Source organism: Carassius gibelio, chromosome B13, assembly GCF_023724105.1.
Source record: "Carassius gibelio isolate Cgi1373 ecotype wild population from Czech Republic chromosome B13, carGib1.2-hapl.c, whole genome shotgun sequence".
Lineage (NCBI taxonomy): Eukaryota > Metazoa > Chordata > Actinopteri > Cypriniformes > Cyprinidae > Carassius > Carassius gibelio.
Window position 1 is genome coordinate 14,072,600 of NC_068408.1, and position 272,860 is coordinate 14,345,459.

Genomic DNA, 272,860 nt, shown 5'->3' on the forward strand with positions numbered 1-272,860 from the left:
AAGGGGGCCGGACATGCTATATATACAAAGAGAAGGGGAGAGGAACCTCTCATATAAGGTTTCGTAGTGGACACTGATGGTGCTTCAAACACAGTCACTCAACTCCTGGTCAAACAGTCAGTCAGTCAGAAGTAGCGCGCAAGCTGCTTCTCGGCGAGACACACGATCGGGTTGCGCGAACAGGACAGACAGGTTCCGAGCCGGGGCATGTGGGTTCAACCGCCGCGCGCGCTGCCACATTCCTCCAGAACAGACAGAAACTTAAGGGACATCACATAGAGAGCGGCATAGGACACTCGCTCGCTATGTAGGTGGGACTTAAATACTACAAGAGTGTAATTGTAAAAATATAACAAAACACTGACGAATAGATTGTGGGAGCAGCCCACTAGAAAGAAAGGGGACGGGGTAATAACTTTCAGATGTGTGCAGATTATAGAGAATGGCGACTGGAGGGGAGGAGGGGGGTGTCAATAAACCGCCGCCGCGTGGATTTAGAAATATAAAGATGCTGTAAACAGCGCCGATCCATTCGAAATTAAAGAGACATGAAGCGTATAACCGAACGCGATGACAAGCTAGTTCAATCCACGAGGTGGGAGGAAGAGAGAGACACCCCTGCGAACTAGTAGAAGTACGACCAGACTATAGCGACTGCTCCAGAGATTCAAAGCAGAGGCTGCGTGAACAAGTGACAGTCAGCGGGGAAAATGCACAATTCAATAGGGAACCGATCGGAATTGAAGGCGAATGCTGGAGATAATACGTGACCCGTGAGCAAGCGAGCGAGCGAGAGAGTGAGTGAAACTGCTTTGCAGGCTTATACGCTGACATCTTTGTCTCTGGACCAAGACTGATCGCTGAGCTGGTGCGTGTGTGTTTTTTTTTTTTTTCTCTCCCTCTCTCTCGGCGCGAGGTGTCAGACCTTTACGCGAAAGTTGAGTCAGATTTGCCATGGGTAAAAAGGTCAACTCTGCGCGCGGGCTATCTGGGACTGGCAATGGATTCGCTCGACTGTACAACACTGCCGATGCTTTTTAGGTCATTGTTCTCAACAAGTGCATATGATTTAAAGCACCGTATCGATCTGAATTTTCTATATAAAGCCTTTGATTTCGTGTCAGTGCAGCGCACTATTCTCCAGCATGCACAAAGGGAGCAAGACGCATTTAAAGCACTTTTAAGAGTACAGCGCGTAAATTGTATTATTCTTTAAAAAAACTTTTATAATAATAATAAGGTGCTTTTAAGCAAAGAATGGTATTCAAAGAAACATAAAGGGTTCTTGTTTTGGCTATATGATTATTTGTATTTCATAAGTTAATTCAGATAACTGCTTTGATTTCTAGGCTCTTTAAAACACCAGCATAAATTGGTTTCTGGATAATAAAAAGTAAGCATAGAAGATTATTATATACAGAATCAAGGCTCTAATTATGACTTTTATATGTAAGCGCCTGTTTCTGCGATCGTGAAGCGTGATTGACAGAAATACACCACGGATTCCTTTAGGACCTCTCAAGAGGGATTGTGCTCTGCAGTCCTTACATCCCACAGAAAGACTGCATTGTTTAACCTCGCGTGTTTAAAAAAAAAACTTATTTATTTGTTAGGATTAATGTAGTCGGAAACCGTTGATTGCAGGCTATTGTAAAAACTTTAAGTTTGCATGAAACCATCTCTACAAAATCAAAAGGAATATTTCAGTACGCGTGAATATCTAATATTAATGTGGTTAGGATGCGACGTGTGTAACCAGCGTTTGCTTTCGACTGAACGATCGTTCTATATAGGCTTTCGATGCTGGACAAATTTGGGGATGTTCATGCATTTCAGTAACACTAACCATGGCACGTGCCCACTCAGGCCATTGGCTGATGGACCGCCTTTTTCCCCCATATTTTTACTTTACTGAAAGTCTGTCCCTGCTCCAGGCGGGCATTGATCAGCGCAAACGGAGCGTTTACACCTCCTTCAAGAATGGGAGCTATCAGGCAGCAACAAAGCGCCGCGTACAAACAGAATCTCAATATGTAAATGACAATGCGACTGATCCCATCATAAATCAGCCAGACGTTAAATGCATTGCAATATCCATCTCTTCAATGCACGGTCAGGCGCGCTCGCTCGTACAGAAAAGGCGCTTTTGTGTGAGAGAGTGTCAGAGGAAGCGACTGGAAATGAGAGTGAGAGGAAAGTGCGATGACAGATTCATGCTTAAAATAACGTCTCAGCTCAATGCACCAGGCCCTGTGGATGACACAAAAACCAGATTGCCAAACCTACATAATACCATGACTATTGCTGCTAGATCACTTTATTAAAAATGCGACCTTCATGGCTAAGGTTTCACTATTTAAGACTACCAAATGAATATTGGTGCATGGGTCAGAAGAGGGAAAAGAGCAAGACAGGGGTAGTGGCTCAAAAACGGAATGACTGGCCCCTTGGGCGCATTTTAATATATGGAAATGACCGAGGGCTTATGCGATAAATCAACGCCCATCGCCCTGTTCATGCTTCACTCCTCTCATTTTCCCACTAGCTCTGGCAATTCATCAGCAGATCTGTTTTCCTGCAACTGTTGTCCAGCGCTGATGTCATGTTGAAAGAGGGGCTTTAATGGCATTTAGGGTTTAACAGCGAAAGATTAACACTGAGTAAAAACCCTCGCGTGCACTATGTGTGTATGAGATAGAGAGAGCGCCAGTGTGTTCATTTATATCTGACTAACTTTAATTGGAAAGAGTTTTCAAGCTAAAAATGAGCATTATGTGGCTTTTTGTTGTAATTTCGTTTTCTTTATCCGCATGCATTCCATTTGTAAACATGATAGATTTCAAGACTATCCCATGATTTGGCCAATTCTTTTAAAACTTTTAGTTTTAGCACTCAAAGAGCACCTGTCAGTCGTTACTGAATATTTGATATAAACGAGTTGTCTGGTAAATACTTTTACCTCTAACACCAATCTGTGTCCAAATGCAAAACAAAGAAAACATGTTATGAATCCCTCGGAGTTGGATAATGTTGGAGAAATACGTTCTCAATAAAAATTTTATTTATTTATTTTTATTTATTTTTGGTCTATTAATTGCAACGTTCTTGTTGCACATTAAAATTGCACGTTATTAATATTTTAATTTAAAAAGTGTACATTTACTTCTATATTCTCTTTAAACTTTCTTATAAAAGAGATTACAGAACAAATGAGAAATGGGGAATGTTTTACTGATTTAATCCAAATACAGAGCCAATAGCCAAGTGAAAAAAGGTTAATAAATAATATATGCCAAATATTTATTTGCCTCTTCATCGGAGTATTTTGTTTGCCAGATGTGGAGATTAGTATGTTAAGATCTCCATACTGTCTGGTTCACACAGTTAGTTTGAGGATGGCATATAGATAGACTTTGGACTAATTCACAGACATATAAAGAGTGAAGGCCATACACTGACCCTCCTGGATGGAATTAAACCGGCCTTGTCTTGTTGCTGGTTCTAAATGAAATGGCATGTATCTCTCAGATATTGTTGTAATCATGCTATTATCCTCTTACGCGTTCCTCTGGGACAGGCTCTGCGAATCGCGGTTGAGTAATTAACCATGTAAAATGTCACTGTAAAAAAAAAAAAAGTGAGAATTATTATCGAAATTATTTTATCCAAGTGCATTCGCTTCCAAAGCATGTTTATTTAACAGAAAAGACCCTAAAAAGAAAGCTCAGAAACTCCATTAAATCAGTGCAAGCTACATTTCCTCACTTCGCAAAGACGAATGTTATTTGACACAGGAAATCAGACTGACCGTAAAATGAATTAGGCCTTTTCGTGTCGCCTGTGGAAGACTTTGACCACCTTAAGTCTACATATCCCACTGAATACAAGTTTTACCTCAAAGGACGGAGAGAGGCGAAATGGGAATGCTCTTAAAATCCCTGGTAAGTCAAGCCTTGCCTTCTTTAAGGAATTTTAAGCTTCAGCAGTTCAGACAAATTCGCAGACTGAAAATTAATATTAATGGCTAGATTTCACAATGTGGCATTATCACACTGAGCGATGGGTGGGCATGCCATCTGGGTTTTGGCAGGTATTAGATATAATCAAAGGGATTACTTCTCTGTGGGCGAAATTATAAACGTGCGTACTGGTTCTTTTACAAAAAGCAACGGCGTGTGAATGTGTTAAAGAGAAGAAAAAGAGCAGAGACTGAGAAAATCAGATTACCGGTGAGACTACACGTGGACACATGCTATAAGATGCAAAGACTACAATTATTGTGAGGGGAAAAATGCTTTAAGAGAACAAGTAAAATACACATTCTCAATGTTATTGCGCAACCGTTGTTATTTCAAGGTGACGAACTTCACAAGTTCATGCCAGACTGTGTTCATACTAGTTATTAATCTTACGTTAATGACATGATGAATGAAAACACACCAGGGACGCCACTCGTTTATCTGTTAAGGCTTACGTTGAGCTATTTTCATGTTCATTGTGCATATAAGCTGTATAAGTTATCACTGAAAAGAGGTTGCTTAAGTTATGACATAATGTAAAAACACATATGTTTCCGTAAAGCATATTATGAACATCTTTTCACAGGCCTATGCGTTAACCCTACGACAAACTAATGAACGACACAATTTACATCCCCGTTCTGTATCAGAAACCGAGTATCCAGGCCAAGAATAAACTGCTACCATATTGTCTTTAATGCTAAATTTAGATTAAGCGCAATTGGTTATCAGAGACACTGAAGACATAAAAACTCTAGCACTTTTTAAACAAGATACACGCTAATATGTAAAATATTAACATAAACGGGATAAACATGCTACAATTAATAACCTAATAAATGTTTATTATATAAGCGAGATAAAAGGATAAACGCTGAGGTCATTAAAGAGATTTCTGGTGATAGACAAGGAATCGCGGAGTTTTAAGATATTTATTTAGTGAGCAAAAAGCAATGTGCCGTGCTCCAGGCTCCCTCTAGTGTTTAGAATTATGATGACAAGGAGTTGGACTTTTCTTCACAAAAAAGAAACCTACTGAGAGAAGTGAATCAACCAACTTGATTTTACGACATTATAGACCGTTAGATTGAACGAGTAAAAAAATGATAATTAAAAACAAGACTTTTTACAGCGGTATATGTTTGGGATTTCAAACTGAAATCTGGTTCTTTATTAAACTGTCAATGTTCTTTTCCTCATGTTTGAAATACGTTTTTCTTTAACTTTTTCTTTACAGCTAAAATACGTGTAAAACTGTTCTGCTATTTAGTTGCTTGGTTAATTAATTATTCCTTATTATTTTACAATTTGTAAAAAAAGAAAAGAAAGAAAAAAAAAGTCTATACAATACGCAATGCAGTGTGACGATGCATTACGGAGAAGATGACTTGAAGACTTTATACAATTTATAGGTCTACGTCTATAAATGTTTTTTGTTTAGATTTTTCTTAATAATGAGGAAGATGATAATCATTAAGGCAACATGAAAATTATTGAAGTGCAATGAATACTTCCGACCAAACACCAAAATGACAAAATTATAAATATGCTTTAATGTTTGCCTTGTTTTTGACTTTTTGCACGAATTGATGTGTAATGCAATTATTAAAATGTTAAAAGTTTAAAGAATTCGTATACACATTGTAGTATGCATCTTTCTTACGTTAGATCTATGGCCGTTTGAATAATTTTTATGCCTCCACGTCAGCCTTAAAATGTAGAATCTCGACCAACTCCCACCTAAACCAATGAACAGTCATAGTGCTATGATATACAAAGAACGACATTTCGAACATTACAAATCAGAGATGCAGTGTATATGCAATCTCTTATTCGGTCAGAAATACAATCTGGTCCGAATATCTTGGCATACTCCTGATATCCAGCAATAATTTGGTAAACTGATTGAACTGAAATGTTTCAATCAGACTGAGGGATTCTGTTGGTTATAATTGCTTCAGAACCATGGACAGCGACCCTTGCAAATGGTTCCCACAGCCACACAAACTCTGGCATCGTGAAACCTTGTCTGTAAACACGGGAGACATGCCCACGAAACTGCAGGAAAAATATTGCCAACTTAATTGTCTTTATTCCATAGCGTGATAAACAACAATAACAATAGCATATCCTTCAATCTGACAACGCACTGATCCTGATTACTAAATGCTTTCCTGCAGACTCTACAGCGACTGTTACACTAGCACATGCTTTAGTTAGAGGGATAATGCACCTAAAGATAAACATTCAATCATCATATTCTCACCCTAACGTCTTTCCAAACCTTTTTTCTTTTCTGTGAAACATAACACAAGACATTTTCTGTGTTGTTTTTTTGTGCATACAATGAAAGTCAGTGGGTACCGAAATGGTTTGGTTACCCACGTTGTTCAGAATATATTATTTTGTGTTTCACGGAAAGAAATTCATACGGATTTAGAGTGACATGAGAGTGAGAAAATAATGGCCGAATCTTTACACCTTAAAGAACATGCGGAACAACTGCAGCTGTTTACCTGTTGCAAATAAGAAAAAAAGGTTCTAACATATGTAAAAATGTTGTGTTGTCTTATTGAAATACAGCATTAAAGATGTTGATTATATAATATTGTATTCTATTGTGTTTATCTCTGTGTCTTAATTCTATGTCTTTACAAAGTGCTTTTTGTTAATGTGTCATTTATTTAGTGTCATTGTTCATACGGACTTTTCCCTTTCTGCTTCGAACATTTCCTTTGTAAATGCTGTTCCGCCCATCTAAAATAAAGTGGACAGTATTACTGAGATGTTCTTGAAAATAAAGATATTTGAAAATGGTTTTAAAATATTAAAGACAATATTAATTAAATAAAAATGCGTTGTCCGGTTTGTTTCTTGGTCTTAAATTGGTGAAGGTATCCATTAAAATACATATAAAAATAAAATAAAAATACACATAAAAAAATACACATAAAAAAAAAACGACAAAGAAGCTAATACAATCAACTGCACTCACTGGCAGCATTGAGAATTATAAGAATGTTTTTTAAAAAAGCTGTCCAAAGTCTTTTTGAGAGAAAAGTGTGTCACCCAACGTTTGATAATATAAATGTGAGCACATGCAGCAGATATCTTGATTAACGATGTGAAGTTATGCAAGATCTAGCAGTAGCCTATATAAAGATATTATAAGATCAATTCTTAATGATAAGTGCGGTCACTGAATCCACAAGTATTTTTAACGGTATATCGACTTGAAGATTAAGTGTTGATTTTTTCAAGTTACTGGAACACAACAATTGTGAATTTGTGATATCATCCTTTATAAAACTTCATATTTTTATTATTATATTATTATTATTATTTAATGAAATTATTCTTTGAAAGATCTTGCGGTTTTGTTCAAAAATGGGTTATTATGGATACGAACACACAGTATAACAATGGCGTATACCGATTTATTACAGTGCCAACGCTACCAAATCATAATAATTATAACAGTAATGTCAACGAAACATAATTGGGAATACTGAAAGAACTCACTTCCAGTACAGCTGCATGCGCTGTTCATTGGAGAGCTGCTGAACGTCATCACGCCACACCACTGGCATGGAGCCACTAGATGGTGCTGTGGATCAGCGATTACGCACGGCACACAAATTCTTTGGAACAATCTTGCCAGAGCCTGGATTATGTCGATTAAATCACCACTTATGCCAAAGCTTTTATCTAACTATAAATGTAAGTAAATAAGTAAATATATTCCCCATACCACAGGTTTTCAAACTGGGCTCCAGGTTTTCCAGTGTAAAAATTTTTTTTTTCTAATAAATTAAATAACAAATTATAGATAGATAGATAGATAGATAGATAGATAGATAGATAGATAGATAGATAGATAGATAAAAGATAACAAATAAACAAGATAAATAAGTTTACAAAATAAATAAATAAAAAGTATTAACAGAAATATAATAAAAATAAATTATAATATAATATAACCTACGAAAATAACTTACATTATATTTAAATAAGTAAATAAAAACAAACAAATAAACAAATAATAAATATTATAGTATGGTGCTTTAATGAGTAGAAAAAAGTATTAAACCTAAAAACTAAATATGTTCCACATATTTACAATATTAAGCTTAATGAGCTGAGTTGGTCAAATTTTAGGGGTTCCTCTCACAAGCATGATTCAGTTTGGGGTCTCTGGAAAGACTGAAAATTCCTGCCCAATACCATTTACATAATATATAATAGTGCTAGTTGCCACTTGGGACAATTGTCACTATATCTTTAATTCAAATATATTTTTTTATTATTTTATTTTGTTTTATTTCATAATATTCCTGTGCATTTTATACTAAAGTGCACATTAGTATAAACATCATTATTGAGGAAGGCTGCCTACACCTTAAACCTCAATAATCTAGTCTGGTTTGGTCATAAGTATTGATGCACATGGAACCATGATATCAAGACTAAAAGTGATGCCTGAGCCCCTCAGAAGATGGTTGAGGCTTATAAGTCTGAAGGAGGATTTAAAGCCATTTCCAAGCTACTTAGAATCTATCACTCCACTGTCAACAACAAATAAAGCAGCCATACATACAAGAAACTCCACAGATATGACACAGACAAGTAGCCTGTTCTATGTAAGAGACTGATAGTCAAGCATAAGAAAAAAATAGAAGTGTTTCTGCAAAAGGGAGCAATACCAGCTACTAAACAAAAGGTTATATGCCATTTTCCCCAAACAGAATACAATATCTGTTGTTTGTTGTATAAAATATTTCCAAATAGAGTTTCAACATTGATATTCCCACATATTTGGAAAGAGACCAAACTGGGGATGTACTTGTACTTATGCAGCACTGATGACGTGATCAGCTAGTGGGGGGAATGTTGTCACAAATGATCTTTGTAACATACGATGACCAGACGTCCCCATTTTCTGGGGACCGTCCCGGTTTTTGGTGTCCTGTCCCAGACTGGAGTTGTCCCCGGAAATGTTTTACAGCACGTTCAAAACAACCCGCAAATAAACTGGAAAAGCCCAAACAGTTTAGACAGCTGACTATCATATGATTGCAACTATTTTCACCAGCAGAGCTGCGAGCTGATTACTTGGTCGCAAGCACAGCTACCGTAGCCATGGAAAACTTGGTGGAGAGCAGAGTGCTGTTATCATCCGTTATCAAAAGACACTGCATTATATACATATTAAAACAAATTAATACTGTTTATGTGCAGTGTATAACAAGACATGTAGGTTGCGGGATTGTGTATACATATATATACATATACATATACATACATATATATGTACATATATATATAACATTCCTGAAGCTTTGCCATCACAACTCTGAAGTCTCTGATATGAATGATATAAAAATAATAATAAACTAATCAATTACACTTGCAAAATTACATTTGCACAAAGCACATGCACATGGTCTATATGAGCCTAAAATGCTAAATATTAACCCTGATTAGGGATAGAAAAGATCCATTTCCAGAAGCATATTTTTATAAACAAAATTTGAAAGGTTGTAGGGATGTACACAGTTGTGACAATGTTAAATACAGGTAGAAAATAACATTTGTCATTTTATTTATCATATGTGATCATAATTATTGTTTTATTTTAATGTTTTTGTAAAGCCCTCATTTTGTTATAATACTATTTAGAGATGTTTGCTATTTGCAGGGATGTAAAATACTTTAGTAATTTTAAAGGATTACTGTACTTAAGTATTATTTTGGGGTATTTGTACTTTATTCATGTTAAATGTAAACTGAATACTTGTACTTTTACTTGATTACATTTCTGAAGAAAAAAAGCTGTACTTTTTACTCCTTACAATTTTATTTAAACTTAAGCAGTACTCATTAATTTTGCATTAATTAAATTTTTCATCTCATGCATAGTAAATATGGTAAACCAATACTCAAAAGTTCTTATGGTGTGCAATATATATATATATATATATATATATATATATACATATATATATATATATATATATTGAAATGAGCCTTGTATGTTAAATTAATTATAAATCATGTTTAACGATAGTGATGTTCTTACAGGAAGTGAACTTTTTACACCCCAGGCTATTTGCAATAGTTACTATTTTTCAGTGTGATTTTTGGTGAATTGTATATACAAAAAACTACATTTGGGTAAGTTTAAACCCCAAACACCACTGTATCAATTATGATATTATTGTATGGAACCCGCAACAATAAAATAAAAAAACATACCGTTTAAATTTCGTGGATAATGACAAGTGAGATTTCAGTGATATTTTGACCACTGAACTAGGAAATGTGGTCACCTTATTGTAACAGTTAAATATGTTGTCCAGGCCAGTAACGTTAATAGTTTCTCTCTCTCTCTCTCTCTCTCTCTCTCTCTCGTTAACAAAACTTTAAAATACGTGTCCATACAAGATATGACTTCCATAAATATAACTCCACTTCGAGAAACATCCACACGAATAATTAAGTCCCTATCTGCTCCGGTTTCTTACTTTTTACCAATGAGTGCAGATGTTCTTGTTCACATTTCATATTTCGAAAATGACCCGTCTGACAGATCGTCTGCTCCTCTGCTCTCGCTCTCGTCCTGATTGATATTTGAAAACATTCGTCAGAGGGTATGAGAGCGCAGAGCATGTCGGGAAATGTCTGTACGCTGGGCGCCATATTGGAGCAACAACTATTGTTATAAATTGAGACGGGGCTGCTGCTAGCTGAGTTTACATGTTTTCTGCGTGTTTGTTCTGAAAATATTTGGATATTTCTGCGCAAGGTCATGAAAGAGATGTCAACGTAAGTGTTCCGTGCTTCACACGGATATTAGTAGGTTAAACGAGTTAGTTGTTGAGAAAAAATACAGTGCTAGGCTAGTTTAGCCAGTTTGTTGAGATAACGGCAAGAGGATGCATGCTGTAGCGGATAAGCGGCCTTGGTGTGTTTTTTATTTTTATTATAAATAAAAAAACACTCGCATATATAAGAATAATTAAATACACATGTGTTGTAGTCAACTGCATTTAACACAAGTATTCTGGTAGTGTTGAATATGTAATATTGTCTTTGTTTACACAAAAGTTGGGCAATGCTGGTGGATGTAAATGCGGTTCTTTTAGTCTTTGGCTTGTTTACGTTTCACGTAACAAACCACGTTTAAATATAGAAGTATTATGTTGTCTGACATTATGTATATTGAGTCAAAAGTATATGTATGTGTTTATAGGCACATTGTGTGCGTGTGTGTATACACAATCCATCATAAATACACTTTTCATTTACCTTGCATATATTTAGTACTGTCATAAGTTATGATTAGATAATGTTTCTCATATGTCTTGTTTTTCTTGTAGTGTTGAGTTCAGTACTAAAGTCTAGTATTTCTGCAGTAAAGCATTGGACTATTATTATTGTCATCATCGTGTCTTCATTTGCAGGACTGGTAACAGTACGCTTGGCGGGCAGCAGCCTCAGAAACATTATGGCATCACTTCTTCAATCAGCCTGGCCTTTCCCAGAGAGATAGACCATATCTACACTCAGAAGCTTACTGAGGCTATGAAACCATTTGGAGTGTTTGAGAGTGAAGATGAACTCAATCACAGGTGAGGGGTTTTTATTTGTGATTTAGTCACTGCTTTCCAGTGGTTCCAGATGGTGGTTTGTACCAAATATTTGTCGTGGTTCGTTGCAAACTGTGTAGTATCTTTGATTAAAGTACTAACATAAATCTCTATCTATTTTGACACTTTACACAATTTTTATAATTTCTGCAATTGGACAAATAATTATAATCATAAATAAAATGTACATTTTTAACATTTTGTTGAGAAACTTTTGCAGACATTGGCTGCCTTAAGTCTGGAACTAATGGACATCACCTGAGACTTGGTTTCCTCCTTTGTGATACTTTGCCAGGCCTTTACTGCAGCCGACTTCTGTTGTTGTTCGTTTGTGGGTTTTTCTACCTTTAATTTTTTCTTCAGCAAGTGAAATGCATGCTTAATCGGTCCATGTTTTACTCGCCCTCAAGGCATCCTAGGTGTAGACGACTTTCTTCTTTCAGACAAATCCTATCAGAGTTTATTAAAGTATATAAAAAATAGCATCCTTCATCTCCCCTGAATGGCTTACACGTATGACAGGATATTTTTCATGTTTTACCCTACAACTGTTTTACTCTGCTCTTCTGGTGTATGAACTTGTGAGGCATGCTACCACGGTTTTAAATACGGTTTAGTTTGACGTCTGGCTGACTCAAGTGAAGTCTTCAAGTGCTGTAGAACTGATGCACTGATGTGCGCAAGATGGCACTCTTCAGTCTTCTAGCGTGCACTTGCCAAGGTGTTCGACATTAATAGTCTTTTTTTTTATATATATACAATTTTGTTATACAAAGATTAACTTCAGATTTTCTTTTTTACACAGTTTGATTTGTTGCTGATTTAAACTAAATATGATTTGACTTCTACTACAATATTGAGTGTATAATATGTCTCCTGCAAACCAGTTTTTGCACACTCTTGTCTGTTATTGTTTGTCTTTATAGACTTGCAGTTCTTGGAAAGCTGAATTCCTTTGTGAAGGAGTGGATTGCAGAAATCAGTGAATCAAAGGTAAATAATACTGCAGGTCTCTTGACCTGTTTACAAAGTTACATGATGATGCTTTTCTGAATTATCTCTTTTTCCTCACAGAATCTTCCACTGTCAGCAGTAGTGAATGTTGGTGGCAAAATCTTTACTTTTGGGTCATATAGGTTGGGAGTGCACACAAAAGGTACATTTAATGAGCTTGATTGTACTGTAGGGCAGTCATTTCATAAATTAAGAGAGGCTTTACAGTTATAAAGGGTTATATGTACTGTATTGTGCATATCAAATTGTTTTTTCTTTAGGTGCTGATATAGATGCTTTGTGTGTTGCCCCACGTCACGTCGAAAGAACTGACTTTTTTTCATCCTTCTTTGAAAAACTAAAACGGCTTGATGAGATTAAGGATCTACGAGTGAGTACTTTTTCTATTCCTTAATTATTAGTGATACCATACCATTCGGTTCTGTAATTTAAAAAAACGTCCATTTCCTGCTAACATTTGAGTGCTGTTGAGCAGGTTCTTAAACAGCGCTGATTGGTCATTGGGTTCACGCTATGACACAATGACCAATCAGCACTGTTTAAGAATCTGCTCAATCTCGCTCAAATGTTAGCGGGAAAAGTTTTTAAAATGTCTGTATCGAATGGTATCATGGTCGATACTTTTGACAACAGTATATGTATAATTCCTTTTCAGGCTGTGGAAGATGCATTTGTACCGGTCATCAAATTCAAGTTTGATGGAATTGAGGTAAAACACTTAACTTACCTTTAAAGTATTTATGATATGTAGTCTGGTTGATATTTTGTTTTAAGGTTTTTTATTTTATTTTTTTTTTCTCCTTCTCCATCCAGATTGATCTGCTGTTTGCCAGGCTCGCTTTACAGTCAATTCCTGACAACCTGGACCTGAGAGGAGACTCTCTCCTCAGAAACTTGGACATCAGATGCATTCGCAGTTTAAACGGTAATACCCTCTAAGATTTTATTTAAATGTCACATAACGCAGTCTAATTTGTAGATTCTTCCATACATTTACTTATTTTGTTTTGCAGGTTGCCGTGTTACAGATGAGATCCTATATCTGGTGCCTAATAAAGAGAACTTCAGGTTAACATTGAGAGCGATTAAACTGTGGGCCAAACGTAAGTCTGATTTAAAGCTTGTCTTCAGACACTTTTTGTCTAGTTTGAAATCAAGACTTCTGAACTCTTTTGTTTTGAGTCTTGGCTTGCCATGCTAAAAGCAAGGTAATACTGCATTTTCATGTGAAGGTTTCTTTTTTTTTCTTTTTTTAAGGACGTGGAATCTATTCCAACATGCTAGGCTTCCTTGGTGGAGTTTCCTGGGCTATGCTCGTGGCCAGAACTTGTCAGCTCTATCCAAATGCTGTTGCCGCCACACTTGTGCACAAGTTCTTTCTGGTCTTCTCTAAATGGTGAGGTCATAGCACATTCTGTTCATTTGGTGGAACTGAAACTTCACGTATTGTTTTGCTGATAATGTCTAGTCCCTTTCCTGCAGCCATGGAATGTCCAATGCTGTTTCCCCCTATTAACTGCGTTTCTGGTCTAATTTTACTTAATCAGGGAATGGCCAAACCCTGTGCTTTTAAAACAACCTGAAGACAGCAATTTGAATCTTCCAGTCTGGGATCCACGGGTTGGTATTCTTATGCTCATTGTGAAATACAGAAATGCAGTGAAATACAGACTTCTTGCTATACAGGTTGTCCTTGTATTTATAGGTGAATCCATCAGACAGGTATCATCTGATGCCAATCATCACTCCTGCATATCCACAACAGAACTCCACCTACAACGTGTCCACTTCCACACGCACCATCATGAGTGAAGAGTTCAAAAATGGTGTGTAACAGATTCTTTAATTGGCCTTTTCTCTTAACCATTTGCTAATTTTTCTACATTTTCTGTTTTAAGGTCTCACTGTTACAGATGAAATTCTTCAGGGTAAAGCCGATTGGTCCAAGTTGTTTGAACCTCCTAACTTTTTCCAGAAGTATAAGTAAGTGGATGTCCACAGTGTCATATCAAAGATCAATTACAATAAAGATTTAATGGGTTTTTTTTTGGTTTGTTGCAGGCATTACATTGTCCTCACTGCCAGTGCATCCACTGAGGAAAACCATCTGGAGTGGTAAGAGCTAAAAAAAAAAAAAAAAGTCTTGTTTTTTGTGTGTGTGCAAAAATTTGTGATTTTGCAATACTTACTGCACAGATGCAACAGTGCTGCGAGATGTTGAGAATCATTCCAATCTGTTATAAAAGGATCAAACAGCGCTGACGTAGAAACCCAGAAGCAGTAAAGCTAACTGTAACCATGGTGTTTTGGCAGAAATAGTAGAATGTTATGTTATTAATTTCAGTGTTTGTACAACCTTTTGAGAGAGGAATTCAAGCAATTTTCAGTAACTTTCAAGGATTCAGCACAACTGTTTCCAGCACTTCGAAGCTGAAAAATTATCCAATTTGAATGTTGTTTTCAATTGGATGACAAATATACTGTGGTAAACAAATGCTTATGTAAAATTAAAAAACACATAAAATCACCATTACGACCTGTAGATGGCAGCAGAGGGGCACTTATTGGTTAATAGTCATTCATAATTTTTCCTTATAATTTTGAAATTATAAAATCAAATCTTCAAGAAATCAGATTTTGTCAGGTTTTTTTTTTTTTTGTGTGTGTGTATGAGGTAAGTACACGTTTGAAGTATTAAGTGCATTTATGAATCTAAAACAATAGTAATTTTATATTCGTCATCCCTATGAAATTAAAAAAATACTCCACATTGTAATTTCTATAATTTAAGGTTATTTATTATCAAAAGAATTTGTCAGTTATCCTGTTAAAATGGGGAAAATATGTGAATGAATGCACTGCAGGCTGATTTAAGACTATAAATGTTCAGTCAAGGGCAAAAGTGCTCCTAGGAAAAAATAGTTTTTCTGGAGCCCTGTATTACTAACAATTGTATTTGTGTCAGAGACCTAATAAAAAAAAATAAAAAAAAGTTTGGCTTGCTCATACAATTAAATTGTTTTTTACATTAATAATCATATGGGTTTACCAAACAAATTGTTGCTCTGTCTTATAAATTAAATTTAAATCAATAATTATTTTTTTAATTATAATTTATTTCCTCATGCTAAAAAATACCTGTTAATATTGTAAAGTTAAACTATAGTCCCATTATATGCACATTATTATAAGTTTATAAATGCAACTTATTTTATTTTTAATATAATCACACTCAAATAAAAATAAATTGTATGAAAACATCAAAATTGAACACATTGCAATTCTAAATCTAATCATAATGCAAATTTATTGATTAATATAATCATTTATACAGTGGCTGTCAAAATTTGTTTTCATGGCAGATTTATTTACACTTAGCAATTAAGATGTCGCTAACAGATAAAATATAAATCATGAACGCATTAGCTAATATTTGCAGAAATGCTCCGTCTTTTCTGAAGTAAGTGTAAAGCTGTGACATCTTTTTTTCCCTGCAAACTATTGTATTGACGTCTTTCTGTGGTTGATTGAGCTGATTTGAGTAATTACATGACACAAAATGTCTGCACAGCCGTCATGCCACATCAAAGAGTGTCAAAATGACATTTATTGTTTGTATTTCCTGAAAAATTGCCGGAATTTGAGACTTTGTTTCCCATCAAAAATAATGAGATTTAAAACCAGAAGTTTCAAATTAGATTCCGCACATGCAGTGGTTAAAACAACAACGTGTTTGTTCTGTACACATGCATACCAAATTTTTTTGCATGTGTACCATAACACCCCTAATATTCAACCGTTTGCAAAATCAGTTCTCTGATAAAAATTGGATTCTGTGAATGGAATCACAGAATCTTCATATAATGATATTCTGGCCTCAACAGGATTGGACTGGTAGAATCAAAGATAAGAGTGTTGGTTGGAAATTTGGAGCGCAATGAGTACATCACCCTTGCCCATGTCAACCCACAGTCTTTTCCTGGGTCAAAAGAGAATCACAACGAGTAAGTAACAGATGAGTGTGTGGCAGGACCAGATGTCTTATCTAGCTAGGAGTAGGTTTATATTACAAATGGTATGTTATTATGTAGTGGTTGTTTTATGTATTTATAGCAAAAGAAATAGATAAGGAACTTCTGTAAATAATGCAAGGCGGGCTTGCATAGATTTACAACTGTCATGCACATTATTGTGAAATCACTACCAGCTGACAGATTTCTACCGTTGTACTGTTTCTGCTATAACAAACATCAGGTTAATGTTTTTTCAAAAATTTTGGTTTTAGATGTATACTCAGGGTTTCAGCTTCTGCTGCTTTAAATGAACCTTTAATCAATATTTTATGATATCCATGTTTATTGAACAAGTGCTCAGTTAGTGTGTTTTCCAACAGCAGGCACTGATATCAGATGGCTAGTATATACAGACTGCTCAACTGACCTTTAGAACTTGCAAATTTATAACTGATTCTTATGCTTTTTTTTCCCCCACAGAAATGAATTTGTTTCCATGTGGTTCATTGGAATCAGTTTCAAAAAACTGGACAACTCTGACTGTGTGAATATTGACTTGACCTACGACATCCAGTCCTTCACAGATACTGGTATGCTTCTCAGCCTCTGTTTTTTCTCCTTGCTCATGTCTTGTGGATGTAGTTGTTAGAACTTGGGGTCTTTTAGGGTGTATTCACACCTGTCTTGTTTGTTTCGATTGAGTCAAACCTAAGTTCATTATCCCCTTTGGTGCAAGTCGTAATTACAACACCATATGACATTGTCTTATACAATGCTCGTAAGTTTATTCATATTACATTAGTATCTGATAACACCAAATCAGTGAAAGAATAAAAACTGCACTAAGAAAGATCTCCATGATTAGCCTGTTTTTGCACTTGCTGCTTTTCCCTGCTTGAGAATGTCTTGTCTAATGAATGGATGACCTTAGCACACATGTAGTTTTGTTTACAATTTCTGGTTCACTACAAAAAATCTGCATTGTATTTGATCTGGACCAAAGCAAGTGACTAGCGGACTTTCCTGGTTTGAATACATTTTCCAAAAATGAAAATTATGTCATTAATAACTTACCGTCATGTTGTTCCAAACCCATAAGACCTCCGTTCATCTTCGAAACTCAGTTTAAAATATTTAAAATTTTGTCTGAGGGCTTTCTGTCCCTCCATTGAAAACCTATGTACGGTATACGGTCCATGTCCAGAAAGGTAAGAAAAACATCACCACAGTAGTCCATGTGACATCAGAGGGTCAGTTAGAATCATTAATGACATAATTTTCATTTTTGGGTGAACTAACGCTTTAATGTCTAAAAGCTGTGTTTCATTTTAGTTTATAGGCAGGCCAGCAATATCAACATGCTAAAGGATGGCATGACTATTGAGGCCACACATGTGAAGAAAAAACAGTTGCATCATTACCTGCCTCCTGAACTTGTGCAGAGGAAGAAGAAGGTAAAAAAACAAAAAAAAACCGTATCTTAGTGTTTATAGTAAAATTCAATACTCTTTAGTCTGTAAAGAAGCTAAACTACATCGCAACTGTATCCTATCTCTCTTTTGGGCAGAGTTTGGGAGATATAAATCGGAGCTCAAATGGTGGGGGGTCAAAGCGCTGCTCTCTGGATGGCAGTCAGCTGGACAGCTCCAGGGACACAGACATCGGCACTCCATTCAGTTCTCCTACACCGGTCAGCAAACCATGCCAGCCAGCCTCCACACCTGAAGACAGGTAGCGTCACTGATCAGGATGAAATATTTGTGATTTTAGCTAGTTCAGACCAAAGGGATTTCTGAAAGATCACAAGATTTTAAGCCAACTGACTTCTACTTCTCCAGGATACTGAAATGCCGTTTTAAGTTTATGGCATCACCATTGATTGCCAGAAACGTATAGAAGGTCTAGAGGTTTGAACCGAAAACAAGACTTGGATATTACTCTACACTTGCTTATAGTAATAGTGCGGAAATTATAAATGTCACAAACTGCATGTAGAGTGTCATGGTTTTTTGTGGTTAAGCTAATTTTATGGCCTCATTCTCAAACTCAGATGTTTAACTATGAGTTAGCTGTATTGTCAAAATGCTGTTACATAAATTTACTTAAATGTCTTAAATAGTAACTGTAGTAAATATATATATTTTATTTTTATTTTTTTGTCAGTAGTATAAGCCCACCCAAGCATCCAGTACTTGCATTCATGGACAGCCCACCAGCATCAGAAGTTTCTCCTCCAAAACCAGAACAGGGAATGTCCATTCCAGTCATCGGATCCAGTAAGTTCCATCTTCTGGACTTGTTATGGACTTGTTCCTGTTTTTCTATTGGGGAAACGTAGGTGGGGTCTGAATTAAGCTAAATTTTATTCTGATGCCAATCATCTAGTACTTTTTTGTTTTTATTTTCAGAGCCCATTGCCACTCCAGTTGCCAAGCCCCCGGCACCTCCCGCTGGCAACACTATTCCTACAGTGGTGGGCCGCAGTGTGATACCCCGGATTACCTCTACCTCCCCTGGCCTAACTGAACTGCCCAACAGTGTCAATGGAGCGCCAAAGAGACCTCACTCTCCATCTCTGGAAGATCCACCTAAGAGGCACAAAGATACAGAGGTGCTCAGCTTTAGTAAAATACACCGGCCAAGAAATCCATTACAATTGATCAACCTTTCTGTAGATCACTCATATAATCTAGTCTAAAATCTTAAATCTGCTTTAATATGTGAAATAAATTTTCTTTTGCTTCAGGTGTTTTCAGATGACTCTGCTTTTAAAGAGCCGTACCCTCCAAATAGTAATGGCTTGAACAGTGAAGAGGAGTCAACAGTGGTAAGGTTTTTTTTTCTCCCCTCATGTTTATTGCCTTACTCTCAAGGTATTGACCACAACTGGCTCATTTCACTTATACTGAAACTGTTTCTTGCATCAACACAAGACCTATTGCAATATTTTTGCAAAAAAAAACTTTTTTTATTTTTTTTTGACACAGGAGGGTCTTTCAACAACCAAACCTATGCCAATACCAACAATTGATACATCAAGATCACAGGTAATTGACATAGTAATAATCGTAATTTGAAGTCCATATTGAAAATATTTTTGACTGGGTTTTGTATTTTCAGAGACTACCCAGTAAAGAGCTTCCGGATGCATCTTCCCCAATTCCCACAAGCAACCTCCGTGTGATTAAAAATTCAATCAGGCTCACTCTTAACCGATAACAATGAGCTATCTACAGGTAACATTAATTGTTGCTGCCACTCATTGATTCACGCTTTAATCTGTTTTTTCCCCTCTTCTTGAACATCTGTCTGCACAGGTTATCCCTTAAAGAGTGGAACTACACTTGTGTAACAGCAGTGCTGCTTTTAAACTGCTACTGATATTTGGCTGGTCTTCCTGCTTGTTACAGAGTTAGTGTAAAGTAATGATTTTTCCCTTCCATTTTCTTTTTTTTATGCCTTACTGTGTCAGAATGCTTGCTTAAACATCTATTTGAGCTTTTGAAACAAATTGTACAGTAGATGTAGTTTGTATATAACTTTAAAAATCATTGTTAGTCTTTCTATGCCACCTTAATGTAGTTTTTATTAACAAAAAAAGTTTCAAAAAAAATTGTCCTGTTTGTCTCTGTAAATAAGATTCTTCATTGTTTGTCCGAAGGTTTTCCTTGCAGTCTTTTTGTATTCGCTGTATCGGTTGTGATTCAGTTTCTGGGAGGACCTTTTGTGTGGGGTGCGTATGAGTGAGAGTGTGTAGATGGACCAGCATTCGTAACTAAAAACCAAGACTCGATTACCCATCACATTAATCGCTGCAGCCACTCCATATTTTTGTTAACAGCTCATAACAAAAGAAAAGTATTAGATCTGAGGTTTAGGTTTGTTGGGCCAATATTTAAAGGCAGGTTTGGTTTTACAAAGAGTTTGTGATTGAGTCAGTGTTGGTTTTCTTGTGTGTGCATGTGCATGGTTGTATTTCCCTCCGTCATCACCCCTGCGCCTCCCATGGAGGTCTGGATGGCAGTTTCCATGACCCCCCAACCCCCCCCCCCCCCCCCCCCATCTTTTTGCAAGCTACTGTCCAACTCTGTTACAATATACAGAGAACATAAACTTACTATTCATTTTTGGGGTTTCTTAACATTTTATTTATTTGTACCGTTATAAGTTTTTTATATCACACATGTATTGCATTTGAACAACTTATTCTTCTAGACATTCATTTCATCACTCAGTTTGAATCTTCCTTACCTTTAGGACAATTTAAAAAAAAATGACTTGTCATTCTTTTTGTAGGGCAAAAAGTTGTATTTGAAAGGGTATTTTTGTATGTAATGTAAACTGCCTTTACATTAAGAACATAAAAATCACAAAACCCCAACGTGGCTCCTGTGTTTTGTTTTTTCCTCTTTCTCTCTTCTCACAATTCAAAACAGTTGTCTTTGAATTACGGGGAGAAAAAACGGCACCTTCATTAACCTATTCTTTACTTAAGTATAGGCTATTAGATGGTAAGTATTATTGCTTACGATGACGTCACATACTATGGGCGATCCCTGTGACGTAAACTTAGTAAGGTTGTAAATACAACCTCGCATTAACCACTGTCTTCATGCAGGAACCTCAAAACTAACATGCGAATAACCCTGTGCGTACATATTTTTGTAATTTTCAATTCGACAAAGTCAGAACGTAATTTCTCTTTAAAAAATGTAATTTTCTCACTGTTGTTGGACATAAACGTCCTTGTTTGTGGGAGATTCCCACTGCGTATACAGGGGATTACCCTAACATGGTTTAACAATAGCGTGAGCTTCAGTAAATAGCCTACAAACGACGTTCATTTAAAAAAAAAAATACTACTAATTTGAGTTACTTGTCATTCAGTCTTAAAAATTATAATGTCCACTGTTTAGCTGAACTTTGTCAGAAGAAGTTCATGTATTTTTTTTTTCTTTCAAATGTTGATCCTTAGTTCGTAAAGAAATAAGTTCGCCATGCAGTGTAATTTTCTCATTCTAATGCTCTAATTCTAATGTTCTATAGACTCACGAAAAGAGATATTAGGCAGGATGTGAGGGTCTGACAGCGGTCACCTTTAAATATCTCTGCATCTTTTTCCATACGTTGAAAATATAGGGTGACTGAAGCTGTCGTTCTGACTAATGTCTCCTTTCATGTTCCGCTCAAGAACTAAAGATACGCTGGATTGGAACAATATAAAGACGAGTAAACAGTTTAAGTATTTTCAAACCTGCCTTTATGCCTGTTCTATGAGAGGAAATTTATATATTCAATGAAATAAGCAAGAGAACATAAAGAGTGTAAAAATTCCCAGCAAGTGTCAGACTGACTGAAGTGAAACTTTTTGTATGAAGTTAAATTTTTCGTGGGATTTCAAAATCTCAAAACGTATCCTTATTGGTCGAAATGGAGAGTAAAGGAAACGTATTAATTTATTACAAGCACCTTGATATTTCTCATTTTATTTCTGCTTAATTTGAATTTGACAGTGTGCACATCCCTCGTTTGATTGGCTGCTGACGCTGAAGAGTATGGCAAGCCTAATTAATATTTGACGAGTTTGGCTTGAAGCAACACTGCGCAAAAGGATCTGAGGATCAGTGTATGACATAAAGTACCACTAGAATAATAGCTGCTCAGCGGCACTGAGTCGAACCTCCTATATATTCAATAGATGGACATAGTCAATGTCAGCTGGAGTGACTGCGGCTATACCCAATGATTGGCAAAAAGACTGAGTGGCAGAACAAAACAAAAAAATAGAAAAATCTTTGTGACTGACTGTACAAATAGATTTGACAAGAAATCCAAGGAATAGTTTTACAAACTGCCGAATACAACTCAAAGGAGAAGCAAATGAATCACTGCAATTCACAGAAGCAAATGGACTCCAGGCAGCAGAGCTCGGATTTGCAGCTATACCCTATATTGTATTATGTATCATATTGACAACTCATCAATTAAATATTTAAGTGACATTCAGCCAAGTATGGAGACCCATACTCAGAATTCATGCTCTGCATTTAACCCATCCAAAGTGCACACACACCCCGAGCAGTGGGCAGCCATTTATGCCTTGCTCAAGGGCACCTAAGTCATGGTATTGCCGGTCCGAGACTGATGATATGAAGATATGATGATATATATAACATTTGAAAAGTGATCACCCGGATTTAGACCTACCTTTTATGTATTTACAAAATGGGAACAAAAACTGGAAAATCTGCATTATTTATTTCTCCAGCCATTATGAGCTTTGGTTATGAGCTTACCACTAGCTTTTTAGTGTTTATGAGCACTCGTTGCACACTTTCTAGTCTATAATCCATTTAAAATGTAGAACTTTGTTTTTCAGCCACACACGTTGCAAAGTTTTTGGAATGATGTCTGCATATTTATGCAGGATTCACTCTCAAAATAGTAGTGATTGTCATAGTGATAACCATAACAATAGCCTTGACAAAATATGTGAAAATGTGCATTAAGATTAGAGCACCCTTACTTATTTCATTAGCACCCTCAGTGATTAAAATGTTCTAACGCAGCAAAATCAGGGCTTGCGTAACATTATGCTCTCTCAATATTTGTCATATAACCGGTTATAGAAACTGCCTAAATTTAAGTATAAAGAGGAGAAGAAAGAGGCCATAGACAGCTGCAAATGCCAGGACCTGTCACTGCCAGATGCAGTTAGAAGTTTACTAAAAACAAGCCTATAGCAAGACATTTGGTATGGTAGGGGGGCACCTGGGGTGGCCAGCCAAATTTCAGAGGGGGCAGGTGCCACCACATAGACACGCCCCTGTTTTGTCAAGAGCAAGTGGAATCCATCAAATTAAAAAAGAGATTTTTTTTTTTTAAACTAACAATCGAATAGTTACTTTCCACTATTGGAATAGTGAGCAACAGCAAAGGACACAGTATTATCATCTAATAAAATAATTATTAGAGAAACTGAAAAAGTCACTGGTGAGTTATCACAATTTATTGCTAGTCACCTACATTAGATGTTAAACCGGCTTGCCATAGAGGGCGTGACCTGATATCTGGTCGGGGAATTGGATATAGTGGGGAATTCCCAGTCAGGACTCATCTGTGTTTAAGTGTTACTGTATATCTGTTAAGCAGTTCAGAGCTCGGACGCAAAACCTAAGACAAGGGTGCTCGCATAACATGGATGGTGAGTAAAAGTATTTATTTAATTAGTCAAGTAGGCCTAGCTGTCTTTTTCTATTCCCGTTCTTGTTTTTCCTGTCTTGAATTATGCGTACAGGTCAAGTCTGTGTAATATATAGTCGATTCAAAACACCACTGTTGCTTTAATGAGTTGTTTAGATAGACAATTAAAGATACTGAATGTACCAACTCATAATTTAGATTATAGGCCTATAGAATCTGTGTCAATAATAACGACGTTCTATGCTATATTTTGTTGTGTTTGTAAATCTTACAATGTAATTTGTAATCTTACAGTGTAATATGTTCCGCATTTTCAAGTCTGATTCTGTTGAAGAAAAAACATACAGGCTTGTTGTTTTATATATTACAGGGAATAAAATGCAGGGTTGTCTTTCAGGGAGTGTACAATTATAGAAAGCACTTTAGAAACAAAAGCAATATGATTCACATTACCTGAAAATAAAAGTTCTTAAGACGTCTAAACTCTAGATAAATATTGTGTAACTAAACAAATCAAATTAATTGTCAGTTCACGAATACACGAGGGACAAGCTAACATCAGGAAATAAAAATGAGGAACTTTTAGAGGCGGTTTCAACTCAACTGTTCAACTGTTAATTCTGATCTGCACGTTTGTTAATTCTTGTACAATATAATATGCATTATAACACTTATTTAGCTGATTGCCTGTGTTCATCTGTGTTCTTCTGTCCATGCTTTTCTGTACAGTGCATACCCACTCAATGCACAGGGACCCAAATCTAAGTAAGTACATTAAATTCATCTGTGCCAAATGCAAAACTAATTCTGTCGTTGCTACTAACATGTTTAGGGTGGATCATAAACTTTGCCTAATTACTCATCAAGTTTGTTTAAACGCCACACAGCTGCCTTCATAAAAACGATGTAATGTTCAGATTTCCTTACATTACTTCCTCTTTGGTTTGATAAAGACATGACTTCCTGTAAGTGACAAATCTCATGAGCAGGCAGTAGTGAGTGTCATTTGCACACTTTACTAAATTATACATTGGCTCTAGTTCATGCATTATAACTATTTCCCCCGGCTTACTTTATGACATTTCACAGAGTAATAATGCGTAGGTAAATAGATCTCATCTGTTCATGGCGATGTCAGAAGGAAGTGTGTTAAAAACAACCAAATATATTGCATGCCAAATGCAGCTGTTTGTGCAGGTGTTTGAAGTTATGATATGCTTAGTAAAATGGCACCTGGATGAGCTGGTAAAGTTCTGTGCCCACAGGTGCAGAGAGCGGGAAATTGTTTACTGGCAGGCTGCGTTGTTTGTGGTCAGGTTATGGTCAGGTTCTGTGAAAGACGCAAGATGTTGTTTCTGCAGGTGTTTCGAGGCCATTGTCTTGTTCTTATTCATCTTCAATGCTGGCATTTTAATAAAATTTTTGACATGGTTTTTACTCTGTCTATTAATTTTGAATATTTGAATGAATGATATTCAAATTTCTGAATCTGACTGATGTCATTCTCCTGGTCTGTGCAGTGGGAGACCCCTGTGTTCAGATCTTCGAGCAGCCAAAACAGAGAGGCATGCGCTTCAGGTACAAATGCGAGGGTCGTTCAGCGGGCAGCATACCTGGAGAAAGAAGCTCAGACAATAACAGAACCTACCCAAGCATTCAGGTACCTGTTTTTAATGTGTTACAGCACTGAAGAAAGAATTCACTGTATGATTCAACTTTAAAGAAAACGTGATCACTAAGTGATACTAAAAACAGCAGCTCTCTTTATATCTCTCCCTATTAGATTCTAAATGTTACCGTGAAAGGAAAAGTACGTGTTACCCTGGTGACCAAAAGTGACCCATATAAACCTCATCCCCATGACTTGGTGGGTAAGGACTGCAAGGATGGTTATTACGAGGTAGAGTTTGGACCTGAACGAAGAGTCATCGCGTAAGTTGGTGCTTTTAATGTTAAAATGTCAAAATAGTTTGAATGTCACTTAAATACAGAAGGTTAAAACTTTTTGATTGCAGATATATTATCTGCATACTTTGCTCTAATCTCGTTTGGTCCTGTTACCATTTTCCTCCTAATGAAATGAAACATCTCTGTGCCCCACATCAAAGCCATTCCAATGTGCTTTCCGTATTACTCCAGCCCACACACTACCACAGTTCTCTTCCGAAGGGTTGTCCATTCTTCTTCTTTTTTTTTCTTTTTTTTTAAAGAACCATGTTGTTTCAGAGTAGGGAGCCATTCAGGGAATTCCCCCTGATATGCAAAATGAGAGCCTTAGAGCTCCAGTCTGCCCTCAATTTTAAACAGTATGTCAGTATGGTTAGTTCTAACCTCACTGTTCCTGTTAGCTTTAGTCTTTAGGATCAGTGTTCAAGAGGTACAACATAAAGAACTAAACATCTGACCGACACAGTTTAACGGATTGTTTCTTTGTTTTTTATTTTTTAGGTTTCAGAACCTGGGTATCCAGTGTGTGCGAAGAAGAGAAGTGAGAGACGCCATAATGCAGAGGATTACGCGAAGAATCAACCCCTTCAATGGTGAGAACAAATGGCCCAAATAGAATATGCATACACAGAAAGGCCATCAGATTTAATCAGAATTGGGGTATTTATTTGTTTTGTTATATTTATTTTTATTCACTTAGTAGATGCTTTTATGCATAGTGTCGTACAAATTAGTTCATAGATTTATCCGATTTATCCTCCAATTTTGCAAGGAAAACATCTGAACCTTGTAGTCACTTCTCTTACCTCTTATTATTATTACTGACCCAGTTTCTTTCACTTTCTCTTGTTATCAAAAATTCTGTATTTAGAAGATGCCCGATGTTAAAATCGTTAACGCTTATCCGTTTTTCTCTTTCCTGGCTTCAATACTGTATGACACGCTGTCATTTGACAGTGCAGTTAGGGTAGAAAAAATCACTTCTCTTTATTTTTAGTGAATGTTTTGCACAACTGGCTGCGGTATTGAGTGGCATATGATCAGGGGGAATTTATTTAGAGAGGGAGGAATGTCAGGAGGAACTGTAAACTATACTTTTTTGTGTAACTGATAACGTTGGCTTACTCTCAAGTATGCAAAAGGCCAAATACTTCAGGAATTCCATGCAAATTATTGTGTGGGAGGAAATTACAGCAGGGTCAACGTTTGTAAAGTTTCAGATTGTGTCTTGCCACCACCAGGAATGTTTTTGTGATAAATGAGTGTGACATATTCTTTAAGGTATTATATATATATGAAGTGATTCAACAAGCATGTCACATTATGTTAGCAGATGTTGTAGAATCATTCTTGTAGAGTCATACCATTGTCTAGCCAAATGATATTTGAGAAATTATGGAAACGTTGCAACAGGACTTTACACAACATGGTTAGTGAACAGGGAATGCTAGATTGTGAACTTGCTTCCTCATGCTTGTTCTGCTGTTCTCTGTGGTGACAGGCTGTTTGAGGGACTGCTCTCACTTCTGCTATGATTACCAAATAAAGATCTCTCTCTTTGGCTGTGGAACACTGACAGTCCCCTAAAAACTAGGTAGATTAGTCATGGTGGCAGTCGTAGTGAGATTATTTTTTAAATTACTTTTGAAGTTTGGTCGTGTGTTGAAGGGATGACCTGCCAGAGATGACCTCATTCGAACTGACATGATCCCGCGATGATTGAACTGATGACGCATTCATTTCATTATTGACTAGGTAATCGAATGTTTTTTTGCGAAGAGGTATTCGTTTTGTGGTTAGGGCTGTCACAAACATGAAAGGATAGCTGAGAATTAAATGTCATACCAGTAATTGTGATTAATGATGTAATTGTTTCATGTTCTGCTTAATACTTCTACAATGAAAATAAGTTGTTTTGAAACCCTTTTTGCTCCAATATTGATTGTATATTTTGCAAACAGAGAAACCACAAGTAACACACTAAATTAAACATGAAATTTATTAGAAAGTAGAAAGACTGAAATAGTATTTTCTGTGCAACTTATCCTCTCTTATACTCTACTTTGAAAAATCTATTTTTTCACATTAAAAAATAATTTATTCAATTTTGACCTGAAGATTAATTTTGTCATATTCATGAATTAAAGTGGTCCGGACTGTAAAATCCTAAAATATTTGTCATTAAACAGAGGGAGGGTTCAAATTACGCATAACTGCACCTCAAAAAGGGCATTTCATGACATTTCTATATTTGATTACAATTCCCTTATGTGGCTGGTAATATGTTACTGTGCAAAAGAACTCACAAAAACTCGAAATAACAAGCAGTTTAATCAGTAGGCATATGTGTCATGTTAGCAAAAAAGTATGTAGCTATAAAAATCGTGGCGTCTGTGAGGCTGCCCCTAGTTGGATTTGCCGTGATGGGTGCTGAGTGGGTGTTGAGGGCACATTTTGGTGTTAGATGTCACAGATGGTGGGTTCAGGTGACGAGAGATGAGTGTCAGTCTTGGGAATGGTGGTGTGCCCACAGAATGGAGAATCTTCACCTGCCTGCCCCCATTTCTCTCTACAGCTCGAATCCTCTGCTTCACCTTCCAGCAGCCCACGCTAACCTAAGTCGCCCCCCACCTGCGACTGCTGTCCACTTGTGTCTCTTGCCCCCCCGATTTCACTAAATGCAGAACCAGAGGTGCACATATACGCAAATAAACATGACCACACTGCGTCTCGCAGTTGCCTTTCTCACACTCCGCCTCTTGCTATCTTCCACACCCACTCATCTCTTCCCACCTCACCTCTGTTCCACTGTTCCCTCTTGTCTGTTTTACATCTGTCTGCTGTGCTCCTCGCTGCTCAGCTTCCGTCTCCTTCCTTCTTTCCCACTTCTGGGCTTGTGGTCTGGACAGAGGTGTCTCTTTGCGTCAGGAGGCCGCCCCCTTTGCTGCAGAGTCGTCAGTGATACTTTGTCACTCGAGCTGTCTTTCTCTATTTCCACCTGCTGTGACCTCAGAGCTGTGGGCGGGATAGCCGTGGGGCGAACAGAGGCAGACTCCTGAGAGTGAGAGCGTGGGGGCGGAGGTGCACACACTAAGAGATGTCTACACTAGCACTCGTGTGGGTGGTTGTGCTCGCATAGGCTGATGTGTCAGTGGCATTTCTGGTGATGCTGCTGGGTGAAATCTGCAAGTGCACAGCATGCTGCTTGCTTTTCTGACTTGGACAACAATTATGCTTTGTATTAATGCTGCCTTTAAATACACCTCGGTCAGGTGTTCATTATTACATCATGCGTTTCAGTCCTAACTAACTAAACAAAGGAATTATATTGTAAACAACACTAATGCAAAATTTGAAATATAGATTTATATCACTTATTTATATGTGGGATCACAACTAAAGTTGAAGTAAATCATGCACAATGGCTTAGATTGCCAAGTATTGTTTAGTCTACTAAAATTATGATATCTTTAATTATCTTTAATTTTTAATTATAAATGTATATATTTTGCATAAATTTCCAGTATTACAATAATTTACTGTTAAAAGTACAAAAAATACTATATTAAAGTAAAGGTACATTTGTTAAAATAATCAAAAAAAGGCAAAACTGCAAATTGAATAAACACATTCATTTTAAAATAATATTACATTGTATTTCATTTTAAAATGTTATTATTTATAATAGTATTTATTTATTTATGCATTTTTTTCAGAACTGTGATAAACCTGCTTTTTTATCCTGAAATAATACTCAACACCAAAAAAAAATCTAAAAAACAAGTTTGTCAGCTAATTTTAAACGAACTGACCTGGTTTTCGTTCTCGTGCCTGTTTCATTTTCTTATCCCTCTTCCCCTTTCCTCTTCATTCACAGACTCTTTATATTTGTTGTTATATTTTGTGTCCACAGTTCCCCGAGACCAGCTGCTGCAGACTGAGGAATATGATCTGAATGTGGTGCGTCTTTGCTTCCAAGTTTTCCTGCAAGATGAGACCGGGATGTACAACACCGCTCTGCCTCCCATCGTCTCCAACCCTATCTATGACAACAGTGAGTTTACACAAATAAAAAGCACGCTCTGTCATTTCTGCAAGTTGAAAACTGTTTGGCTGCATTACAACACTGATATGGACTTAGCTTTTTGATGAGTGGCAGAACAGTGTTGTTTTTGCTGCTGCTAGTCGTACAGAGTCACTAGGGATGGTAGGGCAAATCTTGAAATAGAATACAATATTTATTACTCACTGTTTTAGTTATATTTTTATCATGGTGCTTTTTTAATATTGCCTTTAGTTTCTTGATACGAATAAAGTAAGCATTATTACAGTATTTACTGTAATGATTTTTATGAGTATAAAAATTATTAAGTTTTTTTAGTAATGCAAATTTCAGTCCACTACATAAAAACTAATTTAAATGTGATATTTATTAGCTAAGAAAGAAAAGAGTGGATTTGTATATAATTTTCAAGTATAGAACTTATTCTATATCATGTTCTATACATTATAATCAACGAAAATAAGCAAAAAACTGATGCGAGTCACTACCTCCACAGAGCACGAAGCTGTGGCAATGCATTGCTTAGGTGACAGATCTGTCAGTGGCCACATCCCACACTACAGGAAGTGAGCATGGTCCATTTCAACACTTCCTCACGTGATGGTGCTGTACAGCGCGAGCAGAACAGCAATGCTTGCAGAGTGTTTTTGTGCGGTTGTGTGATGCTAAATAAGTCATCGGATAAAAAAAAAAAGCTCAGGCCATGAGTTAGTTAAACCCTTTCATTTTGTTGTAGATGCTGACTTTCAAGTCTTTCATGTTGTTCTCATGACAATGAAGTAAAACTAGCTTGTGTTAATATGGTGAGCCGTTCTTTGCCATCACAGAAATCAGTCTCGTACAACCCAGAAAAGAGGAAGCAATAAACCACCCCGCCCTTACTCTGTAAATTATGACAGGTTTGGCTGCTTTTTCAGTCTCAGGACATAATGTTTGCAAGTGTGGCTGTGCCCACAGATACTCCGATAAAGTCAAAGAATGTGAAAAAGGTTTTTCTTACTGCTCATAGCATGTAAGATTTTCTAATCTTCAATCTCAATGACCTGTGTTTGTTTCAGGGGCCCCAAATACAGCCGAACTGCGAATCTGCCGGGTGAACAAGAACAGCGGCAGTGTGAAGGGAGGTGATGAGATATTCCTCCTCTGCGATAAAGTACAGAAAGGTACGGGAACATTTGAATGATTTGAAGAAAAAAAATCTTAAGTGTTATCGATTTTAGATTTTAACATTCATATTTGTATTTATTAAGTTATTTTCTTTTATTCATCATCCATTAATTTTATTTTATGGAAATTATCTATCCACCTTCCATTGCTAGTTTTCTTCTTTCGCCATTCTTTTATTTAATACCATCATGTCACCTTACTCTAGATGACATTGAGGTGAGGTTCTTCACTCAGACCTGGGAGGCCAAAGGCTTATTCTCACAGGCAGACGTACACCGGCAAGTGGCCATAGTGTTCAAGACACCTGCCTACTGTGACACCAACATCACAGTCCCTGTCACAGTGCGCATGCAGCTGCGTCGGCCCACAGACCAGGAGGTCAGTGAGGCCATGGAGTTCCGCTATCTGCCTGATGACAAAGGTAATACATTTTTTTTTTTAAATGCACGTGTAAATGTCTCATTTGTTTTTGAAAAGATTTTATTCAAAATATCACACATTTGGGCAGTTGCACCACATGACATTGCAAACACCATAATTATTATTTGAAAAAATTATAAATATATTTTTCAATGTAAAAAGTATTTATTTTACAATCACTTATTATTTCTTAAATACCAATTTTGAGGAGTTAGCCTTTTTTAACCCTGTCTGGTTATTATATTGATATAATGTACCATTTTATTTGTTTTAGTAGATCATGAGCATAATGTCTCTTTTTTCAGATCCATATGGCTGTCAAGAGAAGAAACGTAAAATTGAAAGCCAGATGAAATCCTTTTCTGGCTTCTCCCAAGGAGCCATGAACTTCATTAACAGACCAAAAGCAGTGGCTTCGTCAGGTTTGATGAATCAGAGAATTAAAATGGGTAAGAAGCCAAACACTTTTCATTTAAACCATTCTAAATAGCAATATAGCAAAAAAATTCTATAAATATGTACTTATATACATATTCCTTTTACAGAGCCTACAAATTATTATCCTCCATCAAACCGAGGCATGATGCGCCAAAATCCAACAGGCTTTTATAATAAAGCCCCTCCGTCCTGCCCCATGATGCCACAGCTAACAGAAACCCCACCATCAGGAACACACAGTCAAGCATGGTCCAGTCCAATCGCCAACACCCCCAGTAATGGAGTGGTCCTACAGCAGGTGAACCCAAGTCCCAGCATGCCCACCACAGGGGAAAGTGGAAACAGCCTTCCTCAACTGACAGATAGGGATCTGGAGTTTCTTCAACAGCCTCGGCAGGACCAGCAGAACCAGCAGGTCCAGCAATCCCAACAGCCACCTCAAAGGCAAGGACTAGAAGGAGCCCATAACTGGTATAACTTTGGGCACCAACAGCCTCAAAACACCCAGAATGGGGCAACAGGCACCGGTGGGTTCTTGTATACAGGCAACATAGAAGATGATATATTTCAAAACCTCATCAGCAATCATCAGCCAGTCTTACCAATGAAACAAGAAGCTCAAGGTTCGAACAACATGGCTGTGCTGGGGTCCAGCTCAGACTGTGTGTCGTCCTTCACCGCGCTCTTGAACTCCACCTCCCCCAATGGAGGTACCGCAGAGACCATGAGACAAATGGAAGCTGGTGGGCCCAATCAGAGGGTCTCGCAGATTTCCTACCCTGCCGGCATCATGGGGCAGGAGAGCAATCTTGATTCTTTTCCCTGGCAGTACTTTCACGAATAGAGTCGAATCCCATAACTGTTTAATATTTTGTTCTTTAAATGTAGGCTCTGATTCATGTTCACTGAATGTATTTTCTGAAAATCAGAAGGGCTAGTTGTCCTGGAAATACTGTAAGATGCTGCCACCAATTAGGTAAAGCAGTGAGATTTTATTAAATGTTTATGTACATAACAGTCTGATGGTCATGTTGGAGACGTTTGGGATCTTGAGTCCACAAATGCTCAATTATGACAGGTTAATTGTGTTCCTTAAAGTGGGAACTAGCAGGGAATTGTCCCTGGGTAATGGCTATGTCATTTTAAACATGCTTCTTATCCAAGGTTCTCAAATGTGCTGTTCAAACAAGGGTTTTCTTTGGTTACTCAAAAGTGATAAAATGGCTTTAGAAAACTTGTTCGGTTTTTACTTTATTCAACATACACAAGCTTTTACATTGCATTTTCTATAGGCAAGTTTTTGTATTTTTATAAAATGAAAGTTTATACTACTGGACATGGATTTTTCCGATTTCATGTATGTAATGTTTGATACATTCTTGATAATGTGGAGGTTACCAATGTTTGTTTTCACTTATACTAGTAATTTGAATGCATCATCTTGTTTCTGTTTCACATTCCAAAGTTCAGGTAAATAAAGGATTAAACTCTCTTATTTGGTGTACATATGTCTTTTCATATAACATTCGGTACAAATGAAGAGGGGACTGTGGATGCAGATACTGTATGAGTGGCTTTCATATTTCTGAACCCGTTGACATATGCTCCTAACAAAAAATGTCAGTGAACCAGTCATCGTGTCATTCAAGAGGTTTCAACACCCAACAGGGTTATATTTAATGCTTAGAAACATATTATTGTTATGTTGGTGAGTTACTTGACTGATTTTGAAACTTTGGAATTTTTTACTTCCTAATGAAATCTTTTGATTCACTTTTTTTTTCAACAGTTTGGAAATACTATAATACTATTTTACTTTTTGTTTCTCTTTTTATGTAATTTCAATACTGGACTATTTTAAAATAATGACGTTTTATATTTTGCATATACATAGTTATTGCATTCCCCATCAGTTAAACAATCTGCATTAATAATCACTAGAAATGACCTACATGGGTTAAATCACTATTATATAGTTACCAACTCCCTCCGGAGATAGAAGTTATATAACTACCATTCAAAGTTTGGGTTCATATTGTTTTTTTCTTGCACTCAACAAAGCTGCATTTATTTGATCAAAAAAGAAAAAAGAAAATTATATTGTAAGTACTTTGAGTATGAAAATAACTGTTTTGTTGTTAAATATGTTTGAAACTGTAATTTATTGTTGTGATCGATAGATTCTGTGAATATTCATCTTTTCAAAGATAAATATTTTAACAGCCATTACTCCAGTCTTCAGTGTCACATGTTCCTTATAGCTTAAACTGATTTGCTACTCAAGTAACATTATTATTTCTTATATCATCAATGTTGAAAACTGTTTTACTGAATATTTTTGTGAAAAGCAGAATAACAGGGACAAGTTGTCATTGTATTACCGCCCCGAGACTCGAGTAATACATCATTAGTAACTGTAAAGGCTCTACTTTTTTGTGTGCACTCACAATATCAACAAAACAATGTGCTTTTAGAAAGTAAAGAAAACAAACATGATGCACTTTCTGCCATCTCTTGAACAGGTGCACTTCACAAAAATGAACCGAAAATCAGTGAATACATGCCTCACAGACATGATAAATATATCTATAGAAATCTTTATATTACTACTTAACGAAAACAAACAAAAACTCTTTCATTATATTCATAATCCATAAAGATGTACTTTCTAAAGGCGCGTCTAACAAGGAGATGCCTAGTCAGGATCAGAAACTTCACCCTTGCGACACCAACTCAGAAAACACTATTTATTAGTAATTAATTTAAACATCTCCTTTCTGTTTTCCCCTGATACATATTTGTTGTAATTACTTTTGTGGCAAGCCTGGCTTTGATCTAGCACACATAGAATGATTTGACTGAAAATTTGTCCGAAGAGATGGAAGAAAAATAGTGGTCATATACGCAATTCGGAAAAAGAAGCGGCTTTTGTGCATTTCTTAATTAAATTTTTTACTCTTTGTACAGCAGTTATTGTTAATTCACTCTATTTTTAATGTAGAATATGTTACCTAAATACATGGCAGAGGGTGCCCCCCCCCCACCAACACTAAAAGTGAAACTCCACCTATGCACAGAGATCTTAATGGACTTCTCACAAATGTTACCTTCATTTGCCAGCCTTTAGCATTAATAAAAGCCAACCCATTGAATTATGTTCATTCAACAGTGTGATTAATACATTCAAGGAATAGTTTGGCCAAAAATGGAAATACTAATTTCCAACAGAATTTTTTCTGTTATTTCTCTTCTGATGCAGACAAGACCACTTTTTACAGGAGAAAGCAATATTATGGTTACAGAATCCATTAGCATACGCAAACACTGAGCTAGATAAGATGATCCTTTTAAAATGTGATTCAGGATTAATCTCAATGACCTATAGCTGAATCACATACAACCCTGTTTTCAGAGAGCAATCAGTTTAGTAGTTTATCCTCTCCTTCATCTTACCCAAACATAGTCCGAAGCAAAGTTAAAAACGTAAAAACATCTTAGTGATGTATTTGTTTATTACAAACAGGCAGTTTGTGGCTTACATAAATTACTTGTGAATTATTAAGCCGTTTTTATCAATTGTTTGAACTCATTTCTGATGGCTTCCATTCATTGCAATGTATCTCCAAATCTGTTCTCATCTATTTCTTGGATGGTCTGATGGGGAAAGTTTTCAGAATTTTCTTTTCAAGCGTCAAAGAAAATGCTTTTGAATCCTGTACAGAAAAACTAACAAAAACAGGAACAATCATAGGCCTTTAAGCCAAGAGTGTGAGTCATTCATTTTTTAGGTAAACATTTATAGTAAAGACGTCAGTGCATGGACTTTTTTAACAATCTTTTTATATATTCTGATAAAGCTCACAAGATTTCTTGAAATTGTGTGGTTTATAGCCAGTTTTAGCTAGAGCTGCTTTCCCCAAAGAGCTGCTTTCCTCAGAGACGTCAATACCTGTGAATACAGGACACACTTGAAGACAGAATCTTCGTATGGTCTTATCTGGAAAACATGCCGTTTAAAATCTTGGCTTCCTGTCTGTCTGTCTGTAGCAAACCACAGTGCAGTTCCTAAACAGAAACAACAGTTCATACACAGGGACATTTGTCAGTTATGCATGATAATGAGGGCAAAGGTAACAGGTTAATGACTCTATAGAGTTCTTTTGATCATGTCAGATCCTAAGTCCTGATTTTGTCATAACTACCATCATGAGGTAATAATCGTACAGATCTTAGTGGAAAATACTTGAGCAGATGTCAGTGTATAAAAGACGTGACATTTGTTTCATTTACCTTCTTGGAATTAATGAAGAAGATTAAAATAAAAACATCTCACAGTTTAACAACAATTAATATTTGCACATCATACTGATAAAAAAAATTAGCAGCGATTCTGCATAATACAATGTGTTGGGATAAAACAAACAAAAATTGTGACCACAGTGATGCAGTTGCTGCTTAATCCTAATATACTCCTACTTATTTTCCAGTATATGCATTGTCATATCTATAAGTGCTTCTGTGTTTAACATGAGTTAGCATATAAGCCTTTATCACAATAACATTATCTTGTTACCAGTATTCAACACTATGTTGAAAAGTCTTTTGTCATTTTTGTGTCTACATTAGTATGATACATGTTCGGTCAGAGCATTTCTGCCCTGGAACAAAGCCAGGGCAAAACACAACAGAGCCAAACTTCTCAGTTCCAGTCAAGCTCCTCCCCCTGTCCTCCGTCACGCGTACACACACACACACACACACACACACACACACACACACACACGCACATCATTGTGTGATGGGAAATGGATGACACGCCTCACAAAACTGCCTTTTCTTGTGCACTGCTCTCACCAGGAGAATGAGGAAGCTAACAAGGAAAGATCACATTACAGTCTAACGATGTACTGTGTTTATGAATGGTGATTGCATGAAAGCTGCAATGCCAAGCTTTGCTATTGGGCACCGGTGAGAGACAGTGATTTCTTTGTCACTGTTAAAGACTGATAACCCCCCCCCCCCACCCTCCAAAAAAAAAAAAAAAAAAAAAAAAATAGACTCCTATATACTAAAATTTGAAAATAAAGTTGTAAATAAAAATTATTTATTGCGGTGTATTTACTGAAAATATACCAGGCCTACTTCAAAACTGCATGATCGGCCAGTCTGGATTTTTTATAACCATTCATTTTTTTTTATTTTTATGATACCAGTACAGCATGTGTATGTGCCAGTTTATAATAGATAATAAACAATTAATTTCCACAGAGCTTTAATTACTTAGATGATTGTTCATGTGGTTCCATAGCGCAAAGCTTAAACTGCAAATCAAGAATTTATGTAATGCATCTCATTTGTGCATTAATAGGTCTTAAGTTGATTCCTCTCCTTTCAGACAAAGTGATATCGGTAAAACCGATTATCCGTCAATCTCTAGTTTAATTCAATGTATTACTTGCATTTCTTTGTTGTTATTTGTCATATTGACTAGCAATTTCTTAGTGAGAATTGCATTTTCGCTCATTTCTTTCAGTGTAAAAACATTAATGTTTGAATCTGAAAATCCTGCTTAACAAGTTTTATACAAGCTACACAAAATGATTTGAGTAGAAAATGAAACACGCCACTTTCAAACTATTCTGATCTAAAGGTCTAAAGCAAAGGTCACAAAGCCCATTCAGAAACGCTTCAGCAAGCAAATCTACCTTATACAACTGTGAATTCAAGGGTACTCATTAAACAGCTTTGCTTGGGGAAAGAGAGCCATGTATAAGTGTCCTGAAGGTCTGTCTAATTACATATTGCCTGTGTGTTTGCCTGAAATGCTTACCTCATGTGCAATGAATCTCAGATTTCAGTACAGAGGGAAAATCCTTATAACCAGAGAGACCTGCATTAGAGCAGTCTGTGCTTGCAAATTATTTGACTCTGATCTGAGCTAAAATTGATACATACTGAAGCTATCACTATTCCATTATTAAATTCCAGTCATACTTAATGTTTTGTTTTTTTTCATTCAGTGCCACACCTCCAAACACTTTCACTCTCATACACAATCTTATACTCACTTTGAAAACAGTATATACACAAGCTAAAACACATGTAGAGAGACTTACAGAACATACTAGGTTACATACACCAGACAAAACCAGAAAATTTTGTGCTGTGTGCTTTTGAGAGTGAAATAGTTTGACACTTTTGCAAAAAGCAACACAATGCATTTAAAGTTTAACTTATATCGCAAAAGTTACATTTGAAACTTTAACACCTTTTACAACTTAACTGATGTAAATTAATTAGATTAATACGATAAACAAATGATTTATTAAAATATATTTTGTGTAAAATACATCCAGTGCTACAAAATAATCAACAAAACAAAAGACATTAAAACTTTTACACATTAATTAATATAATTTATGTTGCTGGTTAATTAAAATATTTATTTATTTTCCATAACTATTTAGCTCTTTGTATTATTTTGTACAAACGATATGTTCTGCCCCCAAATTTAACTAGAGTCTAGCTGTATCTGACCACTAAGCACTTTCTCGTACTGTTGGTCAAACCCAACTGCGTCAGTCTGTGGGTTGGGGAGTGGGTTGAAGAGGGAGAAGGTGTTAACAGCTCAAAATGTCACCACCGGCCCCATACTCAACAAAACGACGGCCCCACTCCCACATTCTGTGACGTCTTCTGACGACACACTCCTGAGCTCCTTCTATCAATATTGAACTGAGTCCCACACAATGACATCACAAGACACTTTTCTAGCTCCGCTAATGACACATTTGAGGGGTACCAGGGGCAGAGGGGCCTCAGAACTAACCACAAGATTGAAACACAATTTAAAGTCGATACTTTCACCAACTTGTGCTGATAGTTTCAGGTCACATGCTTTACTTCTGCTTTTCAACAGAGCTCACTGTCAAAGAGGAACAACATTAATACCGTGTCTTTAAAAAGAACAGCATAGGGAACTTAGAATTTCTCTATCTTTATATTGTTATCTCACTCAAACACCGCATGTTTAGGTTTTATAAGAGGTGCTAAACACTGCGTTTCAGTTTGGTGTAATGTATGTACACTTTCTAAAAAAAAACTAAAACAACCTTCATGAACTCCAGTGATGTTTTGATCTCGCGCTCAAACGCTTTAATTATTAAGATGAAAGCAAGCATCTCATTTGAGAACGAGCATTGTGTTTGTGGTTCTGTCGTTCACAGTGCTGTCATCACGGAAAAAATAAGTGGAAACGAAAACAACACAGACATTTCAAAACTGCTCGTATGTTTGAGTGCAAAGGGTTGAGGATGACCTCTGTTGGTCATGGGTTTACAGCACATCTGATTTACGCACTTTAACTCCGAGCTCGTACGCACGCGCCGGTGGTGCCGCCAACAGGCTCGTTCAGAGGTAATAGGCTGTAAGAAATGTAGCCTCCAACTTTTGAATGGAAAGAGAAATGTAAAACAAATTCTGTTAAGGGATTAAGGAAAATATTTAACCTGGTTCTCTGTTATTTATACAAAAAGGCCAAATTTTAACTTTAAGTGATTATTTTTGTTTTAAGAAGATATGCAAAGTTTTATGCGTATTAGTGTAAAGTGTTCCTTTACTTTAATTTTATAGTTTTTAATAAAGGAAAAAATGATCAGATTCTCTGATATTTATATATAGAAGACACATTTCTACTTGTAGACTTTAATCTTACATCCCACCCTCTACATTGTGAGTAAATCACTCGCAAATGCGACTAAATCTTCCTTCTGGCGGCTGAATGATGTTTAGTATTAGCCAATGGCTAATAAATTAGCTGATTTGACTCACCAGTGTGTTGTTGGATGCTAAGTATAAGTTTAGCACATATATATTTTCCCTCGCGAACACTCTCCGTCAGGATATCTGTGCTTTTATTCAGTTCATCTCTGTGCTTTCATTCAGTTCTTTCTCTTACACTCACGTAGAGAGAGTGAGATGTACGTTCAAACGTTATTTTAATTGCTATATTGTTCCAAATTACACTGTTGTATATAGGCTATTCTCTTTTCATATGTATGCTTTGGCAATGCAAAATGTACTACTGTCATGCCAATAAAGCTAACTGAATTGAATTGAGAGAGAGAGAAAGAGAGAGATAGAGAGAATTGACATGCTACAATATTTTTTGTTGTATTTTCCTGTCAAAATAACAGAGTTCCTATGGAAGACTTCAGCTTTTAAGAACATCCTGGTTTTCCGGTAATGGGTGGAGTTAATGCGCAAACGGCAATCTCATTGGCTGACGCTTACCTATTATCGTCCCTGTTTTGATTTCAGCAAATCAGTTCGAGGGAATGCACAAAACATGTTTAATATTTATGAATCCAGCAGCTCATTAATCCTTAGTAATTCTAGTGTGTTTTATAGATCTTATTCGTAGGAATCGTATAATTATTATCTTATAAGTATTTTTGTAGGTTTTTTTCCCAATTGTTTTTTTTTGTACAGAAACAATGAATGACCAAAAAAAGCACCACCACCAGACCAGTTAAAATGTTCAGTTAAAACGACTAATAAGCATTCAAACATGGTTATAGAGTTTACTTCTAATTAATAAAGTTTTATTCTTAAATAATACTTGATTATTATAAAACTTGACTGAATGATGTTGTACTTTCAGGTATTTAAAAAACTGCGCCATTGTGCCATTTTACCAAAAACACACACACACACACACACACACACACACACACACACACACACACACACACACACACACACACACATATATATATATATAATCTATCCAGTGTAATTCAATTTCTATTTATGGTGTCAGGAGACAGACATGCTATTTTCTTTACTATGTGGCTACTTTATTTTGTACAGCTATTTCATTTAATTTTTTCATTTCTTATTTATTTTACATTATTTAACATTTTACAATTTCTTACTATACACTAGTAAAGTGGTAGAGTTAGTAAAATATATGGGTTTGTGTGTGTGTGTGTGTGTGTGTGTGTGTACCCTGGACCACAAAAAGATCATGTTCCATGAAGATATTTTGTAAATTTCATACTGTAAATATATAAAAACTTTATTTTTTTACTAGTAATATACATTGCAGAGAACTTAATTTGGAAAACCTTAAAGGTGATTTTCTCAATATTTAGATTTTTTTTTTTTTTTTTTTTTTGCACCCTCAGATTCAGATATTTAAATAGTTGTATCTCAGCCAAATTTTGTCCTATCCTAACAAACTATGTATCAATGGAAAGCCATAATGGTTTTGTGGTCCAGGGTCTCTCTCTCTCACACAAAAACACACACACACGTATATATATATATATATATACTTTATTTCAAATGGGTTTATTAAGTAGTTTTTATCATAGACTGTGATAATGTATTTCTTAGCTTCATCTGTATGTTATGCTAGCACTAAATTACAAAAGAAGGTCAACGCTGCTGTCATGAAGTCTAATATAGGCTATTTTCTGAGAGTGTAACTGTTTATTTGACATATTTCTCTCCTCCCTGCCATAGTTTTCTCTATCATTCTCTCTTGAAAAGTCATGGGAATGCAAATGCTGAGCCCATGTAATTCCGAAAATTATATAAGCTATGCAATGGTCTACTGTTTACATCTATAAAAATGTACCCTGTGACGAACCCAAAAATGAGAAAAAGGTCCATAAACTATTTTGGAGATCTTACATTCATCAAAGTTTTGTTAAGCATATACCTGAAACTGTTACTGGCAGACTTTGGACACCAACTTTACAGGAAAGGTGTGACAGTGTAAGAAGTAGGCTATGTTCAAAAGTTAAGATTGTTCAGTTCAATATCCCCAATGACATTCTAACTGCATCCGGCAGGGTTACTAGCCAACACAGATAAGCCCCTGGCTCTATATATAACATGTTTACTCAGAATCATTATCTAACCATTATCATTTTGCTTGGGAAACAGACAATTTTTAATTTGAAAGAAATTAGGCTAGGAGGAAGTTGTTTGTAATACAGCCCCTGGAAAAGGCAGTTTATCTAAAAAAGTAAAAAAAAAACTATGGAAACCGGCATAACAAGCATAGCAACATGTTAAAAACTGAGTCGAGGAGCACATTAAATGCCCATCTCATTATTTAAAATACTCATAAATCATATAGCAGCCTATCTTTACTTGTACTGTAAGCCATTCTGCGAAGGTGCTACTGTTCTTTATTAACAACTCTAGCTTTTAATGTAAAGCCAATATTGACAATGTGCTTCCACGTTGCTCGTTTTGTCCGCACTTGTTCCAAGTTTTGGGAATGCTGAGAATGTGATTCGTACTCCTGGAAAGCATAGCATGCGCGATCCCCCCTTGTCAGGAATCTGGATTTGGGAGTGGCACAGACCAAATTTTAGGATTTGGCTCTTCCATACATGGTAAACTTCAATCGGCCATAAGATGACGTAACGGTCCACCCCTAAACAAACAAAGGAAATAAGCTCTTATCAGCCCACAGACCTGACATTATTCGCTCTCTCCTGAGGAAGCTCCGCCCAGGTATGGTCTCTTCAACGTGAACGCCTTGTCCTGCTACAGTTACTCCAAACTGCAGACTTCATAAAGCAGTAAAGCAGTTTACGCTGCACTGGTTCAGTAGCGTTATATCCATCCATTTAGTAAGCTTGTTGGAAGTATGCCTTTACGAGTTGTTTTACAAGGTCCCGGACCGTGGGGCTTCCGTCTGGTCGGGGGAAAAGATTTCGAACAACCTCTGACTATTTCGAGGGTAAGGAATTAACTTTGGCGTTGTTAATCATTTAGCACAGAGGTAAAATGGCTTTTATGGATATTACTGGGCCAACACATTTTACTCCACAGACTGGTTACAGCGTGAATACAGCAGCAGCAGCATCCAACAGAAACGCACGTGAACACGACCATATCGATCTGAACTTCAGTGTCGCAATGTATCGAGCTCTTGGATTAAAATGCTCAGGCGTCAGTCTCGAAGAACAATTAGCGAATAAATAGTTCATTTTGACGCAAAATCAGGTTCTTTCGCAAACTAGTTCTGTAGGTGATTCCATATGGTATCGCAGATAAGTGTTCAGACACCTAAGCTTATGCATTTCGATAAATTCCTTGTAACGTTAGACTATCCGTGGCATGAATGCATGTTATGTGGTACTTTTGGTAATGTGACACTCAAGCGTGCGATTAAAACTTTCAAACTACTTTCAACCGCAGCAAGATGCCTGTCATCTCTTAAAGGGGCACTCAGTATTTTTAACAACGTTGTAATTGCTACTTTTTAAAAATATTGAAATATTATTATTATTATTAAAATGTTGTTCACTTGTATTAGAATAACACTCACGTCATCATATTTGTAGAATAAGCTATTTTATTTTACATCTAGTGGGTCTCCCATGGGTGCCAACATGTTGAGATCACATGACCAATGGTAGTTTTTCTCATATAGCACATCCTGCCAACACTCAATGTAAAAAATTAAGGCCTGATCACACCAAGAACGATAACTATAACAAATATATTAGTGTCCACAACTATGCACAAAAATGTTCTGTTTATTGTAACTTGTGTATTGCAGTTATGTCATCTGTGATTCTACTGATATCGTTGCTCTGTGTCTCTGTTTCCTATTCTTATAGATTTAGAACAACTAATTAAACTTTATAGCTACAGTTATAATGTTACCAGTATAGTAAACATCCTTGATGTGACCGGCCCTGTAGTTAGGGTCGGACCCAGGAGTGTCCAGAGAATAAATAAACAGTTGTGTGAAGTGGACGCAGTTCATAAACAAACATTGTGCGTTCTAGTTGATATAAACCAATTGTGCCATTGGGATGAATAAGATCCAGCTAAAAGTTAATAAAAACTTGCTGAGTTTACATTTAACCATAACGTTTTTCTCACAAACAAGCTACACACCCTGACACTTTATAGAGGAAGTCATCATGTAACATGTAAAAGCTACACCAAAGAGAAGTTTTTGTCAAAATTCTGCCATATTCTTTTAAGTTTATATTTGGGCATGAAAAACGACACAATTTTATTCTAAAACCCTTTTGGTTTTGATGATAATTATGATGACCAGTTTTGATTTTTTCAGGTAACCCCAGGAAGTAAAGCAGCTCAAGCCGACCTATGTATGGGGGACATGATCCTGGCCATAGATGGAGAGTCAACAGATGGCATGACTCACCTGGAAGCACAGAATAAAATCAAAGCTTGCATAGAGGAAATGGTGCTTTCCATTGACAGGTGACATGTTACTTTGCAAAGAGGAACATGCAGTGGTTTGTCTGAATGTATTGTTAGCTGAGAGTATGTAGAGCACCCAGATATATGTGATCTAATGAAACCTCTTCCAAAAACAAACAGAAATGTTGGCTTTTATTAAATTCTTCCAGACATTGTAGACTTAATTTTATGAACCATTATGATGCCATTACTCAGAGGTCCTGTTTTACGTTTAGTGCATATTTTAAAACAACAACAAAAAAAAACCCTGAATCCTGAATTGGAGGTTGGCAATTCAATTTTATTATTAATTTTAAAGTGACAAACAAACATTTAAAAACAAGTTTTTAGTTATAAGCTATGACTCTGATGCTGTGGAAGATAATTGCATACAATGTAAATTGTTGCTGGGTCTAACTTTCAGCTCTTTTTTTGCTCAAGTCTGTCACAAGTCGTTCTCACAATTTCAACATATCCTCATATGTGTCAGTCGGCTTGATAAAGTCATGTTGGAGACAAGTCTAAATCTGCAGATTTGCCACAACAGTGTTCAGCAGATGACAGGCAACCCAATGTGTTTTTATGCCATGCAAACTTGTGAAATACGATCAGTAGAATTGCATCAACTTGCCTGAATCTTTCACACTGGGCCCAGGCTTAATTATTATTATTGTTGCTGAGCCATGGTGATTTTATATTTTTACTTTAATCATTTGCTGATTCACTGTATGAAAGTTTTTTGCTTTTTGTAGATCAGAGTCGAAAATGTGGTCCCCACTGGTCACTGAAGAAGGAAAGACCAATCCATACAAGATGAATCTGGCCAATAAAGAAACACAGGTGCGTTTTAGCTCTGATTATCTGGGAGCTTAGGGGTTTTTAAATGAATCCTTGATCATTTTCAGTGAGCTTTAAAGACCTTAATAGTGCATGAGACTGTCATACATAACAGAACCATAGCGGCTAAACAAATAAAGGCACGGCACCATAGGCTGCCAAAGTGAAGTCATTGTTTATGTCCTAACAAGCCTTATCCATGGAGACCAGTAGGTTTATCAGCCAAAACCATGACGCAAGACCCACATCCTGCAGGCTATGTTGGAAATTTAGGGTCAGAATGTGGATGATCATAGGAAGTGTGTGGAGCTTGACTACATAGTTTGGGTGTTATAAATGTTTCCCAAATTAAGCAGAGAGAGAAACTTAATAAGAAACAACTGTTAAATATGTTGTAAACGGAGCAAAGTTTCACAATGTCATAAAAACCTTAGTCATTAGTGTTGAAAAACTCTTCCGTGTCTGTTTTTTCCTGTTGTAACTTGGTTATGATAATTACCGTTATAAACCTAAAGTAATGATTTATTCTCAAACCATTTTTCTGGTCTGAATAGTTAGGTATTACTGCAATTCTTAGGAAATGATCTTATGTCTTTGGCTTTGCTTTTGTGTCATTCCAAGTCTTTATGACTGTATTTCTTTTGTGGAAAACAAAAGCAGATATTTTGATGAATGATTTTCTTTATACACTGAAAGTCAGTAGAGTCCAAAACAATACTGATTTTTTTCATTATATAGAAAAAAAGGAGAAGAAAGTAAGTACACAAGTTTGGAATGACATAAAGGAGAGTAAATAGAGTTTTTAAGAATCTTTGAGTGAAATAACCTTTTCAAGTTACAGTTCTCCCTTCTGTTTTATGAGATTAGTAATCTTATAGTTCCTGCTCTTTTTTTACTTTTCTGCAGGATGTGAAACATATAGGCTCTGCTCATAACAGGAGCGCCATGCCTTTCAATTCTAGCAGTCCAAAAGTGGTTACCAACATGTACAATAACCCCTCTGGCCTGTATTCCTCTGAGAACATTAAGAGTTTTAACAGTGCAGTGGGTGATGTCCAGACTTCTGCTGCCTCCAATGAAGCCAGTAAGATGTAAGCATGATACACACCTCACTAACATACTTGACCCAAAAATATGTGGTACAACTATCTTACAAAAAATGATATTACAGAGTCCTCTCAGTAACCTGTAGACCTTGATGACTGATAATGATGATGTGACACAACAAGGCAAGGCTAGTTCACATCTTAACTCCCCAAAAAAGTATTAATTAATAATAATTATATATATTGTTATTTAAAAAATGCTTTTTGCCATTCAAAAACCTGAAGTTGAGAAAACATTTTTTGAAAGAAGTTTCTTATGTTTACCAAAGCTGCAAAAATACAATAGATGTAAAGATTATTAAAATTTTAATAAAAAGTGTTTTCTGTTTTGTTTTGCTTTTTAATGCAATTTACTTCTGGGAAGATAAAGCCGGGTTTTCAGCAGCTATAACTCCAGCTTTCGTTGTCACATCATCCTTTGGAAATCATTTTCAATTGCTCAAGAAACATTTCTTAAAAAAAGAAAAAAAGTTGTTCTGATTTTATTTTCAATATTCTTTGAGAAGTTCAAAACGACAGCATTTTTTATACAAGTACCTGCATTGTAAAAATCTTGGTTACACCACATGACCTTTAGACTTTTCTTGAAAATGTATAGTTTTTCAAACATTTTCTAAAAGATGTTTTGTTTTTCTACTTATTATGCATCATTATGTGCTACACTTATTCCAGTTCTGTGTTGTATTCGTATAGCTATTTGAGTTTGTCCCTCAGGGATTGAACTAGGAAGTAGGCATTGAGTTTAATATAATGATTTTGAGATAACACTGCTTGTCTTGTGGCTGTCATCAGTGTGACTTTTTGCATGTTTTATAGCCCAGATCCCTGTAGACCTGGCCAGCCAAAGCCTGCGTTAGCCACAGACTCTGAGGTGTACAAAATGCTGCAGGAGAATCAAGAATTCGACGAGCCTCCTCGCCAGTCTGCCTCCTTTAAAGTTCTGCAGGAGATCCTGGAAACCGGTATAATTTCATACACACCTGTACTGTACTACATTGTGTCTGAATTACCCATAGGTCACCAGGCCTCAGCTTCTGTTGACAAAATGGGTGTCTGTATTTCTGGTCAATCATAATCATCAGCTTTTAAAGCCATGCCTGTGGCTACAGCAGTAAAACACATTTTGCGTCAGGTTTTTGGGCCTATAAAAGAAACCCTTAGCATTAAATGGATTTCTTTGCCTTTGTGTCAGGTGATGCAGATAAACCATCAGGCTTCAGAAGTGTCAAGGCTCCAAACACCAAAACTGGAGCCTCGGTTGGGAATCCTGAAAAGCTCTCTCTTTGTGACAAATGTGGTTCAGGGATTGTGTAAGTTTCACTTTTTTGGTTTATCTTTCTTGAAAAGTTTTTAAAGAAATGCATCTTGGAACAGTTGCATATACTGTAAAGTGCAATTGTGATGTTATGCCATCTAGTGGAACATTTTGGAACTCAATCTTGTTATAATACCTGTGGATTTTGCTCTCTGTTAATAATTTCACTGTAATTGTAGGATTTTTTTTTTTTTTTTGCAAACGTGTTCCTAAATAACTTTTTTTCTCTTTATTTGGTTATAAAGAGGAATGATGGTCAAACTTCGAGATAAGTTTCGCCACCCAGAATGCTACGTCTGCACCGACTGCGGGATCAATCTTAAGCAGAAAGGACACTTTTTTGTTGAGGACAAGATTTACTGCGAGAAACACGCACGTGAGCGCGTCACTCCTCCAGAGGGTTATGATGTCGTCACCGTTTTTCCAAAGTAGAATGTTTCCCACGTTCTACTATAAAAGCTGCACATTCCCTTATGTGGGAAAATTCCTTTGGAAATCTGTAACATTTTATTTGCATAGACTTCCAGTGGGGCTGCTTTGTTGCCAATATGAATGTTTGTGGAAACTCTTAAATACTCAGAAGTGCATAGATATAAATGGGCTTTGGCAACAGTAATCAGGAAATCGTGATTAGACATCACCTAAATATGTGAATATAGAGTCTACCCCAATTAAGTGCTATTGTTATCATACATACCTATGTCGTCTTCATTCCATGCATTTATCTCAAGGTTCGTTTTATTGGTGCTAGGGTAGCTCAAGACCACTTATTGCATATTCAGATTTTCATATGTTTTATACTGATAATTGAAATGTATATCATCATGGCTGTATTCCCCATGCACACCAGTATGTAAAAACTATTCCATGTTTGTATATTGTCTTTTGAATTCTCCATATTTTTGTATGAAATAACATGTTCAGCCTTGCTAGAAAAATAAAATGTTGCATATCCATTATTAAACGTCTGTATGGTTTATTTCTTTGCAAATTCTTGTAATTTTTTTTTTTTAGGAATGTTTATTCATTTGAATCCTGTCGGCCTTTCTGCAAAAGCATTACATCATAATTAGAACAGAATAAATTACAAAATGCTATAGTGTTGTATTGTAAATCTCAACCCGCTCCTACTTCAGTCAGAGTACAATATAGTTGTTTTGCAGTGTATGTATATGCATTATATATGACGAGTTCAGATGCAAAAGCCTCTAAGTGCCATCAAAAGTTATCTTCCAAAATAAAAATTCCAACTCAAATTGTGAAACTCCCGTATACACACAGACTGAATTAGTTTGAGCCTTTGGTTCTTTTAATTGTGATGATTTTGGCTCACATTCACTATCTCAACAAATTGGAATACTTCATAAGACCAATAAATAAATAAAAAATAGTGAATTGTTGGTCTTCTGGAAAGTATGTTAAATTACTGTACAGGTACTCAATACTTGGTATGGGCTCTTTTTGCTTTAATTAGTGGCTCAATTCGGCGTGGCATGGAGGTGATCAGTTTGTGGCACTGGCTGAGGTGGTATGGAAGCCCAGGTTTCTTTGACAGTGGCCTTTTGTTCATCTGCATTTTGGTCTCTTGTTTCTCAGCTTCCTCTTGACAGTAGCCCATAGATTCTCTCTGGGATTCAGGTCTGGTGAGTTTGCTGGCCAGTCAAGCACACCAACACCATGGTCATTTAACCAACTTTTGGTGCTTTTGGCATTGTGGGCAGGTGCCAAATCCTGCTGGAAAATGAAATCAGCATCTTCAAAAAGCTAGTCAGCAGAAGGAAACATGAAGTGCTCTAAAATTAGCCTGAATGCACTGTAAGTCGCTTTGGATAAAAGTTTTAATTTCTTGGTAATTTCTTTGTAAACGGGTGCAGTGACTTTGGTATCCAAGCTTGAATACAGCACGCTGTGAGCAGCCAGCTTCTTTGGCAATGAATGTTTGTGGCTTACCGTGCTTGTGAAGGGTGTGTCATGGTTGTTTAACCGTGATCTCGGGGTGTTTGCACTTTGTGGTGATATCTGTGTGTTTCGCGTCTGCACTGATTAGCTTGTGGGCGTCTCTGTTAATTGTCATCAGCAACAGCTGCAACTCATTACTCATCCACTATATATTGGCTTGTTTCAAGTCTTGTGTTTGTGAGATTGTTGTTTCATGTTTGATGTGGTTACCCTGTTAGTTGGCTTAAGTGTTGTCTGCGTTGGATGTCTGTGTTTTCCTCAGAACCTTCGGCTCTATTCCCCGCAGTTCCTGTGCCATCTTCTCCTGCTGCCTACTCACCGTCATCATCCGGACTAATCACCTTCTCTCCGCCATCATCCGGATTCCTCACCTTCTCACCACTACCACGGAGTGTCGTCTTCTCAGCCTCTTTGTTTATTTGTGTCTTTGTATTACACTCAGCTCATTAAAACTGTTCACTCGCATCTGCTTCCAGACTTTCCTTAATCCACCATCACTTAACGATCTCACCACCATGGAAGCAGCGATCACCAATACCCTCATGGATTTCATGCACCACAGCGTCAAAAGAATGGATCAGCAGCAGGAGAGCATCTCGAACACCGGACGCGCTGTCCAAGCGCTGGTGGCACAGGTGTCTGAGCTCACCCAGCAGATCCATCAACTAACGTCTCCCACTGCGCCCATCGCACCGCCTGCTCCGTCCGTCCCCCGGGAGATTCCCCAGGACCACTTCCGGCCAGAGCCGCGACTTCCGGCGCCGGAGAACTATGCAGGTGAGCCAGCGTTTTGCAAAACTTTCTTAACTAAGTTTTCAATGCATTTCAACCTACAGCCCCGCACCTTCGCTACTGAGGATTCTAAAGTAGCGTTCACGCTCACATTATTATCTGGCAAGGCTGCCTTATGGAGGATGGCGGTGTGGGAAAATCAACACCCGTGTTGTGCCTCGTTCCACGCCCTCTCTGAGGAAATGAGAGTCTTCGACCGGGCCGCGACAGGGGAAGCCGCAGGGAAGCCGCTCATCGACTCTCGGAACTCCGTCAAGGCTCTTCCTCAGTAACCGACTACTCCATCGAGTTCCGCACCCTGGCGGCCGTGTGCCAGTGGAACGAGGCGGCGCAGTGGGATAGATTCCTGCATGGGTTATCCGACCGTGTTTAGCAAGAGATCTACCTCCTCGAGCTGCCCCCTACTCTTAACGGACTCATTGAGTTGGCTCTACAGATTGACGCACGGATTAATCGCCTGGCCGCCAACCCAGTCCTTCAAGGTCTACCATCTCTCCTGCTAGGGGGCACTTGAGTTGAGAGAACACGGTCGGTTCTGTTGACGACCACGAGCCCATGCAGGTGGGTAGAGCTCGGCTGTCCCGGAGGGAGAGGGAACGGCGGAGGTCCCAAGGACTGTGTTTGTACTGTGGAGACTCTGCTCATAACACCTACTCATGCCCGGTAAAAGAGCCAGCCCGATAGTAAACTTGAGTCTACTATCGGGTGGGATCACCGCTGAGAAGTCCTCATCGACCCTCCTTCCGGTGAAACTGCGGTGGAAGAATCAACATCACGAATGTCACGCCCCTTCTGGACTCCAGAGTCGAAGGTAATTTCATTGATTCTTCACTTGCACATCACTTGAACATTCCTGTCCTTCCTGTGTCTCTCCCCATCCATGTCACCGCACTCAACGGCCAGGAACTGCCTCACGTCACACACCATACTGAACCCATCACACTGCTCACATCTGGAAACCATAAAGAAACCATATCCTTTTTTCTTATGGACTGCCCCGTTGCTCCCATTGTTTTAGGTCACCCCTGGTTATCCAAGCATAATCCACGAGTGGAATAGGGTTCTAACACTGTCACAAAAATGTCATGAGTCTTGTCTGGTTTCTGCTTGTCCTGTTGTCCCGGTTTCTGTCTTTCAGAAGGAGAACATGGTTTTGCCAAACGTGCCCGTTGAGTATCTGCACCTGAAGGAAGTGTTCGGTAAGTCCCGTGCTGCTTCTTTCCCTCCACATCGTCCCTACGACTGTGCCATAGACTTAGTGTCAGGTAAGTCTCCGCCTAAGGGCAAGTTATACTCTCTTTCTATTCCTGAGAGGGAGGCCATGGAGAAATACATTTCTGATTCCTTAGCCTCTGGGTTCATCCGTCCTTCCTCTTCTCCAGCCGGAGCGGGGTTCTTTTTTTGTGGGTAAGAAGGATGGTTCTCTGCGACCTTGCATTGATTACCGAGAGCTGAACAACATCACTATAAAGAATACCTATTCTTTACCACTCATGTCTTCAGCTTTCAAGAGGTTGCAGGGAGCATCCATATTCACAAAATTGGATTCACGTAATGCTTATCATTTGGTCCGCATCAGGAAGGGGGATGAATGGAAAACCGCCTTTAATACCCCTAGAGGGCACTTTGAATAATTGGTAATCTTGTAGATGGGGAACCGACATATTCGGTTAATCGTATTCTGGACTTGAGAAGGAGGGGACAAGGATTCCAGTATGTGGTGGACTGGGAAGGTTACGGTACGGAGGAGAGGAGTTGGGTACCTGCTAGGGACATATTGGATCACTCCCTTATTTGACTACAATCAGCAGGTAGGCCCTTCTGGGAACTCCAGGAGGAGTTCTTAGAGGGGGGGGGGGGTACTGTCACGGTTGGCAATCCGTGATCTCGGGGGGTTTTGCACTTTGTGGTGATATCTGTGTGTTTCGTGTCTGCACTGATTAGCTTGTGGGCGTCTCTGTTAATTGTCATCAGCAACAGCTGCCCCTCATTACTCATCCACTATATATTGGCTTGTCTCACGTCTTGTGTTTGTGAGCTCATTGTTTCATGTTTGATGTGGTTACCCTGTTCGTTGGCTTAAGTGTTGTCTGCGTTGGATGTCTGTGTTTTCCCCAGAACCTCATCCACTCTTCGCACGTTCACTCAGCCACGGACCCTTACCTTCAGCTCTATTCCCCGCAGTTCCTGTGCCATCCTCTCCTGCTGCCTACTCCCGTCATCCGGACTACTCACCTTCTCTCCGCCATCATCCGGATTCCTCACCTCACCACCACCACCACGGAGGTTCGTCTTCTCAGCCTCTTTGTTTATTTGTGTCTTTGTGTTACTCAGCTCATTAAAACTGTTCACTCGCAGGGTGTCAATGATTGTCTTCTGGACAACTGTCAGATCAGCAGTCTTCCCCATGATTGTGTAACCTAGTGAACCAAACTGAGAGACCATTTTGAAGGCTCAGGAAACCTTTGCAGGTGTTTTGAGTTCCTTGACTGATTGGCATGTCACCATATTCTAATTCTAATTTGGGTTGTGTTTTTGTTAAATGTGAGCTAAAATCAAATAAAAGAACCGAAGACTTAAACCACTTCAGTCTGTGTGCACTGAATTTATTTAATCCACAAGTTTCACATTTTGAGTTGAATTCTGCTTGCAGATTTAACTGGCATCTTTTTCTTTATTCTTTTATTTCTGGTGTTCTCTTCGTTGAAGGAAGATGTGCATTCTTTAGTTGCTGAGTCTATGCTGCCAAGCTCTAGGGTGAAGTCAGGTAAAGTGGGACACTTTTTGGTAAATTGCATTTTAAACAACCTAAATCAGAGTGTATTAATATTATGTGTTTTGTTTAAATAGATTGTAATGAAGGCCACTATGGTGAAATTTTCCCAATTTATGTATTTATTAACAAACTCTTCATCTTTAAACACCATCTGACACCCTCTTCAGCAAACTGGAAGCAATCAGGTTGAGTGGGACACTTTGTTAGGGAAAGTGGGACACTATTTTATGGTTAAAATGAGCAAAATACAACCCCAATTCCAATGATGTTGGGAAGTTGTGTAAAACGTTAATAAAAACCAGAATATATGCATTGAAAATGTGTGGCGCATTATGAGGTGCAAAATACAACAACAGGGACCTTCAATTAATTAATACTTGGAAGGATTTTAAAAAAATGCATTTCTGGAACTAATGCAAAAATTGTAACACTGTAAACTTCACTATACATTCAATGAATGGAACTTTCATTAAGCCTACATCCTTTTAACAACTTCAGTGAATGCATCCAAGACAGATGAAGTCATCCATAAGTCCGTTGAGCTCTCCGCAGGACTCATGATACCACCGTTGGCAGTGGCAGCAAGCCACCCATTCCTCATTGGCCTTTGGGTCACTTGCATCCCCATAGACCCTCTTACAACCAGTATAGGGGTCACTTCCCTGAACTGTTGCAGGGGAGGAAACGCAGCTTTTTGGGGGCGGACACCAGCAGGCTTAGGCACTTTGGTTGTTTTTGGTTTCTTTTTGTCTCCTTTGGCCTGCTTTAATTTTGGTTTGTGTCCTTCAGTCACCTCCTGCTCATATTCTTCAATAGCCCCTGCCATTCTCTCTTCACTCCACTGGTTTAGTTTTCTTCCTTTCCTACTTTGCTGTCTTTTCCTTTTCTGTATTGCCCTGTCACTCCTTTTTTTTCTCTCTCTCTCTCTGTATGGGTGCCATCTTGTGTATATTGAAAAATATTTTTTTTAATAAAAATTTTATAGTCAGACACATTATTATTATTACGTTTAACTTTAAAATGTTATCTTTTTGTTCATGAAATGGCTGCACTGTGTTTGCTAGCATTAGCCCTAAAACTGTCCCACTCAACCTGAAATGCACTGTCCCACTCAACCTAACACTGTCAGGTTGAGTGGGACAGTGCTGTGAATCAAATTTTCACAAATATTTTATACAGTTAGATGCTAATTGTTATTAATCTCTAATACACAGACAGTATAAATGTATGTAAAAGCAAAAGTTTTATTGCTACATCATAAGTGACAGAATTATCAACCTTATTATTCTGAAATAGATTTACACATGCCGGGTGACTTACCATGAGGTCCCAGTTGTCAAGCAATTTGAAAAATAACAACTGGACCACATCTGTGATGTCACATCAATCACAACCTTTATTTCATATCCAATAGACATTCAGCTACAACACAGCTTACAAAATTAACCCTTTACAGTACCCAAAAGCTTAAGTGTCCCACTCAACCTGATGTCCCACTCTACCTGAATAGACCCTAATTCTCTGTTGCATTAGATTTTTTGGCACTTGGTAATGTCTATGGGTCCAGACTTGAAATCTAATGATAAACTCCAGTTAGATTTAAAGGTCCCACTCCTTCCTTCCTGCACGTGGATCTTGGAGTCATTCTGTACATTAAAAACATAACAGGACATCTTCAGCCCAAGGTCTTAATAACAACCTATAAGGAATCTATCATAATTCAGATGCTTACCTCTTGGCTTTCAGACTGGCTCAGTGAAACCGAGGTTCTGTAAGGGTGTTGGGTCTACAGCACTGCGCGTCCTGTCCACCAGTGAGAAACAAGCGGTCTCTTATTCATTCCCTTAATATATAAATCAAATGGACAATAGAGGGTGATGCGCCCAATCGTCATTTATGTCCCTTTGTCATATCTGCGCTCTAGGGCAAAGAAATTGAGTCAAGTGGCCAATCAGAGACGGCCCTTTCAGAAATGTACCTTCGGCTTTAAGAAATAAACAAGTGAAGATTTGAAAAAGAAGGTAGAATATGTAATGTGACGTTTTCTATAGTTGTCTGTTGTTGTTTTTATAAAAGCCTAGCAATTATGCATTAATTTAATCTAATTAAAACCATTTCATCAAGATAAACAGCTTATTGAAAATATAATTGCTTATGAGCCTTTATTTTGTATTCTATAATTAATCATTATCGAATTGTAAAAATTGTACTGTATATTCATGACGTTTTCCCACACATCAACTTCTGAGTAATAAAAAAAAGTTCACGGAGCAGGATTATTTTCCAGTTAATGTTATTTGTTTTGACATATAATCACGCAGGAATTGAACAATGTAGTATACATTTTATTGGCAGTTAACATGACAATTTCAACAAGAAATGTTCAGTTTTAGAAACTGAAAATAATTACTGAGATAAACAATTTTATTTTAGTGTCATTGCCGTTGTGTGCCTTGTGGCGACATTCCTGTGCGTAAATTGTGCTCTAGTGCACAAAACACTGGGAAGATTGCACTGGTGTCTCCAAACGGAAACCGTTATTAAGAACATCCCAGTGCGCGCGTCGTAAATGTGGTCGCGCTTGCAAACTAAAGACTTTCACAATGGTGGGATAGTACGAGTTTACATTTGGCCCCATGTCTTGATAAATCTTCATTTATTTTAGAGACCAAGAGCACTATTGAGGTCGCAAAATATTTACCATGACGCCCAAGTGTTCACAAAGGCACTCGTCGCCAGTGTAACTAAATATGTAGCCTATTTTGTAGGACATTTGATAACCATATGTTTTCAACAAAATTGACAAACAAAGCAAGGAGATATAGAATGTTTTCGTGCTGTTATCAAGGCCTCGAAATAATCCAAAGTAAACCAAATATTACCGCTTTACAAATAACTTTTGATGCCAGATCCATATTGGGATATCGCGGGACAGGTGTGGGTTTAGGACTGTCAGATTTGTCCCCCGATTTATTTTGTTAAATCAGTGACTAGTAATATCTTGCTTTTTATGCAAAGTATGGGTGACTTTTTTGCTGTGGAAATCATAGATATCGCAAAGAACCTGGTATAAGAAAAAAGTTGTCTTACTGAAAAGCAGGTGATACCTAGCCTCGCTATCTTGACTAATACTTCTTCATCTGCTGCACTTAACAATATATTGCAATTATTTATGAAACGAAATCTGTTTCTTATTATTTTAGCAAACAGAAGTACCAGGTGGAGCTTTATTTTCATCGCCAGGATTTGTTTGAAGGGCATCTGAAGAAGGCAATCAAGGACTGAAACTCGCTGACCAGCTTTTTGCCATCCATTTGTCCCAAACTGTCAGAAAAGCTATTTAATTCTTCTCTCTTGTTCCGACGCGGGAAAAGCGCCACATAAAGAAGAATAGGAAACTTCACTGCGAAGACAAAAACAACAACTTAAAAACATTGAATTACAACCCCGGATGCCATATGTACACCTCTTGTTAAAACTCAAACAATGTCAACTCATTTGTGGTAAAACGTGCACCTTTGGAGACGTGTGCGCGTTTTGGAACGGTGTGCGCATCGAGACCAGAAAGATCTTGAGTACACTTTCTTGTAAGCAGTAATGTAGTTTTAATGTGCTGTTGAGGTTTCTTTTAGAATCCACCCATTGTGCCAAAACGCATATGCTGGTTATGACCGAATACACCAATTATAATTGAATAGCCAAGAGCTTCTTGCTAAAACTCTATTTGCTTTTTTAGCAATCTGGGGGTAATCCTCAATAATCAAGCTTTAGTGATGCTCTGAATAACTGGGTTCAACTACAGCTTTTCACACAAACTTGAATAGAATTCATCTTTCTAACTTGCCATGCAGTTTTGGGGTTTGCAGTTTTTTTCCCTTGGGAATGAGGAAAATAGAGGGGACAAAAGAGTTATAAATAATTTTGATAAACTGAAGCTATTAACACTTAAATAAATTTGCAGGATTTTATATATATATATATATATATATATATATATATATATATATATATATATATATATATATATATATATAGGCTATATATATAGCTATATATATACAATCATAAATATATAAAATAATAAAATATATAAATATATAAATGTAGCCCTTTTTTCCATTTTTTCCCCAGGGGTTTATTCATTTATTTATTTTTTAATAAAAAAAATAATAAATGTTCAACTTTTTTTGCTGTATGAAGGTGACATTGAAATCACCATGCATTCATCATTTATTTTCGATACTAATAATAAATTAGTTAAAAGTGTGGAAAATATTTTTAAACGAGCTAATTTTCTGCCCACAGAATCAACACCTATATTTTACAAAGTAGTTTTAAATTAGCCAGAATCCCATGTTATTATTTTGAAGAACAAATGATAACAAAACAAAACAAATGTAATGAGATTATTTATTTGGTTAATAATAAAAGTGTTTTAAACAAAGAATCCTAATGTTACTGTTCGCGTTGGCCTACTCACGAACATATTAAATAACACTATTGAAAACAATACAAGAATATGAACATTTTACCAATACACGTCTTTCCTTCAAAACTAATAGCGCCATCTAGTGACCGTACAAAGCATTGCCTTTTCAACTCACCAATGGATTATAAAACCAACACAAAAAGAAAACACCAGTACAGCCCAACAGCTCAGTTAATCATTTACTGTAAATAACCTATGATAAAATGTTTTTAATGCATTGAATATGAATCAAGATTCCTATGTTGCCCCTTCTTTACCAGTGAAAAGAAAAACCTAAATTGTGAGGCTTTCTGATTGTTAAAATTTTATTAAAACTTTTAAATAATTCTAAAAAGAAAATATAGGCTAACGTTACATAAATAATTACGCATCATCATCAACAACAACAGTGATAATCCATAATAATAATAATAATAATAATAATAATAACAACAACAACAACAATAGGCTACAATAAACTTTGAACTATCGCAAAGTCACTACAAGATTTATCAAAAAAAGAAACTCTACACCACTGACCCCCCTGAAAAAGATCATGTAACTGTGGCGAATCTGCGAACGGTGTGAGGTTCACATGTACTAACAGCATGTGTGCTGGACTAATCTCTGTGATTAATTCGCTTGCGGTGTTTGAAGATCAGCGAACGCGCAGACACGCCTGAACGCAAATCGCGTCGGCACTTCCTGATATAAGCTTGCTCCTCTGATTGTGTCATGCAACGGGGCATACGCTCGCTCTCACAACAAGCCGAACAAAGATCTTTCTGGCCGTCTTCCCCGTTTCCCCCAGAGCTGTTGAAGAAACGACGTTTTCAGACAGGCTGTAACCTTGGCAAACAAAATGGACTACAGGGTGAGTGGGCATAATGTCAATTAGAAATCAGCTGTGCTTTAAATCTAGTATGTTCCAGTTTTCTAAACATTATGTTATTATGTCACAATGAAAGCTTCGACTGTATAAAGAAAGCATCTCGTATTTTGTTCCTTTTTTCAACATACTTAATTTGCACTGTGTTTCAGTGGATCAGACCTATAAGCAGCACTTTGTTCTGATATTTGATGTTTCTCGTGCAGTGCTGGTAATTCAGGTGGTTTTATCGTGTAGAAAGATGGTAATCCATTTGAAGTGTCATTTTATTAGAGACGAATGTCATACTGGTTACAGGGAAATAAACAATATCTGTTTATTATCATGTCAAATTTTATGTAGCATATGTCTTCTGTGATGTGTAAAGGAGACGTTAAAGTGTTATAGGTGAGAGCTGTTATAAAACTACTTTATCTTCATGTAAATTCTCTGTAATAATCGTTCATCTTTGTGCACCAACCAGGTGCAGAGAGGGAAATGTTGTTTCATTGTGTATGTGTTGATCAGAAGACTTCCTGTGAACAGACTCAGACACAGAGGAAGTGCTATTCTTAACAAGGGGGTGTACAATGGGGCCAGATCTGTTTTGACTGGTGTCCAGCAGCATCTGTTGAGTTGTATTTTGGCTAGTCTGATGCTCATGTGATGTGCTGAGAGATTTAATGTGTGTTAATGAACTATTAAAGAGATGGTTCACCCAAAAAATAATATAAAAAGTCATTGTATACTCACCCTTATGTCATTACAAACTTGCAAGACGTAATTTCTTCTGTGAAACTCAAAGGATATATTACTAGGAATGAAAGCCTCAGTCACGATTCACTTTTACTGAGACTGGGATGACTTTTTAATTATATTCAGTACAAATGTGTTCAATATACACCATTATTGACGATTTAAATCTATAAAAAAATAGTCAAAAAAATGAATTATTACTACAATTTAAAATGATTGTTTTCTATTTTACTATATTTTCAAATTGCAAAGCTAAATTTTCAGCAGCCATCGCTCCAGTCTTCAGTGTCATCTGATCCTAATATACTGATTTTGTGCTGCTTAGGAAACATTTATTATAATCAGTTCGGTAGAATTAAACAATGTATAAAAAATTGTGATACATTTTTAACTTTTTTATTTTATTTTTATTTTTTTATTATTATTTATTTTATTATTTTTATTATTATTATTATTATTATTATTAGATGAAAAGAAAATAATAGGTATAAACTGATCAGTTTAAAGAAATGTTTTTAATTAAAAATGACACCAAACATTGAATATTAGTGGACAAATACACTGACAAAATTTGTTGTATATACTATTAGCTGTTTAGATCAAAGACCTAACAATGTATTTATTTAAACCTTTATCATAGTTACATGTTACAGGATGCATTACTGTAAATCTTGAGAGTTTTAAAAGATGGACAGCTGCTATAAGACTTTCTGTTTGATCTTGGTTTAGAGACATCTGAATATTTCCATTAGAAACTTGAGCTCTTTGACTCAACAATGGACAAACAATCAAAGCTCGACTAAAGAGGGTGTGATTGTATCCAGTACAGTACACTAATAGCTGAAAGCAAGCAGTTTGAGGTGACATCCTATTTTCTAGAAACAGTCATGTTATCTGTCAGGTTTACAACATAGCAGACGTGCACTTCTGTTAATCTCTTTTGCAATGTGTCTCTTTTCTTGCCTTTTGCCCCTTTCACGAGATAACATAATCTCAGCATTTTATGGCACGTTATGCACTGAGAAGCTGTCTTGAGATCTTGTTACATAAGACTGCTAGGGATTCTGTCTTTAAAGATCTCATTTCAGCGCAGTCGTGTTCCACATTTCTTGAGACCACGATCAGCAATGCAGCGATTGGCTGGCAGCTAGACAGCAATGCAATGACATCATATATTTAAAAAAAGTCACCTGACGAAAAAATTTGACAAAGAAATCTCTGAAAGCAGCCAAGTGAACAAAACTATGAATGTAATAATAGATAAATAAAAATATGCACTTTTTTTTTTATTTTTAAACATGATTCCCAATTTAACTATTCATGATTTCTAGTATTTGCACAGGCTTTGTAATTTTTTTCAGTGGTGTAATTATCAGTTCAGTTAATTTTATCTTTGAAGCAGATTTGTTAAATTGCAGTGTGAAAGTTTCTTAAGGGTCAAGATCATGTTATCTGCATCTCCTGCACTCCATCAAGCCACTCCCATAATAGCTGCATGCTCAGATTAGCTGTAAGACTCCAATACAATTCTAAAGTAATTCTTTTTTTCACAAATACATTTTTCAATGTGTAAACCTGGCTGTGTCTATTATAGATTTTTTTTGCATTGTTTTTTTTACATTATAAATAATGTTATTGTAAGTCACTGTACCTGGATCAGAAGGGTACTCTTCTAATAAAGTAACTGTGGCTGGGACAGATTTTAAGCATCATTTCTGCTTAAAACGATGCAATCTAACCCTGTTTTCTTGAAATAAGCCTGCTTCCGAACAGGTTTAAGTTTAAGGACCTGTTGCTATGACAGCAACTCCGGGATTAGTTTCGAAGAATCAACCAATCCAAGATCATGCCAAATCAACGATCAAATTCAGCTAACTGAGTAAGCAACGTACAAAGAAATAGGCCCCTGGTCAAAGTTTCAAATGCTCGCTCGCATGACCTGTTTACCTGCTCTTCTGAATCTACTGTATTTGGCAAACCCTGCTAAACCTGTCGGAGAGCTTCCCATGGACTTAGGCGATGTTGCTCCTGCCTGATTCAGTCATTACCTCCTTAACTAAATGATAGTTTTATTAATCTAGTAATCTAATTACACCTCATTTATTGTGCTACATTCAAGATAATGTATGATTCTTAGCATAACTAGTGCTTTTTACATGTTCAAATTAAACAAAATTCAACTGATCGCTTTTAGTCAAAATGAGAAGCTCATTCATCGTAGATGACGAGGAGTTAATATGCTCATGAATATGGTTCGCTAAGACTTTGTTCAGCTGACCTCCAGATTTCCTGTGTGCTGTTATGGGGATGCTATTGGGAAACAATCTGCGCTGTTATCAAGCAAAACCACACTGTGCTGTAAAAAATGTTGATTGTGAAATGCATCTGCCAGATATGCATTTTACTGCCTTTTTAAACGAGACAAACTATTTATAAATATGGACTTCAGTGTAGACTTAAATTTGTATTTTTCTTTTTTTTGCACCCATATCCTTAGAAGCCTTTTTTTCTTCTCATAATGAATAAGGTGTGGCCAGCAGGAACAATATCTCATTGAGTGAAATGGTTATCTACTAAGCTCTCCTTGTTTCTTGTGGCTAAAGTTAGATATACTGCTTATACAATTTACAGTGTCATTATTGAATCAAAGCTCCTGAGACAATAAGTATGACTCCATCTGCGATGGTAAACTCTAATTATGCTAATCTGGGCCAAAATTTTTCTACTTATTGTTGAAATAGAGCCTAACCCTAAAGAATTTAAGTATTAGGATGTCTGTTGAATCTTCTATCAGTGCTTGTTGATTGATTTATGTGGCTGTTGCTTGTAATGGCGGTAAGCAGCCATTTTCTTGGTTTCTGTATGTTGGTTTCTGCTTAAATTGGGTTTATTTCTGTAACATTTCTCCTTTCCTCATGCAGAGTGCCTTGGAGGAGTATAAAGAGATGGCTCTACTGTACATAGAGGAGGCTCGGCGCTTCGTGAATTCTCAGTGTGCTGGTCTGGAGCCATGGCAGATCATTGCAACCACTTTGCTGTTCACACTTGGTGTGGTGTGGCTAAAGGGCTTCCTTTTCCAACCAGAGAGTAAGCGCCATTGATCACCCAATTTTTTTATCAAAATGTTTTTAAACATGTTGTCAGGTTTGCACAATCATTCATAAGTTGTAGGTCGGTAAAAATTTTTTGAGAGAAGTTTCTTTTAAAGTAGAAAGTAATACTTTCTAAGTATTAATAGTTCTTAGTAATAATAGTTCTTTCTACAAAGTAGAACAGTGATATTGTGAAAGATCAATACTATTCAGTATAACTATTTTTAAAAAGCACTTGCAGCAACCCAAGTTCAGTTCCCGTCTCATGGTCCCATTCTCTCTGCCCAGTGCTTTCCTCTAACCTCTTTACTGTCCTGTCACATTAAAATGCATTAAAAGCCTTTTAATTACCAGGAAGTTGTTTTTAAATGGTAGTCTACATTATCTTGAAGAAATCTTTACATGAGTCAAGAGAGAAAAATATAACGTCTTTTCACAGTCATAACCTAATGTCGTCTTTTCCATCATGCAACAATATGAAACCTTGCATAATGTTGCAAACTAATTGCAAGTGAATAGTGATTTTGTCCTTTTCTTGCTATTCATAAGTCAGGAAGTCTTAAAACAAAGTTGCAAAATGTCAAGGCCACGTGAACAATGACTGTGGCACTTGTGAGCTTCATACGCTACTGGTGACCTAGACCCCATTTTTGCTTTGTTTTTGAATTTATCGTTGCATGTTATGGTTGAGTCATCATCCAGAAACAATGATTTCACATGACCTGAGGGAGAAAACCCAAACATTTAGACTGAGGTCTCTCATTTGTTTAATTTTACATGGCAAACTTCAGATTTTGTAAATTTCTCTGTTGAAAATAAGATTGTTTTAAAATACTCAAGCAGTCTTGGGGCTTGAATGTTTTTGACCGCAACTAAAGTTTAGAAAAATGCCTTACCAAAGAGACATTTCATGTCACGTCTTCACCGCAGTTTGCTCATTGTGTCATGTTTTCTAGGTCTGACGTCAAGGGTAAAGAAGCAGTTCTTTAAAATCATCAGAAAAATCCCCTTTATTGGAGCAGCGGTAAGCATCTAGTGGTTGTCTACTTCCCTTCCTTCGTTCAGACTTCTCTTTCTGACTCATTGATCGATGATTAAGTCACCACTCTCATGCTGAAGAGGAAATTAAGCCTTTAACACACTTTCACATTATGGCCCTGTGATCATTCCAGGGTTTACGTTGTGTCATTAACCTGAACGGAGCGCAACATGTCTGGTTCATGTTCATAAAATAATCCCGAGATTATGACACTTTGTTTTCTCTTGAATCTTCTCTTATCAGATTCAAGATCAGCTCAACAAGGCATTGGATGACATGTCAGTGAGTCTGTGCACGCTGAAGGAAGGCATGAGCTACACCAAACTCCTGCCTGCGCAGGGCCTCACCCACAAACAGCTCCTTGACAAGATCAGGGAGTATGAGACACTGAGTGAGTCACCTGAAGCCTGTCCTAACTCCCATCTTTTAGAATGGGGAAATAGCCCAAAGGCTTTGAGGATAAGTCAGAACTTTTAATTTTCCGCCAGATGTTCTCAGACTGAATTTGCCCTTCAGTGTGGGTGCAGTTTCTTTGCAAGCAAGTTAGTTTAATAGGGTATAATGTCACTGGTTTATATGGTATTTGAAGTCAGTGTCCCACTATTGTCCTCAATATTTTTTCAAACTCATGATTTCAGGTGAGGTAGACTGGGCAAAAGGCAAAGTGTCCGGTGCAGTCTACTGGGGGGATGAGAAGCTCACAGATCTCCTGGTGAAGGTATAATGGCCTTGCAAATCATTAGTTCTATATGTTTTCCAGAGGGTACTTTTAAATTTGAGTTTATTTATAAAACTGGAGAAAAAATAAATTGAAATAATCAAGGTTAATCTCATAATTCAGTAAATAAGTAAAGAAAAGCAAACATTGTGTGCAGTTTTTAATCATATATATATATATATATATATATATAATATAATATAACTTTGTTTTGTAACTGTCTTTGATTCACCAACAGTATTGATTTTCAGAAAAAGGTGACTTTAATAATTATGATGATATTAATAATTAGAAATGATACTGGTAATTATTCAATTAGATATATTTTGTCCAGGATAACATCTAATTTAATTTTAGTAAGGTTCAAAAGGTTTGGGTCAGTAAAGTTTAATTTATTTTTTTATATTAGGCTCACTAAGGCTGCATTTTGTTGGTTTGTATAGAAGAAAAAAAGGGAAATATTACAGTACAATAACTGTAGTTTAATGTTAATGTTTTGTGGAAAATGTGATACATTTTTAGGATTGTTTCTTTGATGAATAAAGGTCAAAAAGAACAGCATTTATTTGAAATCGAAATCTTTTGTAACATTATAAATGTATTTGCTGTCACCTTTTGATTAATTGAATGCATTCTTGCTTAATAGTTAATTTCTTTATTTCTTAAAATAATAATCTGACTATGGGCCCTCCAATTACTTTTGTTGATGAAGTGTTATTTGATGGGGTTGTGGGTTGATATGACAAACAAGGTTGGGGAACACTTGCTTTGATTTTTACTTTACCTTTGTATCAAGCAGAGGCTCTATAATATAAGAAACAATTCTTGGATTTTGTTTTGTAGGTGTATGGGGAGTTTGCCTGGTCCAACCCCCTCCACCCAGACCTGTTCCCTGGGGTTAGGAAGATGGAGGCAGAAGTGGTGCGGATGACGTGTGCCCTCTTTAATGGAGGCCCAGACTCCTGTGGCACAGTCAGTCCTTCTCATTGTCTTCCCTGAGGGAACAATGCATTTGTGTGAAGTTCCAAAAATGTTGTTTCATTCAAACAATTTTGTAAAATACTCCTTGTTTCCCACTGCTAAGTCAGTAAACTCATTTTTTTCAAATTATTAATACACTTTGCACTTGAGATAATATCTGAATGTTGAAAAATATCTCCTTTAAAGAATCTGTAGAACGCTATGAGAGTCACATACATTTACTACATTCACACAGCAGCAGAATTAAAGCTGCGGTAAGGAACTTTTGATGCTCTAGCGGTTAATAAACAGAACTGCTTGCGTCTTGTGGAAGAACATCGTAGCCGGAACTACTTCTCTCTGTTTATGTCTATGAAGAATCACAAAGGTACTGGGTTACTCCGCCGCGGTATCCCCGAAGCAATCTAAAATAGTCCGAATATAAACACTTATTATAGGTGCACCCTAGTGATTCAGGACAAGCCAAAAACACGGTTTGGAAAATGGATTCATGGTGTACTCGCTTATTATATACATTTTTCTACATTTTGAACACAAACAAAGTTACAGGCCGCAGCTCTGATTGGTTGTTTTTTACCGGGAGCGATGGAGTTTCTGCAAATGGCAATAGGACCACTGGGAGGAGCCAGAGGAGCTTGATTTTTTTTTTCCACAGATTATCTGTCTCATATTCTACTGTTAGGACATAATGACAGGTTTAATAAATATGTACAAAATATTTTTTTACAAAAGTTCCCTACAGCACCTTTAAGTATTTTTACAACTTTAACAGGACAAAGAGAAAAGCGGCTTGACTTGAGTATTTCATTCATCTAGACAGTTTTTGATCCACTCCCGTAAACTTGAACAGTATGTTTGGGACAATTTGAGAGACCCTTTGGTCAATCCCAAATTAATTTCCATTTGCTCATTTTTCAGTCAATTGTTAAAAAATTTGAAGACTGTATCGTATAACATCACATTACTTTTGTTGCCTCAAACCATTTGTTTTGTGTATTCCTTTCATGAAAAGGTTACTTCAGGTGGAACAGAAAGCATCTTGATGGCATGCAAGGCCTACAGAGACATGGCTCATGAACGTGGCATTAAACACCCAGAGATGTAAGTATCCTCTCAGTCTAGTCAAAACATTCAGCCTCTGCAGTTAAAATACTGTTTGGGTCAATTTACTGTAGTTGTCAACCCACACTGTAAACAATATAAACATATAAGTGTTCTACTATGGATGGCTACTCATTTACATGAGATGTACAGTATAAACCGTGCAACTTTATATTTAAAAGTGCACTCCGGTTTTACAGATTTATTTTTCTTGACAGAATTCGTGTTTGTTGTTTTATTCAATCCCTTGGTGTAATGTTTTTTTGTCATTTTTGTTTTGTCTGTACACTAGTATTGCACCACTGAGCGTCCATGCAGCGTTTGACAAAGCAGCACATTATTTTGGGATGAAGCTCATTCACATACCTCTAGACAAGAAGACCATGAAAGTCGATGTGAAGGTAGTACTGTCTGGTTTGGCACATTTTTGTGAATATTGACTAGCCTGATGGTCACCTAATCTAAATGAAACCTTTTGTTTTTTTGGTCATAGGCAATGAGGAGGGCCATCTCTAGAAACACAGCAATGCTGGTGTGTTCAGCACCTCAGTTCCCCCATGGAATTATTGACCCTATAGTAGAAGTGGCGAAGGTAATGTTTGCTTATTCAGATGGGCATGTAATCTCATGCCCATGTTGTGGTATTAATTATTCTGCATTGTCAGTATTTTAAATTCTCATATATTCTTTTAGCTTGCAGTGAAATACAACATCCCATTCCATGTGGATGCATGTTTGGGAGGGTTCCTAATAGTTTTTATGGAAAAGGCGGGTTTCAAACTTGATCCTTTTGATTTCCGGGTCAAAGGTGTGACCAGTATCTCAGCAGATACACATAAGGTGAGAACTGAATACTGAGAATAAGATAAAGATTTAAGTATTTAAGTAATAAATATTTAGTTTTGTGTGTGTGTGTGTGTGTGTGTGTATGTATATATATATATATTAATATTTATTTATTTATAACTTTAATAAAACCCAACTGCTTGCAGCTGTAAAAAACAGCATATTAGAATGATTTCTGAAGGGTCATGTGACACTAAAGACTTGAGTAATTGCTTTAAACAATTATGCTTTTTTCCCATTTTTTTCACATGTATTTTTAATTAAATATACTAACATTTTTAATGTTATCTGCACAGATGACTTTGTGAAATTAAATGCAAAGTTGATTTTATTTTAAATTAAGTGTCTTTTTCCCCTACAGTATGGTTATGCTCCCAAAGGTTCCTCAGTGGTGCTATACAGTGAGAAGAAGTATCGCCACTACCAGTATTTCGTAGCACCTGATTGGCAGGGAGGAATTTATGCGTCTCCGTCCATGGCTGGCTCTCGGCCTGGAGGCATAATTGCTGCCTGTTGGGCTACTATGATGCACATGGGTGAGAAGGGATATGTTGAAGCCACCAAGAAAGTTGTTGAGACAGCCCGTAAAATCAAAGCAGGGTAGGTATTAATACTTCTAATATAATATAACGCATGAAAGACACAAGGTGTTGCTTTGAATATCAACTGTGGTAAATGTAAATTTGCATGGCAGGTAACATTTACATGCCAGGACAGGCATTGTACACAGAAACAACATCCTAAAACTCTTCCTTCCAACAGAATCCGTCAAATTGATGGGGTGTTTGTATTCGGGGACCCAGAAGTGTCTGTGGTGGCACTAGGCTCTGATGTTTTTGACATCTTTCGCTTATCTAATGCACTGACTTCAAAGAGCTGGAATCTCAACACTCTGCAGTTTCCATCTAGGTATGGTTAAACAAAATGTGCTCCGTGTGGAATGTGCAGGTTATGCAAACTAATGTAATGAAAGGCAGTTAGGTTAGGACATATTCAAATCGATCATTAGTCTTTTTATTATGTATAGGTATCAAAGCATTAATTATAAGCAATGGTCAGAAAAGCTGTTCCTTAGATCATTGTTTGTGGCTCATTTGTTGTTCTCTTTCAGCATCCATATTTGTGTCACAATGCTACACACACAGCCTGGTGTAGCGGAGCAGTTCATCAGCGATGTGAAGAGAGAAGTAGCCATTATCATGAAGAATCCTAAAGAGAAGACTACGGGAATGGTGAGTTTCCTTTTTTTTTATTTTTTTTATTCAATATACTGTTCACTATTAAGATAACAATAAAAAAAGGGTTTGTTCAAAAGTTTCTTATGCTCACCAAGCCTGCATTTATTTGCATATATACTAAAATGCAGTAACAATAAGGATTATTTCATGAATGGAAAGTTCAACGTGAAGGTCTTTACCTTCACTTTTGATCAGTTTAATGCATGCATACTTGAATAAATGTATTAATACAATAAAATTTTCCTACACAGTGACAAGATTCACTTCTAACAAATGTATGTATTTAAACTGATTTTGTCCAACCAAATTCAGTTTAGAATTGAAGTTTGTATATAGCTATTTTTGTCAGGCAATTGTACACAAGAACACAGATGAGTAAAATCCACAATTGGCGCTCCAGTCCACTTCAGTCTATTTGTACATGTAAACCCATCTGATAAACCATAATGAAATTACTCTGAATTAACTTTCCCCTTTATGTTGTAGGGAGCCATCTATGGTATGGCCCAGTCCATTCCTGACCGATCGATGGTGACTGAGGTCTCACAGGGCTTTCTGGACTGCCTCTATAGCACTGAGGTTCCCAAGATACAGAGCAAGCAGCACAAAAACCATAAGAACCACTTGAATGGCAACTCCAAAGCGCACTGAGATTGACTGTTGGGGATCTCCACCCTTAGCTGGCTGAAGGGATGTTTACCACAATCTAATCATTCATTTGCTTTATTAAGTCCTCTATTTACAACTAACTATTTTATGTATAAGCCATCGTCACCTGACATTTTGGGATTTGTGACTAAAGAGCGACAGTCTGTAAGGCTATAGAGACAGCTGCACAAACATTTGTGAGTCTGTGAAGGGTCTGGGACTTATTCATTTAATTTTGGTGACCAGTGAGTGCAGTTTTACTTGTGTCATTTTTATGACCAGTTCACCCCATATGTGTTTAATTGCATTTCAGCTGTTGTCTTTGGAAGTGTCTTCTGCCACTCAGGATACCAGGGCATAATGTTGACGCATTGATTTTACATTTGACATGTTATTGAAATAATGCAGATTAGACCAAAACCCATAATACTATCGACATGGATAAGCCATGGGTGTTATTATTTTAAATATTCCCATTCTCTCCTCTTCTCTCACAATAGAAACTAGAAAACATCGCAGACCATTTTATGATGGTAGTACTGCTCAGGCGAACCGGTCTAGCAAATGTATACGGTAATTGTAACTATTTATTTGAAATTCCCCATAACTTGGATACATTTGATTTAATCCAATTTCAAAACATTCATCCTAATTTAAGAGAAAATGTTTCTGATTTTAAGTTACCTATGGAAAATGAAATCCGGGCAAAATGTAACAATTCTACAGACCAGGTTGTGAAGATTAACCATATTTCCAGGTTCAAATTCCCATCCGTTTGGGTTTTCAATTATCACGTTTCACCCTATCTACCTCAGATCTAAAATTTAAAAGTAATCATTAGTGGTTTCCAAATCCAAATTCAGAAAAATGTCACGTAAGTGGGCGTTTTGATCATCTGTCAATGTCATGCTCCAGGTTATGGTACTCACTGACAATGGTTTTCAAAGACCGATCAAGATTCATGAGTCTTTCTTTTTTTGTGTTGTATTTGTTTGGGATCTTAACTCAACTGAATGAAACCTAAGGCCTGGAACAGCAAGAAGGGAAATTAATTTTTTGTGCACGCAGTCTGTGATATGAGGAAGTGATGACATGGTACCATGGAAACATCACACCAGCTCTTCTCAGCAGCGTAATCCCTTAAGCACTATAAAAAAAATAATATGTGTGACCACTGTGTGTGTTTTTATATTTTAAATCCCTAATATAATGTCTCATATTTCAATGTGTGTGGGTTTTTTTTTTTTTTTTTTTTTTTAATTCAGTAATTTCCATGTACTTTTTTTAACCTCTTTTTGGGGTGCTTCAAGTAGGATGTAGGACCGTTTTCTTCTGTATGATACCAGTGTAGTACAGTATAATCTCAAGAACTGTAACATGCCTTAGGCTAGGACATAGATGTGGAAGTTTGTCTTTAAACGGTTACCCTTCTTGCCTAAAATAAGCATTTCAATGTCTTTATGCAATACTCTGTAACTACTGTAACTGTGGCACCTTGATCTGAATTTTTGAAGCATTACATGACCTCTACGGTTCTGGTTGTATAAAGCACAAAACTAACAGCATTCACCTAAATGCCTTCCACTGACGTCAGGGTGTGTGCTATTAGGTTAACACAGTAGCTACATCAGCCTCAGGGACTGGGCCTTTACCACATCATGCAATCCATTTCAGTTTTGTCCTGTGCTTTTGTTGTTCCTGTATAAATCAATAAACTTTGTCTTGAAATAAATATGCTGGTCAGCAATAGATTTACTTTTCACTGTTTTACTGAATAAGGGCCGTTCACTCAGAACTTGTTTTGGATACACTGCACTAACTTTGTTTTTTGCTATGTAAATTTGCTTGACAGATGTGTTGAACTTGTGTATTTTGCAGCTTTCTAAAAACATGTTCAATTAAACAGTTTTACTTTAAAATAATAATAATAATTTCACTGCCTTGCATCTCACTTCTAAAAACACAGCATTCCAAAAAATGTGAAAATTCAAATAAAATATGTATTTCTGGGCGACGATAGCCTTGAGGGCACCACGCTGACAAACATTGCCATCGCACTGTGGGCGTCCTGAGTTTGAATCCCATCTCGTGGACATTTCCTGCTCCCACTTCTTTCTTTCCTAGCCATAGTATCTTTAATATTGACCGACTGAGCGACCATATTGAGCGTTGCATTTTTCCCTATTCAAAACTATATGAGTGACATGTCTTGGGTATAGTCTTTGGCTAAGCTAAGCTAAAAGTGCTACTGCCAGATGGTAAAACTCAACTGTTTAACTCTATGGGAGTTGGAAAATGAACCTATTTTCAATAAAAAGTGGAGTGTTCCTTTAAATCCAAAAAGACACTTTTGTGCCATCATTGATTAAACAACAGGCAAGTGCTTCGACAGATGATACATTGATTTCACAGTGCTAAAGTTGGCAAATATTCAGTTTAATACAATTCACTGAGGCACTAACCATGATATCGCTGGATTACATTAAATGGAAATAAAGGCACCATTATTTACTAAGATTAAAGATTTTAAGCCATAGAAAACAGTGAGGTAATAGTGCTTAGCCAGTCTCTTTAGTGTGCTAGCAGTTCTCATCTCTGATCTGTTGTATGTTTCTGTATTGTGTGAATGTAAAATGATTTAAAAGATGAAATTTCTCCTGACTGTTCCATTAATACTTATTTGGAAATGATTCGGCGTAACAGGCAGACTACACACAGTCAAAACTGATAGGGTAATAACTGTGCTAAATGAAGTTTCACTATATTTTTGGTCCAGTTTTACAGGCTACAGAGGTCGACTAACAGGCTCTCAAGTGACAGGGTCCATTCAGAGGACAGAGGCCTGATCTATGAAGGTTGCAAGTGTGATGTCACGTTGTGAGAGTCCTCCACATTCATGAGTACTGAGGGTGATCTGAACCTAGCAGAGAGAAAACAAGCAGATGGTCAATAGAATTAAACGAATTCACATTCCTAGTCTCATTGACAATTAAAGGTGCTGTGCTGTTTTTTTGTAAAAAAATATTTTTTACATATTTATTAAACCTGTCATTATGTCCTGACAGTAGAATATGAGACAGATAATCTGTGAAAAAAAATCAAGCTCCTCTGGCTCCTCCCAGTGGTCCTATTGCCATTTGCAGAAAGTCATGCGCTCCCGGTAAAAAACAACCAATCAGAGCTGGGGTCCGTAACTTTGTTTGTGTTCAAAATGTAGAAAAATGAACATAATAAGCGAGTACACAATGAATTTATTTTCCAAACCGTGTTTTTAGCTTGTCCTGAATCACTAGGGTGCACCTATAATAAGTGTTTATATTCGGACTATTTTAGATTGCTTTGGGGATACCGCGGCGGAGTAACCCAGTACCTTTGTGATTCTTCATAGACATAAACAGAGAGAAGTAGTTCCGGCTACGATGTTCTTCCGCAAGACACAAGCAGTTCTGTTTATTAACCGCTAGAGCCTCAAAAGTTCCCTACTGCAGCTTTAACCAGTGCATGTTTTTTTTAAAAAATTATTCTCTGCAATTTGTCTTTTTTTTTGTATTTGTAAAAAAAATACATTAAAAAAATAACTATTTTCTGAATTATATTTTTATACGAATACTAAAAATCAATTAATAATTTACATTTACAGACCATTTTTTAACATAAACACACTACTGCAATCACAGCCATACAAAAAAAAAATGGTACAATGGATGAATGTATTATGCATTTACCTTATTATACACGTTAAACCATTCAGGGTGATGATCCATTTTCTCAGCTTGTAATGCAACTCTGGACATGAACCCAAAAGCCTAAAGGGGAAAGAGCATGTGCCTACAGTACATAAAAGTATGATGCAAGCTGCATGTATTTGAATTGTAAAGTATATAACTAGATGAAGTAGATGGCTTGGAAGAGGTTATTACCTGGTTGAAGTCTTTGAAGAGAAACTCTTTGTAAATGGCATCTCTCCCCACCACCTCCACCCACTGAGCGTTCCTCATCATGGGCAGGATGTGCTCCCTCTCCTCCATAGTAAGAGTCTGGATCTTTCCAGCCTGAGTGTTCAAAACAGTTCTCATCAGAAAATATCCTTTAATTCCATCTATGTGGGTTTTGTGTGCTTTGTAAAAAAAAAAAAAAAAAATTACAAAACATCTCTGTGAGTAAAATGTAATGCGTGTAAATAGAGTAAAAAAATAATACAGCAAAAACTAATAATTTGAAAAAGTTTTGTTTGCAATTTGTGTTCAATTATATTATTTTATACATTACTTAAAATAACTTATAACTATAATAATTTCACTTACCTTTAAATCATTTGTGTGTGCATGAACATAAATGAGTTAAATAAGAAGTATTATAATAATTATACTGAACATACTTAATTGTTAATAGAACACTTAAACAGTTTTCTAAACACTCATAATCTTAAGCAACCCTTCCAAGAGGGATGTTTCGGAAAAAAGCGCTGTGATTGGTTGTTGTGAACCCCATATGGAAACAATGATGACTTGCATTTTCGATTTTACGAGTTTCCAACATATGCCTGTGGTGGTTGGAGTAACGAAATTCCTCAGCTACTTAACTCTTCCCTCTTGCCCTTTCAGTAAAGATCACATGGGCTAACACATGTCTTTTACAAGAAGACGTTAAAATATACATTTATGAATAGGCAACTGACCTGAAAATATTGAATTTTCTATATTAGTTATTGCTAAACTTTGTTAGAATTGTTGAGCACTTTTAATTGTATGAAAGGAAAATTAAGTTGATTTGTGTCAGCATTTTATTTTGTACTATCCACACACACTATTGTCCCTGAACCATCAATATATTGCGTCAGACCGCCTGTGCAAACACATGTCAGTCATAATGAAGCTCCAACACTGATAAAACTGGCTGACATCAACAGGTCTCTTAGCAACAGTCTAATCTGCTGAACTAATGCTGTTGCACGAACAGACACGGATCGAGAAGAAAGCCACGAAAGATTGTTGATTGTTCTATTAAATGATTAACAGTGATGACAACCTGCGCACTATAAAATGTGCTTTTAAAATCTAACGTTACCAGAACAGTGTTACATGGCAAAACCTTGAATCGGCAAAAAAAAGCCTTTACTCGATTATGTCTAAAAAACAGTTCATGGAAATCAACAAATGAATAAAAAATGAATGTAAAAATAAACATAACACCATACCTGCCCAGCCATTTCCAATATATTTAAAGCATTTTGTTTGTGCCAGTGTAATGTATTTATTTGCAACTCTTGAGAGATATGCAAAATGTAGTTGTTAGTCCACGTGCGATAACAAAAACAAAATTGAAAAGGTTTTAAAACATTTTTCTTACCATGTTGTGAGTGCTGTGCGTGTAGCGCTGATATGATACGGTCTCGTGCAAAGCGCAATTGAAAGCCTGAAATTCAACCTGTTTCCACAACGCAAATTCGCAATCCTACTACGGTGAAGGGACGTCTTATGAATATTAACTAAGTTGTGTGATTGGACGCTCTTGAAAAGGCACCAGGTAACGTCAGTACGCACTACTGAATATTAATATCTGGGCCCTTTTGCGGCTGCCCTGCCAAAAGCCTGAACGAAGTCAATAATAACCTATGATAATAACCATTGAGATTGAGATAGAGAATATGAGCAAACTGGACACAGATGAATGCAAAAACAGTAAAAAAAGATAGCAAGCGTCTGTTCAGGAAAAAAGCATGCCATTTAATACCTGACTGAATGTGGCAAAACGGGAAATTAAAATGATCTCACTTGAATGAAAAGATTCATCCAGGGTCACACACAAAAACAGGACACTTAACTTACCTAACATGACAGAGTACAAACATGAGAAGTCCTTGTTTCCCTTTTTATCTCTTTACTTAAGATAAGATAAGATAAGATAAGATAAGATAAGATAAGATTAATTTGATCAAGATAATTTATTTTATTCTCTTTTCTACATTTATACACTAAACAACATATTTTGGATACAGATAATTGTGATTTGTGCCTTTTATGAATATGAATTTCATCCTCATCATACTTATATAGGCTTCTGTTTTTAGCTGTGTTCTTTATTCTCTTTACCTAGCAGCACGTGCTACTCCCTATAGTCAATAACAATCCTTCCTATCTTCATCGGTCAATCTTCTTTTGGTGTACTCTGGTAATAAAATGCTCCAACACATTTCAAAGATCACATGTAATCACATGTACAGTACAGTGATCTTTGAGCGCTCTCTATTTTCCCATGCTCAAAAAGAAGAAAAAGAAATACAGCAGAATTGTGATTAACAATGAAGACAACCAATCTTGTGCTAGTTTTCTCTTTTTTCACTCTTCTCTCAGCAGGGCTGTGTGAGAGACCCCATAAAGGTAAGTCATGGGTATGATATTCAGGTTTTTAAAATATGTTGCTATAAATGAGCATATTCACTGTATTCATAGCATACTGTAATCTCTGTCCTTTTTTAGTTTACAAGCTGAAAATGGATGAGGCATTGCTAATATTCCATAATGAACTTCCGTACATCGTTAGTGTTTACTACACCTCAGATTACTGTTATAAGGTATTTAAATAATGTGACTTGACAGTGGCTTGTGAGCAGTATAAACCTAATATCTAATAATATAATAATATTAAATAATAATATAAAAATGTCTAATAATATGTATGTAATATTTGTAACAATCCTGTATGCATGCTTGAATGGTCAAAAATGGCTTATGTTAAATGAATATTAAATAAACACTATTAAATGACAGCAATATACCTCTTCGGCAGTGTCTTTATCAGCCCCTTGCCACAGTTGGGAATGGGCAGAGCAATATTTCTGTGGTGGTGAGCACAAAATTCACACTGACTCTAAAAATAATGCCTGTTGATGGAAACGACACTCTATGCAGGTAAGATTTACCTTGAACTACACCTGAACTTGCTACAATATATTAACTTACATCACCCTAAATAATGATCCTTTTTAAATGAAGCCTTTTCAATAACTCTGTTTATAAATCAGGTACAGAAGGACCTTACATAGGCTAGATATATAGCCCTAATAGCATCCAATTGCATTTGCAGTCACTGAGACTATTTATGATCATGTGTTTGAATGTGACCTGGCTTTAGTGCTGCCCTTTGGAGAATACCTCACTGTGCATTGATCGCACTGCATTTTGGGGTTAACAAGCTGACACTGGGATAATGATGAAAAAGACCATTAAAATATCCAAGCTTGTGGGCCTCTCACAAACCCCAGGTTGGATGTTTGAAGGAGGAACCCATAGCAATATGTACAAACTGCCTGGGCCTCAAACAATCATCAAGGTTTGGGCTGTTTTCAAATAGTTTGTCGTGAGTGTCTGATTTCATAAGATAAGTCACAGTATCTCTCCCACCGTACGGCTGGGGTCTAGTCCTGGGCTTCTTTAAGATCAATACCAAGGTCCCTTTCCAGACTGAGCCATTATTGATTTACTTTCTCCCCCAAAGAACGTGCGGGACACTATGTCATTCCCAGGCGGATCGATAAATGCTTATAGTGCACATTTTGGGGGATGAAAAAGGTGAAATGGGTTCAAAAAATGTAATTCTCCCTGTTGTCCTCTAGATGACACCCTTCAGCCTTTTCTATTTCTTTGTTTTGTTATTTTCAACTCCATGCTGCTTCAAAGAGGCATTCATATATACAATACAATCATAAAATACAAAAATGTTTTTTGATGAACTATATCAGTCAACTTGGTTTTTGTAAACATAATGTGAAAATTGATTTTTGGGGTACTTTTGTTAAACAGTTAGTAACAGGTTACCTGCATCAGTCAGAAAACAATTTATGGTTAACAAGAAAACAACAAATTCATAAATCTGAAAATGTTGGTGATGATGTGTAACAGAAATTGTAAATAGTGTTTAAAAGAGGAATGCTTTAAAAACAAAAACAAAAAAAAAAACATAAAAAATTCAATAACCATCACCACGACTATTACAATGTGATAGACGGATCAGTGTTTTATTACATGTTGATGACATTATTTCTCCTCCCTAGTCTGAGTCAGACATTTGAGGAAGCTGGCCATTATTCTCTCTGGATGAGGTCTGGATTGCTAAATGATGTAACCTGTTCTCTCACTGTGGATAGGAGCCCGAACAACGCATACCTGCGTAAGTATGCATGTTGTGTAATTAAGAACATTAAATAAGTCATCAAAAAGACATATATTGAGTTCCAAAGTTCAGAAGGAAAGCGCCTCTCTCATATCCCAGGAGTCGGATGAGACTGTATTGATCTGCTAAACTGCTCGTTTCTTGAAAAAAGAAAACAGCTCAAAGAAAAGCTTTTCTCCCATGTTTGTTTTGGAAGAAGCCCCGGGAGGGGAGCATTGTGGGAAATACATTAGAGGAGCGTGAAGGATTAAAGCATAATGGGGTTTTGAAAGCACCACGCTCCATAATGCACCGTCTACTTTGCAATAGTGCAGATTATGTTGTAGATCAGACTTTTAAGGGCAAGTAGCCATTATCTGTCAGATATATGGCCAGTGTGACTAAACTCCCGGCTATATGATGAGCTTCCATTAGGCGGACCGGCTGCTGATTACACTCCAGCTCCAAAGGGCCATCACAACTTAAGTGATGGTGGTAGTGATCAGCAGATGTTAAGAACTGATGAGGGGACAGCGAGAAGAAAAAAACGGTCTGTTTTCAACTGAATTGCAGTGATAATGTTAGTGTAACTTGTATGTAACTTACACTTAAGTGTGTGTGTGTGTGTGTGTGTGTGTGTATGTGTGCGTGTGTGTGTGTGTGTGTGTGTGTGTGTCTGTGTTTTCCCAGACTGATATTTTAAGGCTGTCTTGGACTGAAAAATAGAAACTCTGACCTCAGTCTTGGGTCTGTGATGACTACAAGCAGTAAATTGTACAAACATACAGTAATTGGTCTGCTCAACCTTAGACTCTTATTAACATTTGGACTAAACTGCGCAAATTAGAGTAACTTTAAGTGTTGCAGATTTTCAACTTCAGCAATTAGTGTTATATAATTTATTGTGAAATAAGCTTAGAATAATTTACTGAGGATTGAGGATAATTAGACAGTGATGATCAGCATAAACTGTATTACCTTTCACTACAAATAAACACAAGACAGCAACTGTCCTCAAAGCTTGTTTTCAAAGGAAGTTTGGTAGTTTTTGATTAGAGTAAGAGTTTTTTAATATTTTGATGCCATGGACCTACAAAAATTATTACCATTTTTTTTAATTCAAAGGGATTTATATATTTTATGTTCCTATAATTACCCCCCCCCCATATCATATATGCAGATTAGTTTTTTTAAATAAAAACATTTGATTTAATGTACTGACATATTTTATTTTTAAAAAAATTGTTAAATGTTTTTTAATTATTAAAATAACATTTTTAAGCCTTAAAATATTTTGTACCTCACAAAATTATGTGCAGATTTTTTACACTGTTAAAACTGTCAGTAGATAAAAAAATATTAATCTCATTATTTTCAACCTGTTTTTACAGATAAATACAACAATCTAATAATATTAAACTGAATTAAAAAAAAATTCATTATTTTATTTAGGTTAACTAATTTATTTAGGACATATATATATATATATATATATATATATATATATATATATATATATATATATATATATATATATATATATACAGTATATGTGTGTGTGTGCGTGTGTGTTGGTTAATTTTTTACTCGTTTTCACACTAGCAACAAATTAGTTTCTCTTGCCTCTTAAGTTAAAGGACATTTGAGACATGACAAACATGACATACTTAAAGCTACTCTTAAGTGGGCAAAGTGTTGGATGTGCACGCAGTGTTTATTTATCTCAGGGCCAGTTTGTCCAGGCTCCTGCACTCAGTCATCACTATAGTATCATCACAACTGCACTGTTTCCCCTTGTGTCATCAAGTGTATTCACACTTTGATCAAATGGTCCTTTCTGTGTTTGTTTTTCCGCAAAACATCGCCACTGTCTGATTGAAAAGTAATGGCTTGAGATCACCGGGTACAGCATGTTCATTTGATTAGCCATGATATTCTGAGTGAGGGTTTTTGTCCATGTTTTGATAATAAAAGATTTAGGGCTTATGTAAGCATTATGTAACAATGTTGAACTCAATTTAGTTTTACGGAAAAAGTATATCAAATGCTCCTGATCTCACTTCAGTCTGATTTTTAGTTTTATCTTGCAGTACACACAAACTCAATAAAGATGTCTGTACAGCTTCCAAATATTTGAAATACGAAGCATTTTGGCCTCCTGTTTTACACCTTCCCTTAAGCAGTCAGTATCATGGAGGACGGCCTCGGACAGCCGATATGATCCATTCCATCATGCACTGTGAAAATATTGCCTCAGTACATGGCCTTATTGGAGACCCAAGGCTAGGGTTTCATAGATTGATTGTACGCCTATAGACTGGTTTCAGATTACATAAAAGGACACTGCTGGATTCTTGAGAGCTCCCTCGTGGCACAGCATGGGTGACAGAGGTTGTTCAGAGCGAAGGCTGAGAAAATCGTACAAACTGAACATGTTTGTAAACCTTTATTTTTTAAATTACTTTAACGGACTAAATGCTGTCTTCAACAGGCATTCACATAATCCTTATCGATAAACAAAATAAATAAATAAACAAAACAAGTTCTTCTTAAAAAATACCCCAAAAACAATACGCAGTAGAAGTTTGTATAACCATTGCTCTTATTTATTTGCTATTGATTCCTCAGCGCTGTTGGCGGCATTCTTGATTCTGGCTTCTATCACTGCATTTTGGGCCTCTTTGCCTTACATACTCAGGTAATAATATTATTTTTCCAATTACACTGCTGTTCAAAAGTTTTGGTTAAGATTTTTTTTTTTTTTACTTTTATTCAGCAAGGATGGATTAAATTGTTTAAAAGTGACAAGATGTTTATAATGTTGCAAAAGATTTATATTTTACATTTTATTGAACTTTCTATTTGGCAAAAAATCCTGGGGGAAAAAAAAAAATCAACTGTTTAACATTAATAACAATAAGAAATGTTTCTTGAGCATCTAAGCAGTATATTAGAATGATTTCCAAAGGATAATGTGCTGCTAAAATCTGAAGTAATGGCTATTGAAAATTCAGTTTTGACATCACAAGAATAGGTTACATTTTAAAATACATAAAATACATTAAATTTAAATTGTATTATTATTTCATAAAATTGCTGCTTTTACTGTATATTTAGTTTGAATAAATGCACCCTTGGTTAGCATAAGAGACTTCTTTCAAACTTTTGAACCGTATGTAAACAGTTTTTTTTAAGTTGATATCAAAATAAAATATTGTTTTTACACCTACAGATGCAGCTGTACACAGAGGCTAAAGAACCGTATCTGCCATCGTGGATCTCTAAACTCCATAGATCTGGTGAGAGCAAAACGGTTCATACATTATACAAGGAACAGATCTTATGCATCATACACTGTACATTTGTTTATGCTTAGTTCATAGCAACTGTAATCAGCTATTTCCTGGATGATCACATCTAAAAAGCAAACAAGGAGCCTTTTAGCAGACATAGTTTAATTTTGTAAGATCTTGTTTGATTGTCCTGGTCTGAAAGTTTGATTAGCTTTGTCTGCGGCATTTCATCCAGTTGTTTGGAGAGCAGAGCAGGAAGAGGGTAATGCTAATTCCTTTGTGATGGATCTCACTGCCATCTCAGACCATATGGTGAATGGGAACATTTCTTTGGAAATGAGAGAAACTATTCACGCTTCCCAACCATGTACTAGGCTGCTCATGCTCCCCAAACATGGCCAAAGCAACGATTGATTTTGAACATTCATTTATTAATAGTATGCCCAATATACAAGCCATAATCAATATTTTTCCTGACAAAATAGTGTCAAATGCTAAAACTGCAAATGCTTTATGATATATCTTGTATGTGTGTGTCTGTGTGTGTGTGTGTGTGTGTGTGTGTGTGTGTGTATAGCTTCAATTATGTTGAATTATGCAAATATGTTGCTGCTATGTTTCAAAGCAAAGAATATAAGAACTTATAGTAGATACGACAACTCATTTACAAATACACATTTGTAATCTTAGAACTTACCTTTATTTAATGACATACTGAATTGATTGTTTTTGTTTTTTAAGGATGAGGCGAATAATGAACATTCTGTGGACAAAATCAAATCAAAGTCATCAAGGCTGAAGTCACTGGACACATTTCGAGGGTATGTGCCAAAAAATGATTTTTCAGTTATTTTGCCTAAAATGGTAACTTAATTTTGAATGTGTTGAACTCTCTAAATTCTATGAACCTATTAATACCTATCAATTGTCAATGGCTTGACGGCCGCATTCGCTCATAGAATGCATTGTGGGACTAAAGAGATTGTAAGGGGTCACAGGCTGGACATACACTCACTCGAGCCATTGTTTACAGAGGTTGCTCTAGGCATCATCTCTAATATATTTTGCCTCTGTGCTGGGGAACAGTGGATTGCTGTTGAGCAAGGGTGATGTGATTTAATTGGGAAGCCCAGCAGGGCTTGATAGTGGCTCGGGGGCAAACACAGAAGCACTCCTCACCCGAAACAGGAAGCTGCTATGGCTTTGACCTCTCAATTCCCAATAATTGATGTAATAATACAAGGAGCATATCAGCACATATTCAGCAGGCTGTAGATCTGGAGCTGGAAAAGATATGACTTCCCAGATCAAGATTTGTGTAATGGATAATCCATGTGTGTTGCAAAAGTGCTTTTCAGATAGCAATCACCAATGGCAATTTGTACTGTCAGTGACAGTTAGAATAACCAAGCTTTTATGGTTCTTAGAAACGCCATATGTTTAGTTCCAGCCTCTTTATGTGAAACTTTTGAAAGCAATTCATAAATGATTCATTCAAATTTATAATCATTTTCCTTGTAAACTGCAGTGCTGATAAAAACAGATGTTCCACTCAGTCTATACCTGCTTTTACTCTTGGAAATGAAACAGTCCATTTCCCTGTTAAGCCTAATGGTTTTATCAGTGTGGCTGGAGACTTTGGTTCTTTGTTTCAGCGTTTTCTACATTTCAGCCTAAGTATTCTGTAATCTGGCACTAGAGTGCTGAATTTGAATATGATATAGACATCATCTCATACATATAGACTCACAGCTGGCTTGTCAGGTCTCTTGATTTATGATGCCAAGGTAATATTAGATTCTGCAACAAATACATGATATTTCACAAGAGCTTTGCAGCTATTGTGGGTCTAAAACAAAATCAACACTACAAAATACACATGGGATCCCTGATTTGGCTAAACATGGAGCTTAATAATGTCAGTGGATGTCTTTAGCTCTTTGTGAGCATATCATAGAGAAAACCTGTAGTGTTGGAACAACTCCCTTGCTTTATAACATGAAATATGGCCTGTCCAGCAACGAGTCAAAACTTTTCACTGAATTCAGAAGCACCTGTCATCTGCCCACCATCCTGGTGAAATTGTTGCGGCTATGGTTTTTCTCAGAGCTAAGAAAATAGCACCCTCAATTCATCAGTTTCCATCAACATTATATATAGTATAACTGTAGACTTTGTTTGCATTTTAATTTTTTAAAAAGGATTTGGTTTTTAGTCTCGCCAGCAAAAAGCCTGCAACCAGTTTGCTCATATTTGTAATTACAAATTGATGCTGGTTGTTTTGTGATGATTAGTTACGCTACTAGCAAATGTACTTCGAAACATGCTCATTTAGTTAAATATACCCTGTTCTTTTCTACGCAGGAAACAAGACAGTTTACTAACGTGTAACTCTTTCGTTTTGTTCTTGGCGACTGGAAGATTAGTTTCTGCTTAACACAAAAGATATTTTGAAGAATGGGGGAAACCAAATAGTTGATGGTCCCCATTGAATTCCTCATTGGTTTTTCCACTCTGTGAAAGTCAGTGGGGACCTTCATCTTTTGGTTCTCTATATTCTTCAGAATGTCTTCTTTTATGTTTAACAGAAAAAAAGAAACTCATACAGGCTTGGAACAGCTTTAACTTTAACTATGTAATTTAATTTGAATGTTAATCATACTCCTATCGCAAACCATGCTATTCAACTCCTTGATTTTAATAGTTTAACATATTTAAATTTTACCTGCACTCGTTTTATTTGAAATCTCAAACTTGTTACAGTGGAAACTGCTGTTTATACAAATCAAAAATCATTAGCGTCAACTACGTTATTTAATTTGAATGTAGGCCTAAATCATTTTCCGATTGTATGTAATGATGTACTCCCATTGCAAGTCATTTTATTTAACTCCTTATTTCAAGTGTTACCTGTGCTAGTTTTATTTGAGATCTCAGGCTTTTAGTGAAAACTGCAGTGTGTATAAATTACAAATGTGCCCACTCAGGAATTACAAAGATCTTTAGCTCTGGGATAAAATGACAATGATAAATATACACTGGGAGTAACTGCCAAAATACATTTTGTACTTGTTAACAACAGTGGTTAATAATAAGAGGCATCACAAAAACACCGCATTGTTAGTGTCTGTTGTGTTTTATTTTTATTTACTTAAAAAACTTAATTTGATTTGGAAGGTTTTTTTTAAGAGAGTGGAAGCCTCCCAAACACTGAGGGGTTTTTAATTAAAATGATGGGCTTTAACATGCTATATTGCAAACATTGTGCCATATAGTTTCATCTTGAAAATTACTTAACCTTTGTCATCGTTACTATGGATACTAATGGATGCCGTCGCAAAGTGTGTGTGAGAAAGAGTGTGAGTGTAAAAGAGATAGAGAGAGAAGAAAGACAAAGACAAGCTCTTTAGAAGCTGGCATGTGATTAAAATCTTGTATCAGGAGGTTAGGCCTAAAAGGAGCAGTAATGGTCTCCGTTATGATCTCCTAATTGAATATAAAATTTAGATTGGTTAGATAGAATGAAGTTTATCTGAAGGTCCATGCAGTGCTTTGCTTTCTCTGTATGTTCTTACAGAGAGAAACCAAAGAGAACACTTCAACGCCACGATTTGAGTGTTGTCAGTTTAATAGCTGAGGTGTTGTCTCAGGGTCTGATCACAAAAATCAATTTCATGTCCACGGGTATATTTATGTTGTATAGTGCAAACATGCATTTTCTGACGTGCAATAAAAAGCATCTCCTGCTGTTGCTAATTCAATGTAGTGTTCCATCATGCACAGTAAGTTGCAGCTTGGCTTCCTTGCGCCAAAAAGTTACGCGTCTACAATAAATTACAGCAGAGGGCTTTAGTCAGCACTTCTGGGTGAGGCGATTCAGAGGACAACCGTTCATTTCCTGAGTGATTCATAATGCTTAGCTTGCATTACCTTACACAGCATTTCGTCTCTGATATATAAAACAAATGCCACGCCTTCTGGTCTTATGATCCATAATACTGATACAGTTTACCTTAAAGGTACAAGTGACAGATGAGGTACCGAAGGATATTGTAATGATAATTTGTAATGATTTTTGCTTATTTGTTTGTACACAACTGTTCAAAGGTTTTGGGTTAGTATGATGAAAGCCATCTCTTATTCTCATCAAATCTATTTTATTTGATCAAAAAATACAGTAAAATGTTATTACAATCTAAATAACTGTTTTCAATTTTAATATATTTTTAGATAATAGTTCATTAAAAATACTCCATATACTGATTACATTTTTTTGTGTCATTTTGTTTACAGATTCTCTCTGACGGTTATGGTATTTGTGAACTATGGTGGAGGTGGTTACTGGTTTTTCCAACATGCACCTTGGAATGGTGAGTTATTTTGCTGATTGGTTACATATATGTTGATCTGCGATGACCTCTAGTTGTCTATACAGGGCTCCATATTGAAACTTATGAATGAGAATCATTCACTCGTTGTCTTTTAATTTGTCAACTAAAGTAATTTAGCTTCTGAATGTTTCATTTAAACACTGTAAAAAATGTACCGTAAAATTTACAGTAACTTACTGGCAACAATTAGCCAGTAAGTTACTGTGAATACGTTTTACAGTAAGGGTACTGTAATTCTATTTACAGTATTTTATGTATACACTGTGAAATCAAAAACAATTAAATACTGTGATTTTAGTTGTATTTACAGTAACTTACTGGCTAATTGTTGCCAGTAAGTTACTGTGAATATGTTTTACAGTAAGGGTACTGTACTTCCATTTACAGTATTTTATGTATACACTGTGAAATCAAAAACAATTAAATACTGTGATTTTAGTTGTATTTACAGTAACTTACTGGCTAATTGTTGCCAGTAAGTTACTGTGAATACGTTTTACAGTAAGGGTACTGTACTTCCATTTACAGTAGTTTGTGTATTCACTGTAAAATACAAAAAAAAACAATGAAACACTGATTTTAGTTGTATTTACATACAAAAAAACAGTTAAGCACTGTTTTTATGTATTGTATGCAATACAGTACTATAAGCAGTAGATAACAGTTAATCACTGTAAATTCAGTTTCCCACTGTACAATTTAAATACTGTATCACTGTGATTTAATATTAGCCATCATTAAAAGAATCACCCATATTCTAAAACCCTGCAATCAACTGCAGACAATAAGAAAATTGTTAACAGTTGTTTATTTAAAAACATTTGGTGAACAGGAATGACAAAACAGGTACAACATAAAGGGATAATTGACATTGGACAACATGCCATTATGCCATCCAAAGTTAACGAACATTCTGTGTTTGTAATTTTTAATGGCGTGAAGTCTATTATCTGCGTATTCTACTGTTGCTAAATTTAATTACTGACTTAAGAAAATTTTACAAAACGAGGCTATTTCATTACAAGTTTTGTAAAGTTACAGAGCAAACTGTTACTAGTTCATTCACTAGTTCCACATGACTGGTTGCTATGGCAGAACAATAACGCAAATTGATACAACATGGTCAAAAAATTTAACTACTTTGAAGCTGTGCAAATAACTGATTATTACCACATTCTAAAGAGTAATAAATAACACTATGGCAATACTGAAATAAAATAAAATATTGAACATTAAAAAAAAATTAAATATTTAACATTTGCATCAACATTTAAAACAGAAAGGAAAATAAACTTCCCCTGCCACTATGGCCTCTTGCATGCCCTGACCTTGGAGACCTAGAATCCTAGTTGGAGCCCTGAAATTAAAGAAGAAAACACATTAGATCAGCTGAATGGTTTCGAAAATGGTAAAACTCAACTGTTTAACTCTGGGGGAGTTGTAAAATGAGCCTATTTCCAAAAAAAGTAGAGTGCTCTTTTAACAAATACAACTTTTTATTTTAATAATGTAGGCTACTAGTAAATAGTGAAATGAACATTTAGAAAGATTTATAAATGCTGTAGAAGTGCAGTTTATTATTAGTTAATGTTAACTAATGTAGTTAACAAGTTTAATAAATGGAACCATATTGTAAAGTGTTACCAATTTGTTATACACCGATTCAGACGACTCGCGAGTTCAGTGTTGGACAGTTGTTTTAACCATTCATTAAATGTAATCGGTTCAAAAGAGTCATTAGTTCGAGAATCAGACGTGTCAGTAGCGGACTATGGCACGCGTTTTATCCCGGGAGTTTAGGACATTGCACAAGATTTTTGTCAACATTTCATCACTGGATAGTTTTTTGTTTGTTTATTGAAAGTGTTTTTATTTCAGCTGATGCGGAACAATTTTCAGAGTACATAAGGCAACGTTTTATTTAGCACAATTCACACCCAGCGGTAATTCAGGGGAAACAAAATCTCTGAATGCTCGACATGAACTTCGGTCTTCCGATCTTTTACCATCATGTCAATTCTCAATTGATTTTGATTAATATTTAGATTTACATTTATGCATTTAGCAGACGCTTTTATCCAAAGCGACTTGTAGTGCATTCAGGCTAACATTTATTTCCTAACATGTGTTCCCCTGGGAATTGAACCCATAACCTTTTGCACTGCTAATGCAATGCTCTACAACACTGAGCCACAGGAACATGCCTGAGGGAGCGAGAGAGAGCAAGACAGTTTGACGACTGTGAGAGTGCGTGCGCGGCCAGGGCTCTCTGCTCGTTCTATCAGTAACATGCGCCCTGTCACAAGTGCAGCAGTCATCTACATCACACCATTCAAATGGCTTTGGCGGGACAAAAATTCGTTTTGGCGGCTGAGAGAAATGGAGGGTGAGTTAATCATTTTCTTTCAACACTATTTTTTTTTTTTTAAAATGAATAATGAAACGCAATGTGGCAGGCAGCCGTTGTTGATTCTGTGGCACACCACCACGAATTAGTCTATATGTGGGAAACACTGATTTTCAAGTTTTATGGCTTTATGTTAATAGGGCTGGGCAAAATTTTTTTATTATCGATTAATCGTTTTTTAAAATGTGGTCGATTCAAAATCGATTATTAGGGACCACGAATCGATTTTTTTCCATATTCAGGGCTCTAATTTCGGCGTGGTATTATGCGCATCATTTTAATCATTCCCGTTGGTCTCCCACTTATAATGCGGTAAATTCCTGCAAACACTGCTTCACTTTAGCCTGTAGGTTGAGTATATTAATCCACACAGATTCTAAAAAAAAAATATCACAGAAATTCAGGCCCTGATATTTATCTATCACCCAAAAGCCGGTATTAGTTTTCCTACACTGTTCATAGGCTTGCAGCCTCCATGTTACAGCTAATGCTTTGAGATTTTGCGAAATTTTTTTTTTTCGAATCGAAATCGAATTGGAACATCTGAATCATTAAGGTTTTAATGGTATTACTACTCTTACCGATACGGCTTCGATCGATCGATCCGATACTTTAACGGTATTCTTGTCGGTACTCTTTGATATATATATATAAAAGATAAACAATTAACAAAGATACACATTATATAGGCCTGCACAGTGCTTTAATTTCAGGAAGGTCTACTACTGTTCAGGTATGGTCTAAACAGAATTCTAGTAAAGCAATCAAATGTAAAATAACGCTGCATAGTTTATCATAGATAGATTAATGCTTATTAAAGCTGAAGTTATTCATTTAAGCCTTTTTTTTGTTTAATTCACAGTAATGGTGCAATCGTCAGCATGTTTATTAGACACTGACCCTTTAAGACCGAGTGCAGATCTAATAGGTGACTGATGCGCTATATTTTCTGACAACTATTTCCATACCTATGTCCATTTTAGACATATTTTTGTGTACATTTGCTAGTTTAGACGTGCACATGAAACTGAAAGTATAATTTGCTCATCTCGTTGCGTGCGCCGCCTTGGGAACAGCATCTCATGAGCATATTTTTGTGCTATTAATAGCTCTTTTTATTATTAAAAGCGTCCCGCAATTTAGCAACAGTAGCTAGACTGCATTTTACAACAATCACTGAATGCTGAATCTGATTCTGTCGTTACGTTTAAGTTGTAGGGAAAAATGAGAGCGTAGCCTACTGCTGCAAAGGGAATTAAGTTGCGCTATACAGAATGCAGCTATAGTTTTTAATCGTTTTACCTCAAATATATTATTATTATTATAATCTTTGGAAGCCAAAATCTAAAATAAAATCAGAGTAATCAAAAATCTGAAGTGTAACCAGGCTATGTTTGAATGTTTAGTTCTGTCCTCCAACGTCACTCATTAGGGCTGTCATGTGCGCACTGTGGAGATCGCTCTCTCTCGGACTGCGAATAGCAAAAATGCATCACAGACAAACGGTTTAATATTATGGTATATAGAAAAGGTTGGCGAAATAAAACGTCTTTATAGCAATAATAACATTACGTGTATTTTTCCAAGTACCGACAGCAGAACCGATAACGTCCGAGCTTATCGATACAGCGGTCTTTCAAAATTCAGCCCCGGGGCCCGTTTAATACCAGCTTTCGGTACCCACCCCTACCCATATGTTATATGTTAATGGAATATTTTATGAATGAAGGCGTGTATCACTGATATTAGTAATATAGCTACTGATGTCTCGATGAAAATGTTTAAGAATCAGTATCAGTTTTGCAAAAATGAGAATCAATTAAAATAAAATAAAAATCCATATTTTTTTACCCAGCCCTAATAAATAAGGTAACAGTTTATGTTTTACTTACATATATGATTTAGTCAATCAAGAGCAATCAACAAGTCTCTCTCTCTCGTCAGTTAACGTTGATAAGCTACATTGTCTTGTTTGACTTTCTTTGCCATTTACATCTGACTGAACTACAAACTTTCCAATGACGTTTGGATAAATGGATGCGCTCGACTAGCTCACGCGTCTGTCCCGCTGCACGCTCAAGCCACAGCACGTTTTTCTCTTATCAGCTGGCGCACCAAAGCAATGTGTGTTACTATATTTCTTTTAATATTTCACTAGTAAGATAGATTTACTTCATATACTGCCTTTTTTATCCCCATTATACCCTCTGTTGTCAGTGTTTCTTTTTCTAAACACAAACACTATTTACACGCCTGGTATCGGTTGTTGGTATCGGAGTAAAAAAAAATCATTTTTACGAGTACGAGAACATTGAGCTTAGTATCGGCCCGATATCGATACCAGTATTGGTGCATTCCTAATAATTATTATTATTATTATCAAATTATGATTAATTATATTAAACCCACAGATACCTATATTATTAATTGTATTATAATTATTATTAAAGCTATTATCAGAACCTCACCTGTATCTAGTCAGTTAGCAAATAGAACTCCGTGAAGTCCCTGATGAAGGAGATGACATGGGGGTTCATGTATGAAGTCTTCCGCTTCACCACTCTCCCAGTCGTCTTGCTCATCTGCTCCTTGGCAGTGCACTTGTTGGAGTCAGGATTAATCCTGACTAAAAACCTATGAACATGAGTATAGGAATTAACCGATGGGACAATATGCGCACATTAATGAATAACTGTAAGTGCAGTGAGCAATGTAGAATCATACATAAAGGCCAGTCGCAATCATACACAGAGGCATTTCACATCTCAACAGGAGTTAGTCAAGGCTGTCTACTTTCTTGATTACCATTCCTCTTCGAAGGTTGACTACATCATGCGGCCGACTAGGTCATGCGGCAAGCCACTGACAACAGGCGCAATGGGATCCAATGGACCCCATTTACACAACTGGATGACCTAGACTTTGCAGATTATATCACATCACTGTCCCAAAAACACCAACAAATGTAAGAGAAACTGAGAGGGGTAGAACAGAAGTCAGCTGAGACAGGTCTCCATATTAGCACAACGACCAAAGTGCAAACAGAAAGACACTGGCCAGCTTGATGGTTAACCACAAGAATGGGAAAGGCAAGAGCTGCATTTGACACTCAAGACCAAACTACGGCTATTCGACTCAAGCATTAACACCATACTCCTTTAAAGATCTGAGACGTGGAAAACAACAAAGAACCTCCTGAACAAGCTACAATTCTTCAACCAGAAGATATATTCTCAACATCAGATGGCCTGAAAAAAAATGAAGAATTAGGAGCTTAATTATTCCCAAAAGGTTTTATGTAAAAAATATAGTGTGTACATGCCCAACAGTCCTCCTAAAGCATTCAAGTTGTTAGGAGGCTTCAACCTACACTATTTAGATACTCAGATACTTTACATAATAGGGCTGGGCCATAAAACATTAACAATATGTATCGCGATAGACATGTAATCAATATCAATAAAAAATGCGTTCGATAAAACGTTCGATTTTGTTTTTTTCTTTGCATGAACAAAGGCACTCACTCTCTGGTAACCTAGCAACATAGGGAGTAACACACTACCAGCCAATCATGTAACAGTTTAGTTGCACCATATCGTTGTCTCGTGTTGGATTCTTCAATAACAGAACCGGCGTGGAGTGATAAGTGGAAAGCCTTGTTTGATCGGTGAGTGATGTAGATAAGATGACTGACTGCTGCGCCAATTCTGACAGGCAAGCGCATGTTACTGAGAGAACGAGCAGAGAGAGAAAGAGAGCCCCTCCTCCAGCATCGCGCGCACACTCTCACAGTCTTCAAACTGTCTTGCTATTTCTCCCTTCGCGCCTATCAATTAAAATTGATATTACCATCAAAATCAATTGAGAACTGACACAATGATAGGTCGGAAGACCGAAGTTTCACGTGAAGCATTCGGAGATTTTTTTCCCTGAATTATCGCTGGGTGTGAATTGTACTAAAATAACGTTGCCTCATCTTCTCTGAAAAGCGTTCAGCACATTCAGCTGACATAAACCACACTTTAAATAAACAACAAACACTATCCAGTGATGAAATGTGTTCTGTGTTAACACAAATCTTGTGCGATGTCCTAACTACTGGAATAATCACACGTGCTGTCACTGCGTCATGATAGGTGCGCATTATATTTTCCTGCTTTTTTGTCCTTTGCCAATCACACCTATGAATCAGGGGAAGGTTAAAGGATTAGTTCAACCCAAAATGAAAATTTCCTAATCATTTACTCACCCCAATGCCATCCAAGATATCCACGTCTTTCTTTCTTCAATAGAAAATAAGTTTTTTGAGGAAAACATTTCAGGATTTTTTTTTTCATATAATGGACTTCAATGGCAAATAACTCAGTTGGTTGCTATTGTTTCCTCAAAAAACTTAATTTCTTTTCCACTGAAGAAAGAAAGAAATTTTCATTTTGAGGTGAACTATTCCTTTAACTTTAAAATAAATTTTTTTAAATGTAATATATTTTTCTCCTGTTCCTTATTTTAAATAGGTCATAAAAATATCAATAATTATCGATATCGACCAATATGAAACACTTATATTGTGATACAGTTTTCAGCCATATCGCCCAGCCCAATTCCATAACATTTTAAATAGGGGTGTCAAAATTTATCGTTTCTACGATGCAGATGAGGACGATACGGTATCGGCTCAGTAATAGACCATAATCGATTATAATGTACTGACACTTTTCTGACGTCATTTGTCGCGGTAGCATACAATGGCAGAGGGAGGCGAGACGCGAGTGCGAGTAATTAAAGATGCTCCAACTACTTTTAAAGCCTACATCTGGGCACATTTCAGCTTTTATGAACAACCTGGTAAGCACATCCTGCAGAAGACGCACTGTGTGCGCTCATGCCACGCACAAATAGAATATGCAGGAGGTAATACCACTAACTTGATAAACCACGTTAGCCGTTTTCACCCCGAGCTGTTAACGCCTGGCAGAGTCTGACCCGATGTTCAAATTACTATTATTCTGTGTTGTTATGCGTGATTATAAATGGATGATCGTAACCTTCAACAGCGGACTCAGCGACGGTTGATGCGTGCATCTTTAATGGTAACATAATACACCGATTAATAAACGCTGCTTTTAAATGAATATTTCTTTAAAACAATTTATATGACAGATTTTTCTTTTCTTAATGGCATAAACAAGCTTTACTCCCAACTGGAATGTCACTGTTTGAACAGGCCAGCACACACACGTGCGCACACATCACTTTTGAAGAAAAATGTCAAATTGAGAATGCGGTGCATCGCGATGCATTGTGATATCGAATTGAACTGAATCGATGACATGATAATCGTAATCGAACCGAACCGTGAGACCAGTGTCATTTCACAGCCCTAATTTTAAAGGGAGAAGATGATTTTGAACAGCTTTTCAATTGTCAATTTGCTTTTACACTGCAATCAAACTATTTAAGATAAAAAATACCTCTGAACAAACTCCAGTGTTGTGCTGGCTTCCACCTGATACTCTAGGTTGAATACATAGTAACAGGCGAAGAGAGCGGCCAAGGCAGTGGTGAAGTCTGCCATGTGAGCACCAGGTGGGATTAAGACCTTCCCCTCGATCGACAGCATCCATTTTTTTGCAGTCAGTATTGTCTCTCCTTAGTAAAGACAAGAGTCATCACAAAAATTATATTTCATAGCAATACATTCTATAAAAGATTTTCTCCACATAAATTATTGTAAAAACAGGGCAGGGAGCATACATATCTTCGAAGCAGTGCATTAAAGGGTTAGTTCAGCCAAAAATGAAAATTATGTCATTAATGACTCACCCTCATGTCGTTCCAAACCCATAAGACCTCCTTTTATCTTCGGAACACAGTTTAAGATATTTTAGATTTAGTCCGAGAGCTCTCAGTCCCTCCATTGAAGCTGTGTGTACGGTCTACTGTCCATGTCCAGAAAGGTAATAAAAACTAGAGATGTTCCGATACCCTTTTTCTCTTCCCGATACCGATTCCGATACCTGGGCTCAGGGTATCGGCCGATACCGAGTACTGATCCGATACCTGGGTGTGTATCTGTATATACAGCTGTATATACTACTAGCCCTGTGTAAATTGCTAGAATTCTTTTTATGGTGTGCTTCAGACAGATCCCTCAATAAAACATGAACAAATACATGGTGAACTACTGTATTTATTACAGTATTTTTATTATCTAACATGAATTTGACAGTATTATTTATTTTCATATGCAAAAAAGAACTTGCATATGCATATGCAGCCAAAAATCTAACACCGCAAACTAAAAAAGGTATTTAAGTTTTACAATATAACTGTATAAAAAAACTGCAACAAATAAGTCTAGGAATATAAAAAAAAGATCTATTAATCAGATAATCTCTTTACAACAAAACAAGTAAAAAACAAGCAACCATCTAGGCATAATTATTATTATTATAGAGACGTATTATTATTACTGTAGGCTACAACAGTAGCTTTATATATTGTCAATTTACTCATGTAAACCAAACATTTATTTTAATGGGCTGCCATGAAGATCTTTGAGTGTCTGTGTTTATGATATGACAGTATTCTCAAATGAAACGGTAAATTCTCATGAAGTGACGGTTTATGCGTTCGTGTCCTCATGACACACAGCAGAGACTACAAAACAGCGAGCTCTCGCGCATCTGTGCCAGTCACCCACAGAGATGTAGATTTTGCGGGAGTAATATTTAAATAGTATTTTGCAGTTTAATATTCACAGACACTAGTATATATTCGGCTACTGTCTGGAGCCCTGCGCTTTGACTTACACGGAAGCGACTGAACGCAGCTGCGGGTACTGAATATACTCGAGAGTCTGTAACTACCGGTACTACAGAGACATACTGCTAACCACTGATCTATAATATAGTAGCGGCTTCACTGTCTTTTGGCAGTTTAGAATGTGATGAGTGATCCAGTCATATATAGATAAGGGCTGCTAACGCGTTTTCATTTCTTCTTCGCTGCTCTAAACAGGGGTTGCTTGTGGCAACACAGCACAACTTCCTGTGTTTTCAATGCATTTTGAGCAGCGAAGAAGAACCGTGCAGCGGTTAGGCAAAGCTTGCGGTCATAACTAGGTCTTTTTTAAGAAAATGGTATCGGATCGGTATATGGGTTCATGTACTCGCCGATGCCAGAATTTGTTGTGGTATCGGAGATATTTCCGATACTAGTATCGGAATCGGAACAACTCTAATAAAAACATCATCAAAGTAGTCCATGTGACATCAGAGGGTCCGTTAGAATTTACTGAAACATCGAAAATACATTCTGCTCCAAAAATAAAAAAAATTACGACTTTATTCAGGATTGTCTTCTCTTCCGTGTCTGTTGTGAACGCGACGGTTGACGTACGACGCTGCTGACGTGTTTTCTGGTGCAACCAATAACAAAAAAAAAAACACGTCAGCAGCATTGTATGTCAGGGGCGTCACTGCAGTGTTGTGAATGCGCTCACAACAGACCCGGAAGAGAAGAAAATGCTGAATAAAGTCGTAATTTTTGGAGCAAAATGTATATTCGATGCTTCAACAAATTCTAACTGACCCTCTGATGTCACATGGACTACTTTGATGTGTTTTTATTACCTTTCTGGACGTGGACAGTATACCGTACACACAGCTTCAATGGAGGGTCAGAAAGCTCTCGGACTAAACCTAAAAAATCTTAAACTGTGTTCCGAAGAGGTCTTACGGGTTTGGAACGACATGAGGGTGAGTCATTAATGACATAATTTTTATTTCTGGCTGAACTAACCCTTTAAAGGATTAGTTCACCTCAAAATGAAAATTTCCTAATAATTTACTCACCCCAATGCCATCCAAGATATCCATGTCTTTCTTTCCTCAGTGGAAGAGAAATTAAGTCTGAGGAAAACATTTCTGGATTTTTCTTCAAATAATGGACTTCAATTGTAACCAACATTTTGAAGTCTAAATCAATGCAGTTTCAAAGATCTTTGAAGTGCTTCAACGGGCTGTGCAGGATCCCAGCTGAGGATTAGGGTCTTATCTAGCGAAATGATTGGTCATTTTCTAAAAAAATATAATAATAATTTATATACTTTTTAACTACAATTGTTAGGATTGAGCTGGGAACTACATCAAGTCGAAAGGTTGCGCTCGATATCGCCGGTGGAAATACGCAAAGATGGCCGGTGAAATGGAGCGCGACCTTTCGATGTGAAGATTTAGTTCCCAACTCAATCCTAACAATTGAACTGCATTGATTTGGACTTCAAAACGTTGGTTAGAATTGAAGTCCATTATTCAAAGAAAAATCCAGAAATGTTTTCCTCAGACTTAATTTCTCTTCCACTGAGGAAAGAAAGACATGGATATCTTGGATGGCATTGGGGTGAGAGTAAATTATTAGGAAATTTTCATTTTGAGGTGAACTAATCCTTTAAGCAGCAATAACTGGTTTGGTGATAGAAAAACAATGAGTGATACAGGCATAGCAAGCAATCTGAAATAGCAATCACGACATTATAGGTGGCTACTAAAGATGAGAGATTACTCCACATAACTTAAGTTTTGGAGTGACTGTGCTGTTACTGACTGGTGCAGAAGCAGAGAATGACACAACACACATTCACTAGTGTTTTCCAGAAACTTTGCTTTGCTTGTGCCCTATACATTCAAAGGATTCGTTAACATTGAATGTGAAACTTACCGAGCATGATGATCCTTGGAGTGACTGGGAGAGACAGCTGGGCCTCTGCGTCTGCGGGAGTGGTAGTCTCCTATGCCAGCAAAGATAAGTGTTACTTGAAACAAGGTAGGCTGTATATTATCTCTAGGATAGAAAAAGCTTTTTGAAATTTGTTGATAAGGAAGCAATGAGCAATGGTCCTTTTTTTGCTCTGAAGGTTTGTGAAAGGTTTACACAAAAAATTTACTAAGTACCACAATATCTTTATCAATTACAACACTACATCAATTTTCTCTTAATTAAAATATTAATTAAAATATCGTGCTCACAGTGGACAACAGTGACTTTACCCAGCATTTACCCAGGAATTGAGATAGAAGCTTGCACCAAGTGGGTTATATTGTGAGGTGAGGTCTATCAAGGAAAAAGTGCTCAACCACCAATAACATAAACCTGACACAAACCTGTATTTACTTGAAAAACTGGAGGTTCGTCAACCTGCATTAACAATTCTCACTCTAATCAGGGAAATGAGATACAATTGTGTACAGGTAAATGTGACAGTTAATTGTTGAAAACTCCAAATAAAAGATTTAAATAATTAAGGAACTTACATCAGCAATGAGAAAAATTGACTCCTCTTGCTCTTTGAAGTGTGCCAACATCACAAGCATCGCTGCTAGGCCATCAGATCCTTCTCGGTCCTTCTTTATGGCTTCCTTCAGAACAGCTCTTACTTCTTTCCTCCACTTTGTAATCTGACTACTGAAGAAATCCAGGAGTCTTTTACCCTTTTTGTCCATATCTTCATTCAGTCTTGTGTATAGTTCAACATTGGTGAGAGTGGTGAAGTGTGACAATAAAAACTTCTGTGAAAAGAGAAATGGCCACTCTTTACCCACATCCAGAATGCTTGGGGAAGGCTTTGCGTTGATGTATTCCCGCTGTTTGGCATAAGTGATTGCCATTAGGTCTTCTACCCTTCCTCTCTCAGCGCCCTTTAGTCCCTCTCGGCTGAATATATCAATCATCTCAAGCTTCTTTTCCTCTAATGATGCTGATGTTTCCCCATCTGGATAGTCCGCTGGCTGCCAACGAACACACCCATAACTGTCGATTCTTGCACATGTAGCTACTGCTGGCTGGTCATCATCACCATCCTCATCATCTCTCTGGGTGCGTTTGTGCTTCCTCAGACGGGAAAGAGAGTTGCCTCGATTCAAATATTCTACTCTGGTTTTGAGCTGATTTATAATGCTGAAATACCCACATCCAATTAGCTCCCCCTCTTCATTTTTGTCTAAAAAGCTATTTGGATATTTTTGAGTTATAGCTTTAGCCACTACCACACACTCTCTGCGAGTAGGGTTCAAGGAACGCTCTCTCATCGCATCAACAGTGACTTTTATCAAGTGTCTGCGGTCATCCGGAGCTGGCCTCTCACCAGCATCTACTGCTCTTCTAAGAGTCAGCCTCACTTTGTTCCATGGCACCTCAAAACTGTTCACCCATGCAGAGATGGGACTTATAGATGATATGGGGCATGTGCTGGAATAGGCAACTGACAGTGGCTCAGACGATGAAGGGCTCAGCTGGGGATTTGAAGGACCTGCATTACACACTGTGAAAGCACAGAATAGTCAGGTGAAGATAAGGTTTGACCCTAAAAAAAAAAATCTAACAAAAGGTTTCTTAGTGGTTTACAATAGTATCAGATGTACTTAAACTAAAACTTAAAAAATAAAATAAAATCAAAATGGTGGCCGTCAAGTCCTTATAGGTAGGTCAATATAGGGTTAAACCAACAAAATTTATATAAAATGTTTTTTTGTTTTGTTTTTTTGGATTCTGGTACAGTTCAAATAAACAAACTATAAAAAATACTAAATAACAGACTAAAATGTATTTAAATCTGATCTTGGGAAAAGGGTCATTTCAAAAATGGTTGTCATGGCTTCATCTCAATTACTAATCAGCCTAGATGGGTGATTTGAGGTCAACTGATGGCAAACAAGAAAATTATTTTACATGTTAACATTGAAATATTTTTGATGATGTGCTTTTTTTCAGCCGCATTGCAGGTGTATATTAAAATCAATGTGTTTAAAAAAAGAGCAAATGCAATGCATGACTATGTGATCTGCATGGATGGGGGAATATGGGCAATATCTTAAATGCTGTTTTCAATTGCAATGCGACCACTATCCTTCTGTACTGTATTGCACTGTTCTTACATACTTGGGCCTATAATCAAGTGATTAGGCTCTTTGGAAAGCTGTGGGTCTGTAGTTTTGCATGGAATAACTGTATCTAGTGCAGAGACAGCATTGCAGAGGCAAGAATATAGTTTTTATTTTTCCCGTATATACCATCTTTTATTTATTTATTTATTTTTTTTTTTAAAGCAAATTTGGCTTTATATACTGCCATTAGCAAACAGCAAACTGCACATCCAGAAGGGCATTTATTGCCGTGGGGGATTTCAATAATTCTAACCTCAATCTGTACTCCTCAAGTTCTATCAACATGTCACCTGCCTGACCAAAGGGGACAGAATCTTGGACCAGGTATACACTAACATCCACATATAACCACTTTTTTTTTTTTTTTTTTTACAAAATTATGATTGAATGATTGCGGATTTATTTAGTTATTAATTGTAGCGGATCAACTAATATATGTTAATTAAAAGAACTAATCTCACCTTTCAAGGAATGAATAATTTTTCTGCACTGAATGGGTGTGAGCAGATGTTTGATGTCATCTTCTTGAATAAACTGCAGATCATCTGGTCCTTCAACACCTACTTTCACCAACTCATTGACTAAAGTTTCAAGCTTTGCTTCATCTAGCTGTGGTAGCACGGCCTGTATTGCCTTCTCAATGGAGTCCATTACTCATTCTTCTGAAACACAGAATGATGCAGAGCAACACGATTAAGACCAAATTGATTATATACAGAAAGAGGGTAATAATCTGCAAGGTTCTCTACAGGCTGTTGGCTTTCCACAGCCTGACAAGGGTGTGGCACTGAACTTTCTTTTTTTATTTCTTTTTTTGCTCGAAGTAGTGATGGTAAAGTTACTTACTGATTTTCTGGAAGTCCCGATAAGCAGTCTGTGAAGGATCCGCGATTCCAAGATGGAAACTCCGGCAGAGGCCACGGGTGGGAAAAATACATTAACGTTAAAGCCTGTGAAAACGTCTCCGTCGGAGCTCTCACGGAAACGTTTTCGCTGAATTCCTCTCAGGCAAAAAGTGAAAGATATCAACACAAAGACGAAAACAAAATAAATAACTTTACAACCACAAGACAAATCCGTGTATAAAGAAACGTAAATTTGAGTAATAGTCTGTTATTAACGGAGCTTAACGTTAACGGCTGCGAAGACGTCTCCGTCGGAGCTCTCACGGAAACGTTGTCGCTGAATTCCTCTCAGGCAAAAAGTTAAAGAAATCAACACAAAGACGAAAACAAAATAAATACAAGACAAAGCCGTGTGTAAAGAAACTTAGATTTGAGAATTAACGGAACTTGTCTGTCACTGACGACGAGTCAGAAATTCAAGTGCTGCTGCCTCTTTCGCGCTTTTTTCCCCCACAGATTCTAGATCGTTCTAGACTGGGTAAACTCCGCCCACTCTGGCGCTTTGATTTCGCCAAACAGCTCTGGAAACTTGCACCTTTATCTCGCCTGCTTCCGAAGAAAAAAATATATATAACACTGATGTTTGTAAAATAAAAATCCCATGGTACATATTTATGAGTTAACCAGACAGCCCCAATTTTGGCAAGTAATGCACATGACATAGCCTACCCAAAATAAAAAGGCTGCTGCTCATAAGTCATTCTGAATAGACACATAACCAACATATATTTACAAAGCTTGAGAGTTTTGGCTCAAGTTCAAAACTCAAAATTAATCAGATGTTATTAATATTGAGAGATATATAAGCTCAAAAATAAAAACAACAAATATTAAGATTATATTTATTAAATGTATACAATATTTAAATATTAATATACATAATTATGTGAATATACTATTGCAACTTATAACCAATGGTCATGCTTCAGTTCAAATCTGAGGATGATATCTCAAAAAATTATGCGTTTATGAAGCCTATATTGTTAGACCATGTCTGCGGAGACTTTGGAGAAGTTTAAGATAAGGCTTATCAAATATTTTATTGCCCTGTTAACACCCATTTACACCCAAACACCCATTTACAGTCACAAAACAAACAAACAAACAAACAAAAAATATTCTTGGAATCTTATGTGAATTCTTTAAAAAATATATATTGTATGGAATAGAAACCTGCAGCAGGTGCATCAGAGTACAAGTTACATGACACATTTTAATTGATTAATATTACACTTTTACTTAAAGCTCACCATCGAGTATTTACATCATATTCCGGTGATGAATTATGAACAACAATAATCTGGAGCCGTCCATGTGAAAGGGGTACAAAGAAAGATATGATAAAAAAAAGGAAAATTACAGTAGTTTACTTTACTATTTACAGTACTATAGTGGCTAAATTGTGATTTTTTTACAGTAATGCATTGACTACTGTGATTTCAACTGTAATGCTTGGACTACTGTGATTTTTACAGTCTTACTGTAAACTTTACAATATTTTACTGTAAAAATCTTATACAGTAATGTTACTGTGAAATCGACAGTAAATAACTGTAGATTTCACAGCCATTTTTTACAGTGAACATTAAAAATGTTCCGCTCTTGTTGTTTCTTTTTTTTGTTTTTTGTTTTGGCTGGAACCGATTTAGCAATATACACTTTACAAATGTGTCCTAAAGTTATTAATTAGGTATTTCTAGATAAATACCACTAATTAGGTACATCCAATAAGAAATGAAAGCTAAAATGATGCTTCATAAATCTTCACTGACTACCAAAGACATAATGTACTGATATCAGATACTTACATTTGAAGTGCTGCTTTATCAAAGAGACCCTTTAATTCAACATGCATTTTATACATCATGTCTTCAGTATAACTTTTGGATGAACATCCTCAAAGGACACAGATGAGAAGGGGTTGCATGTTAAATTTTAATGGGGGTCTATTACGAAGCACATCTCCTGGAGTAATCACAGATGAACTCAATTTAAGGCTCATAATGGCCTCTTCATCATATCAGCAGAATTGTATTGATCATAAGGGAAAGCAGATGGATTTTCATATTACTGTGAGGCCTCCTCTGTCATGGCTGTATGAGCATGTATAAATCATTTGCTGTCTGAAAATCAAAGGTAATGAGAAAACAATGTTTTTAAAGGCACACAATCTTTTATCATCAGTTGCTACACTCTGAGTGACAGCTTTAGTTTACAATTAAGTGTGATTATGAGGATAAAACTAATTTTGTCAGTCATTCAGCAAATAAGATAATGCATTTCCTATGTGTCAATCAAATAGCCAACTTTCCAGCAACTGTAGACAGACATGCACCAGATGTGTGTGTGTTTTCATGTGTGTGAATGTGGTTTTTCCATATACGTTACAGGTCTCACAGTAGCTGATCTTGTGATGCCTTGGTGAGCTGCCAGCATGCACTTAATGAATCGATGGAAAATTATTACTTTCCATTTTTTAGATTAATATGGAAAAGAGTGGGACTTCAGTCCAACAGTTTGGATCAGCCTTCAGAACCTTTCAGATTTAAGGCTTTTCCAACCCACTACCATTTAAAATGCTTTGCCTATGCCAATTAATCTTTCTTTCCCTGAGAGTATAAATAAAGCTTGTAATACCCAGAGACTACTTTAATTCATGATGAACTGAATGCAGACTCCTCTATGAATAGAGACCCAGCAATGCAGTAAACCACCTTAAATTGTAGATTTGTTTGTTATGGAAAAAAAAATATACGTACACAATCTACCCCTCATTTGACATACTTAAATCAGAATTACTAAAAATCTAGCATTAGCCAATGCAATATATCCCAAAAGCATACATTTGTAGTAATGCACAGTATGTTATGTACAGTAATACTATCTTTCATTCTTTGGCAAGGTTTGTTTTCATCATGGGTACTTCTGTAGTGCTAGCATTCACCTCGATGCATAGGAAAGGTGTTCCATGGCTACAGCTCCTGCGCAAGATTACATGGAGAACCATCATCCTGATGCTCATTGGTTTCTGCTTCATGAACTACAGCCCAAGAGATGGATATTGTGAGTAGGCTATAAATATTTCCCATTCCTTTTCTTCAAGTCATATCATAACTTTTGCTTATTTTTTTTTTTTTTTAATTTTTGAAGGGCACCAGTAGTGGTGCTGGCTCACGTGGTTAGCTTTTAGTTACAGTTCTTTGTTTTTTCTATAAATGTGCACATGCCTCCTCTACACTCTTAAAAATAAAGGTGCTTAAAAGGTTCTTCACAGCAATGCCATAGAAGAAACATTTTTTGTTCCACAAACAACCATTCAGTCAAAGGTTCTTTAAAGAACCATCTCTTTCTTACCTTTTTATAATCTGGAGAACCTTCTTTCAACACAAAGAACATTTTGTGAAACAGAAAGGTTCTTCAGGTGGTAATGGTTTTTTATGAAACCATTCAGACATAAAGGTTCTTCTGTGGCATATTAAGTGTATTTGAATTGACATGATGCTTCTGCTTGCATTGCATTGGATTTATCATAGTACAATAGAACTCATTACAGTTGTTCTATTCTGGCTGACTGTGACTGATACCAGACAACGAGTGACCTGCACCCTTCAATCTGCCCCCATAATTAACAAAGACTGTGAACTTTTTCTGAAGTAATACGAAAGCGTTACATTTTCAAGTCACCATATCCTCATTTTTTGCAAATGAAGTCCATTAGCCTCTGTTAATGATGAGAATGATGAGAGAATGAAAGCAAAAATGTATAATCCAGGGTCTCACCGCAGCACATTAAGACTGTCAGGGTAAAGTGAGGAGGGCATGGAGAGTCGTCTGACAGGTCAGTGCATTGCATTGCTCATACATTAGCCAAAGCAGCTAAGCTGTCTGGCAGGATGGATATGTAACTAAGTTAATAAAAATATTGTGATACTTTCCAGTGATCCAGTGGCAATCATAATATCTGGAGCCGTTGAACAGGTGCACAGAGCAAAAACAAGCCTGGCGTTAATGGTCAATTATCACAGATAGGGTTTCATAATGCCAGCTGCACAGTGGATTTTATGGAACTTCATGTAATGTAATTACAGTTTTTGGCCTAAACTGCCAAATTTACTCTCTCCGTATCTGATACCTCAGCCTGTGAATCACTCAGAATGATGTTTAGAAACCATTTCCCCCCAACATACAAATGCAACAAAATGTATTACAATTCAATGAAAATCATTTGACTAAATGGTCTATTTAAACATGGCACCAGTGAGGATTTTAGTCGGTCTGTCTCTGCTTGGCCACTGAAGCCATTATCATCCTTGGAACTTAAAGAATGTTAATCTTAAAAAAAAAACATAATGCCTTAATGCTTTTATAATTTCAAATCTACCAAAACAGTCCTACTTATGCATAATAATTACCCTACTGTTTCTCCTTTCATAAACTCACACAGTGAACACAGGCAAACAGTTTTAAATTTTACAGTGTTGATTGTAAACTAATCTTTGTGTAAAATTACTGACTGTCAATACTTTGATTGATAAATTGCACCGTGGATTTGATCTAGAAAGTGTGTGCATATGGGATTTAATTGACAGATACCATTAGTCACCGAACCACTTCCTGTCTCCATGCACAGAGGTGGAGTGTTTCCTCTTTTTATTTGATTTGTTGGATCAATGATCAGTATTATATTGTTTCTTGTGGCCCTTGGTATGTGCCACAAAGAGGTTTTCAATTAACTAATGTGCAGATTACCATCAATCTCTTTCTCTGTATCGCTCACTCCCATCACCCTGCCTCCCAGCATCTCCTCAGATAAGCATTATTAGTCTCCGGCAGGGTAGATCACACCTCTAGAGTCCTGCAGTGAAAGACTTCTCACCTCAGACTGGGCTTGTGTCAGCATAATCATCATTAGACTGTGTTATGGACATTAATCTGCTCTTCAGTGAAAAACAACACAACACGAAGTGTTCACACCTTAGACGTGCAGTAAAATTCTTATTTAAAATGTATTTTATATTTCTTGCTACTGGTTGCTGTATATTAAAAGTAGTGGTTCTATGGTTTATATATATTTATAGTGATCAATGTTGAAAAATGTTGTTCTGCTTAATATTTTTGTGGAAACTGGTATTTTTCAGGATTCTTTGATCAATAGAACTTCTTTTAAAAAAATCTGTTAGGTTGTATAGTTATATGGATACACTTGAGCTGTTTATATATCAGTTTAAGTAGTTTCTTATTCATGTTAACTTTAAAGTATATAAGTGTAAAAGTGATATATTAGAAATTTTATATGCATGCTATTATCCTACAATATAGTGTATTTTTAGATCATTTATTTTATGAAAGAAAATGGATTAGCCTGCACTGGTTTCATAGAAAAAGTCTTACTGTAAGATCAGTAGTCTCTAATAGTAATCGTATGTTTTTTATTTGTGTGTGTACATAACTGCGTTAGTATCCTTGTCCTGGCTACGGATACCCGGAGTGCTCCAGCGTTTGGGTTTTACCTATTTTGTCCTGGCACTGATGCAGACTTTCTCTCCCCACAGAGAGATCCCCTTGAGGGAGGTGGGTTAAACTCCATAGCTCACATTTCTCTCCGATCAAACAACTGTACAGGAAAACACTTGTTCTGAAATAATGATTAATCGCTAGAGGTTACAGTAAGATGATGTCAATATGTTTGTCAATATGTCAAATCATTGTTTTTGGATAACGTATTACTATTGAGTCTTATAATATATACACGCAAGACTGAGTGATTACTTACCCTGATTGCTTTCTTCATGTTCTCCTCAGCATAACTGGTGGAACCCCATTCAAGATTTGGTTTTATACTGGCCTGAGTGGATCTTCATTGTGTTGCTGGAGACCATGTGGCTGTGTCTCACTTTCTTACTGCCTGTTCCAAACTGCCCCACGTGAGTTCATATTAGCGTCAGGCTTTGAGCGTACACATTTGTGAAGAAGATTAACTATCACACTCAACAAAACAAACACAATAATATCTAATATAAATCCTGTGCATTCAATAATTAATGTGTTATGTGTCTGTCAAGCCTGATTTAACTGTAGTTCATCCCTTTATTAACATAATAATAATGTCATTCATACATCAAGCTAATTCCTTGGGTGACATATATGTTGGCTTTATTACACAAGTGCGTCGCCGAGAATATATGCGGGATGGCGGTAATGTTGTGCATTTACATCACGAATGCACATATATATTCATTGCAATATGATCATTTGTTTGGCGTTGTGTTTGTGAGTTGGTGAATGCATGAGGGTGCGTGCCGTACAAGCCCGTGTTGTGTGGCTCTTATGAGATCTGTGATTTATGAGTGTTTGGCGGCCGCTTCAGAGGGGATAATTAGCCAATCTCAGTCTGTCATGTGCACTAAAAGGAGGCAGGGAGAAAGGATTCATCTTCCTTTCTCTGCCTCTCTCCTTTTTCTCCTCGTATCCGCTCAACCTTCCATTTACGTCCTCCGTCTCCTCTCCTTCAAGATTTCTTTTCAATGTGTCTGACCCATAATGACATTGACGATCACATGCAGAGTGCTGATAACTCTGCTTGAATAAAAACATCTTGACCTTGCAGTCATTGTCCTTGTGTTGCAACACAAAGCAACTTCACATTTTGCCATCAACAAACACACTTCCTTCTAAATAATTAAACCAAAGACTTTTCTATAAATGTTTTTCTTGTCACTGTCGCCTTTGGCTGTTTCTTTGCAAAGCTGTTTTGGAACAATGTGTGCTTTCAATAGGGCTATCAAAAATAAACTGAATAATGCATTGTTTCTATAATATATTCATTTGAATGACAAGGAACTCATACATTACCCTTCAAATCAGTAAAGGGGTCAGTAAAAATAAATTAAGAATTAAAGTTAATTTTATTCAGCAAGGATGGATTAAATTGATCAGATGTGACATTAAAGGGGGGGGTGAAATGCTCGTTTTTACTCAATATCCTGTTAATCTTGAGTACCTGTAGAGTAGTACTGCATCCTTCATAACTCCAAAAAGTCTTTAGTTTTATTATATTCATAAGAGAAAGATAGTCTTTACCGATTTTTCCCGTAAAAACACGAGTGGCTGGAGGCGTGACGTGTGGGCGGAGCTAAAGAATCACGAGCGCGAGTAAGCTTTTGAGTTGAGTTCGTCTGGAAGCTGTGACACCAGGAGGACAAAACCAACCAAAACAAACCATGGCTAACAGTCAGATTCAGCGTATATTTATGATCCAGAATCAGATCCAGAGGCTGAAATTGAACAAGAGCAGCATCAGCAATCATTCTCTATGTGGTATGTACTGAAACTGTATATATTTGCTTAGCAGTTTTGGAAAATGACTAAGTTCCACTTTGTCGTCTTTTTTCTTTTTTTAAGCTGTACATGTGGAAAGTGCAGTTTGATGACAACATCGCATGTTGTTTACTTGATGAGCTTACACGCCGATAGCTAAGTTAATAACATAGAGATATTTGAAGCAGTTTTACTCACCGCCTGCGGTTCCAACACACGATCGTGACCCTTTTTCGTTGGGATTGCATCATCCTTAAGAAATAAACGATGTGCAAATCCGGCGTCAAACTGGACCTTGTTTGTAAAACAAGCATCTTCGAAATGCAGGGAACAAACACAAACACTTGCACAACTCCGTTGATGCTCTGTAAAAATAAACTCCATCCACTGGTCCCTTAATGCTGTTTCTCTTTTGGTAATCTGTGCAGGGTTGTCTTGCCCTGGCAACCAAAAACACACTCCTTTTGTGACATTTCGCGACGCTCTCGCTCTGATCAGTGAAGTCTGTTGTTCTCTCAGTGCTCTGCTATACGGGAGTGCGCGCTCTTCCGGCAGAAGTGCGTCAGGACCCATATAAGGAAATTCCGCTCCATCTAACGTCACACAGAGCCATACTCGAAAAAAACTTTCCGAAACTTGTGACAAACCGGAAGTAGTATTTTTGGAACAGAAATACTCCTTCAAATGTACAACTTAATTTTTGAAACTTTGTCCATGTTTAGCATGGGAATCCAACTCTTTAACAGTGTAAAAAACTCAGTATGCATGAAATAGCATTTCACCCCCCCTTTAAGACTTTTATATTGTTGCAAGACAATTGTATTTAAAATTAATGCTTTTTTTAGCTTTCTATTCATTAAAGAATCTTGAAAAAAAATACCATGCTTAATATCAGCATATTAAAATGGTTTCCAAAGGATCATGTGACACTAAAGAAAATTCTGCTTTGCCATCATGGGAATAAATTACATTTTAAAGTATATTAAAACAGTTTTTTTTAAATATTATAATAATATTTCACAATATAACTGTTTTACTGTATTTTCGATCAAACAAATGCAGCCTCGGAGAGCATAAGAGATTTCTTTCAAAAACATTTTATACATCGTAACAACCCCAAACTTTTTATTTGAAAGGTAGTGAATATTACATTGTTTCCTCTGCTAGTGGTTATTTAGGAGCTGGTGGTATTGGAGATGATGGTTTACACCCCAACTGCACAGGAGGAGTAGCCGCGTATATTGACAGGTGGTTATTTGGGGACAACATCTTCTGGTATCCAACATGCAAGGTGTGAATCATTTACGGTCATCTTTAACCAGTTCAATGCAGTAAATATCTGACACTGAATATTTGATTCTGATTGATCAGTTGGCTTTGTTTTGAATAATAAGAGCAAAAATGCATATTTGACCAATGCCCCTGGCAACCTTATCGCTTGTATCACTCCATAGTTTTGCAAATCAATATGTCCATTTATTGACTTAGTTAATGACAAGTCATAATGAAAGTCAATAATAAGCTTCACGCAGAGGATTATTTGCAGTAATGGCCTCTCTGATTGCACATTCACACTAAGTGAAATCACAGCTATAGTTATAATGATTAAAATGGCATTTATATTGGCATTGTATGGATTGCATTACAGAACATTTTTCTTTTCTGTTTCTGTAGGTCTTGTATCGTACAACCGAGCCTTTCGACCCAGAGGGTGTTCTGGGTACAATTAATTCCATAGTCATGGGATTCTTTGGCATGCAGGTAATTGAAGATAACACTATTTAAGCAATATCTATAAAACGTGACATCAGACCACAAAACCAGTCAAGGGTCCATTTTGATAAATTTATATTTATATATAATCTGAAAGCTGAATAAATAAGCTTTCCATTGATGGTTTCTGGAATCTGAAAAAAAAAGCCTTTAAGGCTGTCCAAATGAAATCCTTATCAATGCATATTGTATAATAAACTAAGTTTTAATATATTTACTGTAGGAAGATACAAAATATCTTCATGGAACATGACCTTTGCTAAAAATCGATCATTTTGAGTCATACAATGTATTTTTGGCTATTGCTACAAATATACCCATGCTAATACATACTAATTAAGGTCCAGGGTCACAAATATTGCTGTTAACATCAATAGTTCTATAAACAATAAATTCATCTATACAAGTTATCTACATTTCATGTACAATATGCACACTTATTTTGTTGTTTTGATGAATTGTGCAGAATAGTTCTAAAGCAATGCAATCCAAAAATCTGCACTCTTGGAATCCAGTCATATTAAAGAATCAGAACTAACTGGATAAATAAGACAAACTAAAAATGAATTAATTAACTGACAAACAAATAAATAAACAAAATAATTTTTTGCTTTTTAAAGGACATGCACCAAAGACAATTCCACAAAAGCAATCCAGTGACAAATGAGAGAGAAAGCCTAAAACAAATCCAAAGCCCAAACCGTGTATTTCACAGACTATAGATCATTGACTTTTCAACATGTTCTCTTCTTGTCTCATTGACTAATTTCACTTTTAGTTCACCGAACAATGACAGATCTATAATATTGGATTGGATTTGCTGGCAGCTCTCTTAGACAAGCAGCTGTTCTGTCTCAGTAGTCCTTGCTGCTGTGGACAGATGTGTGCGTCTCTGGCAAAGGTCAGAAAAGTTTCTCACCCTTTGATGGTGACAGTGCCCGGGTGACCGGTGAGAACTAGATGTGCAAATTCAGTTGCATTGCTGAAATCCCTGTGGGCGGAGGCAAAAAACAGTTAGCGCCAAGCCCGTCAATCAACATGTCTTTGAGAAGACGGCAGGTGTCGGCCTCTCCGTCTGTGTCCGTCCGCTCCAGCGTCCTCAGCTGAGGCTCATTCGTCATCACCGAATTAATCAGTGAGCACGGCCAACATCACAGCCGCGCATGGCTGAGCAGGGAGCGTTGAAACTTGAGCTCTTTTTCAGGGCCAAAACCACTGCTCACATCCTCTCTCTCAGTCCGAACATGATATCAGTATGACGTATGATAAGCTTTATTATCCTGCAGTCTATTTGCTGTTAATTAATTTAGTTTACTTAGAGGCATATTATCTATTTGGCCGAAAGTGCAGGCTTAATACGCATCATTCTGTAATGAAAATGGTCAAACATTTAGGTATTTAGTCTAACACTGGAAATAATCTTTATGTCCACAGGCTGGAAAGATTTTTCTGTTTTTTCGTAAGAAGAATAAAAGTATCCTGGCTCGATTCCTGATTTGGGCCCTCATCCTGGTATGTGCAAACACACATGTATAAGAAAAAAAGTAACAAAAAAAAAACCTGATTTCAACAGCAAGAACTGCACAATAGAGCAACGCCTTGCATGTACAAATGTTATATTGCTTGTAGTTGCAGACAGTTTATGAAATAGGTAGGCGTCATATGATATGTGTATATATGCACTGAATGAATTCCAAGGCAGAGATTGCTATCACACCTCTCCTGGGACTGAACCGGATTGGTTGTTGAGTTCACGGATGTCTGGTGGTTTTTGAATCTGGAGCTTTACCACTATTATTGCATATTAATTTCCACTGGTTCTTTCTGTCATGCATGACAGAAAAAAGGTTTAATGTAACTATTATTTTGCATGTTTTATACCATGTTTAATAACTTAACATACTTTAAAGAATCATGTTTCTACTTGAAATGCTTTAGATGTCCTGAATGTAATGTTAAAGCATTATTACCTTACCTTTTTTTTGAAAGAAGCATCTTATGTTAACAAAGACTTGTTGTTTGTTCTTATTACAACTGAATACAGTTATTTAATATTTATGTGTTACTCAATATTTTTCCCATCAGAATTAGAATAGAAATATGAATAGAAAGTTCAAAAGAACACTATTTGTTTGAAATTGAAATATGTTTATATAACATTATAATTTATTATTATAAATGTCTTTACTGTCACTTTTGATCAATTTAATGCAAATTTACTGAAACTTTACTGAAACATTTTTTTTATTTTTTTTATTAATTATTTTTACCCATACAGCTTTGATGTCTCTGGGACCCCAAGCATGTAAAATCAAACAGTAATTACAGAACATGAGCGTTTAACCAGTCTGTGACCTCTGAGCTACAGGTGGGCGATGAGATTTGAGTTTATGAAACAAAAAAGTGATTCAATCTTAGATTGAGATGACAATAGTAGACGGCTGGCAGATTTGCGGGTTAAGTGCTCCGTTTGGGTGGTCCCACAGACAAAAGGAGCAGAAGCTGGTCTGGGTGGGAAGTGCATGAGGATGTTTAAACCCCTGTCTCAGAGGGAATGGTCATGTGCTACTACAATTGTTTTCCAGGGACAGCACAGTTCACTTACTGCTGTCCTTCGCTTGCAGAAAGGCTTTTTTATTGCATCATGTGGGGTGAATCAACCCTCTTTGCATTCCCACTCTGTATTTTTTGGTCTTTGTCAGTTTTAATGAGCATGACGAGTTAAGCAAGCTCAAGTTATATGGTGTGTTTCATCTAAAGTGAACTGTGTAGTCATTTATTCAAGGTTATTAAGCGAGAATCATGTTTCTGCACAATGCAGCATATGTTGATCACAGGATCTACACAGAAAGGGAGTTTGTAAGCTTCTCTTCCATGAAAGACCTTGCCTCTGTGTTTTGTTTTGGACTTCTGGAGGCAGAGCTGCTGGAATGCCCTCTCTAGAGACAACAGGTGCTGATGGAGGGGTTTTGTCTGGCAAACCCTGGACATAAAGCTGTGGATGACGGGGCAAATGACCTGCATTTCTCAGCAATGCTTTCTCTTACGGTCATTCTCACACAGCTTGTTATTAATATGAGCAAGAATGTTGCGGCTTAGCAAAGCTTGTATCTCATTTGTTTTTATATATTAAGGATTAAAGATTTGAAGTTGGGCCATTTATATGAGTGCGCACATTTTTCTAAATGTCCTTTTCATATGACATCTGTTTTATGAGACCGATTCATTAAATTATGACAGACAAATTACCCTCAGCTTCTCCAGAAAGCTGACACAATGTCCCGTTCTCAAAGGATCTCTCACTTGTGCCAAGATATATTTCCCTTATACTTTATTGCTTCCTTTTTCAGAGCGCCTTTGTTTTTTCTTAAGGTGTGTAATTATTTGATGTCTGAATACTTATCTAAGCTTAAAATGTAGAGAAACTATCAGTAAGCCATTGGTAGGTCGACTTTTTCAGAAAACACTTTTGCACTTTCAAAACATTGCTTTGTTTGTTTGACCTGCCCAACAACAGCAACATTCATCCAATGGCGTTAAGTTGGGGTGGGGCTATCTGTTTATCCGACCAATGAGAGACAAATGGAATGTTTGGGTAACCTGCTTGAAAACAGTGATTTTAAATTAAAATCACTGTTTTCAAGCAGGTTACCTGCACAAATTTTTTATGTTTTATATACATTTTTATAGTCTAGTCATTTACTATGTAGCCTTATACTTGTGGAATAGCTACAAATGCAAGGTCTTGAGAAGCATTTTTTTTTTTTTTTACTTATTTTGATGAGTGCTGCTTTATAGAACAGCTTGTTCTTAAAAAAGTGAGGTGTGAGTGAAATGGTGCATTTTACATAGGAAAACAATGGAAAAGTAGTGCAGTGAAATGGGAACAAAAAAACATCAGTTACTATAAATCTAACAACATTTAGTGAGGTTTATGCTTAAAACTAAAATAATTTAAAAAATAAAGTGAAAAAAAAAAACGTTTTACTTTTTTATATTTAGGTTTTTACCTTTTTCTTACCCTGTTGTTAAATTATTTTGTATTTACGTATTATACTTGAAGGATATTTATATACATAGATATTTATATATTGTTTTAGATATATTTATTTAGTATGTACCCTAGTAACAATTCTCCTCTTCTTCTCACAGTAAAGCATTTTGAGTGTGCTTTTTTTGAACCCAGACCCACAGTACGCAGATGCCTGATCCCAGTATTTTAAATTTCATTATTCCCAAGCCCTATGACAAATTGGGCCATTATAGCTGTATGTTGAATCATATTGGCCAGCATTATGGGGCCACACTGCTCGGGGTGCTGAAATAAATGAACAGAGATCTATTTCACTTTACCTAGAGGCACAGCATGATAAAATAAACTAGCCAACAGCAAAAAATTATGCCACTGCTGTTCACACACTTGTGCAACACAAAGATAGTTTAGGTATAATATAGGACTTGCATCATATTTAAATAAAAAAAAAATAATTCAGATTTAGTGATAAGTGATCATGTTTTTCGAAGATAGCAAGGGGAAAGATTCTTTGTTTGTATATGCTGTAAAGCGTCTGTTGATACATTTTATTCCTTCCCTCTCAACTTTCCCCCAATGCTTCATCCCTAAATTGACGTCAAAGAAAATATAGATTGTGGATTGGACCACAAAGCATATAACTACAGATTAAAGCAAACCAACAAGACCGTTACAGGCTTCATGCTTCGCAATAAACACTGCGCATCTCATAGCACAAGCAAACAATCAATTATCATTGACATCTCTGGAGAGCTCTGAGGTCTGAAAATGTTTTAAGCAGCACATCTCCAACAGCCTATTGTGCTGTTGATGTGCTCTTCACACACGTTACCCTGGTTAAACAAAAATTACCTCCCACCACATCAACAGTCATAAAACGGTGCACGTCTAGAGGGAGAGGGGTTGTCTTGTCATTGTTTGCATGGGTCCTTTGTCAGATTGTGGGATGATTTGAAGCTATTTGTGCTTCACCGTGCCAATAAACAAGGACCCTGAGTTAATTAAAGTTCAACGATCACAACTCCGCAGTTTGAGATTGAAATTGAGCGATTGCCCCACATAGCAATGATTGTCCCACATCCTGCCTGCATAGCCTGGAGACTCAATCTAGAGCCAGCCAGGCTATTTCCACACCATTGATTCTGTCATCTATACAAATGATGGATATCCTCCTAACAAGCAGGTTTGGATGCTGAACTCACTATCCTCACAAAAGCACAATATTCCTTTAAATGAGCCTGATTTAGCAGTGATACTCTAACTTTTTTTGGATATTATGCTTTTAAGGCAAGACACTGCAGTCAAACACTGTTTTTCATGGTCAGTTTTGAAATTTGGGGCTATTTGGCTTTTCATAACGTGTTGTTTTAGTCTAGTGGGACAAACATCCAAAATACATTTTAAGTGTTTACTGCACAGTTTCTATTGTATGTAGATTTCATTTACAATAATACATATATTTGGCTGCTTTCTCAAAATGAGTTTTTCCCCATGCATTGAGCCAGAAATCCCTACTTGAGTAGCACTTATATACTCTAAAATGTGCGGTTTTATTCCTATCTGTATTTGGTAGGTTTTTACAAAGGGGTCTGTTCAAATATCATTTGACCGATTTTATATTGTTTTATAAATAGATGATAATTTTGGTCGTTTAAACAGAATTTTCAGATTTATTGAGTGATAAAAAGAGACTAATATGTCAGCAAAATAAAAACAAGTGTTTTGAACCTGGCTTTATCTAGAGATTTCTGTTTTGGAAATGTATGTAAATTTGTGGATATTGAATTAGATAATGCCCCATTTGCATTTTTAAACATATTTAAGAAAACTTGAAATACAAAAAAATGTTTGCAATTCCTAATGTAATCAATAAACTGGGAAAGTATGGAGATCTTGATGAGCTAATTTTGTACCCAGTTACCTAGTGTGTTAATAAAAAAAAAAAATAATAAATATTGCAATGTAGAAATGTAACGCTTGAGAAGAGATTTTTTGCGTAAGGCATGAGGAGATGGATGTGTGTTGCGTGTGTTAGTTGGAGGGGTTTCACCTCCCGGGAGCGTCAGCTAATCTGCTTGATTCTTTATAGCGGGGCTGCATTTGGGTTGTCTGATAGTGCTTGCTTTACAGGTCTGCATTGATTTGAAATCTGTTTTATTCTGATCCTCAGGGAATCTCTGCTGCCATCCTTTCTAAGTGCACAAGAGACGAAGGATTTATACCTGTCAATAAAAACCTTTGGTAAGTGCTTCTTGACCCTCTAAATCCAGCTACTTCTCCATCCACAAAAAAAGGGATGAGACTCCAGCAGGCACAAATCAGAGGCTGCTAAAACACACGTTTACTTACCTTTAACGACAGAACGTCCTGTAAATAATCACCCCCACTGGCACAGGAGTGAGTCGCGGCGGGTGATACATCCACTGTTCAACTAGATCACTCTTCTTTACAGCCAAGAGAGAGTGAGCAGTTTTATTTTCCCAACCATATATCTTGCCGAACTCTGGCTTATCTCATCCGGCTTTGTGAAATTGAGCAGGATGAGGTCAGCCCTACATCTTCAGAACGGTGCACATTAAATCATTTGTCATCTAACACCTCAGAATAAATAATGGCATGTAACGGAAATGTTCAGTAGACAATCATACGATTGTTCATCTCTACATGCAAAAAAAAAGAAGAAAAAAACAACAAAAAGGATTTGTGAGGTTTCCGCTTTAAGCATAAAAAATTAAATAAAAAAATGTGAGTTATGGGGAACAATTAAAACATATATAATTAAAAATAATTAATAAAATACATTTTGATATTATTTATGCTATTTTATACTACACTGTATAATATATTGCATTTGAATAATATTATAAGATTTTTTTGGTTTAAATTTTAGTTTGAGTTTCTGTAATTTTACGTGCTTTTATTTTATACTATATTTATTTGTTATTATTTTAGTTTTATGTTATTTTTAGTATTTCTCTTGTCTTTATATTTCTATTTATTTATTTTTTCAGTTTTAGTACTTCAAATGAATTTTATTTCAGTTCACATCATTTTTATAAAATTTTATTTCAAATTTTTTTATTTTTAGAAAGTTTGATTTAAAGATTTTATTTAATATTTTAGATCATTTCATTTCATCGTTTTAATTTAATTTAATTTTAACAAATTCAATGGTTGTAGTTTACACTAACAACACTGTTTTGAGAATATTTAAACTGGGATTTTTTATGAGACCTGTGTAAAGGTTTTTACATTAAATTTGAGCTCATCTTTCCTTTGCTGTAAGCATTCTGTGTACTTGTTTGAGTACAGACACAGACACACCTGCTTGAATTTCTATGGACAGTTCATCACGCCAGCTTATCGAGCCCCTGAGTATGTCTGTCTGTATCCCTAAAAGTAATTAACTCCCAGCCAATATCTTTATTTTTTTATTTATTTTTTTGGCTCAACTTCAGCTGACATAAACTATGCTCTGGGACGCAGCCATTTTACATTAGATAAAATTCCATTGAGCATCCTGGCACTTAGGAACACAGAGGCACATGACTTATTGACATAGTTGTACTGAGCAGGTGCCAAGCCTTCACTTTGGATGCTTATGTCTCTTATTGGCTTACTCTAAGTTCAGAAACTACTATATATGTCCATCCATTATTTAGTTCTGCACTGTGTTGTCCTCTTTGTTACAAGAAATGTTTGGCAAAGCAAAGTGCACCTCAAAGGGTCATTTTTAATATTTTTGTGAACTGATATGTCTTAAATGTGTCTGCACTATATGTTTTCCATTGCTGTCTTATCAATGGTTCAGATCTGCTGTCTTTTTCAGGTCCCTGTCATTTGTTACTTGCATGGGCTGCATGTCCTTTGTGTTGCTGGGTCTGATGTATTTTGTTGTAGACATTAAGGAATGGTGGGGCGGACAACCTTTCATCTATCCTGGTATGAGAATACACTTATTTAAAGCAATAGTTTGCCAAAAAAAAAAATTTGCTAAAAATTTACTTACCCACGGACCATCCAATCGTGCATGAGTTTGTTTCTTTGTTCAGAATTTAGTATTGCATTACTCGCTCACAAAAGAATCCTGTGCAGTGAATGGGTGCCGTCAGAATAAGTCCAAACAACTGATAAAAACATCACAATAATCCACAAGTAACCCACACAACTTCAGTCCATCAGTTAACATACTTCTCCAATGAAGAAGTCATCTAGTCTGCATCAGAGAAATATGCAAGTGGAAACAGTCCAAAGCAGTTCTATACAAATATGTCGGTGGATTCTGATATGAGAGGACAACAGGGGGAGGCGTTATTATGGATTATAAAATTTTCTAAATGATGGTTTTGTTTCTTACAAGCAAATGGAATTTCACTTCACAAGATGTAGATTGATGCACTGGAGTTTCTTGTGGATTATTGTGATGTTTTTATTAGGTGTTAAGATTCATGCTCTAATGGCACCCATTCACTGCCGAGGATCTATTGGTGAGCAAATGATGCAATTCTGCTCTGATGAAGAAGAGAGATGGAGAAAGTTGAAGAAGTTTATCTACATCTTAGATGGCTAGAAAGTGAACATTTTCAGCACATTTTCATTTTTGGTGAACTTTTCTTTTAAAGCATCATTTTATCAGCCAACCCAATCCAGAAAAGCTTACCGTGCATTTGTGTGCAGGAATGAACTCTATATTTGTCTACGTTGGACACTCTCTGCTGGGATTTTACTTTCCTTTCAGCTGGGAGAAGCGTTTTCAGGACAGTCACTGGGAACAGCTTTTCCAGAATATATGGGGAACCTCACTTTGGGTCTTCATTGCCTACCTTCTCTACCGCAAAAGATTCTTTCTCAAAATCTGATGCTGCTGTGATGGTATTTTTTTGTCTCATAAAAGTCCTTGTATTTCTCTGTAATTTAAGTTACAGGCTAAAATAAAGTTGTAATTATTAAATAAGTGCAACATTGTGTTTAGGATCCAAAATAATTGATATTGATGTTTTTGTGAGTGCTAAATGTCTTTTTCGTGTTTGTAAAACTGAATTTGGTGTATTCCTCAATTAGTTAATAGGCATAAGAATTACTGCCAATTATCAGATTTACTGTCTTCCATGGACACCTGCAGTGTTTTATTTGATGTCATTTGTGTTAAGACCTGAACATAGTGATTAAATCAAATTCACTGAAGTGGTACTTAACAAATTAGAACAAGTGATTCCACCACTTGAGGGGTAGCCATTATATATGGGTTGCCATGGCCACCCCCCTCAGGGCTGTGAGACAGAGACTGGGTACCATCTGCTCTTCAACTGACAGACCTTTAATAGGGGTCAAGCTGGACGGCTCACTGAGGAGTGTTTCTGGGGCCAGCACTTTTCATGCTCACACTAATGCAAAATAAGTGAAATTACACCAGCAGATCTCCTGCATACGGAAATTACTGCATAACACAAAAACCTGATGTTTTCTGTCAAGTCATATTCATGAGATCGAATAAAGTCCTTTGGAAGCTCTGTGCCAGTGGTTCATGGCTGGTTTTGAATTGAGATGTTCATTTTAGTGGAAAACCAAGATTTGTTAATAGTGAAAAATTCCCAGAAGAACCTGATGTCTTAAAGCAGTAGGTCCCCCTAAAATTGAAATTCTGTCATCATGTACTCGCCCTTCCAAACACAAACGTCCCAGACAAAGGGCGTCCCATCCTCTAGATGCTATGTTTTGTTATCCTTATTATTGTTCAGTCCCCATCTTTGCTAAGAATACACTTCTGTTACTAAGCAGATGCTATTTAAATATTATATTTTATTATAATATTCTCTTCAGCAGTGTACTTAATTATAAACTCTATATAATCTATCGATATATGCATTTGTTTTTTAATCAAACATATTTTGTGAAATGTTATACTTTATTTGAACTCTGTTATGATTTATTTTATTACATCAGTAATTTGCAATACATTGCAAACCATGTTTATTCATTTTGGAAGAGACCACATATTTAATATAGTGAGGTGTTGTTTACCTTCTTCTTCTATGAGGGCATCTGTGTAATTTTGAGAAGTATCAATTACAGATAAGTTTGCACCAAAACTCTGCATAGTTTGATTCAGTTGAAGACTACAACACAATATGTGAGTGTTTGCTGCTCTTTTTTAAAAAGTGTGATAAGCTTATTTATTTTGCATTCTTAAGAGACCTACAACCCTTTTTTGTGTCATGATCCACCTGTTCAGAACCACTGATCATCTAATAAATTTGTTTAGAAATTAGCCACTGTGTGACTCCAGTAATAGGATAGTAGAGGTTATAAGTGTCCAAGAGTAACACCAAATCTGGCTCTAAGTGGTCAGTAGATGAGAATCTATCAGGATGCAAAGATTTAATCTCAGAGAGTTCTCAGAAATGCTCTGCGCTGACCTCTCACTTACAAATGACTTGTGAACAAACAGACTGAATTATGTTATCATCATAGCAGTAGTGTTTAATTTCTGTTTGGAAGCATAAAAACAAGTACATGTACAGGTTTTGAATTATCTTCAATCTAGTGCACCAGATCTCTGGATATGTAGGATATTTATGATCTACCGAACCGTCTGAAACATTTGAACCTGTTTACTCTGCATGAAATTCAATTGAACCCTTTCTCTCTGTTAGTTAATAAGAAAGCTTTTCATTTTGAGGATTGTATTACCTATTTAAACTAAGTAGAGCCTATGAGTGAAGCAAACTGATCAACTGATTTTGGGAATGGACTCATGACTAGTGTTGTGCTACTGCATTTCCCAGTGGGAATATAGACTTTGTTCAAGAGCTGTAGCTTTATCTACTACAGTAAGCACTTTTTGAATGTATATTTTATTTATAAAGTTCTTATCGTCATTATTATTTAATGCAAGGTATATAGATGCAAAGCTCTATTAGCAAAATACCACTAAGAATAGCTCCACCATATTTGTTGCAAACAATGCTTTTCAATACTAATGAGAATCTGTTTGACAGAATCTGTGATCTTATCTACTATAAAACAAGCTTTCATCTGAAAATGATCTTGTCAAGCAACCACATTCAAATGGAACTGATGTGGTGGTGAATGTCATGAATCTGCCTATGCATTGCCTTATCTATATTGATTTACATTGACCATATGTCTGAAAATACCACTGCGTGTCTGGTTTAAAGTAACCTGAGCTTTTTTAATCTGCATCATGTATATGGTGATGAGCCTACATGCTGCTATGTAAACAAAACCATCCTGTGGCTAATATGCAGAGTAAGTGAAATATTTATACGGCATAACAAATATCTTGTAATGAACAAAAAGATGGCGCTTGAAACAACGCCTTTGCACTCACTGTATTTTCATGCATGCCATGATTATAGTTGTGTATTGTACACATTTGACCATTATCATTAATAAGCATTTAAAATTCATAAACATAACGAGGGCAGAGTTACTGTGACCCACTGACAAGAAGTTATATCTTTCTTTAAAAAAGAAAAGAAAAAAACTTTATTAATATAATTACAAAATTCCAGTTCTGTAATGTCATTGAAATAATTTAAGTTGGACAATTATAAAATAATAATTATTGTAGAAAATATTGTAATTATCATTATTTATATAGACAATTATTAATAAATAATATGCTCAAATATTTTAATTATCTTTATTATACAGAATAATGTTTTATATAAATAAATCTTGAAACACACTTGAAGTATAAGCAAAGCCTTTGAAGGAAGTTTTTAATTCCTGGAAAATAAATAAATCCATATTTTCCAGGAAAACAGTTAAGTATATTCCATACTGTCTGGCTCTGCTTTTTATTTCTATTTAAAAAAAAAAAAAACTATTTTCCATAATACTCCTGCACTCTAGATTTTGAGGGTTTTATATGAATGGAAAATACCTCACTAATGTTGGATCTTAAGCAACAGAGAATTTATTTTGTTACCAAAGCATCTTATCTTGGCCTCTTTCTCTTCTGTATGCTTAATTTGAGTTCTCCACTATAGTTTGATTTGGCATCCATCAGGGCAGACGTTGATTGGAGTGATTGCCCTGTGATGCACTGGTGGGTTGCCCTAGAGGCAGAGTAATGCATCATGCTTACCCCTCTTCACAGAGAGCTAAGCAGTCATCTGGTCCAAGAGCAGCCCAGTGCAGACAGAGACTGGCTCACAACCTGCCAAAATGGGCCGACACCATCTTGAACTCACAACAACTTTCTTAAACCTTGGCCTTTATTGACGGTATTGAATTCTCTACAGAACTGTTGCTTCGGATGTTTCAGAGGATATGAGGAACAATAGGCTTGGGTGTGGTTTGTCCTTAAAATGCCATGTGGCTCTGTTTGTTGATCACTGTGCCTGTGCACCTGATTCTTATTAAACACTGTTTTGGGGAGCAAATAAAATGTTCCTGCAATAATTTATTTACAAATCTTATTTTGCTCATACTTTTACCCTTCACCTCTGTTTGACATACAACTGGACGTGTTCATTTCGAAGTGGATACATGTATTACACAGTTCACATGTTTTTTTTTTTTAAGTTAATATACAAAGAAAACTGGGGCTAGATGTCACACGTTTTACTCTTGAGAAAATTCTTGAGAGGCCTATTTAAAATCAATTACTGTATCGACACCCTAAAGTCTTGGCTACAAAAAAAAAAAAGATCTACAAAGCAGTTAATTGCTTCAAACTAACATTATATTTATATTATAATATTATAATTATAATTGTTTTAAAATCATGCTTTTATGTCCTTTTTTTTGCACATTTTAACTGCTTTAGACCAACAACACAGATAATCATTACTGTAAAAATAAATAAACAAATAATAAAAGTATTTATGTAACTGGAAATTTTTTAATTAGGCCTACTGAGATGAAAACCCCTTAGGCAATTCTTCTGTGTGACAACTAGCCCCGGTGTTCTCTACAACGCAGATCGGCTAGCTGTAAATGTATTTGTAGGCTACCCTTTCATTTCATATTCAGTCTTGCGCATATTTAAACCTAAAAAGCCTGGAAAATTAGTGTTTATAAAAACGATAATTAATTATCATAGTTGAAAACCATAAGTCACAGGATTGTTCAGTTACCTGTTCCCACTCACGCACATATTATTTGCATGCCCCCAAAATGTTGTTTTATTTCAAACGGTACCCTTTGGCTCATTGGATAGCCGGTGATGTGATTCAGGACGGAAACACACATCTGAAGAAATTGGCTGGATGTGATGTGAACCTCCCCCTGCTGCGCTCTGTGTATGTGTGTGTGTGTGTGTGTGCGCGCGCGCGTGGAGCTAGCGCTGCAGTCACCCGTCAATGGGACACTCACGTTAAGGACTTTTTGTGGCTCCTTCTAGCGAAACGTAAACACTGTAAAGTTCATTTTTTCTAGGAATCAAAACACTTTTGCCTGTTCATTGTGAAATTACACTTATGATTGACAAGTATGGGAACTACGCGTGGAATCGTTTGGGGAGACATCGCGGTGCTCCTGCTTCTCCTGTCTGAAGGTACGGATTCACTTCATAACACTGATGTCACCTCGAGCTAAGTCTAGGCTATTTAGCCCTCTTTGTTTGGGGTAAATGACTGTGTTGAGAGCTAGAATGAGTTTACTATTCAGAGGTATTACTTGAGCATTACACTTGTCGTATTTTAACTTAAAAAATGCCTCTAATGTGCATCCTTCAGTGTCAACACAGGTGGGGCTGTGTCTCAAAACTGCTCTTTTTCCAGTGGACCATTTATATATATATCTTTAAATATATATTATGAAGCCTCGTAATTTATATGACTAGATCTATACATACTGAAACACAGTAAGCTACGCAGAACTGTGTTTTCATGTTCAGGTTTTCTCAATAATTATTTTGATTCATGGAAAACATTTACTTTGGTTTATTTGTTGAAAAATCTATTATTATTCCGTTTATTTGTTGAAAAGTGTATTATTATTATTATTAAGTGTATTATATAAAAACACTTCGCTTTCTGGAAATTATGAATTTAATTCAAGTAATAAAGAGCAAAGTTCTGTATTTCAAACTTTTAATAAATTTTTCTGGTAAATCGTAAATTTTGTGAAATACATTTTATTTGTCATTTTACGTACATTTAGTAATGCATCCTATTTTCTGTGTAACTACTGTATATAGTGGCTCCGAACAACAGACAATACATCTGTATATCCAGGGGGTCTGCATCTGCCCCCATTCACAGACCACTGCTTCTGGAGAAATGTACCAGACAGTTTTGTCGAGGCAATCTGGTGTTGAAGCCAAAATATGTACAACCCTAATGTGCCACATGGTTCTTGCAAGCAATACGCATGTCTCTATACGTCATTATATTGTAATCCCATTAAAACCCCTCTGCCCAACTGTACTATCACTCCACTCTCAAAATAACTGGAGTTAACTAGAGTCGAACATGTTCCTGAATAGATCTTAAATCTCAGTGTGTGGCTAGTTGCATTAAAAAGGAATGGTCACATCGCAGAAGCTTGAATATAGACCGAAGTGGACCATAACAGAGGTTTCACAGCTATTCTGGTCATACGGAAGACATTTGGTAGTGTGTGAATGCAAAAGTGTTGCATTTGTCTTCGCTCAATAGTGCTTCCTGAATGGTGTTGATGGTGGTGAGGTTATTTAATGATGACTAAATGAACATTAGAGTCAAAAGTGCCAAACCATAGATGCATTCTGATGTTAACTGAATCTCTCAGTCTAGATTATGATGGGAAATTGCATTTTAATGGTCTTGTTGACTCATGATTCATCTGTCCAATAAACTACCAGGAATTGTACAATTGAAACAGAATTTCCTGAAATATGTTGTTATGCAAGTTTTTGTGTGGCATGATTAAATTGACGGGGAATTGAGATGCTTATTAAATCACTTGTAATTAAGTATTTAAGTAATGAAGTAAACTAACTATATAAAACGTGTTAGTATACAGGAAAAACAGGCAAGTTTTTGTTGTAAGATGATATTCTCATGAATCCTTTTATTTATTAATAGGCATTATTTGTCATTTTCAGAATAGTTTTACTTTATATATTGATGTTTGCATGTATGTTTATTTATTTAAATATTTTTTTTTCTATCCAATTTTCTCTGGGGCCATTGATGTTGTAGCTGTCGTATTTTTCAGTGTGAGTTTACTTTTTAATAGATCATTCTCAACACTTTTAACTCACCTTTTTTAATGTAGCTTAAATTAACATTTAAATGAATTTTGCCTTGCTAATCACCAGGTGGTAAAGAACAATATGATTCGATTTCATCCTACTGAACAGCTCCTGTTTTAACCTTTGTTAGAGATGATGGGGAAGCACCTTGTTTCTTTGCCGTGAGGAAAAACAAAAGCCTGGTGCCGAGAGGTGGACAGAGGGCAGGTGTGCAGCAGGTGTGCTCAGCTCTGGGCAAACACATTGTGTTTGTCTTCCGAAAGGAAAATACTGCCAGTAAAATAATAGAGTACACAGCTCTGATAACAGATGAGGCTTAAAACCCCTCATTAAAGACACAGGATGGTTGGCAGCGCCTCTCGCAAAATGGATCTCATCTATTTTATGACAAGCCATCCCATGAAAATGGATGATGACAAAAGCAATGGGTTTTGCCCATGCTGGGGATACATGTAATCATGTATCTCTGTCTGGTGTCACCACACTTTGATGGTTTGACATTTAAAGGACTTTTTTTTTGTGGCAGTATTAAACAGTTGTTTGTCCTTGAATATAGTATAAAGATCACAAGCTCTTGTTTGCTGTTGATTAGACCTCAGGTTTACTTTCTTGGCTTTCTTACTCGCATTACTTTCTTTATTTAACATATTTTTCACAGTGATGCCATAGAGAACCTTTTTTGTTTCCCAAAAACTCTTCAGTTAACAGTTTTTTTTTCTTTTTGTGAAGAACATTTAAACAATCTACAAACCTTTAGCACAATAGAAAGGTTACACGGATGTTAATTGTTATTTATGGAACCAGATGCCAACAAAGAACCTTTAGAACCATCAATTTAGAAGAACAATTTTTGGTTTCCCAGTGAACTTTTGAGTAAAGTTTTCTTAGTGTGAAGAACATTTAAAAAATCTAAATAATCTTTTACCACTATATAGAACCTTTTGCACAGTGGAAAGGTTCTATGGATGCTAAAGGTTCTTAATGGAACTATGCATTTGAATAAAGAACATTTATTGAAAACCAGGAACTCTGCCAGTCATCAAAAACATGGTAGCAAAAAAAAATCTATTAATAATTTTTTGTCAATATCATCTGTGCATACTGTTTATTTTTAGCAGTGAATGTTGCATTTGTAAAAACAATGTTTAAATTAATGAACGACTAATAAGGTGATGAGCTTCTTTAATGAAGGAGAGTGTGTGCAATTGATAAGCAAATATATCATTTGACCTCTAAAGTCACACAGCTGTCTATAGCTTTCCATCACACCAGTTGTTTGCATAAAATAAGTCCAGACCCCATGTCATATATTGTGTGTGAGGCATTGATTTGTGGATACACAGCTTTGCCCCTGTTACTTTATCTGTTGGAGTGCCATGGCTTCTGACCTCTAAAGCCCTCACCCAAGAAGTGTTTCCTAATGATCAGGCCACAGGAGAACGGCCATCCGATGGGAAGTAACATTAGGGAATCAAGTTCAGACCATCTCACAATGCTTCCTGCATCAGCACAATCATTTTCATCAACTGTCATGGCAGCCCAATAAATCTAATTTAATACATTACAATGTTTTATTTTGGATTTATTACATTAAATGATTTAGTTTAGTTTGTGTCTTGAGCAGTGTATATAAATCCTGCCAATTTCCCCTTCGTCATCTCTACTTTTAGCATGATTGGAAAAACAGATTTGATGTTGGGACTTACTTTTCTTATTCTTTCTGTAGATACCCTAAAGAAAAGGAGAAAATCTAGGCCAAATCTTTCATTTGATTTAAATCTTTAATGAAGCTCAATGACCTAATATTATAACATGTAAGCTAAATTTAAGACTGTATTTCTTTTTAAGATTGTAAATGCATTAATTAAACAGTTAAATATAAAGCAAAAGTAAGATGCATTGTATCATAAACACTGAATAATACTGATACGTTGAAAAATATGTTTAAAAAAATCCTAATCTAATCTAAATTAAGTCAAAAATATTTATCTGAACTGTTTTTTAACAATGATTTATCTCTGTATCATTCTAAATGCATTAGAATACACCATCAAATGTAAACTGAAGGGTTAGATCAGGTAGAAATAGTGCCTTACGAGTAATTTCAGTGCACTGATGCCATTTCTTGAATCAGTGTCATAATAAAAGCTGTTGTCCTCATGATAATCCATTGTACATGGACATTAATGAATCTACCAGAAACCACATTTGGACTGATTGCCCAGCTTTTCTACCTATTGGAGTCGCAGCCCAGATCCTTCAGTTAGTTATGGGTCACATTTCCACCCCGTGCATCAGTGGAATCTAATTTGCTTTGGTGGAAGGACAAGAAGACATTGATTGAAATTGTGCCCCAAGGGCGTTTGGGGCTCTCGATTTCTACATGGGTCTTTACGTGTTATTTTCTAGTGGTCATCGATGCATGGTGTGTTTGACTGATCATTTACAACAATGAGCAACCAACACAACTGCTTAGTTAGGACCTAACTGTCCTCGTTTGGCCTTTGGTGGTGTTTTTGGAGGTGGAAGGGTGCTGAATTGTGAATTGCTGCCATTTTGAGATTCATTAATTACCTGAAATGAGTCAGTGGAGTCTCAACTACAGATATAACCAGATATAACCTTGGCATTAATATGGAATCCCTTTCACTGAAACATTGGTCATTTGCTTATTTATACCCGATCTGACCTTTAAATTGAGTTTGGTTTGATGTAATGAAATATATTTAGCTTGTTTCAGTGATGTTGAATAATATTCTGACTTGAATAAAATCAATTCATTTACATTTTAGGTTGCATTTTTTTCAGTACATAGTCGGTTTTACATTGCACTTTTAAAATGCAAGACTTAGCATTTAGGAAATGCCAGCTCTTGATGACCTAACAGCTCAAACTCACTAGTCCATGTAAGTTCATCCACTGGCCCATTTCAACCATGCACTGTGAAGTTTAAGACTCAGCAGGTAGAAGTCATAAAAATTGTGAGTATGCGTTTGAAGCAGTGGAGGGAAACACTTGCTGAGTAATGAATCACACTTGAGGTTATTTCAAAATATTTTCCAAAAAATGAAAGAGGAACAGAAAAAGAGGCCTTCAGGTTTTGTTACAGTGTTTAGTCTAATCTTGATTGTTGTTTTGTCTCTGTCTCAGGCTAATATTATAGCATTAAGTGAATAATGTTGGTAATTGCTTATCGTAATGATACCATCCAAGAGAACATGTTGTTCGAAGGTCCCTCATTTATTAGCTCTAATGTCCCATCCGATCCCAAAAGAGATTATAAATAAATACAAACATACTCCCTTTCCCACAGGAGATGTGAAATTAGATTACTTTATGACGAACGTCCATTCCGTGCTTACGTTGATGGGATACTGAATTACATTTCTGACATTGCGTTTCTGATGATGATCGATAAATATTGTAATTGTTTCATAACAGCTTTAGATATACACTTTAGATATGTTTAATTGTACTCTTTTCTGATTATATTATAAGAAATCTACTATGTTGCATTTGGCTAATACAATAATGTGTACTAACTGTATGATTCTTGTCTTTTTAAACCACTCTTCTCAGTCTCGCATACTGAAGAAAAGGGACCCGTGCAGATTAGAAATGAGGGGAATTTAACCATAATAATCAATAATAATAGTCCCGTATTGAATTATAGCGTAATTGGCAGCCTTTTAGTTAATTAAATCGCTGTGGTCACAGAGTAATGATTCTCATTACTATATTATAGAGATGAAGTCTTAATCATTTTGCTTAGTAATTAAGTATGTTTACTTTGATTAGTTGATTGGAAATTAGGGAGAAAAAACTTGCTTGGAATTGGCATAATTTTTATACATGATTTTATATATTTTGTATTTGTTATGATTTATTAGACAAGCATTTAGATTAATTTTAATTATTAATATTTTATAATTGTTATTATTATAGCTTATCATTTATTATTTTTAATTATGAATATGTTCAAAAATTAAGGATGCTTCTACTAAGTAGTAAATACTATATTCAGGCTGGACTTTTATTTAACATATATGCAATGAAAGCATGTGACATCGTTACATCTGCTTAATGCTGGATGGTTATCGGCTGAATGTGCACGGCTGTTGATTAATACTGCTATTGATTGGCCTGTTACTTCTCAGTGTGGTCATCACTGGGGACAAATCTGACCTTGGCCAAAAGGGCAGGGGCCAAGAGGCTGACATCCGCATGCTTTAAGATGATACCAAAAAAGTTCTAATTGTCAAACTGAATCATTATCAAGATTACACTACAGTGATATTTACAGCTGTTGTAGCTGCAGACATGAAGCTAGATGGGAATGCTAGTAATTGCAACAAACACATCCCTGTGTTTACATACAGCATGTCATGAATGAAGCTCTTTGAGGAGTAAGTGGATTATAGAAAGTGGATTGCTCTGACTGCAAGCTTGTTTCCGCCTTTTGACGAGTTCAAGGAAATGGCAAGAAAGACCCATGCACTCTTCCAGCACCCATGATCTCATAGATGGTACATTTCTGCGGCGGTGTGCATGTTGAGCTAATTGAGTTCCTGTCTTTGTGCAGCCCGGTCCAGAGGTCATCTATCCATTAACCTTTTCTCGCGCTGAGAGATGTTGCTTGAAAACATGCAGGCCACACCACTGCAGAGATTGACGCCAATTCAGGTCATCGTATGTCTGTTTGATTTCAAATGAATGCTCTGAAATGACAGTGGATTTATTTATATTCAGAACTTATGGGTCTCTACTCGTCGTTTGATTAGATTGTTGCATCATCAGAAAAGTAGCAGACTCGAACCTCACTAGGTTAAGATGAAGAGAGCTGGCACACCTTCTTTTGACCCATAACAACACTGAATGAATCGCTGATGGAAATTTTGTGCAGATGTTTCATATAATATCTAATTTAAAATTAATATGACACATGATTTCGGTTGTTAAGCTTTTCCTGTCTCGTTTGTGCGTATGTGCGAGTTAGGTTCAAAGTCAATTTGCCTGTGAGCTGTAATCAATATGTCAGATTGGTTCATTGTGTTTACAACCATGATCCATGCTGTGGGGCCAATCGATCAAGTGATCAGTCATAACTCCAAACATCCACCCTTCTGCCGTCACCTTAATACTCGCATAATGCTCATCCACGTGTCACATCCTGTTATACTTGACTTACTGAATATCTCATGTCAATCTTGTGATGTCACAGAATCATTCCTGCTGTGTACTGCTTTTGATTCTGTGAGTTAATTAGCTTGATATAAACTGCTTTCTGTTGGCTTCCGGCCTGGAAATAAATTGAATTTGGAATGATTCAAATCAGTTGGATAGCTGTAGTTTGCAGCTGCCACACCACAAAAGTTTGAAACTCAAATGACTTGAAGTTTGCTTAAGATTATTTCATACCTTGGCTAGGTCCTCCAAAACACTGATTATCGAGCTCAAAAGCTTTTTGGAAAGAGTAACAATTTGAAAGTTAATGGTTTTCTTTAAATCCTTAATGTGAAATGAATGTACATACTGTACATATCCTGACAAAAATCAACATATTTAAACTTGTCCTCATTAAAGGAATTTACTTTGTTCTTCATTACATTTAATCACACAACATTTACGTGAATAATTAAGGCGACAAACTGATTGATACACTGAAATTGCAGTTGTAACAGTGTTGTTAGAGCGATTTATTCATGCTTGTTGGATCCTTGTCTACATTTGATCATTAATCACTCCAAACATTTGGTTTTGGCCATGGCCACACTTGTTTATTTCTCTCTTCTCTTCAGACTGGAACAGTAGCTTGCCACTTACTGAATACTCTGTTTACAACTGGCATGATCATGCATTTACATTTGTCCCCATCAAGTAGCTTCTGAATCCAGATAACAGGCCAGATATCCTTTCCCTGCATAATTAGTGCTGCCAAATAATAAATTTTAATAATAAAAAAAAAAAAATCTAATGCACTTGAATTTACTTTTATGTACTCAAACTGTGTTAAAAGTTTTTAATTTACAAAAAAAAAAAAATTCAGCACTGAAATTTGTAGCCAATCAGCTGTTTGTATACCCATAATGGAATGGCCAAACAGAGCAGATCTCGCTCACAACCTGGGTGCAAACAGTGGTGCATGGGACACCCTGTTCTGATGACGTAAGAGTTGCAACTATGGCAGCTGAGAAGGCCATTCTTTGTGTTCTTTTTAAAGCATTTTTGGAGCCTATTGAAATCGGTGTAAATATGTGTTTAATACTGCAAAATACGCTTGATGTTACAGTCACTGCCCTTGCTGTCCAGAATAAAAGAGAACATCCCAAAAGAGTGAAGGTATTTGTGATTCAACATTTGCCTCACATTTAAGGATGAAAAGACAAACATTTCAGATACAGGATAATCCACTTCTTACTGCCGAGACTGTTATGATCTTTATGACCTTATTATTTTTGTTGTGAGTATTAGGCTTATCATTATTACTTATCACCGTTGTTGTGCTATGATACTGTAAAATTCTCCATTATATAATCAGAAGGGTATAGAAAAGTGTATGAAAGTGTCATTCCATAATACAAAAGCAAAATATATCAATACGTATAGTATTTTTATATTGCATTAATCAGTATTTAGCACACCTTCTTAAGGAAAGGATATGGACCAGAAGACATTGCAATTGTGCTCTTATTATTTTAGTTATTTTGCCTTTAATGTAAATAAACGTGCAAATAATATTCTTGCTCTTTTTAATTTATTTTGATGTTAATTACATTGTGCGAGCTTTCTCTTTAATACCGCTTGGTTTATATACATGTTGCTGCTGATTGGGCTAACATGTTTGACACACCCACCAAACAAGAGAAAACATATCTCAAACCCAGTTGCACACCGTTTGCAGGAAACATGTCGTTGAGCTTGAACTTGCCCCAGTTTTGTTCAGCACATGCTTTACTCTCGCAAATGCTGTCATTATAACTAATATATTGTATACACAACATAAATAAGAAAAACTTAGACATTTTTAACAGACATTTTTGGGAAAGTGCTATAACCGAAGTGCACAACAGCTTCAGTGATTATAAAGAGAGTACTCTTTCTCTTCATGTGAAATGCTAACATTTCTTTCAAAATAGGGTGGCCATATGTGCCATTGATATGGGACATGTCCTGGCCAGGATTTTTATATTGCCTAAAATATCCAAAGTAGTCTGACCAATAACATGCAGGTTTCGTTCATAATCAACCAATCATGGCATGCCATGCAATTCAAATTGAAGCTGCACACCAATCGTCGTATGACACCAAAGTACCACAAGAGCTATTTGAAAGCATAAGGAGCCGTCTGCTCTGCTTTATAGCTCTCATGAAATAATTTCATACAACGATCTGCACAGTGCAAACAGCCAAATCCTGGATATTTTAGGCAGTGTAGAAATCCTGGATAAATTTCCCATATGATCACCTTATTTCAAAAACAAAAATGTCAGAAATATCCAGTTGTTAACTCTGATGTCATTGTTTCTGAATCCAAATGACAAAGACCAAAAGTAAACAACAAGTGGTGCTAATAGCCCTAACCCTTACTGTTGTAACTTGTCTGCTATGTTTCATTACTTTTTGAGTTTTGTCTTCCTTGAAATTTGATCTAGTTTTCCTGAGCTGTCTGATTAGTTATCCTGTCCACCTGTTGGCTATTTAAAAGGTACTTATAATTTAGTACCTTTTATTTGTCCTGTGGATAAAAACCCTGAGTCCTCCCTCTTCCTCATTTGAATTTCTGTGTGGTAATGTTTCCTAGAGTTTTTATTATTAAAAACATCTCCTGTATATTCTCTGTTGTGCGCTTTCATATTCTTTAACTATTGTATCTCCACAGTGAAATCTCATTTGAGATTTAAGAGTTTGTTAATGGGTTAGTTCACACAAAAATTAAAATTAGGTTACTTTTACTCAACCCAGAGGCATCCTTTTTATTCAAAGCGACTTACAGTGCATTCAGGCTACACATTATTTTTACCAGTATGTATGTTCCCTGGGAATCAATCCCACAACTTTTTGCACTGCTAACGCAATGGTCTACCACTGAGCCACAGGAACTTACTTATTCTTCCTTGAAAAGTAATATGTGGAACAGAATCTATTTTTAACATTATACAGTGGTTGGCTACCTTGTTGCCACTTGCCTTTATCACGCATATTTAATTCATCAAGTTATCAAGTTGAAAATAACAATTATTTAATTTAGCATGCACTGTTATTGACATTTTGGCTGATATACTGATAATCCAATAAACATTTTCTAGCTAATAATAACCATAAATGGCTGATATTGATATAATTTAGTCAAAATAATTTGTTTAACAAAACGGCATCACAACATTATAATGTACAGTACAGCATTAAAATTTATATTTATTTAGAGATCCGCTAAAGATGACAGTGTCATTAAATTATTAGTGTTTTTGAAAATGAACTTTGAGTGTTAGATGACTGCAAAGGTAATCTGAATGAAAAGAAAATAGAGGAAATTACTGTAGCATGCACATATGCATTACATATCCAATATGATCTGATATGTAGGCTACTTTTATAGCAACCAATAATAATAAATTTAATCTTTAATGCTGACTGATAATTTATATGGCCCAGAGTTTTATTGCATTTTTTATCCACTTCATTTGAAAATGTATAACAATGTCAACTCTTGGCTGTCTGATTAAATAATAATAATAATCAGTTCCAGTGTGCACTGTTGCATATAGCACGTTTAAAAGATATTCCACGCATACAGAAAATATACCTACTGTGCATAGTCTAGACTGTGGTACAGTGTATAGAAATATTCGGATAAGTGCTAACCTTGCTTAAATGCTTCTATAATTTGTGTAGTTTTCAGATGTAAAAAGCTGTCAGTCATGATCCCTGAGTTCTATAGTGGAACACAAAGGCAAGGGGTTTTGCTTATATTACAGTGTGCTTAGTCTGGGAATCCTTATCCCAGGAGGACCACACAACTACTCCAATTTCATGTGTTTATTTAAGTACAAATTAAAGTAAATGCTACCTGTGCTGCACTGAATCTTAGAATGACATAGCGCTGCTAAGCACTCCACCTGATACACTGACACTGGATGATGAATGAGTGTCACAGCAAATGCAGTGGCTTGTTCAACACAGTATCTGCATCAGCTAAGATTAATGCTGCCATCCCTCAGCTCTCCTGCGGCTATGGTTTATGAACCAAGCACACAAGCCTTACTTTGTACTATCGACTTTCACTGAAAGATGCACCTGATATACAACATGGATTTCACCTTACACAGCTTAGACAGCTTCTTTTAAGGCGATATTTTCAAGTTGTTGTTTTTTTGGTTCAGGGTCTGGTAATGTCACACCTGTTACAGTTCCATCACATCATATTATTTTTTTAATAAATTGCTGTATGCATTATATAAAAATTAAATGGCCAATCGACTTATTTTCTAGGTAGAAATATGTAGTACTGCAACAGGAAAATAAGGTGGGACATATCAAAGATCTTGTCCTTTTTTTTATGTCATATCCTTTAACTGGAAGTTAGCATCCCTTGACAAAACATATTTTTCCATTGTTTTTGTATTGCTATTGCATTTTCGATTCTTTAGGAAAAAACAAGCTCTGTGAACAACAAATGGTTCCCAGTGAGTCCCATGACTCCCGTTTAGCTACTAAAGACATGTTGAAGCTTGGGTGTATTAGTAATGTATGCAATGGAATAAAACATGAAAATATTCGTTTTTTGTAGCCACACACACTATTTCAGCCAGTTAAGAAAAAAAAAAAAAAACATTGACAGAAAACTGGAACTGGGAGTGCTAATATGGCTGGGTTTTGGACTAAAAAACGACTTCATACCTCAGGACTCAGCGTTTGCTATTCAGGTGATATTTGAACATTTCCATTCTACAAAGCGTTTGATTGGATCAAGATTTGAGTGATGATTTTATGTTCCATTTCCCTGCATGATAAATGTAAATGTAGAAGTGTGTATCTCTATCTGTTAAGCTTTTTAAGCTAGAAATCCACTACAAAGCGCAAAAGTTTAATTTTGAACACATGAGGTCTTCAAAGAATGTTTTATGTCTGCGAATGTGACTGGCGACCCCATAAATAGAGGAACACAAACCAGTTCTGTGTTGTCTTTGTTTCTTGACAAGGCATTTAATAAAAAGGGTTGTAGTGTTCCTGACTGCGTCTCCATCCTTCAGGAAGGTTGGCCACATTGTATCCATCAATCCGGCCTCCTGTCATCCCAGCACAGCTAAATTAAATCAATGTCTGAAACCAGAGACAAGGCTTCAACTGCAGCAACAGAAATAGAAAATCTAGTTTTGCTGTCTGCTAATGATATTAGTACGTTCCTAAGTGGCCGCCCACCGTCGTCGGACAGGAACACAGGAGAGATATAATTACAGCCTGAACACTTGCATCTCCATTTACTGGTAAAACACATGGGGATCTTACAGTGTTTTATAGATTACCCTCCCCCCCACCTCCATCCACACACGTCCTGCAGGTAATGATTCATTTCTAGGCAGTATTATGTTATCCACAGTAATTAAACTTCCCAAGGTGAAACCAAGGAGAACCGGAGACCGCATCATATTGACCATGTGAGAAATTCATTAAAAGACCAGTGTCAATGTCATATGAGACGCTGTTTCATTTTTCGATGACAGAGGAGCGAGGGCTATTTCAACAGAAAAGCGGATGTGTTTAATGAGTTCATTGTGTAATCTGTCTACTTGTGTGGACGTTTCTGTTGTATAACATATTTGAGATAACAAGCTGATCAATAAAGGAAGATTTTATAGAGTTAATTGCAAACTACTGAGTGCGTCACGAGGTTAAATTTGTTAAAAATAATAATAATAATTTAGAGAGATCACCAATCCATTGTTTCTTCACCAAAATGCACTTGCACAAAATATCTGTAATAATTATTTGAAGTACTTTTTTCTTTCTCTTCTTTCTTTCTTTCTTTCTTTTTTTTTAAGAAGTAGAAGAAGAGGAAGGCAAAATTAAAGAAATATGCAGTGATATAAAGTTAAGCTCAGTCAACAGCATTTCTGAGGTATAATGTTGATTACCACAAAAACAATCATTTGGACCTGTCTTTCGTCTTCTTTAAAACAAAAAGGAAAAAAATATTGATGACGAAATAGAAATGACATTTTTAATTTTTTGTTTAAAACTTAAAACAAATGTATTAATTGCGCTGTAAAGTTTTAATTTTTATGGTCATTTTGATGTAAAGTTTTAATGGCAATGGAAAAAGGAAAAGGTTTTTAAGCAATTGAGTATATTTTTATTTTTTTTATTTTTTTTTAAGACGGAGGAGCATGAATTTGATGTTGATTAACCTCAATTTGTATTGAACCCAAAATATTGCTTTAATGTCCACAATGCACGCAGTGTGATATTTCATGTGTATTTTGGACAGGTTCACTTGGACTATATTTTCCTCAAAGGCTGTACACAGAAAGCATCTACGTGGGTCAGCCACAGGGATCACCAGTCCTTCAGGTCCATTCAATGCGGGAAAGCACTACAGAGAGGCCCTATTTCACCCTGTGCTCCCATAGAGACACTTATGCATCATGGTTTCACATGGATGTGACAACTGGGGTCCTTTCAATGAACAAAACCCTGGAGTGGAGCGATTTCAGTAGTATACGTGAGTTTAACACAGCTATATTTGTTTGAACGCTTGCCTGTATGCCAGTTTCTTCTGTTTAAATTCATATTCTCAAGTTTAACTCTTGTATATTTTCTCAATATTTTGCTGAAATATCACTTAATCTAGTACAGACCATTAATGTAAGTCATACTGTCTCCAGTATCACTGAAAGTTTTGTTCTTATATATTAAAGTCATATTTATTTTACAGTGCAATGTAATGCAATTCTGTACATTTCATGATAGTGTCTCTAGAGAACCTTGAGAGTTGAATATTGGGATGAATGCCCCTCTTGTTAAAAGACACATGTCTCCTGATGTCTGTCCTCCAGGCAGCAGCTCGGTCAGGTCTGTGAAGGATCTCAACCTGAAGGTCGGAGTCGCTCCAGTGCAGAAACAGTTTTGCCACTTCCTTCCCACAGTGGAGGTCAAACTGGTGTTCATTAATGACACAGCGCCCTCCTGTGGTCAGGTCGAGCTGAAAACATTGTGTTTCCCTGACAAGGTTTCAAAACCCCACATCACAGAGAACCGTATGCCCGGGGCCCTGCGGCAGCTCCGGCGCTTCACACGCATGAACATTTGCCCCAACTACACCATCACTTATGGAGTGGAATCAGGTACGAACCAAACCCAGTGAAAATGTCAAGACTTTCTGCATATTACAGTTCAGCAAGATTCATTTTCTCTTGTCACTTGTATTGAATTCAGTCTCTCCAGCTCCATTTGCTGTCGACGACTCCACTTCAGAACTGGTGGTCACGGCGGCCGTGGACCGTGAGGAGATGGAATCGTACCATCTGGATCTAGTGTGTATAATACAGACAGAAGAAAAGCTGGAGAAGTTCTTCAGTTCTCTGCACGTGGACATCTATGATGAGGACGATAATCCTCCTTACATGAATGGGACTGATACTGAGGACATCAAAATAGAGTTTAACCGCAGTGAGGTCAGTATCAGGCATTGTAAACACAACCGTCTCAAATCTTCATAGCCTTCTAAGGATCGTACAGTGCTCTCCATAAGTACTGGAACAGTAAAGACAAAAGTGTTCTGTTTGCTGTGGATTCAATAAATCTGTAATTATGATTAAAAGATGAATATGAGACAAAACTACAGAATGTCACATTTTATTATCGGGTGATTCAACACAAAGATGTTTTGTGATCTGATGTGAGCATGAGTCTTGGAACAGTTGCATCACAGGTCTTTCTAAGTGTTCAGCTGTGTTCTGTTGCATTCATTCTTCAGATATTAAGAGCAGGGAATGTGCCTTATCAGTTATATCCATTGCTTCTGCATTCTAAGTCTTGAAGTCGATGACACACAAACCAGGATGAAGACGAGGAAGGCGACTCTGAAAGAAAAGCAAGCAATTTGGATGCTAAAAGAAAAGAGGAAGTCAATTAGAGTTTTAGGAAAAACAAAGGGCATGGAGAAATAAAGAGTTTGGAAACTACTGGCAACATCAGCAACCAACGACGACCTGATCGGCTGAAAAAAACAACAGTAGTTGATGTCAGACAAATCATAAAAGCTGTGAAAATGAACCATAAAATACATGTCTATAAAATCACCAACAACCTCCAGAAAGCTGGGGTGATGCTCTGACAATCTACAGTCCGCAGGAGAAACAACTCTACAGAAGCTACAAAGCAAGATGCAAACCTCTGATCAGCACCAAAAAATAAAAAGGCAAGATTCTTCACAAATGTGAGCCAGTAGAGTTTTGTAGCTGAGTTGATGGACCGATGATACAAAGATTAACCTTTATCTAAGTGAATGAAAAAGCAAAAGTGTGGAGAAAAAAGGGTACTGCAAATGATCCTAAGCATACAACCACATCTGTAAAGCTTGGTGGAGGTGGTGTCATGCCATGGGCATGCACGACTGTCTCTAGAACAGGACCTCTTCATTTTAATGATGGCTTAATGTGTAATGGCAGTAGCAGAATGAATTTGCAATATTAAAGAAAAGACCACCAAACTCATTAGAAAGCACTTCATATTGCATCAGGACAATGACCCAAAACACCCTGCCAGTTCAATCAAGGACTTTATCAGGCCAAAAAATTCTAAGTCTGAGATAGCCCAAATCAATCTCCAGATTTCAATACGGTTAAACATTAATTTCACCAGCTGAAAAGGAGACTAAAGACAGAAACTCCCCAAAACAAGCAACAGCTGGAATTTGCTGCATTAAAGGCTGGGGAGAAGCATTTCAAAGCATAAGACCAAGAGTCTGGTGATGTCTATGGGTTGCAGATTCACTGCTCACTGCTGCATGCAACTAAATATTAGTTTTTAATATTTTACATCTGCCTTAAATTCAACTGTTCCGATATTTAAGCTCACATCAAATAGATGTACTCTAAAAGTGTTGTCCTTTTTATTTGGTAAAACATGTATGAAAGACCCAATAATAAAATGTGGCATTCTGTAGTTTTGTCGCATGTTCATCTTTTAATCATATTTGCAAATGTTTTGACTCCACAGCAGAGAAAGCAGTTTTGTCTTTACTGTTCCAATACATATGGAGGCACTGTATACTGTAAAAGAAATATGAATGTATTGAATAATGGTAGTCTGTTCTCTTTTGTAGGGTACTGTCTATGGAACTCTGTTTGTATACGACAGGGACACAACGCCCGTTTATCCCACAAACCAAATTGAAAATAAATTAGTTGGCACTTTAATGACAAATGACATCTGGATCAAAAACACTTTTACTATCGAACACAAATTTAGGGAAGAAAGAGCCATCTTTGGAAATGTCCGAGGGACAGTCCATGAATACAGTGAGTACAAAAATGCACCATAATTGAATAGCTTTTTAACATTACGTACTGAATTGTCCTTTATTCTGTTTTCTGCCCTTAGAACTGAAACTTAGTCAGAATCTGTCTGTGACAGAGCAACGCTCATTTCAGTTGGACTACCTGCTCAATGACACCACTTTCCCAGGCCCAGAGGGAACAGTGCTGTTACATTTCAATGTGACTATCCTGCCGGTTTCTATTCACTTCGCCAATGTCACCTACTTCTTCACTGTGTCACCGAAAGCAACAACATACTCCCAGGTGCATTAATTATGTTTTTTAGTCATTTTGAACCTATGTAAGCAGGAGTAGTGAAGTGCTATTGTAAATATGAAGGATTTGTTCATCTGAAATTTTAAATTTGCTGATAATATACTCACAATCTATGCACATACAAATCCATAATACAACAATGACTTGATTTTTTGAGCCCTGTTGGTGTATGAAATAGCTATAGATGGTTAAATAACCATGAGAAAAACTAAAACCATCACAATTCACAAATATCAATACATTTCTATGCCCCGTTTGCATTAGTGTTTTTGTTGCTGTTTTTTTTATTTGAAATTTCTCATATGATAAAAGAAATAGCCATTTCATTTACAGATTACTCCAGACGATTGACACTAATGTGTCTTTTATGTCTTTTTCAGATCGGAAGTGTCTGTGTGGACAACTGTCTGAAGTTTAAGGGCATCGATGTCACGTATCAATTAGAGATCGAAGACAAGAACATCTCTGCTGATGCTCAGTCATGTTACAGGGCTGTTGGCCTTGCACAGAACCCGAATGAGAAGACAGGTTTGCTCTATGTGAACGACACAGAGGTGCTACGCAGACCGCAGTGCCAAGATCTGCAATATGTAGTTATTGCAGAGGAGCAGAAGAACAAGTTTCAGGCCAAGACGCAGCTCGTCATTATTTTTGAGGGTAAAGGTAAGGTCATTAGCTCACAGGAATGAAAGACAGTGGTGAATGCTACAGCCCTTCATCCAGGTTTTTCCTAACTGATTGTGCCATATAGCAGATCCCATGAGGCTGGATGAGCAGCGGGTTCTGGCTTGTGCAGAAAAGAGACAGCGAGGGGAGTGTGAGGCGTCTCGAGGCCTGGCAGCCCCGACAGGCAGATGCCAGTGGAGACAAAGCAGAGATACAGGTTAGACACAATGCCCTTGAATCCAATACACTGCACTTACCGTATTACTGTGGTGCTGCTTTTATCATTCGAAAGGACAAATTGTGTCATTGTATTACCTTTGTAGGAATATCTCCAAATTACTCCACCTGTTCCCCTGACCTCCGCACGTGTCCAGATGGTTACTGTGATGCCATTGAGAGCAAAAACATATCCATATGTCCTCAGGATTGCTCCAGTGAGAGAAATTGTAGTTTTTATTGTGTTTTTTGTTTTTTTTCTTTGTGGCTTGTGGCATTTAGTATTACAATAACTGTAACAATGTGTCTTTTTGTCAGGTCAGCCTGTAATCGGGGGTTACGAGAGGGAACTGTATGGAATCAGAGCTGGACATGGGACCTGCTACTGTTTTCCAGAAAGGTGCTTCTGTGAAAAGGATGAATTAGAAGGTGAGCTGATTGATTGTTTTGCCCTTCAGAAGCTACAGACAGTATTTACAAGGTTCCCAGAAGAGAAAATAAGTACTATTTACCCCAAACATCAAATTCTAAAACTTTACACACTGCAGCTCTTAATGGATTGTGTTTCCTTCTTGAGCATCAGTGAATATTTTCACCTATTGTAATATTTTTTAACAGTCTTTAGGCTGCTACTAGTTGAGTGCAGCTGCAGTTTTATTCCTCGCTTGTAGGGGGCAGCCTTAACCTCGGTTGAGCACAGATAAATGTAGTAGCTTAATAGAAGAAGAGAGATGGCTACCCTTTGGTAATGTGCTTAGTAGCAGCTTTTGAAAGTGACGTGACATTTAGCCAAGTATGGTGACCCACACTCAAAATTTGTGCTCTGCATTTAACCCATCCGAAGTGCACACACACAGCAGTGAACACACACACACAGTGGGCAGCCATTTATGCTGCGGCGCCCGGGGAGCAGATGGGGGTTTGGTGCCTTGCTCAAGGGCACCTAAGTCGTGGTATTGCCGGCACCTAAGTCGTGGTATTGCCGGCCCTAGGGTTAGGAGTCAAACTCTCTAACCATTAGGCCACAACTTCCCTAAAATTTTGAGCTGATCTAATATGTTTGGGGAAACCCTTGTTGAGAAACATTTGTTTCATTCTCATCTGTGAGTTTGATTACTTTGTTTTATTCATTTATTCATATAAGAGTTATTGATCAGCCACTTGGTATAAAACAAAACCTACAGATGAAGGGGTGGTAATATTATAATAAGATCCTCTTTCTACATCCCAAGGGGAGTGAAATCTGAGCAGCACTTTTTTTATTTATTTAAGCTTGCACAGAAAGGCTTAAAAAAACAATTTACTGGGTTGCTCTTTTTTTGCGTTTTCTGGGTTAGTAGATGCATTATAGCACTAGGCACACAAAAAGTCCTTTAATACTCTGTGTTGTTACCTGGATAATCAATGATTTTTATGTTTTGTGATAGTTGTTTATGTGTCCCTTGTTTGTCTTGAGCAGTTAAACTGCTTGCTCTTATTCAGTGAAAATAAGAACTTTTTTTCCATATTCCTTTCAGTTGAAATTATAGAAAATCAATACACATTTGGCGCCAAACAACAATGATAATGTCAACCAAATGCTGCCAAATGTATCAAGCATAAATTTGGGGAAAAAAAACTTCTACAAACAGAAAAACACTTAAATTATTATTCTGCCTTATCACCAAATAAACATAGGGGGTGGGGGGGTGTTTTTGCAGTCGACAATGGTGTACCAGAAATGTCATTGCGAATGTTCACTGTTCTGTCTTTGGCTGCACTGACACGCACAGAACACTATTTAGAGTCCCAGCCTCAGGGGAGACAAGAGAGCAGTGGAATTATTGATTCTTTACTGTATATTATGCTGCTGCCACACATATTTAATATACATGTGATTTGTTTCACAGTTTTTTACCTTCACAGGCATAACCTTCCGTTTTTGTAACTTATGTGTGTTTTTAACATAAACTTGTGTGTATTTGACAGTTAAAGCTCAATAAGACAAGAAAGAACTTTGTTTAGTACTCATTGCTTTTTTTGCACGTGTGCTTCGGATGTGTGTGCTCAGAAAACCATGTATTAGAAGTTTTAACTAATAAATGCATGATTTCAGCGGGATAGACATGATACTCAAAAGATGTTTTTTGCAGAGTATCGGAGTCATGAGCTGTAAAGACACACGCTGAGTCCCAGTTCGCCTACTTATACTACGACCTAAAAGTATGTACTTTTTTTGTGAGGAAAAAGTACATACTTTTGAGTGTGTAGCAAAAGAGTATGCACATTCTGGGACATACTTCGATGACGTCATGCAACGTGAACGACAATGTGGTTGCCTGGTTACGCACACCGCAACTGTTAACGTTTCATTCATTCTTTATGTCCATTAAAATTTTATTTACTATTCCCATCTTTTTTTCTCATCGTTTTTTTTTCACAATACATTTTACAATGTGTTCTTCTACCAAGTTGAGGAGTGAAGAAGCAGGGCTGCGTCGTCGTAGAACCAAACGCAGGTCGTTTGTGAGGCGGCTGGTTCTGACTTTCATGTGCAAAGTGTGTAATAAAATAAAATACAACTTTAATTAGTTATTAAAACTTTAATAACATTTGAATTATTACACTTAAAAGCTGAGGGCTCATCTCCGTTGCTGCATCCGGCTGCCATGTTTACATCATTGCAAAGCCATCACAAAGCTCCTCCCTCCCGCATGCAATTGGTTGTGGGCAATATTAGCACTTAGAGTGTGCATTGATCTGCACTTCAAATTCTAACCGGAAATAGTAGACCATCCGGGTATCTTTGGAATACTCTTTTCAACATACTACGATTTGGGACGTACTAATTCTAGTTTCGCATACTATTTAGGACGGATAGTATGCGAATTGGGACTCAGCAACAGCCCTTTTCTTGGAAATGGGATGGGGAGCAGCAGCTCATTTGCATTTAAAGAGACATGTAGGAAAACAGCATGTTTTCTCCTCCTGTCAAAACAGGCATTTTCAAAATAATATAATAAATGATCTGTGGGGTTTTGAGCTGAAAGTTTACAGACACATTCTGGGGACACCTGAGACTTGTATAACATATTGTGAAAATGGGAATAATAAGTCTCCTTTAAGAATTAAGGGTATGTGCATTTTTGATCTGGTTCATTTATATAAATTTGGTTATTTTTTCTTGAGGACAATCTTTAGAATATAGTTGTTAAAATGCAAGCAAAATTTAATTGCCAAAGAAAATGTTATAAATCCATTGCTTTTTTTTTGTTATTGTTTTTTCAGAGTTCTTTTGTAATGACATGTGCAAGACCATCATTGCAACTGGTATCCTCCTCTCCTTCATTATCTCCATCATCCTGTCCTCGTACTTTTTCCACCGTTATCACAAGAGCACACCTAAGCCTCCCATCGCCTCAGCTGAAATGACTTTCCGCCGACCAGCCCAATCCTACCCACTCAGTTACTCAGCGAATAATGTTCGACGAGCTTCTCTAGACTCCATGGAGAATCAGGTGGCCATTGAAACCTTCAAAATACCTGTAAGTCTCGCTCATTGTCTTTACTTAGTTAATTCATGCATGTTGATTAAAGAGATTGTTTGATGTGTAACGGTTTTTAAAATTTCTGTTACTAGGAAGATCCAAAGTGGGAGTTCCCACGAAAGAACCTAGTGCTGGGTAAGACTCTTGGAGAGGGAGAGTTTGGAAAGGTTGTGAAGGCCACGGCTTTGCGCCTCAAAGGAAAAGCTGGATACACTACAGTTGCTGTGAAGATGTTGAAAGGTATGCAACTTAAAATTAGATTTGGAGGCGGATTTGATCAATCACTAAAAACTGGATTCATTTTAAAAATATCATAAATCATGCATTTCTTTACCACAGATAACGCATCTCACAGTGAGCTTCGAGACCTTCTGTCAGAGTTCACGTTGCTCAAGCAAGTTAATCACCCTCATGTAATAAAAATGTATGGAGCCTGCAGCCAAGATGGTAAGACATTTTAGTAAAAAAAAAAAAAACTATGTTTAATGCAGCATGCATTTGTGTTTTCTGTTTGCCCTGTGTGCTTATATAAGATCATCTGTTCAGGTCCATTATATTTAATCGTTGAATATGCCAAGTATGGCTCACTGCGAAACTTTTTGAGGGAGAGCCGGAAAGTTGGACCAAGTTACATGGGCAATGATGCCAACCGCAACTCCAGCTACTTGGAAAACCCAGATGAGAGAGCTCTGACCATGGGCGACCTCATCTCTTTTGCCTGGCAGATCTCCAGAGGAATGCAGTACCTGGCTGAAATGAAGGTCTGCCAGCAGTTTAAGGGATGTCTATCACAGAATATATAATGTTTTAATAAAAATGATGTTATAATGAGAGAAAATATGTTTAGCTTGTTCACAGAGACCTGGCTGCCAGGAATGTGCTGGTGGCAGAGGGAAGGAAGATGAAAATATCTGACTTTGGTTTATCTCGAGATGTTTATGAGGAAGATTCATATGTGAAGAGGAGCAAGGTGATATTTTTTTTTTAATCTAATTTGTTTCATTTTAACTAGTTACACCCTATGTTTTACAGTTGTTTGAATATTTGTACTTTAGAAAGCTTTGGATGTCTCACATGTGCAATGCAGTTTTACATTTGTTAGACTTAATAGTTTGTCATAATATGCTCTCGATTTCTAGGGTCGTATTCCTGTTAAATGGATGGCTATAGAATCTTTGTTCGATCACATCTACACCACACAAAGTGATGTGTAAGTTATGCAACATGTTTCCATACAGACAATCACCAATTTATATTTACCATGTCTGAATACATTAAAATTGGGTTTATAAATCTCTCAGAAATTGCTAGTAAATTTCACAAATAATTACAAAGCAATGTCAAGTAATACATTTAATTAAACATTAAATGCAATATTTTTTACTGTGAGGACTTATTCCATTAAAACTTTACAGTACAATCTCTCTCTGTTTTTTTGCATTAGCTGGTCTTTTGGTGTCCTCTTATGGGAGATTGTAACTCTGGGTGGAAACCCCTACCCAGGCATTGCTCCAGAACGGCTTTTCAACCTTCTGAAGACGGGCTACAGGATGGAGAAACCAGAGAACTGCACGGATGAAATGTGTGTTTAATAGTTAACATCAGCTGAATGTGTTCTAGATTTAAGAGCTGAATGAACAAATCATTTTCTAAAACCACCTTGTTCTGTAATGTAGGTACAATCTGATGCTTCGCTGTTGGAAACAAGAGTCAGATAAGCGTCCCACTTTCTCAGACATCAGCAAAGAACTTGAGAAGATGATGGTGAAAAGTCGAGTAAGAACAACAAACAATTTCTCTCAATTCTCTAAATGTGAAATTAAAACAATGGATGAACTGTCAGTTACTCGACTAAAAAAAAAAAAAAAAAAAAATTAAAAAAAAAAAAAATATATATATATATATATATATATATATATATATATATATATATTACATTAGTTGCTTAATGTTAGCATAACATTATATATATATATATATATATATATATATATATATATATATATATATAATGTTATGCTAACATTAAGCAACTAATGTAATTTGACAGACCGCTTTCTAGTCAATGAGGTTGACTAGTGAATCAAGTAAAAATGCAAAAAAAAAAAAATTTCACATGAAATATGTGATGTTACACTGAAGAGTTACATATGGCTAGTCTTATTTTCATAACTGTGTGTTCCTTCTCCTCAGGACTACCTGGATCTCGCGGCCTCCACACCGGCAGACGCCCTGCTATATGACGACTCTCTCTCTGAAGAGGACACACCCTTAGTGGACTGTAGTAACGCCCCTCTCCCTCGATCCCTCCCCTCCACTTGGATTGAAAACAAGCTCTATGGTAGAATTTCCCATGCATTTACTCGATTCTAATACAGGGAACAAAATCAGTTAATGTTTTTGCCTTCCATAGGAAGTGCTGTGATTGTGCTAACGGCATGGTTGCCACTGACTTATGTATACTGCTCGTGTTTTATAGATTCACTTAGTGCTGTAGTATCTGGATCTAAGGATCAGATATTTCATCTGGACCTGCTTCCGATGTACTCTACTATTTGAAATATTCATTTTAAAAAACCGTTATTGTACAAGTATTATTACTACTGATAAAAAGTGAATCATTTTCATATATACACACACAACTTAACATGTATTATGTTCAGTTAGGGAAATATATTAAGATGTGTTTCCTGATTTGCATCATGTGTGAATTTTCTACTGGTTTGCAGCGCTTTAGGTTAAGTTTTACATTTGAAACAGGTCCCGTGTGCTCTGGATGTGCTCTCTCTGTAATATTCTGAACATATTACAGAAAATGAGTGTTTACAATAGATGGAGTCAGTTCTGAAAGGAGTAAGGCTTTTGAATTAAACTCTTCTTGTAGATCATATATCAAGATATGCAGGACTCTGTTAGCTCTCCCCATACTGATGGCATTCATAGTAAGCAATAAAACGGCCAGCAGTAAGGCAGTTGCTATGCATAAGACTCCTTGATGTCAGTATTCCTGGGAGCATACAAAAATTATTCATTTAAAAGCTTGTACATAAAATGGCAAAGACAACAGCAGTCACAATACTGATGTCATAGAATAGACCATGAATGACCAAAAAACTATCAAATGGACCAAAGAATGATTTCATGCTTCTCCCACGAGTCATTTATGCTTTTTTATTCTGTTAAATATTAAAAAAGCTGAGGTGAGTTTTGTTTGAGAGCCTTACTGTCTGGACTTAATGCTTCCTCAGTGCAGAAAAAATGATATGTTCTCGTTTTTAGGCATGTCATACCCGAACTGGCCAGAGAAGAGCCCGGTACCGCTCAACAGACTCGATGCCACTAACCCTGTCTTTACAAGATATGCCAATGATAGTGTTTATGCAAACTGGATGGCTTTGCAGTCTCCCGCAAAAATTGTGGACACGCTCGATAGCTAAAAACGCAAACCAAAATCAGTGGTGGAAAAGACGTGTGGGCTGGGGAGATGTGTATATTTATATGATACTGTATATATGTTGTTTGATGATAAAGTCGGTTCCCTTTTATTTCTGCTGTTGTGTAGAAGATGGAATTGCATAAAGCATAATTCAAGCAGCTCATAGGTGATTGTTACCACAAGGCCCTGTTGGCCGTGTTGTATCACTGCATGACTCTGTACAGTTTAATGTCCATGTTTAAGTGCCTGTGCCGCTTCTGTTAGAAAACACCAGTTATAAATGCATGACCGAGGCAATCTTGGTCCCACTCCAGGAATTAAAGGGAGCTTCTTTACCATCACCTACTGCAGATGTTCGCCGCAAATATTGGACATGTTTATTTGTTTCTTCTTGGTCATGTGTCAGGTTATGACAATATAATTACTTTTAGTTTTTTAAATATTGATATTTTGCTCTGTGGTAAACCATGAGTTATGAATATTGTCATAACAGAGTACTGATATGATTAATTTAATGTCATATGGTGATTTAATTTTCATTCCTTGTAAAGACATTATTTGTGCAACAATAACTACAATACATAAAGCTGAGTGTGATTCCTCATTACGTTGTCAAAACATTACGTTTAAATCAATAAAACTGTTAGAAGATCTCAAGTTCATTTCACGATGTTCATTTCTATGTGTTTTATGCTATTTCATTCTCAGAACTTCATGAAAAAGCATAGCTCTAATTAAATACACAAGCAGATTCAAATGTGGTAATATCCTGACATCCTAAGGTTTGAGGCATGGAACCCATGACACATTCTTATACTGTGAGAAACAAAAATGAATGAATGAACTGAAAAGGAATTAACGTAACAAAGTACCCTGTGTAAACGTAACTTACATTACAAGATTCAAGATTTTTATTTGTCACATACATGGTTATATGGAGAACATGTGACCAGCAGTGAAATGTAAGTCAGGTCCGCTCCACGGACAGTGCAATTATTAAAGAATACAAACGCAAGAAAAGTATATATAAATATGGTATGGAAAAAGTAAGATAAAAAGAATAAGATGTGTAGGACAGTGTATAAATATTATGAGCAGGGATGTACAAGAGAAGAATGTGCAAAAGATTGTACAGGGTATTTACATAGCAGGATTAGAGGTAGTAAAGAAAGTATAGAAAATGATGTATGCTAGTGACAATGTCAGTATATTAAATATCTTACTGATAATTAAGTGAAGTCATGTAGAAGAAGCTGAATTTGAGTTTAGGGAGCCTGATGGCCTGAGGAAAGATCAGTTACTTAATTAAATTAAATGGAAATGGGAAGATTTATTTAAATTAGGTAATACCAAGATGTGACACACGTTCAACGTTTCTGCTGGAGTAGAAACAAAGTGGTGCAGCAGCATGAACACATGAATACAATTTTAAAGAAAGGATATGGGTTAATCTTCGAAGCAGGCATAATTATGGTGCATTTTTGTTAACCATGGGGTTTAACCTGTTTTTATACAGTCTATGGTTTGAATGATTAGACGGCAGGAGGGCTTTTATTTTGATATTCTGCGGCTCGTAGCGGAAGTGACGTGCGTTTTTATTGTGCTTCCTCTTTCATTGCCCCGTGGCGTTCTCTTCCCACATTTATTATGCTCGGTATTCTATTGAACAGCTGCATAAAGAAGCGGTTACCGAGAGCATCATACAGTCACAACTACCGAGGTAAGTGTCCCACAATTCCGTGTTTATTAAACAACTTCAACCTCGACATTTTCTGCCACAAACTATATTGGTAGATTTTCTTTGTGCGATTTTTTCCATTATCTCTTTTCATTAGGCTGATGAATCAATCAGCCAGATGTTTCCCTGTGCGCATAAAGCTGTATTTCTTTGCTGATTTTCAAACTTGATTAGTATTATTCAGAGTGCTTTTTTTTTTCTTTCGATGAATTTCTCGCAGTGTATGGAATAACGTACATTCTTCAGTCGGCAAAATAAACACCAACAGCGAGTGAACAGGATCTGAACAGGACACCGACCTCGCTTATTACACGGCTAATCGCCAAATTAATAATATATTAATTCCACATATACACACACATGTATATGTATGTGTGCGTGTATATGTGTGTGTATTTGTACAATATAATTTTGTATCATAAATAGATAGCACAGTAGATTATACATTATTAATATGGTTAAATAATTTTTTAACTAACATTTTTGAAGATAAACAGCAAGACCCTACAGGCTGTTAAATTATTGTATATATCTTTTATCATAGTCTGGTCTACTGTTTTTTTCTTCTTCTCTTTTTCTGTGCTTAGACTAAATATACTGATAAAGAAAACATGAATTATTTTCATCTTTATTTTAGGTGAGTTATTTCTCTTAAAAGAGGAATATTGTGCAAGCAGGATGCCCGTCTGTCAACAGTATATTCACACATCTCTGAGGAATCTGAGCATGTTCAGTGTGCTGTAAGCATGATCACAAGAGAAATGTGACACTACTCCCGAACTCCCTTCTTCACTTGGGAATGGATTAATGTGAAAGACTTCATCCTTCCTAAAGGTTACATCTTGTCAGGGTGGGAATGCAAAACAGTGGCTGGTAAAGAGCCCCCTGCCTCTCAGATATGCCCAGACGGGGGCTTCCTCTGCAGGGGCGGGCGCGCTGGCTTCTCCTGGGGATATTTTTGCTCTTGGTACTGCTGCTGTTTGCTTACCTGCTGGAGTGTACGCCGCCTGCGGATGTAAGCCGGGTGCTTCCTGGCCTTGGAGGAGATCCGTATGGAAAGGAGTATTACCAGGCTCTCCTGCAGGAGCAGGAAGAGCGACATCTCAGCCGAGCGGCCAGCCTCAAGAGGCAGATCGCGCAGCTCAAACAAGAACTCCAAGAGATGAGCGAGAAGCTGAGGGTACTTCAAGAAAAAAAGGAGGGTCCCGGGCCCCAGAGCCTGATCGATGGCAGAGATCAAGAGCCTGGTGACCTCTTAGAGTACTTGCACTCACAAATTGAGAAGGCGGAGGTGAATACAGGAGCGAGGCTGCCGAGCGAGTACGCACTGGTGCCCTTCGAGAGCTTCACCACCACAAAAGTGTACCAGCTGGAGATGGGCCTGACGCGCCATCCTGAGGAGAAGCCTGTGCGGAAGGACCGGAGGGATGAGCTGGTGGAGGTGATAGAAGCAGGTTTGGATATTATTAATAACCCAGAGGAAGATGACGGACAGGAGGACAACATCCCCATGCAGAGGCAGATGTTCACCGAAAGCCATTTTTTTGAAGGTAAAAGCTGTTCAGAAGACGTATATGCTGCTTTATGTACTTAGCGCACCATGTGGCTAGGAATTTGTGTGTACTTAACAGCTCCTGTTTGTGTTTGAGAATGATGGTGTGAACCTTGCCCAGTAATTCGAGCTGCTCTTGTGTACTTGCTATTCTTGGCAGGACTCTACAGGACCGAGAGGGACAAAGGCACACTGTATGAGCTCTACTTTGCTAAAGAGAATTCCCACGAGTACAGCCACATCACCCTCTTTCGTCCGTTCGGGCCCCTCATGAAAGTGAGGAGCACGTCTGTAGACACCGCCAGCACCATCATTAACATCATAGTGCCACTGTCAGGCCGCACTGAAGCCTTTGTTCAGTTCTTGCACAACTTCAGGTGAGGCGGTTGCTTTAGAATTTGTGCTCATTTTTTGCAGTAATGATGTTTTTGTAGGCTATATGAAAGTTGGCATCATCAGCATTTCAATTAGCTGTTGTATAACTGTAGAAAACAAGCTCTATGACAGACAGACGTTTTTGATTCTTACACATTTTTTCATCATAAGTCTTCACAGATAAATGATTTTATGAATTGTGAAGCTCAAGTGCAATTGCCAGAAGTCGAAAGCTAAATAGTCGGATAACTTCAGCCTCTCCACCATTAAGATTCAGACAACTCTTTCATAACATCTTTATTTAAAGAACACCACCCCTGAAAGTTTGCATAGTTTGCAAGAATTTGCTAATGAGACTGTAGAAGCAGCTAGTGAGTAAATGAGTTTATGTCCCCAATTCACCTCTGTAGTCTAATTAAGCCAGATATTAGCAATCACAATAATAATCACAAGGGAGCTTTTTGGGCTTGTTAACCGCAGAACATATTTGAGGCATTTAACCAAAAATCATTTGACTTTAGGAAACTGAAACTGGAAGTTCTAAACTTGTTTCTAGGTTTCGGCCTAAAAATATATCATGTCTGCAGCACACTGCTAATGAAACTTGGATGGATTCCACAGCAGAAAGATCCAATGTCAAAAGTTAAATGAGATATGAAGCACAGATTACACAGAAATCTCTTTCAAAGTTACGTCAGTTTGCAAAATCTATGTGGGAAATATTTCATTTTTACGCATACATAACTCCTGATTGTGCGGATTCTTATTGACATTTCAAACTAAACGTTTCACAGAGCATGGAAGAGAGATTCTGGGATCATATCTGAGAATGTGTGTCAGTGTGTTTTTGTGTGCTGCAAATAATATGGTTAAACTTCTAAAAATGTGTGGGTAGCAGCAACACGGAGCCAGTTTTCCCTTTGGGAGTTTTGGAAATGTTGTGGTCAGACTGTGTTTTCTGTGTGCAGGGAGGTTTGTGTACAGCAGGACAAGCGGGTGCATCTCACAGTGGTGTATTTTGGGCAAGCGGGCTTGCAGGAGGTGAAGGCGTCTCTGAGGAAAATGTCCAGGTTTGAGCTCTGCAAATATTCAGAAGTTTTATGAGCATAGCATACCTGAAACATTCTGTGTTTGCCAACATCCTGAATGGAGAAACTGAAAGGAAAGGAATTTGCTGTTTACCCATCTTAGTGAGCCAATTAAAATGTTCTTTTCTGACTAGCAGGAAATATGCTTGCTTTTTAATTATTATTATTATTGAGTAAGGCATGTAATCTGTTTACCGGTAAGAACATTACCAAGTTTGAGGTCAGTAAGATTTTAATTTATTTTTATTTAAAGAAATTAATACTTTTTTTCCAGTATGCATTAAATCTGTCAGTGGCAGGAAAGACATTTACAAATTTCTGGTCTTTTGAACTTTTCTTTACATCAAAGTATCAGGGTTTCCACCCAAATATTAAGCAGCACAACCTCTTACAGACCTCTGGTTCATAAACAGTAGAGTAGTTTTAACACTGTGTTATTACTCCCTTCAGTTTGGCATTCATCTTCTAAACCTCATTTTGTTTCCTCCACTGTTTGTATTCAGTGAGGAAAACTTCAGTAACTACACCCTGATCCCCGTGGATGAGGAGTTTTCACGCGGCCGGGGTCTGGACATCGGAGCTCACGCGTGGGAGAAAGGGGGTGATGTGTTGATGTTCTTCTGTGATGTCGACATCTACTTCACACTGGAATTTCTTAGCACTTGTCGTCTCAATACAGCTCCAGGTCTGTCATTTAACAAGCATTTCTATCTGAAAATGTATTAAACATCTAGTATTTCTTTCATTTTGCGCTGTTGTTTGATTGCACTATAGGGTGTAGTTTATGTGTAGCAAATAAATTCATGAAATGGACTTGTTTTGCATGTTTGTGAGATCAGTAAAAATAAACTCAATATTTGTAATTAAATATTTCACAATAAATTCATAATAGAAGATCATTTTTTCCTTCCATGTAGGAAAACGAGTTTTCTATCCAGTGGTTTTCAGTTTGTACAATCCAGCTATAGTTTATGGAAATCTTGAGTTTCCGCCTCCCATTGAGACTCAGCTGGTATGTAACATCAAGATTTATTTTCTATGAACTTGCATGTTTGTCGAATAGATGGCTTTCTACTGATACTAAAGTGAATAATGCAATGGTATGCTGTTTACAGATTCATAAAAAAGATGCCGGATTCTGGAGGGATTTTGGATTTGGCATGACTTGTCAGTATCGCTCTGACTTCCTCAGCATTGGTAAGTCAGTGTGGATTTAAATGTGGGAAAAGTTTTATATTTTATAATAAAAATTCAGCAAAAATAGACGAAAGAGCGGTTTAAAATAGGTCAATAATATTTGTTTTATTGTAGTAAATCTTCTTGTGAAGTCAAATAAGATCTTTTGCTTGTTACATATAAATAAACTCAAGGTTCCCCTTTTCTAGGGGGATTTGATCTGGAAGTGAAAGGCTGGGGTGTGGAAGATGTGCACTTGTACAGGAAGTACCTACGGAGTGATCAGATTGTGATCCGCACTCCTGTATCAGGCCTCTTCCACCTGTGGCATGAGAAGCTGTGCGCAGATGAACTGACCCCAGAGCAGTACCGCATGTGCATCCAGTCCAAGGCCATGAACGAGGCGTCACACTCTCACCTGGGCATGCTGGTGTTCAGGGAGGAGATCGAGACTCACCTTCGAAAGCAGGCCTACAAAACCCAGAGCAGACCAGCAGAATGAATCAACAGAGCACAACATTGTTGATAATGGCAATGAAGAAATGGGTCAAACAGACATTTTTTGATATAAACTAACTTAAGTCGACTCTAATTAGTCATCCATGGATTACTGAAGACCTTATGACCGCAAAAAAGACTTTAAGTGTGGTGGGAGGATGGTACTGATAGGTACTACGTAACCTGTTTACATCATTGAGACTTTAATCTACATTCTGGAATAGTTTGCTTTAATGCCAATTTAAATTTTAGGCGTTCTGCACTAGAAGGACTTTTTGGATTTATTAACTACATGTGTGCATAATGAGCAGTGCCACTGGGGAAATGAGTTCCTGAAGATTAGCTGAAATGCAGAGAAATTGGTAGGGCCTCATTCATTAAAAAGAGTGTGTGCAAACTATTTGTAAATTTAAGTTGTCTTAATGAATTGAATGCAACAGATTGGATCTTTTTACAAATGATTTACACCGAAGTGATTAATAATGGGAATTGGGAAAGCATGTCTTTTTTTATTTTGCAAATAACTGACAGAGCCATACGTTACATTTGTATATTATTTTTATTGAAAATTTATGCGCTGTGACAAAAATGGAGACCTGTTGCAAAAAGGGACAATCATCCACAGATGGACGTGGTTAAACTTGCCATGCTGGATTTGTACTGTAGCCGATGTCTCTGTTGGAATAGTATTCAGATTACGGGAAAAGTCTTCCAAGTGTTCGGACCCGATATGCATTTTAATGCATGTGTCAAACTTTACCTTTGCACCATGTTGTGAGGACACTGGTCAGTGCCATAGCGCTAACAGTCAGGGCTTTATGTTGCAGGCTCTGATATTTCAAGACATTGGCCTTTGCATTCACTTTTAATGAATCTGTGGAAGTAGTGAGAAAAAAAAAAGAAACACCCCACATCCCTAAAAGACATTTCTGTGATTGAACCTACCAATTCTGATGAAGACTTTATGTATTATTTCAACTTTAAGCAGCAGGTAACCATTGCTATCTGTTGTGGAGCCTAAAATTGGTCAGGATCTTGAGTTCCACTGTTTGTTTGTTTTTAAATAAAAAGAATACAACTAAGAATTGTTAATGATTTTTGTCCCCGAAATAAACCATGATGTAGTACAGCAGTTTAAACTTCAAATGTAAACCTGCCATTTGATCCCCAGCAGTTTTGTCATGAATTTTTGGGAGTGAAATCTATGTGCCAGCTAATATCAATTCTTAAATATCCCAATATATTCAAGAGAACTGTAAAATGGTCTGACAAGCCAAATCGACAAACCAGCTCATAATAGTTCAGTTTATTAGGATTTGTTATTTGTAGTTTTTACATAGCATAGTTATTTTTAACTATAGATAATAAAGTTTCTGTTAATACCATTTGATTCCATTTGCAATTGCACTCAAACATTCGCAACTCTATAATTTAGGCTATAAAAATGGCATTTTAAACCCTTGTGGTGGTATTGAAATCCACTATTTGACTTCCATTTCTTAATTTAAGACACATGGAACAATACAAGTGTATTCATTTTAAATTAAGACAGTCCAAGATGAAGAGTTGAAAACGGTTTAAAAAATATTATTTTATCTTCAAAGCAATGTGATTTGTGATGACTGAGGAGTTTTAGTGTGCCGTTACATCAATGCACTGAGTGATCTGGGTGTATGTTCATGGTCTTGTAAATTTCCTTGAGGAGAAGCAGAGCTGTATCTTCAGATTCCCTGAAGAAATAGACAAAAGTGTGTTTATAAAACACAGCATGACGGTAATGCTATTATTACACAATGATATTGTTATGGAAGATCACATACCAGTAACACAGATGACTTTGGAGTGCAAACAGATATTCATTGAAGCTCTCGATGGGTTTCTCTTGCAGGACGTAGTCAATGCGATTCCCTCCATTCAGCATGCCCATTTTAACTTGTGTCTCCTCCTCCTTCTGGGGCTCAGGACTCTCAACCATCTTATTCTCCTCTGCAAACAAACAGTGAGATTCAGATTTTGATTGAGCTTGAGCTGAAGTGTGCACAGTGAACCGGAGCAATGATGCAATGAAAAAAGTTAAGAGGATATAAACTGTGGTTAACTTGCCTTCCCCTTGCTGCATTTCCTCTTCTGCTTTAATTTGACTGGCGACCATGGCGAGCTGTTCGTGCAGTTGAACAGACGATGTGTGAGCACGGGCAAACTCATTCAGAGTCTGCCAAGCAGTCTTCAGAGAGCTCATGAAGCCTTGCTTTAGGTCAGAGCCCATCCTGGATAAACTCTCTTTTAATTCTGGACACAAGACACAAAAAATCCTATCAATTATTATTCAATTATTTACTGTTTTTAGAACAATTAAAAAAGTAATAATTGTGTAATACATACCAAGATGAAGCCTCTTTCTCCCTTTATGATGAGGGATCAAAACCGGCTCCAGCTCAATGTCTGGTAAGATCATGGGTTCAATTCTGTATGCAACTGGATCCAGCTGAGTGCATGATAACATTCATTAATTAGCTGCAGAATGTTAAAAGTTCAAAATTGTGGTGTTCGTTTTTCTTCATTTATACTGACACTATTTTGGACAAGCTAAGACACCACTCACTGGATGATAGATATTGAAGAACCCTTTGCAGGTGGGAAGCTGGTAGGACTCTTCGATTTTCTCCACCCCACGCACTGTCAGAAACATCCCGATGGGAGAACCAAGAGCAAAGAAATTCACCGGTTCAAAGACAAGAGCATGATAAACCACCGACACCTGGAGAGAAACAGTCATGATTGTAGACTAGAGCATGTTCACATATCAGGTTCGGACCAAATACCTTCCTTCTATCCTCTTGATCCAGAGACCAATTTAGCAAGTCTTACCTGTCCTGTGCCTATTTCAAAATAGTTGTAATCCACATGGATTGAGGACATGGTCCTTCCCACTGGCAGTTTGCTGAGGGCAGGATCTGGCGTGGGCTCCGTCTGAACGGGAGGCTGGGTCTCTTTTGGTTCCTCTTTTTCTACAGTCTTCTCTTTCACAGCCTTTCGGGCCGCCTGCCAAATAAACAAATGTGTTTCACAGTGTCACACGAAACTGGACAAATAATAAGTGCAAACAATCCCAGATGTAAAATAAAGACGATTGAAAACCTGCCTGTTTTGCAGACTTCTCTTTGACAAAATTGGCCAGTTTTTTACGTGGCCCCAGAGGAATAGCCATCTCCTTCAGATCATCTATTGTGCACAACAGCTGCAACAGAGACGGACAAATAGCAGTGATGAGATGCTTACTCGGTTTTTAATAAAAACTAGATTTCAAAAGCTCTCACCAGAGTTTCTACGTCAATCTTCTCGGTCTCAAAAGTGCTCAAATATTCAGACAACCCCAACATCTCCAGAACTGATGCCAGGTTGCCAATCTCCTCCTCTTCCTCTTTAGACTCTTCCTCAGCAGCTGCTACAGTAGGCACTTCACTGGTCTGGATGACAGGACTTACCTACAGCAATGAAAAATCATTCAAATAAGGTTAAGAAGTCATCTTAAACACCCACAGATGGTGGCTTCCAGGAATGCCATGTCATATTTTAATATGCCAGTTCAATTAATGTGAGGCATTTTATGGTCATCTTCAAAAATTGTAATGTATTGATACCTGTTTCACATTAGGCGGAGCATTTCCATTGGTCACTGGGCCTGATGAAGGTGAGCCAGTCTTCTGATTTGACAGCAGATCAAAAAGTATCAAAGAGCCTACAGATGAGGGGAAATTTAAAAAAAATTAAATTAAAAATATACATTTAGTTCAATAGAGTGCATGGTGTTTTTGCATACTATCAGTGAGCTCTTATAGACGTTCAAGGTTTATGATTTAAGACATTGAATCAGATTTCTGTAGAAGCAAAGGATCCTCACCCAAGCTGTGTCCAGCCACAGACACTCTGCCTTTGAAGTCTGGGTTTCTTTGCATGAATAGAGCATGCAAGCGGTTGATCTCAACAGCCACGGTGTCCATAATGGTCTGGCAGTAGGTTGGGCTGTTGTAGAAGAGAACATCTAAGAGGGTTTCATTAGTGAAGTGACGCAAACGACCTGTGCTGGGCAGAGTAATCTTCTTTATCCTCCTAGTGATGATTAAAAACATAAAAGACAAAACAAGACGTTTATGATAATACAGACAACTTGAACTAGGCAGAACAGTATGGAGATTTCAAGGTCATAGCAGCAACAAGAAGAAAGGAAAACTTCCTGACAACATTTTTTCAGTAACCTTAGCAAAACAAGTTCTTAAGAAAGAGTACATTGAGGCAAAAATTTTGTATCACTTTTCCAGTGAAGGACAAGCTAATTTAATACCAGTTAATGTGTTTTATACTTATAATTCCATCCAAAAGTTTGGGGTGGGTAAGATTATTTTCATGTTTTTGGAAGAAACTTCTTATATATACATATACATATATATACATACACACACACACACATACATACACACAAACAAAAATTATAAATATCTTTACAAATACTTTTGATCAATTTATCAAAAATATTTACAAAATATAAATAAAATAGTTTAAAAAAGTGATCACAAACGTTTGAATGATAAATGTATGCTTTGAATATAACTGAATATATATTATGGTGGCTGAAGGGTCAGATTTAGGGCTCATATACAGCTTTCCAGTGAACCCTCTCTTGAATGTGTCTGTACCTGTCAACCCCTGTGGCATCACCATGCAGAGCTGTGTGCCAGTGCACAGGCAGAAACTCCACACGACTAATCAGATGATCATCACGGGCCTTCTTGAAATGACTCTGCAACAACTTCAAGGACACGCTGCGGAAGTCATCCACTGGGAATACAAAGTCTACATTCACACCGAGCCAATATATGGCCTAAATCAAGACTTTGAACTCAAATGTTTATCTTTTTATCTAACATACCACACTCGACCATGCTCCTAAACCTCAGGTCACAGACGGGGCCTATGCCATGCACCATAAACACCAGATGATCCACCTGAGGCATTTCACCTACACGGGAAAACACAATATTCTTCAATAATTCTGGCATGTTATGCATTCTCCTTTAAAAAAATATCTTGAGGTTGAGGGCTGTATGACAGTTTGCATTTGAAACATTTTAAAATGTAGAGGATTTTAAATGGCAAAATACCAGAACAAATTACTTAGACTGGATAAATGGTTAAAAGATGCATTTACCATCAGGAACTTCATCCTGATCATCGTCTACACCCCTCTTGACGACCCGAGGTCGGGTCTGACCATCCTGTGTCGTGCCCCATTCATCAGGCATGGCAGACGGCTGAAACTGCACAATCACCTGAGGAGGAACCAATCAGATTTATGCTACAAAACTGTGAGTCCTGTATAGATTATATTCTTACTAAAAACATTTAATAATGTTATACCTTTGGATTGTGCATTACGATGGTCTCACCAGAAGGGAATTCCAGTCGGCGGTGCCACTGATTAGTGGTAACAGCTTTCTTATATTCTGCCTGTTTAACATCGAGCAGTTAAAAGTTGTCTTCTGATACTGTTGAGAAAAATGTATAGGGGTGCACAAACCTCCAGCTTCTCACTAAAGTCTTCTGAATAGGGGATGAAGCGACTGTCTGTGTCTCCTTTGTAGAACCAGGTACAGCGGCGGACCTCAGTGGGCTCTTCCTCCCAGTACACGGCAGTCCGTGCACGGTCATACAGCTGCACGTCATAGCGCCCTCCGTCCGTACACACTATCACATTCTCTGGATCTGGCTGAACTGAAACAACACATTTGGAAATAGACTAAGAGTGGTCATGTGCTCTTGGCATACACAGAAAAACACAATCCAGTTAATCTCAAAGAAATTAAATTACAGTGACTGAAGCAGTTCCATTGAGCCTGAAACTAAGTTATCCTAAAACTAAACAGCAGACGTCAAACATCAAAAGCCTGAGAACTAATATTAAAATACTGGCAGAGCCTTGTAGAGTCATCCCTGCCAATGTAAGTGGGTTTGACTAAAACACTTTCTGTCTTACCAGAGTTAAATGTTTCTTCCAAGCGAATTGAATCCAGAATACTAAAGGGAAGCCAGACCATCTTTGACTCCACTTGTTTGCAGTAGAACCAGTGAGGTTGAACCGGTTCATAAACATTGTATGCATATGGCACCATTGAGTTTGCAGGAACTAATGGTCCGGTCATGCTGGCCGTTGTAGGGGGTGGTGGTATCTGTGTTGGGGGAGGCTGAAAAATAGCAAAACACTATAAAGACAAAATACAATTCCTTTTTAAAACGGTTACAAAATATGCCAGTTTTCTTAAACATGCTTAAAAAGACAGTTGATTGCTTAAAATGGCATTTTTTTTTATTTTATGCATTTATTTATTTTTCAGGTTGAACCAGTACCAGTATATAGTACATATTCTAGTTTATATAAATCTGATTTGATAATCGAGTTATAGCTGACAACCCACAAATGGACAATATTAAAATTCTATTCTATTTTGAAAGAAAGAAAAAAAAAATCTAAACTGAAATCTGGTAAAAATAAATATATAATAAATATATATATATATATATATATATATATATATATATATATATATATATATATATATATATATATATATATATATATATATATATATATATATATATGCCACTGCTGTTAACTAAAATGTTTTTTGCTACTGAAAAATAAAGCTAAAATAATATATATACATACATATATATATATATATATATATATATATGAAAAACTTAACTTTAAAAACATAAATGAAAATGTTTAAGTGAAATAAGTTAAAGTACTTAAATGACTAAATTAATTATAGCTATATATTGATATTAAAATCATTTAATCATTTAAACAAAGAAAAACATGACAAAAGAACAAAATCCTAAATTACTAAAACTACAATCGTGGGAAGTCGTGGCCTAATGGTTAGAGGGTTGGACTCCCAATCGAAGGGTTGTGAGTTCTAGTCTCAGGCCGGACGGAATTGTGGGTGGGGGGAGTGCATGAACAGCTCTCTCTCCACCTTCAATACCACGACTTAGGTGCCCTTGAGCAAGGCATCGAACCCCCAACTGCTCCCCGGGCGCCGCAGCATAAATGGCTGCCCACTGCTCCGGGTGTGTGCTCACAGTGTGTGTGTGTGTGTTCACTGCTCTGTGTGTGTGCATTTCGGATGGGTTAAATGCAGAGCACAAATTCTGAGTATGGGTCACCATACTTGGCTGAATGTCACTTCACTTCATTTAAAATATAAGAACCTATTAATTCTAAATATTAATAAATACTACAAGGGCACATATATACTAAAATAGCACTGTATTTTACAGTATGAAACTTTTGTGAATATTAGATCTACAAAGCAGGAAATGAGTAGGAACAAATAAAAATATCCACTACTGGCCAAGTAGACTTTGAACAGCACTAATAGTGGCAACAGAGCCAGTAAAATCCCTCTTATTTCCAACTATATATTTAAGCGCATAGTGATTAAAAAACAAATATGACATTACACGACCAACCTTGCTGAATGCTGTGGGTGGAGTCTGGAACGAGGGAGCAGGGGTGGTCTGAGAATAGGGGTTTAGATGCTGGGGTGTTTGGCTGGGGGGCTGCTGCTGTAATTCAGGAGCCATGAGGTACGGATTAGTTTTGCTACTGGAAGCATTGTGACGGTATGGATTATAGGACTGCTGGGAGCTCTGGGTAGGAGGAGGAGGAGTCGGTGCATTAGGTGGATGAGTGTATGTACTCATAGGAGTTTGATTAGTAACACTGCCATACTGCAGAACGGGGTTCATGTGAGATATTGGTGGGTTTAGAGGCAGGCTAGCTGCAGTGGATGCAGGCGACGGGCCTGTTGTTGATGGTATGACGGTGGCGGCCGGTGGCGGGCATGGCTGCTGCCCTATAAATGCAAACGGGTCACTGCTGTTAGTCGTGTTGGAAAAATAATTGAACGTGGAGGCTTGAGGAGCTGCTGATGACGTCTGACCAAGAAAACTGTCTTCTTCTCCAACTTCACTGGCATCATCTTTACAGAGGAAGATATGAAAGAAATGCACAGAAAATTAGTCTTAAATATAACTATTTTATCAGAACATAATAAATAAAAAACAAATGGCATTAAAGCTTTATGAGCTTTCAATATATTATTTATTAAAAACATTTAGAAAAAATACACAAGTGTGCATCTAGGCTGTAATACTACCCCAGATTTAATTAATCATCCTAAAAAAATAGAAACACTCAAATTTTAAAATAAAAGTTAGCAAAAGTTAGTCATAGCAGTAATGGTTCTTTAAAAGGTACATGAGATAATTCTGGGTTTCTACAATATTTAATGCAATTGAATTGAGTTTAGGTTTGATGACAGGTGATTTAAGGGAATAGTTAGTGATAATGTTATCTCATGGCACGTTTGAGTAGTGACCTATGATTAATTTCACACCGTAAATGCTACGTTACCTGTTGTGACATATTTTGCCACGTATATAAACATTAGTGTTACTGCAACTGTTCTTTTACTAATAAAGCAAATAAAATCAATAAAAAATTCGCAACATATTTGACAACGGAAAAAAAATTATTGTTTATGGTTACTGGATATCAGAGTAAAATAATCTTACAGAAATCATACGCTTATTATCATAGAAAGCAAATACTTTTTTGCTGAAAATAGAGGAAAGCTAATGTAACTAGCCACTAAAGCAGCTCATCTGAAGTGTTTCTAAGCTCACCTCCGGATAAAACCGCGGGGCCGGTGGCCTGACTGACCGGTATGAACGGCAAGCTGAAGTTGAACTCCGGAGCCCCTGAAAACAGCAGATTTGCGCTGCTGCTGGGGATGTTATTGGCTTTCCTGTCAGCCATTTTCAATCAAATATTACACGTAGCTTGTCCTCCAGTCGGAACAGGCAGAGCTTTTTTTCCCCTTTTTCTTTTTCTTTTTTTACAGCACTTCCTGGTTCGTCACCACAGAGATCAAAGGGATCTCTAGATTTTTCGCAGATCTTCACTTCATTGATAGTATAAAAGATTCATATGATAATCTGCTCTGACGCATAGCACATGGTATAGAGATTTGTGTGACGTTGACGTACCAAGGCAAAAGTAATCGATGACACACATCATCGATAGTGTAATTGCTTTCGTTTTTCTTTTAATGAACACGAGATGCTAGAAAATAAAAACATTTCCAAACAAAACCAAAAAAGCATTCACTTTCAAGCGCTCATCATATTTTACTTCAAATATGTACAAACGTATTTCTTACTTGAGTAAGTTTGTTCAATAAATGTCAAACTTAAGGCATTTTATGGAAACTCTGGAAATCATTTTCATACACAAATCACTTATAAATATGCTATTATTAACATATTATAATTTCGTATAACTTATTTAATAATAATAATAATAATAATAATAATACATTTTTATACAAATAGTGTTTGTTTTTTTGATAGAGTTATTGTACATATCGGTGAACTACCGTCTGGTCTTCTCGGGGCTCTGAGGGCACTGCGCCCTGGTCACATGGTAGTTTTTGTGACGCAATTTTCCCGCCACGGTGTTTTGTGCACCGCTGAACTCTGGAACGTGCTTGTTATAGTACTTGTCAAAGGAGTATTCGTTTTACATTTTGTGTGTTTCAAAATCTTACAGCGATGCCGACGGTTCATGACTGGATCAATAACCCGCTGGGTGTTGTTGACGGGCTGTTTGGTAAGACACGGCAGTCAAAATATGTTCTTTAAAACTAATGCATGTAACGTTAGTTCAGAGAAGAGCATGTGAATCGCTTTGTAAATCAGTTTACATGTACTGGCCAGCATTACACTGTAAATATCGATGTATAAACTACTTTTCTAACATGTGACTATGCTTTGTGCTCCTACAGCCCAGAGTAACTCCAGTCCAGACTGGGAGAAGAAAGTTGTGGAGTTTTTCAAAGAGAAACTGAAGATAAACGACGCTCATACATGGGTAACTCTTGAGATTTTTAGTATGTTGACACACATGAATGGATTTAAATTGTATTCTTGCAGAAATAAACGTGTGCTTATGTTTAGGCTAGTGGCTAGTCCACTGTGTGCAGATATGTGGAGTTGTTTTGACAGATGACATCAATGTTATGCAATAATTGGGTTCTTTTGCCATGAAAACTGACGTGGGTGTAATCTAGCATGTTATTTTTACAGCTGTGCACAGTTAAATATGGGCTTGTGATGATTGTCTTAATTATTAGCCATAAAATGAATGGTTTTAGTGAGAGATCAGTCCTCAAGCTCACCTGTTTGACTTTGGTGTCATTCTTTTTCTGTTTTTTTTCCAGGTTCCATCTCTGAATGATGTTCCCCTGCACTACCTGAAGCCTAATAGCCTCGTGAAATTTCGTTGCATGGTTCAGGATATGTTTGATCCAGAATTTTTCATGGGTGTTTATGAGACGAATGATCCCACATCTAACTCTAAAGTACGTACTTCTGAGCCTGCCTGATAGAAGTGCATTTGCCCCATTATTGTCTGAATAATTTCTAAACTTGTCCTTACAGCAGGTGAAATGTGGAAAATACAAAGATATCACAGAGGGTGGGGTGAGTAAATATTTGCCTTGTAAACAGATAGCACAGACCATTCTTTATATAGTTGGTTTAAAGAAGATGTGTCATATTTCAGAGCAAATTTATAGGTGTGTTAAAAGCATGTTACATTATTTTCAAAACTTGGGTTAGATTTTTCTGACCGTGGTGGATTTGAATGCAAATAATTAAAAATCACAATATGAAAAGCCAACCAAAAGAAACTGGTAAAACCGCAAATCTTTAACATGAATACTTTTCACATATTACAAAAAATAAACATGAGAACATATGATTTTTAAAACGGTAACACACATATTCTATTTGTTCATAAACTGTGAATGTTATGAACTCTATATTATAAACGCTAACTTAAAATGTTTCTTTGAATAAAAGCATCTGCCAAATGCATAAATGTAAATACCCCCAGAGGGTAGTTAAAAATTAGCAAAACAAAAAAATAAATACAAAAAAGGCCTATATATATATATAAAATATAGCTGTCTCTAACACTGACCTGCAAATTTCATAATTGTAATAGAAATATTTAACCAAAATTTTGCAGGCATATAAAAAAAACACATAATAGATTAACGCGTATGTGTAAAATGTCAGTATGAAATATGCAGATTGACCTGCAACATAATATAATAGTGTTCCTGTGGCTCAAGTGGTAGAGCATTATGTTAGCAGCACAAGGTTGTGGGTTCGATTCCCAGGGGACACGTTAGGTAAAAAGTGTTAGCCTGAATAAACTATGTTATGTGCTAAATGTATACATTTATTTATTTATAATATAAGAGTTAAACCAAGATAAGCAACTGGATTTTTTTTATAACAGCAGGTGGACTTCAACTCAAGAAACACAGTTACTTCAGAGAGACAGACTTTTTATTGTGTCCCCATCCCAGGAGAATCTCAATGGGCCAAAGAAATATCCTTTATATGGAGCCAGAAACTATTGTTTACTTCAAGTAAGTTTTTTTTATTATTATTGACCAGTATGGAAGTTAAACTATCTTTAACGGCTCAGAACAGCTACGCAGGTACCAATCAGGCACGAGTGGTGCCCTCCACTTCCTTTGTCCCAAACAGGCATAAGCGCAGCTATGAAGAGGACAACGAGATGGACACGCAGCCCCAACAGATGAAAGATGTTAGTCAAGGTAAGAAGGAAAAATGAAGTTCATCAGTCCATGAAGAATGAAGAATGCAGTTCCAGTATGCAGACATTTTTTCCATCTATCTTTTTGTTCAAGATCAGATTAGTTTAGATTCTTAGAATTGTTCTTTCATCTATCTCATGTTCAAAATTAACAATGATTTACGTTTGTCATGACAGGAGCTCAGAGCTCTACAGAGTCTCATGGTAACACTGAGTCGAAGCGTCAGGAGACAGAAGCTCCCAGCCACGACTCGTCTCAGTCACACTGCACATCCAGTCTGGACCTCAACTTCCCTTTGCCTGGAGAAAAGGGCCCAGCCTGTCTTGTTAAGGTTTAAATGTTCATTAGATCGTAAACCATTATCTTGACACTCTCAATTAAATAGCTTTTTTCATAGATTGTCATTTTTAATGCATACTTTTTAGACTAACACTATAATCAAGTTGTCTTGAGCAAGCACATGTTAACATTGTAATTTTCTTGCAATAATATGATGGTTCGCTCCATTGAATTGTTCTCCACCCACACAGAAAGCCATGTAACTCGGCCATCCTCTGTAATTTGCAGGTGTATGAGGACTGGGACAGTTTCAAACTGAATGACATGTTGGAAGTATTTGGCATCCTTTCTGTGGACCCTGCCCTGAGCGTGATTGCAGATGAGAGGTAGTCTGAGTGTCTTTTTGGGATGAATTGGGATGTAATTGCAATAAGGGGTTCTCTAAAGTTAAACTGTAATGTATTGTTTGATTCATGTCTTCAGAGAGGCGTCTTCACTGCTGGACCCCACAGAAGGTATGGAGACTGTGGAGGAGCAAAGAGTTCACAGCCCGCCAGCATCCCTCGTACCGCGACTGCATATGCTGTATGCCCAGTCTCTTGTGCACAACAACCCACTACTGCTCTCTAGTGCACCGGAGAATAATGGTGAACACAATACATCATTTATAAGGATCTGTGATAAGGATCTGTTTTTAAATTTTGTATTATTTATTCAGTTTTCCTTTTAAGTTTTAGTAATTTTGTTCATTTGTCATTTATATATATATTTTTTTATATTTGCATTTAGATTTAATTTATGTACCAGTTAAATATTAGTTTATTTCAGTGTTATTTTATTACTTTGACTTTAGTATCAGTTAGCTGCCAAGGCAGTATTTGTCAAATTATATAGAATTTCATGTAATGTTTGTCTAATTTTATTTCAGCTTTGTTTCTGTAAATGAGAATTTTTAATAGTTTTAGTTAACATTAACACAATAGTTAAATTGACAAGTGCCAATGTCTATTATGTCATTAATATAAAAAAAGTATTGTCATGATTATGAAAATAACTAAAAAAAATCACAGTTTTTAATTGTTGACTATTTGTACATGTAGTAAGTACTAATACATTATTAATGAAATAATAAAAAGGCAATTGTTTTGCTGTGGTATCGGAGTTATTTAGAATCAAACTTATTCGTATTGAACTTTTCTAATGTTGAGCCTGCTCTTCAAACAGTTGTTGATGATGTATGTCTGTGTATGCTGTCTTCAGATTTGAGTGGTGCTCTTGGGGAACTGGCTTCGGTCCGAGCAGAGCTGCTCACCTACCTCACACATGTCCTGATGGGGGATTCCCTCGCGGCAGAGTACCTCATTCTCCATCTCATCTCCAATGTGTACGTCTCATTTTAACATTGAGTAGCTCTTTTAAATATCTGAAGTCTGACTACCATTGAAGCCTTTTCATAACATAAGTCCCTGTTTAATTTATAGCACTACTTAATGCATTAATATTGCTTTTGTGGCATTGTGAGAAATGCCACCTATTTGCCACAACTTTCGAGAGAATTTTCCACTTCAAAGAGAGTCAGCTTTCATATGCAAACTTAATTATTCCTAGTCCTTCAGACTACACATCATAAAGTGTTTTTATTGTAGATACAGCAGACGGGATGTTCTTCCTTTGGGCAAATTCACCTTGAATCTCAGTGGATGTCCTCACAGCTCTCCATACACTGAGCATCTCTACAAAGTCATCCAACAGCTTGTGCCATCTGTAAATGATCGATTTTGTGCTTTTCTAAATCTTAAAGTTATATTACTCTAATAGTAGTAGCTTCCATTACTACTACTTTGAAAGTTGATTCCCCTTTCTTGCTAGTCATACCGGCTATGCATGAGCCTGCATAACATGAACAACCAGAGGATGGTGCCCCGGAAAGATTACACAGCTAACCGCCTGGTGAGTGGCACACTTCAGCTGGCCAACAACACGTCATTGTTTCTGGATGAGACACAGCTGGAGCAGGGCCAACTGGACGCCACAGGTGAGAGCACTGATTATAGCAGGGAAAAGAGAAGTACAGTAGGAGTCCAAAAGTCTGACACTACTTTGGTTACTTATACATGCAACCCAATAATCTGTTTTTAATCATAACCATGGCTCAGTCGGTTTGAAAAGATTCAATCAGTCCATTTGAGCTCAGTCTGATTGAAATTTCTTTCGTCCGTTAAAGCTCAAAATGATCTGTGGATCCTTCTCTTGTCAGGCTGGAGCACATGATCATCAGTTTTTAGACTTCACACAAACATGTGGAGTTCATTCAGTGATGTTGTCAGTGGCAAAAGAGAGACATTAGAAAAAATTCAGTTCAACTTTTCACTCAAATTGTAAAGTGTATTGCTGATTAAATAATTTGCAATGTGAAAAGATTATACTCTTTTCATTTCAAGAAATGGTGATCTCTCACTTTTGGACTACCATATGAGCAGTCTCGTGTCAAACAAGTGTAGTGTTTGACAGGAAGTGGCTTCCTGTGGTTTTGACATGTATTTCTAAAAAACAAACAAACCCATCTTTTATTTATACTGAGATGTACATTCACCTTATTGGTGTTGTGCAAAATGTACACTGCAGAGGTGGCACTGAATTGCTTCTGAAGGGGCATTTAGGTGTCTTTACACAGACTGTTTAATGCTGCTTAGAGGTGGCATGAATGCATTTACAGAGGCGTTACCACTGTATATTTTGATACTTTAATATTATGTTGAGATGGGTCAGAGCAGGCATAATTTAGTCTGGCTTTTATGCGGCATAGTGAATTTTGACCAGGCATAGAGCAGTCCTAAAATGGCTGTTGAGAGTTGCCATCAGTAACCTTGTCATTCTCTGTTTATATCAGTACACAATCTCTGGCAGAGACTGATGCGTGCCCAAAGGAAGAGTAAACATCCTTTTCTGCAGCAGCAGGCATTTCCTTTCAGACTGTATTGCTCTGTGTTGTTCATTCGTTGTATTTATCTTGCGTGTTGTTCATAGAGACACAATTCTTTGTGTACTGTCTGTCCTGGGTGTAGGTGTGCGAAACATCACCGCGCTGGGGAACCTGATCTCCTGGCAGAAGGTTGATTACGACTTCAACTACCACCAGATGGAATTCCCCTGCAATATTAACGTGCTTATCACATCTGAGGGCCGATCGCTCCTCCCGGTAAGAACATCAGGCCTGAGTCTCTTCAGTGTTTTATTATTAAAATATTACCCACATGTATTTGGCTGAATTCGAGAGACCGGCGTCTTAATTTCCAACAGGTGAAAATGACTTTGTTGAATGCCTCTCCCATGGGAGTTGGTTCCTTCAGGCAGTTGTAAAGACAGCCTAATATTTCCATTACAGTCCACAGGGTTGTCGTCAGCTCCCTGGCTGGGCTCTAATCGTGGCTTTGCCGTGATGCTAACAGTCTGTGGAATGTGCTGTGCTATTCCTGTACGTCAGCTCTCCAGTTGCCATGGTGCAACTCTACCACAAGGACATTAGAGGGAGAGGCCAGGACAGGCCACTTATTTAATGGCTCGATGCTCAGATACACAGTTTTTTTACAAAGTTCAAAAAGGCACTGAAGGTTTATTAGGAGTAGTTTCATAACTCCTTAATGGCTTCTGACATTTCTACAAATGAGAACTTGAAATACCAGAGCTCAGTCATTTTAAAAATGAGGCACATTATAAAATGCAAGTCCTTGCAGTGATTTTCTTCTTTGCTTTCTCAGTCTGACAGTCAGGTTCACCTGCGGCCCACGCTGAACCCACCTAACCTGGAGGAGTACCTGAGTGCCGTGCAGGTGGCGCAGGCTCCATCTCAGCTCAACAAGTATCGCATCTATCTGAGTGTGGCTCGTGCCCTGAACTACACTATTTCGGATGAGATCACAAAGGTCAGGATTTTGTCAAGTCACCTTTATATTAATCGTGCTTTATGCAATACATATTGTTTCAAAGTAGCTTCACAGTAATAAGATAACAATTTAAAGTTCTTCAATTGTGAAATGAATACAATTTCAGCTGTAAAGCAGCTCTACAGAAGATTCAGTGTTGATTGTTTAGTTCAATAGTAGTGCAAAGTTAATCCAATTATGAAACGAGATTAATTCAGCTATAAGCATCTTTACAGAAGGCAATGGTGTAAGTTCAGTTCCACTCTGTTCAGTGTTGATTCCGTTATGAAACAGACTCAATTCAGCTATAAAGCAGCTCTACAGAAGACGGTTGTCATTATCGAGCACAATTTAGTTACAATTTAGTCAGCAAAGTTCAATTGATGATATTGCTGCATATTAAAGGGATAGTTAAGCCAAAAAGGTTAATTCTGATATTAATTACTCCTCATTCCAAACCTATAAGACATTCTTTCATCTTCGGTAAACAAATTTAAGTATTGTTGATGAAATCCAAGAGCTTTCTGGCCCTGCATAGACAGCAATGAAACTATGTTCAAGAACCAGTAAGGTAGCAAGGACATTGTTAAAATATCCATCTGACATAAGTGGTTCATCTGCAATTTTAAGAAGCTAGTATACTTTGTGCGTGTAGAAAACAAAAATAACATATTAATTGTGGTACTTAAATGAACGTGTGGCGATGATTGACACTGAAGAGAATAAATTGTTGAATAAAGACATTGCAACTACACAAACTAGCTGGGCACTATTTTCAGGCAATATAATATCTGCGTCAGGCTGCGTAATATCACTGCACCTACTGCACCCATGGTACGGCAGCAAAGTTCTTTCATTTATTCGATTATAGTTCCTAGTCATATCAGCCTAGAACATTTTTTTTAGTAAAGAATGTAACTACAGAAGTCAAGTTTTAAATAGGAAAAATTTAGAAACTCATTGGTCATTTTTGAGCAAGATGCTAACAGTCTAATCAGATTTAATGATCTATGCTAAGCTAAGCTAAAAGCGCTACCGCCAGACCTGGAGATGGGCTGAAAGGATTCAAAAATGGTCAAACTCAACTGTTTAACTCTAGGGGAGTTGGAAAATGATTTTCAAAAAAAGTTGAGTGTTCCTTTAAATGTGGTAGTTGTGCTTCTGACCATGCAAGGTCAGAAAACTCTTGGTTCTCATCAAAAATATCTTAATTTGTGTTCCTGAGATAGAGGTTTTATGGGTTTGGAATGACATGAGGGTGAATAATTCATTTTTAGGTGAGATATCCTATAGTGGGAACTACATAAGTTTCCCTTAAACTCCAAAACCAAAGGCAACAGTAGAAAAGAGCCAAAATCTAAAACCAAAACAAATGTATACAATTGTTTGGATGTTTATTGTGATGAAATTTCTTGCTTCATGATTGGCACTCTTGATCTGTAGGCAGTGGAAGAAGACTTTGTAGAGATGCGAAAAGATGACCCTCAGAGTATGTCTGCGGAAGACCTCCATAGGCTGCTGGTTGTTGCGAGGTGAGTTCTGAATTGCACTTTCACAACTATTCTAGTTATGTTAACCATAAGAAGCCAATTAAATATTCATTTGGATTCTGTTTCAGGTTGCTCTCATTAAGTCATGGGCAGAACACACTCTCCAGAGATGGCTGGATGAAAGCGAAGCAGCTAGAGGCTTTGAGAATAAGTCGAACACAGCAGCAGAAATGTGTGAACGGAAATGAGCCTTAAAATATATTACTATTTTCATATACTTCAACAGTTACCATACTTGTTTATATTTTGGATAAAAATTTAATGTTTTCATATGGCATTGGACTTTGTACATTTCCATTTTTTTTTTACTTCATTTTAAACGTGGGAAAGCTTACAGGCACTGGTGAAGATTATTTTCAATGTTTGAATTGTTACATTTTGGTTCTGATACTTGCATTGTGTATTAACATTTATATGCAGATGCAACTATGTGACAAAGTATAACTGCCTTAACACAAATACTCACACTTACGGCACGAGGGTATTAGGAAAAATAAAGTTTTGAGAACTCTGTATATATAGTCTTGTTTAAAATGTTGGATAGCACTTCACAGTAAGGTTTCATTTGTTAATTACTTTAGTTAACATGAACTAACAATGAAAAGTACTTCTAATGCAGCTGATTTAAGTCCATTTCAGCATTTACTAATACATTAAAATAACTGTTAATGCATTTAATGGACCTAAGCTAATGTGAACTAACAAAGAACTCTTGTATTTTTATTAACCAACTTTAACAAAGATTAATAAATACTGTAACAAAAGCTTTGCTTATTTTTAGTTAACGCATTAACTAATGGGACCTTTTTGTAAAGTTACTAATTATGGGAATTATGTTATAGCAATGGCTATACCAATTATGCAGTTGGCAATAACAATATAATCTGACTTAGGGACCTTGTTATTCTGGTGTATTACAGTGAATTAAAATCATGCTGTAAAAAAAAAATTTACAAGAAGGTTCGTCAGCATGTTTAGAGTTAAAAATAGCGAAGGCCTGAAAGTGCCAGTGCTGAAATAGTCATGTTGAAGGTCTTAGACAATGCAGCACCAGACTGTTCTTCTCTATTATAACCTGATAGAAGAAGTCAAGCCTCCCAGACTGCATCTGAATGTAAAGAATGTAATACAATGTAACTCTGATCAATTAAGAGCTCTTCACTAGGAGGAGCCACACACTGAAACACACAAGAAAAAGAGTGCAAGAAAAAAAAAAAAAACCTTCCTCAAGTGACACTGTAGTGTTTTGTGAGAAAATACTCTCCAACTGTTTTTGTAATTGAAGCTGTAAATGAATCAAAATGACAAAATTCTTTGTTTAAATATTTACTTAAAAATCCTCCCAGGCACATCCCATAACATTACATAAAATACAGCAGTTTACATTATTATTATTATTAACATAGGAAAATACTGGGATATAAGCTTGAGAACATGACTTTTGAATAAATACTCTGCAATAAAATGTTGGGTACGATGGATGAAAACCCACTAACATTTATGGGAAGAAGCTGATCATGATTTACAAACAGGACTGTTAGAAGAAATGTTATTCGAGACATGTCAGTTCAGTTACAAACACTGAAAATAAAAAGGATTCAAAAGCACTTTGTGACAAATTGCAACAAATTGCAAGATGTTCAGGGAACAACCACAAAGGACAGCGCAAGTCTTTATGCACAGAAAATAAAAAATTCATACATAACCAAAAACAATCTACCCCACCTCCAAAAACAAGAGAAATGTTTGTCAAGATCCTCAGCATAAACCTCTGCCAAAGAAGAACATTTCAAGTTCAAAGCAAAGAACAGAGTGCAGTCCAGTGCATGCCATCTTAAATAATAGTAAAAAAAAGTCAGCTTACCACCAAACCTACTGCGCATGTATTTATCATAGTTGCATAACAGCCATCATATATTAAAACTCAAGACCGTTCCAATCTCGGAAGCTTATCAAAACCACGTACCAGCTCCAGGAATGTCAAGAACAAAGTGTAACCCGCTGCCTTGCAGAGCACTCTATGCTACAGTACATGTGAGAAATGACGTGTGAGAAACGAAGCTCATGGTGGGTTTGGAAAGCTAACTGTGCCCCAAAGAACCGATAAACCAGCTCTAAAAGCCAATATAATGTTCTCATTGATGTTCACATGAGATCACATTGTCTCTTTCAGACCTTTTGAAATGATTTAGCTCATAAAATATTTAAATATTTCAGCGTCTCTTGATACACAAAGATCAATCCCACAGAATCTTGCACTTAAACAACATTAATTAATGCATAATTAAACTAAGATCCACTGGGTATTTCACACAGAAATGCTGCTTTTTTTTTATGTAGAATTTATGGGGGTAAGGCTTTAAAAGATGATCTAATAACTTCTCAATTTTTATCTCAAATGACCTACAAGCCAAAGTGAATCTAAAGACATGGCATAGACAGTGACAGAAATAAATGTAACCTGAATGAAAACAGAATTATAGGTATACTTGTCAAAAGCCTGTATTTAGCAATTTAATAAGGCTTGCTCTTGCCATTTAATGAGTGCAAAACGTTGATTATACTGGGTATCTTGCATCAGACCTGTGTCAAATACCAGTCAAAAGTCACTATATATGCATACGGAGGTCCAGCAATTGCAAATAATTAATTTGAGGTCTTTACAGGTACTCAAAACCAGTAATATCTGCATATGATATGAATGTCCAACAATGTGGCGCATAGCATTTTAAGATACCAGCAGACTGGAAAATAAGACATAGTTGTACAATTTAAAGACATAGGCCTTTCTCAAAATAAACTTGCAACAGTAAATAGTTGTTTGAGTCATCTGCTAATGCTATGAAATGAACGTTTTGTTTGACAATTTAGTTGCATGATTGGATCAACAGAGGCCACTTGTTTCCATCATCTATGAAGAGCATGTAAATATAATTCTCTGTATATAAACATCTTAATTGAAGAGTTCTAAAGGAAACTGCTACAGTACTTACAAATAATTTTTACAGTTGAATAATATAATTTGACCATAGATCCTACACAACTACTCTGGTCCTATTTTGGTATAGTTTTATAATAAACACCACGTCAAAGATATCCATATAACTGTACGTGAAATATTAAGCCGCCCACTGATAGATATTCCAATCGGGAAAGGTTACAGCTACGACAGCCAGTGAATTTCACTGCACAAATGGGGTCACGTGACGTATCTAGGTCTTAGCTCTCGACATGCTATAAAACTTGCCTGTCCTAATCTACCTCAGAGTTACTTCTTAACATGCAAACCAGCCTATCTAGAGATGTTTAGGATTCGACTTGGTCGAGTTAATCGCACTACTTACTACTCAACACTGGCTGTAAACTTTGGTTTGATTAACTGGAGGGAACAACAGGAGTGTGGCTTGACATTTGTGAGCTTATGCTACCGTTACTGTACTGGAAGTCACGATCTAACACTAAAAATACATCCGCTAAGCACGCTATATCTGAATGATCCTGGTCTGGCACTGTGTAAACATCGCTCGCAATTCGTTCTCTTGGGTTTCGTTGACGGCGTCTGGTTCTGGGCTTTTCTGTACTTTTGCTACAGCAAAGTTGATGCCTTGGGTAAATCCAGCTTGGGTTAAACTAGCCACCTGCACCATGGAGCTCCTGATCTTCGCGAAGGGCGACACGACCCGGCTTCCATTGTTGTCTGCAGGGGAGGGTCCTGTGAGACCTTCCAGGCTCTTTTGTGACCCGCATGATGTGGTGGAGCCTGCAGGCTGAACAGTTAGAAGATTTGCCTCATGGATGGTGGACTCTACCTCAAGCTGGGATGGGCGAGGAAGCTGCTGTTGGGAATGAGAAGACCCCAGCTTTGCGTCTGGAGCTGAGGGGGCTTGAGGCGCTTGCGGCTTGGGTGCTGGAGCCACTTCCTCGAACACCTCTATTGGTTTGATCTTGGCATCATGGACAAATTGGTGGCAGTAAGCATCAATAGGTGTCCCGAAGTCAATCAGAATGGCTTCCTCTGCCACAGAGGCAGACCCAGGAGACTGGTCATCTGGGCCAATTGATAAGCTATCTGCCATCTTGTCATCACAGCCTGTGACTCGGATGACAGAGGGCACTGCAAGCTCGACGCTGCCAATCGACTGCGAGCGACTGCCAAGTCGTGGTGCAGATGCTACAATTCCACAGCTAGGAAGCACATAGTCCACGTTTTCCCGAGAGCCTGAGCAAGGCTGTTCGTCAGAGTGGTATGAATCTGAATCAGAGGAAATCTCCTCTGAATGTACGTCATTAAGGTCCTTCAGGGCTGCTGAACCCGTATTGCCATCATGAGTCTCTAAACTGCTATCTGATTTCCAGAGGTTCACATGCAAATTTGGCTTGAGGAAATTCACTTTTACCTCAGGCTTTGAGAAGGTCCCTAGTTTCCCCAAGGGCTTGAAGTTTCCGATGTTGACGTTTGTCTTTGTCTGCTTCACTTTCTGGTTTAGTGTTGAAAACTTGTTCAAAATGAAACTTTTGCCTTGAGCCAAACCAGACCCAAGGACTTGGTCCACGGCTTTCCCTTGTATTCCCATTATATCCTCATGCGGTTTGCTGTGTTTCCTGAAACAAAGCAATTAAAGAGAATCCAGCACAATTTGGCTTTGTTCAAAAGGGCAGAAAAAAACAGATTTGACTGAAATTGGTTTCGTTTTTTTGTAGCCTTAAAATGATAAAAAAAATAATAATAATAATAATTATATCAGAGGTTCACAAGCTTGGTCCAAGCCACCTTCATTAAAGAATTTGATATTTGTTGATGCGTCTCAGACTAATTGATCAGATCAAGTTTCATGTTTTTTCATTTAAACACCCAATATTAAAGTTTCACTGGAACTTATACAAGTTTGTGTCCACTTATTATTTTTATACAAAAAAAAAAAATTAAGATGAAAAAAATAAAAAATAAAACAGATTTAAGACCAAAATCCCCAGCAGTGTAAGCAAAGCCTTTGTGTCTTTAGTAAATCAGGTAAATAGCATCTCTCTTTTTTTTACCTCTCTAGTTTCTTCTCAACAACCTGGACGTCAAGCCCCATGGCTTGCTTTGTAATACGAAGCATTTCCGCAATGCACTGGAGTGTGTCTGAAATGCAAACAATCCAACAAGTGCAAAGGAGAGGATAAATTATTGAACACAAACACAAAACCCTTCAAGCTACTTTCAATCAGTATTCAGAAAGCCAAGTTATATCTTTTACCAGCTTAACCCAGAATGTCAATCACCGAATTCCACAATACAGAACTAGAGGCACAGCAAATCATGGTGTCCCTGTACAAACCTTTTCCATCATCTTCTGGATTTCGTGTGACAGCCCTCAGTGTATGGAAGTAACCACTTATCTCCCCGTTCTTATAGTGCAGCCGCATGCAGCAGTATTTAGGCTTTCCGAAAAGAGTCGGTTCTGGACCTAAAAAGACCAACATTGGTGATAATCACAGATCATTTGATTCATTCGGACAAAAATTACACCCACAAGTTTATCTACAAGCTCTTACCAATTTCAATCTTTTCAAGTCCTTCTAAACTTAGTCTCTGATACTGGTTGACTTTGTCCGCCTCCTCATCATAGCTAAATAGCAACAGCAAAGTGGAGTGGCATTACTAAACCAATGCCAAGAAAAAAGGATGTCTTATTTTAAAAACACAAACATTGGGAGAAATCAGACTTACTAGGCCACATAATACGCAGAGTTGGACAACAGCAGAAGAACATCAACATCTTTGTGAGTGGCGTCTATAAGACTAAAAGAGGAAAAAAGGTCAACATCTTGAAAGAGAGGCCCATAAATAGTCCCATTAAACCCTGGGCATACAGGAAAAAGAGAAACAATGGACAATGCCTTGCAAAATGAAATTTTCCTAGAATTTGACTCGGACCATAATATATCATGCTTATTTGTGCATGTCTTGTGTGAAAATTAACTCAAACAAGCATTACACATGGAAAGAGTTAACCTTGTGTAATTTACAAAGACTTAAGATGATTCCAACCCAATCAGTAACAGTTTTCAGGCACCTATCACCATGACCTACCACCAAAAATGCTCAAAAGAATGGAGGAAATATGACTCCCTCACCCAAACAATGATTATACAACCAAACAGGAAGGAAAAAAAAATGTACAAGTACCTCTGAGCCACTGATATTAAACTGTAGGAAGAAGAGTAAACTAAAAATATGAATTTTTTAATCAAGCTTTATAATAGATCATAGATCAATAAAAACCCAAACATTACCTTAGTCTCTAACATTACCTTAGTTATATATATATATATATATATATAATGCTTAATTACAATAATATATATCATTGTAATAAATTTTATTCTTAAATTAAAGGGGAACAAAAGAAAAGAAGATTACCCAATTAAAGGACTATTAACACAGAGAATCAATTTTTTTGTATTCCACTGTGCTGCCTTGCTCTAAAAAAATAAAAAAAGCAATTCAAGACCCTGTTCTTTTCATTTTCTTGACCTGTGTATTGCATTTTTTAACACAATAACGCATTTTGTGTGAACAGCCCCATCACTTTCTAAAACGGCATCATACAATTTGCTTGAAATGAGAACGGTCTCCAAAGCACTGCATGATGATGTGGAGGGCTCTCACCTTGGATCACAGTCGATAAGTGCCCATCCACCATGAAACTTCTCATCATCAGGCAGCAGCAGCTGCATGTATGTCTGCAGCAGGAGGCTGACCTGCTCCTGAGCTCCTCTTTGGCTCTCCCTCTCTTTCTCCTCCTGCTCTTTCTCTTTGCTGAAGATGGAGTATAGGTCTTCTGTTACTGGAAGGCCCATCATGAGGTCTGGGAGGACCAGAGATACAGTGCATGGCAGGTAAGGCACCAGGCTTGGCTTTTAGCATTATATACCGAACATGGAGAATTTTTTATACTGACCAATGACGGCCTGTCGGTAGGCATCTCTGAAGCGGTTCAGATAGTACCGATTAGCTGAGTTCACACCATCCTTCATCACCCCCGCTAACTTTCGCTCTCCTGTTCGTGTGAAATCTCCCTACACAACAGATCGCACACATGAGAAAAAACTGACAAACTCTTTGGGTGGTCATCACGGTCTTGTTATGAAACCAAAAGCTTTCTCAGTATTTACTCCTTAAAAAGCTGCTGAAGCCCCTCAAATTAAACAAAACAATAAGGCTATAGATGTCAAACTATTAAAAAGAATCATATAAACATACATAATTGTAAGTAAAATGTATTTAATGATAGATAGATAGATAGACAGGCAGACAGACAGACAGACGGACAGACTTGTCAATCTGCAAACTAGATCCTACATGCTGACAGACAGATGGTGGAGTAAATGTGCTGTGGGGACAGCATAAAATCAATGGCAGGCATTTAGTCTATTTACCTTTAGAGCAGCTGTGCCAGCATACTGACGGCTAATGGTGTCTCCATTGTTTGCCCACATCATCTGATAGATCCTGTAACACTTGAGGGGCAGTGGCTGCTCGGGTGGCATTACACCAAGTTTTTTCAGCTGGAACCAAACAGAGCGAAAGAGTCTTTGAAATGTACCGGCATACTGAGAGCAGCTGAGTGAGACAAAGACACTACACTGTTCTGTGGGAGCAATATGGCAGCATTCCTAGAAGCCACAGTTTTATTTACACCTTCAGGCATTTAGCACATGATCTTATCCAAAAACAACTTTCAGTTTTATGTGTGAGTTTATCTAAATGTTAAAGGTGAATTTAAAAACCTGCTGTTCCATGACCACGCGGGCGATAGCTGCCTGTACCACATTAGTCCTGTCCAAACAATCCATGCAGTTAACCCGGAAGATGCCTTCCTGTTGACAGATGACTCCTGCTTGGTCCACCCTATTTGCAAATCAAATTAGATGGATATTACATAAGACATTAAATGATATTAACTAACTCGCAAGCAGAATTAGGACTTAAGAACGAATGAAAGACTCACCAGGCCCATCTCATGTCTGTGATAATGTCAGAGATGGCATCAGTGAGCGTCTGCACATTCTCAAACTTCATCCCTCGACTGGGAAGTGACAAAGGAGAAAATCTGTTGTTGAGATTTGACCATCTTTTGTTAACAAAAAAAAAAAAGTTTGATTTTTAGATCGTCACACTTTGAGTTTCTTACCAGTGCTCATGGAAGTCGAATGAAACGTATGTCAGGTTGGGATTATTGTACAGCAGCACTTGTTTGAGGTATGCATCACCAATCATCTTCTCACGCCCATTTTGGTCCACTAAATTAATAATCACCTAATTGTGGGAAAAAACAGTTCTGAATTACTAAAAACTCTGTAATACTGAGAAAATTATATCTAATGCTTGGCTGTTATAGTTAATGGCTTGATAAAAGTGCAATAAATTAGGTTTAATTTGAATTATTTGCTTAGACCCTAAACATTCATTCTGACATTCTGACATAATTCCATTCTGTATCTGACTGGAACATTCCAATTTATTACAGAATAACCGCTTACAACATCATTCAAAAGTTTATGGTCAAACATCTTTTGAAAAAAAAAAACTATTTTATTCAGCAAGGACACATTAAAAATTGACAGTAAGATCATTTATAAATGTTACAAAAGGATTCTATATAAAAAAATAAAAAAAAAGTACTCTTTTACGGGTTTTTTTTTTCTTTAGCACCAAATCAGCATATTAGAATGATTTCTAAAGGATCATGTGACACAAAAGACTGCTTTGTTTGCTTGTGTTTAATGCCATGCCAGCTTTTGTAGCTATTTTCATGGAAAGAAAAATGTATGGCTAAATTATATCAGGTTTTTACTTGATTTATTTCCATTTAAAAAACGTAAAACTGTATTTGGCTTATCTCTGTTAAAAATCTTTTCAAAATCATTAGCTGAATATAAAAAAGTTTTCTCACAGTGTTAAAACCAGCACAATCTAATAAAACATGCTTCAGGGTTAAAGGGCTTTGGCAAAAAGAACATGTTGGAGGATCTTCTCCTAGTGTTAAAAACTTGTGTGTCATGACTCATTCTGCAGTGGGTATAAACAACCAGGGCTGCGTTTCCTAAAAGCATCGTAAGCTTAAGTACAATGTAGACTTACTGAAATCAACGGAGATACGATCAAAATGTATTTTTCCAACATTGGGGCTAATTTCATGGAGTTTATTCAGTGTATATAAATCCCACTCTGTTTGCCATTTGTTATTAAATTAGGTACAAATTATTGGTTTTAAATCCATAGGAGGTAATGTACAGATTTGGAGGTCTACAGATAATGCTTACTTATTTCCTTAGATTCCACAGAGCCAAGGAACCAAACAAAACCAGATATTAAAATTATGATCCTCTATTTCCAGCAGTTTGTATAAAAAAGTAATAAGTGTAAGGTGATCATTTTAAGGGATAACATTGCTTGAAGACAAGACTTTGAATCTGTAATTAAAAGTAAATGTCTCTGTTCCATAGTCTTTATGCCAAAATAATAGCATTTGCTTCTGCTGTTAAAATTGGCCTATATTTGGGGGAAGACTGGAGTTATAGCTGCTGAAATCTCAGCTTTGCTGTTACAGGAATAAATTACATTCTGAGATATATTAAAATAGAAAAAATTTAATAATGTTTTACAATATTACCGTTATTACTGTATTTTTGATTAAATAAATGCAGACTTGGTGAACATAAAGACCTCAATTAAGTGTCTTTATATATTATATAACTGCACTATGCATGTCATTCAAACAAGTCAGTAATTACACATGTGTAGTCTAAAGGAACGGAATGCATTAACTATAAAGAAAATTGTGAAATTAGTCATGTTTAAACATTTTAATTGATTGACAGCTCTACTTTTTATACTACTTCACTCACTGAAATTGTTCTATTTTAAACACATCTTACCAGTTTTTTGTAAATCTGAACTTGCTGTCCAAAGTGAGAAGCAAAATAAGGCATCGTTTCCCTCTCGCCTGCAACAAAGCACATCTGTGAGATAACATCATGTAGGAAACAGCGCTGCAGTGGGATCACAGTAAACCTCTGAATTATCACCACAATATTTCCTGAGCACTGCGTTCTGTCAAGAAACCATGAAAGCATGCCAATCGCCAATTCCACACCTGACGTGATTCACAGGCCAAAACATTTCCAAATAATGAATACACTGATGCATCGCAGTGATAGCGAGTCTATAAACAGAAGTGCTAGACTGTGCTGCGACTTAGAACTCATTTATGATTTGTGCAGAGAATCGATTACTCAGATACACCCCACCTTTCTCTATCCGAGGTCTGGGGTTGTAGCGATACCCAGCTTGGCTCCAAAACACAGGGACAGAGCCTCGGGTTTGTACAAAGGACAGCGTGTGACTGTGCACATGGATTAGCTGCTCTGTCTCCACATAGTTGGCCACGTGTCCATCAGTATCCACCCCTCTCCGCTTGTAACGCATTCCTAAAGGTGGAAATCATTATGATTTTATTACACTGATAGCACGGTGAGTAAATGAGTTACTTGATTTTATTAATTAGTGTACCTGCACGGTGACGGCTTCGTCTGGAGATGAGGGCCACGGTGAATCGAGGGTAAATATCATCCACACAGGTGGACTCCTGCAGAGGTGTCTCTGGGCTGCTCCTCTCTTCATCAGAGCTCTCGTTATAGTTCACCACCAGCTCCTCCACCTGCACGAAGCCTTGGATGATAGGAATCACCCAAATGTCCACTTCAGGCACCTGCAAAACAGTAATTAAAATTCTGAGGAAAAAGAATAACACTTACATGTACTGACTTATAAATTATGTAGAATTACATGCAAGTAACCCTAAGCCAGACTCTAATCCTATACTAAGTACATGTAGTTAATTAATATTACTCAATACTTAAATATGTAATTACACATTACCGGAAAAAGTTCGAATTATGAGATAAAGTCGCAAATAAATTTTGTGAAAAAAAAAAGAAAGAAAATAAAACAGTTGCAAGATGTAAATTTGTGACCTGCAATTATTAGTTTATATTTGCAATTTTGAGAAAAAGAGCCTGTATTGTCGCAAGGAAATGGTCAGAATTGTGAAATAAGAAGACACAAAAAAGGCAAAAACAAGATTTCAAAAGTTTGCATATTCAGATATTTACAAACAAAAATTTCAGGCAAATTTGAGAAAAACAGTTTTGCACCTGTAAGTCAATGAGGTCTTTGATCATGTGCTTGTTCCAGAAGAATCTATCATCCACCTAAAAGGAAAAAAATATTATGTGGATCAGTATTCTGTGTTTGTCAGATGTTGTGTGTAAATGTTAGTTGTATGGCCTTTTTATTAGAACATAAAGAGAAACGGGAAGTGGGATTGGAAAATAAATTTTTTAATGCCAGTGTTACTTTATTTACAGATTAATATAGTTTTATATATATATATATAAAAAAAAAAAAAAATATATATATATATATATATATATATATATATATATATATATATATATATATATATATATATATATATATATATATATATATATATATATATATATATATATATATATATAATATTCCAAATTAGCTTTTATTTTCATATTTTTAGTTTTCATTTAAATTTAAGGTTAAGTTTTGTTACATGATTTTGTCATTTTTATTTATTTGTTTTAAAATATTTTATTTAATAATAATATAATAATAAAATAATATTTTTATCTAATATTTATATGTCTAGTTTATTTCAGCTTTATTTCTATGAACAAAAACTATTTTAATAGTTTTAGTTTTAATTAACATCAACAACACAGTGGTGACTCACTCCCTACCAATTCTTTCATTCTGTCTTTGTTCATTGTTTTCATTTAGCTGCATTTTCAGAAATAACAGATACTAATTTCCAGGAAGTGTCTAAAGATAATAATCTATTCTTTGAAAATGAGAAATTAAGCTTGGCTATAAATGTATTTTTGCATCCTTTATGTGTGGGACGAGTGAGGCACATCGTCACTCAAATAAACCCAAAGGTCTATTGCTCCCTAAAGTATTTATATAATTGTCACCCATTTAAATAATAACAGACATTTTATATCTCTTATTATTCTCAAGTCATTCCATTTTAATCAGTTGCTCACTGCAAAACGGAAGTTAATAAACGTCTAGTAACTATTTTTTTAAATTGCAACCTTAAACCACAACCTTAAAAACTCTCACTGTAGATATGTAGGCCTTAAAAACTCTCACTGTAGACATATAGGCCTAACTTTTAATATATGCAACACAATAACACAGCTTCTCACCTTTTTCCACAAGGGCTGATCTGACTTGACTAACTCTCCCTGTCGCTGGACTGTATTGGTGAGGTCATAGGTCAGACTATAGTAAAATGAATCCGAGTCCATGAATATCTTATAGAGCTCATCAAGCAGCCGCCTCTCCAGACGTTCCTTCTCTTTATTCTCTTTGACCTGAAAGGCAGGGGAATACTGGATGGGAGTGAACAAACAAAATGAGGTTAAAGAGACAATACTAAGAGAAAAAGATGTCAATTTATGGAGGAATCAGGAGGTTCTGATTTTACAAAATGATTGGTATTGATATCAAAACAACCATCAACCTTTTTCTTAATGGGAACAGCAACATTAGATTTGATCTGACTCAGGGTCTTCAACAGGAACTTGGACTCATCCGGTGACTGGGTGATTTTCTCTGGTTTGTTGATTCCAAAATGATGCTTTTTACAGAGCTGAAAGTGAATGAGAGCAAAAGAATAGTTGACCATTTGGTTAATGCTAACTATCTGCTGTCATTACTAACAAATCTAAATAGTTCAATGGGTACCTAGGTGACAAATCTACAACTATCTCGGTTTCCCTGCTCAGAGTCCATCTGAAAAGAGCTGCTACATTAATTCCTGTCATTAAAAGAGAAAGGCTGCCAAGATTTGCACTAAGACTAGCCTGATGCTGATGTCAGGGCAAAATGCATGTGCCCCCAAAACAGAAAGAACAGCTAAAATCAAACTACACAGACAGGCTGCTATATCAAAGTAATAGATGGCCATTTTTTTGTGATAAACTACTGAAGTAGAGATAGCGTGCCAGGAGAATGAATTACAGTGACCTCTGACTGTTTCACTTACATGGTTAAACATCTCCTCTCAATCCCAGAGGCTCTGCTGAGAGACTGACTTCTTAGAAACATCATGCTTCCTCTGGAACCCCTTAGAAACACACACCACTACTCTTGCACTAATTGTACATCAACCATTTACTAAACAAGAGGGCTGAAATATCTAAAGTCTTGGCCTAAGTGTCAACTGGGCGCACTAACAAGTTGGGAATTTGGGAAGAAGTTCTGTAAATTCTATCAGGGTCCAATAAATTATGTCTACCAACAAGAAATAACTGTTGAAATGTTAGAGTAGCACATCTGTATGAGGAAATGCAATGGTTAATATGCCTAAGATTATTATTATAACTTTTGTCTTCTATACTAAGTTTAATCAAATCCAGCATGGAGAACATTTGAACAAAGTCAGCATTAATCACCTCTAATTCCAGATCCTGTGGTTCATCCTCTGAGAGTGGAATGACTACAATCTTAGTGATCTTGTAGACTTTGTTGTCTCCTGGCAACTGGCCCACCAGTGCCTTCTGGCGAATCAGAATCAGGCCCAGAGGAAGATCTGCCCAAAAAAAGGGTGGGGGGTGGAGTGTGTTATGAGTACAGAGCTCCACACCTCATTTTCCTGCTCATTTCCTGGCATGATTCATTCCTATTGAAACATTCTCATAACAAAGACATTTGCATTGAGGCATGATGTAGTCATACTTTCACTGACTCGTTAATGTAAATCAATAGATAACTGTGCAGGAGGTAAATCTAAGATATTTGGGTGGAAAATTCAATGAAAACAGCCTAGGCTCTTTCGCCCCGTTTACACTGCATGGTTCAAGTGACTCAATTCGATTTTTTCCTCTCATGTGTCACAGATCGGATATGACTGGTGGACGTGTAAGCAGGAAAAAACCACATGGATTCCGATTTTCTCAGATCGAATTCAGGCCTCATTCATATGTGGTAATAAATCGGATATGAATCGGATACGTGCATTTGCATGTGCCATGTAAGCAGACAAATCGGATATTCCCCAGTAAATGCGAATTGTACGGCATTAAAAAAAGTGACGTCAACTCAGGTGGACACCACCAACTGAGATCAAATGACTTATTATAGGTGCGACGGAAATAGATCCATGTTTGAAGACATTTCATGAGATATGGTGAGGCACAGTTTTAATCGATCGTGGTTACAGTGCCAACGTAAGATAAAAAGCTTAAAAAAGAAATACAAAGATAAACACTGTGTATTTTATTTGCATCTGCATCCATTGTATTTCGTGCAGTTTTACTTCCTTTTTCGGGTCAGAACGTCTACGTTTGGTAGTTTCAGCAGTGTAGTGTAAATGCAAAAATCGGATACGGGTCACTTTTAAAAGATGATGTAAGCGGGTCGTCACATAAAATCGGATATAGTCAGAAAATCGGATTTGGGCATCAAGACCTGCAGTGTAAATGCAGCCTTTGTAGGAACTGTGCAAGGAAAACTCAGGTTTGCCCATTGGGTTAGGTTACAACATAAAGCATGTACAATATGAAGCCAACTCATGTGGCTCATTTATCTATTCAGTTTGCTTTTGAAAAACTGCAACCAAGCATGAAAGGTCAACCAATTATTTTAACCATCAATAACAGTACAAAATGCACCATGCATATAGACATCAACGAGGGTTTCTCTGAAAAAGGAAGAGAGATCGACATTATAATAACATTATTCATAAAGCGAACCTTTTAACAACGGACAGAGGCTGACTTCTCATATCAGCCACTGAATGGTGAAATGAAAGTATGATATGCCATCATTTCACTTCTGTGGGAAAAAAAAACCCTTTAAGACCTTCCTTTTTAATGTAGTGAAGAGCATTTGTTTAGTTAACTGGTCTGTATGGGAATGGATGTCTTAGAGGATCATTTATGAATCCACAATATTTTTTGAATGTGGAATACCATGGTATGTAAATATTGCAATCGTTGAACACCACTGTATTTAACCTACTAAAGCTACATCACAACAGTTGGGCAACAAAGCACTGAAAGACATTTAGCAATAATAAAACAATAAGAAACCAAATTAAGCTGACATTTCTGATGCTGGAGGTGCCTTTCATTATGTTAATCATTATGAGTCTTTGGTACCCAGTTTCTTCCTGCTACAAAGTGAATTCTGGTAAAAACAAATGGAAGCAATTGTATCTTTTCTTAAATCAATTAAATATGAATGGTATTTTTTAGCAGTAACAACATTAGATGTCTGTTTTAGTCCAAGAGTCACTAAATTCATTGCAAACATTACGGTGTAATATGGCATTCTCGTTCTTTATACGGTAAATATACTAGGTCTGATGATTAGACTTACCGGCATGAAGCTGTATTTTCCCAATAACACCTTCTACAAGGCCCAGACAGACAGGGTTCCATGCTAGCAGCAGGTCAGTTGCTGAAAGGAGAATGAAAATGAAAGTATAAGTGTTAAAAATATTTTTTTTCAGTTCCTAATAAATATCTTTATTTATAATTATTACACATAAACTTTATTGCATATTTATTATTTTAACACACACATTTGTTTTTTCAGTACTGCATCTGGGACAGAAGAACTATCAGAGCTTCATTTAACTTCCCAAGGTTGTGGCTGCTCAAAATTAATAAAACAAAAAAATAACTTTCCAAAGCATATCTGAACCAGGTTCCTGAACATGCTGACTGCTGACTTGAGTTACCAACTTGCTGAGTAGCTCCTCTTAAAAAATGATTGATTGGCATCACCTGCATTGTTAGGAACGATGTGCATGGTCTGAAATGTCATGTGCAATGACAACATTTTGTGGGGTGTTAGAGTATGCTAGGTTTATGGCTCCTACAGACATTTTTTTCATTTTGGAAGCAGATCCTCTCTGTATTTTTACCACTGTCCTGCACTCATCGTCAGATGTTCACAGCTTGAGGATGTAAGGGTGGGAGCTGGATGACCTGCATCATGAAGAATTTGACAAAACCCCTCCATAATGACCATGAGCTTGGTTCTGGGGATCATTCCAGTCTGAGGGAAGATCTACTAACTAGGCCATAAAAACCTGGTGCATTCTTGAAGCTGAATTATGTCTGGTACAAGGAAATGACTCCATGTGAGCTAACACCAAATACTAAGAATTTATGTAATTACAATTTGTAAATGCATCACTGTGATCTTACATGTGTCTCTAATAAATAGAAGTTTGAAGTGTGGATACCCTTTAATTTGACATTAGGAAGTATGATTTTGTATTACAGACAGATTTGTGTCTGACAAATATACGGCTGTTCACTTCATTGACTGATGGACTGGAGTCGTGTGGATTAGTTGCTGATTATTGTGATATTATATCAGCTGTCCGGACTCTCATTCTCACATCACCCTTTCCCTGCGGAGGATCCACTGGCGAGCAAGTGATACTAAAGAAAAAAATCATGTTTTTTTTTTTTGTTTTTTTTTTTTATAACTATTCTTTGATCTGACACACTAAAACCAACACGGACTGAATAATAAACACAGTAGTAAGTACTAGTGGTATAACCTCACCCAGCAGCGCTGGCAACTCTGGCATGATACATTTTGTTAGGAATTCATTCAAAAGAACCGAGACTGTATGCATCATGCATACAGTGTAAACCCTTATCCAGTTAAATAATGGAACAGCACTGCAACCTAAACCCGATCGGCCTGGCTGCATGCACGTGGATAAAAGCAGCTAGAACTCATCCAAATCTTCACAGGCTGCAGTTTTCCCGACACTACCTGCCCATCTAGATCTAGACCTGACAAGAAATAAAAGTGGTAAGGATAGTTAAATATTTTAAAGGTTAGAAGAACAAGAGTGTAATAAATGTGGCTGTGTGAGTGTTAAATACATGGTTGAGCATGCAAATCTTTTGGTTAAGAAAAAAATAAAAATAAAAAAAAACACTAAATGATTAGAAACAAGATACATTTAAATAATTTCTAGTAAAATGTCAAAACTGTGTCAGTGCCTAATACATTTATGTTCCAAACTTCCAAAGCCTGGGCAGAAAATTCTCATTTGACTATTTACTGTGTCTGTGTTTTCTCTCCAAACGAACAGTCACATGTCTGACCCTTCCTTTAACCATCGCCATTTAGCTGTGTAACTATATAGGCCTAATTCCCTTGTGCGACATCTAACAGCAATAGCACTGGCTAGCATATTTCTAAATACATCAACGCTGGACATTCAAATATTTATTTGCTACTGACATTTAATTTCTGTTTAATTAAGGCCATTTGGCTGTCATTTGTAAGCCCTGTAAACTGATTTAATAATATTATTATTTACAGATAGTTCACTTCACCTTTGGGAAAGTGTAATGGCAAACTGGGCCCAAAGGTTATCACAATATCAAACAGATATACATTTTGCTGCAAAAATAAACAAAATGTATATTATAAAGCATACTATATAAAAATATACATTTTATGGTATTGATTCACTCAAAATTGACAATTCTGTCATGTTCTATGACTTTCTTCGTTGGAACAAGAAAGGAGATGTTGGGCAGAATTTTAGAGAATAAAGGGCTTTCACTATTCACTTTCATAATGTGGAAAAAATATGAAATGGAAGTACTCATAACGGAGTCTGACAGAGCCTGGCATTCAAACATCTCCTGAGGAAAGTCAGTCATACAGATGTGGAGTAACATGGTGAGTAAATAATGACAGAATTCTCATTTTGATAAAAACTATCCATTTAAGATTCTCAGGCTGACGTCTAAACGCCCTTGATCAAAACCTACAAACCCTCAAACCCCAGAAGATGTAGCGAGAAAATGTTTTTTTAGCCAAGACATCAGACCAAAACATCATCTGAGGTTTGCACTGACACGCATGTAATGCAAGCGTCGCTGCTCTGAAAGTAGGGCAATGAAAACATATAAACTGGGCATCTTTCAGACAGCCGCCTCGCTCGATAAATATGAAACTGATATTTTCATCTTTTAAGCGTCCATACAACTTGATTTTGAAGAACCAACTTCTCCCGAAAGGAGCATAAATCCCAAATTGTATCTCTTTTTTGAAGCAGCGTATCGTGTCAGTCAACTACTATACACGAGAAATGGCAACAATGTAGACAGTGGGAACGGAAATATTGAAACACATGTAGATTGTATAAGAAAGTGATGGATTTACAATGTAGGCTAAGCATTACCCGGTCTCACGGCCACAGATCCATCCTTCCTGCTGCACCACAGCGCGTTATCTCCGCTCTGGAGAATATAATGATCTTTAGCTTGAAACAGCTCCATGTTCACCAAAACATACGAGCTTCCCGACACCACAGCGCTGGATTTGTTCCCGATCCGAGAAAGGAGGAAATGAAGCAGCTCGCTTTTCGTCCACTGGCAGTCCCAATAGACGCCAGCTAACCTGCTAGCTGTGTACGTGTGTAAATGTTTACAATAATCTGATCAAGCATCGTGTCTCTATGTCAGCTACTGGCCGATTATCCAAACTGAATCGTCGGTGCATTTCATGTCAGTTTAATAAGGGCGATACTGTGGCTCGGAGATGTGCCGGGTTCGTCTAATATTTTCCACTGAGGGGAGCAGCAGCGGCTGAAACAATTTCCTTCACTTATACACACACGTGACTTCCTCCGTCACGCCGAACATCATAGTTCATCTGTGAATGAGATGCCCCACCTGCAGTACTTGTTTTGATGTATTGTTTTATGTTAGATCGTTACTTTGCAATTCTATTTTGGAGACACTTATATAACTCATGACCTGTTTCAATAATATAATATTGACGCCATGCTTGAATGGTTGTAAAAGTTGGCATTATTCTAGATAAATTAGTTATATGGGTTTAATAAGTTATAATAATGAATCAGTATGTCGAGCAGTGTGCGAAATTAATTATGTTCTTTAGTATCATTATTGTGCAACAAATGATTGTATAAAACAAAGTTCCAACTTAATGTAGCTAAATCATGAGGACTTTGGAGCAAAGACTTAAGTTTGGTGTTCTTTTAAAGACTATTGCTTAAGTGAAAAAATGTATAAAAAGTGAAATTGTAGTGTTAAATAAAAATGAGTTATAGAAGTTTGTTTACTGTTGTGAAGAATGCACAAAATTACTAATCCGATACGATACATATAAACAAGTTGTGTTCCAAATTTGAGGTTGATATCACAAAAAAAGAGCATTCATTGAGTTTTTTTTTTTTTTTTTTTTTTTTGGTGGGGGGTGGGGGTTCATGACTTTTTTTGTGTTCACATAGCAAGTGCCAAATCCTTTGCCAAGTTTCATGCCATTTCATGCATTGGCTACCTCTTCAAAAATTTCCTGGAGGCGGCATTTGTCCCATTCATGTTAAGGATTGAGATGGGATGGATCTTAAAACATACTTTTTCATTTCTTTTTTTTAAAAACTAGATGTTTCCATATGATTAATAACATACAATATCATATGAAATAACCACAGAAAAATAGTTAAATTTTCTCATGAAATCTGATTAAAACCAAAATGTAGACCTTATAAACATGCTTTTACAAGACCACCAACCTTTTTGTTTTGACTTTCTTTTTTTATTAATATATTAATAGTCATAAAAATAGACTATATTAATTTATATTATTATACATAACATTTTTACTGTAATATTTATTAATAATATAATATAATATAAATGTATTTAATTAATATTATATATTATTATTATATTATATTTAAACAATCCTAAAATGACTGGAGAGACGCAGCAGTCATTGGTCAGTGAAGCATTGTTCGCTGTCTGACTGGTAAAGATGTATCTATCTGCAGTAGGCATCTTTTCACAACGCCTTTGTACATTACAGCCTTTGAAGCCTATCCTAAAAGGAATTAAATGCTATCTAGATGTAATATTATCCCCAATTGATTACATAATGCCATGGCCTCATTTTAGTTTTCAAGAAACTTCTATTCTACAAATATGCCAAGGACTCAGTTTTTTAAGATGAATAGTTCACCTTTTTAATCACTGTGAGTCAGGCTGACCTACATGTAAAGCTATATCTCTTTCTTATAACTGGGAATTTGTCATTTGTTTGTAAACAATGTTGTTTATTATAATTCTTGGAAACAGATGATAAAACATTATCCTTATTTTTTTTTTATGCTGACCAAGTCTTAATATTGTAAACACTGTAGAATAATATCTTATGAGGCATTGGATGGTCCAAGCAGTAGTTATCCTGTTTGTTTCTTCATAAAGTTTGTACATTTTCAAAAAAAAAAAAAAAAAGTACAAAACTTCATGTAAGCAAAATGCTTTATTATATTGTATTTGCAGTCATGCTTATGTCATCATATCATGTCGACATTTTAACCAACTGCAAATAACCAAGCTGTGAACACTAAACATTGCATACTATTTCACAAAACATGTTTTGTTCGCAGTATTAGTACGATATCAGAGTCAGAGTCAGTAACAGGTCATTAAGATAAAAAAAAGTCTCACAACAGTCATGTGAGACATAGCACTTTATTTTAAACTGAGTTGAGCTGACACATTATACAAAGTCATTTTTGGTACACTCATTTCTAGTCCCTTAGAACAAGTGATTAAGTTGCCTTGCTCAAGAGCACAATTTTATTTTAAAAATGGGATGATTTTGGTACCTTTCGAGTCTATAGATCACCGTACCTTTGGACTGACCCTGGCTGCTTTATCAAACCAGCACCTTAATCATAAGGCGATCATATATTCAGTGAGTTTTTTTTTTAGATTCAACATTTGAACATTCTTATATGAACATTCTTAATACTGGAAATCTCCATTTTGGCACAGAAAAATAGAATACAAACATATCATCATTTGTATCAATGTCATTCAACAAATAATAATACTAACAAGCATTCAAACCATCATAGGGAATTCTGTCAGCAAAGCTCACGTTCAACACTGAATTATTCTCCTGCATGATGTTCAGATGTTATATTTTTAAAGCCATGAATATATATAAATATATATATATACCTTCCCATATGCCAAAATTAAAATAAATGTCTTTTGTAGCCCACACATGAAACTTTTAAAAAATCTAATAAGTGTTTCACAATGATATCCCACTACTTCATTAACAACTTCTTAAGGAATATTCAAAAACATTTTAGCAATCATTCATTCAACATGGTACAAAAGACTTAAAATACCTTCTTCTGGTTCAAGGCCTCGATTAATGAGTTTTTGAATATAACTTGTCACCAATATGTCTTTTGCTACAAAGACACTGGCATGGTGAAATTCGACAACAGCAGCAACACATAACAGCACACATGATTGCACTCCGTAAACAAATCACGTTAGATCATTTCCAACAGAAAACTTCAATTATTCATGCATGCAACTAATAATAATTGCGCAAGTAAAAACAAGAATGGGGATTTGATTAGTGTTCTTCTCAAAGTTGAGCCACCTTTGTGCAATTATGAAATCTCCTTAACCTTCGCTGTGTTCGCCTGGTCAATCATACTCCGCTCTCCTTTAGCCTCGGGGTACATATCACCAGCCAGCCCTTCTGTCGGCTCTCCAAACATCTCCAGTTCATCTAAAATGGTTTGAACTCTGCGGACGCCATACCTCCGAGCCTGACGCACATCTGGGCGACCTTCAGGGTCTACTGAGTCTAGAGCCAGAAGTTCTTTGGTCAACATCTCTTCCAGCATCATGTATCTTTTATCATTCTTCTTCCCATCGAAACTTTTCACATCTTGTGCCAGTTTCTCCACACGTTCCAATATCTGCTGCACTTTGATCTGTCCTGGGTGGCTCAGATCTTGTTCTGGAGTCTCCTCAGGCTGGACTTGTGGGGGTAGAACCTCTTGAGGTGTTTGAGGGGCAGCGGTTTCTTGTGGTTCTGGTGCTGGAGGAAACTGTATGGTAATATTGGATGTCTCTGATACCTTTGGTGACTGTGATATGGATTGTTGTGCTTTTGGTTGAGGTGCTTGTGTAGGTTGTTGCTGTTGTGGTTGTACTGGCTGATGATGTATTTGCTGAGGAATATCACTAACTCTTTGAATGGGAATCTCAAATGCAGGTGGTCTGACAATTTCTTCAACTGGTTGTTCAGCTTTAGGTGAAATTGCTGTGGGTCCAATGTGTTGCCGGACCTGGCAATGGGAACATATTCTCTTTAGCTGATGAACATTAATGGTTTGAGCATAAGTAAATCAGTACCTATTCATAAATACCACTAAATAACACACGTACCTGTGGTCTCTCTCCCATGATCTGAGACATGACTGGTGACTGGGCCAGTAAGGGGACCGAGATGGGACTGGCAGCTCGATTCTGTTGAATCTGAATGGGCACTTGTTCACGGTAGATTGGCATTTTTTCTCGCGTGGGATGAGAACTTTGGCTAGGCTGGGATTGTGAGGCGCCCCCTACACCCTCGTGGATCACCGGAATGGGGATGTAGCCCGATCGGAGACCTGTATTGCTGGGTCGGGGCTGTTGATGAAGGCCACTCATTTGTTGGTGTGTGCCCTGTGGTTGATGAACCTGATGCACATAAAAATACAGTTTGATTTTGGAAATAGCCAGAAATGTAAATACTAATATTCAAAGGTTTGTATAAATAACATTTAAAAATAATAATCAGCAAGCTTGCAATAAATTGATGAAATGACAGTAAAGATATAAAAAAAAAAAATCAATTTCAAGTATTAATAATATTGTTGGCTCTTTGAGGAGTTATTTTGCGCCATTTTTGTAAGTCACTTTAGACAACAACACAAATTGCTACATTTTTAACTTTTACTGCATTTTTGATCAAATAAAAAAAGATAAGAAAAAAATAAGAATAAACATAATAAAATAAAATAAAATGTACATATTTACACACTAGGGTGTAAATCAGATGGTTCGTCACAATACGATACAACATCGGTTCTCATTACCAGCGATACGATATTTGCCAATACCTCAAAAAATTATATGATACGATTACAATTTGATACAGAAGTATATCAATCGATATATCAATATTTTTATATTATATATCTATATTAAACAACCATCTACATTTTTATTAACTCGCAAATGCAACCAAAATATATAACAAACATTTATGAGAAATGTCACTTTTTTTTTTTCTTTTTTTTTTTTTTACAGATAACCAAATTACAAGCAATAGCAGAAAATAAACACAATACAACAAAGAAACAGGTTCAATAAACAGTGCTTTTCAGGTTTTTCAGCTCAGCCTAAAATAAATTTTAAGGTACGCTACAGAAATGTAATACATGTAAAATAACTGCACAGTCTTCACTGTATGAATTAAATATAAATTGATTTTTTTTTTTTATGTTACAAAGGTTATTTAGTCAGGAGCAGTGAGCACTTGTATTTTTCTTTGACCTAATTTATTATTAGTTTGCTTTCACTTTAAGAACGAAGCACGTATTTAATATACTGATACACATGCCTTTTCTTTCTGAACTGTTTACGTTAAGACATGCCTAGCCAACTGTGTTTACTAGGATATTCACCAAAACTCATAATGAATTCATAATGAATCCATAGCCCGACAGAGACTGCCATGTCCAATAGAGAAATCAAATTCCTAATGGTCTTACCTCAGGCCCGTGTAAAACAGGTGAACAAGACAAACATGCTTCCGATGGGGACTGCACTGGAGATCTAGGCCGACAGTGGGATGCTGGGGTTGGAGAAGGTGTACGTCCATCTGCTCTCAAGCTTTGCTGCACTGCTGGGTGGATGTAGGAGAAACTTGGATACTGCTGCAGCCTGGGTTCAGTGTTTTCATGGGAGACTGTGATGGGGATGTAGCCCTGGCGTAGCATTGGTTGCCTCATCTCTTGAATAAAAGATTTGTGCATGTCCTGAGGAGACTCAGGGGACATAGAGGGGCCATTTGAAAAAATCTAGAAAAAAAGAAGATAAAAGTATGTTTGAAAGATCTATTCAAAATGATATCATTTGCTGAGACAAATGATGAGACAAAATATTCTGCATCATTCGTCTGATCAACAACATCACTTCTGATGATGCTCTTCAGTCCGGCTTTTGCTGAAGTAAGTAGTAGCTATATGCTAAATTGTTTTGCAGAAGAAGGCAAATAACTAAGGCATGTGGTTGGCTGGGTTATTAAAAAAGCTCTAATCATCAACAATGGCATTACAAACAGCATAAACAAAATATTTTTTACTTGCACCAATGACTTTTTTTTTTTTTTTTTACTAAAACTCACTCTTCTTTTAGACATACTCTATTTGACACCTTATGTGATAATTAACAGTATTGTACACCTGTTACATTTTTCCTATTAGCGTCACAATCATTGTCAAGTTGTAGGCTTTTACAACTAGTCACACTCAGTTATATGCGAGTTCCACCCGTTGTAAATCTGCCTAATGTAAAATTATATTATGCGTTATTACAGTCAACCAACCAACATCTTAGGGGATTCAGTCACTGCTTCAGTTCAATACATATTCAATAACACTTGTCTCACGTCTTCTCTCCTCATCTGTTTGACACGCAAAGGTCAGTCCGCCCTCTCTCAATGACGAGGCAGTCCAGGAACAAACATGAAACATGAGTGGGTAAAAACTCACTGTGCACAGCAACTGTTAAGCGATGGCATTGGCTTACAGGATATACCCTGTGTGCTGTCGATTCTAATGCCATGACTCATTCTATGTAGCATTTTTCAATGGGTTGCTGTGCTGTTGACACTGTGTCTTAAAATACTTTTTGTGAGGAGGAGGGCCTTCCTTATTCATCTATGTAAATCAGAGATACACAGACACAACAAACATCAGAAGAGATGAAATCCCTAACAAATCATCAAGAAAAACCTTTTCTGATGTTGAAACAGCAAAGCAGCTACATCATTTAAGACAGGGAGGCAATCTTTCTTGAATGTAGAGATCGTCACATCTAATGTTGGCTCAATGAAAACTTTGCACGCGAAATCCAGTCATTTCAATTGGAATTGCGAAAAAGTTCCCTTTGCAAAATTCGCTCATTATCAGTTTTGTCACATGATTTATTGTGTTGACCAACAGAAAGACTGGTTTAAAAGCAACAGGTTCACTCATAAACTACTGAAAGATGACAATGGAATGTTTTGCTCACGAAATTACACTGAAATGTCAATAAGTTACAAACTAAACTTATACTAAATGCTAAAGTTAAGAAGCTGAAGTTCAGCTACTTGTTTCATTGTCCTTCCCAAATTAAAATATAAATCTCTTATACAGGTCTAAATATACAAGCACATTGTATGGAAATTATATGCTTGTTATTATAGGACAAGCTTAAAATGCAACACATAGAAGATGGATGATTTGTTTACAATGTATTTTTACTAAACTTATTAAAAACCAAGATGCCAAACAGAGAGAATAGTGACTGTTTAGCCAATTTGACCCCATGCCCTCTGCCTTTTTTTTTCTGACACAGACGCCAGGAGTATTGCTCAGTTTATCTCCTGGCAGCTGTCTTTCCAGCAGATTCTTGGTGACACTAACTTCGGACAAGTGTTGATCTATCTACTGAAAGCTGCCAACTGGCAAGCCCTCGTGTTCCCCCCACATTTTTGACTCCCAGGACCTTGACACTTCCAGTTTGTAACTTTCAAGCCCATTCACTGGGAATGACTGAATCGCTGAGTGGGTGGATCTTTCTGAAATCCCATGTAAGGAAAACTTTGAGGGAAGCGGTTCCAGGTATGTGGAGAACAAGCGCAGTGCGCGTTGTTCTCGAGGCTTTAAATAAACATTGTGGAGTCGTTATAACACTCTCAAATATGACTGCAGTGCGTCACACACTAATCACTTCAGCTGAGATCATCACACTAATATATTTCGCCCGTGTATATGCCGTCAGGCCGTTCAAATGCACGCGAAGCGCTATTTCCACAGAGGTGACTGCGATTCACGCGCGAGCCGCGAGCTTCGGCGAATATCAAGTGCGTGGCTCCTGTACAGCCAGTGTCTGATCAAGTAGCCTACGGTGTGGATGTATTGAGTGGGAACGTAGCCTACGCACTCAACAAAACTGTCTTTTTCGATGAAACACTCGAAAAAATGCCATAATACCAAACTAGTCTATAAAACACACGTCATATGTTGATCTGCAGTTGTAAGATCACCTGAAAAACGCTCGTGTTTGACAGCGCAACTTCCAAAAGCACAGTCAGTATCTATCTTACCTTTTTCGGGTCGTGCCTCGGATCATTCCACGTCGTTGTGCGATTGTTGTGATCCACAAAAAACGGCCAACCTGTCTGTGGGTCTATTTTGATCTCCCACCCAGGTGGTAGAGGATCGTTAGTTGCCATCGTTTCGACTGGAGACAATGTTTTCATAGTCTGATATTGCTTCGGTCCCGAATATTGTGCCATTATAGCCGCTACAGACGCTTTAAAGGGTCCGTTTGATGACGTACTGTAAACGGGGACGGGTTTCTCGAAGCCGCAAGGTCCCTCTGAAGACTACCGAGAAACTTCTAGCTAAGGGTTCACTGTGACGCCCACGTGTGTGACCAAAAATTATTTATTACCCCTGACTGTCCAGACCCTCTCTGACAGTTCGCCTCCCCCTCCGGTTCAATAGACCGAGCACACTTGTTGCACTTTTAACGTAAAGACTGACGGTATTGACAGCCTACATTTCAAGGAAAACCTGTCTGATCTCTATCATTCTATAATCTTATTTCCATTTTGTGCCTACAATCCAAGTTTATTTGAGGAGACAGCATAATCCTTGGGTTAGGCTATATTAAATAAAGTAATGTGTCATTTTAATTAATTTAAAGTTTATCTGCGCATTTCATGATACAAATCGTTTTAATTAAAGCAACTTTACAGAAAATTATGCTTCTACAATATTTAGTAGTAGCTTCAGTGATGACTGTCAGTTAATGTAGCCCATAAATAGCTTCAGAAGAAATGTACGGAAAAATCACTTAAAGGCGTATCCAAATTATGATGATTACTACTATTAACAGCAATTATTATATGATGCAATCAAACTTGTAGCAAAATTTTGTAGTTCTGAATGTTGTTTCAGGGTTGGCATCATCTGGCCCTCTTAATACAATCAATTTTGGACTGAAAGACAATGCTAATCGTGGGAAGTCAAATTCCTGGATAATTCTATATATGATATTTAACATTTTGTAAAAATAAAACAATTTAGCGCGCGCACACACACACACACACATATCCTTTAAAGTTACAACAATTTTAATTTTCTATCACAATACACACGGAGAAAGATACATGTTCATTTCTGAATATTTTTTCTACAGTGTAATAAGTACACTAATAATTACTAAAATATTACATTGGTTCAGTGCGTGGTTCCTGCCAAAATAGTTACTTTTTGCCAAAGACAGACATTAATTGGATCTCTAAGTGTTCACTGAAAACAAATAAAATAGGCAGAATAGAAGCATACCAATACATAATTTGCAAGGTCATATAATCAAGTAAGATACCTGTGATAACACTGTATATTCACACCTACATTTACACAAACATGGTGATTTTGTTAAACTCCCCTTCCCCGTCAGATCCATAGCCCTCCAAATCCCAAGTTCTTCTGCGCATGCGCATTGACTGTCTTCCTGACTAGCCGGGTTCCGCCATTTTCTACTCAAGATCGAAAGTATAACACCAGTACAGTATTGTTCTTCCTGAAAATAAACCACATCTGAGATACTGCAAACAAGTTTTGTTAGTACTCCTTCCGGCATTCAAGAATGGAAGACGAGAGCCACCCCAAAACCCTGTAAGTAGCTGAAAACACAAACCCTGTCAAGTGCTCAGTGAATAACCGCTCAATCTACAGCACTACTGACACACTTCTAACAGCTAACTTAGCTCCAAAAACGACGTCCTACCACTGTTTTTGACATCGTATGTTGTTAGTAATCATTGCTTATAATAGCTATATTCTCGGCCAGTCATTATTTCACCTTATTTACAGCAGAAACATCGAAAAGCTTTCATATTTTCCCAGCGATTGTGGAAAACATTTGTAGCCATAACGTTAGCATGCTTAAGCTAAGCTAGAGGGTAATTAGTCAAACCGGCTATTCAACAAAACAACTGAAGCAATGCAAATATAATGAGCGTAGCTACATTTGAATTGTATATCATAGGTTGTGGTAAGTTATATGGGTTTAATATGTACACTAATAAACCATCATATTCAGTGTAAATGTGTTTGAACGAGTATGTCATTGTCTGCTGTTTTAGTAAAGGCCTGTTATCTAATCTCAGGCCTGCTGTCTTTTCTAGAAGTATGAATTTTTGTGTTTGGTACTACAATGTAGTATAATAATATCTCGTGAAATAACTTTTTGTTTAACATAGTTTCAGTAGTTTACTGTGGTATTGTTGCTATGTGTTCCTGACCTGAGGTAATTTGGGCAAAAAGGGTCTGTCAGATCAATGCCTGGCTCATGTATAATTATTATTATTTTTTTTTTTTTGAAAAGTAGATGATCTGATTAAAATTCAAAACAATCATATGTGATATTATGTTCTTGAATCATGTGGGCAAACTGTAATTACTGTTTATATCTCTTTTAATATGTTGTATCTGTGTTTTCAGCTATGTGGGCAATCTTTCAAGAGATGTAACAGAGAACTTGATCCTTCAGTTGTTTACTCAGATTGGGCCATGTAAAAGTTGTAAAATGATAACAGAGGTAAAGATCCTTTACAAATTACTCATTTTCAAATATTACCTGAAATGTTCTTTGTTGTTCAGTGTAAATGGGTTTGTGTGGAAATGCCTGTCAAACTCTACATGACCATTTATATTTGGAATACATTTGTTTTTAAAATGATCCTAGAACAGATGAATCACATTTTCTTAAAATCACACCAAATGACGCTAGAAAATATTTAAGTCTTCCACACAATACCCATGACTTTGCAATAATATATTTTCCTGGCTTTTCTTCTCAGCAATCCGATAGCAGCAGGAAGGTGAACTCTATTGGATTTTCTGTTTTGCAGCATACTAGCAATGATCCGTATTGCTTTGTGGAGTTCTTTGAACACCGAGACGCCGCAGCTGCTTTGGCCGCCATGAATGGAAGGAAGATTTTGGGAAAGGTATATCTTGTGGAGTTGTTTCATCAGACAAGTATAACAAGATGGATGTGGTTTGATGTTTATTGTGAATCACTACTGCACCCAGAATATCATATTTCCAAAGATAATGCCTTCAAGTAGTGTATTTTATTAACAGGAAGTCAAGGTAAATTGGGCGACCACTCCTAGCAGTCAGAAGAAAGACACAACCAGTAAGTTCTTCTGTATTATTTATATAGTGGTTGTTTTTTCAGGTTAGATTTTCTTAAATGTAGTAACTTGTTAAATGTCGTTCTTCTTTAGATCACTTTCATGTTTTTGTGGGAGATTTGAGCCCTGAGATCACAACCGATGACATCAGAGCTGCATTTGCACCCTTTGGGAAAATCTCGTAAGTTCCCTGAAGTCACACCCTTTAGTGGGATGTATTTTGTCGGAATAATGTCAAGGGGTGGCATGTGGTTACTTTGAGCCAGATGATCTCGATATATCATTTTTTAACCTCTGTTTTCCTAAAACCATTTAAAAATTGGTTTCAAAGGTTTTGATTTATTTAAAAATATGTTTTTTGTTGGTAGTTCTTAACACACATTTACACATTTTGCTAAGAAATTGATTCAAAGATACACATTTACTTTACATTTGCCATATTAGTGCTGGGATTAGCTCATTTTGTCACATTTCTGTCATTAATGATACCTTCATATAAAACTCTTAGATGTCTACAGGTTTGTCAGTGCATTTGAGAATAGGATGCCAGTGTTTAAGAGACCATAATTTTGTTTTAAATTTAATTGCATTGATGAATTTAATAGTCCCATAATGGGTATTATCAGCAAGCACAAGGCAGTATAGTCAATATTGTGTCTCTGGATCGCTCTTTAAAAAAAAATTCATCACTATTCGTCACTGCTTTTCCGAAATTGGTAAGTAGTTTTGATTTACCTAAAAAGTAACATTTTTAGTTCTCAACACAAAAGACATGATACACTGCTACTCTGCAACATTTTCACAGTCTCCTTTAGCTCTTGGTGTCAGTTAATAGAGCTCTGGTTATTTTACAGAAATGCTCATAGGATTGGACAGGAGCTTGAAGGCTAACAGCAAGGAACTGTGCACTCTGGGAACTCAGATGTAGTTTTTTTTCTATTTACTCTTTGCTTTTCATATTTGTTTACTGCAGTATTTTCCTATTAACGCTGACGTAGTGTAGACTTTTAACAAACCTCAGATAATTCAAGAATATTTGCTTGTACATTTTGTTTTATGATGGTTTACCTAGTTGTGTTGATAGTTTGATTCTCCTAAAATTCTGAAAATGTGAATTTCTCGAAATTTGCAGCTTCCCAAACTCCATATTGGTGGTAAAGAATTGACCAGGAAAAATAAAGAAATCTGTTAACAGGCCATGTATGCCGTTTAATTCCTTTTTCTCTTTTGATATTTCTATGTACTCTTGAGTAGAATTGAATTAGAAACAGCTGTTGAAGTCAGGAATGCATGGTAATGACATTGATGATGTGAAAGATTAAGAACTAGTGATAAAGATGAAGATTGGATCATTATGATGTGTCACATGAAAAGTTGAAATCTTTGCAGGAGCTTTTAAATATACATGCAGTAGTGTAGGTTGCATGACTTTGTCTTTGTTTTTATTTTGATTTAATTTTTTAAGTACCAGTAATCAAGAGAATGTTATGCAGAAGTTGTCAGTGTAAAGATTTTTTTAGAGTAACTTAGGATATTATAACAGTGTCTCTCAGTACAATACAGTGTGTGTGGTTCCTTTCTTTTTGAGATCCTCTAGCAAGCCGTCAGCGGACTGACTTTCCTGTCGTTACGTTTTTCTTGCAGGGATGCACGAGTGGTGAAGGATATGACAACAGGGAAATCAAAGGGGTATGGATTTGTGTCCTTCTATAACAAACTGGTAAGGCTCCAGTACAGGAACACAGAGTGAAGGTTATTCTATTTCTGTTTACTACATTTCATATTATAGCTGTAGTATAACAGATAGTCAGCCTACTGAGTCAGACTGTTAGAGTTGTTTTCTGTGTAAGATTTTACTCAGTTTAGTATTAGTAATTAAAAGCAAACTAGGACATTTATGTTAATGTCATTATGTCATGTTAATTCCTAATTATACATAGGAACTAATGAAAGACTAGAAGTGTCGCAGAAAGATTATATTTCTGTTTTGCTTTGTTTACATTTGTTTGTTTGTTAAATCTTTCTTTTTCTCTTTTCTAGGATGCTGAGAATGCCATAGTACACATGGGGGGTCAGTGGCTTGGTGGACGGCAAATCCGGACTAACTGGGCGACTCGGAAACCTCCTGCCCCCAAGAGTGTGCAAGACAGTAAGCCAGATTTTATTTTATTTGTTTACCACCCTTTAGAGTTGAGCTGAATGAACATGACTGAATTGGGAAAAATTTCAGACAGCGCCAAGCAGCTGAGATTTGATGAGGTGGTGAACCAGTCGAGTCCTCAGAACTGCACCGTGTACTGCGGTGGCATTCAGTCAGGTCTCACAGGTACATCTGCACTTGCCCTTTTACTTTCCCATTCTTAGTATGAGTGTGCATGCTCACTCTTAGTGACTTGTCATGCGACTCATACTGTTCTCTTCAAACAGAACACCTTATGCGACAGACGTTTTCTCCTTTTGGGCAGATCATGGAGATCAGAGTTTTTCCAGAGAAGGGTTATTCTTTTATCAGGTATCATTCAGCTATTCCTGTTTTTAGTTTTCTTATATGTAGACAGTCTGTCCACAGTCTGTGTGTCATGTAAAATATTGTGGAAGATATTAATGGTTTCTAACTTTCTAGTAAAGACTGAGATCTTGAGAGCAGAGTGGCTGATGACTTATTATACCATTTATACATAATAATAATACAATTATATAATGTGGCTCAGTGGTAGAGCATTGCGTCAGCAGCGCAAAAGGTTGTAGGTTCAATTCCCAGGGAACACACATACTGATCAAATACAAATGTATAGCCTGAATGCACTGTAAGTCACTTTGGATAAAAGCGTCTGCCAAATGCATAAATGTTAATAATAATATATAGAGCCGTTGTAATTTTTATTATCATTATTATTGGAATTTTTATTTTATTTTACAGAACAACAGTAAAATTACAATACTAACGTTTTTGAATGTTCATGGAGTTCTTGCTTTTTCTCAACTCAGGAAGCTTTTTTTTGTTGACAACAGCTAAATTATAGTCTTTATAGTTATTAATATAGATTAAGTCTCATTATGAATTTGTTGTACATATTGCATTGTCACATGCCTTATAAAAAAATCCTAAAAATGTGACTGAGCAACTGATGAGTAACACTGGTTCAGCGCAGATCTCCTGGTGCTTTGGAATTTGAAAACTGATTAACAAACAGATCCTCCACGAGTTTGTGCAGCGCTGTCAGAATACATGCAATTCAAGCATGAAAACATAACGTTCTGCAGTTTATTTACTAATTGTTTAAGGCCATTTCATAATTTCAGTCATCATACAGTAACCAGTAACAACATTCACCCCTTCCTCTTTTCGTCAAAGATGTGCTGCAGTATCCTTCTAAACAGTCCCTCGCTGTCGGTGCTTGTAATGATTTTTGCGTCTTTCTCTGACCGTTTTACATGTTTCCACACTGCTGTGTTTACATGTTTGTTGCATTATATAGAGTGTGCGCCTTTCACTCTGCGCTGGTTGCTATTTGATCGTGTCACGTCATTGTTCTGTACAATCATAGATTGTATAAAATTTTGTATAAAATTGTATTTGTTCTTTTTAAAGGGAGCATCAAGATTTAATTAGCCACATAGTGACAAAGACAGTCCTTCTTATTTTTTTGTAAACAATAGGATTGCTGTGTTCTTCACATTTCTTCATACACCAGCATCATTTTCTCTCAGGTTCTCCTCTCATGAAAGTGCTGCTCATGCCATCGTCTCAGTGAATGGTACCACCATCGAAGGTCATGTTGTGAAGTGCTACTGGGGCAAAGAGTCACCTGACATGGCCAAAAATGTCCAGCCGGTAATTCTTGTGAATTTGCTTTATAATTACCATAATCTAATTTTTATGTGTTATTAAATCCTTTCCATGCAGACATTGTTTAAATCAGGCGCAAGTGTTTTTTTCACATAGACACAAGTTAAGCTCAAGTTCTTGGTGCTGCGTTCACAGGTGGAGTACGGTCAGTGGGGTCAATGGAATCAAATGTACGGTAATCCTCAACAATACGGTCAGTATATGACAAACGGCTGGCAAGTGCCGTCTTATGGAATGTACGGGCAAACATGGAATCAGCAAGGATTTGGTGTAGAGTGAGTTTTCATGTATTTCTTTGTGTGTAATGTATCATGTTGTACCTATGCAGAACTTATGGGTATGTTTACACCCACTTTTTGTTGTTCCAGACAATCACAGTCCCCGGCCTGGGTGGGAGGTTTTGGGACGCAACCCTCTCAGGCTCAGCCTGGCCCAGTGATGAACCAGGCTAACTTTGGCATGGCTGGATACCAGACACAGTGATCTGACCTTGGTTCTTCATAACACACGGTTCTCACTTCTTTAGATCCTGCTCTCATAGGGAGGGTTGCTAAAGACTAATAGGTGCACATCATCTGTTTCCCTACAAGCTTTGGATCTGTAGCAGGAATTGCTTTATTGTAAAGATTCAAATTTAGATTAAAGAGGCAATTGAGATGAGCGCCTTCAATGGAAATCTGAATTATTTCACAAGATTTGTTCCTGTTTTAGTGGAATTGCAGAAGATGTATTGTATCTCTTGTCCCCACCCTTTTTTACTGCATATCTTGAGGAAAACTGCTGATTTTCCCTTAAATCCCAGCTTCAGGAACTTCACAGGTACATTGCAGAAAGTCCATGGTGTAAATGTTTTTTTGAACTAAATATTTCCTTTTTGTTTGTTTTTCTTCCTAAATAGCTGATCATGCATTTGCTTGTTCATTACAGTATGGACTTTAAATTTTGTACAAAAACCTCTCATTCTGCATTCTGACTTGGCAAACAAATGTAAGTAAAGGCACTTTTTGGGGGTTCATTGGACCTGTGTCTTGTAAATGTTGAAGTGTAAATGAATTTCTATGTGCAGTGGTGTATATTTAATCCACATTAGCTCCCCGTTCTCCTCCAATTCTAGAGCTCTTTGATACTGTGTGTATAATGTATCTTTTTACTCCACTTTACAAACAGCAAATTCTCTCCCATTCAATATGGAGAAAGAGTCGTAATGGCCATACCTGTAAATATCTTTTGATATCTTGGCCTGGAATGAGGGTTTCAAAGCATGCACTCTACCTGACGGAAAGCTAACGCAGCGTATGTAAGACAAACATTACATGTGTGACTGACATTTACAAGCAAGCCTTAATTTTTGCTCAGTCACATTTTTCAGTTGAACACTTTGAGACCCTTGTTGAGAGCTGTATGATTTATCTTAGAGCCTACTGTAAATTTGTCCCTTTGCTGTTTCAACAAATATGCGTGCCATTTTTGAGTAGCCAGAAAAAAGGGTTGGATTTCTTTTCTTTCTGGGGATGTTAAGGAATTGCATGTTTCAAACCATAATATTGAGGTTGCTCAAAGCATTGAATGTAAAAGGCAGACAAGTTTGAATACAATTTAGCGTTTTGAGTTTTCTTTTTAGTCTAAATGAGTCTCAATAAATGAACCATTGGACAAGAAACACTGTTTTCTTTTTATTTTTTCTAAACTGAATTAAACCATTTGTTTTGCCATTTCAATTATTTATTGATAATATATAATAAATGTCAGTTAGGAAAGAAGAAAGGTTAATATAAATATATTTTAAAATATACAAGCAATATTGTTCCAAGATTAATGTATAAACTATACTAGTCTGTGTATACACTGATACGCTTCACACTATAAAATAGTGTGGTTTATATAAGAGATTAAGGAAATCATCTTTAAAAGTTTATATTAATTTTCTAAAGACTAATACACATTGCACTGATTACTTTTCATAACATGGCAAATGTAACACAGTGACTCCATTCTCGCTAAATTTAGCACTCAGCGAAGATTCCATACTATATGATTGAAAATAATTTGTTAGCCATGAGATTACAGGAAAATTTGTTTCATAAGAAGTAATAGTCATGAAAATTAATTCTTCAATAGGAAGAAGATCCGAAAAAGTTATCATTAGCCTGATATAGTTGAAACTTCCAGCAACTCGAGGGAATGTATTTTACTAACCACAACACAATTACACTGTGCTTAACATTAATCAAGCTTTAAAGTGGAAGATAGTCGTAATGTCAATCATATTACCTCTTATTTAACTCATATAAATGCCACAGTAACTGCACATTAAACAAGTCAGTATGGAGAACAGATACATTTCTGTGCCGCTGGTAACATAGAGTACTACATCTATTCTACACAGTAATACCTTCCATTCTACGGTCACATTCTGAGTCTGTTTATCCACAGACCAGGCTTAAATGAAGCCAATTATTAGTCGGTTTGAAACTCAGGTTTTGATGAATCAGTGACGTGCAGAGCTACTGTTCTCAGTGACGACTGGCCACCCGACATCTGGGTACAAACGATTCCTCATATTCCCCATCGGACCAGCTAATGACCAGGATGCTGGTCCCTGAGCCACGGCTCTATCCAGGTTTACCTGAATATTCCCTCCTGAAGCCGGTCTTGATTCCTGTCACAATACAGCAGCATGACTTTAAATATTTTCTACAATATAAGCATGATTCATGTATTTAACACCCTAAAACATTTAGTTATTTGTCAGTTAATATTTTCTATATCTTGAATCCTTTAAAGTATGATGTCATAACTTCTATAGATCTAAAAACTCACATCTCTAGTAGTCTGCCTATCCATGTCTGTGTTGAATGTTTGAAGTCTCACTTTCTCCATGATAACATCCAGTTTGGACAATATAGTGATCACGGCATTTTCAAGCTGATCAACTTTGTGAACCAGCCTAGAATGAAAAGGCAAAAATGCACTTATAGCCTGTAATGTTTGTACATCTAAAGTCGTGCAAAATAAACATGAACAGAGTTTTTTTACTGAAAACTGAAACTAAAAACTGAGATAAAATACACATTCATTAAAAAAAATGTTATATAAAAAGAAATCGCTGAGAAACCCAATGATTCTGAACACAAACCTCTGAAAGACGACCGGAGGAACTGTCTTCTCACTGTGGTCCTCCGCTGATTCAACACTGTTTTCAAGATTACGAAGCTCTTCACTGAGTGCATCCTAATAAAAAAAATTATTATCATAAATAATGACTCCATATTAGATTAATATCACATTGAAGGAACATGAACTTGCCAAATCAGCCCAAGTGAAATAAAAACCAAACACACCCTTTTTTCCTCCAGATCTTGTTTCATTCTCTCCTGCTCCTGCTTGTCCAAAGTCTGGTTCCCATCTTGGTCAAATCTGGAGAAAGCGGCTGAGATCTCATGGTCAGCATGACCCATTCTGAAATGTGGGACAAACAACCAGAATACATGAGCTCTTCCGCACCTTTGTTGCTACCATAAGTGAATGTGTTAGTGTTTCACCTGGGACTTACTCTTTCAAAGCATCCCTGAAATCTTTAAACTGCAGCTCACTTGAACCTGAATCCAGGGCTTTCTGAACATCGGCGATCTTTTCCTTTTTAAGATTCAGTTTCATGATGGTTTTCTCGTAACTCTGAAATTAAAGCATCATTTTCCACATGCATTTAAACAGCCAGATCACAACAGTGTTGTTTTTGCAGCTGTTACACAGCTTTCCAAACACAAGTTCAGCAGGTTTGTGGATGCATGCACTGGGATGACTCACCTGTTTGATGAGATCTGTAATCTGGAACTCATCTTTCTGAGAAGCGAGTTCTGACTTCACCTCAGAGTATGTGTCATTGATGATGGCCAGAAACATGTTCTGTTCAATTCAATTCAACTTATCAGGTTAATTGATAAACAGACACAAACAATTACTTCATCACATGCGCATAAAGAACTTACCAGTAACACAAAGAAGACAAAGAACACATAGGAGAAAAAGTAAATTGGTCCAAGAACTCTGTTTGCCTGGTCAATGGCATTATAATCGAAATCTCCAAGGATGATTCGAAATTGTGTGAAACTGCAGAGAGGAGAAATAAAAGATTCTGAATGTCCCAATAAAACAAATCATTATATATATATATATATATATATATATATATATATATATATATATATATATATATATGTTTCATGCTTACATGCACTTGTTAAATGTGCTGAATGTTGGAACTTCCATTCCAAAGAGCAGGTAACCCAGCTGAGCATATGCAAAGAACACAATGAAGAACATAATGGCGAATCCGAAGATGTCTAATGCACAGCGAGCCAGAGTGGATGTAAGCTGGGTCATCGTCTTATTGAAACTTATGTACTTGAAGATCTGTGAATATTGAAGCCATCAACATATCAAAATGGGTCGCTTTCATTCTATATTTGAAACTTCACCTTACATACTGTATGTATAAGTACCTTAATCCAAGCAAAAAACAAATTGACTGCATTCATGTTATTGTATTGAGTTTGCCAGAATGCCAGAAACTCGAAATCAGCATAGATGTCCGGGTGTTCTAGAAGGTCTCCAAGTAACTCGTCCACTTTGATGGTCCGAAACACACTGAAGATTATTGCTACCACAGCAAGCTGTTAAAAAAACACACGTATACATATGATGATTTGTTGATTATTATGGCCCGAATATTTGATACTGATATGATCTGATCTCCTCTTACCAGTATGACCACTAGATCTAGTATGTTCCAGATGTTCTTGAAATGGGACAGTCTATTGATTCGGAATTCCAGAATCTCCTCCACAATGTAATAGAGTATGAAGACGCAGAAAAAGATCTCGCAGCCGATGATGAAGAAGTCCCACGTGGTGACGTAACGAATCAGCTTTACCGTACGGATCTGGTAGGATGGAATCACTCCACCGGTAGCTGGAAATTCAACCACTAATCTGAACGAAGAAGAAAACAATCGTTAATCTGTTTTTAAATGTAAGGCAATAAAATAATGCATTACATCAGATTACTATTTTATGTTATTTTAATAAATATTGGTTTATTTCAGTTATAATAAATGTAATAACTAATTAAATTAATCAGGTAATCAGGAATAAAGTATTTTTGGTCTGCATTGTACATCGGAAGGGACAGTTTACGTTAAATAACAGATGTAGAAATATAATTACTGACCAACCTTGTGAACCAGATAAAATATATAAATTTGGACATGCAGAACAAGAGCAAAACATGTTGATTGAGGACAAGTACCTTAAAACGCAGAAGAGATTGATGTTGGCATTGTACGTAGTGAAATCAATGAAAAGAACCCGAGTTCCACGGCTGAGCCACAGGTTGTTTCTGAGGTCCATCAGGATAGCGGCGCTCTCTTCTTTGGTCTTCGCCAGGTCTTGATAATATCCTGCTCCGGTGTATGTGGTCAGTAAACCCCAGTGACTCGACCCTTTGAGCTCCTTTTCTGTATGGTACTGCCAGCTGAAGAATAATTAGATTCATTTAATAAATAAACACATTTTAACCCCTGAAGAGAGAAATATGACTGTTGCTAATCATAAATGCCACTCACGCTGTTCCGTTGATCAGTCCAAACCTGCTGTCATCTTCTTTCTTTTCGCTGTACACATCAAAACAGTCTGTAATCTCCCGCTTGAAGTCTGGATGCACGGTGCAGGAGTTGTTTTTGACTTTGATCTGTCGAATGCGAGGGACTCCTAACAACAGGTTCTCGTAGTAAATGAAGGATTGATTTTCATTTGGAAGAGGCTCGTCGTTGTACCACTTTGTCCAGTACAGGCTGTCAAGTAACGGGCTGTCCATGTACTGAAAAGATGATTAAAAATGATAGTCAGAAGGACTGTGATGCTGCACTGGATCTGTCCCATGAATAGAAAAGCATTAGTACTAAATAAACATGCTTAAAACTACACAAATATTATACAAATAACAAAAGAAATAACAAAACATTCAAATACTCACATAAATTATACATGATTTACATAAAATAGTAAATATATTTTTATATAATATATTATTAGCCTATATAAAGTATATTAGCAACACCCAAAACATAAGTTATTTTGCCATATTTTTTAAGCTACTAATAAAAATGGCAAAAACGCACAACAAAATAAAAATGGTTACAAAATATTGATACAAAAATATGATAATAGTTTTTTTATCAATTTTTTGAAACCATTTGTAGTAATTTTTGGAAACCAGCTTTAGTAGTTTTTGGAGTTTATATGTACATAATCAAACTAAATTAAAATCAGAAATGCAACTAGCTGAAATAAAAGTGTTTTTTTTTTTTTAAGTTAACCTTTTAGTAAACCTTTTTTTGGTAATAATCATAAAAATTATCCAATATGTCCAGCAAAGACAATATATATATATATATTATTAAATGTATCTGTTACTTAAAACAAGTATATTTAAAACATTAAATATGAATTATTAGTGAATTACATAAATATTTATTAATTACATAATAATATCATTAACAACATTAGCAAAATCTAAAATTTGGAATTTGTGTTGGAATAAATTGCACTTTAAATATGACCAGATAAAAAAAATACAAAAAATAAATAAAAACTGGAAAAATTTATTATTCAAATGATTCAATACTTATATAGATAAATATACTTTAAAATCCTGATTTTTTTCACATCTGAATAGGACAAGCTGTTAAAACTCACTGTCCAGACATCATTCATGGAGCTGATGGAGGCAAAGCTGAGTCCACTGTCACCCGGTAAGTTTACAAAGAGATCAGTCATAGCTTTCGTGTAATAGTAGGTGGCGCTGCTGGTCATACCATAGGTCACTGCATGAGAACAGGATTACAGTCAGTCAACAATCACATCACTTATTGATCTTTGCACAGACGTGCTACACCATTCACCATCGCACAGATAAAGGACATCAATTCATTTAAGTCTGATCCATTAGCGGTGCTCGCGTCATGAAAGCTGCAGAGGGTTGTTTGTTTGAGTACACAAACAAGCCTCTTCAACAATGTGACTCCAGCACAGACAAAGCCACAATTGCCTGACCTGAGCTCTTATCAGCAGGGTCCCGCTTGTGTTCCTTTCAGGCCCAATTTTCCATTGAACAATGCAGTGTTTTAACACAGGAGAGCAGGGGACATTTTATAACAAGCACTTAGGCTGATAAACATCTCTGGATCATAATGGAGCGCAATATAATGGAAAGAAATGGGATCACATACATTGCAATCAAAAAGACAAAAGAGCAAGCTAATAACACTATAACAATTTTACATTTATACATGTTTTATATTTGATCTTAATATTAACAGTTCTATATTCATCCATTATCCATAATCCATAAAGTGTTTGTGCAACAGGGAACACATGTCTATAAATTTATCAAACAATCGACATGATACTTACACAGGCACAAATCCACTAGGAAAACAATGTAGATGAGCAGTTCTTTGAGATTTGCTTTGACATTGAGCTCAGGATTCGCCTTTGTGTCCTTTCTTAGAGCTGTTCCCCACAGTCCTACCAAACCAAACAAACACTTTTTAAAATATATTTATATTTATTTATTTGTTATTAACTTAAAAAATAATATAGATTAAGTATTATGTACTATAATAAAATAAATCATAAAAAATAAATGTTTAAAGCTGAAGTAAAACATATAATGGAAATATGAAAATGCATGCTTCTTCTTCCCTCACCTTTGACGGCTCTCAAGAGAAAAGAGCAGCATCCAGACTTCTTCTCGTTTGAGGGGTTTGTTCGCACTTTATCCCCAGCCAGATAGGGGTTAGGCAGATTCAGCTGGTTCATGTTCTCCAAAGAGCTGTGGAACATGGGCTGAGGGTTGTAGACAGTGTTGATGGGGCATCTGATGGGTGCAGGAGAGCCACTGTAAGCCTGATTCACCCAGCCTCCTTTCCCAAAGTTTTCCATCTCACACGCCACTGGGCTGCCTTGCTGATTCTCTGCGCGGTTATTGAGGTGTTGCATTGTGGTAAATGGAGAGGTGGGTTTCAACAGGAATTGCTCAAGTGCAGCTTTTGGCTGAGGAGAGTCTCCGCCTGTATTTATACCTTTCCTGTTGAATCTTCTAAAACAGAGCAAAGCGAAAGGAGGGGCTCGTCTTTTGTTCACGGATCCATTAAAAAACACAATCCTGCCATTTAGGAAACTGAGACACAAGCTAGAGATTCTAGAACAGCATTATTGACAATACAGACATAATGTGAATTTGCGTCACATTGTTATAGATGTGCTGAAAACAGAGATCAATTCCTTCATAATAAAGATCCACAGAAATGGTAATTAAATTATTTCACGTTTAAAAGTCTAGTGTCTAATCATGACTAGATATTTCTTTGAATGAAAAACTGTATTAATTAGGATGTGGGTATGACCAGGAATATTCTAGATATACTTTAGTAGAGAGCCATACAGGTACCTATGGGTTAACCATGACATTACAAATGATTTTTTTTTTTTTCTGACCACAAAATGACTCAAATTTGCCTCTTTCTATTGGAATTTAAAACCCTTTCTAAACTAATTGTTTATTTTTAGTCATTAATTGGACCATAAATATTGCACAAATTATATTTAATACCTAAAAATCTCCTTAATATATCTCCTAATATATTAAATAAATATTATTGAACTAAAATACAGAACATTTATTTAACTGACAGACTTAAGCTGTATGGTCACATTATAAGTAAGCAATACCTGAGCGTTAAATACATACATACCATATAAATGTTGCTCGTCACTCTCCAGTATAAAATGATACCGTAAATGTCACTGACATAATCAACGCATGCTGTAATGTTTACCAAAAAATACTGCAAATACCTGTATAATTAAGCTGTAGTCTATTCTACTTAAATCCATTCAAAACTATTGTCACTGCTGGTTTGTTTGTAGACCTCCATGAACCACTTGACCGCGAAGATCAAAGTTTGTCTCAACTCTGTTCAATGTTTCAATGTTTTAACAACTGTTTCAATGGCTCTGGCCTTAACTGAAACACTACATTTTACGATTTGCGCCACACTGAGTGCGCCAAAACTGTATTTATTGTTTACATTTCGTATTAAAACATACAAAATTTGAAAGGTGAGACTGTTTCATATCGCAAGTTAACAGGGTTGTCAATTTGGCGTGAGATGTACATGACAGCGTGAGAGCGCGAGACAGAGCCTAGAAGCGTGCGTCTCGCGCCAAATGCGAGAGTTGACAATGACAACCCTATAACAGTGTCCGTTATTTCTGTATGTGTAGCCTACAAATAGTTTACTCAGCATTGGAATATAAGAAATATATAGGCCTATATAGATTAAGATCAATGTTTCATTTTGAATTAAAATAGCCTATAATTTATTTGTGAATCACTAAAAATATTAATTTAAAGTATCTGCATATAAAGGCAAAAAACTGTTATTTAAAAACGTAAGTAGGGGAGATATAAAAATTGCAGCAGTGTTTATTTGTATATTTTTGAGACTTTAAGATTTTCCAAGATCCCCTAGCACCCCCCTGTGGGAGTTTATAAATCGCAGGAAACATGAGACATCAGACCTGTAGACTGTTCAGCACCATTCTCATTCAAATGTTAATATTTTTTAGATTAATTGTGGTTGCACGATGAAGGATTTTGGTTCAAAATAATATAAACGGTGTCTTGAACTTAAGCGGCCTATATTAGTAACAAAATGCAAGGAAGTTTCTTTGAGATTAGTTGATAGTGATCATGACAGGATGATCGCTCATAATGACAGCTGAGGCTAAACGGATTAAGATGGGTGTTTCTAGCTTCATGTAGCCTATAGCCTACGCTTTCGGTCGAGCACTAGCCGTTCACGCCTCATTAGCACTGAAAAGACACGTTATACACAGTCACTGGATCGCAAATGAGGACTGCCTAGTCAAGAACCAATCTGTCTGAACATATAGCCTACGTTGTCTTCTTTCCCCTGGTGATCTTGAACTCTGAATGCTGGACTTTTTGTTGACTTAAGATATGAGGCAAACCAAAATAAAATTATTTGATTATTTAAATATGAATTTAACCTTATTTTATTTCCTCTTATAAATGGACTTGTAAACAGAGCAATTCAACCGTGACGTCATTCAGTCCATTAAACATTATTTATAGGCTTCCTTCACTGTCATTTGTTTGGTGCTGCCTTATCTTGGGACACAGAGGCCTTCACTTCTGTTTATCAGAAATGTGTTTATCTGTCTAATGTGCACACCAGAGAGATTTGGGCTTTTTTATAAATTGTGATTTTATAGCAAATCTGCTGCAAAATTTAGGGAAATGTGTGCATATGATTACAGATGTTTTTCTTTCCTATTGTAGATTACAGTGTAGGATATAAATTAAAGTGTTACTTAAAGATTATCTCTCTCTATTTGTAAAAACAATGTTACTCTAAAACTAGAAGAGTAAAAGTACAGTAAAGTTAAAGTAAGACTTTTCTTCCTATATTTACTCTAAGGCGTTTAATTTGTATATTTTACAGTCAGATTGTTTTTTATACAATTATTTAAAATAATAACTTAAATTATTTTTGTACTGATTAATTGCATTATAAACAAATGCATGTTTAATCACAGAATTAAATACAGCTCAAAACACTTCACCTATTGTACAAAACATTGTAGTTATTATTATTGTCGTTATCCTGCTATATACTTTCCCTTTTTTTAAGTACCAAATAAAAAAAAAAAATAAAAAAATAAAAAAAAGGAACAACAATTTTAGGATGCCATTTTGTCAAAATAAGATCAGTGTATTTTTTGAATGCTTTTGCAGCTTTGATTGAACACACTATACACACAGATTTGATACAAAGCAATAACAAAATTCAAACATGTGACTTAAAGCTGAATTTACAAATGTGATGAAACGTCTGGTGAAATATTTTCTACAATTGCACAGAAAACATGTCATTTTTTGCAATAATTAAAGCAACGCTACTCCTAGAACGAGTCGGACTCTAATAAAGCTAATCATTTGATTTCCACAACCAAAAACATCAAATATTACACAGTAATACAAACACATTTACTGACTGCTGTATCTATGTTAAGAAAGATACAAGTGAACGCACCATTGCTTATCAGTCAGTGAGAGCTTAGAGGCTTTCGTAGTGATAGGAGAAGGAGGAGTGCATACAGTCATTTTCCACAGGGGAGTTATAGCACATAAAGCAAGAATAGGTCTCTGGCTGTAGGTCGTCAAACTGTAGATTCAGCCAGTCTTTCTGAGGAGCTGCCTGTCTGCTGGCATCAGTCAGGATTCGGTTGAGGGCCATAATGTAGCTCAGGGCCATCTGCAGCGTCTCATATTTGGAGAGTTTCTTGTCCTGACCCCACTGAGGAACCACTTTGCGGAGGCGGTCGAATGCGGTGTTCAGGCCCTGCATCCTCTTCCTCTCTCGAGCGTTGGCTGCCATCCTCCGCCGCATGGCACTCTCAAACTTCTCTGGGTCTCTGGAGTCTGACTCCGACTCTGAATCTGCACAGCTCGGGCTGCGGGGCTTCATGACTCCTGGGCCAAAGGTCCTGAAAGGCCAGCGGTGGTCTTGTAAACGGAGCCTCTGAGGTGGATAATTTCCTCAGACGCAGTGTTCCTCTTGTTGTCCGTTTAGTGAAGTAGATCCAGATAGTAGTGCTTCTGCTTTGCCATAAGGATGACTGATGCTTATATAGAGTATTAACAGGTGGCAGCAGGTGGAGCCCCACCCTTATTGCTTCATCCAAACATCCATTATTATTAATTGAACACACAAATCCAACAGCAGGACTAGAGCACTCAAACTAGCTCCCCAGCCCAACCCCCATTAACTCAAACTTTAATGACATTCCAATTAACTTTGGCTGGTCTATCACTGAAACCATGCGTTACAAACATAGATAACTTACCATCTGTCCAGGGCCACTGCATCAACCAGGGGTGGATGACAAGAACATTACCTAATTAAAAGTGCATGCATCTTTAAGCTAACATGTTGTCTTTGCATCTCTTAGACTAGAGCATTGTTTGCAAGTAATTGCCTGTATGGAATCAATTTGATTTTGCCATTAGATTTGAGCTCTCAAAATGTGTGTTTATTTTCATGTCTTATGAAGGGTTATGATAATAAGTATTTTAATATAATAATGTAATGTTTATATGAATATATGAATAAGTTAATATAATGAAACTTATATTATATTTAAATGACTATATATAAACAAACTAAAAACTCAATTTGTATGTTTAGTTTAGTATTTTGAATTTGAAACTACTGAAGTAAACTAATGACAACACCATATGAAAAACATTTCTAGGACAATAAATAATTGATTGAAGAGTCTCAATGGGACTAAGACAGACAGAAGTCTTTGACAAGCTGTCTATCTCAATCTGTCCAATGTGAATCAACTAAAACAGGGAAGAGTCACCGTTTCACCCAAAAGCCTGTTGAGCAATAACTCATCATCATTGCTACATTTAATGGTTCAGTGGGAAGATTTTTCTTAATATTAAATACATATTTCATGTATTAATTTAACAACAACAAAAAAAATTTATCCAGTATAAATAGAAATGAAATGTACAATATAATATTCATTATAACATTTATATTATATGAACTAAATACATTAAGAAATATTATTGTATAAAAAATACAGTGTTTCTCTTTAAGTATTTTCCTACAAGCATAAAGTAGCATTCTATGCTAAATATGTGTTCTAAATACATATATCAGTACATCACTTTTGTGACACTTTTGTGTACAAAAGATCTTGTACATAATTCATGTCACAGCTGACTATGGCTCAAGCCATATAAACTCATGCTGTCAGGTCATTTTGCATTGGACGAGTAATTTTGCTGTTCAGTTGGGCATATAAACCCAATCCACTGGTTTGATTTCATTGATTGCAGATTGGCATGGCTGGCCAGCTGCTGCTTGTCTTGTTTAAAGGGCTTGGTCCAGACATGTAGAACAGCCTTGTTTTTCACTCATTCACATGATGGGCTTGTCTGGAGACAGAGGCTGTCCTATGCAAAAAGGCCATATGTTACAAGCTAGTCCTGTAACTTTGAGACGGTGTTGAGCAGATTAAAGATTTACTCAATCTTGAAGAGGGGAAAGTGAGAAAGTCTATCAGTTTAACAGCTTAAGCCAGGATTTAGTAAATCTGATTTTCACTTAAAGCTCGAAGCAGTTACCACTGATTCCAGAGGAGAAAATGTTCTAAAAAATCGAATGTGTAATCCTCCAAACACAAGGAAAAGTTCAAATCTATTGCGATGATTAAACTCCTACTTAACAGCCAAACCACAGGCCTAAAACAGAGAATGAGTCTGCATCAATACTGATGTTGAAAACTAATATTATTAATTTTATCAGTATGCTCTTCCCAAATTCATCAAATTTATTCATATGACCTCTGAACTATGAGTATAAAGTGTCGTGTTCATTTAATAACCTATCAAACAAACAACCACTGAGAAGAAGACAATGCTAAGCTAAGTTTCACTTCTATCTGGAGGACAGTTTGAGGTTTGCAGATTTCAAACACAGATATATAAAGATATTTTTTGATCAAATTTATAGAAAAATTATATTGACCAATGAGGTCATTCAGAAAAGTGAGGCATATTGTGTAAACACTCACCCCCAGAGAAAATGAGAATTTAACCCCCACCCCACCAACACCATCAAAACAGGGCATCTGGTGAGATGAGGCTAGTCACTGTAATTAGGTCAAGCAAGGTGCTTGTAATTTCATGCCTATTTGAACCTTTTTTCCCCTTCTAGCTATGTTTAATCTTTACTGGTCAATGAAGCAACGTCTTATTGTAGCTAGTCAGTTAGACAAAAGAATCTATAATACTATAAATGTTATAGGAAATAATTTACATTACATGTGCACATTGTTTTCTTTTTTCTATAAGTATTGTATATTTATTTGATGCAATTCAAATAAATGCAAAAATGCAAAAAAGGCGAAAAGAAAAAACTGTAGCTTTAGCAGCACTGTTTAATCAAATCAGTGTTACAGAGTTGTTGTTGCTTTTACTTTGTTTAACCTTCAGATATCGCTTTTTTTATATTTAGATATGCACTACATAATAATAACAACAGCAGAGAACCTGGAGAGAAACAAATGAAAAAAAAAAAGACATAACTTTTGCCATTAAACAAAATGGACACATTTAATTAATTATGTATAATTATTATCATAACAAATCATACAAGCAAGCTGCTTGGTTACACAAACGTGTATGTGTAATGTGCATGTATATATCATTTGTAATTATATGTGTGCATGTATGTGTGTGTAATTGTATTTGACTACTCACAAATAATTTTCACGATCACTTTGCAGCAAGTGCCTTCTTTATCTTAGGTTTCAGTTTGAAGTACAGAAAAATGACAGCAATGCCACCCTTATGAAACAAAAATATATTGCAGTATATTGGAAAATATCATGAAATATATTAGGCATATAATCTTATATATATTTATTTTTTCCAATATATTGAAAGCGGCAATCATTTGTATATTTTGCAATATATTATATAATATATGTATCATCAATATATTATTAAATGTATTCAAATATATAAAATATTAGAAAATAAAAGGGGAAAATATTATATTACAATATATCACAATATATTTTAAGAAATATATTGGTAAATATATTTTCCTTTCGTAAGGGCAGCGTAAGAAAACAGTGGAACCTAAATATATTTGAAGTTTGCTATGTACACTAGCAGTGACATACAAAATAACTGGATATTGTTTTCAAAGCTCCACTACACAGTAGTTTACAGATCTATTTAAGGAAACTGATGGTTTTAAAATACAGCAATTTCCAGAGAAGAGTAAGACTATATGGAGGATATTGAACATACAGCTGTATCATTAATCTGCAATGCACTAATTAATAAATACTCACATTCCTTCTTCCTGTAATGGTGTATGAATTAAAATATTTGGCAATCCCTGTGACTCCTAGCATCATGCCCCCCATATTCTTACAGAATTAGTTACTTCCTTCTTTTACATTTTCATCCGATTTAATACTTATGCAACCCAGTAAATATCTCTGTTAAAAATTGGGATGCACTAATTCAGCTGAGAGAGGTTTGAGATTACAGCATCTCACTTGGCTCAAGACACTCATCTTAAATTCAACCCATATAAGACACATCTAAAAAATTCCCTTTATATAGATCTAATACATAATCTGTGGAAATACTCGATTAGTGATTATGTTTTACCTAAAGTGTGGATATTGAACGATAGTCCTTCTTATTCGTGTTATGCTGCAGTCTGCTTAGGCTATATTACTTTTTGATAAATATCGCCATCTATCGTCCATATAAAAACACCGTCGACTACCAAAGTCACTAAAACATATCGGCTAAACGTTTTGTGGTTAAAATTATTGTGAACTTTATTTTTTAAAACAATTGTAACAAAGTTATTTTTAGAAATGTTTTAGGTTCTCATTTCTTTTTCTTCAGGAGATTGGTTTCGTGTAAAAAAAAAAAGAAAATAAATAAAACTAAACACAAACAAATACTTGATTTTTCTGTCAGATTTTTCATTTAAGCCATGTATTTCTACAGGTCATTATTTATTTATTTTTGATAAATGCTTACGAAATTTGATTAAGTTTCGCTGAATGAATATATTGTCATGACATGATTCTGACTCCAGGTGGTGCTCAGATTACTCTTTTCAGCGTTTGTGAATGCATTTTCGATGCTTTTAATTGTAAAACGTCGTAAGCAAATGAAAACAAAAAGAGTAATACTCCCAAGACAACACGCAAGTACATCATCTGTTACTAAACGTCATTTGTTTTCATTTGCTTTAATTCATTTTACTACACAAACAAGATCTTATTTAACCACTTAGTGAAGTATATGCCTTAATTTCCTCCTTGATGAGATAAAAATCCCCTCTTAAGTATTTATGCAGAGGACAATGGTCTATTTCCACAGCCATTCAGAGGAACTCCCAGTGTTCAGTGTTCAGTTTGAGCACCAGAAAGTGTTTCACAGTGGTGTCACTGGCAACATGCAGTTAGCTAACTGATCTAGCTAGAGTAAATCATAGCATAAATGCATGCCAATGTGTGCCTACAGTCCATAAAGCAAATCCACTAAGTATGCATATAAAATGCTAGTTTCTTGAAATAGCTGTGAAGTTAGTCTTGTGTATATTATCACTTTTTGAGGCCACTGTCAGAGGCAATATTTTATCCTGGAAAAGTCTCCGATATCCTCAAGTATTAGATATTCACCATGTATTAAGTCAGTTTGTACAGCTCAGAAATATTGTTCCTTTTAATAGGTCATAACAAGAATAATAACATGCTTGTCCATCACTCAGAGAAAATCTCCCTGTGTTCCTCGGCTGCTAGCAAGTTCACAATGGGTCAGAAAGATTATGGAAGCTCATCAGTGAAGCTTTTAGAATAACAAGCCTTTCATCACTGTGTTTTGTAGACTGTTGGACTAAGAATAAGCACAACAGATATGAAATTAAGACCAATTCAAACAAGATAATTAAGTTATCACACAAGTCATGAGTTCCTATTAGATGCTTTCCATTGAGTCATGGAGAATGTTCTAGGAAGGATGAGATTTAAAGGGAAATGGACTCAGTAAAATGCTGAATCAACCTGATGAGGTAGGTTACACCAAGAATAATTTCTAGGGCTAGAAAGGTATCTTCAGTGTAGTACTGTTCCCTTTGAATACGACCAATTGTCAGATATGAACAGATATTTTTTTTTATGTTTTTTGAAAGAAGTCTCTTATAGGCTCACCAAAATATAAAAAATGGAGTAAAAACAGTAATACTGTGAAATATTAATAAATCCATAATAAAAGTTTTATACCATATATACTTTTTTAAAAAGTAATTTCATCTTGTGATGACAAAGCTGAATTTTCAGCAGCCATTACTCAGGTCTTTAGTGTCACATGATCCTTCAGAAATAACTGTAAGATGCTTATTTGCATAATTGCATAATCTTATTTGCGTTTTTGTAATCAATGTCATGCTGGTTAATATTTTTTTGGAAAGTATTATTTGATAAATAGGACTTTTAAAAAAGAACAGTATTGATTTACAACAGAAATCTTTTATAACATAATTACATTAACAGACACTTTTGTTCTATTTAATAAGTATTGATTTCTTTAAAAAAAAAAAACACTTTTGAACAATAGTGTGTGTGTGTGTGTGTGTGTGTGTGTGTGTGTAAACAAAATACATATACGTTATATACATAGACCTAATTAAAACATTTTGATAATATCTTCAAATGAGTGATTTGCAATTTTTTGCTAACGATAAATTGCCAATATTGCTAATCCATTGTGATCAAAGTAAATAAGTAATCTATTTATGGAAATTTAAATTATTATACAAAGTGAATGAACACAAAAACTGGTTCCATCACAGAAACTTTACATTTTATTGATAACAATGTACAGTACAAAACATCCACCTTAACTTAAATTAGGCCAAATTTCATCCAGTCTGACTCGGAGGCTTCTGAATTAAAGCATGGGTTCTCATTAAGACCATGAGTTCCCTTTAGCACTCAGAACACTTCCCTGACTCTAAGCAAACACATTTATGAGTGTCAAATGTCAAAATATTGGCAAGAGTAAAATCCGATGAGCTTACTGATGCCTAAGGTCAGGTCTTTAGGTCACTGAGCTGCTCCTCACTTTGGATTCTGTATCTTGGCCTTCCTAAACACGACAGTCTCTGTTAGAGGAGGACTTCTTTAACTTCACGCATATTCCACAGTGACATTCTACAGACCTCATGTTTTGTGCATCTGTCCTGGTCTGAATATTTGTCTGTTTGGAGTCCACAAGGCATCAATTTATCTTGCTGCAAGCTACATTATGGCCAAGAATACGGCACATCAATTCAGTTGCACTGGGAAAATCCCACTTTCCCTCCCTCCCCCCATCTACATATCCAGGAGAAATCTGGTGATTGGTGGGCAGGGGCGATTGTTGTGTATTTGGGACTAGTCTGCCCACCTGCCCGTCCCAGTATTGTGGTGTTTTTTAACGCTGTTCTTAGGTGTGTGAGAGCCTGCCTATCTCTGAGCAGTGACGTCCCTCTTCTGTCACACCTCCAGGGGGTTCTGGGGCCCCTCGGCCCCCTGCTGAGGATCTGGCTGGAGCCTGCAGATGGGCTTGTTGCACATGGGGCAAACACTGCGAATTTCCAGCCACTTCACCAGACACCTAAGCAGGAGACAAAGTGAAAAGAGGAGAGATGGGTTTGTTATGCATCAGCTATCTATAGACTCAAGTGCTTTATGGTCACGTCACAAGATGACAGGCTGAAACTGCAGGATGTTTTTGAATACCGAAAAATCGGACAGGTGTTATTCAAGGCAAATACTCATATTTAAGTTGCAGTGCCTTGACAGCTTAATTTGTGGTTCTTGTTTTAGTGCCTCTAACAATATTCTGCGTGTCAGGAATCGACATGCTTGAATGTTTTTAATGGAAATGTGTTGTTTCAATCGATGTTTACAGCTTCCTTATCTTTTATTTTTATAAAAGTATACAGAATAAAGAAACATAATGAGAAATGAGACAAGATGGTAAAAGATCTTACTTTTTGTGAAACGCATGAGAACAAGGGCAAACCCCCAGTTCATCCCGGCTCCGAAACTCTTCCAAGCAAACTGCACAGGTCTGCTGCAGAGTAAAAGAAAAAGAATTGATAAATTAATGTATTCATTTAATTATTAATTTAAACAATTGTGATAGCTCCAAGCATTGTTGATACAATAATGTAGATAGTTAGCTAAAAATCTAAACTCTTACTATAAATAAATAAAATATGCTGCAGAATTTTCAAGCTGCTTTTTTTATAAGGAATGTGAGAGTTAATGGATGGTCCTGTTTTACGTTTATTAAATAAGGGAGGGGAATCAGCATGGATATTCAGCCTAAATAGTTTTGTGTTCTACAGAAGAAAGTCATACAGGTTTGAAATGACATGAGGTTGAGTAAATTATAGAAATGTCAGAGTTTTATGTTTGAGTGAACTATATACATAGTATAGTTTTAGCAGTTTCTTACTCCAAGAAGACTCAGTTTTTTCCCTGGACCTTTTAGAATGACCTGTAAGAAGAAAATATTATATTAATAATATTATACATAATGAGTATATGCATGTGCATGTATGTATCTATGTATGTGTGTGTATATATATATATATATATATATATATATATATATATATATATATATATATATATGTATATATGTATATATATATGTGTGTGTGTGTGTGTGTGTACGGGGTGTGTGTGTGTGTGTATAATATAATAAATTACCTCATTATATCCATATTGTTCTTGTGTGCTCTGTCGCCTCAATCTGTGAAATATAAAAACGGAGCATTACATACATTTAAAAATCTGTTTTCCACCTTTTTTCACTACACCATTTTGATTAACTGTACTTGCATTGTATTAATGCATTCAGCTTTACTACGTTTTTCCCCCTTTGTTTTAAATGTCATTTTTATTTCACTGTTTTTCCTTTTTCATAATTTGAAATGGACTTTTATGATATTTTTCCTTACTTTCTTTATAATGCCTATGGAAAGAACTATAAATGACCATTGTCTATGAAATAAAATGCTACATTTATACAGTTGCTATGTGATGCTTAACACAGCTGTTTATCTTCATTTTGTGTAAATATCCATAGCACTTTCATTGTAACTGCTATATAGTTTGAGATACCTGAACAGGTAGCAACAGAAGATCATGCTCAACATGAAGATGAAGAGGCCTATCCCAAGAATGATGACATAGACATTGAGAGGAAGACGACCGCTGATGTCTGTGGTCATTTTGCAGAACTTTTCTGTAATCTGTTAATCTGAGTCACATAGGCATGCTGCAAGAGAACAAACAAAAGCATGATTTTTGTCAATAGTGTTTGTTAGTGTTTATGGTGAGAGTCAGGAGAGCTCAAGACTGCTTAGGATTTCTTTTTTTGCTCATCCTTTTTTTTATCAGTAAAATGGATGCAGAACTGAAATGGAATAAAAGCATATATGTTATTTATTACTCATACATCATGAATCTGTTATTTGAGTGGGTTGCATATTTCTTTTTGTCAGACCCTTGAAAGACAACACACATCACTGTGATTCTCATGTGTACACTTCTCAGTGTCCCCTGCATGCATATTGCATACTGTGAGCCTGTGGACTGTCCTCGTGTTTCTCAACTCCATGTAACACTGCTCTCATTGTTGGACCTCGCTGAGCAGCATGAACTTTTCACTGTAATACATCTTTTAAAACTGAAAAACAAGAGATGTAACAGTGGTGTTGGATGATGTGTTCAACAGATAAGTGCAATAGCTTATGCTTTAAAGTTTAGTTTTTTTTTTTATTATATATTGCAATGTAATCTTTAAATCACAGCAAAATACGGCTGTTGATGTGCATATTAACTGAATTTTAACAGAATTTTCATGCAGTGTTTTCCAAGAAAATTTATGTAACCATACTATATCTTTGTCTTGGTTGTGATGGAAAAAAACCTGCCATGTTGTGTTTTTATTTAACTAGCTATCTCGCTAGCTGTTTATTTACTTGATCAAGACTTGTGGAAGTCCTCCAAAAGTTGTTGTTAAGTCTATCATGTTGACTTTCGGGTTCAAGCTATTTCATCACAAATTGGAGAATTTCCAGAGCCGTGAACATTATTTAGAAAAACAATGGTTTAACCTTAGGCAATACAAGTAAATAGCAACACAAAACCATGATGTAACAAGGCTTTTAGTATCTGGGAGTAAAACGGTCATCTTTCAATCCAAGATGAGTTAGTTGCCTCTATAATTTGTTAGAAAAAATATTGCTCAGTTCTCTGACAAACTATAAATGTTTTCTGTAGCATGATGTTCAGTATTTTCAGACTGCCATAGACCCAAACACTGTTAGCATAAAGAATAGACATCAACACTTCATTACACTGTGCCTGCCGATTGAAACGAAAGCAGACAAGAAACGCTCCACACACACACACACACACACACACACACACACCTGTTTGTTTTTGTGAAAAGTGGGGACATCCCATAGGCGTAATGGTTTTTATACTGTACAAACTGTATATTCTATGGCCCTACACTTACTCTACCCCTAAACCTAACCCTCACAGGAAACTGCATTTTTACTTTCTCAAAAAAAACTAATTCTTTATGATTTATAAGCGTTTTGAAAAATGGGGACATGGGTTATGTCCTCATAAGCCACCCTCTCCTTGTAATACCTGTGTCATACCCATGTCATTATACAGAGTTGTGTCCTTATATGTCCAAAAACAAGAGCACACACACACACACACACACACACACACACACACACACACACACACACACACAGACAACATAATAAAAAGAAGGCTGTTGTTATGCTATATATTCTCTTCAGTATGCTTTAATAAATTAAAACTGTATTCATTCAGTGTAAAAAAGATGTCAGTGCTCTTTTTTTGTAAATGGAGTTAATGAAAATACACTAAGATTTAGCTTAGAATATCAATCAGCTACAACTGAAAACTGAAAAAATGGTGCTTGAGGGCCACTTGTTCCTAATGGAGTGACAATGTATTAAATAAACATGTTAACAATGATTTAAACAGTATTTAGTGTTTTTAATTTTAAGCCTTTTAAATGCAAGTAATATATTTCGTTTCTTATTATTCAACCGTTAAATCATGAATTTTCTTACTGTATACAGATTTAGATTTTTAAAAGAAAGAGCAAGAGAGTGTTTGGCAACGAGAGTGAAGCCTGGCCAATGGTCTGTGCAGAAAGACAAACATTAGTGGTGCACCCTTTCTGCCATAAAGCCACCATCTGGTCTTTCTGTGAGGGGTTGAGGGGGAGGCAAGAAATGTGAAGGCCTCACCAATCCAGGCAGGAAGCACCATTTGGGGGGAAACAATAATAAGTGACCTCAGGGTCGAACGCTGCCAAACAACCACACAATATTTTGTCTCACACAATAGATACAGACACATGTCTGTCTCTCTAAGCTGCGCACAAGTTCAGGTCTCGGAAGAGAGTGTGCCATCAGGAGAAAGGTTAAAAGGCTTGGGTTTTCAGGTGAAGGAGGGGGTGGAAGTAATATAAGGAGGATTTTAGTTAAACATTGATAGGAAGCCAGTGGGAGGGTCAGGGGCTCTGTGAATAACACATGGTTATGGAGCTGTCCAGATTATGTAGCCATTAGAAATGAAGGGAAGAGGAGGAGGGGGTTATGATTCATACTCACCGTTACGCCACTGGATTGGTGCTAGATTGCTCCGCTATACCAAATAATCCAGTAACTTGTGTCCAAAGAGACAGTGTTGAAACCTGGCCAAAGGAGTGGGTTGATCCCCTCACTCAAAACCAGAGGAATAATACAAGTTTTACACTCCCAAAACTCCCACCACAAAAACCTGGCTATGAATCTTCAGCGCCTCTGGTTAACACATTACGATCACCCACCAGCTCCTCACTGGCGTTTGGAGGAAGGCATGGGAGATTTTGTTTTCTTTGTGTTGAAACATTTACAAAGCCAAGTCAGTCATTGTTGAAACCTGTGTCAACACGGGAACAAATATCAACACCTACTTCTTGGTATCTACAATGTTTTGTTCAACCACAGGCAAGTTAAAAGAACACCATGCGCTCTTTTTTTTCCAGCGTCATGATCCAAACCAAGTGGCAGCACAGAATCTTTGACATCGACCATGGATCACCATTTACCCCCGCTTGACGTGAAGTTGTTGTCACTGGCTTTTTTCATTTGTTTTTTTACCTCTCTGTACAGTCACGATAACAAAACAGTGAGAGAGACAATGCACATTACAAAGGGTCACAGATTTCATAGTCTATCTTCAAAACATTGTCGCAAGGCTCACCCCTTCTCGTCGTCAGCCACTTTCCACTAGTCTTCCTGTTCAAGATTATCACCCTCACGTTACAATCAAGCGTTTTCCCCAGTAACAAAGGAAGAGGAAGAGCGGTGGCACACAGCCGTCAGAGCGAGAGCTTGTGAATGCAGCCCATTCAAAGCTGGGTCTTCCTCACACCATCTGGTCTGGCTTCTGCGCTGCAAAGACACAAAGGATAAAAGGCATTTTCCAGACAAAGTGATGAGATTCCTGTGCGTTTCCTGTTGCCTTTTCCGGCAGCCCTGCCTCCACGTAATGGTGCCGATGACTTCTCTCCTGCTCAGTTTGTAAACAGATCTCTGCTCATGTGATTCGCTGTCTGGATCACAGCTCTCCTTTCACTCGCCCCTCCTCGCTCTCCCCCTCTCCCTTTCTAGCCGGTGCTCTCTCTCTACATCCTACTTCTCTCCAGCTGAAGGCTATTAGGAGGTGACAGTGGCCAGGCCAGCAGACTCTCCCTGATGAGTCTGTGGAAGACAAGGCTGGGAGGGGAATGAGGGCTGATTCACTTTGCTTGACTGGCACTCACCAAAACAGTAAGATACTACAGAAGGAAAACAGTGAGAGTGTGACGCAAGAGGAAAAATATAGAATAGAATGGAATCTTAGGATCCTCTAAGAGCAACCCTATACTGTATTGCAAAAAAATAGAAAAGAAGCAGAAGCAGTGACGTCAGTAATTTTGTCGCTGCAAAAATGAATAAATAACAAAACATAGCTTATTACACAGGTTTATTCAAGAGATTTAGTGAGTGTTTTGAACTCATGTACAGACAGGAAATATGCAGCTGGTGATACTGGTGATTCGTGTTGCACAATATCAATGTGTTATGTAAAAGGTGCTTTTGCTAAATCTCCCTGAAGATGTCAAGTTATGCTCATTTGATAGCATTTGTGGCATAATGTTGCCTGACAAAAATGTTTGGCCTTGTTCTCTTTAATACAAAAATAGGAATTTTTACCCTTTTTCACAATTAAAGTGAAATAGGGCAAACTTTTAGATGATTTAAAAGAAATGCGAAGCTTGTTGTTTTATGAAAATACTTACATTGTTATTAATTTAAATACAAATTAACTGAATTATTTTTTTGAAATTCTTTGGTTTTGAGTATTATTTTTGTTTAGACTGGCATTGTTTATGGCAAAAAAAATTGTCAGGCCAACAAAGTTGAAAAAATGTATATTATGTTACACAGAATATCAATAAACAATTTTCAGAAAATCATGGTAACATATTGTTTACACATTGTGGTTAACTAATTTGAACTAAATTCAGCCAGGAATATTTCTAAATGAAAATAAAATCTTGTATTTTCTTCTCTTCTCTGAGTAAATTTTGCAGTCACATGAGCTTTTTGATGCACTTTTACAGAACTGAATTGGTAAATTTGCTTATAATGGACTGGATGTAAACCCAGCCACTGTGAACCAACAAATCTTTCTCAGCTTCAGTTAACTGGGCCCATGATCAAATATCATGAAATGATTTACTACACCTCATCAACAACCCCACTGAACAAAGATAAGTATTTTCCCTGAACACCAAATCAATTAGCATGTGATCAGCTCATGGCTTCTGTTAAACTGGCAATTTTATTTGAACAATGCTCTATTGATCCTCTCTTTTCCTTCCCTCTGACAACCACAAATCACTGCATGCTTGGCAATCATCTCTGCCTGGATGAATGCCCATCATTTGAAGCTGAAATTATCAAAAATCAAGCTGTTGTTCCTTCAAGCCAAGAAACACCCTTGCCAAGACCTTGTCGTTTCAATAGACAACTCGACCATCTCACCCACACAGAAAGCCAAGAACCTTGGTCTCACAATGGACAATGAGCTGTCTACTGAATCCTCCATACTAACAACAGTCATATCGTGCAGAATCCTCCTAGCAAAACGTTTGCCAGACTGTGGTATAGGCCCCAATCTGCTGTCGTATCAGCTACTGCAATGACTCCTGGCCAACCTCCCAGTGAGTGCAATCAGACCTCTGCAGCCCGGCTGATATTCAACCTTCCCCAGTAGTCCCATGTCACATCACTGCTGCGCCCCCTCCATGGCTTTCTATCCCTGCACAAATCAAGTTCAAAACACCTTTCTAGCTTTCAAGGCAGTCAAAGTTCTTGTACCCTCCCACAGTTTCAGTAAACAGTTCTTAATAGAACCATTTTTTTCTTAGTGTGATTAACATTTTAATATAACAGTTTTATTTTCACTACAAAGAACCTAATGTGCAATTAAAGTTAATGGTTCGTCATAGAACCATAGATGCCACTAAAGAACCTTTATTTTTAAGAGTGTAGGATGTATTTGTATTAGCCTGAGCAGGTTTTTTCCTCTAGTAAAAAAGTAATATATTTAAAATACATTTATTTCATACTAAGTATAGTTCAAATCTATTAACATATTTTCTTACATATCCCTCAAGATGTACTGATATAAAAATGTAATTTAACTTTATTTGGAGTAATACTTTTGCACAATGCACATTTCTTAATATTCCGCCTAAAATGTGTTTCAGTGTAAATACTGATGAGGACTGTATTATCTTTGAATAATATCATAATGACCTTTAAATGCTAGATATTTAAAGTGTACCTGAAGTATACTTGCAATAGTTCCACATTTTTACACAACCAAAATACAGTACAGTTCCTAAACTTTGGAATAGTTGGCCTGTAAAAGTGAGACTTGCTCCTAGCCAGTTTAAAGTCTGTTCTCAAATCTTATTTGTTTTCTCTGGCATTTGATTGATGTCAGTTTAAGGCTTTGATGTCAGTTTGCTCTGATTATATTTTAATGTTTTTGTATTATTTTTGATTATTTTTTGTTATTTTTGATTAATTACAATTTTTTATAATTATAATGCATGCTTTTTATGTATTGTGTTTTGTTGTACAGCACTTTGGCATAACTCTGTTGCATTAAACTTGACTTGACTTTGATAGTTCAGTGTCTTCTTTAGTTGGACTTCAGCACTACTGCACAATTAAAATGCATTAAGTACAAAATTAACTGTTCCAAGTTAGCACACTGACTATACCAGTTTAGTATGCCACAATGGTATTGCAGGGTATTTTTATTAATTAAATAAATATGTAAATGTATTTGTAGCATGAAATAAATTGTTTTTTTACTAGGGAACACTTTGTTTGTATTTGCATAGGAAGCGTTTCTTTAATTGCAGATAGCATTACAAATGCATGCTTGCCATCTGTTCATCACAATGGTTTCATATGTAATGATGCTAATGCACTTTTGTAGGTCATTCTGCATAAGAGCATCTGCTAACTCTCTTAAATGAAATAAATTACATGTCAGTAGTAGTTAATAACATCATTTGAACAGTTTTTTGCTTTGTTTTGTTATAGCAAATATGTTTGTCAGATGCACTTTATTGCTGAGAAAAGTGTAACAAGAAATCATCTTAACCTGAGAGTACATCATGTCCCTTAAAACAGATGCTAAATAGTTGTGCGTTATCAAAATATGACAATTTAAACTGCCAGATCCTCTCTACTAAACTAGAAACAGATAATATTTTCCTTAAAAAAAAGTTGCAAAAAAACTGAACACTGAATTACAGCCTTAAATGACAAATATCAACATAATACTCAAGCATGTTTTCCATGAAGAAACAACAAAAACAATAAATGAAAAACATTGATAGAAGAGAACGCACAAAATGTTTTTCATTCACCTAACAGGTGTTCTCTTTTGTTAACAAGTCCCATTTGTTTAAGCGGCTGTACACCGGAGTGTCATCGATCTCTCTGTACATGTAAACCCCAGTTATACGGTTCCACTCAGCTCTGGGAATGACGCTCTTGGCTTCCTTGCAGGCTTCTAGAAGCTGCTTCTCCTGATCTTCCAAGGCCACAAAGCCAAAGAAGTTCTTGACGCACTCAGCAGCATGGTATTTAGAATGAACTTCAGCTGTACGCTGGAATAGATCTTGTTCATTGGAACGATACTGGGTCCAGTACGCCTCCTGCTGATAGCCAAGTGTAGAGCAGCAGTGTTTCAGACAGAGGAGCAGAAAGACACAGAGGGAGATGATTCCCACCAGCAACCAGCCCAAAAGCTAGATGAAGAACAGAAAAAAGAGGAAGTTATACATTTCATACATTTAAGTAAATACCCAATTAAAATTAGAAGTGTATATGTAATTGAGGACTATAACAAGACTATATTGCAGTGATAAATACCTGGGATTCATACTTTAGCTGGCGTTCGATCACTCTTGTGTAGTTCATAAATGGAGCAGGTACATCATTACATGGAAACCGAGCCATGATCTCTGGAGTCTTTGTAGTAGGAGGGAAATGATCCAAAGTAGAGGGGTCTACAAACTCACTTAAAGCACAGACATACGCCTCTCCTCTCAGGAGGGAAATAACTGACCAAGTGATGGGGGCAACAACTGCTCTCCCCAAAATGGAGCCCAACAGAGCAAAAGCAGCAGACAGTGATAATTTCCGGCATTTTCTGGTGCGGCACTCTGACACAACGTCCCAAGTATTTCGATTTAGCATCAACCCAATGATGAAGAAAGCCAGAGCTGGTACACCAATGGCAGCCAGGCCGTACAGGTAATTCTTCTTTGGTGAACATGGACAGTTAAATGCTAAAATATTGTATGCTGTCTGACTGGCTACTGTCCCTAAACCTATCAGGCCGTTGAAGATCATGACATCTTTACTCTTGAAGAAGAGCGCAATAAATTTGAAGTTTTCTGAGATGAGTGAAGCCATCTTGTCCTGATTTTCTCAGTGTGAATTACTGCAGATTTAACAAAGTCTTTCAGAGAGTTTCCGTAAAGTAGACCTAAAACACTGACAAAGACAGGAGAGTGAAGAGTCCTCCTTTGTTATCTGACACCATCATTCAGAAAAGCAGAAACAGAATCTAAAAACTAGAGAAACGTAGATACATAAAAAATATGCATGTGTTCAAATCAGAAGATTCATGAGATTCAATTCAAAGCCCGATTTCATGCAGAAAAGCTCTGTGAACAAAGACCCTTTGGGCTAGTCTCAGCACGACACTGAGCCCAAATTAGAAACTAAAAACCATTTAGAAACGGAGAGACTTACATTCCATTGCAATGAGGTACAAATGGTCTCCCTGAACAGCCATAAAGTTGACAAATAAGTACAAACAAATGCAGACAGCAACAGAAGTCCTTAAAAGAAATGAGTTTACTTTAGGTAGCTCATGTTGTGTTGAAGTAGTCAGGTCTTTCCTGCGCTCTGTCGGTTGTGTGCATGCAGCAGTGAATCATCAGCAGGAACTTCATGGTTCCAGCCCCAGTGGAAAGTATGTGCTCTTAACTAAAACAAGCTGGGCAACTTCATGAATCAAATCACCTCCCCACATTTAGTCTTGTTAATTAGCTCCACCTAAAATTACATTGCATGTTGGAACAAAACAACAACAATAACAACAAAAAAGGAACAAAGATGAAAACAAGTTATTATTACTGGTAGTATACTAGCAACAAACATTTTTTAAACACAAAATGGCTAATCAAAAATGAACTAGACCGCAGCTGTTTTCTGGTCCTCTAGATTTTAAAATAATATAAAATATAACTTACTGCAGCTGTGGGTCAAAATATTTCTGAGTCCCTAAAGGGATATGATGGAGGAAAAAATTCAGGATGGGTGGAATTTTACACCCTGCGTCAAATTGTGCCTTTGTAAACAAATCCACGATAAAATGAAATGAACAAAGGACCAAGTTCCTAGTGATGTGGGCTTGAACTTAATGAAAAATAAAGTTCATCTACTATTTCCTAATGTATATAATTAGATTTTCTCTCAAAATGTTATGTACAGTAGTTACCTTTTCTCATTGAATCAAATTTATTTAATTATGTATTTGTTCGATTATTTTAATTTTCAGGAAAAAAAATGATTTCACAATAACAAAAGCATAACATTAATATTAAAAATGACCAAAAATCATTTAAACTACAATTTTAATGGCACACTAAGTGTCTGTTTTGAAATTGAATGAGCCATTAATATCGTTACAAACAGAAATCTAGCGGGTAATGTCAAAAAACAATATATTTTTTATTATATATATATATATTTATATATATATATATATATATATATATATATATATATATATTTATATATATATATATATATATGTATGTGTGTATATATATATATATATATATATATATATATATATATATATATATATATATATATATATATATATAAAATATTTTTTATACTATATTATTGCACAATTATTCAGTGATATATTTCAGGAAGTATGATCATTTTCTGCATACTATTCAATAAAATAGCATTTGTAACACTTAATTTGAAGCTGGCGGTTAGTAAATAAGACTGCATGGGCCTTGCAGAAGAACATGTTTTGGTTGTGCTTTAGCTACAACTTTACAAGTCAGATGAGCCTCTGTAGAAGAAACACAACTAAAACACAGGCTCAAGAAATAACCAGTCTACACTAAATGGGTCTCAAATTGACAGCTGAACTTTGTTAATTTGGCTAACCAATAGGTTTATAAATTACATGGTCCATCTATGAAAATAGCTTTCACAGCATGCACTATACAGCAAACTATAATGAAATAACTCCTTACTAAATTTTTCACCCTCAGATTCCAGATTTTCAAATATCTCAGACAAATATCGACCTAATAAACCATACATCAATGGAAAGCTTATTTATTCAGCTTTCAAATAATATATATAAAACTCAATTTAAAAATGCTGATCCTAATGCCTGGTCTTGTGGTCCAGGGTCACATTTCTGTTTTGAGTAAACCTACTGCTGCTATCGGAATTGTAATACAATCTCAAGCTAGTCACTACACAAGAACTTTTAGCATGACTGTCTACTTTATAATAATACTGGTTTCAGACAGACCTTCAAGGCACTATACGTAATATCTAGAGCAAATGCAGCTGAGCTTGATTTGAGTTGAGTGATTTGGTGCCACCCAAATTGCAAGGATTTTGGTAGGCTGTGATTAAAGGTTGAAAAATATACAAATAAAATTCAAGACCACAGATATGCATAAAGCCTACGTATCTATGTTAGAGGCAACTACTGAATTTTAATCACAAGCCAAACAAAAATTCATGAGCAGTTATAATATTTTAATAGAAATTTGATTGTGAAATTTCAACATTTAAAGCAAACAGAATGGTCTTTAGCTTTGAGAAAGTAAAAAAAATATTGTACTTATGGAAAAGCAGTGATATAGCATTTACCTGTTGTAAACAAAGCTAATTGTTTACCATTGTTAACAAAGCAGTGCTGTGCTTGTGAACACTACAATAATGTGCATCATATGGATGTAAGATGAGAAGAAAATGCAATCAAAGCCTTTCTGAAGAAGGTCAGTTCTTCTCAAAGATACATTCAATTCACCCCCAATTTGATATTTAGGATTTTCTTTGCAAAAAATTTTTTTCAGACAGTGATCTCCCTGTGCTTGTCCAGTGTTTTCTCTGCTAGCATATCTCTGGCCTCTGTTAAGGCCCTGTTTATAAACTTTCATATTTCCACACATTTCCAGGTTTAAAGCCTATTTACAAAATAAATAAATAAAATAATTCAATTTCCATAATATTATGGGTCTCATTTTCCAGTATAGCAAATCAAATTGTACACTATACTGTAAAACTGATACATTTCTGTAAAATTCCTCCAGCACATCTTCGCCAAAACTGAAATTATGAATGACAAAATATCCATTTGACAATTTAAAATGGCTTGCCTTTAACAGCAACACTGGTCATCTCAGCAATGTTTAGACTATGTTTTGACATTCAACTTTTGTTTAGAAAAAAGCCAAATTTGTGGATTGTGGCACAGTGATTTTTGAAATCCTGCAGGTTTGAATGATCCAACAGCCATCATCAACACAGACTCAATACAGTATTGTCCAGAAATATTATAATAGTAGTTTCTTTGTTTGCATTTAAGTTTTTACATTATTATTATAATCATTTATCTTTGTGCTTCTAGCTTTGATATTAAAAATACATAACATTTACTATATGAATATTAAACAGAATTTTTTCCCCTTTATGACCTGAGTGTGGCACACATTTCTTGGGTGTTTCTTGATTCCAAAGATATTGATTTTTGGGTGTGTAGTATTATTCATTAATTAGACTAATTTGTCAGACTCAAAGGATAAAATGTCAATTTTTTTTCAATTCCTTAACAGTCATGTTCAGTTGTGTACGTGGCCCATTTGTTTAAGCGGCTGAAGATGGGAGTGTCATCGATCTCTCTGTACATGTAAACCCCAGTGATGCGGTTCCACTGCAGTCTGGTAATGATTCTCTTGATTCCCTTGCAGTCTGCTAGAAGCTGCTTCTCATGATTTTCTAAGGCAACAAAGCCAAAGAAACTCTTGACATTTCCCGCCGCATGGTATTTAGCATGTACCTCAGCTGTACGCTGGAAAAGAGCTTGTTCGCTGGAGCAGTACTGGGTCCAGTACGCCTCCTGCTGATAGCCAAGCGGAGAGCAGCAGTTTTTCAGACAGAGGAGCAGAAAGACAAAGACGGAGATGATTCCCACCAGCAACCAGCCCAAAAGCTAGATGAAGAACAGAAAAAATTAAGTTTGTACAAGTGTTGATACAATTAGGGACTGTAACAACACTATGAAAAATGACAAGTACCTGGGATTCATACTGTAACTTGCGTTCAAGCACTCCTGAGTAGTTCACAAATAGAGCGGGTACATCTTTACATGGAAACTGGGCCATGATCTCTGGACCAGGTGTAGTTAAAAAGAAGTCGCCCAGAGATGAGGGGTTCATGAACTCACTGAAAGCACAGACATACGCCTCTCCTCTCAGGAGGGAAATTACAGTCCAGGTGACAGGAGCAACAACTGCTCTACCGATAATGGAGCCCAACAGAACAAAAGCAGCAGTCACTGATTAATTTCCTGCATCTTCTGGTCCGACACTCTGACACAACGTCCCAGGTATTTTGATTCAGCATCACCCCAATGACAAAGAAAGCCAGAGCTGGTACACCAATGGCAGCCAGGCCGTACAGGTAATTCTTCTTTAGTGAACATGGACAGTTAAAAGCTAAGATGTTGTATGCTGTCTGACCAACCACTGTTCCTAAACCAATGAGGCCATTGAAGACTATGACATTCTTACTCTTGAAGTAAAGTGCTATAAATTTGATGTATTCTGAGAGGAAAGCAGACATCTTATTTTAATAAGTATTTGTCTTTCTCCGTTACTTTTCGCTGATGATGATTATTGTCTCTGTAAATTAACCTTCAAACCTGACTAAGACAGATATGCAAGTAAGTCCTTTATGGCCGACACAGTTATACATAAAAAGAGGGGCAAGACAAAAATAGCTTCATTATACAATTTCTAAATTACATTCAGTTCATATAAAAACAGTTAATTGGGGAGTTTCCTCAAGCCTCTATGTGCCACTTAAATTAATTACCAAAAACCAAATATCAATTAAAAAATTGAAATATTTCTGTAATGAAGACTTACATTTCATCGCCAGGGAGTACAAAATGGTCTTTGCTGAACATCCACAAAGTTTGAAAAATATGTACAAGCTGAAGCAGATCGAAAAAACAGAACAAAAACCTGTCTGTATGTAGCTGTATTTGTTGTGGTCAAGAAGTGAGATCATACCCTTGCTCTGTCTGTACATATAGCAGTGAATCACCAACGGCACTTACAATCTGGTTTCAGCCCCAGTTCAACTAACAAACATTTATCTAAAACAGGTCGGGCTAAAGTAAAATACAAAAATCAGACACAGGCAAAAAAAAAAAAAAAAAAAAAAAAAAACACCTTTCTCTCAGAATTTTACAGAATTTGGGATAGTGTCCATATATAAAATAAGTTACTAGGCTTAGTTACAAATTTGAATAATTACATTTAGAATTTCCCAAATTTAGGGGTGAAATAAAAAACAAATGTATTGATTTTTGTTTCTTTTACCTTATTAACATTCTTTTTGTTTTATTTTAAATATTTTATTTCATCTTGAGGCCCTCTTGTAAGTTTGCTGAAGCTTCCTGTAGGGCCCTGGAACCTGAAGTCCACTGCTTTAAGATAGCCGAAAATCATAGACATGATCAATTATGAGTTAGTAATAAATACTGCTGCTTTAAACTGAAGAGTATAAGACCGCCAGGTGGACACAAAAGTCTGGCCTACTAAGCAAGCTATACAGTTGCAAACAGCTGCAGCAGCTTCTGTTGGACAATAACATTGTCTGTGACTGTGGGAAACATAATTTATGATATGGTGAACTACTTTGATCACTTTAGCAGCCATAGCAACTAGCTATTAGTAGCCAAGGCTAAATACTGTAAAAATAACCTCCGGAGCGACATTAGCAGCTGATATGTCTTTGATATCCTATGACCAATTACATTAACAAACTCCTCCTCAAAAAGAGTGACATTACTTATTAACATCATCATCATCATCATTATATTATTACTGTCATATAGGTCATGCCTGCGTGTTGCTTTGTGTTATCACAGAAAAGCCCATTTTATCCTATTATTTATGTTCTCATTTATTTATAGTAACAAACAACAAACAACAGTGACTCGACTGAATGACTACTGAGTCTCTGGAGGATATCAAATAAGAAATGGCATGCAATGAATAGAAATTAGATCTTGACAGCTGCTATACCAGAGATTAAGATTAAACCATGAAGTCAGACTTTGGAGTAGTATGCTACAGCTGTGTTTTTCACAGGTGTGTGAGTGTAGCGCTCATCTGAGAAGCTGAGTGTATCCAAGTGTGCATGTCCATTCATATTCATATCTTCAGCGTGTTTGTTCAGAAATAGTGCGGGTTTACATGTATGCCAGTTCCATAGGACTTTATTCATGTCTTCTTCTTTACGGACCCCAAGAAGCTTCTCCTCGTCACTCTTCTCTTTTTCCCTGTCATCATCTTTGCCGCCTTTCTTTTTCTTTGTAGGTAGCTGGAACTGTGGAACAATTTCACCGCTGATACTCTCGAAGTATTGCTGTATGCAGACCTTAGCAAAGCTCTTAGCGTGCTCTTTGCATGTTTCGTCGAACAGTTTGCGCTCTGTATCAATGTAGTGCGACCAATATTTGGTTTTAAGAAATGCGGCTTGTGTAAAACAAGGTCTTATCGCCCTTATCAAGAAGGCTGCTATAGTTATTACCATTAAAAAGGTCCATCCACAGGCCTAAAAGAAACATTGCAACAGATTAATTTAAAAATAAAACAATACATTGTTTTAGATGTATATACCCTAGCCTAGTTTTATATAGACAATATAGGCCTATAGTTTACATATTATCAAACTGAATGTCATAGCCATCATATCTCATCTATATAGGCCTAACAATTTAAAATCCATGGTCTATAGTTTACCTGGGTTCATAATTAATTTAATTCATAATTAATTAATTAATTTAGTATAGTTAACCTTGTAGGGTATCTGTGAAAATTCGTTTCTAAATCTTATGAAACGCACAAACACAAAAATAAATTCTTATTTCTTCTCAAATGTTTGTCTCTCCACGCGTTTGACGTTTTGATTTTCTCTCAGCGCGTCGAAGTTCCCATAACTGTATGAATATTTAATGAGGTAAACACTAAAGCATTTTATGGTTGTTTGTTTGTTGATAAAAACTTTAGCACCGCTTCTCTTCACACTTGACACTATAATTAACAATTCAGGTGCGTGCTAAAAAAATTTTTAATTACTTTTGCCAAATTTTACAAAACGACAACTATTGCTTTATCCAGCCTTAATAGTAGGCAGATAGGCCTAGGTAAGATAATTTAGAACCCCCCATTTCATCACTGAATTGTGAAATAATGTCATTACCTGTGATAAACAGCGAATGTACCTAGTTGATGCTTCCATGGAAATAACCTCATGCCCATCAAATACGTCTTGGCATGGAATCCTTGCTTGTAATTTCAGAAGCTCCTTTTTGGATAAGCTTTGATAGGTCTCGTTGATGAACTGAGATAAATCCGTAGTGGCGCTGAAAGCACACAAAAAGCTCTTGCCATCCATTAAAGTCACGGCTACCCATACAGCCGGAGCGATGAGAGCGCGCTGCGTCATGGAGCTGAACATGTAGCGTAAAACCGCCGGATCCTTCCTGCGCTTTCCAACCGGTCTCTTCCATTCCTCGGTTAACACTGATATGTTGTTGTTAAGTACATATCCAAGTAAAAAGAACCATATTGGCGGAACGATTAGAATGCCGATCCCATATGCATAATTGTAGTCTGGAAGACAAGGACAAGTGAACTCAAAGGAGGAATACATCTGAGCACTTGCCAGAGCCATGATCCCACAGATGCCATTCATGAACGACTCTTGGTTGGCTTGCAAAAACTGGACCATAATTCGAAACTTATCCATTTTTAAAAAGTTAGTTCAACCTTTAGAGCAAAATAGTAGATAGATTTCGTGCAGTTGAGTAATAAATAATAAATGATAAATCTTATTTTGGCAGAGGAGAATAGAGAGCAAGACTGCTGGAGCAGAGTTGAGTCCAAAGTGAACAGATGTTCACCAGGTCGCCTTAATGCATGGATGCACATGAGTGACAGGCCCCTCCTTCAGAGGCTCTAACACATCCTCAACTAAATAGTTGGGTGTGATTTTTGTCCTTGCATTGTCCAATGCTTAAACTGTTTCCTGTCTAGCATATTACATAACTCACAAGCCAAAATATTCCTTACTCAAAAGGTGAAGGCAAAAGTGCATTTAAAAACATGGACTACCAACACAGAACACACTGATCTATGTATTTTTATTAGTCAATATTATTAATAAATATACATACACAATATATAGAGACAAATACATATACAACATATTTTTTCAGGTGGTGCCAGGGTTCTGTAGTAATTTGCATCCAAACCATATACATGAGGTTGTTGTGTAATGTCTGTGGAGAGAGAAATGCAAAAATACACAAACTAAATCCCAGCATATTCAAATTCGCCAGCATGCAAGCCTTGAGGAAGGTTAAAACAAGGCTTTCTGAATTGACAATATTCTGATAGTTACATTGCAATTCAAAAATGTTTGGGTTCTACATTCTATGCAAATTAAAAATCCTCCATCCAGGCATCATTGCAGAATCCTTTGGGGTCTGGACGGCTCATTGCAAAATTGATGAAGAAAGAAATTTTACATTATTATATATCCATTGCTCCGGCATGCAAGCATTTTAAGATTTGCTTTTGATTCAACTTATATTAGTCAATTAGTAGTCAAACTATTACATTTCTAGGACCAGTATTTTTAATTATCTTTATAAATATTTAATGAACATGTCACTTATTTACATTAATTCTAGTTTAAGAGGTAAGATCTTTTTTCCCCCAAGTTTTACACTTCAGAGAACATTGCCTTTCCATTGATATCTTCCCAAGTGATACAAACTTTGGGTTTATAGGCCATCCTGGTCACGTCCAGCTCTGGTTTACACTCGTACCAGGTTTGCAGCAAGTGATCCACCTGATCTTGTCTGGTTATACCATGCAGATGCTCCTCTTCTTCCTCTTCATATTCATTATGGATTGTGCTGAGTCTGAGTGCACTTGAGAGGGGCATTCTCACAGTCACGTCTTCTCGCATATTCTCAAAAAACTGCACTACACATTTTCTGGCAAAATCTCTGGCATGAAGGACACAGGTCTCATCGAAGAGCTTCTGCTCAATGTCCAGGTAATTGCTCCAGTAGCGTGTCTGCAGAAAAGTGGCGTGATTGAAGCAAGGCTTTAGGACACGTCCCACAGCACCCAAAAAAATGAAGAAGAGGAGGATCGACCAGCCTATTGCCTTTGAGAAGAAGATAAATTGTACAAGAAGAATAGATGAATCGTCTGGTTATGCAAAGTATGAAAGGATTTTAACCACCTACAGATTTGTTAAAGGTCTGCTCCTGTCAACTTTGGACAGCTCAATCTTACTTAGCAGCTATCAAGTCAAAAATGGCATTGACATCACGGTTCTTTGACTAAAGACAATGTAAGCATTGAAAAAATGCACCAAAAAATGTGAGAAAACCCATTCACCTGAGAGTAACAACGCACATAGCGTGAGACAGCTTTCCGAAAACTGCTGTTTTTGAAGATGACATCCTCTTTACAAGGCACCTTAGCCATAATCTTGATCAATTCTAGGCCAGTGCTGTTTGGTATTCCTGTAAAATATTTCGGGTCTACATTCATACTAAATGCGCAGATGAAACATTTTCCATCCAAGAGTGTCATCAGAATCCAAACCATGGGGGCCAGAAGTGACCGTTGAAACACTGATGATAGCAAAAATCTGGAAGGATAACATAAGTGTTTTTGTAGTCCTGTTCCTCGTGTACATACTGTACTCATTAATTTAATTGCAATAACTAGGTAATAACTCTACTAACCCTGAACCTACCCCTTAACCTAACCCCAACCCATTTAGTTACCTTATTACAAGTACTTATCACAGGTAAGTACATTGTACATGAAAGTACTAATTAATATTAATAGTAAAATGAGTAGCCTATGAATATTATTTGGCTTCTAACTTACTTTACCACTGCTGGATTTTTTGTCCTCTTGCCCAGGGGTCTGACCCACTCTTCCATCAACACCCCAGTATGACGATTAACTAACACTCCCAACAGGAACAATATAATTGGAGGGACGAACATGACCCCTAGTGCGTACATCTTATTGTATTGCGGTAAACAGGGGCAGTTGAAATCAAAACTTGTATATAACTTGACGCTTATAAGTGACAATATTATACAGATACCATTGGAGATGGACTCAGAATTTGACTGGAAATATTGCAGAACCAACTTTAAACGATCCATTTATTAGTTCAGGGTTATCGCTATAAGAGGCTGCAGATTAGAGGCTACTTATCTGATATTCGACCGCCAAGTACGCTGTTCAAATCTGCGCTGTTCAAGTCTGCGAAAAGGACAAACGAGAAAAAAAACTAACTTGAGTAATTGTTAATTTAATTAAGTTATTGTAAGGCTCGCTTGTAAAAGAATCTTTCACAGGTATTAAAGCGTCTCGCGAGTTCTGCGTGCTGAAGTGTGATGGGTTCACCTGTAGGGCACGCGCACCTGCTTCTTTGGCCACACCCAAATGTGCGCACGAATACCTGACTTTAAAACTAGGTAAAACTCGCATAGCAGATTCTTGGTGTGTTTGCTTTCTTTCCTTTGAGTAGACGGATGTTTTTCATATTTTTCACAAAGCGGTCTTCCCGTAACCCTAAAGAATAGGCTTTGGAGAAAGGATGTATGTTTTTTCGCAATAATTACCGCGTAGCGTGACCCCCAGGAAAATAACGTTAAAAAATAATGTTCAAAATGATAATATAAACGGATGATTGATTTGGGGTTACTTGATAAACTCTCATATCAAAATAGTATTGTAGGTGTATTGTGTACAATAAGTTATTAAACTTTGGTGAGGTAGCGACCTCGTGTGGGTATTTGTCGTCCGCCTAGGAGTCACTCCGCAGCTGCACATTCTTCAAAATAGCTGATAGAAGAAGAATAGTAAACACAGTAAATGCCTGGTGGAAAACCTTAATTTGATTACCGCCGTTTGTAGATATTACTCTAGATCATAACATGCTTTTGATGCTTCAACAGGGCTATGCACATTTATTTTTGTAATTGCATCCACAGTATATGCACATCATAATTTTCAATGTACGGATAACTTGTGCGCAAAAAAATAAAAATAAATAATAAATAATGTTTTCACCACCCCCATATGACGTTGTCTCAAGAGCGCGGCTGACCCACGTGCTTTATATAAAGGAGCGATTAACGGCCCCATTGGTCACTTCCTGGATGTGAGAGCAGACGAGGAAACAGACGGTAGCCTACTGCAGCGTTTTCTCTTGTGTCGGTTCCGTATCGGTCTGAAACAATGAACAACGCTGGACTTTAACTCGTGGATTACAGTGTAAGTTGCTGTTCTGTTCTTGGTCTACAACAAAGACTCAGCGCGAGTATTGGCCATCTGTTTTTTCATAGATTATTCGAGACACCGTCACAGCTGTGATTAAAATGTAAAAAAATATACAAAAGTTTTGTAAACCACAAGAGTTAAACGCATCCGAAGACGTTGTTAAGAAAATGCGCAATTGTGTCGATTAAAAAAAGTAGAAGTTGTTAGATGCTCTGCCTTTGGTTTATTACGTCACCGCCCTCTCTCTCTCTCGCGCTGCTGCTGCTGCTGATAAACTTACTATTTTCTTACAGACACGCGTGAACAAATGTTTCCTCTGTAATATTGTCTAACTATTTGTAGGATATATTTCTCTCTGTTTAATGACTAAATTGTTGTAGCTGTGTATAGCCTACTCCGCCCTTGTATTTGTAGACTGTGGGAATATTTGCAGCGCCACACAAATTTCTCAATTATCGTCTTTACTGGAGCTCAACCATTATTAGTCAACTACCCGTCATCATGCACTCTATTTAAAACCTTTTTTTTTTTTTTAACTTGGCATATGATGCAGTTCCATATAAATAATTTAAACGCCCCCCCCCCCCCCTCAAAAAAAAAAAACTTTCAAACTTATTAAATATTAATTTTTGTTTTGAAATGTTTTTCTTATAATAACCTAGTATAGTTAAGCTTGACGAAGTATGTAAACAGAAAATAAGACTGAATGAGAATATTTGCTTGCCTTCTCATCATGGTGCATGAAGAGTTAAAATAAGTCACACGACTTGTACTATGAATGGCATATCTTACTACTATATATATATATATATATATATATATATATATATATATTATTTTCTACTATAAAGTGCATATCACTTCAAAGATTGAAAAAAGTTGTGCCTCTAATACTTAAAAAAATATCACAGGACACCAAAGTGTACCCGTATCATGGAATGTGCAAGTAGCTTGTAGATTGTATAAATAAGGAATTTTATCTGCCTCATTCCAAGAATCACTCGGACTCCAAGTGCCACACTATAAATAAACCTGTTACGTCACGTCCTCTTCAATGTATATGAGGTTCCTTCCAAAGCTTCAGTCAAGGCAAAATTACAAAATACTTAAAAAAGAGAAGAGGTGAAACCCCAGTTTTTTTTATTTATTATCCAAACCTCAAATTAACAGATTAACAGATATTTTCCCCCGATATAATTTTTTTAATTCTTGTTTTCAGTAGATATTTAACAGAGGTTATCTGACTTCCTTCCCCAGTGCAGCAGAGTCCTTTGTATTGCAGTTCAAAAATAACCACCCTGAAGAATGACATGTTTTCACGAAAGTTAGAAGATGCATTTCCTTTTTAAGAAGCTCACATTAATCGAGAAATTTGTGTTTTCTTAGACGCACAGTGAAGGATGCAAGGTGCTATTGCACGGGTTTGCATGGTGGTAGTAGCCGCTATCCTCAACCACCCACTGCTCTTCCCTAATGAAAACACCACCCTCCCTGAGCAAGATGACGAGCTCCTGTCCCGGATGAAGGAGCACCAGGAGAAGCTGGAGGCCGAACATCAGCGCCTGGAACAGGAGATCTCGCAAACAGAAACTGCTCTGGTTGATGATCAGGAAGGTTACAGCTGGTACTTTTGGAGCACTCTCTGCCTAGTCATTTTCTTCACAATTGAGGTCTGCAGGCAGGATATAATCCCTACCGAAATCCCAGACTCTACAGAAGATGAAGATGGAGATTCCAGTGCTGAATATCTCAGTGCCAAGAATGTAGTCCTAGATAAAGGTGTCCTAAGTAACTTCTGCAAGACCCGCTTCCATCCTTTCATCCACGAGAGCGGGAGAGTGCGAGAGTTCATCGAGGGCTTTGCGGATGATCTGCTCGAGGCTTTAAGAAGTGTTTGCGATCGAGAGTCTGACCTGGAAGTCGAGGACTTCGTTGGCATAGGCAGCATGTTTGAGTCCTGGAGGGTGTCTAAACCTCCTACATGTGACCTCATTGTGCCTTTTGCTCCTCCACGGTCATTCAGGTTTGAGTTTCAGCTCTGGTGCGACCCCTCCGCTGAAATCCCCCTGGACTTGCAAGGATGTGGAAGGATTAAACTACTAAAACCAGGTGAAAATGGCACAGGCTGTCTTTGTGGCTCAACCAATCTCGGTGATGATATGCTGTGTCTGCTTCACAGTAGAAATGAGGGTGAAAAGCTTGAGGATCACACACTGGTGGACCGCCACTGTGAGAAGAACACCTCGTATTTGTCAAAAGATCAGATCATGAGATGGTTCCAGATCTCAGTGAGCAAAGCATGGGGCCTGATCTCTCATAAGTACGATTTTGAGCTAGCATTTCAAAACCTAGACTTCCCCGGAGCTCTGAAAATCAGATTTAGGTCTGGAAAGACTGTCATTCTTAACATTACCCCTGCCGTTCAGTTTGAGGACACGGATGCTTACCTCATCTCTCATTTCCCATCTGACACTAGTAACTCCTCAGACATTCACTGGCAACTCTCACTAACTGTTTATGAAAAGAACCTGCTTAAACATCTGGTGAAACGACTTCCTACAAATTCGTGTCATGTTCACTGTCTTCAGATAGTTTCTTTCTTGCACAAAAAGCAGACAGCTTTGACTGGGAAAAGCGCCTTTTCTAATTATCATATAAAGACGGCGCTTTTGCATCTGCTGCTGAGTAAACGTCCTGCGATGTGGCAGCCGCAGAATCTCAATGACAGGTTAAGAGATCTGCTCAGCTTCCTGCAGCAAAGCCTGGAGGAAAAGAGACTCTATCATGTTGTTGTCGGGAACCCTCGCATCCCAGTCGAACTTCTGGTTCCCAAAATAATCCGTACGGCAGAACCGATAAACCTGTTTAGGCCTCTTGTATTACAGAGGCACGTATATGCCAAAATGGAGGAGCATTTTCAAGAGATGGTTATAAATACCTCTGTTCTTGTTCAAGAATATAGCCCTCACGTTTCTAATGGTTGCGTGAGGCATGAATTTAGCTCAACAGACCAGACATAGACTTTGGCTTTGAGTGCAGGGGATTTTTACAGCCTAATTACATAATGACGTTATGCAGCTCAAATGTAAACAACATATTAAGCACTGACTGTTTCTGACGCTGTGATGATATTTGGGTGTTTCTTTAACTATAACCATTTTTTTTATAATTTTTTTTGTCCCGGGGCAATATTTTACCTTTTACATTTTGTTATACTGTATGAAAGTGAAAGTGACAAAAAAAGTGAAAGTGACGTGACATACAGCCAAGTATGGTGACCCATACTCAGAATTCGTGCTCTGCTTTTAACCCATCCAAAGTGCACACACACAGCAGTGAACACACACACACACCATGAACACACACCCGTAGCAGTGGGCAGCCATTTATGCTGTGGCACCCGGGGAACATTTGGGGGTTTAATGCCTTGCTCAAGGGCACCTAAGTCGTGGTATGAAGGTCATGTTAAAGCAATCTTGTAAACTTTTGTCTGTTTTAGCATTTATTTTTGTTGCTTTCCAAATGCCATTTATATATATATTTTTTTGTTTTACTCTTGTCCCAGACTGAGACCATCATAAAAATATGATCATTACATTTTTTTAATTATCATAACGAAGAGTGAATTAATTTAATAATTTACTATTAATAACTTCTCCTTAGTTTTAGTGTTATTTTCACAACAATAAACAAGCTTTGCATCTAATAATAATAATATACCAGAATCAAGTTTATTGTTAAAGTTACCGTTTTTTTGCTGGAGTTGAAATATGTAATGTGTGAAGAAAATCAAGATAAATATTTTTTATCATGCATAATTTCTAGCTGTAATGTTGTTTAATTATGAAAAAAAATTGAAATCAAGTATTTATTTAAATTATCTTAAATGCTTGCTTTTAAATTGTGCTTAGCAAGACAAAGCAAAAAATAAATAAAAGTTTAAAATGAAATTTCAACCACAGAATGTTACTAAGCACAATACATAATTTGAGATGTGACTGAAATGACATTGCTGCTATAAAATAATAGGATTTTAAGAAAGTTTATTTTCCTAAAGTCCACAGGGCCGAAAGTGCACATGGTTGAAGAAACATCCACTTGCTATTCATCATCATTCTGGCAGCTGATTCAGTGATCTTTGGACCATTTGAGTTATTGCAAATGATGTAATATCAGGTTAAGAGTTTAAATTATGTAACATTATCTGAATATTTAGGAGTGTTATCAGTTTTGATCTTGTCTGCCAACATAAGGGGATTGTTGAAATGCCTAAACAAAGTGTGAGCAGCAAGCACATCTAAAGAAATGCTGCACAGTGTCATGTACAGGCCCAAGCAGAAGCTGTTTCACAGGGTTGAAAAAGGCTTTTTTGTCTATTCTCTATAATGCACTTGTTTGAATCTTTGTAGTCTTTATATTGGATTTTATTTTTTTGATGCAATAAACAAACTTTTATGCAGTATGCAGTTCTCTCAGTAAGCAATGTTGTTTTGCAGCTCCACGACATGTTGTGCGTGGCTCAGTAGCATTTCACTTGTGACCAAAGAGGAAACTGGTTAAATATAGAGAGATTCATAATTACATTTATGCTTTTGACAAAAGCTTTAATCTGAAGCAAGTTACACTGCATTCAAGGTACACATTTATGTTTTATCAGTTCTTGATTTGCCTGGAAATCAAACCAATGACCTACCGGAAAGATACGTGATTAAAGGAATAAACACAAGGAAATAAGATTTGCAAAAAAATATAATGTTTATACTTTGTACGTTTGGTTTATTTATATTCTTGTATGAATGACAGACATGGTAATATACCCAAAGTAGCCATTTTTACATGGCCTTCTGGGATCTAATCTGAGGCTTAAAAGCACAATTGGCTATAATTGTAGTATAAAAATACAGAGTAAGAAAAGTTATGTTAAAAAAAAATTCCACACAGATGAACAGATATCCTGTTTTACTCTATAAACCATGATCATAATTAGGCTTTCCGTCCATGTAGGTGTTGAAGAACACTTTGTGATCCTCTGTTTTAAACATGGTGGCTTTGACCACTGGATCCTCGAACATGCATTCAATCCACTTCCTTAACTCAGGAGTGTTGGCCAAACAACTGAAACACAAATAGAGACACAGAACTATTAAGTTTACAAGCAAGTTACACACTGGAGAAATACTTACAAAAGATGAATTCACAAGAAGTTTACTTGTTTTGTGCATAAAGTTCACTGAACTAAAGTGCTTTTCATTTCAACTTTCATTCAAGTTTTCATATCAGATTAACTTCACCTCTATGACTCAGCACACTATTCCTCTTGCTGTTGGGTAAAATATGTGTTTTTATCATACATTCGTTATATATTGCATAATGTAATATGCATGTTTCTAATAAAAATAAAATAAAAACGTACTGCTTTACACCCATCATCTCTGCCCTCTCAAACCATGGCCAGATCAAGTAGTCTATCATTGTGATTGAAGCGCCACCAAAGTATTTGGTCTTCTTTTTCGCCAGATACTGAAAAAAGGTATATAAAAATAATTTATTAACAGAAATTGTAGAATTTTTCAGAATTCGTAGGAATTTTAGCCCACCTCGTTTAGTTGGGAGACTTTATCTGTAAATTCTACTTCAGCCACTGAGACGTCCTCTCCTCTCTTCTTGCCCATAGAGATCTTGTAGAAGTATGGAATCACCTAAAATGAAGACGAATTTCCAAAAATCAGTGCATAAATTCACTTCAATCAAAAAACAATGAAGATACATAATGTACATGTTCCAAATTGACAAACTGCCTACCTTTGAATAAATCTCCAGCAGCATTCTCTGTTGGGCCCGCTCAAACGGGTCAGATGGGAGCAGTTTCTTCTCAGGGTAGGCCTCATCCAGGTACTCGCAGGTGATTGGTGACTCGTAGATCACCTGACCACTTGAGGTTTCCAATACTGGCACCGTCCCTGAAGGATTCTTCTCAAGAAACCAATCAGGCTTATCCTTCAAATTGATGTTGATAATTTCATGTCTATTTAAAAGGAATATAAAATCAATAGGCCTGCTAGGTAGTTTATAGATATTGAAGAGAGAGATTTTCCTCGCAACCACAACAAAAAATGTTAATTAAGAAACTCAAATCTAATTGACGATCTAAATATCAGATGTACACATTAGGCACACCTCAAACCTCCATGTAACCCAATATTGCACGGTAGGGCAACATTAGTACTCACTTAACTCCCTTGGCAGTGAGCACCAGTCTTGTTCTCTGAGCAAATGGACAAAATCTCATGCTGTAGAGGCGAATAAGACCATCCGGCACTGGTCCAGGAGCAGGACATGCTGTTACACCAATGAAACACATGGAGCACAATAATGTCAATATTTACAAGAATATGGAAAAGTTAGTTACATAATATGGATGGAATTTCATCAGTAAAATAAGGTTCTTAACTGTTTATTAATCAGATTTTAAGAATTTATAATATGTTTTAAATAAAACATATTATAAATAAATATATATATATATATATATATATATATATATATATATATATATATATATATATATATATATATATATATATATATATATATATTTAACAAGGATTACGCAACATGGGCTGATAACATCTGGGAGATTTTTCTGCAACCGGGTAGGTAATGAAACTTGTGGATAGTGAAACTAGCTGAATCTATGTAGACGAACGTGAATTCATATCTGCTTGTTTGGTTGTTTTTACGAACGCCTTTCCATTTTCAAGTAATAGATCAAACAATGAAACTGTGAGCGAGTCTAATTTCCTTGTTTTACCTTTTCCTTGGCATTTTGGAGATGGAGCCATTATCAGAGGGTTCACTTAAAGAAGATGAATCAATCGATGGTGAGCCTACAAACAATAAAAATAAAATAAAAAAACATTCGCGTAAGCGTTTTATGCATAAGTTTCAAAAACTGTAGCTATGTGTTACATAACGGAAGGAAGAAAAAAAGGGGAAATACTTTTGCGTAGATTATCATAGATGCTTAACATATTTTACTAAAAGCAAACAAAAATACATTGAACGTTTGCTTACCTGTATAACCGGCTGAACTGACTGAAGTAAACGTTAACTTGAAAATTGAGTTTTTATGGAAGAATAGGTGTGGCTGAAGATAATGACTCCTCCTCTTACAGTCTACTTAATATTAACTTACACCAATGTTACTTTCAAAATAAAGCTCTTCTACCAAGCTACTTAAATACAAAATATTCTTAAAGATAACGTTACTTCTCATCGATGTAAGAGTAGATATACCATATTATTTTTTACAACTAACGACTATAAATGATAAACTGCTAACAAGTCTGCTATTATATCCGAATGTGTTGATTTACTGTTCATTTCTCTGATTATGCCGCGTTCTGTTTCCTGTACAATCAACTATGAACATACCAGACAGCTATATGCGGAACACATATTAATGATGTGTTCTTACAACTGATCGGTTTTTCTGCCAGGGATTGTATCTTCGAGCGGAAGGATACAACTGAAGAATCGGTTTAATAAAATAATTTTAGAATATCATGTTTTCTTAATACTTTTAATATTTATTTCACAGTTATACAACATAGCCTCCAAAAGCACAAACATAAAATATTATTTGAAAAGTGAATGAAAGTTTTTACTGTTTGTGAAATGAAAACATTAAATACATTTAGAATATAAATGTCATTAAATCATTTTGTATTTGAATAGTATGATACGTGATAAACTGCAACAAAATCAGTTGGGAACAGTTTACCTGCAAACGTCATAATAATTCATTATAATAATTCCTTAGTGTAGTGGAGCCTACAACAAATAAACACACACACACATATATATTTCGCATTTTTTAGTTAATAGATAAAATTTCAATATAGGCAACTGAACTAGGAAAATTTCCCCAGTTTCCATTTCACTTCATTTTATTAAAAATGTATTAATCCTTGTCTAAAAACAGACAAGGCTATATTCACAATATAGCTTCTTGCAGACGTAAGAGTTGAGATGACAATGATTTCTGGATTGTTGAATGACTATTTATCTTCTATTTGTATCACAAGTACAACATCTTATTTTATAAAAAGATAATCATCTAATCTTTGCTTCCACATTATGTTCACTGTTTATGTGTCTGTTGTTAGTGTGGGTGTCTTGCAAAGTCATGCGGAGGTTTCTTTTGCAGTTCGCGGTGAATGAGTCAGCTTGTCAGTATAGAATTTTTTTTTTATTATTTACCCTAACACAAGGGTCACTTGGACATAGGCTATGACACAGACATCTCAAAGCTTCTGCAAAGTCATGCTTAGCAATGCAATTAATATTTAAGAGGCAACTGATAGATCCATTGTTAGTTTTTAGCTTTATTGTTCTGGACAGGGTGGAGCACTTCAGCAAACAAGGGAAGAATTGAGAGATCACCTAACCCGTTTACTGCATGTTATAATCAACAATGACAACTGCAGAACAAAAAAAAAAAAAGAAAAGAAAAAAACTCAGAAGTTTAGTTTCTTTCTTCTGAACACAGAAAAAAATATTTTAATGAATTTTAGTAACCAAACAGTTGATGGAAGCCACTGACTGACAAGTTTTTTTGGGGGGGGGTGGGGGGGGGGTTCACACTATGGAAGTCAGAGGCTACCTGTAAAACCTCAGTGGCACCTGCTTCTGGTGAGATAATGGATCACATATAATCCTGAGAAATTAGTGTATGATGGTAACTCACTAGAAAAGTGGTGAACACCTAATAAGGAATATTAGGGCCATTTATGCAAACACTGAAAGTTAAACTCTAGAGAGGTGTGACCGCCGAAATGAGAGAATGAAAACCGTTAAACCTTGAGCAGGGGCACAGTGCCTGAAGTTGGCATACTATATGTATATTCCAGTATAACAATGACAGCATTTATACTGGAAAATCTCCTTACAGACAATCAAAGAATGAAGCTGGTCTAAAAATGGATTAGTCAAAATTAAAACAATGTTTATGATGTACAGAATATTTAATCTATTGACTGAACACCAGAAAGTTTTGTTTCCTTTTTTAATTTTAATTGTACCGACAATTGCATATAATGCATATAATTCACTCTGAAAAAAAAGAAGAAAAAAAAAGTCTCTTAACCTAAGATTTTTAGATTTATAAATTTTGATATCGACAAAGAGACAAAAAGATTGATATACCAGGCATGCAATTCTCTTTTCATATTAATCAGGATCACAGTATAAAGGATGGACTGATATTAACATACCTTCTGAAACAATATATGTTAAAGCAGACAGGTGTGTTTTACCAGAGAACAAAGATTTTATTCTATAAACCATAATCATAATTGGGATTTCCTTCCATGTAGGACTTGTAGAACACCTTGTAGGTGTCTGTGCTGAACATTGTGGCTTTTACAGTGGGATCCTCCAACATGTGTTCAGTCCACTTCTTCAGCCGAGGAGTGTCATCCAAGCAGCTGGAAATGATAGTTAATTCCAAAAAATAATATCAAAAAGACTTTACTAATAAATATTAAAAAAAAAAAAAAAAAAAAAAAAAAAAAAAAAAAAAATCACAAGTCTAACTGAATTAAATATTTGTAATCCACTAACGAATTTTGAGTTTCTTACCGCTTTGGTTAAAATTTTATATATTATTTATTTTTTTTATCAAGTAAAATGTCTGCATTTGTTCAACTCGGTCATAATCTACAATCTCTCTTTCTCTATTGCTAGTGCACATAAATGGGATAGATAAAATGTGAAGAAAAAAAAAATAAACATACTGCTTCAGATCTATCATCTCCATCCTCTCAAACCACGGCCACATCATGTAGTCGATCATTGTTATTGAATCTCCTCCAAAAAACTTGGTCTTCTTGTTGACAAGAGTCTGAAAAAAAAATCCATTAAAGCACAATTTAAGCATGATGTGATTCTGATATCTGAACTCAGCTGAAAAGGATCTTCAGACATATGTTTAACATCAGAAATACAATATTGGATCTTTATTCCACTCAATTATGATATTATCAGTATTTCAACAGACCTCATTAAACTGGGCGAATTTCTCTTTAAGTTCTGCTTCAAGTGAAGACACATCTTCTCCTTTAGACTGGCCAACAGGGATCTTATAGAAGTAGGGAGTTACCTAAAAAGAGCATCCATTCAGATTGATGAAACGGATAAATTAATTTAACATATACATATATATATATATATATATATATATCCTATGGAATGAGTTAGGAAATACCTTTGAGAATAGCTCCAGCAGCATTTTCTGTTGGGCCCTCTCAAACGGGTCAGACGGGAGCAGTTTCTTCTCAGGATAGACCTCATCCAGGTACTCGCAGGTGATTGGTGACTCGTAGATCACCTGACCACTCGGGGTCTCCAGCGTTGGCACTAAACCAAGAGGATTCTTCTCCAGAAACCAATCAGGCTTATTCTTCAAATTGATGTTGACGATGTCATGTCTAGGGCAAAATACAATTATTCATAGGGGCCTTTCCTTTTCACTCAAAGCATACACTGTTGTTCCCCAAACCAATTTGAAATCATTTTATTAATGCAATGTCATGCACACCCTCTGCACAACAAAAATACCTCATACTAACTAAATAACTCACTAATGCCCACTGATGTTTGTACTCACTTGATTCCCTTGGCATTGAGCACCAGTCTTGTCCGCTGGGCAAAAGGGCAGAATCTCATGCTGTAGAGCCGTATATGGTCCTTTGGCACAGGACCAGGAGCAGGGCTTCCTGTGGCACAATTTAAACAAAAATCACGTTAACCATCTCTGCGATGACATTGGTATATAGTAATGTGAGTTTATAATGACCCAAAATGCATTTTCAAGTAGGAGCTGGTTTTTAGTATCGACAAAAGCATTTCACATGATGTTGCCATTATGTATTAAATTTTCATTATAAAAAAATAATAATAGTATACTTACTAAAATGTATGGTCTCTTTTGTGGATGTAATTTTAAGATATGAGACATATATTAATTTAAAGTTAACGATCTCTTGTAAACTAACTCTTAAGATTGACTGCCAAATCCTTTAATAGAAACTTATTCAATAAAAACAGGCGTATTTTGATACTTCAAGCAATGCAATCTGTGACAGTGCGGATTCCACCAGCGCATGACGCAGCATTTGTATGGAATACGCATAGTCATAAATAACAGTAAGGTTATAGTGATTTGATCGAAGTGCAGTGTCATACTGCCGTCAGCACTAAACACACCCCAGGTCAAGCTTTCGTGTACACATTGAAATAACAATGAAACTCCCCGTTTACTAACACAACAAAGACACATCTGGACATGTTTATCAAAGTCATTTGCTCAGTCACTGAATCTACAACACAATACTTCATAATGATTTCTTACCTTTTCCAAGACATTTCTGAGATGCTGCCATTGTTTTTATTAGCAGTGGAGGAGCGCTGGTGGAAGAATAGACCTGGAAAGGTTAAAGTACATTTAGGAGCAAAGTCTATTTCCATTAAAATACTACGGTTGTATTTGATTAACTGAGACGACAGAAAGTAACTTAAGTTACTTAAGTAGGAAGCTAAGGTAACCATTGTTTCCATAAATTCAATCATTTACTGTTTCACCGCATCGAACTTAAATACATAAACTATCGATAGGATAAAGAAAAGATATAAGGCGCACTTAATATGACACTTACCTGTCTAATTGTATGACTTGCCACACAATTTCGGTGGTTAATGTGAAGTTGGTCTATTTATTGGAAGGCGGCATGTCTACAGATTTAATGATTAAACTGCAAACACGTCTTTATTTCAAAATAAAAGTCCTCAGTAAACATTCAACCACTACTCAGTGAAATGTAATTCAAAGCTCAGCGATCACTGTAATGAAAGACCTCATACTTCGTATTATCTCTTCTTCTCGACTAAATGTAAACTTTATGGCGATCATTTAAGTATGCAAAGCATTTTAGGTAAAATTTTGTAATTACAAATGTATGTAATATTTACATTTTTAAATGTGATCATTCCCTTCTACCAATGTATAGTGACTTAGCATTCTTCTTGGCTTTAGCACCTATTTGCATGATGAATGGCTTTCCCCCCTGTATTTCCATACTGATTTGTGGTTGGTTTAATCATAACACTGCAGGCAATATTTTCACACTTGTCTTGCACTGTCTGCCATTTGCTTCCGGACATGAAAATGATGTCCCCATTCTTTGCTGTGTGAGATCTTTAGAGGAGAATTGTTGTATCTTAATAGTTGTGAATTAATTATCAGTAATATGCAACATTTGATTACTGCAGTTAGAAAAATGTATTTTACAAAAGTATTACACCACACAGATTAACATAACGGATATCACTTTAATTACTTTATTTGTCATGTATACAGTAAACACATTAAAACCTAGGTGTTCTTTCATAAGATGCTTTTAACCCATGTCTGAAATATCCTTAGATAATAATCCAACAAAACAAATAAAATATAATAATATGCAAAATCTTATACAACATTCTGTGATGAACTCTTGTATGAAGGCTGATCATCTTTGGACAAAAACATGGTTGAAAATGTGATGTAAAAAGGGAATAACAAGACTGTTTTGATTATTGATTATAGTTTGCCCACTGATGAATGATCACAATCATTTCCAGCTGCTAATAACTCATATGAAGACTTTTGTTGCCATCACTGCCAAATCCAAAATATAAAAAGACTGTGCAGGTATATGTCTGACCAAACACATTTTCATGGGACCTGTGACTAAAGAGCTGCGCTTTTCTCTTCCTCAGCATCGTTCTGCCTTTCAATCTGTCTGTTGTAAACCTTTACTTGGAGCCTCACTGAATTCTTAAGCTTTCAAAAAGTGAAGCTGAAGTGCATTATTTAAACATGACCAATTTCATTGCCAGACCTCACACCTTTCCAAACATTCACAGTGAGCCTTTAAAGTGCAGATGCGGAACTACCATAAAAAAAAAAATTATTATAATACCTCTACCACCTAAAATAAAAGTACAATCAGCCCATACAGAAAACAATGAAGTATGTAAATAAATACATTTCTGGAGTTACATTGCCTGAATTTTGTTTGCATGTTCTTGGTTCTGCATCAGTTAAAAATGCATCCTCAATATATATATATATATGTATATAGAGAGAGAGAGAGAGAGAGTTGCTACAAGACTGCAAAATGTGATTTTAAAGGAATCCAGATATTGACAAAGTAGTTACTCTATGATTAACAAATCATACAGGTCAACACAAACCCGATCCAGTGATGATGAATAAATGTATTTAAAAGAATGACTTGTTACTTCCTGTCACAGGGTTCACCATGACTCTACAAACGTTGTGATTTAGCAACCAGGGATTCATATTTAGTCCAGCTCCAGTCTTGAGTCTGTGGGAAAGAAAAAAAGCAGTGAGTGTTCCAGCGGGAAATATGTGCAGTCATGATCATATACAGAATTTCTGAATAAACCTACAAAAAGCACTTACCATGATGCTCTCTGATTTCTCTTCAGTGGTTTCTTGCAGTAAACTGGTAAGCTGACTCAAATATCGCTGGTTCTCCTCGAGTAAATGATTGACTGTTTCTCTGAAAACAAACACCCGTGATCACACACGCTGATAAACTCAACTTGAAACCTGTGAGGTGGTGATAGTATCACTACTAGCAGGCTGCTCACTAAGGCTTGGAAGAGACATTTACCCCTCTTGTGGTGGCACCTGCAGGGACATGGGCAGGCGAGAGGAGCACTGGGCTTGAGTCTGGTTCCATGCCGACAGCGAGGAGGACATCTCTCCACTCTGACTCACAGTGCTTCGTGTGCTGTTTTGTGCCTGAACACAAACACATTCAAATCACAATCGTTGGTTAAGCTAAAAAAAAAAAAAAAAAATGCTTCACACACAATGGCATTTTAGAAATGCTCTGAATGTAGCTCAACCAAGTCAGAAGTATTCATTTGACAGTTTTAGTTTTGCTGAGTTTTCAACTTACTATACTGTATGTCCGACAGTTTTTACAGTAATGCCGATGTATAATTTATTTGTTTTGAATAATGTGACACTATTGCTCAAAAGATTAGGGTTACAATATTTTATGAAAACCAATCTCTGTTCATCTCTGCTCAAATGTCACCAAGGCTGCATTTATTTTATCAAAAAAATAAATAAAACAGTATTATTGTGAAATATTTTGACAGCTTCCTATTTTGATATATTTTCAGCATCATTACTCCAGTCTTCAGTGTCACATAATCCTTCAGAAATCCTTCTAATATGCTGATTTGGTGCTCAAGAAATATTTGTTTTTATTATTATGACTGTCGAAAACAGCTGTTTGGATTCTTCATTAAATATAAAGTTCAATAGAACAGCATTTATTCTGAAACTGGAATCTTTTGTAACTATTTAAAAGTCTGCCACTTTCTAACAACTTTATCTATCCTTGCTAAACAAAAGTATACATTTCTTAAAAACACTGTCTTTTTTGAGCAGTAGTTTCTGTTTATTTGCATTTTGGTTTATGTCTATCAAGTTCCAAACAGATGGAATGATCAGATAACGGTCGACACGTCCACTGCTCATACACACTAAACCATTACGATGGAAAGTCCAGGATTATGTGCATATCTGGCCCCGAGAAATTAGATGCATGTGACTCACACATGCAATCTTCAGTAAATGCCAGAACTCTCTCTGTCTCTTGATCTGCATCTGCATGACCGTGCTGTCTGCCTCCTTAATGCTCTCCAGTGTCCTCTCAATTTTAGGGAAGAGGTCGATGATCTTCTGCTTACTCAGAAGGATTTTACTGCAAATAAGATAACAGCAATGCTGGATTTCAACCATAAAATGCAACAGCAGCATTCATTTGTTTACTAGTCGCAGTTTGAACCATCACAATTCTCTTTGATTGTGAACTGGATGGTTTCAAAAGCTTTTTACCTGAGGTGTGCATACAGATCCCTCAGTACCCGGTCCTGATTCTGGACAGTCTGTACAATGACCTTCACCATCTCAGAGCTGTCACTGTAGCCGTGCTGAGGGTCTGGCACTACGGGAAATGAAGAACACTATATCCTGACCCCAGAAACTTCTTATATAACAATAAGAATACATAAAGAAACAGATAAATCACCCAGGTCCTTGGAATGAGACATGGGGCGAATGAGCATGCAAAATGAGATTGTACTTACTTTTGCATTTTGCCTTCAATTGTCTGTAGAGCTCAACTGCTCTGTCTTGCCTGTGATGAGACATGATGTCAATACAAAAGGTTTAGGGGCACATCTACTAATACATTTAAGAATGAACTTACAGTTGCTCCATGACATCTCCTTGTCGACGAGCATAAGGACTTCTCTGAAGCTCAACTATTTCTGAGTGCAACGCCATTATTTCCTCATCCAGGTGGCCGATCTCTGCCACCTGCAAAAGCAAACAAAACCTCTAAGTTGTTGCTAAAACAATGCCATCCCACATGAATATTCATTTTATAATATACTACTGTTCAGAAGTTGAGGATCAATAGTTAATCCTTTTAAAAATGATGAAAATCAGGACTCTATAAGGCAACAAAATAATTCTATTTCATATCAATTTATTAAAGAATCTTAAAAAACTTTCAACATTCAAAATAATAAATGTTTTTGAGCACTAAATCAGCATAGCTTTGCCAAAGGAATAAATTAAATTTGAAATCAGAAGAATGGAAAACATTTATTTTAAATTGTAATATTTCAAAGTATAACTGTTTTTACTGCATTTTGAATTAAATGAATACAGCCTTGTTGAAGATCAAAGAGTTCTTAAAACTTAAAAACCTACAGACCACAAACATTTGAACAATAGTGTGCCACATTTTAATTATGTGATATGAAGAATACTTCAGTTAAATTTCAAAACAAATGTATCGGTCTAATTTCAAATTGACATAGATGTAAAATGTAGAATTTATCCACAGCACCTGTACAAACGCAGAAGCCTTCTCTTCATTTTCCTGCCAAGCCTTCAGCATCTTTTCAGAGGCTTCAGAAAGAAACAAGTCATTTTAGATAATCATCACTAAGGCAATAATACATTTCTGACAATTCAAGGAAATCTAGCACATTGAAACGCACATATGCCGTACTGCATCTGATCACTGTACTTCTCCAAGTCATACTGTATGCTGCTCTTAAAAAAGTCAAGCTTTGCTTTGAGCTGCTGCGAAAAGGAGAACATCATGTTCTTATATCTCGTAAGGTTGGTGTTATAGCGGAGAAGGCTCAACCTACAAACACACAAACCAGAAAAACATTGACTCATGAGCAAAAAAAGTCCCAAAACACAAAACATTCACATTAATAATATACTGGACGTACATGGCTGCACGCTGGCCCTGGAAAAGGCGGCTATAGTCTTCTCTGAGGCCACAAACGTAGCTTACCGCCTCACCCCAAACCTTTTTAAGGGCACTCAGAGGAAGCGGAGTTTTGGTTTCCCGCACTGTAACAGAAACAAAATGGGTGGAAACTCTGAAGTTCTTTTGGAAACTCAAATGTTAAAATCCAACAAAAAGTATACAACCCCCATAGCATATTTAAATAAACAAGGCATCTATAGAATTGGCACACATAGATCAATCAATTCTTACCGATGAAGTTCACACTCTCAGGAAGTGTTCTAGCTGTTAGAGGTCCTGAGTACTTGGTCAAACTCTTGTCAAACAGATATACAATGTAGCTGTCCCATCCTCTCTGATGATTAAACAAAAGGAATGAAAAATTGCTAGTGATTTACTAATATGACCTTTGGAAAATTAAGAACGCATTCAATAAGCCAAAAAAAAAAATACTTACTACTCCATCTAACACACACTGTGCAGCAGGTTTCCTGGGATCTAGCATGACTCCTGTTTCCTGCAGAAGCTCTTGATTCAGAAGTTCGATGTTGGTCTCGGTCTCAATCTTCTGTTGCAGAGAATGAAGCCCTTCATCTGGGCTAAGCAGAAATGAGTGAACCTGGGTCGTTGTCATGTTTAAGATGTGCACAACCTAAAGAAAAAATTATATTTCAGCTCATTTTTCTTTGCCTATTTTGCATTATTACAGAAGAAAGCCTACTTTTTTTTCACTAAATATGTAACATTTTAATGAAGTGTCAAACCTTCATGTTCAGTATTTGATCTAGAAGACCAAAGCATTGGGGCTGTTTTGTTTCTGGATTCAATCCTCCTCCCCTCTGTACTGGGTCCCACTTCAGCATCAGCTGTAGCAGCCCCTCCAAGGGCTCCAGTAGTGTCCTGCAGTACCAAAAACAACTAGTCAACTCAGAGACCCCAAAAAATATAGTAACAAAAATGGTGGTGCAAGAAATACACGTTTTTTTGGTCTGTATAAAGGCTACCTGCTCAGATTGTTGGGGTACGGGAGGTGGGTGGAAAAGCGGACTTCACCATTCATGTCTTCTACAGCCATTATGTCCTTAGGACCTTTGTTTCGCACTTTGCTTGTCCTAGAAAAATGAAAATATGTTATATTCCATGTGAATGTAAGATGCAAGCATTGTGGCATAATTAATATGTAGGTTTTCAGGACATATACCACTGCACAGGCTGAAGATTATGAAGAAACGGCCGAAAACCACAGCAGCACTCAAAGATCATGGTGCCAAAGCTCCAGTAGTCCACAGTGACCGTGTACGACTTGCCTTCAAACAGCTCTGGAGCCTGAAACATTCAAAAATGTCACATGAGCCTTCAGAAATCATTCTGATATGCTGATATGGTGCTCAAAAACTGTTATTTTTATGTTGAAAGCAATTGCACTGCTAAATATTTTTTATAGAAACCATAATAAAAAAAAATTCTGGATTCTTGATTAACAGAAAGTTCAATAGAACAGCACGCAACTAAAATACACTTTTTCGTAAGATTCTAAATGTCTTTACAGTTATTTCATTTAAAGGGATAGTTCACAAAAAATGTAAAATTCTGTCATCGTTTACTCCAAATTGATAGTAGCCACTAACTTCCATAGTATGAAGGGTAAAAAAACTACGAAAGTGAATGGCTACCATCAGTTAACATTACCAACATTTATCAATATATCTTTACACTCATACAGGTTTAAAACAAGCAGAGGGTGAGTAAATGATGACAGAAGCCCTTTAACACATCGTTACTAAAGAAAAGCATTAATTTATTTCAACAACAACAAAAAATGTACTGAACTCAAATTTTGAACAGTAGTGTTGTCAACTTATTGTGATAATTGCTTTTTCTAATAATTGATGAATGCAAAAGCATACCAGATATTGTAAAGTCCCCACAAATGAAGTACACAGGCTCCCCTGATCTAGGTCTTTGGCATAGCCAAGGTCGATTATCTTGTGGACAAGCTGCAGAGACATCAAGACAAGTTTGGTTGAAAAGTATGTCAATATTACAAAAACACTGACAAACTACTGAACTGAAAATACCTTTCCATTGATGTCTTGAAGCACAATATTCTCTGGTTTGAGATCTCGGTGAATGATCTTATTCTCATGGAGGTACTGGATTCCAGAACCTGGAGAAAATAAAACAAACTGTTGTACTTACCACTCTTATTGATCGATAATAAAAATATTAACAACAGTTTGGAAATGACACATTACCAACATCATTGAGTAGCGCCAACACCTCACTCTCTTTTAACCCACAACAATTTTCTGGCTTGCTGAGTAACTACAAGAGGAAATACAAGCACACAAAGAAGTTAGTAAAAATGTCATCAGAGCCAGAGGGCACTTGAGACGAGATGCAAAGATGACGCACCTTTCGAAGGTCTCCCTTGGAACAGAATTCCATGGCTAGAAGCGGTAAATCGTTCAGGGCAATGTGCATCATCTCGTCAGGCACATCCTTTGCTGTCACCACATTAAGGTGCTTCAGCCTGAAAATTTGGGGGGAAAAAATGGAAAAACCCCCTCATTCGACATTGTCAATTATGCAAAAGTGCATACATACATGAACTATATATTAAAGGGTTAGTCCACCCAAAAATGAAAATTATGTCATTAATGACATTCATGACCCTCATGTCGTTCCAAACCCGTAAGACCTCCGTTCATCTTCGGAAACCAGTTTAAAGAGTAACTAAACCCTAAACCAACTTTTTTTAGTTAATGATCTGTAAGAATGTGGCTTTATTAGTGCTGTTCATTGATTCGAGTAACTTTTTTGACATTTGAGTATAGTGTTTTAATTCTAAAATATATGGTGTAAAAACGTCAGGATGGTACATAAGTGTAGTGTTGCTGGTTGCGACAGCACTGCTGGACTGCATAGTTTACCAGCAGACCTGCTGGCCTGGAAGACCGCAAGTTCCCGCCTAGAGCTGGAGTGTGCAAACTGCATTTTGCACGGGATTGCTTCTCCAACGCAATGGAGGTGGAAATGGGCTTCTCCACACAGCTCGCGCTGATAAGCGATGCGGTGCAGGAGTTAAGACCACAGATTGAGCCAGCGGCTTGAATTGATATGAACAGACACCTCGACATCCTCCACTTCAGGTGAAAGTGGGGGAGAAAATAATCAAATGATCGCTCTGTTGCAAAGCTACTTGCATCATTACGGTCACTCTCCATTTTAGCGTCTCTGACAGCATCTGTCAATCAATCCATCACTGCGTGTCTCAAGTTCACGCCACACTCACTCAGCCCCGCCCTCGGTTCGTCCCCTCTATCTCCGCTGTGATCTGCCCACTTTTCAGCATTTTTCAAATATTGTCAGTGGGTGGAGCCAGGCTCTGACCAGGGGTTTAGTTACCCTTTAAGATATTTTAGATTTAGTCTGAGAGCTGGGTCTGTTGTGAGCGTGTTCATGACGCTGCTGACGTATGATGTCGTGAACGCACTCACAACAGACCCGGAAGAGAAGACAATGCTGAATAAAGTCATAGAAGTCATAATTTTTTTTTTATTTCCGGACCAAAAAGTATTTTCGCTGATGTCACATCTACTACTTTTATGATGTTTTTATTACCTTTCTGGACATGGATAGTATACTGTACATACATTTTCAATGGAGAAGCTCTCGGGCTAAATCTAAAATATCTTAAACCGTGCTCCGAAGATGAACGGAGGTCTTATGGGTTTGGAACGACATGAGGGTGAGTCATTAATGACATCATTTTCATTTTTGGATGAACTAACCCTTTAATTTAAAATAAGTCAAACATTTGATTGCTATAGATTTACACACTTTTTCATAATCTGGATCTCTCGACTCCATCGGTCTTTGTTTTTTGCATTAAGTTCAAGGCGACAGAGCTTCACAGCAATCTTTTCCGAGGTTTCCTGCAACACATAACAATAGTGAGGAAAATAAACATTTCTTTGTCTTTACAGGAAAGATAACTAAGCAAAGAAAACAATACATTCCCAAAATCGACAGTACTTAACAGTAGCATCAAAGGCAGTGCATTACCTGATTTTGATACAGGTAGACATGTCCAAATCCTCCTGTCCCCAGCCTCTCCTTCATAAGCCATGACCCACAGACCTGGTTCTGTCTGAAAGGAGGTTTCTCCATCTGTACATCAGTGACACATTTCAAACATTTATAATGGCTGCTTTCAACACTAAGACAGCTACTTGTGTTTGATCATGATGAAAGCCTTATAGAGAGGATTCTTTACTGTAAATACCGTAGATGATGCTTAATTAGTGAGATCTTTTTTATCTACGGATTAAATCAATTCTTAGATATGGTGACACAGCTAGCAGGCGAGCTAATCCAAAGTGTCAGACGGTGATGACTTACCTTGCGTCAGTTTGTGTTTCTAACTTGCTTGAACCGACCACATCTGATGTGGAGAATTGTGGGACCTGTTAAACGATCGTATTAATCCATGGGAAACAAAAAAGGTATCCATTTCATCCTAAAACGAGCATCGGATGTCAGATTTGCTAACTGGCTAACTAGCTACACGTAAACAACTCGATGTGAACTGTTGGCCTACAGTCTCTTAAAAGCCTCCAAATGTCAGCTGTCCATAACACCAGGCACGGCAAACTAGGACCAGAGAGCACCTGAATATAAAAACAACTAGAACTTGCTGCCCTAAATTGATGATTAGACACGGTAGCGCTGACTGGCGCACTGTTGTGATAATTATTGTTGACGGCGGCCACGCCAGCAGTGTTGCCAGATTGGGTTGAAGATCTCCATATGGCCTTAATTTCATTTTGGAAAATGGGGGGATTTCCCCTTTAGGTGGCTGTTATTGGGGGAGTGAGGGTATTTTTTTAGACATATTTTTAAACTATAAGCATCCTACCTAAATGTTTTGTCACCCAGTGTATTTGTATTTTTTTTTTTTTTTCAATTTATAATGTCCTTGATTCATATTTATATTGTGAGGAATATATTTAAAAAAAACGTTGATTTCAAACTATGAATTTAATTAAGTAAAAAAGATACCACATAAACTAAATACTCTTTTAAACTTCAAAATAACACTGGTTAGACTTAAAGGGTTAGTTCACCCAATAATCAAAATTATGTAATTAATAACCCTCATGTCGTGCCAAACCAGTGAGACCAGTGAGTTTATGTTCGGAACACAGTTTAAAGCCTGACTCACACTACAGGATTGTTATCACGATTTAGCCCCCGATTTCCCCCTCCCGAGAATTGGAGCAAACATCTTGTCGATCACCTCGATCTGTCCCAATGTTTGGCGCGGATTATCTGGTCATGTGAGTTCACCGATCGAATCTCGCACCTCCCGATCTGCTTGCACACAAATTGGGGCAGCCACGATTAATATCAAACGTGTTTGATATTTATGATTTTTTATCGGGATGATGATGGCTACATGATTACGTCAGTACTTCCACAGCCAATGCGCAATACCGCAAAACAGCTGATGTGTGGCTTCGCTGGATAGTGGAGATAGAGGATACTGTTTCTTGACATTTTGTAGTAGCACAACTGTCTGTATGTGGTGAAAACACATCACAAGGAGAAAGAGAAGCGCTGGAGTGAAATCACCTCAGTACAAATGCACTGGGTGAGTGCACAAAGCTAGCACGCTAAAAAGAAAAACAAATCTGTGACGATCTGCTGCGTGAGATCACATGAGGCACTCCCTCTGGCATGATAATCTTAATAATATCTTGCAGTGTGTGATGTGCCACGATGTTCAAATCTTGTAGTGTGTGCACGTTTAATATCTGAGGCAAGATAATCTGCAAAGATTCTCCTGTGTGTACTGCAACCAGATTTCAAAATCGGTTATGATTTTAAAACTCCTGTGGTGTGAACCAGGCTTAAGATATTTTAGATTTAATCCAAGAGCTCTGTCCCTCCATTGAAACTGTGTGTACGGTATAGCTACTGTCCGTCCAGAAAGGTAAGAAAAACATCATCAAAGTAGTCCATGTGACATCAGAGGGTCAGTTAGAATTTGTTGAAGCATCGAAAATACATTTTGGTCCAAAAATAGCAAAAACTACGACTTTGTTCAGCATTGTTGTCTCATCCGTGTCTGTTGTGAGCGAGTTCAAAACAAAGCAGTTTGTGATATCCGGTTCGCGAACGAATCATTCGATGTAACTGGATCTTTTTGAACCACTTCACCAAATCGAATTGAATCGTTTTAAACGGTCGCGTCTCCAATAAGCATTAATCCACAAATTACTTAAGCTGTTAACTTTTTTAATGTGGCTGACATTCCCTCTGAGTTCAAACAAACCAGTATCCCGGAGTAATTCATGTACTCAAACAGTACACTGACTGAACTTCTGTGAACAGAGAACTGAAGATGAACACTGGTTTGGAATGACATGAGGGTGAGTTAATAATTACATAATTTTGATTATTGGGTGAACTAACCCTTTAAATGTATGAATACACATTAGTGACAGACAGCAGCAGGTTTATTTAGGTTGCTGTCAATTTAAAACCTCATTCACAGATCTAAATGTACACATTACGTTTTGTTTTTCAACTATTTACATTTGCTTAATAGCCCACAATGTTTAGTATACATCGACTGTTTACGTGACTACATCATTTTGTATGTAGGTCTATTTGGCCATTACGCGCAATAAGGCGCAACACAAGTTCATTTTGTAGTCCTTACTGAAAGCGGTTTCACAGTTTAAAATCGTAAGACTCAAAAGCACGTCCAGATGATACATTTCGTAATCTAATCCCGTGCGACTAAATATTCACGGGAATATCCCGCGTTACAAGGGCACTGAAACACCCGACAGTTGTATAAAAAAGCAGCCAATAAAAAATTATCAACCCACCCAACGCATTTTTTCCGGTCTGACGTAACCAAAAGAAGCCCAATCTGGCAACACTGCGGCGCCAATCAGCTGCTTACTCCAGTCAAAATCGACGCAATGTTCGCGCATGCGCTGTGTCAGGAGCCGCCTGAGGTCCTTCAGCGCTGATCTAGGATCAGCTGGTTATGGCCAATGTAACAAAAGGAAAGCCAAAACAAAGTTCTTGGAGCTGATCTCAAGTCAGCGTGTTCGGCGAGGACATTCAGAAAATTGTCCCCTTTGTTTTTTGTTGTTGTTTTTTTTTGTGAAAAATTCCAGAGACGTAAATCTGTGAAAAAATTCACGTCTCTGATTTTCAAATCATAATTCTTGTGAACTCTCTGTACGTGTTCTATATAAATCTTTAGAAAAACGATTCATAAATAGGCTACTAAACTAAAATAAGATAAAACATTTATTGCATAATACATAAACAATTAAATATGCATTTTTGCATGTATTCTTAACCTATTTAGTTTTGTTCACCAGTACTGCACCACTGCTTCACTTCACAATTTTAAATGTAATAATTCTGTTCTTTTATTTCGGAATAAAATTTATATTGAAATCATATATTCAGATGTTATTTTGTATTTATAGCAGATAGACATGGAAACAGATCTAAAACTAATCTGTAGTCAACAAGTGGTTTACTTGACCAACTAAGATGTGAGAAGGCCAAGCATGAGTAAACATTAACATCAGTGTCCAGGAGATGGTGCTCAAGACTTTACAATTCCTGTAAAAATCCATCTCATCAGCAGCATTGGACACCTGACCTCTAAACATTTATCTTTTTAAATAAACCTGACTTTGTTCAATTAAGAAACCTTCAATTATATTTTTACATTTTAAATTAAATCTTCTAATGGAATATGTCTTAAGTTTTTGTCAAGGATGCTGAGCAATAAAGGCTGCATCAGCCAGTCAAGTAACCAGACAGTGATAATCTCTTCTATTGAAGTGATTTCCAAATGTCAAATATGCTGTTGACTACATATTTCTTAATGGATGTCATCTTTACAGGAATAATAATAAAAAAACTTAATCTTAATGATTAGATAAGGGCCCATCTGGTGATGAATATGAAGTATGAATGCAATGAATTTAATTACAGTGTTTGCAAGACAGTAATTTAGCCCAAACTGCTTAACAAAAGAGTCCATTTACAATTTATTCTTTTAAAGAAATGTAAGATTAAACTTTCCAAAAAGGCAACTTCATGCTTTCTAAAAGAAGTCATTATGCTTGATGGACAGCATCATACAAGGGGATGCAAACCTTTAGCGGTTGCATCATATTATCATCAAAGAAGCCAAACATCAGCAACACTGGAAATTTAGTAGTCTGCTGAGCAGGAAACACATGTCTGTACATTTCTTAAATGTCTGCACATTTCTTAAAGTGATAGAGAGGTGAAATCATCTCCTCTGGTTCTCTCATTCATGAAACCCCCCTCATTTATCATGTATATATCTCACAGGATGAAATCCAGCTAAAGCTGAGGTGTTTAATACTGTGATTAACCGTCTAAGAATGAGAAAAATGTTTTCAAGAATTATATAAAAGCCAGGGATTTTATCTTTATAATAAATCTGGCATGCAAATGTGGCACACATGTGGGCAGAGGGTAAAAACACATACGTGAATGATTTTGGATGTTAGGAAACAATGAAGAAATGTGATTTCATCATGTCACATCTGTGATTTTAAAAATAGACTGTCTGGGTTAAAATTGACAGACAGCAATGAATCACCTAGCTGTGCGTGACAAAAACAACACACATCTATTTTAATATTAATATTCATATTTTATATTAATTATAATATTAACTATAAACTATACCTCAACAACATATAAACCATTTTTACTAGTCAGAAAACAATACTTTATGTATGTAATCATTTATTTTTTTAATTCTCAAAGCATGTTGTGACATGGCCACTGCAATATAAAACCACAGTGATTGTCATTGCTTCAGGGGCAAAATCCCAATTAGGAATATTTCCCCTTTGCAGTTTTTTATGTATTAGAAAAAGAGAAGAGGTCTTGAGCAATTTAGCATGAGTCACAGAATGAGCTTCCGCGACTATCTCATTGTTTGGTGCACAGCGCATGTGCCAGTTTGCCTGAGGCCAGGCCCCCTCAGCCAATCACAGCCTCGGCACTCGTCACATAAAGCGAAGAACACTAACAGGCACATGACAGCAAGTGCTCAGGAAGCCCAGTGCAGCTCTACACTGCAAACAAATAAGCAAATCAACTACTATCAGAAAGGTAAGCACCAGATACACTTTTTCTCAAAGATCTGCTTTGCTTTCATTCTTTTACATTTGCATACTGTGCCTTTATTGCTTTTTTTCATTGTCTTGATTTATACATATTGCATGTGGGAATATGAATGAATTAGAATTACATGTAAATATGTTTATCTTCCCCTTTTGCACATTAAACAATGCTGATTTTGGGTTCCACAAAGAACATTTCAGTGAAAAGTTCTTAAAAGAGCCATTTTAGTCTTAGTGTGAGGAATCATTTAATAAGTTAAAGAACATTTTTCCATTGCAAAGGACCTTTAGCCCAATGGAAACAATGGCTGTTTAAGGTATTTTATAGAACTTTTATTTTTACGATTTTATAAGTGCACTAAGGATACTTAAGAATACAAATATAGTGCATAAATTTATATGCGTTACAGACGCAAATATAATGCGTCTGTACATATTAAAGTAACATGCCTGAAATGTGCTAAGATTTCAAAGGTACTTTAGCAGTAGTTTCATAAGTGATCAATAAACTATGAAAATGAATAAAATCAATGATTTGTATGAAAAAAAAAAATCAATGGAGTTATTCTGAAGATTTGTGCTACCTCCCATTTAAACAGTTGGTAGCATAATTCAACAGCGAAAAATGCTACCTATCAGATTTTGCTTCCATCATGATATTAATGTGTTGTGAGGCTTTATTAAAGTGTAGACCTACCCCAAACCTAAACCTTCCCTTACAGTATTAAAAATACAGTGTTGGTAGCATAATCTGATAGCACTATTTGTTAGAACCCTGGGCTTATACCATCGTATGCATGCTTGCTTCTAATCAGTGCTTGCAAATTCATATGATTTTCTTGGCAATGCTTCTTTATTTATTTGTAAACTTTAAAAATGCTCCTGTTTAACTTGAATTCCTCCTGTTTGCAGTGAGAGAGCATGTGCCCTCTCTTTTAAAGATGTGTCTTATGAATATATAGCTCACTTCTTCAAATATATTTTAGGATCTCCAAAAAAGGAAAACATTGGTTTGCGGTCAAGATGAAGTGTATACTTAGGATATTACTGCTGGCATGTGCCCTGTACTTTATTGAAACAGTAAGTGGAAAAACTGCAAAAAAAAAAAAAAAAGTGAAAATGCATACTTCCTACAAGGGTCTTTAAATAGAATTAACCTTTTTACCCACACAGCTAATATTATTAATTCTGTTTTTAGACTAAAAGCCCTAGGAGAGAATACACTTCTACTAAAGTAAAGGGTAAATTCTTTTTTTGATTTTGTCATATTTGATTAAAGTTTTTCATTAATATGCTATTTGATTATGGTTGTAGTTTTAGCCTGTGAATGTACAGTTTAGGTTTAATAATGACTTTTCTCTTTCTCAGATAATTGCATACTTGATGGAAGCGAGGAGAGCAAAAACGAAGTGTCAGTGACAGTCAGAGGACGTACTTGTGTATCATGGAATATATTATCAAGGAAATACCCCTCCTTCCGTAACTGCAATCATAACTACTGCAGGTATTTAGATTTAGATTTAGTTTAGATTAATTGAGAGTAAAGAATAACTGAGATTATTTTGACACTATTTTGTGGGATTTCTAAAAAGTCTAAGACCTCTGGATTTTGCTGTTTTAGGAGTCTAGGTAACAAGATTCAGCCGTGGTGCTTTGTAAGGAAAGGAAATTATTATGTACGGGAATACTGTGACATTCCCCTCAAGGAAATGAAACCAAGTAAGTAGAAGTCCATCTCTTTTGATTATTGAAGCCAAGGAAATATTAATGGCAGTTTGATTAATAAGACTTACATTTGCTTATGCAGCCACCACGAGTCCACCCACATCTGACCCAACAAAGCAAGACACAGGTAAGGTTATGATTGATTTACTTTTTATTGCCCATCCTAAACAAAAATCATTTAGTGGCATCCTCGACTAGGATCTGTTCACAAAGCCTAGAAAATGAGCTCTTCTCATAGACTTCATGTCTTCATTATTCAGAATCAACATGTGGGGAGCGACGCTTGAACCGCATTACAAAGATAATAGGAGGATCAAGGTCAACTGTTGAGTCACAGCCTTGGATGGCAGCTATCTTCAAAGGAGAGGGATTCGTTTGTGGAGGAACTCTTATTGCTCCATGCTGGATCCTGACTGCAGCCCACTGCTTCCCTGACGGGTATGTCAACCTGTTGTTAATGGAAAAATCTGACCTTCTTTACAAGTAATCAGCCAATTCACAGTCTGGTCTGGGTCTTTTATCACTTTGTCAGCTTTATTTAGCAATAATGACTTGCTGACAACACATATCCTGCTTATTACTCATCAAATATTATCTTAAAAATGTTTCACTAATATCATTAACTAATATGATGCCAAAATAGCAGTAAAAAAGTCTAGTTGGTAAATTGCATGTAGCTCGGAAAGATCATTTTGTTAATAATGCAACAATTTGTTGGTGGCCTATTGCAAACGGATAAGTTATTATCCAGTTAATATGAAATGTCATACAACTAAATCCTGTGATCAGCATCAAGTATTCCAAAGGGCCGTGTAATAAAACAGCTTAATGCAGTTAAGTTAAGTTGTGTTGTCATTGCATTGTGGTATAAAATGTCATATAATTTTACGGTTTCTTTGCTTTAAACAGTAAGAGAACACGCATAATGAAATATTCGGTCTATCTGGGAAAGAATGCCATCAACGAAACCGACACTGTCAAAGAACAGCAGTTCAACATCAGCAAACTTGTGGTCCATGAGGACTATAATTACAAAGCTGAAGACTTTAATAACGACATTGGTATGTTTGCTTACTATCTGATTATTCCAGCAATTATAAGAAGAGTGCATGAGTAATAAGTAGTGCAAATCCCTTCCTTCAGCTCTTTTGAAGATAGCGGACAGCAGTGGACAATGTGCAGTGAGGACAGACTATGTGAGAACCGCCTGTCTTCCCCCTTTCCAGCAGATGCTTCCCACAGGATTCTACTGTGAGATTGCTGGCTATGGAAGACATCAAAAGGGTAAGATGACACACACTGTATGCTGAGCTAGATAGTGTATCCGAGAACAATAACAATGATCATTTTCCTACGACAGCAAGATATGAGGGCAACATGGTGTGTCCACAAAGTTGACCTATGATATGAAATATAACAAACTTGAACATCCTATGATTATGACACGACATCCTGTACTTGATCTCTTTAAAAAAAAAGTCTAGCAGAGAATGTAGCTGGACAATTTAGTAATCAAGTCATTTCGTCAATCTGGACGTCATGTTGAATGGCAGGACAAGAACTGAAATATTTGAGATAAACAGAAAAGTCATCAGTGTTTTTTTTATCTGTTTTTTCTTTTTTTAAGGTGGCTTTAAGTACTCTCGATATCTGAAACAGGCTCAAGTGAGGCTTATTTCCCAGAATGCTTGCCAGAAAAAGTATTACAGCAAGGATGAAGTCAATGAAAACATGTTCTGCGCAGCTGGTAGAGAGTGGGAGGAAGATGCTTGCCAGGTAAACCAGATGATTTAACTGATGATTGATAAATAATACATTTGGCCTAGGCAGGTGACGATATCTTCATAAATCTGTGAGAAATACACATCCAAATGTTTTTTTTTTCTGCTTTCAGGGTGACTCAGGAGGGCCTCTGGTGTGTGAATTAAATAACACCATGTTCCTATTCGGCATCATTAGCTGGGGAAAAGAATGTGCAAAAAAGTTTAACCCAGGAGTTTACACAAAAGTCACCAATTACAATAACTGGATCTCACAGCATACTGGTTTACCCAAATATACAGCAGGCTCCCGGTATCCACAAAAGGACTGATTATGGCAGGGTCACTTTACAACAGAAACGTGAGCATTGCTCAGATTGCTCAGGGCAATGTTATATTCTGAGCAGAATACATGCCAATTATTTATACCATTTAGATTAAAAATGGCAGCTACTGTAATCAATAGGAAACATCTTTGATAGTGTTATAATTACATGTTCCTGATTTACTGAGTAATGATACCAGTGTTTAGGTACATGAAATGAGGCCCTATGTTCAGCTTTTGAGAACTGTAAATAATGTATTTTGTCTTTTTATACCTTTCTAAAGAAGCTGATCTAAAATGACTTATATTAATGACATTTACATTGGTCCAGTCTGTTGCAATAACTACTGTATATATATAGAAGGAGTAGTGTTCCAGAATGTTATATTAATTGGTTGTTTTATTAATAATTTTTTATTGTAACTTTTTATTATACACAAAAAGTTTACACATTTAATATTTAATTTATTTCAATAACGTATATATGACAGGTGTATTTATTTATTTTTTACATAAATAGCTCTGATTGTAAAATTCTAATTATTTCCATTTTTGTGATACACCATTGTATTACTACACCATTTTATTTGACATTAAACTTGCTTTAAATCTCTTCAGGTTTTTATTTCATTCATTCATTTTGCATCATCATAAATATTTATTGAAATTAAAACCAATGGATGAATTCTCACCCATATCATTTTTCATTCTTTTTAAGCATTTATTAACCAATTCACCTATTATTCATCTATTATTTCATCTATTGGTCTCAATTAAGTGCAATATATATTTTTAAATTATTCAAATGTAAGCATGGTCTAGCAGTTTTTGCACATCTGCATCCTTAAAGGGATAGTTCAACTAAAAATGCATTTTTTTAATCATCAATTACTCCAATTACCTCCAAACATGGAACACAAAATAATATATTTTGAGAAATAATAATTATTATTATTATTATTATTATTGGTCCATACAATGGAAGTCAATGGGCAACGATGCTGTTTCACTATAATAAGAACATTCTTCGAAATATCTCTTTTGTGTTCTACAAAAGAATGAAAGTTGGAAACTATATTTTTAAACATTCTTGTCACATTAAACTAATTGTAATAAAATATTGTATGGCAAAATTAGGACATGTGGTCACAAAACGTCACCATATTCCTTTTTCCTGGTCAGTAATGATGGAAATGTCATTTTTATAGCCAAGACTAAAGCATGAGTATATACAGAAATTGACTGTTAAAATAAACCTATTCTG

General features: G+C 36.6%; 26 protein-coding genes and 1 long non-coding RNA gene across 49 annotated transcripts; 12 read left to right on the forward strand and 15 right to left on the reverse strand.

Annotated features, from left to right (window-relative positions):
* The first annotated feature begins 10,676 nt into the window (after positions 1-10,676).
* Positions 10,677-21,076, forward strand: LOC127970017 (poly(A) polymerase gamma-like). 8 transcript variants are annotated; one of them, XM_052572205.1, is made up of 23 exons: positions 10,677-10,844; positions 11,483-11,650; positions 12,595-12,661; positions 12,743-12,824; positions 12,943-13,052; positions 13,338-13,391; positions 13,496-13,607; positions 13,696-13,785; positions 13,940-14,078; positions 14,230-14,302; positions 14,388-14,508; positions 14,581-14,665; positions 14,744-14,797; positions 16,567-16,686; positions 17,176-17,285; positions 18,028-18,149; positions 18,263-18,426; positions 18,859-18,971; positions 19,104-19,306; positions 19,442-19,522; positions 19,683-19,742; positions 19,816-19,931; positions 20,013-21,076. In XM_052572205.1, the coding sequence occupies exons 1-22, from the start codon at positions 10,828-10,830 to the stop codon at positions 19,912-19,914; spliced, it is 2,244 nt and encodes a 747-aa protein (XP_052428165.1). In that variant the 5' UTR covers positions 10,677-10,827; the 3' UTR covers positions 19,915-19,931; positions 20,013-21,076. The 8 variants fall into 8 exon arrangements, with proteins under 8 accessions (XP_052428165.1, XP_052428167.1, XP_052428164.1 ...); XM_052572207.1 differs by having other exon boundaries at positions 18,862-18,971; XM_052572204.1 differs by having other exon boundaries at positions 19,816-21,076.
* A 2,689-nt stretch (positions 21,077-23,765) lies between these two features.
* Positions 23,766-33,428, forward strand: LOC127970019 (proto-oncogene c-Rel). The gene is made up of 10 exons (XM_052572210.1): positions 23,766-23,899; positions 24,628-24,663; positions 25,419-25,558; positions 25,682-25,830; positions 26,347-26,438; positions 29,759-29,899; positions 30,967-31,071; positions 31,281-31,496; positions 31,801-31,944; positions 32,041-33,428. The coding sequence occupies exons 1-10, from the start codon at positions 23,893-23,895 to the stop codon at positions 32,775-32,777; spliced, it is 1,767 nt and encodes a 588-aa protein (XP_052428170.1). The 5' UTR covers positions 23,766-23,892; the 3' UTR covers positions 32,778-33,428.
* Positions 33,429-42,435: 9,007 nt separating this feature from the next.
* Positions 42,436-48,398, forward strand: LOC127970676 (PDZ and LIM domain protein 1). Its single transcript, XM_052573347.1, has 7 exons — positions 42,436-42,695; positions 44,046-44,197; positions 44,929-45,016; positions 45,920-46,104; positions 46,936-47,081; positions 47,312-47,429; positions 47,680-48,398. Exons 1-7 carry the CDS (start codon positions 42,603-42,605, stop codon positions 47,864-47,866), a joined length of 969 nt encoding a protein of 322 aa, XP_052429307.1. The 5' UTR covers positions 42,436-42,602; the 3' UTR covers positions 47,867-48,398.
* An 809-nt stretch (positions 48,399-49,207) lies between these two features.
* Positions 49,208-52,769, forward strand: LOC127970620 (uncharacterized). The gene is made up of 2 exons (XR_008156639.1): positions 49,208-52,471; positions 52,544-52,769. It is a non-coding gene; the product is annotated as an uncharacterized LOC127970620 (long non-coding RNA).
* A 5,300-nt stretch (positions 52,770-58,069) lies between these two features.
* sgpl1 (sphingosine-1-phosphate lyase 1) lies at positions 58,070-70,448 on the forward strand. The gene is made up of 14 exons (XM_052572671.1): positions 58,070-58,303; positions 61,975-62,140; positions 63,102-63,169; positions 63,428-63,575; positions 63,823-63,902; positions 64,746-64,874; positions 65,896-65,984; positions 66,277-66,385; positions 66,478-66,576; positions 66,678-66,824; positions 67,192-67,430; positions 67,593-67,739; positions 67,942-68,062; positions 68,555-70,448. Exons 1-14 carry the CDS (start codon positions 58,292-58,294, stop codon positions 68,717-68,719), a joined length of 1,719 nt encoding a protein of 572 aa, XP_052428631.1. The 5' UTR covers positions 58,070-58,291; the 3' UTR covers positions 68,720-70,448.
* A 683-nt stretch (positions 70,449-71,131) lies between these two features.
* On the reverse strand, positions 71,132-74,233 carry pcbd1 (pterin-4 alpha-carbinolamine dehydratase/dimerization cofactor of hepatocyte nuclear factor 1 alpha). Of its 2 annotated transcripts, none has more exons than XM_052572673.1 (4): positions 74,066-74,233; positions 72,637-72,768; positions 72,442-72,522; positions 71,132-71,636 (listed from the first exon to the last, which is right to left on the reverse strand). In XM_052572673.1, exons 1-4 carry the CDS (start codon positions 74,066-74,068, stop codon positions 71,544-71,546), a joined length of 309 nt encoding a protein of 102 aa, XP_052428633.1. In that variant the 5' UTR covers positions 74,069-74,233; the 3' UTR covers positions 71,132-71,543. The 2 variants fall into 2 exon arrangements, with proteins under 2 accessions (XP_052428633.1, XP_052428634.1); XM_052572674.1 differs by lacking the exon at positions 74,066-74,233 and adding an exon at positions 73,021-73,041.
* A 689-nt stretch (positions 74,234-74,922) lies between these two features.
* On the forward strand, positions 74,923-120,328 carry si:dkey-192p21.6 (uncharacterized protein LOC565246 homolog). Of its 2 annotated transcripts, XM_052573448.1 has the most exons (18): positions 74,923-75,096; positions 75,196-75,290; positions 75,506-75,627; positions 76,770-76,885; positions 79,496-79,565; positions 80,100-80,166; positions 80,902-80,981; positions 84,454-84,530; positions 101,197-101,227; positions 101,709-101,869; positions 104,265-104,377; positions 104,609-104,730; positions 107,291-107,414; positions 107,798-107,884; positions 109,331-109,408; positions 114,100-114,170; positions 115,759-115,871; positions 116,607-118,195. In XM_052573448.1, exons 1-18 carry the CDS (start codon positions 75,018-75,020, stop codon positions 116,786-116,788), a joined length of 1,788 nt encoding a protein of 595 aa, XP_052429408.1. In that variant the 5' UTR covers positions 74,923-75,017; the 3' UTR covers positions 116,789-118,195. The 2 variants fall into 2 exon arrangements, with proteins under 2 accessions (XP_052429408.1, XP_052429409.1); XM_052573449.1 differs by lacking the exons at positions 115,759-115,871; positions 116,607-118,195 and adding an exon at positions 120,055-120,328.
* LOC127970748 (uncharacterized) lies at positions 85,343-99,580 on the reverse strand. Of its 2 annotated transcripts, XM_052573451.1 has the most exons (6): positions 98,748-99,580; positions 98,363-98,563; positions 97,103-97,279; positions 92,430-92,607; positions 89,427-89,592; positions 85,343-85,908 (listed from the first exon to the last, which is right to left on the reverse strand). In XM_052573451.1, the coding sequence occupies exons 2-5, from the start codon at positions 98,550-98,552 to the stop codon at positions 89,433-89,435; spliced, it is 705 nt and encodes a 234-aa protein (XP_052429411.1). In that variant the 5' UTR covers positions 98,553-98,563; positions 98,748-99,580; the 3' UTR covers positions 85,343-85,908; positions 89,427-89,432. The 2 variants fall into 2 exon arrangements, with proteins under 2 accessions (XP_052429411.1, XP_052429410.1); XM_052573450.1 differs by lacking the exons at positions 85,343-85,908; positions 89,427-89,592; positions 92,430-92,607 and adding an exon at positions 95,502-95,749 and having other exon boundaries at positions 96,273-97,279; positions 98,748-99,574.
* An 871-nt stretch (positions 120,329-121,199) lies between the features above and the next one.
* Positions 121,200-146,453, forward strand: ret (ret proto-oncogene receptor tyrosine kinase). 2 transcript variants are annotated; one of them, XM_052573477.1, is made up of 20 exons: positions 121,200-121,455; positions 134,624-134,857; positions 135,192-135,479; positions 135,571-135,809; positions 137,462-137,657; positions 137,740-137,939; positions 138,332-138,614; positions 138,703-138,834; positions 138,941-139,051; positions 139,152-139,262; positions 142,101-142,357; positions 142,453-142,600; positions 142,700-142,807; positions 142,907-143,121; positions 143,208-143,330; positions 143,500-143,570; positions 143,805-143,942; positions 144,037-144,136; positions 144,554-144,701; positions 145,640-146,453. In XM_052573477.1, exons 1-20 carry the CDS (start codon positions 121,392-121,394, stop codon positions 145,795-145,797), a joined length of 3,324 nt encoding a protein of 1,107 aa, XP_052429437.1. In that variant the 5' UTR covers positions 121,200-121,391; the 3' UTR covers positions 145,798-146,453. The 2 variants fall into 2 exon arrangements, with proteins under 2 accessions (XP_052429437.1, XP_052429438.1); XM_052573478.1 differs by having other exon boundaries at positions 121,208-121,455; positions 138,706-138,834.
* Positions 146,454-147,367: 914 nt separating this feature from the next.
* csgalnact2 (chondroitin sulfate N-acetylgalactosaminyltransferase 2) lies at positions 147,368-153,308 on the forward strand. Its single transcript, XM_052572455.1, has 8 exons — positions 147,368-147,516; positions 148,172-149,084; positions 149,247-149,463; positions 150,430-150,531; positions 151,053-151,234; positions 151,467-151,561; positions 151,665-151,746; positions 151,935-153,308. The coding sequence occupies exons 2-8, from the start codon at positions 148,433-148,435 to the stop codon at positions 152,225-152,227; spliced, it is 1,623 nt and encodes a 540-aa protein (XP_052428415.1). The 5' UTR covers positions 147,368-147,516; positions 148,172-148,432; the 3' UTR covers positions 152,228-153,308.
* Positions 153,309-153,514: 206 nt separating this feature from the next.
* sec23ip (SEC23 interacting protein) lies at positions 153,515-161,207 on the reverse strand. The gene is made up of 18 exons (XM_052572454.1): positions 160,975-161,207; positions 159,757-160,268; positions 158,255-158,462; positions 157,799-157,992; positions 157,639-157,728; positions 157,430-157,550; positions 157,151-157,240; positions 156,918-157,059; positions 156,125-156,333; positions 155,865-155,962; positions 155,541-155,708; positions 155,366-155,461; positions 155,092-155,265; positions 154,826-154,981; positions 154,606-154,708; positions 154,327-154,512; positions 154,044-154,209; positions 153,515-153,953 (listed from the first exon to the last, which is right to left on the reverse strand). Exons 1-18 carry the CDS (start codon positions 161,105-161,107, stop codon positions 153,872-153,874), a joined length of 2,928 nt encoding a protein of 975 aa, XP_052428414.1. The 5' UTR covers positions 161,108-161,207; the 3' UTR covers positions 153,515-153,871.
* A 530-nt stretch (positions 161,208-161,737) lies between these two features.
* Positions 161,738-170,249, forward strand: mcmbp (minichromosome maintenance complex binding protein). 3 transcript variants are annotated; one of them, XM_052572589.1, is made up of 16 exons: positions 161,738-161,959; positions 162,135-162,220; positions 162,570-162,710; positions 162,790-162,831; positions 163,658-163,750; positions 163,853-163,982; positions 164,159-164,313; positions 164,550-164,647; positions 164,745-164,908; positions 165,522-165,645; positions 165,908-166,025; positions 166,131-166,296; positions 167,327-167,460; positions 168,020-168,184; positions 169,628-169,716; positions 169,803-170,249. In XM_052572589.1, exons 1-16 carry the CDS (start codon positions 161,902-161,904, stop codon positions 169,927-169,929), a joined length of 1,890 nt encoding a protein of 629 aa, XP_052428549.1. In that variant the 5' UTR covers positions 161,738-161,901; the 3' UTR covers positions 169,930-170,249. The 3 variants fall into 3 exon arrangements, with proteins under 3 accessions (XP_052428549.1, XP_052428551.1, XP_052428550.1); XM_052572591.1 differs by having other exon boundaries at positions 165,914-166,025; XM_052572590.1 differs by having other exon boundaries at positions 163,661-163,750.
* Positions 170,250-171,044: 795 nt separating this feature from the next.
* On the reverse strand, positions 171,045-188,538 carry inpp5f (inositol polyphosphate-5-phosphatase F). Of its 2 annotated transcripts, none has more exons than XM_052572587.1 (20): positions 188,058-188,538; positions 185,210-185,290; positions 183,283-183,419; positions 182,349-182,477; positions 182,032-182,199; positions 180,940-180,996; positions 180,296-180,494; positions 180,034-180,213; positions 179,662-179,729; positions 177,915-178,039; positions 177,732-177,809; positions 177,511-177,631; positions 177,160-177,288; positions 176,682-176,799; positions 176,390-176,588; positions 175,448-175,519; positions 175,273-175,346; positions 175,056-175,184; positions 174,772-174,859; positions 171,045-174,336 (listed from the first exon to the last, which is right to left on the reverse strand). In XM_052572587.1, exons 1-20 carry the CDS (start codon positions 188,152-188,154, stop codon positions 173,217-173,219), a joined length of 3,369 nt encoding a protein of 1,122 aa, XP_052428547.1. In that variant the 5' UTR covers positions 188,155-188,538; the 3' UTR covers positions 171,045-173,216. The 2 variants fall into 2 exon arrangements, with proteins under 2 accessions (XP_052428547.1, XP_052428546.1); XM_052572586.1 differs by having other exon boundaries at positions 182,032-182,217; positions 188,058-188,489.
* Positions 188,539-190,146: 1,608 nt separating this feature from the next.
* bag3 (BCL2 associated athanogene 3) lies at positions 190,147-196,379 on the reverse strand. The gene is made up of 4 exons (XM_052573257.1): positions 196,082-196,379; positions 193,479-193,787; positions 192,109-192,402; positions 190,147-192,008 (listed from the first exon to the last, which is right to left on the reverse strand). Exons 1-4 carry the CDS (start codon positions 196,271-196,273, stop codon positions 191,322-191,324), a joined length of 1,482 nt encoding a protein of 493 aa, XP_052429217.1. The 5' UTR covers positions 196,274-196,379; the 3' UTR covers positions 190,147-191,321.
* Positions 196,380-197,483: 1,104 nt separating this feature from the next.
* tial1 (TIA1 cytotoxic granule-associated RNA binding protein-like 1) lies at positions 197,484-204,699 on the forward strand. 4 transcript variants are annotated; one of them, XM_052572678.1, is made up of 12 exons: positions 197,484-197,663; positions 198,492-198,588; positions 198,902-199,000; positions 199,137-199,191; positions 199,283-199,370; positions 200,834-200,909; positions 201,230-201,338; positions 201,420-201,515; positions 201,617-201,701; positions 202,901-203,024; positions 203,175-203,314; positions 203,408-204,699. In XM_052572678.1, exons 1-12 carry the CDS (start codon positions 197,635-197,637, stop codon positions 203,520-203,522), a joined length of 1,113 nt encoding a protein of 370 aa, XP_052428638.1. In that variant the 5' UTR covers positions 197,484-197,634; the 3' UTR covers positions 203,523-204,699. The 4 variants fall into 4 exon arrangements, with proteins under 4 accessions (XP_052428638.1, XP_052428637.1, XP_052428639.1 ...); XM_052572677.1 differs by having other exon boundaries at positions 197,495-197,663; positions 198,851-199,000; XM_052572679.1 differs by lacking the exons at positions 197,484-197,663; positions 198,492-198,588; positions 198,902-199,000 and adding an exon at positions 200,322-200,389 and having other exon boundaries at positions 199,283-200,113.
* pkd2l1 (polycystic kidney disease 2-like 1) lies at positions 204,693-211,189 on the reverse strand. The gene is made up of 15 exons (XM_052572676.1): positions 210,808-211,189; positions 210,512-210,625; positions 209,795-209,922; positions 208,663-208,916; positions 208,347-208,571; positions 207,802-208,030; positions 207,542-207,712; positions 207,271-207,452; positions 207,029-207,149; positions 206,847-206,945; positions 206,593-206,714; positions 206,381-206,498; positions 206,176-206,270; positions 205,860-205,986; positions 204,693-205,698 (listed from the first exon to the last, which is right to left on the reverse strand). The coding sequence occupies exons 1-15, from the start codon at positions 211,097-211,099 to the stop codon at positions 205,528-205,530; spliced, it is 2,448 nt and encodes an 815-aa protein (XP_052428636.1). The 5' UTR covers positions 211,100-211,189; the 3' UTR covers positions 204,693-205,527.
* A 2,711-nt stretch (positions 211,190-213,900) lies between these two features.
* Positions 213,901-214,770, reverse strand: atoh7 (atonal bHLH transcription factor 7). Its single transcript, XM_052573473.1, has one exon. It carries the CDS (start codon positions 214,654-214,656, stop codon positions 214,246-214,248), a length of 411 nt encoding a protein of 136 aa, XP_052429433.1. The 5' UTR covers positions 214,657-214,770; the 3' UTR covers positions 213,901-214,245.
* Positions 214,771-220,585: 5,815 nt separating this feature from the next.
* Positions 220,586-226,602, reverse strand: si:dkey-51a16.9 (RING finger protein 122). 4 transcript variants are annotated; one of them, XM_052573344.1, is made up of 6 exons: positions 225,472-226,602; positions 222,923-223,079; positions 222,509-222,551; positions 222,252-222,293; positions 221,782-221,864; positions 220,586-221,402 (listed from the first exon to the last, which is right to left on the reverse strand). In XM_052573344.1, the coding sequence occupies exons 2-6, from the start codon at positions 223,030-223,032 to the stop codon at positions 221,282-221,284; spliced, it is 399 nt and encodes a 132-aa protein (XP_052429304.1). In that variant the 5' UTR covers positions 223,033-223,079; positions 225,472-226,602; the 3' UTR covers positions 220,586-221,281. The 4 variants fall into 4 exon arrangements, with proteins under 4 accessions (XP_052429304.1, XP_052429305.1, XP_052429303.1 ...); XM_052573345.1 differs by having other exon boundaries at positions 222,923-226,006; positions 226,106-226,601; XM_052573343.1 differs by having other exon boundaries at positions 226,106-226,600.
* A 2,862-nt stretch (positions 226,603-229,464) lies between these two features.
* LOC127970670 (calcium homeostasis modulator protein 2-like) lies at positions 229,465-231,440 on the reverse strand. Of its 3 annotated transcripts, none has more exons than XM_052573340.1 (3): positions 231,347-231,440; positions 230,350-230,976; positions 229,465-230,225 (listed from the first exon to the last, which is right to left on the reverse strand). In XM_052573340.1, the coding sequence occupies exons 2-3, from the start codon at positions 230,893-230,895 to the stop codon at positions 229,842-229,844; spliced, it is 930 nt and encodes a 309-aa protein (XP_052429300.1). In that variant the 5' UTR covers positions 230,896-230,976; positions 231,347-231,440; the 3' UTR covers positions 229,465-229,841. The 3 variants fall into 3 exon arrangements, with proteins under 3 accessions (XP_052429300.1, XP_052429297.1, XP_052429299.1); XM_052573337.1 differs by having other exon boundaries at positions 231,238-231,439; XM_052573339.1 differs by having other exon boundaries at positions 230,350-231,439.
* A 2,009-nt stretch (positions 231,441-233,449) lies between these two features.
* Positions 233,450-235,377, reverse strand: LOC127970671 (calcium homeostasis modulator protein 2). Its single transcript, XM_052573341.1, is given in 3 exon segments — positions 233,450-234,745; positions 234,831-235,100; positions 235,102-235,377. Coding segments are annotated over 3 exon segments (930 nt in total). The 3' UTR covers positions 233,450-234,361.
* Positions 235,378-235,990: 613 nt separating this feature from the next.
* Positions 235,991-238,615, reverse strand: calhm1a (calcium homeostasis modulator 1a). The gene is made up of 2 exons (XM_052573409.1): positions 238,030-238,615; positions 235,991-237,381 (listed from the first exon to the last, which is right to left on the reverse strand). Exons 1-2 carry the CDS (start codon positions 238,576-238,578, stop codon positions 236,875-236,877), a joined length of 1,056 nt encoding a protein of 351 aa, XP_052429369.1. The 5' UTR covers positions 238,579-238,615; the 3' UTR covers positions 235,991-236,874.
* Positions 238,616-239,036: 421 nt separating this feature from the next.
* Positions 239,037-241,224, reverse strand: calhm3 (calcium homeostasis modulator 3). Its single transcript, XM_052573422.1, has 3 exons — positions 240,747-241,224; positions 240,246-240,501; positions 239,037-240,009 (listed from the first exon to the last, which is right to left on the reverse strand). Exons 1-3 carry the CDS (start codon positions 241,031-241,033, stop codon positions 239,557-239,559), a joined length of 996 nt encoding a protein of 331 aa, XP_052429382.1. The 5' UTR covers positions 241,034-241,224; the 3' UTR covers positions 239,037-239,556.
* Positions 241,225-242,012: 788 nt separating this feature from the next.
* On the forward strand, positions 242,013-246,618 carry itprip (inositol 1,4,5-trisphosphate receptor interacting protein). Its single transcript, XM_052573156.1, has 2 exons — positions 242,013-242,150; positions 243,543-246,618. The coding sequence occupies exon 2, from the start codon at positions 243,557-243,559 to the stop codon at positions 245,174-245,176; it is 1,620 nt and encodes a 539-aa protein (XP_052429116.1). The 5' UTR covers positions 242,013-242,150; positions 243,543-243,556; the 3' UTR covers positions 245,177-246,618.
* Positions 246,619-246,906: 288 nt separating this feature from the next.
* LOC127970546 (glutathione S-transferase omega-1) lies at positions 246,907-249,555 on the reverse strand. The gene is made up of 7 exons (XM_052573157.1): positions 249,231-249,555; positions 248,968-249,043; positions 248,387-248,495; positions 247,959-248,181; positions 247,754-247,855; positions 247,570-247,676; positions 246,907-247,271 (listed from the first exon to the last, which is right to left on the reverse strand). The coding sequence occupies exons 2-7, from the start codon at positions 248,996-248,998 to the stop codon at positions 247,121-247,123; spliced, it is 723 nt and encodes a 240-aa protein (XP_052429117.1). The 5' UTR covers positions 248,999-249,043; positions 249,231-249,555; the 3' UTR covers positions 246,907-247,120.
* A 964-nt stretch (positions 249,556-250,519) lies between these two features.
* On the reverse strand, positions 250,520-254,006 carry LOC127970790 (glutathione S-transferase omega-1). Its single transcript, XM_052573524.1, has 7 exons — positions 253,874-254,006; positions 253,570-253,642; positions 252,826-252,934; positions 252,424-252,646; positions 252,217-252,318; positions 251,954-252,060; positions 250,520-251,644 (listed from the first exon to the last, which is right to left on the reverse strand). Exons 2-7 carry the CDS (start codon positions 253,598-253,600, stop codon positions 251,494-251,496), a joined length of 723 nt encoding a protein of 240 aa, XP_052429484.1. The 5' UTR covers positions 253,601-253,642; positions 253,874-254,006; the 3' UTR covers positions 250,520-251,493.
* Positions 254,007-254,526: 520 nt separating this feature from the next.
* On the reverse strand, positions 254,527-263,375 carry LOC127970460 (inhibitor of nuclear factor kappa-B kinase subunit alpha). The gene is made up of 22 exons (XM_052573047.1): positions 262,982-263,375; positions 262,646-262,750; positions 262,421-262,515; positions 260,993-261,110; positions 260,833-260,902; positions 260,656-260,744; positions 260,485-260,574; positions 259,779-259,903; positions 259,582-259,689; positions 259,342-259,477; positions 259,035-259,229; positions 258,830-258,932; positions 258,558-258,681; positions 258,315-258,466; positions 258,161-258,222; positions 257,513-257,622; positions 257,391-257,440; positions 257,140-257,248; positions 256,858-257,005; positions 255,899-256,029; positions 255,685-255,784; positions 254,527-255,586 (listed from the first exon to the last, which is right to left on the reverse strand). Exons 2-22 carry the CDS (start codon positions 262,748-262,750, stop codon positions 255,527-255,529), a joined length of 2,280 nt encoding a protein of 759 aa, XP_052429007.1. The 5' UTR covers positions 262,982-263,375; the 3' UTR covers positions 254,527-255,526.
* Positions 263,376-267,690: 4,315 nt separating this feature from the next.
* LOC127970510 (urokinase-type plasminogen activator-like) lies at positions 267,691-272,200 on the forward strand. Its single transcript, XM_052573106.1, has 11 exons — positions 267,691-267,775; positions 268,773-268,866; positions 268,985-269,027; positions 269,155-269,290; positions 269,408-269,505; positions 269,594-269,638; positions 269,772-269,949; positions 270,421-270,572; positions 270,655-270,795; positions 271,139-271,287; positions 271,406-272,200. Exons 2-11 carry the CDS (start codon positions 268,810-268,812, stop codon positions 271,601-271,603), a joined length of 1,197 nt encoding a protein of 398 aa, XP_052429066.1. The 5' UTR covers positions 267,691-267,775; positions 268,773-268,809; the 3' UTR covers positions 271,604-272,200.
* Positions 272,201-272,860: the final 660 nt, after the last annotated feature.

Excerpts from the sequence above, each read along its gene's own strand:
- LOC127970017 (XM_052572202.1), top strand. The coding sequence starts at position 10,955 with ATGCATGCTGTAGCGGATAAGCGGCCTTG. Across the intron at positions 12,662-12,742 it reads CAGAAATCAGTGAATCAAAG|AATCTTCCACTGTCAGCAGT; the intron begins GTAAATAATACT and ends TTTTCCTCACAG. Across the intron at positions 14,079-14,229 it reads TTTCTGGTCTTCTCTAAATG|GGAATGGCCAAACCCTGTGC; the intron begins GTGAGGTCATAG and ends TTACTTAATCAG.
- LOC127970019 (XM_052572210.1), top strand. Across the intron at positions 25,559-25,681 it reads GAACCTACCCAAGCATTCAG|ATTCTAAATGTTACCGTGAA; the intron begins GTACCTGTTTTT and ends TCTCCCTATTAG. Across the intron at positions 26,439-29,758 it reads AAGAATCAACCCCTTCAATG|TTCCCCGAGACCAGCTGCTG; the intron begins GTGAGAACAAAT and ends TTGTGTCCACAG.
- LOC127970676 (XM_052573347.1), top strand. The coding sequence starts at position 42,603 with ATGCCTTTACGAGTTGTTTTACAAGGTCCCGGACCGTGGGGCTTCCGT. Across the intron at positions 44,198-44,928 it reads ATGGTGCTTTCCATTGACAG|ATCAGAGTCGAAAATGTGGT; the intron begins GTGACATGTTAC and ends TGCTTTTTGTAG. Across the intron at positions 46,105-46,935 it reads TCCAATGAAGCCAGTAAGAT|CCCAGATCCCTGTAGACCTG; the intron begins GTAAGCATGATA and ends CATGTTTTATAG.
- sgpl1 (XM_052572671.1), top strand. Across the intron at positions 62,141-63,101 it reads CTTCCTTTTCCAACCAGAGA|GTCTGACGTCAAGGGTAAAG; the intron begins GTAAGCGCCATT and ends CATGTTTTCTAG. Across the intron at positions 63,576-63,822 it reads CAGGGAGTATGAGACACTGA|GTGAGGTAGACTGGGCAAAA; the intron begins GTGAGTCACCTG and ends TCATGATTTCAG.
- pcbd1 (XM_052572673.1), bottom strand. Across the intron at positions 72,523-72,636 it reads TCTTCAAAGACTTCAACCAG|GCTTTTGGGTTCATGTCCAG; the intron begins GTAATAACCTCT and ends TTTCCCCTTTAG. Across the intron at positions 71,637-72,441 it reads GGTTTAACGTGTATAATAAG|GTTCAGATCACCCTCAGTAC; the intron begins GTAAATGCATAA and ends TCTCTCTGCTAG.
- si:dkey-192p21.6 (XM_052573448.1), top strand. The coding sequence starts at position 75,018 with ATGAAGACAACCAATCTTGTGCTAGTTTTCTCTTTTTTCACTCTTCTC. Across the intron at positions 79,566-80,099 it reads TCTTTGCCTTACATACTCAG|ATGCAGCTGTACACAGAGGC; the intron begins GTAATAATATTA and ends TTACACCTACAG. Across the intron at positions 104,378-104,608 it reads GAGAGATCCCCTTGAGGGAG|CATAACTGGTGGAACCCCAT; the intron begins GTGGGTTAAACT and ends TGTTCTCCTCAG.
- LOC127970748 (XM_052573450.1), bottom strand. The coding sequence starts at position 98,552 with ATGGACTCCATTGAGAAGGCAATACAGGCCGTGCTACCACAGCTAGAT. Across the intron at positions 97,280-98,362 it reads AATTATTCATTCCTTGAAAG|TGTGTAATGCAGGTCCTTCA; the intron begins GTGAGATTAGTT and ends GTGCTTTCACAG. Across the intron at positions 95,750-96,272 it reads CAATTTTTCTCATTGCTGAT|GAGACTACCACTCCCGCAGA; the intron begins GTAAGTTCCTTA and ends TTGCTGGCATAG.
- ret (XM_052573477.1), top strand. The coding sequence starts at position 121,392 with ATGGGAACTACGCGTGGAATCGTTTGGGGAGACATCGCGGTGCTCCTG. Across the intron at positions 142,601-142,699 it reads TGCTGTGAAGATGTTGAAAG|ATAACGCATCTCACAGTGAG; the intron begins GTATGCAACTTA and ends TCTTTACCACAG. Across the intron at positions 143,943-144,036 it reads GAGAACTGCACGGATGAAAT|GTACAATCTGATGCTTCGCT; the intron begins GTGTGTTTAATA and ends TCTGTAATGTAG.
- csgalnact2 (XM_052572455.1), top strand. The coding sequence starts at position 148,433 with ATGCCCAGACGGGGGCTTCCTCTGCAGGGGCGGGCGCGCTGGCTTCTC. Across the intron at positions 151,562-151,664 it reads CTCCCATTGAGACTCAGCTG|ATTCATAAAAAAGATGCCGG; the intron begins GTATGTAACATC and ends TGCTGTTTACAG. Across the intron at positions 151,747-151,934 it reads CTCTGACTTCCTCAGCATTG|GGGGATTTGATCTGGAAGTG; the intron begins GTAAGTCAGTGT and ends CCCCTTTTCTAG.
- sec23ip (XM_052572454.1), bottom strand. The coding sequence starts at position 161,107 with ATGGCTGACAGGAAAGCCAATAACATCCCCAGCAGCAGCGCAAATCTG. Across the intron at positions 160,269-160,974 it reads CCCCGCGGTTTTATCCGGAG|ATGATGCCAGTGAAGTTGGA; the intron begins GTGAGCTTAGAA and ends TCCTCTGTAAAG. Across the intron at positions 158,463-159,756 it reads CACCCACAGCATTCAGCAAG|CCTCCCCCAACACAGATACC; the intron begins GTTGGTCGTGTA and ends GCTATTTTTCAG.
- mcmbp (XM_052572589.1), top strand. The coding sequence starts at position 161,902 with ATGCCGACGGTTCATGACTGGATCAATAACCCGCTGGGTGTTGTTGAC. Across the intron at positions 166,026-166,130 it reads TCCAACAGCTTGTGCCATCT|TCATACCGGCTATGCATGAG; the intron begins GTAAATGATCGA and ends CTTTCTTGCTAG. Across the intron at positions 168,185-169,627 it reads TTTCGGATGAGATCACAAAG|GCAGTGGAAGAAGACTTTGT; the intron begins GTCAGGATTTTG and ends CTTGATCTGTAG.
- inpp5f (XM_052572586.1), bottom strand. The coding sequence starts at position 188,154 with ATGGAGCTGTTTCAAGCTAAAGATCATTATATTCTCCAGAGCGGAGAT. Across the intron at positions 185,291-188,057 it reads ATCTGTGGCCGTGAGACCGG|CAACTGACCTGCTGCTAGCA; the intron begins GTAATGCTTAGC and ends TTCTCCTTTCAG. Across the intron at positions 175,520-176,389 it reads CTTATCGACTGTGATCCAAG|TCTTATAGACGCCACTCACA; the intron begins GTGAGAGCCCTC and ends TTCCTCTTTTAG.
- bag3 (XM_052573257.1), bottom strand. The coding sequence starts at position 196,273 with ATGGCACAATATTCGGGACCGAAGCAATATCAGACTATGAAAACATTG. Across the intron at positions 193,788-196,081 it reads CGAGGCACGACCCGAAAAAG|ATTTTTTCAAATGGCCCCTC; the intron begins GTAAGATAGATA and ends CTTTTTTTCTAG. Across the intron at positions 192,403-193,478 it reads CTGTTTTACACGGGCCTGAG|GTTCATCAACCACAGGGCAC; the intron begins GTAAGACCATTA and ends TATGTGCATCAG.
- tial1 (XM_052572677.1), top strand. The coding sequence starts at position 197,635 with ATGGAAGACGAGAGCCACCCCAAAACCCT. Across the intron at positions 199,371-200,833 it reads GCACCCTTTGGGAAAATCTC|GGATGCACGAGTGGTGAAGG; the intron begins GTAAGTTCCCTG and ends TTTTTCTTGCAG. Across the intron at positions 201,702-202,900 it reads AAGGGTTATTCTTTTATCAG|GTTCTCCTCTCATGAAAGTG; the intron begins GTATCATTCAGC and ends ATTTTCTCTCAG.
- pkd2l1 (XM_052572676.1), bottom strand. The coding sequence starts at position 211,099 with ATGCAACACCTCAATAACCGCGCAGAGAATCAGCAAGGCAGCCCAGTG. Across the intron at positions 208,572-208,662 it reads GGACTGATCAACGGAACAGC|CTGGCAGTACCATACAGAAA; the intron begins GTGAGTGGCATT and ends ATTATTCTTCAG. Across the intron at positions 205,699-205,859 it reads ATAGGCAGACTACTAGAGAT|GAATCAAGACCGGCTTCAGG; the intron begins GTGAGTTTTTAG and ends GTATTGTGACAG.
- atoh7 (XM_052573473.1), bottom strand. The coding sequence starts at position 214,656 with ATGAAGCCCCGCAGCCCGAGCTGTGCAGATTCAGAGTCGGAGTCAGAC.
- si:dkey-51a16.9 (XM_052573344.1), bottom strand. The coding sequence starts at position 223,032 with ATGACCACAGACATCAGCGGTCGTCTTCCTCTCAATGTCTATGTCATC. Across the intron at positions 222,294-222,508 it reads AACAATATGGATATAATGAG|GTCATTCTAAAAGGTCCAGG; the intron begins GTAATTTATTAT and ends TTCTTCTTACAG. Across the intron at positions 221,403-221,781 it reads TCTCATGCGTTTCACAAAAA|GTGTCTGGTGAAGTGGCTGG; the intron begins GTAAGATCTTTT and ends TCTCCTGCTTAG.
- LOC127970670 (XM_052573340.1), bottom strand. The coding sequence starts at position 230,895 with ATGGCTTCACTCATCTCAGAAAACTTCAAATTTATTGCGCTCTTCTTC. Across the intron at positions 230,226-230,349 it reads AGCTAAAGTATGAATCCCAG|CTTTTGGGCTGGTTGCTGGT; the intron begins GTATTTATCACT and ends TTCTTCATCTAG.
- calhm1a (XM_052573409.1), bottom strand. The coding sequence starts at position 238,578 with ATGGATAAGTTTCGAATTATGGTCCAGTTTTTGCAAGCCAACCAAGAG. Across the intron at positions 237,382-238,029 it reads ACATTCGCTGTTTATCACAG|GCCTGTGGATGGACCTTTTT; the intron begins GTAATGACATTA and ends TGTTTCTTTTAG.
- calhm3 (XM_052573422.1), bottom strand. The coding sequence starts at position 241,033 with ATGGATCGTTTAAAGTTGGTTCTGCAATATTTCCAGTCAAATTCTGAG. Across the intron at positions 240,502-240,746 it reads AAAAATCCAGCAGTGGTAAA|ATTTTTGCTATCATCAGTGT; the intron begins GTAAGTTAGAAG and ends TTATCCTTCCAG. Across the intron at positions 240,010-240,245 it reads ATGTGCGTTGTTACTCTCAG|GCAATAGGCTGGTCGATCCT; the intron begins GTGAATGGGTTT and ends TTCTTCTCAAAG.
- itprip (XM_052573156.1), top strand. The coding sequence starts at position 243,557 with ATGCAAGGTGCTATTGCACGGGTTTGCATGGTGGTAGTAGCCGCTATC.
- LOC127970546 (XM_052573157.1), bottom strand. The coding sequence starts at position 248,998 with ATGGCTCCATCTCCAAAATGCCAAGGAAAAG. Across the intron at positions 248,182-248,386 it reads CTCACTGCCAAGGGAGTTAA|ACATGAAATTATCAACATCA; the intron begins GTGAGTACTAAT and ends CCTTTTAAATAG. Across the intron at positions 247,272-247,569 it reads GAGATGATGGGTGTAAAGCA|TTGTTTGGCCAACACTCCTG; the intron begins GTACGTTTTTAT and ends TTTGTGTTTCAG.
- LOC127970790 (XM_052573524.1), bottom strand. The coding sequence starts at position 253,600 with ATGGCAGCATCTCAGAAATGTCTTGGAAAAG. Across the intron at positions 252,647-252,825 it reads CTCAATGCCAAGGGAATCAA|ACATGACATCGTCAACATCA; the intron begins GTGAGTACAAAC and ends ATTTTGCCCTAG. Across the intron at positions 251,645-251,953 it reads GAGATGATAGATCTGAAGCA|CTGCTTGGATGACACTCCTC; the intron begins GTATGTTTATTT and ends TATCATTTCCAG.
- LOC127970460 (XM_052573047.1), bottom strand. The coding sequence starts at position 262,750 with ATGGAGAAACCTCCTTTCAGACAGAACCAGGTCTGTGGGTCATGGCTT. Across the intron at positions 259,230-259,341 it reads ATCAAATACTGAACATGAAG|GTTGTGCACATCTTAAACAT; the intron begins GTTTGACACTTC and ends TTTTTTCTTTAG. Across the intron at positions 258,682-258,829 it reads TGAGAGTGTGAACTTCATCG|TGCGGGAAACCAAAACTCCG; the intron begins GTAAGAATTGAT and ends TTTCTGTTACAG.
- LOC127970510 (XM_052573106.1), top strand. The coding sequence starts at position 268,810 with ATGAAGTGTATACTTAGGATATTACTGCTGGCATGTGCCCTGTACTTT. Across the intron at positions 268,867-268,984 it reads CCCTGTACTTTATTGAAACA|ACTAAAAGCCCTAGGAGAGA; the intron begins GTAAGTGGAAAA and ends TTCTGTTTTTAG. Across the intron at positions 269,028-269,154 it reads CACTTCTACTAAAGTAAAGG|ATAATTGCATACTTGATGGA; the intron begins GTAAATTCTTTT and ends TCTCTTTCTCAG.